Source organism: Lissotriton helveticus, chromosome 11 (genome assembly GCF_964261635.1).
Source record: "Lissotriton helveticus chromosome 11, aLisHel1.1, whole genome shotgun sequence".
Taxonomy (NCBI): Eukaryota; Metazoa; Chordata; class Amphibia; order Caudata; family Salamandridae; genus Lissotriton; species Lissotriton helveticus.
Genome location: NC_136072.1, coordinates 47,410,881 through 47,699,238, shown reverse-complemented (window position 1 = coordinate 47,699,238; position 288,358 = coordinate 47,410,881). Strand labels below are relative to the sequence as shown.

Genomic DNA, 288,358 nt, shown 5'->3' with positions numbered 1-288,358 from the left:
GTCTGTACCTGATTTTGCGCTACCTGCATGGCTTCAGGATTGTGGAATATATATATATATATATATATATATATATATATATATATTACCTACTGGCGGTCGCCAGTAGGTATATATAGTTAGGATTTTTTCTCTATGGGATTTTTGAAAATTCTATGTCTAATAACTTTGGCGTTTGTGGACGGAATTGGCTGAAATTTTCAGGAAAATGGCACATTTTGTTTCTGAGCAGCCCCTGAAAATTGGGGGGGGGGTTCGTCCAGGGGGGGTCGAGAAAAAAGGGGGGTCCCAAAACGTGTTTTTAACATTGAGTTTTCCATAGGGCGGTTGGCCTCACTTTTAGCCCGAACGGCTGAATGGATTTGCACGAAACTTGGCAAAATTGTAGGGACTGGTAGCCCGATGTGCCTTTTGTAGGTCTCAATATATGTGCTTCAGTGGATTTTGAGAAATTAACGTTCAAAAAAAGATATATATCTGTAACAGCGGACCGGGCAGCGCTCCGGTTCGCGGACTTTTCGCGGTACGGAGCTTTGTGAAGCGAAGCTGATTGGTTCTCCGGCGTCTGTTAACATTGCAAACAGTCCGTAGCGGCCGCCATCTTGTCTCTCGGTAGGATCGAGAGACAAGAGGAGGCCACAGCGAAGGGGCAAATGACCATAAGGGGGCATAGTAGATCCTCCTTGACCTCTTAGGTTTGATGTGGAGGTTTTAAAAGGGCCCCGCGGGGCAAAAAAAAAAATAATAATAATAATCGAACGGCTGAATGGATTTGCACGAAACTTGGCAAAATTGTAGGGACTGGTAGCTCGATGTGCCTTTGCTAGGTGTCAATATATGTGCTCCAGTGGATTTTGAGAAATTAACGTTCAAAAACAAGATATATATCTGTAACAGCGCTCCGCTTCGCGGATATAAAATTATATCTGTATTACCTAGCTGTTGCTAACACCAGTTAGCGACGGCTAGTAGGAGATAGCGACCATCTTGGGCCCCACTTTGCATGTGAGTGATATTTATCACTAATGACATGCAAAGTGGGGATGCCAAGATGTTAGCGACTGGAAACAGTCGCTAACATCGCTATCTCCTATTATCAACTTTTAGAAATATTCGCGATAAGCGCGAATATCTCCAAAAGCTAGCACCTGCCCTGAGCAGTTCTTAGCCATGTCATCCAATGGGAGGTGGATAACATGGCTAAGAGCATTAGCTCGGTAATGCATGAATATCGCTGAGTTTTCAGCGATATTAATGCATTGCGGTCGTTTTTTATCGTATTTGCGATAAACCTTGATAATAGCAAGGTTTATCTGCGATAATTTCTGACGATGCTTAGCGGTAAAAAAATCGTTGCTAAGCATCGTTAGGGATAAATATCGCTTAACTTTGGTAATATGCCCCAACGTCTGTTAACGTTCGATTCGAAGGAAATCAGGAAGTGTTGAAAAACATTGTCTGCGCCATCTTGCCTTTTTTCAAATGCCACACTTTTGTCGTGCACGGCAGTCATTTTAGATGCCTTGACCAGACCCACTCTGTGCACGCTGTCGATCCTTAGCATGGCTCCCCACCCTCGCAAGCATCTCCCCCAAGCAGTGGTCACCCCCGCTCTCTGTCTTGTGCATGGGTAATAAACCACCCCCCATCTGCGCTGCTCTTCCCTGAGAATCACACCCTGTGCCCGCCCGACACCTCCCTTTCGCCCTATTCACTACCGCACCCTCTGACACTCCTTTTCCTCTGTGTCCGATTGTCCAGGCCGGTCCTAGGGTATCAGCTAGCCCTGCAGATGTAGTTTATGGCCCCAGCTGTAAAGAATCACCCCTCTTCAAAGGAGTTATAGTAGATCAAGGCCCACACTCGATGAGATCCGTCACAGCAAACGCGTTCCTATTATCTGAAAACCATCCTGTATTGTGATTGGGGAGGGGACCGAGCCTGAAGCGGAAGATTCCAGGGATGACTCTTTGTACATCAAAGTTTTTACAATTATGTGTCACATTAAAAATATATAGCACTCCAACAAAGTAGTAAGATTATAAAACTTTAATAACTTATAAATATATACAAGAAAACAAAAACAGTAATAACATATAAACATTTTTATGGAAAAACAACGAAGTAGCGGTCGGCTGTGCGAATAGTCCCAACGCAGCACAACGTCCAGATTTCTGGCGTGGGGCGTCGCGGGGGGTGGGTCATCAGTAGCAAACTGTTGTGCGAATAGTTCCAAGGCAGCAGAACGATGGCACCAAGGTGATGTCCAGTAAGTTGCCGCACTGGTTTTGGTATCCTACAATGCTGCTCCGAATAACGGCGTGGGGCGCCCCGGGGGAGGCGGCGTGAACGGGCCTCTCCAGGTGGAGTCTCATCTGTTGTAGTGGGGCGCCCCTTTACCGTTTCAGTTGCCATTCCGTCCGCTTTTGGTCCACTGTGTCAAAAGCCGCAATTCAGCTGAGTTGCGCCCACTCTTGCGGTGCAGCGATAGGCGGCTGCGCCCACTCTTGCGGTGCAGCGATAGGCGGCTGTCACAGGACTCTCAAAATGGCGGCAGGCTGTTTCCTTTTTGGGCCTGGTCCACTGAAATGGCCCTGGGACACCTTGGAAATCGGACGCTAGTCTGCTAGGTCTTGGACCCCATTCTCGAAAGCGTCCCCTCCGCCTTGAGGATTCATCAAAAGTTTTGGGGGCCCCCGACTCCTGTAGGCTTCTGGTGGGGAGCGGCTGCCATGATTGCTCGCGGAATGACCACGACGGAGCTACGAGATGGTGGTGCTCTCATGCTGACGCCGGCTTCAGTCTGAAACATCCAGAAACAAGGTGGGGCTTTCATCGTTTGGGAAAAAAAAAAAGTTTTCATCCAATGAAAAGTGTTGTTTTTAGGTCATATGATCAAGCCTTCCATCATTAGGAAACCAAAAGTAAAATGAACCAATGAAAAGTTTTATAAACAAGTCACATGACCTGTTATGCGGCATAGGGTATAAAATGCGGAGAAAATACGTTGGCACGTGAGGCGGCGTCAGTAGCGGACCGATGTGCGAATAGGCCGAAGGCAACACAACGCGCCAAGATCCGGATGGCACCGAGGTGGTGTCCAGCAAGTTGCAGCACTGGTGTGGCCATCTTACAATGCTGAAAGTCGGCGTGGGGCGCCCCGTTGGCCTGTGAGTTTGCGTCAGTAGCGGACCGATGTGCGAATAGGCCGAAGGCAGCACAACGCGCCAAGATCCGGATGGCACCGAGGTGGTGTCTAGTAAGTTGCCGCACTGGTGTGGCCATCCTACAATGTTGAAAGTCGGCGTGGGGCGCCCTGTTGGCCTGTGAGATGGTGTCGGTTGCGGACCGATGTGCGAATGGGGCCAAAGGCAGCGCAACAATATTTCCTGAATAGAAGACACCACTAGGCGCTGAGATGCCAAGATCCGGATGGCACCGAGGTGGTGTCTAGCAAGTTGCTGTACTGGTGTGGCCATCCTACAATGTTGAAAGTCGGCGTGGGGCGCCCCGTTGGCCTGTGAGATGGCGTCAGTAGTGGACCGATGTGCGAATGGGGCCAAAGGCAGCGCAACAATAGTTTCTGACTGACACCACAAGGCGCTGAGATGCCAAGATCCGGATGGCAACGAGGTGATGTCTAGCAAGTTGCTGTACTGTGTGGCCATCCTACAATGGTAAAAGTCGGCGTGGGGCGCCCTGTTGGCCTGTGAGATGGTGTCAGTTGCGGACCGATGTGCGAATGGGGCCAAAGGCAGCGCAACAATATTTTCTGTATGGAAGATACCACTAGGCGTTGAGATGCCAAGATCCGGATGGCACCGAGGTGATGTCTAGCAAGTTGCTGTACTGGTGTGGTCATCCTACAATGCTGAAACTCGGCGTGGGGCGCCCCATTAGCCTGTGAGATGGCGTCAGTAGCGGACCGATGTGTGAATAGGCCGGAACCAGCACAAGGCGCCAAGATCCGGATGTCACCGTGGTGGTTTCATAGTTGAGAGGCACTTCATCTGCAGTGGGGCGCCGAGATCCGGATGGCACCGAGGTGATGTCTAGCAAGTTGCTGTACTGGTGTGGTCATCCTACAATGCTGAAACTCGGCGTGGGGCGCCCCATTAGCCTGTGAGATGGCGTCAGTAGCGGACCGATGTGTGAATGGGGCAAAGGTAGCGCAAGAATAATTTCTGAAGAGGAGACACCACAAGGCGCTGAGATTCGGTTACCACCGAGGTGATGTCTAGCAAGTTGCCGCACTGGTGTGGCCATCCTACAATACTGCTCCGAATAACGGCGTGGGGTGCCCGAAGGGGGGGGGGGGAGGCGGCGTGAACGGGCCTTCCTAGGTGGAGGCTCGTCTGCTGTAGTGGGGCGCCCCTTTACCGTTTCAGTTGCCATTCAGCTGAGTTTCGGCTGCTCTTGATGCTACAGCGACAGGCGGCTGCAACAGGACTCTCAAAATGGCGGCCTGTTCTTTGGATTTGGGCCTGGTCCACTAAAATGGCCCTGGGACACCTTAGAACTCGGACGCTCGATTTTTTTTTCGTTTCCTGTACATGCAAAAAAAGGTAAATGCCCGGTACGTTACACGCTTCATCTGCCACGATGAACTCTCCAGAGGAACCGAAAAAAAATATAGTTATGGTAACTATACCATGCATCGTCATATGGAGAGGTGGCACCAATTAATTATAGTGCTGTATAAAAGAGAGATTTGGAGGAGAACCCCTGACCTGCTAGTACATTCATCAAAGAAGTGGCACTGACAGCATCAGAGGCAAAGGAAACGGTCCCAAATATTTAGAAGAACTTTGGAAAGATTAAAATGACATGTTTAGATTGTGGCAAATTAATTTCATGTGGACAGATGAGTGTTACTCTAATAAATACAGCATATGAACATCATCATAGTCGATGGTTGGTAGAGACATTTTGACTATATCCTGGACCTGCCCGTCCTCGCCCAAAATGGGGCCGGAATAAATGGGACTCGTAACTCCTTGTTGTGTACTGGTTGCAGAACCTTGAAATCACGAGATACGTATGCAGTTTTGAAGCACATGGCGGGCGGGGACGAGAATTGATTGAATATTTTGACATCCCTATTGATATTAAGTTCTGATGTGTTATTGATTACTGTACTATTGAAAGTTCGAATTAACGTCACCCATGGTACTTGCCCGCAAATGTATATCTAGATAATTTTATTGTAACTGGGCCTGTCGTATTTTAATTATAAAATGTACGTCCACCGATTCCGTAACTGTTAGACACCTTAGTTCTTGCAACCTAATGGCCCGCCCGTTACGTTCCTCTACAGTGTAAATGTCTACTCATCATATACGATTACAGTTTGCTCCGTGGCCGGCCCACGTGGTTATAGGCCCGTATTTGTATAATGAAATTTTCACAATAAAGGTTTTTAAAAGAAAACATGGTAGTAGTATATACATTGGTAAAGTTTTTAATAATAGTCACTGTTTTAGAATCATTAAAAGGCAAGTGAAATAAAGCAGACCAATTACATGAAGGGTAAAAGGTATAATACGAAGGAACGCAGTAAAGATAAATGGTCAAGGGCTGTTGTGTTTTCTATTCCTGCAACATAAAGTGATCGATAAGAATCTCATATTCAGGTGTATCGGCGACTAAGACAGCAGGTCGACCCTCTTTTGCTCAACGGCTCCGTCATGGGACGAAGAAACGCTCTTTTTCTCGAAAAAAGAATATATTTTACTTGCAGGACAGTTGTAAATTTTCCGGGAAAGTACATTAGCCTGGAACATTATAACATATATTTAAGAAAAAATAATGTTCGGAAGTAATAAAAAGCGTAATTTTTAGGTCATATGACCAAGCCTTTCATCATTAGAATAAGAAAAGTAAAATGAACCAATGAAAAGTTTTATTAACAAGTCACATGACCTGTTATGCTTACGTTACGCGCTGCGCGTCGCGCCCCGGATGACTTCCGGATGCGCTAACGCGGCACGTCATATGACGCATTACGCGACAACGCAGGTCCAGAATATAGTCAAAATGTCTCCACCAACCAGCGGTCGGAACACAACCCCTTTCAGCAGGCTAAATAGTTCTGTTAAATGACAACAGAAGGGACAGGCAACAAGAACCATTAGTCAAAGAGGGGAGGGCTAGTTCTTCTCTACTGGGTTACATTGGGGCGCTACCGGAACTGATCGAATTGGTAGTCTACAGTGTTTCTGGATGTTTCAGACTGAAGCTGGGGTTAGCATGAGAGCAGCACCATTTCGTAGCTCCGTCGTGGCCATTTCGCAACCAATCATGGCAGCCGCTCTTTATCGTTATTTTGGGCGGGGTGGGTGGCGGAGCCGAGCTGTTTTGCAGCCATCATTGTGTGGAGTTCAGTTCATTTCACTAGTTTTGTATTTGTCATGAGGGGTTGTTCCTAATGTTTCTATTTTAGCGAGGTCAAAAAGAGATCCCATTAGTGGCCTACTGATTTTGCTCGATTCCTTTTCTTTTTTTTTTTTACACGATTTTTCGTTATCTGCAAAGACTAAACAGAGTATTGCGACTCTGTGTTTGTTTGTAAATAGAGAATGAACCAAAGAGAACCAATTCTAAAACAGTAAATACTTGGATAACAATCAATCAAATGGAGAGAGAAGCAGGCACGACGTATTACAACGGGGGCAAAGGCCTGCGTTAAGTACCCTTCACTATGTGCAAAGAGAGAGTACTCCTAATAGAAATGAGGGGGGGGGCACCATTCAAAGCAGATCAGTGTGCATAAACACGAAAATGTTTTCAATTACCACGTACTTGACATTCGACAGCTTATGATATTTGCTATTAAAAAACCATTGAAATTCACTGAAAAAACCATAGGTTATAGACCATATATAGTTAGGAATTAGCATTTACAAAACCTTGAAAATTCACTGAAAAAACCATAGGTTATAGACCATATATAGTTAGGAATTAGCATTTAAAAAACCTTATTTTACTCACACATAACTGATGACATCTCATTTGACATCAATGACCACATCACTGATGATATCATTCATGTGACAATACAATGCATCTCCTCACATTTTAATATAACCTCTGTTTCACCCAGTGTTAAATACAGAGTATAATTTTTGAAACCATTGACACACCAATACTAGTTACTACATACGTACTCACTGATTCCTTCGTCTACACACACATTCACTCATTCACCCATACAATCATTCATACATACAATCACTCATCTTTACAACACTATCATATGCACTCATACACCTATACAGACACTCACACTCTGCCACTCATCCATGGAGTTACTCACACACCTAGTCAGTCCTGTAAAGAATCAATCACACTTCCATTTTCTTGTCTATACAGTTAAACATAGAGCACCTTACATTTTCAAACATATACTAACACATACTTACTTTCTTATACAATCATTGATACAAGTACACATTGATCTGCACAGAGTCACACACCTCCCAGCCAGCCACACACACACTCAGTCTCCCATACAAATACTTGGACAATCAATCAATAACCCATATAGTTAATCATATAGCTACTGATCAACACATGCAGCAGTTTACAGAACAACAGACATAATGATGCACAAATTAAGACAGTTTAGTCACTAACCCATGCCCTCAGTGAGACACATTTAATCACTCACTCATACAGTCAGTCACGCACCTAAATCCTTCATCCAGACACTTATACATCTACTCATTCTTCAATATGTAAAACATATTTAAACTTTACAGAAACACACAGTCAATGGATGATGTCATCAGTGATGTCATCAGTGATGTCATTTGAGATGTCATCAGTGATGTCATCAGTGATGTCACTGACCATGTCATGAATGATGTAATATGTGACATCATCAGCAGTGGATTGCGGGTGCGCGATATATAGTTAGTGCAACTAACTATATATGGAATTTCAATGGTTTTGTGTGAGTAAAATAAGGTTTTTTAAATGCTAATTCCTAACTATATATGGTCTATAACCTATGGTTTTTTCAGTGAATTTTCAAGGTTTTGTAAATGCTAATTCCTAACTATATATGGTCTATAACCTATGGTTTTTTCAGTGAATATATATATATATATATATATATATATATATATATATATATATATATATATATATATATATATATATATATATATATGAGTGAAGATGCACTCGACAATGGGAGTTCCATCCAGTATTTATTGATAGAAACCAGCACTTGCATTCTGAAAAACGTTACATTGCCTGACGCGTTTCGAAGCTCCTGCTTCTTATGCATAGGCTTCACTATGTGTTCACAGAAGCACAAACACACATTTTCTCTCCTCTGCCTCCTAATGCATAGTTGCCCTCTGGAGGGCCTCCAGGTAAGTTTTAATGTTTGTGCATTTTGAGAGTTGCAGTGCGTGTTCTCATAATTTCCTCCCTTCAGTAGGTTTAATTTCTCCACTTTAGTAGGTTCCATGTCCTTCCAGAAATGTATTTTGAATAGTATTCTTACCCTTCAGTGGGCCTCAGATTGCATGTCTGGTTTATTATTAATTAATCCTTCCATTGTGCTGCTCGCGGGCTCAGCATAGTTCCAAGCCAGCAGACCACTTTGCTGTTCAATATCTGCTGGGCCCCGAGAGATGGTGTCCTTGGGGCAAAAATCAGCCTAGGGAGGAGGGCCGTATATAGTATTAATTCTCCCAAGGAACTGACCCTCTTAGGTGGCAAAAAAAAGGGCAGGAAATCGCACGGTCGTTTTTTGCAGTGGATCCGCCGCAAATTTGCGGCAAATCTTTTAATTAATGTTTTTGGCCCCCGCCGTAATCCCTGTGGAACCCCACCACCAGGTCTAGGGGGGTCAGGGTATTCCTACCTTGCCGCACGTTCTTGGGACTCCTTATTTCGCAGATTTTGTCCCCGGGGACACCATCCACTGGGCCAAGCCTTACTAAAACTGGAAGGGTGCACGCAGCCTCCTCCCTGGGTGATTTCGGCCCCGGCCATAGTAAAAAAGGGAAGGGGGGTCATGCGGCCCAGCTCCCGGAGCCATTGATGGCCTTGGGGCCTTGGGGACCACATGCCCGATGGCCGGCTCCTGCTACGCCCCAGGGTGGGCATCCCTGCGTCATAGGGGTTTCCCTGCCTGCACTGGCATGGGCAGGGAAACCTGTGTTTGCCTCCTAGCACTAGATGTACCCTTGGATATTGCGTATGTTATAGCATGAGAATTCATTGCATTAACTAAAACACTTATGACATCTATCATTATATTATTTGCCAGAACACAGTGCATGGAAAAGGGGTGAGTTATAGTTAATGTAGTGTAGCGAATGACGTGACAAGAATGTGTGCGAAGGTGTGAGAGTGATATAAATTTAAAGGTGGTGCAGAAGTATACATGTGAGTTATAAGTACGACTTACAGTATTTTGAAAGTGGGGCAAGAATAATAACTTCAACAGATAAGTATGACTTTTGAATTTGTTATGGTTGTATAGTTCAAAGTGCGTTTGGCACAAAAAAGATATAAATAAGTGTGTAAGAGGTGCAGACATCATAAATTTCAGAGACAACTAACTTTAGAATTCCAAATGTTTGTATAGTTTAAGCTGGGTCTCTAGAACAAACAAACAAAACTTTCCTAACTATAACTTATCTTTAACTTTCGGTTATTTTTATGAATTTAAATGGTTTTAATAATGTTAGTAACGATGTTGTACTATTCGTCAAGTTTAGTCTTGTGGAGTGGAGTGTTATTATTCAATAGAGTGCGGTACAATTTAGTGGCGGATAGTGTTGTAAAGTGTACTGTGGTACTGTATACTGTGGTGTAGTGGATTGGAGTAAAGTGGAATGGGGTATACTAGAGTGGTGTCATACAGTGGAGTTGGTACAGTGAACTCTGATACAATAGAGTGGCGTACATTGGAGTGGCATAGAATGTAATGGCGTACAGCGCAGTGATATACAGTGGAATAGCATACATTGTAGTGTGGCAAAGTGGATTTACGTCCTGTAAATATTGTAGAGTTTATTCACGTACACTGTAGTGGTGTACAGTGGGATGCTATACATTGAAATGTTGTACAGGGTGGGGCATATATTGGAATATCGGGAACTGAAAAAGTGTACAGTGGAGTGGTGTACGGTGGAGTGTGGTACAGTGGAGTGGCGTAAACTGGAATAGCATACACTGGAGTGTCATACATTGGAGTGGGGTACAGTTGAGTGGCAAATAGTGGGCTTACATAAAGCGTAGCGTGGTACAGTGTAGTGTTGTAAAGGTAAATTGTGTAAAATTGAGTGGCTGATATTGGATTGTACTGAAAGTACTGGGAGCTTGTTGTGCCCGTCACTGTCACTTAAAAGCCGTTCCATTTGGAGACACTTCTGGGATCTCACTGCGCCTGCACGAGGCTGCTAGACACCTCCACTGCTAACGAGACAACATGAACTGGCAGAAAATCATTAACATAATATTCAGAAGTGCTGTTTCTCAGCCAAATATCTGATTATAAGAGGCTCTTGCCTCCAGCCCTGGAGAGAATATGAGGTGATTTAATAATCTTTTGGCAACAATCAAGTCCTGTCTCCTAATGCATGTCACCCGTCTGAATAAAGGACCTTAGTTAGTACCCTTTATCGATTCAGTATGGGACGGACTGCTCAAAGGAAATGTGAACAGGGAGCACTGTTGGCAGCCTGTGCTTTTTGCATTTCCAGCAGCCGTCGCTGTAGCCGCCAGCGGAGGTGAACCAGTTATTTATTTATTTTCCTGTGCCTTATTCTATTATAATATCTCCATAGTGCTTTCTTACCCCTCGTCGAGGCCCCAAATTGCTTTGCGGTTGGACGAGTGAGTAGGTACTCTAGTTCCTTGTTGGAGAAGGTTGGTGGTTGTACTGCCTCCCATGCATGGTATGTTTTAAGAGTCATGATTCAGGCTAAGACTATGTGCTGAAGACTTGGGGCCTGATTCACAAAGGGCCTCTGCACTCGTGGCTGAGGTCCCGCACTCATGGCAGGGTCCCACACTCGTGGTGGGGCCCCCGTACTCATGGCAGAGGTCCCTCGCTCGTGACGAAGGTCATGCACTCGAGGCCGGGGTCCTGCCCTCGTGGCATGGGTCTTGTACTTGTAGCAGAGGTCCCGCACTCGTGATGGAGGTTCTGCACTCGTGGCCGGGGTCCTGCTCCCGTGGCATGTGTCTTGTACTTGTAGCAGAGGTCCCGCACTCGTGACAGAGGTTCTGCACTCGTGGCGGGGGTCCTGCACTCATGGCAGGAGTCCCACACTTGTGTCAGTGGCCCTGCAATCGTGGCAGAGGTCCCGCACTCATGACGGAGGTCCTGCCCTCGTGGGGGGGTCCTGCACTTGTAGTGGAGGGTATGCACTTGTGGCAGGGGCCCTGCACTATGGGTAGATGTCCTGCACTAGTGCTGGGGGTTCTGCACTTGTGGTAGAGGTCTTTCATTTGTGGCAGAGGTCCTGCATTCTCGGTGGAGGTCCCGTACTAATAGCACGGGTCCCGCACTGGTGGCAGGGGTCCTTACTCATGGCGGGGTCCTCCACTCATGGTGGAGGTTCCCCACTCATGGTGGGGGTCCTGCACTGGTGGTGGAGGTCCCACATTTGTGGTGGAGGTCCTACACTAGGGCTGGGGGTCCTGCACTCATGGAAAAGGTCCTGCACTCGTGGTGTAGTCCTACACTGATGGCGAAGGTCCAGCACTTGCGGTGTAGGTCTTGCAGTTGTTGCTGGGGTCCCGCACTGGTGGCGGAGGTCGGTACTCATGGCGTGGGTCAAGCGCTTGTGGCTTTACCTTCATACTGTAGTTACCTGCTTCGGTGGTCCCGCCACAAGTGTGGGACCCCTGCCACGACTGCGGGCCTCCAGCATGAGTGCGCAGTCCCTTTGTGAATTGGTCCCTTGGTGCAGTGGCACGTAGCAGCTTCTTACGCATGCAATGCCATACTAGGCAGTGTGAGTCCCTTTCGTACACTGTTCAAACCAACCAAGATGACCTGTACTCTAAGAAATTGTTTGGCTAAGAGTATATAAAGTAAGCTCTGTCTAAGAAACTTACTATGAACGTATTCAAAATCCAATTTACAAAGATTCAATAAATAAATCTTCAAGCAAACCACAATCAATTGGTAAGAAAAAAACAATTGCAAGAAACACAGGTGTGTGTATTCAAAGAAAATAATTTTTATTATATGTTTGATAGGATACAAATAAAACAAACAACACAATATAGCTGGAAGTCAGGATTGGCAAATGATCAAGTATTCTTCTCAGTTACAGGTGTGGACACCTTTGTAGAAGAAATTTTTGAGGCAATTTGTTGAAGGTATACAAGACAAACATTGCCCATATTAAATTCAACTGACAGATAGGTGTTGTAGTCGTCTATTAGTGTCACAGTCCGCTTGACCTTCTTCAGGACTTTTAAATATCAATGATGAATCGATCTGATACTTTTAAGAGTTAGATTTATTTAAATTAAAGAATGAAAAAGAATTTTCTTTGAATACACACACCCGTGTTTCTTGCAATTGTTTTTTTCTGACCAATTGATTGTTGTTTGTTTGAAGATTTATTTATTAAATCTTTGTAAATTGGATTTTGAATAAGTTGATAGTAGGTTAGTTAGATAGAGCTTACTTTATATACTCTTACCCAAACAATTTCTTTTTTAACTAAATCCCTTGTAGGCACACTTAACTGCTCATATTTAACCACCCAAGCCATCAAAGGTTTATTGGGTATCCCACTATTTAAGAAAGTGTACTCCAAGAGTCACTTCAGTCATGATATTGGGACAGGTATTTACTATTTTTCTGAATTTAGATTGCTGGTCACCATAAGTGCCACTGGAATTGTGCGGCAGGGGAGGACCAATTTATGTCGAATGGTTGGCTAAATCATGCTGCAAGAAAAGGCAAATTATGCAGCCTTGTGTGGCACATTTTCTGATAGTATTACATCATTATTTTGTCATTTGTATACATGTTAACACTGTCTGGCCAAAGGTATCACCTCAGTAGTACCACTATAACACCCAACACATCACGAAGCAACTGAGAGGTGACCAATCAAACCTTTACAAAGGGCTTTCCACTATGCGGCATCATTTGTAGCCGTGCTTTTAGGAACTCTTGATCCGTCTCAGCTTGAAACAAAATGTTTTGGTTACATTCTGAAGATTATGGATTATGTGGCAAATGCAAAAAAGCAAAATTATGCAGAAAATACAATGACACAGAATCGTATAATTCCAGTGGCCCTGGTCATGATATACTGCGCTCATGGTTTAAACTGATGTCAGAACTCTACACTCAGAGGTCAGGAGTAGGCCTAGTGTAGTAAAGAAACACTACTCGACGTGAATTCCAAGGTAAGTTTAATACAGTAATATAATACAGGTGCTCCCAGCTTGGCGGTAATATTTCTCCGCAACGTTCTATCATGCGCTCCCAGAAGCTGAGCGGACTGTACCAATAGGGAAGAAAGGGGAGGGGTGTAAGGCGGGGAGGAAAAGGCTATTAAGGTTACAACACACCTTCCCCCCTAAAGGGAGAAGCAGGAAAGTGATGGATGGAAACGGCGGACCCCGCTAGGTGGCTGCAAGGAGACAACAGCCGGGGGGGGGTAAGCGTCGAACAGTGCCATAGGCAACTGTGGGGGAAGAACCCAACTAAGGATGAACCCTGGGGAGAGGCAGGACTGGGGAACTCTGTGGTCAGAGGATGAGGCGTTCCACTAGGTCCCTCCCCGGGTGGTGGCCTTAGGGGAGGAGAGCCCCCCCGGGGGCAAATAACAGGACTGAGGAAGGGGAGATAGACCTCCCACCCCTGGCACCGGAATGGAAATCCCCACAGGGGGATGGTAATGGAATACAATGGTGGGGAGAAATGTGACCCACCGTATACCTCGATAAGGAGCTAACAAGGGGGGCTAGGACGGAGGAGTCCTGTTACACCAGGTCCACCCCGAAACTGGATGGAGTCACACGAAGGGTGTGAAGAGTGGAGTGGCAGAAACTTCCCAATGCTAGGACGCCACCTAGGCCACCCCACTATAATATGCAACAGTCTCAAAACGAACTTTTGTTTCTTACAACGAATCCCCCACTTCTCTTGATAGTCTTTCCATCTTCCTCAAGAGGGATGTTACTGGAGGTGTGGTTACAATTTACTATTATGAGCAGACCGGGGCCAGAGTCCTGGTCGTACACTCCATCTGGCACACTATGTCTCTCTTACCACATCATCCATGGTGTCCGGTCTAGGACGCCTTTTGTCCTTCATCACTTGGACCTTGCCCAACTCCCAGCCTTTATCAGCTTCCTTGTCAAACTTCTCCCGTTGATCCTCAATGGTCTCTTCAGCACTGCGTCCGTCCCCTTGTTTCTTCTCGCGTCTACCATAGGGGAACTCAGTAGAGATTTCTGGGACCCCAAACTGGTACTCACTCCTATTGTCATAGAGTGATCCCTTCTGACCAGACTGGACCAAGTGTGGGAAACCTTTTATTGCTTTCTGCACTCCCTTGCCTTCTCTCTCCCACTTCCCACTGTGGGCTCTAAGTAAGTGTTCATCTTTTCTCTCATTTCTTTTTTCAAGCCAACTTGCGTCTTCTTCTTTTCCTTGTACACATTTGGCCACAGACTCCTCCCTCATTTTTGTCTTGAATTCAAACGACAAGGTACTTAGACCCGTCTCTTTGCAATTGGAAATGATACTCTTACATTTTGTCCTTTTCCACTCTTTAGCTGTGGGATTGATGCTTTCTCTTTTTCTCCCGAATTCTCCTTCTCCACCTATTTCACCTACAACATTTTTCCTCTCGTGTTTCTTACGTCTTTCTCTCTCCTCCACAAAACCTTGGTAATGTTCTCGTTTTTCTTTCAGTTTGCGCTTGGCTGTATCTTCCACACGTTCTCCAACACTGGCTGCGCCTTCTCCACCGCGTCCTTCTCTCAGATTGCACTTGACTGTGCTTTCCACACGTTCTTCAAAACTAGCTGCATCTTCGCACCCATCTACCACCTTTGAAGGCGGCTTGGAGGCTACTAAGGCGCTACCCTTGGTTGCACTCATACTTTGTTTCCATGCCTTTTCCTTCATTTGTTCTCTTCTACTCCCATTGAGGGTTATTTTCAATTTCTTTTGATCCTTCCACCCTAGCATGGTGGGTCCTCTTTCTGTAACATATATATTACTTCTTGTATACTTTCCCTCGTACATTAATTCCATGACTAGGTATCCTTCTACGTCGATGTCCTCCCTTGTATATGTCTCCATGGATATGTTAGCCTCTTTCAGTACGTTTCCATATTTCTTAGTTAATAATTTCTTCCAGTCACTCTTGCTTACCCCACTATGAGGCGATCCTGAATCTAATAACATATCAATCATCACTCCTCCAATGCAGATAGTGCACCTCTGGTTTACTTTGCTTTGCTTTCGCCCCTTGTTGCTGCTCATTTCTTCCTTATGTACTTTCCCCGATGGGGCCTGTGCGAAATATTCATCCAACACTTTCAAACTGTCCTCATAAAAATTGCGGACTGTCCCTTCCATGAAAGTTTTTTTTATTTCGTGGTACATTTTTCTCTCTCTCGAGCCCCTAAACTGTAATGCACCACTTCAGCCTTTTCCGTAGGTACGAAGGTTACTGCCTCTTCCTCAAGATCTTTAATGTATTCCTCAGAATATTCTTTCCATTCCCTCCATTCTGCAACGTTTTCATCATCCTTCTCCATAAACGGCACTGGTGGCTGAAAATTGTACTTCTGGCCCGACTCCATGTATAATGCGACTGTCTTTAGCAACCACGTGAAAATGTTTAGTCCTTCTACTAAGAAAGATGGCTATAAGATGCTCTGGGGGGACCACTAGCTTCCCCAGGTCAGTCACAAGGGAGGTGACAAAGACCCTATAGGATTTTACTTTTAAAAACCACTCTCCAAATCCGCTTTCTGTTTCTTTGCTTGACTTTCAGCAATCCCTAAAACCGCTTTGCTAACACCGAAGGTGGGTTTGGGACCCCTAAAATCTTGATCCTCTTTTACGGAGAGCTACTTGTTCCTCTCACCTTGAATTGCTTCACCTCTGTGCATATTTCGCCGCAAGGATTCCTTGCACAATCGGACCCTCACAGTTTCCCAAGCTGCCACCCTTCTCTTCCACCTTAAGGTTTTCTGCTCAAAACTACGTGGGTAGCCACACCCCTTCTATTACTCTTGAATCTCCTCAAGCCTTTCTATGCGCTATTAGGGTTCTTAAATTTTATTCACGTTGCTTCAACACGTTGATGAGGTTACATTTACTTCCTGGAGCCCTGAGGTTTTGTCACGCTCCAGAATACTCCACTCACCAGTTAGAGATACTGCCTTGGTTTTGAACTCTACAATACTGCTGTAGTTATTTAACTTCACCTTTCCCAGCTGTTTAAATGGTTCTCTCCAATACTTCAGAATCTCCTCACTCACTGCTTCTACATGCCGATGGCATGGGTTCCATACGCAGAGCACTGTAGATTTACCACACTCCCTCACTTCACTCCGACTTCTGCGCGCTGCCCTTGACCTTACACAAGAGGTTACCGGGGAGGGGGGGGAAAATGGAGACTCCCCACTCAGATCATCTTTAGTGGTTTAAGTCGCTCTCAATGCTGCCACCTAATCTTCACCGTTTCTTAATACAGCTCACCTGCTGCCTCAGTTTAATTTCAAACCCGGAAACAAAGGTTCACTACCCTCTTTGTTCCTCATATGTCACCTCACACAGCTGCTGCACGCTGTTTCAAAGCGCTGCCTCAGTTCCTTTTCGCGCGTTGCAACAGGGATTGACTGCCTTCCTTGATCTTCACCGTCACTTCATACAGCTCACGTTGCTGCCTCAGTTTAATTTCAAACCCGGAAACAAAGGTTCGCTACCTCTTTGTTCCTCATATATCACCTCACACAGCTGCTGCACGCTGTTTCAAAGCGCTACCTCAGTTCCTTTTCGCGCGTTACAACAGGGGTTGACTGCCTTCCCTGATCTTCACCGTCACTTCATACAGCTCTCGTTGCTGCCTCAGTTTAATTTCAATCTTGGAGACAAAGGTTCGCTACACTCTTTGTTCCTCATGTATCACCTCACACAGCTGCTGCACGCTGTTTCAAAGCGCTACCTCAGTTCCTTGTCATGTGGCTTCGACACCACAGGTTACGCTCCACGTGTCTTTCAATATTTCAGAAGCTCAACACAACATGCAGTCCCGACTGGGTCCCACCCAGTTAATATCCTTCACCCAAGGATTCTCCGAGGCTTTCTTTTACACATCTCCTTTAATTCTGGGAGTCAGGAGCAAGCGTCTTCACACGCTGCCATTCACTCATTCCTCGAGTAACTTTCTCTCCCCTCAAATCAGTTTCTTTTGCGCTGCTTCAATTGCGACTTTACAAAACGCTCTGCTCCTTTCACTTGTCGCTCACTTCACCACAGTACTTTTTTTTTTTTTCCTTTATTTCAAGTGCGACTTGCTCAGCTCCTTTCACTTGTCGATCACTTCAAAACAGTACCTTTTGTGTGATTTTAAATGCGACTATATTCCCCGCACCACACACTTCTCCTCACGCAGCATCAAGGTCTAACAACATAGACCTGCGCAGTTATGCGGCACATGAAGAACAATGCCTTACTTCAATTTCATCTGCTGCTCCACACCACTAGTTCCGGTATCTCTGTGCGCAGAGCGCCGCACTTCACCTTCTCAGAGGAGTTTCTACCACTTGCGAGATTTCGACAGGAGAGGGTAGATTCTTCTCACTGACACTATCCTTGCCCTCGCGCTTCGCCTATGCCCACCTGTGCCCGATGTGACACTCGATTTGTACGCTGTCAAGTTGGAGAAGATAGTGCTTCCGTGTCCTGCTTTTCACTGCCAATGGCTGAACCGGAACTTCCCGTCAACGACTCGACAGATCCTGAGGGTAAGACTCTCTGTCCTGTCACACACTTGGATTCCCTTCTTACGTCGACAGTATGACAGCCATCCGCTACCAGAGGGGACTAGTAACCGTGCAAAGAGGCGCCCTTACAAATCCGGAAACGTAACGCTTTCGCTACAAGTCGTCCGCTCCTTTCATCATCTTCAGCTTCGTGCCAGTCTCTCTTGCATTCCCAGCAAACCGCTTTTGCCGACTCTTCACTCCCCTCCGGGTAGATCTTCCTTATCACGATTTTCCTCCGCCCAAGCATAAATCTGTCCAGGGGAGAGGCACCAACTGACCCTGGCTCAGCTCCACGTCCTCGTCGCCAAAGAATGTAGTAAAGAAACACTACTCGACGTGAATTCCAAGGTAAGTTTAATACAGTAATATAATACAGGTGCTCCCAGCTTGGCGGTAATATTTCTCCGCAACGTTCTATCATGCGCTCCCAGAAGCTGAGCGGACTGTACCAATAGGGAAGAAAGGGGAGGGGTGTAAGGCGGGGAGGAAAAGGCTATTAAGGTTACAACACCTAGGCAAAACTTTTATTATGCTACAATAATCAGAATACCATCTGTAATTACCCAATACTCGTGTGATTTGAAATTACAGAAATGACGCGATAACACCAGCTTGAGTAATCAGGAGTCATTTGGGGGAAAAAATTCTAACGCAGGAGCACACGAACAACAAACTAAGGGGTACATTAGGATGGCGGGCGGATCGCCCCCTACAGGCCGGCAGTAGCCACCGCCGGCCTGGCGTGGGGGATCCGCCTACCATCCGTGCCGGAATGACCCCCACCATATTAGTATGGCTGGGGGGTCCGCAGCGGATGGAAAGACCGTCCGCCACCTTCCCACCCCGGGCGGAAAAGGGTTCTATATGGTGGCAGTGTCTATCAGACACCGCCAGTCATATTAGTATGGGCATTTTTCAGTGCCTTTCGAAAGGCATGCGGAGTCTACCTGAGGGGACCCGTTGCGGGCCCCCAGGGACTTTGGGGGGGTGCACATGTGGGGTACCCCTCTGCATTTCAAAGAACAACGTGGCAGGCACCTCGCGGTGCCTGTCACATTGTGCTTTGGAATGCACAACATGTATTCTTAGCATTACGGCGGGCGGTGCATTCAGCACCACCCGGCGCAATGTTAAAAATACAGGATGCACCTGCCACTGTGGCAGGCGCATCCTAATTTCCCCCACGGGACCCCCGCCCTTATGGCGGGCGGTCCCTTTCCACGATGGAATGGCGGGCGGACAAAGTCCGCCCGTCATCCTAATGGGCCCCTAAGAGAGGACAAGCAGTTGTTGGCTGCTGCTGTTCATGTTCTTTAGCATTCAGTGCAATTTTCTTAGTGCATGAGGTATCCTCGTTCTCATTTTGGATGCGAGGAGATAGAAAATAACACTAAATGCTGGATTACTCTTTTCAATTAATTATGCATATTTATGAGTAATTTTGCAGTAATTACAAATAATTACGCCAGAGAAATAACGTCAGTTAGTCAATAAAGTAAAAAAAAAGAAAAATTGCAAAAATAATTAAAAGCCATTCGGTCTCTAGATATACTGCCTGGTGCACGGGTATGCACAGAACTGTAGATGTTGGATAGATCGTTTCAGTGGCGAGGTGCAAATGTATCCACACTGAGAGGTGCATCAGTTGACTGAGTAACTTCAGAATTCTGGTAGGGGAAGTAGTTTAGGATTAGTCCTTGGCAAAATTTGCATAATTTCCTTTGGGTACATATACAAAAATGTTTAAACATATTACATGAAATAATGCTTTATTACCTGATCCACTGATCAGGAATTTTGCACAATTTTGTATCCTGGTGTCCTTATTGATTTGGAAGATGTATTCCATGCTAACTAGCACAAGATCACACATGAGACAAACAACAGCAGCTGTGTTTGTTTGTTTTGCCCCAGTGCTCCCCTAATATAATTTTGGTACGAATGAAACCTCGCGTAATTGAGCAATATCAGTCATTTTGCCTAACAAGCGTAATGCGAAATGCCTGAAATTGCACACGATAATTCCGTATAAGTGCAATATCAGCAGAACAGCTAGTGCCAGTAGCAGGTATTTTGATCACCGGTCTGAAGATCTTCTGGAGGGTAAGGCCTAACTCCTAAGAATTAAAAGACTTTTCGACTTGTCTGCTCATTCGTAAACCTCCACGGTTAACCTGTGCATATAAGTGAAATATCTGGTGTAAAACTACCTACAAATCAATTTAGTACTAAAAGTGAGAAAAGGTAAAGAAATACAGGTAGGAGGTATCCAATGGAGGACTGTGGGCAGAGAAGGAGAGAAACGTTAGCACTTAACCCTTAAGTCGAAGAGCAGTTTCTTAGTGTGGAGGTAGTGCAGTCATACTTGTGAAGGGCTTTGAAGAGATGTCCTACTGTAAGTAGTACACACTTCAGCGGTGACATGTTGATCTATGGGATAAGGACCAGCATGGCAGTACCTCCATTAAAATGGGACAGAACCAGTCCGTTTACAGCTCTCTTGAGGTCTGCTTCTGGAAGGAAGGGTTTCTTTCACCTTGGAGCATGCTCAGTTGTTGCCAGGTGGTTCTTGGTGTGTGTGGAATGTGAGTCTCGAAGCTGAGGTTGGTGTCAATGTGCCCTCCATAAGTCATGGAAAGAAATGGTCATGATTCATCTTTGAGGCTCATTCTTGTTCTATCTTTAGTTTGTTATCATCATTGGCGACGAGGATAAACTCAGCCTTGGTAAGGCTCATCTTAAGGAAGGAATTGGATATACAAGATTGAAGGGTTGTGATCAGATCCCAAGTCAGGTGATGAGGCCAGATGTGTTGAGGAACAGCTGGGTGTCATCCAGTATTGATGAATACTGATGTTCCTGCTGGCTCATTTCCAAACTCCCTCTGAGTGGGCATCTGCAAGCTTCAACACGCGGAATTGCTTGTTCCATCTGTTTGCAATGCGATTTTCCCTGTTCGCGGACGCTTTTTGCGTGCTCGGGGGAAAATATCTCACGAACTTGCCAATGTGATCGCCAATTGGCATGAACATCTTTTTCCACTTTTACCGCCTGCTCTTGATGCGTGTTTCCTGTTCGTGAACGCGGGCGCGTCCGAATGACGTGTTTGCGATCGCTCACTCTCGCTGGATCGCGCGGCCGGTTAGCAAAATATCGTGGCGCACGCTAACGCATATGAAAACTCGTCGGCAAATCGCTCCTGTACACACGAATACGCATTTTGAAAGTGTGAACAAGGAAAAATTCCACAACACCGTGAATTTACAGCTCTCTTGAGGTCCCCTTCTGGAAGAAAGGGTTGTTCAGTTGTTGCCAGGTGGTTCTTGGTGTGTGTGGGATGTGGGTCTTGAAGCTGAGGGTTGTGTCGATGTGCCCTCCATAAGTCATGGAACGAAATGGTCAAGATTCATCTTTGAGACTCATTCTTGTTCTATCTGTTGTTTTTTATCATTGGCGACGAGGATTAACTCAGCCTTGGTAAGGCTCATCTTAAGGAAGGAATTGGATATATAAGATTGAAGGGTTGTGATCAGATCCCAAGTCAGGTGATGAGGCCAGATGTGTTGAGGAACAGCTGGGTGTCATCCAGTATTGATGAATACTGATGTTCCTGCTGGCACATTTCCAAACTCCCTCTGAGTGGGCATCTGCAAGCTTCAACTCGCGGAATTGCTTGTTCCATCCGTTTGCAATGCATTTTTCCCTGTTCGCGGATGCTTTTTGCGTGCTCGGGGGGGAAATATCTCACGAACTTGCCAATGTGATTGCCAATTGGCATGGCAATCTTTTTCCACTTGTACCGCCTGCTCTTGATGCGTGTTTCCTGTTCGCGAACGCGGGCGCGTCCGAATGACGTGTTCGCGATCGCTCACTCTTGCGGGATCGCGCGGTCGGTAACCAAAATCTCATGGAGCACACAAACTGATTAGAAAACTCGTCGGCAAACGTAGGGATCCCGGAAAGTCGCTCTCACGCACGTGAACACGCATTTTGAAAACGCAAATAAGGAAAAATTCCACGACGCCGTGAATCGCGGAATTTTGGGAAATTTTGCATTCTCTGCGGAACGCAGAATTGCCCAAATTCCGAGAGCGGAACAGAATTTACCGCCCAGGCCTAGTACTTCACAATATGTCTGTTTTTCCCAATATGCCTGTTTTCCTTAACCTTACATTTGTAGATTCTCCACTTTGCTTACATTTCCATACATGTCATTAGAAAATTAAAGAAACATACAAAAAATTCAAGAAAAATTCAACAAACATGTTTGGTTCCCTTTTTCTATTTCAAGTAAAATTATATTTTATGAGTAGACTTTACCCGCCCCCCCCCCCCCCCCCCCACATTTCCAACTTTGAAAATTGTGAACGTTGGCGCACTTCCCCACAATTACTGCATCGCTTACAAGTGGATCGCTCAAATGTACATTTTAAAATGCAGATTTGTGTGTGAAATGCTTAGCCATATGTTGAAGACACTGATGGTCGCCATCATGGAGCAACTTTACCTGAATTGATTTTTAATGTGTATTTCTTTGACACTCCAGATGGGAAACACAAACTTTGAGGCTTCCAGGTGTCTCTTGAGCCCCAGGCAGATGGCAGAGCAGACTGCCTCCTCTCTTTCATCTGAGGCAAACCATTGCCCTGTGACTTGAGAATAACCCTGATAGGATCGATTGTTAATTATAGAACTTATTAAGCAATGGTCTCTAATTGGGCATCACTAGAGATAGAATTCATTAATCACAGTGTGGTACCTTGCAGTGGCATCCGGCTGTAAACAGACCACAGCCCTGGGTTTTATTTTCAGATGCAGACAGAGCTCTGCCTCCTTGAAGAGAAAAGTCCAAACGGAAAACACCAGCCTGGAAACTCAGGATGGTTAAACTCCATATTGGTAAATTTCCAAACTGCAGAAAACATTTTCATTAAAAAAAAGATAAGAAAAAGGGGTCAAGAAAATAGATAGGTAGTGATGGGGAGGGTGTGGGGAGGTTTAAGAACATGCTTATGGTAGAAGACATATTAGTGTAGAGGTGCATGTAGAGTTAGCACAATATATGTATGGTGTAGGTACTAAGGTAAAGGCAGTAGATTGTGTAACTTGGGTAAGTAGGCTGTTAAAGGTTCTAGAGTACACATAGCATTAGGTGCAGTAAGGCTTAAATAGACAAAACTATGCTAGAGATACTAGGATTTAGGAATTGGTAGATGGTCCATGGTATATGTAGACGTACAAAGGTTTAGAAGAGGGTAGAGATTCCACAGTGTGGAATGGGGAGACATACTCGGTTGTAGGCACGGGTATCAGAGAATGGGTATAGGTGGTGATACTAGAGTATAAGGAAGTGTAGCAGTACTATGGTATAGTAAGAAGTAGGTAGGCATGAGTAGCAGTAATATCTATATGTAGGTTTAATGACTCTAGGTAAGGCAGTGGTAGAACTGATACAGTATAGCTATGGGTAAAGGCGGAGTAGAACTACTTTACTACTGGGAGGAGCAGAGGTATTGCGGTGTAGGCAGAAGAAGGGGTGCCAGGGAATAAGCAGGGCAGGAGTTACTAGGGTACAGGTAGGGAGAGTTTTATGTTGGCATTGGCATGAATAGAGCTATTATGTTATTAGAAAGGAGAGAAGGTCATAGTAAAGAATAGCATTATTGAAGAAAACTGACTAGGAAGTAGGACAAAGGATGAAGAGTCATGGAGAGAAATGAGGATGGGTGTGAGGAGATACTCAGCAAGACGAAGGTAGGGCGGACAATGAAGATGCAGAGGAGGGAAGTAAGACATCTATGTGTTTCTAAACTTATTTGTTTGCACTTCTAATGGTTTTTATTGGCTTTAGCATCTTTTTAATGATTTTGTGTATTTTACTTAAATTATGTATCTCTATTCTGTGACATATTTTTTATCAAAGAATTGCTATTTATGTGATTTTTTGATTTGTTTGTCAAATCGAATACATTTTATGAGTGATTGATTGATTCTGGAGAAACAGAACTGAAGGTATTATTTCAACACAAAGGATATTCTCCAATTTACAATCCACATAGTGAAAGAGAATATGCTTGTGGGGAAAGATTCTCCAGAACAGGGCTCCCTTAGTAAGTGTTTCTCCAGAATCATGTACAACCCTAAAGGAAATTGTCAGGCCGTACCAACTTACATGAACTCTTCAAACTGGTGATGCAAAAACAAGTTGCCAAACTTCAGTCTAAACTGCATACAATGTAAGGAAGAGGATTAAGGTGCACATGCATCAATATAGGCAATTGCGATTCCTTAATTGCAATTATTAAGGAATCGCAAATATGGAATTGCAATTGCCTATGCATGTAGGAATTGCAAACAAAATTGTGATTCCTACACATTCCACAAGGGTATACTTGTGAGCAACATGGAACTTTGAAAAATGCACTTGAGTTTTCACAAATTGCGTTTCTTAAAAGCGAAATCACGAGTTTTTTTTTGTTTTCTTTGCAATTTAGGGAATCGCAATTTGCAATTCCCTAAATACAATCGCAATTTAAGTAATCGCAAATAGAGATTTTTGCTACTGGAATGATGCATCTCAAACACAAAAATTAGCGCAGCAAGGCGACCCCAAAATTCAATGATGCATTTGCACTTATGTCCCTTACTAGCCAGATTCTGGAACATACTCCTTGCCGATTTGTGCAGAATAATGAATCGGAGCTTTATAGGCGCAAACTGAAGACTCATCTTTTTTAGTCTTGTATTTCTCCAGAAATTGAGGCTCTGAATGTAATGCAGCACCAAGACACAACTATTGTGTTTATCGGTGCACTATACAAATTCTCTCTCTTATTCTTACAACTTGCGAAGTACTGTATACTTTGCTTAGCTACACCTGCTTAGATAAAACCTTGGCCTTCAAAACTAAAATTGGAATTCAGATAGCCAGGCCCAGATGAATCAAATCTAGGAAGACCCTGCTCATATCTCATTGGAGAGTCAAGAAGGCCTGCCATTGCCATTGTTAAAGATACAGTATGGCTACTTAGGATGTACCTGAGCCTAAGCCGTCTCTCAAAAGAAGTTACTGGGATCAACAAGTAGCTGGAGAACTTGGCTGGGATATTTTCTGTTTAGAGGTGAGATCCGGCTGTTCCCTACAATATAGGCTTCTTCACCACCACTTTAAGGAGAATGCCTCATTTGGAGATACTTGAAAGGTGTTTTGATTATCAATCCCAATAAATATCGGTGCGAATCCTTATAGCGATGACAGAATATCGAAGGTACTTAATATTGAAGTCATAATATTGTGGGTACCAATATATCGAAGTTTTAAAAATTGGTGGTAAGTATATTGTTTTTCTTTTTTAACAATAATACTATTGAATACATTGAAGTTTTAAATCTGCATTACTTCAGTATTGTGGTATTTAATACCGTTTTATATGTTTTTATGTTAGTAATGATTTATTCATTTATCATCTCTTAAAAATTTTCTTTGAATTCTTTTTTTATTAGGATGCTTTTTCATTTGTCTGCTATTTTATTTAATTACATTTCCAATTGTTTTAAATTCATATATTTAATTGTTTTAGTATTAAAAATATGTTTTATAAAAAAATAGATACTTTTAAATGTAATGTTATGTGTCTGTTTATGGGTTTGGGTGGGGGTGTTTTGAAATATTTGTATTTAGTTTTTCTAAAGTTCATTTAGCTTTTCAGAATATGTTTGCATTATTTTAATTTACAAAATACAATTTGTTTTTGTTTACTATGCTGGTGTTTTGAGTGCTTGGGTTTTATAGCGGTTTTGAGTGGATGGGATTTTAAAAATTATATATTTGACATGCTTTATTACACATATTTGTGTATTTTTGTTAATATTTTCAAAATATATTTTTATTATTTTAAAGAAAGATAACGTTCTTATTTAAGAAACGTAGGGGCATATTACCAAGGGCAATATCGCCGCTTTAGCAGGAAAAATTCCCGCTAAAGCGGCGATAATTTTATCGCCCTATTCCCTAGCTGTCGATAACACCAGTTAGTGACAGCTAATAGGCGATAGCGGGCATTTAGGGGCCCACTCTGCATGTCAGCGATGATTATCGCTAATGACATGCAGAGTGGGCGTGCCAAGATGTTAGCGACTGGAAACAGTCGCTAACATCGCTATCCCCTATTACCAACTTTTGGAAAAAATCACGCTAAGTGCGATTATCTCCAAAAGCTAACGCCTGCCCAGAGCAGTTCTTAGCCATGTTATCCAATGGTAGGTGGATAACATGGCTAAGAGCATTTGCTCGCTAATGCATGAATATCGCTGACTTTTCAGCGATATTCATGCATTTCGGCCGATTTTTATCGCTTAGGAGATAAACCTTGATAATATCAAGGCTCCTAAGCGATTAAAATCGTCAGAGCGCCGCGATATTTAAATGCCCGCTAACCAAGCTTAGCGATAATTATCGCTATAGCTTGGTAATATGCCCCTTATTTTTCAGAACTTTTTAATATTATTTAATTATCCTTATTTTAAAACATAATTTTAGGTAATTGTTAAACATTTTAAATTAAATATTGAGAAATAAATTATTGCATCAATCTAAATTTCTCCAATGTTATTAAAGCATTTATATTTATATTGCTTTTATCGGCTTTATTTTTCAAATAATTTTATGTTGTGATTTATTTTATATTTATATTGCTTTTATCGGTTTTATTTTTCAAATAATTTTATGTTGTGATTTCTTTTAGTTTAATAACTACTACGTTTATGAAATTATATATTTTTTCCCTTTATTGAATTTTTCTTTCAGTTGTTTCTTTTTTTAATGTTGATAAATTTGGAGTGTAAATAGTCAAAGTTTGCATTTGGCAATTTAACATTGCGGCGGGTGCTGCAGGCTGCAGCAGTCGCCGCAGTGGTAAATGGCCATGTGTGCATTCCCCTGCACAACGAGGCAGGCACCGTGCAGTGCCTGCCACCTTGTGAATGGAAATGTCAGTGCACAACTGCCCCCCACCCACAGAGGGGGCCCGTAATGGCTGGCTGATGCCAGCATTGTGATCGGGATGGCGGTGCCTTTGAGGCACTGACCCCATATCCCCAGCCTTATCTGCTCTGGCAGGCAATCCTTACGATTGCCTGTGGCGGAAGCGCGGCGGGTGCTCTTTGCACCCACCAAGCTTGTGGCACGATTCCCCCCACCATCCTAATGTAGAGCGGGGAAATAGGAGCCAGATGCTGGAGGGACCGCCACCGCCTGCCCGGCGGTGGCAGTCTCTCCGCCATCATAATGAGCCCCTTAGAGAGACCCATTAATGATGGTTCGTAGCACAGATGATTTTACTGACTGAGTGAAGGCGGCAATCGATCAGGTTGTCCTGATTGAAACTAAGATTTGCACTAGAGCCAAAGCGTCCGCATCATGGTTCTCGGATGAACTGAAAGACCTCAGATCGCAGTGTAGAAGGCAATAGCGAAAATGGAGGGTTAAATCTACTCCAGAGAAGAAAGGAAAACATAAAGAACTGATACCCTTGTATAAATGCACTACTATGGCTGCTAAATCCTCTTACTATGTAAACAAAATAAGGTCTGCCAGCACTGTCCCTAACAAACTTTTTAAGGTAGTTAAAGAACTCTCTACTCCTCCGATCTAGCAGTCTATGGAGAGCTCACAAAGTTTCTGCAATAATGTTGCAGTCTACTTCAACAGAAGATCTGAAAGATCTATTCTGAATTCAATGTCAAAGCGGATAGGCTTCTCCCCTCGTTCATGGCGGAGAACTCTGCTAATCGGCACTCCTCCGCAGCTATGTCTGCTTTCCCTCCCGTCTCCCACTTGCAAGTGATACATTTGCTCATGAACATAAAATCAGGTTCACCTGATGACCAGGCCTGGACGTAGTTCGCGGAGTTTCGCTACAGGGAACTCCGCGAAGTGACAAAAAACTCTACGGAGTTCCGCAAGTGGCGGAGTGCAATGCGAACTGCCATTCATGCTGATCTTCCTGCCCCTCGGGTAGAAATTCTACCCAAGTGGCAGTGCACGCTCGCCAACTTACCGTTCGTGAGCGTGGAAAAAACTCTGCTGCACTATGCGGAGCAGAGTTTTCTGCACTCTGCGAGCTCCGCGGAGTGCAGAAAACTCTGCAAACTCCGCGAATGGATTGGAGTTTACCGCCTAGGCCTACAGATGAAGGGACTTAGTGTATCTCCAGACCAAGCACACTTAACAAGTAACACTTACTAGTATGTATGATAACTGACTCAGACACCTTGTAACCCTCACTGTCTCATGAAACATTTATTGTACATTGATTTATGTGCTTGTAATTCTCATAGTCTCTGAATAAAGTAAGTGTGAGACATAAAGCATTCTGACCTTTGACATTCGGAAGATTAGGGCTATAAAAGAAATGAAATTAACAAATGAATAGGTTTTATTTACATAGTTATTAATGTAATGGCTCATACAGACATATACATTGAACTCCTTACATTGCATACATATTCCTTACATACAGCGGCTGAACATAGTCAGACACCTGCCTTCAAATCATGCTTTCTCTCAAACACTCTTGAGGTGATAACATCCTGAGTGCATTGTTTCCCCTCCATTGCAATGGGTTTGAGGTTTCAGGCTCCAGGCAGCTTGCAGCCAGGATGAGACTCCAAAAGAGGGGGGCTAGTAGCCTTTTAAGTGAGTCCTTTGTGTTGGGCCCAGGTGGAAGTGAAAATAAGAAAAGTCCCTGTGCATGTTGCTGCTCTGAACGGACAATGTGCCAAGACTGTTGAATGCGCTACATCAGGAGAAAATCTACATATTTCCATGGGGCAGACCCAAATCCAGGACGCGGCTCTGTAACGGCTGCCATATCAGGGTCCAACTGGAAGACCCTCATTCCCTGCACTGCGTCAAAGGCATAGAGAGACGCAGAACTCTAGCAACATGGAGAATGATATGGGTCTCACTGGAAGGAAGTACATTCAGAAACACTTTGTTTCCAAGAAATATATTCTTATAGAAATATTACACACATTTCAAAATCCTAAAATCAACAGATTTGATACCCTGGAGGAAAGTAGAGGATTGGAGCTAGAAGGGAAGCAACCGTTACAACGCATGCATTACAACGCATGCTTTTACCCCGCATGCCATTACAACGAAAATGGCTTGCTGTAGGGGGTATAAGGTGTTGGATTTAACTCCAATGCCTTCCCTACTGTTGCACAGACTGGAGATGTAATAGTAAATTATACTATTCCAACATCGAGCGCACCCCCGACAGCAAGTCGGGGTAAAAAATTACGCTGTGACGGCAACCGGGCTAGAATGTCATGGCATGGAATGAGGCGAGGCTCCTACCAGAGGGCAGGAATGAAAGGAGTCTGGGTGACATAGAAAGGGGTGGCGGTCTCACCAAAGTGATGGGTAGGACACAAGTTGGAAAAAGAAGGAGAAGAACGTGTCTTTTCACCAGCACTCTCAATGATGACCCACGCTTTATGGAGAGAGGGCAGTCCCTAAGGAGAACCAGAATAGTGATCACCATGGTACATCTCCCATTCAAGGGATTAAGGGGCATATTATCAAGGGGGTTTATCTCCGCTTTTTTTGGCTTTAAAAGCCAAGAAAGCGGAGATAAAATTATCTCCCTATTACCTAGCTGTCGCTAACACCAGTTAGCGACAGCTAGTAGGAGATAGCGACCATCTTGGGCCTCACTTTGCATGTCAGTGATATTTATCACTAATGACATGCAAAGTGGGCGTGCCAAGATGTTAGCGACTGGAAACAGTCGCTAACATCGCTATCTCCTATTACCAACTTTTGCGCGAATATCGCCAAAAGCCAACACCTGCCCTGAGCAGTTCTTAGCCATGTTATCCAATGGGAGGTGGATAACATGGCTAAGAGCATTAGCTCGGTAATGCATGAATATCGCTGACTTTTCAGCGATATTCATGCATTGCGGCCGTTTTTTATCACATTTGCGATAAACCTTGGTAATACCAAGGTTTATCTGCGATAAAAATCGCCGCAGCTCAGCGGTAAATTTCTGTCTCTAACCAAGCAATAGCGATAATTATCGCTATTGCTTGGTAATATGCCCCTAAATTCCCTAGCCGTCTTCCTTTTTAAAAGTAACACAAGCCTCATGTGAAGTAAAACACCTTCTTCAAGTGTGAGGTATTTAAACATGTACATCCACTCTTAAACCAGTCGTCTCTCATAGGTTTTCCATACCAAAAACATATTTTCTTGAAAAGATTGGGCCTATATAGAAGTGAATTTACATATTTATCTAAATTCTAATTCAAGAAGGCCTTTGTTTTTCGTATAGATGTTGTTGCTTTTCATTGTCTAAATTATTTTTTCTATGATAGCCACTGCAAAGGGTGGGCTTGTTGCCTCTCTGTGCTGTCCCTTCCCTAGGCACACTTAGAGGCAAAGTGGACAAAACTCCACCCCCCCCCCCCAGGATGACTGGCACATCAATTACTGGATACTTGCTCTGAGGACCGGTCCAGCTTGTGACTCATCCTGTCAAGTACCCCTGTGGCTGAAAGAGGCAGACTCATTTTACGCTCGATGGAACAGTGCTTAATTTGAGCCGGTGATTTCCGTTTCTCAGCACCGTCACTTAATCATCCACACCAGCACTTTTCATGAGCAACAGTTAAGGACACATTCATTTAGGTGGAGAATAAGTGTTTTGCCCAGAATCACATGGTGTTGAGCAGACGCCGAGACTCTAACCTGATTCTCCAACTCCAAAGTCAACAACTCTGACCATTACACCACATCCTCTTCCCCCTTTCACTCCCCACTAGTTGTTGGTCTGTTTTAGGCGGCGCCAACAGGAAAAATGGGCTGGTGGAAGCTGCCTCCTGACGAGAGACCCGGCACCTATTTTTTTACAAATTAACCACTGCCATGGATGCTGTACTACAATGAGAATGATGCTCCTACAGATAAGTGGCTGAAGAGCTCTGTCCCACTGATAGAGATCGGGGGTCACCTGACCAATAATTTCACCATACAGTTTTCGGGCCCATAAATTCCAATTCACCATATACATTAATCAGGCGACCTCACAATTCTACCATCAGCAACCCTGAATTCCTCTATTTTATTCTAGTGTACCCGACTTACCAATCCACCGTTACGGGTACCTATGACCACAATGGATCAGGGAGCTAGCTGTAAAGGAAAGGCAGGCAAAATACAAACCCAACTTCATAAACTTTGATTTTCATAAAATGACCACGGACAACTGAGAAGTTTTAAAGGTTTTATCTAGAAATCAGTATCTGCGAATATTAGGCTTACAGTTAAAAGGCAATCAATAATCAAGATAACAAAAAGCACGTAACCATACAAGAAAATTGTAAGGGCAATCATTAAATTTTGTAACTAGAGTGACAGGGAACACGCTAGTTAGACTTAAACTGAAACTCAAGAATGGACATCTATAAATGAGCAAGACTAAAATTATCCTATTGGGACGTACTTCATGAGAGAGAATTTAGAAACTTATACACCTATAGAAAGGGTAAAAGGTGGAAACCCGCTATAATTCTAACATTATTATTTCAAGAATAGAATTCAGGAGAAAAATATAAACCACATCTAAATTCATAAACAGTACGGGGAAGAATTGTGCTCTAAAAGGTAAGGTAATATAGGAACATACTATGAGAATAAAATGCAATAGGTTTTCATATGGTAGACTGCGGAAAGCATGGAAAATATAACATGTGCAAAGGTATGTCTTTATTGAAGCAAAGACAGAAAATAGAAAGGTGCAGTATAGAGTTCTCAACCCTATCTATATATTTACCTAGAATGGTGTGAAAACCAACCCTGGCCATGGATCAGTCAAGGACAGGAAATACCCCAAGGAATAGCAGTCATCAATGGGACAGCAGGTGCAGAATGGACACCCCAGGACAGAACAGGAAACCCAGATTAGGATCAGGACAGGACCACCAAGGCACGACCAGTACCCGCAGTTCGGAAGCAACGCCTGCGCTCCACCCTCTCTGCAGCTATCAGTCAGAACCCCGATTGGGTTAGCGAACTCCTCAGCAAAGTGCTCCGCCAGCACTTAAGGTTTAGTAAAACCTTAAAAATCTATGGTCAATTTTCGGACAGAGTGCTCCGCAGCACTCTGTAAATTAAGTCACCTATTGAGTGCGTTGGGTCAGTGACAGGTCAGCTATTCAGACAAGTCGGACAAATTCTATAGCCAAACCTAGGCTAGATATACTGTTTTCGGGTCAGTGTACCACCCCCCAATGTTGCAAAGTGTCAGAATCCACAATTTCGATTGGTCCCGAAAGTAGGCTAGGTTAACACACCAATCAGAACAGACTACTCCAAGCTCATATTTGCATTCTAAGGATCCGCCTAGTGAATTTGGGGTTCTCATGAGACAAGTCAGTGGAATACAATGGAATATTAACAAATGTTTCAATTTGGGCACAGACAACTCCGTCCTGCTGGGTCGCAGGTCAGTTTCTCAGGAGCATCTTGACCGTCTCTGCCAGCTGGCTGAGTTCCACTGTTCAAGGACATTTTTTCTGGCTGTTCGACATGCGCAGAAGGACCTTCCAAATGGTTCTCGGCTCACTCAGACCCCCCAGTTATCACGGTACATGAAAAGTAAGCGGAAACAAATTAAAACATAGAAATAAATGAATAAACTACATAACATGATTGTGTACTTATGATTTATCACTATAAAAATATACTATGCAGTTACGTTTTAGTGCAATACACAATAACACGAGAGCATCTGCACAAGCTTCATCATATTATTACACAAGCAGCCATCTTGTGGCTATTACGCATGCGCACCCTTTCCCTCCAAAATCACAACTACGTCATGTCACGTGAGTGTGACTAACGCATGCGCAGAAGCAATATTCTAAACGGCGGCCATGTTAAAGACACAAATTAATCGTATTAGTAAAACACATAGGCAAGCATCACTAGGATACATGTATAGAGTAAAAATAAAGGAAATTAGTAAGACGTACGATTGGATTACAGAGTTATACATGAATCGAGGTTCTTGATTTCAGCAAGTCGCGTAATGTGCGAAATCTTGCTTCATCAATCCCCTCTTTGATGATATTTACTATCATCACAAATAAAAATGGAACCAGATGCCAACTTTTCACACTTTATGCATCTCAATCTCTTCCAACAAGCGATTCAATTTCTCTTTCACATCTTTATCAGGGTGAGAATTTTTCACCTTTTTGTAAATCTGATTATTCACTTCTTCCAGTTCAAGCTCATCCACACTCCGTTTCACACCCCTTCTATCCACCGTGTACTTCTTCGTGTGTTTGCGACATTTGCAACAGGCGAATATGAGGAAAAGGATGAGACCTATCACTCCAATTGGCATCAGTACCTTAAACAATAAACTTCTACCTAAATTGGCAAACCAATGATCTACATTGGAGAGACCATCGACAAGTCTCTTCCAGGCACTGTCAACCTCCAGTGGTTTGAGTTCTTTTTCCAAATTAGTAATGTTTTTCACATATTTTTTAATCTGTACACTTTTGTCCGGTATGTAAGTGCAACAATGTTGCGCCTTCAGCATCCGGCAGACTCCGCCCTCTTTTGCTAATAAGGTGTCCAGCGCAAGTCTGTTCTGCAAAACCATTGATCTGATCGCAACCATTTCGTATTGACCAGCAGAAATCCATGAGCTGTGTCAGTAGACAACACATTCACTATTGTGGACAATTTGCAAATTCTGTGTGTGTTCAGAACTACTCCCACTCCAGGTATCAGTGCACTAAAAATACTACCCATTATTTCACCTATGCTTTCTCTTCTACTACGCACTAAGCCATTAGTGTTTTCATTGCTTCCAGCAATTTCCTTCACATGGTATATTTTCGGGAAAACAATGCCAAAGTAGCAGCTTCCATACCAGTGATCCGGCAATTTGAAATAATCCTTGTTTCCACATATATAATAGATTCCGGGAAACACAGGTTCTGACCCATTTTTGAAACCCCAACCTCCAATTACCTTGTAATTGTGTTCACATTGACTGGAACCAATGAAAATGTTATTATAATAACTAGTCTTCTCGCGATGAAGACAAAGTTTCCCTTTCCTTTCGAAATCCAGCAACAAAGCAGGACCACTCTCACCATTTGAGGTGCCTTCCATGCTTTCAGCCCATTTAGGAGTTTTCTGTCTCTTATCATTTGCCTTCCTTTGGAAATTCTCCCTTCTTTTCTCTGCCATGTTTAAAAATATTTTTTCTTGTTCATGTAAAGAACAGGTCAAGTTATCTCTGTGTGCTTCATTCAAGTCTATGGTACCTATAGTCAGAAAGTATTCTCCCATATAACGTGTAACGTCACTTTTGGTATGTACAGGATTCAGATTTCCACGTATAGGAAGTTCAGAAAATATTACGTCTGAATTAGAATAGTAATACTGTAATGGTCCTCTTTTGTAAAATAAACTAGCTAATATGCTACAGGAAATTCCATAGGTCAAAGGTAGGTGATGATAAGTCACGCCTTCAGCTACAGAAGTAGGTAGCTTCATGCAGACATAGCAGTCTTCTATTTCCATAGTTTCTACATAGTGCACTAAAAGATTAGCGAAAACATTTAACTGTGTCTGGTTTCTAACTCCATGATAATGTAGTCCTTCCTCATCTGATGTTTCTAAGTCTCGTTTTGTTTGTCAGTGCTTTTTCACGTCTTTCTACACTTCATGTTGTCAGTTCTTCAGTGTCAGTGGTCACAGTCTGAGTAGGGTCAATATTAGTATTTTTGCTTACCATAAAAGGAATGAAAACTGTTAGTCCTATCCAAATTATTATTACTATAGCTATACTACATATACATACTTTGCAGCATGTTTTGCAACAACTGCGTCTAGCCCTTCCATTCACGTTTGAATCAGACATTTTCGTTCAAAAGAAGATTTCTCAACCCCTCTCTGTAACTTTGCACAGTTAGCTTACTTTGCTCAACTTCAGGTTAATTCGTCTTCCTCTTCTGTAGACTGATCAGCAATCAGCTCTCCGTCACTTTCGTCAGTTATATCAAGATCCTCAAAATCCTCCAAAATTGAAAATGTCCATTCAGGATCGTGGTATTTTTCGTTCAGTCTTTTTATTCGATCACTCCTTCTTTTGGAGCTTTCTCCAGATTGTTCTGCAATTCGAGGAATTTTTCTTCTTTCTGCAAGTTTTTCTTCTACTGTTTTTATTCTCAGTCTCAGTTTCTTAATAAATCCTGGTTCAATATTTTTCTTTTTCTTGAGTCTTTTAGCTGGCACTGTGATTTGGCTTTCTTCTAATACTCTCTTATTTTCGTTTGTTTGTGGCACTTCTGTCTCTGTCTCTTCCCTTCCTATCTGACTAGTCCCAGGTCTTGTATCTATTTCTTCTGCCTGGTTACTAAGCTGGCCTGGTTCAGGTGAATTTTGATTTTGGCTTTCGAATGTCTCTGTTTCTGTATCCTGAACACGTTTTTCTAATTCTATCTGATCCTGTTCAAGCACTTCGATCTCTTGATTTTCTTCTGCTCGAACCTTTGTACTAGTTCTAGTCTGTCCCTTTTCAATTTCAGGAGTCAGTGGAGGAGTATCGATCACTTGTTCTGTCCCTGTCTGACCTCCCTCTTCGTCCTCAGATTAGATGTGAATCTCAATGATCTGAGGGTCTTCGCCTGTGCCTATCTCTTCCTCTCTATGCCACTCTCTATCCTCTTGGGTTCGCTCTCTTGTTCTGATTGGGTCTTCAGTTAAGTCGATTATGGGTATCCAATCATCTTGGCTGGTGCTCGGCTGTTCGTCATCAGCTACTTCAGGACCGGCGTCTGCAGACCCCTCAGCTGGACAACCTTCAGCTCCAGGTTCCTTGTCTGGGACTACTTTCTGTGTATGGCTGGCATGGATCCACTTAGGAACGCCTGCACACTTCACTGCTGTCGTGGTCACCAGTATTATTTGGCGCTTTTCTCCCCACCTCGGTGCAAGGCAACTTGAACGAGTATGCTTCTTGATTCTAACCCAGTCACCAGGAACCAACTTGTGAACTGGAGTTGTCGGGTTGGCAACGGCGTCTTCCCCAATCTGGCGAGAGATAGAACGCACTTGGTCACCCAGTTGCTTGCAGTATTCAAGTACCAAATCATCAGTAATGCTTAACAGTTTGTATCCTGGTACCCATGCTTGTCTCATCACTCTTCCCATTAGGATCTCATGGGGGCTCAGGCCTGTTTTCCGGTCTGGAATACTTCTGAGTCCCATCAGAACAAGAGGCAAGGCAGTTATCCAGTTCATGCCAGTTGAGTCACACATTTTTGCTAATCTTGATTTTATAGTGCCATTTATTTGCTCTACTACTCCAGAAGCCTCTGGACGATGTGCACACTGCAGCTTTTGTGTGATTCCAAATGCTTTACAGAGCTGAGCCATTATCTCATTCTGAAAATGTCCGCCTCTATCTGATTCAATCATGACTGGAACCCCGAACCTAGGTATCAGTTCTTTCAGTAACAGTTTGGCTACGGTTATGGCATCATTCTGTGTGGCAGGGTAAGCTTCCACCCATTTTGAAAACAGGCAGACAATGACGAGGACATACCTTTTTCCCTCACAACGAGGCATGGTGATGAAGTCAATCTGAATCCTTACAAAGGGACCCCCTGATCTTTCAATTTTCCCCAGTTCAACTACTGTTCTTTTACCAGCGTTGAACTGCTGACATGTTAAACACCTCTGGCAGAGTGATTCTGCTACCTTCCTGAACTTCGGATTATACCAGGTCTGTTGAAACACCAGAACCATGGCATCCCTACCAGTGTGTGAATTTCCATGTATCAATCTTGCCATAGAGGAGAGCAGGTGTCTAGGTAACACAGGCATACCCTTTGGGCCCACAATGACACCATCCTCACTCCTTGGTCGACAACCAAGTTCCTTCCACTTCTCTTTCTCTTCCCAAGGCACAGCATGCTGCCATTCTCTCACCTCATCCCAGGTAGGCACTTCTTCAAACACCATAAGTTGGCAGCTGTTTCCAGTCCCTCCCAGTTTGATATTTATTGACATGCGATCCATAGCACATTGTTTTGCCACTCGATCAGCAAAATCATTTCCCATAGATACAGCGTCAAGGCCTCTTTTATGGGCAACACATTTGACTTCTGCCAATTCTTTTGGTAATTGGATTGCTTCCAGTAAATTTTGTACAATCCTTCCATTCCGAATGGGGGTACCTGATGAAGTCAGGAATTCTCTTTGTAGCCATAATTGGCCAAAGTCATGCACAACCCCATAACAGTACTGACTGTCAGTATACACTGTTATTTTTTTGTCTTTTCCCAATTTGCAAGCTCTTATCAATGCTATCAATTCGGCTACTTGTGCAGACTTTACTCCAAATAAACATGATGCTTCTTTAATGCTCTCTAAAGAGACTACAGCATAAGCAGCACTTAGGCCCACCAGTTCGTGTCTCATATGAGCCATCCACAAACCATTCCTCATCATGTACAGGCAAAGGGGTTTCTTTAATGTCTGGGCGGGGTTTAGTACTGAATTCTGTCAGGTCAATGCAGTCATGCTCGTTCTCTCCCTGGTCTTCTACAACCATTGAGTCAGGGAGTAGGGTGGCTGGGTTCAGTATATTACACCGAGTAATAACTACATTTGCAGCACCCACGAGAATCCTCTCGTATTTAGTCAGCCGACTAGGGGTGAGATACTGGGTCTTTGTTCGGGTCAGTAAAATTACAACTGCATGTGGAACATACACAGTTACAGGATGTCCCATTACAATGGATTCACTCTGCTCTAAGCTTGTGCAAGTGGCAGCTACTGCTTTCAGACACCCAGGTAATCCAGCAGCCACTGGATCCAAAGTGGCAGAGAAATATGCCACTGGGCGTCTAATCAACCCATGCTCCTGGGTTAAGACTAACAATGCACAATTGTCTCGGTGTCACAGAACAGGGCAAACTCTTTAGAATAGTCAGGCATTCCTAAAGCAGGGGCTGTACACAGGCAGTCTCCTAATTTAGTGAATGCTGTCAAACTTTCATCATCCCATTCAACTGGGTCCTTTGTTCCTTTCTTGGTCATATTTATCAAAGGCTTAGCTAGGACTGCGAATCCCACAATCCATTGCCTGCAGTAACCTACAACCCCAAGAAACATCCTGATCTCTTTCTGAGTACGGGGTAACTGCATCTTTTGAATTATACTGACTCTCTCTGAAGTGACTTTTCTGATGCCTTTTTCTATCTGGTGCCCCAGATATTTCACTGATTTTGAACAGAACTGCAATTTTTCAGGGGCCACTTTATGTCCCTTTTCACCTAGGTGATTCAGCAATGCAATGGTGTCAATCACACAATCTCTATGACTTTTAGACGCCACCAAAAGGTCATCTATATATTGTACCAAAACAGACTTTCCAGGTAAGACTAGGGATTCGAGGCATTTTTTCAGGATCTGATTAAAGATAGAGGGGCTTTCTGTGTACCCTTGGGGGACCCTATTCCAAACGTACATGTGACTATTGAAAGCAAATGAGAAAAGAAATTTGCTATCTGGATGCAATGGGATCGAGAAGAATGCATGACATAGGTCAATCACGGTGAACCACTCAGCATCCCAAGGAATTTGATACAGGATTACTGCGGGGCTCGGGACAATAGGACAGCAAGGAACAACGATCTTGTTTACCTTTCTCAGGTCCTGCACTACTCTGTACTTGCCACTAGGTTTCTTGATTCCAATTATGGGAGAATTACAAGGGCTGCTCATCACTTCTTGTATGATGTTTGCTTCTAGTAATTTCTGTATTTCAATGGCAACTCCTGCTCTTACTTCGGCACTCATTCTGTAAGGCTTGGTATTGGGGTAAACTGCTTTTTCTTTCATGGCTATTTGTATGGGATCTACATTTGCCATTAAACCTACATCCTTTCCAGTAAAGTCCCACACTTCTGATTTCACTGTCTTTTGAAGTTCTTCGGGTAAGTCTTGTACAGTCATTCGTTTAATCTCTGAGTCAGGTATGATTAACATTAACTTATAGATACCATCTTCGTCTGGGGTCTGAATTTCGACGCCCTTTGGCGTGCAAAAGATAGTACAGTTCATTTTGCACAACAAATCACGTCCCAGTAAGTTTACTGGACTAGTGTCACAAACGACAAATCTATGCATTTCTTTAAAGTTCCCTATTGTAATCTCCATGGGCTCAGTAACTGGGGTACTAATCAATTGATTAGATACACCTACTACCTGGATTGCTTCTCCCGAGAGGGGTAGGTTTGGAACGTCCGCTGTTCTCACAGTAGAACGGGTAGCACCAGTGTCCAACAGAAAGGTGACATCATTTCCATCAACCCTTCCTTCAATGTATGACCCTGACTGGTCTACCGGCAAGGAGGCGCCAAGTACACACTCCTTGTCCTCCCCTCTAAGGCCCCGTCAGTACTCGTCGTCACAGAGAAAAGTGTCATTTAATAAATACTGCGAAGTTGCTGCATTTCTGTTCTCATTACCTCCCCAGATTTCTATGTCGTCACCCTGCGGTGATTTTCCCTTAAAATTAGGTTTTGGCGCTCGGGGCACTTGGATTGTTTTTACCTGCTGCTGGGTCTTTCTTGGTCTTTCATTCTGCGTCTGTGGAATTAAATCAGGGGTTTGGGTATTATCATGCTGTAAATACGGACACTCGTCTCACCAATGTCCAATTTCCCCGCACTGGTGGCAGGGGAATTTCTTTTTAGCTTCTTCTCTACTCATTTTTACTTTGGGCTTTCCCCCACCCCCAGGGCCTTGGTTTTGGGTACCTTTACTCAATTTACTAAATTGCTTTTCCTGCTGTTCTGCGAGCTTTACTTGTGCCCACATCACCTTTTCCTTGAGGGCCTTTTTCTTATCTGCCATCTCGTCCTCACAGTATTTTGCATACCGTAGGACCTCGTCTATTTTCTTGGACTGCCAACAGATTTTGTTATCTTTGATCCACTGACAAATTTCAGGTCTTAAACCGTTTACAAAGCTGTAAATGAAGTGGGTCATGTCCTTCATCTCGATGTTGTCTATACCACTGTACGTTTTAAACACCTGTAACAATCTTTCATAAAAGGAGTGCTCAGTCTCGTCCCTTTCCTGCGTAGTTCTATCTATTTTTGTCCAATCAGTTTCCTTTGCGGGCACTTTTAGTTTCAGATGTTGGATTACTTGTTCATATTTTCTCATCACTTCTTTAGAGGGTTCCCCTGTTCTAGAGTCCCTCGGGTACTCCTCACTAGGCCATGCTATGGCTATTTTACACTCGGTCCATAAGTCTACCGGAACCACGATATCAAAGAACCCATCCAAATCTTTCCACAGGCATTTCTGAACCTTTACAAACCTTTCCACCTGCCTGTACCAGTCCACAGGCTTCTCTCGTAATTTTGGGAAATCATTTGTAAAGGACACAATATCCTGTCTGGACCATGGAACATGTACGTATTTTCCACCTGGCACTTCACGCATAGGACATAACTGCTCTGGTTTATCAGCTTCTTTTAGCACGAACTGAGGAGTCACTTGTTTGGATCTAGCCTCCTCTTTCTTTTTGGCCCACCTGGCTTTCCACCTGTCCACATCTCCCCATTTCTGTAATACTGTCAATAACTCTTTGACCTGTGCCTTCTTCCCTGACATGTTCAGGTTTTCCAGGTCCTTGTCTGAGAAATCTGCTCTGTACGGCTTTTGCAAAGGCTTTGATTTCGAGATATCTATTCCCATACTAGCTGCAGTGTCAGTTAGTTTTTCATGGAGTACCCTGGCATTTCGAGTAAGGCTCTTGCAGATAAACAACAGCTCTTCTTCTGAGTAGGTATTTAATCGATCTAATCCTACATTTCCTGCCATAAGTTCTTCTATTTCTACTCTCAGTTTGTAGAGATCTAGAGGTTTCGACTGAAGAGTTTGTTTTTCTAATTCTCGACTCCATCTCTCAATTTCTTCAGGAGTTACTACCGTGACACTCTTAGTACCTGAGGTTGATTCCATTTGAATCTCCCTCGTATTAAAAGGATTATGTCTTTTCTGCATCCTTTTTCCTAGTTCCCTAATGGGCAGATCCATTAGCGACACTTCAGACTCACATTCACTTGTTAAGTCATCTACAATTAAGGGCTCTGATCTCGGTTGGGCTACAACTGGGGTAATAACTGGAGTTCTTGGACTTCCCTGTCGGTCCCCATACAATGGAACCACTGGTCCAATAGTAACCGGAATTGTTAAAGACTCAGGACTTGCATTTAACTGAGAAATCCTCTGAACTATTTCAGCTCTCTGCTTAGCTAGTGCTTCTCGTTCTCTGTCCTCCAATATCCTTTCGACGGAATTGTCATGTAATACTTGTGGGGTTAAAGTTGGAGCACAACTCGGGGCAGTGGGAGGTGACTCTCTGGGTCTTTCACCATAACTAGATCTAGGGTGCAAAGTACCTGTGCCTAGGGATCTTGGTTCTTCCTCATATGGAGGGTTTAGGAACGGCATTCCTGAACCGGATGGTCTTGCCTCACCTTCGTAGGGAGACCTAGAGCAAAAGTCTCTTTCACGGGAGTATCTTGTGTCCCCACTAGCTGGCATTCTTGGATAAATATCCCTCGCATCTACGGGACCTAAACTCTCGGTATAGGGAGGCATGAAGCAACCCCCTCCCACACTGGCAGATCGGGCCTCTTCCTGGGGCGGAGGTATTCGAGAATTATCCCCCTCACTAGAAGGTCGGTGTACTTCATTATAAGGAGGTGGACTTCTTAAATACAGGTCATCTAACAATTCATCATCCGACTCTCCAATAGGCACCCAATGTTTACACTTTTCTGTCTTCTTTTCCCCTGCGGGAAGACCACCCGCTGGCATCATTGGAAACAGTCCTTCTACAATCATATTCTGTCTCCACTGTTTCATCTTTTTGTCAAGGGTCTCTTGTTTCAGTTTCGGATAAAATTTAGTTAACCCTTTATCCATTCGTGGCTTATCCCTTTCAAAAGCTTCAATTTTCCCATTCCTCTAGTGCTTCGTACTGCGTTAATCTAGGTCTGGGATGTAAGTCATTCATTCGGGTTCTCAAATTAAATAAAATTCTGCCATTAAATGTACTGTCTAACGGAAAAGCCAATACTCCGTCATCTTTCGTGTACTCTACCCAATTTTCCAACCATACACACGAGTGGTACCCTTTATCGAACATCATGAAAGATGCGGGAGTATTTGGTGGCGGAATGACAACACCTTCTCTGGTTCTAATCGGTTTGTCCTTTTTGAAGTAATTCTTTACTTTCTTTACAAGGGACACTTTTCTTTTGTTTCCGTACATAATGTCGTTTTTAACACCCACTGATCGTCCCCAAATCCCATATGCCGAAGATCAGGTCGAGTATGCGGTCTATACGAATGCCACATACGACTTCTGCGAGCGGCTTTGTTTACAAGTCGCTCCCAATCCTAGTGCGTTTCTTATTTTTGTGCAACCAATGAAATGCACGAATTCAAATAGTTTCGACCAATGGGTGCGTGGCCTTTCGCGAGACAAGTTCTCACGCTTCGGCACTCACCCCTCCTTTACAATTCCAGCTCCGCTACACACCCGCTGCGTCTACCAATCCCAGCGCGGCACAGAGTGACGTCAGAGCAGCTTCGCGACTGACTCCCTCCTTCACAAGGTAACGGAAACTTTCTTTCTTTCTAAAGTGCTAGTGCTTGGTTATTTAACAACGAATACACATTCGCCACTGTACTCAAGTGTCTAGACAGGAAAGATTTGTTTCACTGCAAGTAAACTACTTCCATTTACTTTTCACACACTACGGATAGATCTCTTCTGCCTACCCTTCACACAAGCATTGGAGAACCTGCTACTTCCCTGGACTCATCCACCTTTCCGGGATATATCCAAGTCTAAAGTTTCACCAGCGAACCCCTTTGCTTTCACCCAAGCTCCGATGAACCTGCTACTTTTCCGGTGTGACCCTCACTAGGTTATGCCACAATAGGAATTTTGCCAATGAACCTCGTTGCTAACATTTATTCAATCATATATTCAGAAAACCCTAGTTAGTGCTTCCAGTACTACCTAACCTGCACTAACCTTCCTGGAGTAAGTGACCTCAAAACAAGTGGATTCACTTCACCACTCGCTATTCAATTCCCCGGGGATTCCCAACAACATAGAAGACGTTTTACGAACGAATGGATAAATACACATAACAGTATAATAACAAGAATAACGATTTTAAAACATTTCATAATTTTTCAAAGCAAACATTTCAAGTGAGTGATCAAATCACCTGAACTGCCTACCCTCTTAGCAGTAACAAGGTTTGTTGCTTAGCAGCATCCAACTTATCTAACTTATCTAGTCCTACCTAACTTTAACTATTCCCTAACCATCCTCTGTGCTACCAGTAAATTACTGATAGAGATCGGGGGTCACCTGACCAATAAGTTCACCATACAGTTTTCGGGCCCATACATTTCAATTCACCATATACATTAATCAGGCGACCTCACAATTCTACCATCAGCAACCCTGAATTCCTCTATTTTATTCTAGTGTACCCGACTTACCAATCCACCGTTACGGGTACCTATGACCACAATGGATCAGGGAGCTAGCTGTAAAGGAAAGGTAGGCAAAATACAAACCCAACTTCATAAACTTTGATTTTCATAAAATGACCACGGACAACTGAGAAGTTTTAAAGGTTTTATCTAGAAATCAGTATCTGCGAATATTAGGCTTACAGTTAAAAGGCAATCAATAATCAAGATAACAAAAAGGACGTAACCATACAAGAAAAGTGTAGGGGCAATCATTAAATTTTGTAACTAGAGTGACAGGGAACACGCTAGTTAGACTTAAACTGAAACTCAAGAATGGACATCTATAAATGAGCAAGACTAAAATTATCCTATTGGGACGTACTTCATGAGAGAGAATTTAGAAACTTATAAACCTATAGAAAGGGTAAAAGGTGGAAACCCGCTATAATTCTAACATTATTATTTCAAGAATAGAATTCAGGAGAAAAATATAAACCACATCTAAATTCATAAACAGTACGGGGAAGAATTGTGCTCTAAAAGGTAAGGTAACATAGGAACATACTATGAGAATAAAATGCAATAGGTTTTCATATGGTAGACTGCGGAAAGCATGGAAAATATAACATGTGCAAAGGTATGTCTTTATTGAAGCAAAGACAGAAAATAGAAAGGTGCAGTATAGAGTTCTCAACCCTATCTATATATTTACCTAGAATGGTGTGAAAACCAACCCTGGCCACGGATCAGTCAAGGACAGGAAATACCCCAAGGAATAGCAGTCATCAATGGGACAGCAGGTGCAGAATGGACACCCCAGGACAGAACAGGAAACCCAGATTGGGATCAGGACAGGACCACCAAGGCACGACCAGCACCCGCAGTTCGGAAGCAACGCCTGCGCTCCACCCTCTCTGCAGCTATCAGTCAGAACCCCGATTGGGTTAGCGAACTCCTCAGCAAAGTGCTCCGCCAGCACTTAAGGTTTAGTAAAACCTTAAAAGTCTATGGTCAATTTTCGGACAGAGTGCTCCGCAGCACTCTGTAAATTAAGTCACCTATTGAGTGCGTTGGGTCAGTGACAGGTCAGCTATTCAGACAAGTCGGACAAATTCTATAGCCAAACCTAGGCTAGATATACTGTTTTCGGGTCAGTGTACCACCCCCCAATGTTGCAAAGTGTCAGAATCCACAATTTCGATTGGTCCCAAAGTAGGCTAGGTTAACACACCAATCAGAACAGACTACTCCAAGCTCATATTTGCATTCTAAGGATCCGCTTAGGGAATTTGGGGTTCTCATGAGACAAGTCAGTGGAATACAATGGAATATTAACAAATGTTTCAATTTGGGCACAGGCAACTCCGTCCTGCTGGGTCGCAGGTCAGTTTCTCAGGAGCATCTTGACCGTCTCTGCCAGCTGGCTGAGTTCCACTGTTCAAGGACATTTTCTCTGGCTGCGCGACATGCGCAGAAGGACCTTCCAAATGGTTCTCGGCTCACTCAGACCCCCCAGTTATCACGGTACATGAAAAGTAAGCGGAAACAAATTAAAACATAGAAATAAATGAATAAACTACATAACATGATTGTGTACTTATGATTTATCACTATAAAAATATACTATGCAGTTACGTTTTAGTGCAATACACAATAACACGAGAGCATCTGCACAAGCTTCATCATATTATTACACAAGCAGCCATCTTGTGGCTATTACGCATGCGCACCCTTTCCCTCCAAAATCACAACTACGTCATGTCAAGTGAGTGTGACTAACACATGCGCAGAAGCAATATTCTAAACGGCGGCCATGTTAAAGACACAAATTAATCGTATTAGTAAAACACATAGGCAAGCATCACTAGGATACATGTATAGAGTAAAAATAAAGGAAATTAGTAAGACGTACGATTGGATTACAGAGTTATACATGAATCGAGGTTCTTGATTTCAGCAAGTCGCGTAATGTGCGAAATCTTGCTTCATCACCACATCCTCTCCTAATTCATGTTTAGTATTGATAATATTTCTTTATTATTGCCTGAGTCTGGAGAGAGAGATTAATCTGTCTCTAGTCCACATTTATTAAGGTAAGTGACAATATGACTTCTCACTGTCAGATATAGATAGCCTAAAAAAATGCAGAAAACCTTTTGGAGCCAGATTTGTTCTTCTACAGCAAATTGTGTCTTGAAGGAGTAAATATTTTCCAGTTATGGACTGCTTTTTTTGCAATTTCCTCTTGATTTAAATTCTTACTGTCTGAACAGTCTTCTAAATGATATGATCATATTTAAGAAGAAAAAAAAACATGACAGTTCATCGACAGAGACATAGGACTGTGACTCTAGCCACAGGCCTACTATGACAGCACTCCACTTCTTATGACGATAAAACATGAGGCTCCCTAGATAATTGTCATATACACTTTGGGCCTCATTTATGAGGCCATGCGTCACTTTTATGCCACCGGTGCGTCACTTTTTGTGACGCACCAGCAGCGTAAGAAATGTGCCTTGTTGCACCACATTTACAAAGTGACGCATCTAGGTAGATGCGTCACTTTGTAAACCCCTACGCTACATTATACCTACGCCATGTGAAAGGACACATTGCTGGAGTTGCGTCACTTTTGTGACACACTCCAGCAATGCGTCACTTTTGCGCCATACAGATACGTCAGAAATACTGACGTATCTGTAACTCCTTGCGCCATGATGCGTCATACTGTAAATATGACGCATCATTGGTCTCGCAAGGAGGGCGCAGTGAAAAGTGACGCATCGCTGTTTTCACGCAGCGATGCGTCACTTTTCATAAATGAGGCCCCTTGCTTTTAAATCGAAAAGTAAAATGCCCACTTTGCACGTAGCAGATATTAGTGGGGTATGTTTGAGGTGATGACACAACGGAAATAAAATGCAGGTTTTGCAGTCCGCTTTGAATGTGCGCATTTCCGTGATGACATCTTAATTAGTGAACACAAGATTAGGGTGGTGGGCGTGGTTCCTAGGGCTCCAGCGGGCACATTGCCAAGGCCCAGTTAATAAACCTAGGGGCAGATTTACAAGCCCCTTGCGCCACTTTTGCACCACTTTTAACATGGGAAAAGTGATGCAAAAGTGGCACAAGGGGCTTGTAAATAAGCCCCCTATTGTCTTCTGTAAATATAAGTTTAACTCTGAAAATGGCTCCATCTACATCGGCCTCGTACACACAAAAAGACACCTAGAAAGTGCAGATGTTTTTACTACTGAGTAATTTACGTCACAATTGCGTATAATTCCACAGTAGTAAAGTCAATGCAAAGGGTGAGTGAGGGGGTGGGCGGATCATGGCATGGTTTGGTGTGAGAGTTTATAAACAAAACACACAAGATAATGTACAGAAAGTTGCACAATGGCAAAACATTCACCCCCAGTCACAGATCTGAGTTTAATCCATAGTTATTTTGCCCACTCTGCCATCCCATTTTAGACATGGCCATATGCAAATCAGTCTTGACCCTGTGCCTCATGGGAACAGTCCAGCACGAATTGCCAAGCCATGTCTTCCCTGAACCAGAATCAAGCATCCGACGACCGGTTTCTGGCTATCAGCCCTCCTCAGCCAGGATAGCTTGACTTCAGTGGCGTAGTGAGCACGGGACCCACGTCTGGGCACACCCTTCCCACATAGTTTATAAACACACACAACTAGTGAGTTTGTGACCATTCACAAACTCTCTGCCAGACTGGAAATGGACAGATATTTGCACCAACCAAGACACGGAGTAACTCCCATTTCATGGTAGCAAGGGGAACAAACCATTCTCAAACTTTGTGGGTGTGCAGGGGAAGGAGTTTCTCCATGGAGAACCAAAAAAGAAAAATTTAAAGGATAACATATTTACATAGGGGTTTGTCTTTGCTCCATTCAACTACTTATTTAGGGAAAACTGTCACATGACATTCCCAGTGGTACCCCCGGAAACCTGTGACTGGGGCAGCTTTTCAAGTGAACCTCTCGGAATGTACCACTGAGAATAGATGTGTGTGCCAAAATTCGAAATCTGCGCCCATGCCGAGGAGTAAATGTGTTGCTGAATATCTGCGGGAATGCTTTGTGAATCAAACTCCGGTATTTTTCTTCCAAGAATATCTTTCTCGGTCCTCATAACACAGGACAAAACATGTTCTCAATGGCTACATTACTTAGCATACGATACTCGGCCTAGGTGGAGTTCCGCTATGTGGACTCCACGAAGTGACCAGAAACTCCACTGTGCTACGCGGAGTTCCCCAAGCGGCGGAGTGCATTAGTTTGCGCCTTTGGCGTTGATTTTTAGCGCCGGGAGTTTGTCCCATGCTGGAACAGTACCATGTGCAGCGCAAGAGGGCGCTGCGTTTTTTCTGCCGCTCAAGAAGATTTGATCTTCGAGTGGCTGCTTCCTCACCGCAGACGGATGGTTTCTCAATGTGAGTGGTCGTGACCATCCGCAACCGCCCGCGTTGCGTAATCTCGCTGGGAGGTGGTCTGGTGTTGGATTTTTGCCGCACGCACTCTCCAACTTAACGTTGGCGAGCACGAGCAAGGAAAAAACTCCTCTCCGCTTTGCTGAGCGGAGTTTTTAGGAACTCCGTGTGCTCAGGGAGCACGGAAAGCTCCACAAACTCAGTGAACAGAGAGGAGTTCACCGCCCAGGCCTATACGATACAAGTTTGACATGCTGCGTCCAATGTGCTGCTCAAGTTGGTAGGTAAAAAAGAGTTGGAATAGGAACAGTACATACATACTCACTTAAGAAAGTAGGGCTAGGCTGATGTAGTCAATGCAACATTATTGTCGGAGGAAACATCTCATTCGATATAGTGACCGACCTCATGGCTTCAGGTGTGGCAGGCTCACGAGCCATCGTCACCAAGGTCGAATAGAAGTTTGACCATGAGTGACATTCTGTCTCTCTTTCTGAAAAGCAAGAAATTGATTCCTTTTAGGGAAACATGTCAGGACTTCAGGGCTGGAGGGATGTCTAAAATTCGGGACTGTCCAGGAATACATGGGACATCCAATCTCTGAATTTCCTCAGTCCAGCCTTGACAGTCACTTGTAGCAGAGAGCATCTTACGCCTAGGGAGCAAAACAGTTTATGACGCTAACAGCCTGAAGGGTCACGCTGTTGTGATACAGCAACATTGGCTGAATAGTTTTGAGGTTAGACGTGAGGGTCTGTGAGATTCGTGTAATCTGAGGGATAGCTCTACTGAAGCAGACCTACACGTTTAGGCAGTGCTTAATTTGTAAAAAAAAAAATAAGTGCCGGGCCCTCGGTAGGAGGCCACTTCAGCTCGCACCACCCATAGCCCCTGACCGCACTGACAATGACAGTACAAACACAACTACTATCACACTCCCACAAGTGTGACAATTCAGACCATTCCAGGCCCCCAGCGCTAGTACGATGGCTTGGGCGGCAGGTATTAATAATATCAAATGTATATTGAATTTATAAGCAACTGTTGCTGTGCTCATCTCTAAATAGAATAAACAGCACCACCATGTGGCAGTTTGACATAACTGCCAGTGTTGACAGTTAAGTGCTGATGCTGAGCACCGGAAACCACTGGCTCAAATTAAGCACTGACTTTAAGATCTGTGTAACGTTAAAGAAGTATCAGCAAAGCCAAAATATGACTTTGTCATAGGCAGGGAAAGTTTTACAAAGAGCTAGGGATTAAGTATATCACACATAGATATCAAAAGTGAAATACCAGATCAGTGGGCATATCCCAGAACAAGACCCCCCCCCACCCCTTTGACATTTATCGGACAGTTTACATACAGGATTGATTAGCTAAAGATGTAGGCATTGAGCCAAAAATGCCAGATAATTTTGAAGGAGAACAAATTCACTCTACTCAGTTAAGTTTGGTAGCTTGTGTGAGAGATATTTTAAGGCATGGGCACAGTGGGCTCTGGCCCAGGGCGCCAGCCTTTCAGGGGCCCCCTGATAGAGCCAGCTCTGTTCTGGAGAGTTTTGCCCTGGTGACCTTGAATAATTCTTAAACAGATTGTTTTGAATAGTGTTTCCCTCTTATTTATTTTTAATGTGGGTGATTTGTAAGAGTATATTAAAGAGATTTTGCAGACAAATGCTGTGTTTATGTTTCATGTGACATCCATAACAAAAGTGTATTTTAGATAAAACAGAACCTCACATCTCAGAAATGGGAGGGTGACGCACAGATTATTTGCAGTAATATTAATGAGCTGCTGATGAGTTACAATATTGAAAACACACATCACTATCCCTGAATATTAGATATAAACACATTTAGAAAGTGGAGGAGTGTGCATGTGCACTTTTAATGACCTGGCCAAAGAGGGCATGAAAGAGCTGAAACTGGATCATACATTCAAAGCTGTTCCGAACCAGGGCCCACCAAATCTTTAAGATGTCCCTGGGTTGTTGCTCCCAGAGGGCAGGCCTTGAGCAAGTTTCACTCCAAAAACAGACTTTTCATCTTAACAGCCACATTCATTCTGATCGAGTTAACCATTACCCCACAGAGAGCGTATACGCTGGGACAAGTGGTCCAAGTCTGATAAAGTTTGGGAGAAGCATCATTTATATGAAGCCAGCTGGAATGATTCCAAGATATTCACATTTTACTCCATTTACTTTGTTTTTTGCTCACATCAGCAGTCTATCAGGAAACTGAATATATGTGTATGACATACAGAGAACAAAGCAATGATTCAGAATTTCTCTAATTGACTTGGTAATCAGGCACTTAGGAACATTGAGTCATTATTTTTTATGAATCTGGATAGACATTGGGGAGGGGGTGGTCTGACAATACATGAACGACATCATCGACGCACAACCATTTTTTATTTACGCTTGCAACGCTGATAGATTTTATGTTATCGTCTAGTTCCGCGAGGACTGCAAAGGGGTCCGTGACTATTATAAAGAGCGGACAACCCATCTCACCCTTTGGAGATAAAGTGGGATGGAAAAGAAGAAATCAGTGACTGTATTTACCTGTATCCATCATTGGTGAATTTCCCTGATGAATCCCTTGATGCTAGGATCCGAATCTGTCGGAATCGTTAATTTGAAGAGATAGCTGTTCTCTTGTTGGTCAAAAAGCTTCTCTACGTGCAAAGAAATTGCCACAATCAGAGCTGATTTTGTATGAGAAGTTGCCAGGTGTGTAAAGAGGGTCTGCATAGTAACTAAAACATACATTCATTTCATAAATCCAATTTGCTTATCGCAAATTATGGTCAAGTGGTCGCACCTAGGTTGGTCACCATGATGTCAGGATGTTAGCAATAATTTTACAGTTTATGTCCATCAATTAATTGAGTCAACAACCACTAATCTCAGCTGGGGATTATCCTTCTTAAAGGTTAGGCATTCAAGTTAAGTATAGCTTTCTTTGGTAATATGCTGTAGAATTCCCCGGGAGCCCCTGGAACCTTGCCAGTAGTGGTTACCATCTGAATCTCAGTTGTTGTAAATTCACGGCACAGTCAGGCTTGTTTATCTTCTGAAATAAGCAGGATGGCGATCTGGATTAAAAAAAACTGCTATTTTTCTCCACTTGCATAGTTGCTGGGCTGCATAGGTTATTGTAAAGCTCAATGCAAGACTCAATATTTTCTGCAGGTCTTTTAGGATATGCTCCCATTCCTTTTTGGATGGTAAAAACAGACCATTTGATATCAGCACCTATAAACAATGTCCCACAAAACTCACCATTTTTCAGAAGATTGAATTATGTTTGAAGGTCAAAAGTGTTCATTCTACCTGGTTGGCCAGCATTTGATTTTGATACAACTCACATTTCAAGTTTAACATAATGGCATAATCTCATTATCAAAAACTCTGAACTTGTTTCTCAAGTTTACAAACTTCAAGGTACCCACCTTTCTGTTTGTTTTGCTTTAAATCCTCTTATAGACACCTCTTATCATTGCATTAAAAGCTTACCAGATTTTTCTTTATGTGTTTTCAAGATTTGAATTGGGGAATACATACTTACCAAGGTGAATAAGAATCTTGATTGGAGTCTTATAAAATACTAGTGGTATTGGAGTGGTATAAAATACTACCCTACACTAAACAAACACCACAATAGTATAATAAATAAGGCATAAAAATAGCATAATAAATAAGGCACCGATCTACCATTCAGCATGCAGCTTGAATAGAATGTTAATAGTAGTCTGGGTAAAGTCCAGTAGTATTCAAATTGTTTGTATTCACTAAATGTTCTGCATTGTAAATGAAGACTATGCGAGTACAAATAAGTATGTGCTTAGTATTCTGTTAGTATTCAGGAAGTACCACTCACATATCAGTAGTCTTCATGCACTAGCCTTCCCAAAAAGAACACTATTGAATACTAAAAACGGCATAAAATAGTCTTCGAATGCTATAAAAAGACAGGTTTACCACTAAATGTAGTATTCGACTTCTGTAAGGGTGTAGATGAATAATTGTCTCACTGTAATTCACTTTCCTGATTTAATCTTGCCAGTGGCATTGTTATTGGATAAAAACAATGTCACAACCCATGGTTTTTAAATATGGAAGTATTTGCTTTATCTTCATCAAATCTTTAAATCCATTGACATTCCACTGGAAGACTTGTAGGATACTAATGGTTTTTATGTACAAAGTCACTTGTACAGGCAAGCTGCCGAGGAGGTCAGGATAATCATGGATAAGGGTGGTGCAGCCATCCTGATACTCCTAGATTTATCCGCGGCCTTCGACACGGTCGATCATACCATCTTGATCGACCGTGTCGCCGCCCTAGGCATTCAGGGCAGGGCAAGAACAACACTAGCATCTTTCCTGGCCAACCGAGTACAGTCTGTTAAGATGGGATGCTTCTGCTCTCCTGATTTCACACTCCCGTGTGGTGTTCCCCAGGGCTCCTCGCTAAGTCCGACACTTTTTAATATCTACGTGTCGGACTTGGCGAGGGTAATCAAGTCGTTCGGCATTGGCTTAACATCTTATGCCGACGACACACAGCTGGTCCTGGAGATACACAAAAACGGTGAAGCAGTGGCAGCGAACTTTCAGGAGGGCATGAAGGCCATCAGCTCATGGATGAACCGGAATTGCTTAAAGCTAAATTCCGACAAGACGGAGGTGATGGTTTTTGGCGAACTGACTCCGTCTTGGTCTCCGGTCTGGTGGCCCTCGGAGTTGGGAGCTCCCCCATCACCTGTAACCAAGGTGAAAAACTTGGGCGTGCTTTTTGATAATAAGCTTACGTTTTTAAGCCATGCCAACGCGGTGGTGTCAGCCTCCTTCTTTACCCTGAGAATGGTGAAGAAACTGCTCCCTTTTCTTCCCCCAACCGCAGGTAAAACCTTAATGTCCTCCCTGGTGTTATCTAGGGTGGATTATTGCAATGGTCTACTGCTTAACGCACAAGAGCAAGTTCTGAGCAAATTACAGCTTGTCCAGAACGCTGCTGCAAGAATTCTCACGGGTATACCTAAGCACGCTTCTATCTCTCCCACAATTCGTGATCTCCACTGGTTACCAATAAGAAGCCGGATAAAGTTTAAGGCCATGTGTATCATTCACAAGGCCTTAAACAATAATGGACCTGATTTCTTCAAAAAAGCATTCAAACTGTACAAACCCAGTCGAACACTACGCTCTTCTTCGGCCCAACAGCTCCAAATCCCATGCACAAAAAAAGTATCTTGGGGAGACAGACGTTTTGTAGTGGCAGCATCAAAACTATGGAATCAGATCCCCTCCTCTGTTAAAAATCAATCATCATTACTCTCATTTCGCAAACACCTCAAGACCTGGCTCTTTAACCAGTAAGACGTCAGTGGAACCCCTGCAATCTGCAAACTCCAGCGCCGAGACACCGAAAGGTATTTGCGCGCTTTAGAAATTTAAAAAATAAAAATAAATAAATAAATAAATAAATAAATAAATAAAGAACACTGTGGCAACGGGTTGTCGGGGCTGAAAGGATCATAACCGTAGGGCACACTATCCGTGAAATATGGGATACTCCCAGATTATTTAATTTTTAATAACACCCTGAAAAAATATTGTAGCAGGCATATCAACTACAAAACTGGCGTGAAGGTATGTATATATAGGTAAGCATAGAGTTACTATTCATAACTTCACATTTACCTTCCTTGACAATTTGCATATGTATAAAAATAGATGCACATGGTATGAATATGCAGGTAAGGATAAACTTTCAATAGTAAATCTATGTTCAGCTATATATACTTGCCTTCACAACATTTTGGTAGTCAATTTTGTGACTATGTTATTTATAAGGGTGAGCGATAAATTGGCCACTCCGCGTTACGCATGTAAAGCACAGTACCAGCCAAATTCCGCCAACCGCCGCGTGGCAGAGTTTTTTCTTGCGCACAGCTCACCAACAGTAAGTTGGCAAGAGTGAGTAATTGCCGTCCTCTAGCACAATATTTGTGCACTAGGCGGGCACCTGGCAAGATTTTCCCAACGCGAGACGTCACAACCGTTCACAGCGAGAACGCGGCAGCTCGCATAGAAGATCTACTCAAGTGGGAGCAAAACCAACTTCAGAAGCAGTGTCCTCTGGCGTGCCACGTGTTGCCGTCCGCTCTTATTCTTTAGCATGGAACTAGCTCGCTGCACTAAAAAACAGTGCGAGCATCATGATGTGCGGATTTCCGCCCGTTTGTGAAACTCTATGGAATCTCGCTGAGTTTTCATGTAACTCAATGCAATTCTGTGGAGTGAATCTCCGCAAGTTGCGCTTACCCCAAGTTATATATGTGCCACAAAAATGTTCTACTCGAAATTCTGACATACCACTATAGGAGCTTCGGGAGAAGTAGACGAGGATGAGCTGAGCGGTAACATATGTAATCTCAATGTGAAGTTTCTACATAGAGATATTAAATGCACCAGATGATTCTTAACATATTTATAGAGGCTGAGCTTACACAAGTGCTTTAGAATATTTCGCAATCTGAATTTTTTCAGGAGTGCTTAGGTGTGGATTAGAATAGGCTTATAACTGCAATAGTAACTGGTCTTTATCCGGTGAAGAAGAAGACTTGTGGTAGAGGAGGGCTTCCTTGTGAAATGTCCATTGCAATTGGCATGAAAGTTGCAACTAAATAGGTTGTGGCAGCAGTTCCAGTTGTTTGTGCCCTTATTGCACATAGAAAATCCTGAAGGGTTAATGGCTTCCAGCAAGATTTGCGACACATGCTGTGTATTATTTCTGCAGGAAAACCTTTTCCACTTTGTGGAGTTGAAGATTCTCTGATATTTACAGCCACTTTATTCTTGCTTTGTGCTTGTTCCTGGCGGTTGTGATGAGAATAATGTTAGATATTAAGGTGATTGTTTGGGAATCTCCACCTTTAATGTTTTCTACTTTCTTTTCAGTTGGGACGATTACCAAAGACCATGCCGTTCCACATCAACTGCTCCAGCTTGGAGCTCCTGCAGCACCAGCAAGACTCGTCCCACAGACTCAACCCTCACATCCGGTGCAACAGAAGCCACCAGGACCCCATGTTTGGCTTTGGCTTCTATGACGAAGAAGACCTTAACCTTACAATAGAGGAGCTGCAGTTCAAATACTTGGGTCCACGAAGGTCCACCTTCTTCACACCAATATGCGTCATCTATCTCTTCATCTTCGTGGTCGGAGCCCTTGGGAATACCCTGACGTGCATCGTGATCTTCAAACACAAGATCATGAGGACTCCAACAAACTACTACCTGTTCAGTCTGGCGGCTTCGGACCTGCTGGTCCTATTGTTGGGGATGCCGTTGGAGCTCTACGAGCTGTGGAGCAATTACCCCTTTCTCTTCGGCAAGGGCGGATGCTACTTCAAAACCCTGCTCTTTGAAACCGTGTGCTTTGCTTCCATCCTTAATGTGACGGCATTGAGTGTTGAGCGATACATCGCTGTTGTGCACCCGCTCAAGGCCAAGTACGTGGTGACGAGGAACCATGCCAAGCGGGTCATCTTCAGCGTGTGGCTTCTCTCCATCCTTTGCTCTATCCCCAACACCAGCCTGATTGGGATCCTTCACTTGGAACTGCCTGGCAGGGGGGTGGTTCCGGACTCGGCCACGTGCACTATTGTGAAGCCGCGTTGGATGTACAACCTCATCATCCAGATCACAACCATCCTCTTCTTCTTCCTGCCGATGGGGACGATCAGTATCCTCTACCTGCTGATTGGTCTACAGCTCAAGAGGGAGAAGCTGCTACAGGTTCTGGAAGCCAAGTCTGGGGCGGACTGCGACAGCTACCAGAACGTGCGGCTCCAGCAGGAGAAGAGCAGGAGGAGGCAGGTTACCAAGATGCTATGTAAGTTATAGGGCAGGCAGGGCCTGAGGGCATTTGATTTGTTTGGTGGTTGGAGCTGAAGATTGCTGCATAATTTAACTCTTACTTTTTAAATTAACTCTCATTTTCCTTAGCTTTTTAGGATCTCACACTTGCATAATCACTGTCACTCAATATTTTGTTATTGCACCAATATATTGGCTTGAAGGGAGACTATTATTTATGTGTGAGTGTACATTGGATCATTGCATATGAAAGAAGCCAGACTGAGCCCTTGCAATTATCAATACCCCAGAATTTCCAATGTGTTCTGCAATCTGTGTTTCAAAAGGTACCAGTGGGAGTCCTCTTGACCTTATGTGGGGCTGGCACCAGGGGTGTATAAGAGGAAAGGTGTGGCACCTTTTTTTAATTTTTATACTTTGTTTATTATTTCAAATGCAGAAACAATAAGGTGATGGATGGAATGCTTGAATTAATTTCAGCCATTATCAATTGCTTGGGCTACATCCCAATCTATCAAATACAGTGGTATAGCTGGGGGACAGGGGCGGTGTCGAGCGCAAGGAAAGTTTTCTTTTTTTATTCTCCATTGTCGCCGCCTGTTGCCACCCCCGCTCGTCATTGTCTGTTGCCAGCATCCCCCCGCTCATCGTCATCTGTCGCCAGCTCCCCCATCCCCTCTTTTACCTGCACTGGGCGGCAAACTCAGGGTTTTACATGCTTATTGTTTATTATGTGGCATAAATATCTTCATTTGCAAACACGCTTGATAATTGTCAGATCTGCACATTTTTGCTGGGCAGGCTCCTTGCAAAATAACTAGCCCAGAGATGGGCTCAAAGAAAGTGCTTCACTCACAGGCAACGGCCATATGATATTTTAATCAATCAACTAGTAGATTTGGGGAGCATTACTTGTCACCTGTAAGGAATCCAGGCACTCGATAAATTGGTTTTAACCCCTTCGCTGCGGGGTGTTTTCCCCCCGCTGTGCGGGCGGGAGGGGGGCCGCGCGCAGTGCCGCCGTGCTGGTTACGAGGTCAGCTCGTCACCGGCACACCCGTTTTTAGAACGTTCAGCACAGCGGGGAAATTAGCCCCGCGTGCGAACGTTCCAACGGCCGTGACGAGCTCCGCTGCGCCTCATGACGAGCTGAGCTCGTCAGCAGCACCCATGAGGTTAAGCACACCAGGAAAGAAACTCCTTATTATTTTTAATACAATCTTCCCAGTGTTATGCGTTTGCTTTTCCCAGGCTCCTCAAGAGAATACGTATGAAAACAACGATTCGCCTCCAGCCTCTTGGCTTAGTCAATACTCGTTTTGTTTTATCATGTTTTCTGAAAAACTGTATTGTTGAGGGAGCTGCCAGGCCCACATCAATATAAATCTAAAAAATGGCTAAAAGGAAAAAGCATTTTTGAATCTCAAAAAGCACACATTGCCCCTGGCACTAAAGCGAACTACTTTGGGCATGGATGTGCACTTGTGAAAGGGAAAAAAGGCCTCCACTCACAGTTCAGTGAAGTAGCCAATGAATGAAAAAGGCGGACCTATTGTCCCATGCTGTATGCTGTAGTGGTCAGGAGAAAAATGTGAATGACACAACAACAGACCAATGGATGAAGAGGGCTGGCTGAAAACCCCTATAATTTCAGCAAAAATATAAAGGTCTTGGCTAATGCCGGACCCAAAATGAGAAATCTATTGGACGCTTTACATTGGATGGCACAGAAAACCCCCCAAAACAAGCCATTTTTAATCAGGTTTGTCATGCTTTCATTTTACTGCTGTTAGGATGAAGTGCATAGTTAACAATATGTAGAGTCAGATGTGATTTAGGAATTCAAGCTCTGAGTTTTCCCTACTTTCAAGGAGTTAATATACTCTGTTGCCCGTGGAGGGAAACATCCTTTACAACGGATCTGTTACAACGCGGTACCGTTACAACGCAGGATTTACAACGAAAGTCGTTGCAACGACTTTCGCTGGAGGGCGCTCTAGGATTGGGATAGTTTAATTTTCTATCCAACACCTTCCCTACTATCCACGGGGACTGGATTTGGAATAGTAAATTAAACTATTCACTATCCAGCGCCCCCCAACGCAAGTCATTGTTACGACTTGCGTTGTTAAACCTGCGTCGTAAAGGTACGCGTTGTAACGGTACGCGTTGTACCATCATACATCCCCTGTGGAAGCAAACAAGGCGCACAGATCCTGTTGACTGCAGAGTGTTGTGGTATTTATTTCCTCTGTCTGGCAGGTTTTGAGCTCTGAATTAAATAGCCAAATGGAAATTACGCTTTTGCTAAGCACAAGCCGTTCACCTACAAAAGAAGTACAAATCTCCCAAAAACAAATTCAGGAAAGTTGTCTTTTCTTTTAGTAGTGTAAAAACTGCTTCTTGTGACAATGATGCTAATATTGCAAAGGATACAATTCACCTGTCTGTGCAGGCAAACTGGGACACTTATTGCAAGATGAAAAGTTAAGATGAAAATAAATTACCCTGGAATTCCTTAGTTTAAAGAAAATACTCTCTTTCCAACATTTCCAAAGTGAGACCTGTCATATCAAGGCCAGCTGAACAGTGAGCCAGAAAAAACAGACTGGAGAAGGAAATGTATTCAGGTTTACCACTACACTAAAATAAAGAAATAAAATGCTGAAGAGTTGAGCATTGCTAATCTTTCTCTACAAATGTAGGTGATGCATTGTCCGATTTTCCAAGGCATGTAAGAGAATGCAAAAGAGTGTACCCTTCTACGTAGACTTACATGCCTTTATGAATTGTCCCCTAAAAATCTAAATACAATGGCGGACAATTCTGCATTTTTGTTTTACTCTCATAAACAAACCAAAGAAGTGTAAGCTGTTTAGGAAAATTCAAAAAATAAAAGTCCATGATGGAAGAGGGAATTCTCTACAGCAGGTTGGGCACATTTTATTGTTTTCCTTCCAAGACCCGTCCTGCCTCTGATCCCTGACGTAGTAACAAAAAGTGTCAGCATGAGAAGGCCCAGCCTACAGCCGCGGCCCGTGGATTGAGATCCGTGGGGAAGAAAGGCGGGGCGGGGGGTACTAAACCCCGGAATATGGATAATTGCATCGCATTTTGCGATGCAGGGTGCGCTACGAAATTTGTTTTGTTTATTAAATTGTTTACTTACCTCCAATTATCCATATTCCGGGTTTTAGTGCCCCCCACCCTGCCCCTCCCCTGCCCCGCCTTTCTGCCCCACGGAACTCCCTCCACGGGCCGTGGCTGCCAGCCTACAAAGGACAGTCCTTCTACCCTACCCTGCCGCTAGTGAACCTGTGGGGGCTGCACTGTGGGCAAAATTTTGCCAATGTCTGAGGTCTCTATGGCCCCTGTGTCGCAAACAATGCTGTTCCCTGAACTCAAAATGAGGTGGGCCCCTGTAGGTGGCGAACTAAGGGTCATACACTGATTTTTGACAGATGCCCCGGGCCCCAACACTGTAAATGACCCCCCAGGCCTGCAAAACAGAACATAGGATGTGTAAAGCACTGGCGTAACGAAGAGTGAGGGGGCCTCCCTGCACGATACTTAGGGGGCCCCCTCCGGGCTCAATCAGGAGCTCTCCCGCCAGAGTTCAGTGCCGAGGGGGCCCCTTGGAGCTAGGGCCCCCCCCCCCGCACCGCGTGGGCTGCGGGGGCCTGTGTTACGCCCCTGGTGTAAAGCACATGTTCACCCATGGGTATCTTGAAGTTGAATAACAGATAGTTATTGTTACCCAACTCAATAGTACTCATTTTATTGACATCAAAAGGATGAAAGGCTGAGTTGGCCAACCAGGATTTGAACCAGTGATCATGAGGTTGAACACAGAGTCCTGCAGTGGACACATTAATCCACTGAGCCACCAGACCCAAACTAGACAGACCCTTTACAGCATAGAACAAGGGATATCTTGCAAAAGATGGCGAACGCTCAGCGTAAATAGTTATTTCAAACACAAAGATTCATCTGCTTTTATTTAAATGCCTCCTTTATGTCTGTCTATGTCTGTCTGTGGCATTGATATACCTCATATCTGGTGGAAAGGCAGCAGTAACTTTCCTTTCAGCTTCTAGCAGTGAACCTTAAAAGCAATGGTACAAAGAGTGTTATTTTTACAAACAATAATCTCCTCAAAGTGTAAGACAAGCAGTACATCAGACATGCCTGGAAATGAAAGACTATTTATTAAAGAAAATTCCTTCTGTTCTGAAGTGCTTGTGCAGTGATACATGTATACATCTAATGTGCAAATAATATAATAAACTTATGTACAAGCGGTTAGAGTTCATGAAGTACCATGAGAGCGGTAAGTTAATATAGCCTTAGAGCTAGCCGTAGTGGGCTCTACCGGCCATTAAAGGGCCGCTCCAGCGTTAAAGGTCTGAGCTGAAGGCGAGGGCCTTTAAAAAGGGAGGGGGCCTTTAATGGCTGCTAGAGCTCACTAAAGAGTGTTCTGAGTAGGGGTGGGCGGAAGTCACGGAAGGGACTATCGCGGAGAGGCACGGAGATTGAACAAATCTCCGTGCCTCTCCGCGATATTTCCGTTTCGCATGTGCGGGAGCCTGCGCATGCGCATTCCTGGCAAAGAATGCGCATGCGCAGGCTTCCGCGCATGCCAGTTTCAAAGAAGAAGCTGCGATGGGGAAGTTTGCAGCTCAATAAGGTAAGTTTTATTTAACTTTATTTGTAGCCTGTAAATATAATTTAATATGGCGGGCGGGAGGCGGGCGGGAAGCGGGAGGCGGGTGGGCGGCCAACTTCCGCTCCGCCCGCGAATGTGAGAAATTTGCACCATTTTTCCGCCTTCTTTGCGGAAGGTGCAAATTATCGCACATTCCGTGGACAGAACGGAAATGCCCGCCCACCCTTAGCTCTGGGGCTGTTAGAACATTCAGCCCCTAGGGGGCAGAATGTTCAAATTTGTAAAACAAAGAAGCCCAAGGGGGTTAAAAGCAAAATCTGTGAACAAACATTATAATGTTCATGCTCCGTGCTTAGCGCTGAACATTCTGATGTTCTCATTTTAGATTAAAACACCAAATGACCAAGGGATTTCACGTGTAACAGATCTTTGGTAAAAAGGGGGAGGTTTTACCCTTCACAGCACTCCAACAGAAATATGAACTTGCCGAGTCGGAACGGTTTAGATACCTCCAGATACGACACGCGTTGCAGACAGCTATCCCAAAGGGAGTGACCCCTCCGGAGGCGTCTCCTCTCGAGGATAGGCTTTTGGATGGATGTTTAGCTTAAAAGGCAACTTCATTGACACACCTGAAATTAATTCACCATGCCTCTGACCCCCTTCCTCAGCTTCGTACAAAAAGGGAGCGTGACCTACAGGAACTCGATGAGGATGAATGGATGGAGGCATTGGCGTCCCCACGCGAGGGGGCCATATCCTCAAAATTGAAACTTGTACAGCTGAAAATACTCCATAGGATATATGTCTCCAGGCCCGACATTAGTCGGGATGGGATTCAGCACTGACTCCAGTTGGAGACAGTACTGTGGCCAATAAGGCACATTCTACCACATATTGTGGGAGTGCCCGAACATAGCTCGCTATTGGAGGGCGGTCCACGCATGCATGGGTGAGGTCATGGGTCAAACACTCACCGTGGAGACCAAGTGCGGTCTCCAAATATTTGGGAGCCAACGGACTGGAACAATAAAGAAAGGATCTCAGTGACGTTGGGCTTATTAATAGCCAAAAGGAATGTGGCGAGAAAGTGGGAGTGAGGGCAACTCCGGACCTTAACCCCTTGGCCGTGGCAGTAATTCCGCCGTGGCACTGGGGAGGAGGGGGTCGCACAGCGCCGCCATGCTTGTGACGGAACCACGCCGTCATGAGCCACGGGCGGGCTGTGCTTATGACGGCGTGGTTCCTTCACGACTCCGCCCACTCACTAATTCTCCCGCACAGGTGGGGAAATCAGTGCCGCGTGGGCGTAGCGGTCGTGGTATGACGGAACCACGCCGTCATGAGCACATGCCACCCGTGGCTCGTGACGGCGTGGTTCCGTCACCAGCATGGAAGGGGTTAAAGAATGGAAAGATGACATGGGCTGGTGCATGTTTCGTGACAAATCAGTCTACGTGGCACGAGGCTGCCCCAAAAAAATGGTTGCAGATATGGGGTAAATGGAATGGGTACAGGGGTGAAATTTGTCAACCACCTGTCCTGCCGACGGAACCCTCCTTGGTTGAATCAACACCCTAATACTTATTGTTGGTTGAAGACATGGTAAAAGTATATACAATGCTGTATATGAAGTAATATTGATGACATATTATCGGATCGAATTAATGTAAGTCTGTGGCTTAGTTGTTTTGCTATCAATAAAAAGAAATAAAAAAAAAACACAAAATCACCAATCAAACATGCTCTTTGTCCTCTATTGGGGCTTCATTCTTTTGACTCTATTGGCAATTATCAGCTGGTCACCATGAGGACAATCGTTGCCTTATGAAGGATCTTTGGAGGTCTAATGAGGCAAAAAGGGGCCTTGTGGGTCCCTTTTTTTCTGGATTGTTGACTATGGGCCATATGCATCGAGCAAAATTGCATTTGCAAACGCCGAAATTCGCAGAATTTCAGCATTTGCAAATGCAATTTTGCCAAATGGTATGTATTAAGGCAAATGTGCGTGCAAAATAAAGAATCGCAAAATTTGTGATTCCTTATTTTGCGATTGCATTTAAGGAATCACAAATTTTGTGATTCCTTAAATGCAATGTAAGAAGCACCAAAAAATTGCAATTTGGCCTTAAGGAATCGCAAATTACCACCAACTTCAAGTTGGTGGTAATTTGCGATTTCTTTGAAAAATGCACTTTTATGCATTTTTTCAAAGTGCAATGTGAAGCAAATACATGCCCTTAGGGCATGTATGTGCGCCACATGTGCACCCATGCTTTTTTCAGGGGTGCAACAGAGTGTCCTTTTGACACCCCTGCACCCTTGAAATTGCATTCTCCATTTGCGATTTGCTAATTGCTAATCGCAAATTGAGAATGTCTTCCCATTCCTTCCAATGGGCCTCTAGGCCCATAGGAATGAATGGGGAGGTATTCCTTAATTGTGAATCACAATTTGCGATTTGCAATTAAGGAATATGTAGGATTCGCAAAATGTATTGCAAATTCTACGTACATAGCATTTTGCGATTCTCAAATAGCGATTCGCAAAAATTCACTATTTGAGAATCGCAAAATGACTTTTTAATACATATAGCCCTTAGTCCCTTTTTCAGAGTTGCATGGTACTGGGAGCACGGTGCATTCACATTTGAATATACCACTACAGTTTAGTTAATCCTCCCCAGTACCTTGTAATTACAACTTGAACCCCATGAAATGTGAAATTGTCATGTGGGACTTATTCTTTCAGTTGTAAAACCACAGGTAACTCCATGGGATTTAATGCATCCATTTACCACCTGCTCTGAACAGGTGGTAAATGTTGCAGGGACCTCAGGGTGGGGGTGGAGGGGGAGAGAGGTAGCGGGGAGGGGGTCGAAGGTAATTTCTGAAATAAAGAAAATATGTGAAATAAATTATGCGTGGAGGCTGCTGCAGCCAAAGCCTCGTGCAGTTTTACTGGCTGCAATTACCACACTGTAAAACTGCATCTGGCTCTGACACATCCGGAAAAACCTGGCGCCATATTATCAACAAAGGGCGATACATTATCGCCGCTTTTATCGGCAGGAAACTGCCGCTAAAGCGGCGATAATGGGCTTGATAATATGCCCTTGTGAATTCCCATAGAAGCCCATGTTCACACCAGAACCTGCGCTTCTATGGGAATTCACAAGGGCATATTATCAAGCCCATTATCACCGCTTTAGCGGCAGTTTCCTGCCGATAAACGCGGCGATAATATATCGGCCTTTTTTGATAATATGGCGCCTGGTGTGGAAAAATCTACCCATTCTTATTTAAAGCGAGCAGAAATCAGCCCTGCCTTACTCTTAATGAGGTCATAAATCAGGAATTAAGTCTGAAATCCTCAGAGAAATTCAGCCATTTCTTCGATTGTGCAGAAGAATCAATGTATATCCCAAAATGTTGGTGCATCTAGACAGGGCCGGCTTCAGCGCTGGTGGCACCCGGTTCGACAATAATTTTTGGCGCCCCCACACCCCATGACCGCCTCCTTGGATTCACTCACTACCACCCGGCAAAAGTGCTCCTCATCTCTCCAATCATAAGCTATTGCTAAACACAGCACCCCACCCTTGATGTCGGCAGCCCATCCACAGGTCAGCGCCCAGTGCGGCCGCATCAGTCGCACTGTCCTAAAGCCAGCCCTGCATCTAGAATGCGTGCCGAATCTCACGGAGAGGCTTGGGCAATTTACAGCATGGATGGACCACCTTCACTAAAATTGCAATGCTATCTATGGCAGCCTGGCTGGTATTATATTTTTAGGAAAGGGTGGAGCGGTGCACTACCCTGGTCTTTTCTTTCAGTAATAACATATAGTCAATATTCTTTAGTGAAAAACATTTTCTTTATTCAGGTATTCCAACAAAATTGTGCAACAAGTCTCAGCCAACGTGTTTCGCTCAGCAAAATGAACTTCGTCAGGGCATGTGTGATAGTGAAGACTGACTCCAATGTGTTCCGTGTGGATGGAGTCTGCTCTTCTGGTAAAGACCGAATGTGGCTGTAGTAGCAGGCACGTGTCATATGGCGGTTTCGAGCTTAGAAAGTGCCTCCTTGATAAGGGCGCAATCATGCATGCTGGAGCTTTTAAGTATCCATGCTCATGCCTCGCACTGCCTCGGATGATTAGTGAAAGAAAAGACCAGGGTAGTGCACCGCTCCATCCTTTCCTAGATTCCTGTTTTTCTGCCTGGCAGTTTGTATCTCCCAATGGCGGGAAACAACCTTTGCAACGCAACTTTTACAACGCACTACCATTACAACAAAACTTTTACAACGCAACATCCATTACATCGCATGCCATTACAACGCAACCATTACAACGCATGACACTAAAAAGCATACCACTACAACGCATGTCATTACAACGCAGTCAATACAACGCATACCATTACAACGCATACCATCACAACGCATAGTACCCTTACACTATGCAACACTCACCCTACTGTTGCACCCCCTGGAGTTAGAATAGTATTTTTTACCCCTACACTATCCAACACTTACCCTACTGTTGCACCCCCCTGGAGTTAGAATAGTAATTTTTACCCATACAGTATCCAATACTTACCATGCATGCAATGTAATGGTATGCATTGTAATGGAATGCGTTGTAAAGGTAGTTTTTAAAGATTCATTTTAATGGCATGTGTTGTGATGGAATGCGTTGTAATGGATGTTGCGTTGTAAAACATGTGTTGTAAAGGTATGCGTTGTAACGTCATACATCCCCCAATGGCGGGTGCAGGAGCAGTTTGTGCACACCTACTGTGACCACAGTATCAGCTTTATATAAAGGGAACACGGCAAGGAGGTGCGGCCATCGGAGGCCGTTGATCCCCGCTCGCCACTGGTATTATATTTTTGTTTCTTTTGAGAAAGAGGTTTTCAGAAGGGGTTGTTTCTGAAAAGTAAATGTTCTTGAAAAGTTAAGAGTGTTCTCCTGGCTCCTGAGGAATCTTTTTATCATATTTCTACTACCTACCTGTCCCAGGTGGTAAACTTAATATGGGACGGCATGCCCTGAAAGGGAGGGCCTTCCCATGGACTGTATGTAGTTGGCGATCCGGTGGCGGCTGGCCCACAGTAAAGGGTTGTTAACGACAGACCTTCCTGGGGGTCCACAACGGCAGATTCCCTGTTGCCATCTAACTCTAAAAGACTCTGATTTCTGCTATAAACAACAGTGCTTAATTTGAACCAGTTGTTTCTGGTGCTTGGCACCGGCACTTAATTGTCAGCACCAGGGTCTGTGACTCAATATTTTATTATCACACCAACATCTGGACTTGAAGGTAGTCTATTATTTATGTATGTGTGTAAATTGCATCATTGTGCATGAAAGAAGCCAGATTGAGCCCTTGCAATTATCAATACCCCAGAATTCCCACTATCTTCTTCAATCTGTGTTTCAATATTTACCAGAGGAGGCCTCTTGACCAGTGTGTGTATGGCTGGAGCCAAGGGTGTATTAGAGGGAGGGTATGGCACCTTTTTTTAATTTTATACTTTGTTTATTATGTCAAATGCAAAAACTTCATGGTGATGGATGGAATGCTTGAATTAACCCCCTCGCCGCAGGGGTAATTCCCCCGCTGAACTGGGGAGAAGGGAGGGCGCTCACAGCACCCCGGTGCTAATGACGAGCTTGGCTTGTCATGCAGCACTGTGGCGCTGTGCTCATGACGAGCTGAGCTCATCACGACAACACCCATTTTCGTGGAACGTTCAGCACAGCAGGTGAATTAGCCCCGCGTGTGAGCGCCACGGCGGTCATGACGAGCTGAGCTCGTCATGAGGCACGGTTGCGCTATGCGCATGGGAGGGGTTAATTTCAGCCTTTATAAGTCGCCTCCCAATCTATCAGATACAATGGCGTAGCTAGGGCGGTGGTCCGCCCCGGCGGCACCTTGTTGAGGGTGGTGGTGAGTGCAAGGAAAGTTTTATTTTTTTCTTATTGTAGTCTTCCTTGTTGCCATCTGTCGCCTCTCCCGCTCGTTGTCCTCTGTCGCCAGCTCCCCCACCCCTGCTCTTATCAACACTGGGCGTCAAACTCAGGGATCGCCCCGGGTGGCAAAAGCTATAGCTACACCACTAATCAAATATAATGATTAATGTATGATGGCTTGAGATGTGGCTACGAGTGATTATTACCAGAACCTGAGATTAATTTAAGCATTCCATCCATCAGTGTTTTGTACACTTATTATCTATTGTGTGGCAGAGATATCTTCATTTGCAAACACGCATGAATATTGTAAGGGCCACACATTGTTGCTTGGCCAGCTCCTTGTAAATTACATAGCCCAGAGGTGGGATTAAAGTCAGAGCTTCACTCACGGGTAAGGGACACATGATATGTCAATCAATCAGTAGAATTGTAGAGCGCTACTTGTCACCCATTAGGGTATCGAGGCACTGGCTAAATGTGTTTTAGGTAGGGGTGGGTGAAGAATTCCGCTCCGACGTTGGAGTTAGCTGAGTTTGCCCACTCCGCACGGAGTTTGGAAAAACTTCATGAAGTGACGCGGAACAGAGTTTTTTCTCAAGCGGCTCACCAACGGTTGTTTGGCGAGCATTTGCTAGAAAAAAAGCAGGCTAGACCTCCTCCTGGGGAGCATTCCCATTGCGGTGCGGTTGCGGCATGTTGAGACCGCTCGCATTGAGAAATCTGCCAATCGTTTTGACGAAGCTGCCCCTCGAGTAGAATGTCTACTCAAGTGACAGAAAGCAGCCGTGCACTCTGGCGCGACGCATAGTGCTGTTCGCACTGCTTTTACATTGCGAGACAAACTCTTGGCACTAAATATCAGTGCCAGCAGCATGACTTAACAGACTCCGCCGCTGGCAGAACTCTGCAGAGTACAGCAGAGTTTTTCTAGCACGCGCAGAGTTCCGTGGAGTAAAACTCCGCGAACTCCGCCCAGACTTAGTTTTAGGCACACTAGTAAAGCAACCCCTTATTGTTTTTGTTACAGTCTTCCCCATGTTATGTGCTTGCTTTTCCCAGGCTCCTGAAGGGAATACGTGTGAAAGCAAGCATTGAAAATTGGAACTGGTCTCCCATTGGCAGACAGCCTCTCGGCTTAGTCAATACGCGCTTTGTTTGTACCATGTGTTTTTTTAAACTATATAACTGAGGGAGCTGCCAGGCCTAGACCAATATAAATCTAAACATGCATTAGCATAGCCAATAGGTCTCACATTTAGGACCTTATAAGTGTTTAACCATGCAACTGTTGGTGTTGTTGCACCAAAGATATTCTGCTGCATAACTAAATACCTATAGGGTCCACAAAACGAGACCTATTGGCTATGCCAATGCTTGTATGTTTTTCTTGTTGTTTTGTTTAAGTTGCCAGATCTACAATAGCTGGACATGGTTTTTGTTAACAGTTCTTTGCATCAAATGAACTTGTTTTCATTGCTCTGAATGTTGGTTCCATTCTGGTTGTAGGAAGTAGTCATCCCCGGGGGTGTGGGGGCTGCCTAGCTGTGCGCATGCGCCAAACTTTGCAAATGAGAAAAAGCCTGGTGCAGGCGCAATGTGCAAGTGTGGAGTGAGTGAGCCCCAGGCAGCATGACTCACTCACACAGGAGTTCATGCACTGCGCCTGCATACTCAGCATGGTGTAAGGAAACTCGACACACTCCCTCCCAGGCATCGAACACATATTTACCAAAAAACTCTGAGAAGAGCCTGCCTACTGCACTGACGGCTAGTGGTGTGTGTGCCTGGTGAAAGTGTGCACTGACGTCTGGTGGTGTGTGTGCCCGGTGAAAGCGTGCACTAATGTCTGGTGGTGTGTGTGCCTGGTAGAAGCCTGCACTGACGTCTGGTGGTGTGTGTGCCTGGTGGAAGCGTGCACTGACGGCTGGTGGCGTTTATGCTTGGTGGAAGCGTGCACCGCAGCTGGTGGTGTCTGTGCCTGGTGGAAGCGTGCTCTGATGGCTGGTGATGTGTGTGCCTGGTGGAAGCGTGCACTGACAGCTGGTGCTGTGTGTGCCCGATGAAAGCGTGCACGGACGTCTAGTGGTGTGTGTGCCCGGTGAAAGCGTGCACTGATGTCTGGTGGTGTGTGTGCCTGGTGAAAGCCTGCACTGACGTCTGGTGGTGTGTGTGCCTGGTGGAAGCGTGCACTGACGGCTGGTGGCGTTTATGCTTGGTGGAAGCGTGCACCGCAGCTGGTGGTGTCTGTGCCTGGTGGAAGCGTGCTCTGATGGCTGGTGATGTGTGTGCCTGGTGGAAGCGTGCACTGACAGCTGGTGCTGTGTGTGCCCGATGAAAGCGTGCACGGACATCTAGTGGTGTGTGTGCCCGGTGAAAGCGTGCACTGACGGCTGGTGGCGTGTGTGCCTGGTGGAAGCGTGCACCGCAGCTGGTGGTGTGTGTGCCTGGTGGAAGCGTGCACTGATGGCTGGTGATGTGTGTGCCTGGTGGAAGCGTGCACTGATGGCTGGTGGTGTGTGTGCCTGGTGGAAGCGTGCACTGACAGCTGGTGCTGTGTGTGCCCGGTGAAAGCTTGCACTGATGGCTGGTGGTGTGTGTGCCCGGTGAAAGCGTGCATGGACGTCTAGTGGTGTGTGTGCCCGGTGAAAGCGTGCACTGATGTCTGGTGGTGTGTGTGCCTGTTGGAAGTGTGCACTGATGTCTGGTAGTGTGTGTGCCTGGTGGAAGCGTGCACTGATGGCTGGTGGTGTGTGTGCCTGGTGGAAGCGTGCACAGACGGCTGGTGGTGTGTGTGCCCGGTGAAAGCATGCACTGATGGCTGGTGGTGTGTGTGCCCGGTATAAGCATACACTGACAGCTGGTGGTGTGTGTGCCTGGTGGACGTGTGCACTGACGGCTGGTGGTGTGTGTGCCTGGTTGAAGCGTGCACTGACGGCTGGTGGTGTGTGTGCCTGGTGAAAGCGTGCACTGACGGCGGGTGGTGTGTGTGCCCAGTGAAAGTGTGCAGTGACGGCTGGCGGTGTGTGTGTGTGCCTGGTGAAAGCGTGCACTGACGGCTGGTGGTGCCTGTGCCTAGTGAAATTGTGCACCGATGGCTGGTGGTGTGTGTGTGCCTGGTGAAAGCGTGCACTGAATGGCTGGTGGTGTGTGCCTGATGGAAGTGTGCACCGTCGGCTGGTAGTGTGTGACGGCTGGTAGTATGTGTTCCTGGTGAAAGTGTGCACTGACGGCTGGTGCTGTGTGTGCCTGGTGTAAGCAGGAGCATTCACAGTGATAGAAGACACAAATTAAACTGACGAAGAGGAGGGGGAAAAGGGGGAGAAGGGAGGGGGAGTGTGAGCAGAGGAGCATGATTCACAGCTGGAAGACACAAATGAAGCTGACCAGGAAGGAGGGGGAAAAGGGAGGGGGGTAGTGCAAGCAGAGGAGCCAGGTTACAGCAATAAAAAAACACACATGGCAGCTGTGCACGTGCACAAGCTCGTGAACGCAAGCTGTAGGCCAGCAAAAGCCTCAGGTGGCACTATTAAAAGCCACTTACTAAATGTCTCGAAGAGACAGCATGCACTGTCTCAGGCGAGACCTAAAAATGGCTAAAAGAAAAATAAATGTTGGTCTCAAAAAGCACACATTGTCTGTGGCACTAAAGCAAACTATGTTTTGTATGGATGCGCTCCTACTGAAAGGGAAATACCTCTCTTCCCCTTACCGTGCAGTGAAGTAGCCAATGAATGAAAAGTCTGACCTATTGTCCCATGCTGTACGCTGTAGTGGTCAGGAAAGAAATGTGACTGACACAACGACAGACCAATGGATGAAGAGGGCTGGCTGCAAACCCCTATAATTTCCGTAAAACCAAAAAGTCTTGGCTAATGCCAGACCTAAATTGAGAAATCTATAGGATCTGATGGAATATACTTTGACGCTTTTCATTGGATGACACAGAAAAGAACCCCAAAACAAGTCCCTTTTAATCAGGTTTTGGCATGCCTTCACTCTACTGCTATTAGGATGAAATGCATAGTTAACAATATACAGTCACATGTGATTTGGCAATTCAAGCTCTGAGTAGTTTGTCTCTACTTTCAAAGAGTTCAAATACTGTGTTGCCTGTTGAAGCAAACAGGACACACAGGTCCTGTGGATTGCAAAGTGTTGTGTTATTTTCCTGTATCTGGCAGGTTTTCTCTGAATTAACCCCTTCCGTGCTCCCGTCGACCGTTGTCCGACATGAGCACTCCCTCCCCAGTGCTGCGCACGTCCAACGGCCGACGCAGCCCAGCCCACCCTTTAAATCGCCATCACCGCGGCGGAAAACCCCCCGCGGTTAAGGCGTTAAATAGTAACTTGGAAATGACACATTTGCTGAGCACAAGCCATTCCTTTACAAAAGCAGTGCAAATCTCCAAAACACAGTTTCAGGAAATGCGGTAAGTTGTATTTACTTTCAGTAGTGTAAAAACTGCTTCTTGTTACAATGATGATAATATTGCAAAGGATACAATGCACCTGTCTGTGCATGCAAACTGGGACACTTATTGAAAGATGATGAGTCACAAGTTAAGATGAAAATAAATGACCCTGGCTTTCCTTTGTTTAAAGAAAATGCTCTCTTTCCAACATTTCCAAAGGGAGACCTGTCATGTCAAGGCCAGCTGAAAAGTGAGTCAGAAAAAACAGATTGGAGAAGGAAATGTATTCAGTTTTATAATAAAGAAATTAGGAACTTCATTTATGAGGTTTTACCATAAGGTAGCGCCTCAGGCCTTCTTGATGCGCTGCCGTACGGTAAAAGAAAAGGACAGGAATGCGCCATATATATTAGATACGGCGCTTTCCTGTCCTTTTCCTCTGTGCCGGCGCACAATGGGCTGCCGCGCGCCAACGCAGGCACCTTTGCACCATGGTGCAAGGGTACCTGTGTTGAGGGAAGGAATGTTTTTGTGCAGGAAGGGAAAACAAAATCGTATTTTTCCTTTTTCTATGTGTGCTGCAGAATGCAGCCGATATAGAAAAGGAAAAACAAGGCCAAGTTAACATATTTCTGCTCATTGTGCCTCCCTTATGCCTCACCTGGGAGGCATACGTTTTTTGCCCTGCCTCTGATTTACGATTTCTTGTAAATCTGGGGCAGTGTCAAAATGCCATGGATGTTGTTGGGAACGCCGATAGCAACACCCATCGGATTTCTCATTAATGCCGAAAACTGTGGTAAAGGGGACAATATTTATAAGGCTGCATTAATCCAAAAAAGTGGCTTAGTGCTGCCTCGCAAATATGGAGCTGATATCTGCGCCACGGAACGTCACAAAAAGTGACGTTCGGATGGCACAAGGGACCTCATAAATGAGGCCCTAATGTGCTTATTTACAAGCCACTTGAGCTGGCTGTACGTCACTTTTCCCGTATAAAAAGTGACGCACCGGTGGCGTAAGGGGCTTGTAAATGAGCCCCTAAAAGCTGAAGGGTAGAGCATTGCTAATCTTACTCTACAAATGTAGGTCATTCATTGCCCGATTTACCAAGACATGTAAGAGTATTCAAACGAGTGTACGCATCTACGTAGTCTTACACATCTTCATGAATTGCCCCTAAAAATCTAAATACAATGGCAGACAATTCTGTATTTTTATTTTACTCTCATGAACAAACCAGAGAAGTGAAAGCTGTTCATAACAATCCAAAAAGAAATGTCCCTGATGGATGGGGAATTCTCTGAAGCAGGTTGGGCACATTGTATTGTTTTGGGGAATTTTCTAAAGCAGGTTGGGCACATTGTATTGTTTTGGGGAATTCTCTAAAGCAGGTTGGGCACATTTTATTGTTTTTCTTCCAAAAACGGTCATGCCTCTGATCCCTGTCCCAGTATCAAAAAGCATGAGAAGGCCCTTCCTACAAAGGACAGTCCTACCCTGCCATGCAGCTAGTTGGACCTGTGGGGGCGGCCCTGCGGGCAAAGCGTTGCCAATGTCAGAGCTCTGTATTGCTCCAGTGCTGCAAACAATGATGTTCCCCGAACTCAAAATGAGGTGGGCTCATGTAAATGGCGAACAAAGTGGCATATGCTGGTTTTTGGCAGATTCCCCATGCCCCCACACAGTAAATTACTCCCAGTCCTGCTAAACATATCATACAGCGTGTGTTTGTCAAGCACATGTTCACCCATTGGTGTTTTGGTGCTGAATAACAGACGTTTATTGTTACCCAACTCAATAGTACTCATTTTATCAACCTCAGAAGGATGAAAGGCTGAGTGGACTTACCAGGATTTGAACCTGTGACCATGCGATCGAACACAGAACCCTACAGTGGATGCATTAGTTCCCTAAGCTACCAGACCCGGCCTAAATCACCCCTTTAGATCAGGGAATTGGGGAAATCTTGTAAATGAAGGCAGACTCTTAGCATAAATAGTTCTATCAAAGAAATAGGTTCACCTGGTTTTATTTAAATGCCTCCTGTATGTATGTCTGTGACATTGATATACCTCATTTCTGGTGGAAAGGCAGCAGAGTGCTTTGATAACTTTCATTGTAGCTTCTAGCAGCGAACTTTAAAGGCAATGGTGCAAAGAGTAATATTTTTACATACAATAATCCCCCAAAGTGCAAGACTAACAGAACACCAAACATGCCTGGAAAAGAAAGACTATTTATTAAAGAAAATTCCTTCTGTTCTGAAGCGCTTGTGCAGTGACACTTATACACATTTAAAGTGCAAATAATATAATGTACTTATCTACAAGTGGTTGGAGTCTATGAAGAACCATGAGATCAGTATGTTAATACAGCCTTAGAGCCTCAGTATACATTACAAGTAAATATTACTTGTCACCCAAGACATTCATATATCCTTGGGGGACTGAAATGGTCCGAACTGCTACACTTGTAGGTGTGAATGTTGGTACTTGTGTTGTTACTATCATTGGTGGCGCCGGCATGGGCAATGTGTGTTACAAGTGCAGTGGCCTGCTGAGAGAGCCCTGGCACTTACTTTTTTGCACTGATAAACAGGACCTTGGCACAATGAGAGATGTGTTCAGAGCTCAGCCATTATCTGAAGGCAAGGAGAGAGCCAACGTACTAGAACTCCTGCCCAATATCACACAGCGCGCATACTCAAAAGTGTGCCGTGATCTGAACTGAATGTATGACATTGTTCTGCATTCTGTCCATCAACTGTTGGTTTTGCATTTGTCACCCCGAGTGGGACGGGTATGCTCAGACGTGAGTCCCGTGCTCTCCACACCACTGGAATCAAGCTATCCTGGCAGAAGACGGCTGATAGCCAGAAACCGGTCCTAGGATGCTTGATTCCGGTTCAGGAAAGACATGGCTTGGCAGTTCGGGCTGGACTGTTCCCATGAGGCACAGGGTCAACGCTGATTTGCATACAGCCATGTCTGAACTGGGGTGGTGTGGAGTGCAAAAAAACGATGGATTTAGGCCCAGATCTTTGTACTGGTGTGAATGTATGACAAACACTGGAACATGTGTAACCCTGCCAGGCTCGAAGAGCACTGCCCTCGAGTAAGTAGAACCTGGCATAAACATTCAGAACTCCTAGTAAATCTAGCCAAACTATGCCCAGAGCCAGGTCATTCTTGGAGTCCTCCTGGAAAAGTGACTAATAAAATCAACAAAGGGCATAATAAGTGCCTTGGCTTTAGAGCCCTGGCACATTTAGAATTCTCGCCTAATGAGGGCCCTGGCATATGATAACCACTGCAACAAATTGTTAGAGCCCTTTTGTTATATAGACAAATAGCCCTGGCATCATATTATGCAGCCCAGTGTGCCACTACGTAAAAATAACATTGGAGGGCTACACGTAAGATTCAGTAAAAATTTTTATAATTGTGAACTGAACATGTAGGGACTGCAACTAAAGCACACAAGAGACACAATATACGAACTCAGATGCCTGACTCCCTGGACATGCATTAAAGGGGGAATTAATTATGCAAACAAGGTGAACACATCCTTGCCTGATAGGTCACACTGTATTTCAGCATCCAAATGCAGCTGTCTGATGAGATGTGGAGTCTCTCTCATGAAATAGGGTCCCTGTCTCTGCTCATCACCTGCCCTAGTCCCTCAGCCCTTTACATGCTCCTGTTCTTTCTCTGGGATGCTAAAAAAAAAGTGGAATGAGGCTGGGATGCTGCTGAAGTCAAAGTCTCATGAAATGTTTTGCTAGAAATAGGGTCAGGATCTCCCACAGTAAATCAGGCCTGGGTGGAGTTTGCAGAGTTTCGCTACGCTGCACTCCGCGAAGTGACAAAAGCCTCCTCGGAGTTCCGCAAGTGGCGGTGTGCAGTGTGACCTGCCATTTGCGCTGATCTTCTGCCGCTTGAGTAGAAATTCTACGTGAGCGGGGAAAAAACTCTGCAGCACTACGCGCAGCTCTGCGGCACTATACGCAGCTGAGTTTTATGCACTTCACGAGCTATGCGGAGTGTAGAAAACTCCACGAACGGAGCGGAGTTCACCGCCCAGGGCTACAGTAAATCCAGGGGTAGAAAAACCCAACAATACATAATCAGGCAGAGTTAAATTAAGACATAAAAAATCCACCTATACTGTATCAACGCCTAGCTCCCAAGGATTGTATTAGTGAAAAGCTTTTTTTTTTGTACACCTAGTTGACAAATGATTCTTTCTTTTCCTTTTTTGCTACATTTATCTCTCTGTATTTAGCATATGTTCTTATAAATGTATGTAATTTTCTTAAGGTTTTTCGACGAATTCATATGTAGTGCAGTGAGTGATCCCCTTGTTGTCTTCATATTATTTTGTTGGTACACAACCAAGCTCACATGAGGTTAATAGGTTTGCCTTATCTATTCTTATTGAAACATAAAGAAACATTTCACCTCAAAGATCCTTTGCCCCAAGAAGGAGGAAGGAATTTCACTAAAAATTACTCCTCCTCAAGAGGAGAAATCACTTCGCTAGAAAGGCCTTGTCCTTCTCGCAGGACAGCACCCTTCACTAGATAGGCCTTTTTCCATCTCGCAGGACAGCGCACTCACTACAAAGGCCTTGTCCTTCTCGCAGGACAGAGCACTTCCCTAGCAAGACCTGGTCCATCTCGCAGAACAGCACACTTCTCTAGATAGGCCTTCCCATCTCACAGGACAGTGCGCTTCACTAGACAGGCCTTGGCCTTCTCGCAGGACAGCGCACTTCCCTAGCTAGACCTGGTTCATCTCGCAGGACAGCACACTTCTCTAGATAGGCCTTGTCCTTCTCGCAGGACAGCGCACTTCCCTAGCTAGACCTGGTTCATCTCGCAGGACAGCGCACTTCTCTAGATAGGCCTTCCCATCTCGCAGGACAGCACACTTCTCTAGATAGGCCTTCCCATCTCGCAGGACAGCACACTTCCCTAGCTAGGCCTTGTCCTTCTCGCAGGACAGCGCACTTCACTAGCTAGGCCTGGTTCATCTCGCAGGACAGCACACTTCTCTAGATAGGCCTTCCCATCTCGCAGGGCAGCGCACTTCCTTAGCTAGGCCTTGTCCTTCTCGCAGGACAGCGCGCTTCCCTAGCTAGGCCTGGTTCATCTCGCAGGACAGCACACTTCTCTAGATAGGCCTTCCCATCTCACAGGACAGCGCACTTCCCTAGCTAGGCCTTGTCCTTCTCACCGGACAGCAAACTTCACCAGATAGGCCTTGTCTTTCTCGCAGGACAGCGCACTTCCTTAGCTAGCCCTTGTCCTTCTCGCAGGACAGCGCACTTCACCAGATAGGTCTTCTGGCACAAGATGGGGAAAAAACTTCACTAGAAAGGCCCTGTAACTCATGCAGGAGGAAACACTTCACTTCAAAAATCAGTTCCCATAAACTCATCTTCCTTAATAGGAGGAATTTCTTCACTAGAAGTAGGATGAAGCACTTCACTAGATAGTCCTTTGGCATTAAGTTAAAGAAAATACTTAACTAGAAGAGCTCTGTAACTCCAATAGCAGTAATGTATTCACTAAAAATCCTTCTGCCACAAGCAGGAGAAAGAGATCTCTTAAGGTGTGCACCACTCATTGCTCCTGCTAGAACTGCCACTGACAGTACCAACACAACTACTAACCTTCACACTCCTACAAGTGTGACAATTCAGACTATTTCAGGCCCCCCAAGCTATAAGAATGGCGTCGGAGGCAGGTATCAGTCATTCTTAATGCATAGTGAATTAATGAACAAATGTTATGCTAATCTCTAAATCAGACAAATAGTACTGGCATGTGGAAGACTGCCATAAGTGCCGGTGTTGACACTTAAGTGCTGATGCCGAGCACCGGAAGCCACCGTCACAATTTAACACTGCTTGAACCACAAGCAGAATAAAGCACTTAACTTGAAAGTTCCTGTGACTCGACCACAATGAAGCCCTTATCCTGCAAGTCTATGTACCTAGAGCAGAATTAAGCACTTTACCTCAAAGATCCTGTGTCTCCAGCCTTAGGAAACTCTTCACTACAATGGCCCTATGCCGTAAGTGCAATAACACTTTGTACCTCAAGTCCCTATGCCTTAAGTAGAATAAAGCGCTGTGCCTCAAGTTTGAAGAAGCACTTCACCAGAAAGGCCCTGTACCTCAAGTACTTTACTTGAAAGGATTTGTGCCTCAAACAGGAGGAAGCACTTTACTGGAATGGCCCTGTGGCGTTACCAGGAGAAAACGATTAAATAGAGACACCCTCTACCTCAAGCAGGAGGAAGCACTTCACTGAAATGGCCCTGTGACTTTAGCAGGAGAAATTATGTAACTAGAACCATCCTCTACCTCAATTAGGAGGAAGCACTTCACTAGAAAGGACCTCTCAGAAGCACTTCACTGGAAAGGCACCCTCAGAAGCACTTCACTAGAAAGGCCCTTTGACTTTAGTAGGAGACAACGGTTAACTAGAGCCACCCTCTACCTCAAGCAGGAGCATGCACTTCACTAAAAAGACCCCCTCAGAAGCACTTCACTGGAAAGATCCTCTCAGAAGCACTTTATTACAAAGAGCCTGTCCCTGAAGTACTTTACTTGAAAGGATTTGTATCTCAGACAGGAGAAAGTACTTCAATACAATGACCCTGTGAATTTACCGGGAGAAAGCAGTGAACTAGAGCCACCCTCTACCTCAAGCAGGAGGAAGCACTTTACCAGAAAGGCCCTGTGACTTTAGCAGGAGAAAAGGGTGAGCTAGAACCACCCTCTACCTCAAGCAAGAGGAAGCACTTTATAAGAAAGGCCCAGTGACGTTAGCAGGAGAAAAGGGTGAACTAGAACCACCCTCTACCTCAAGCAGAAGGCAGTAGAAGGAAGCACTTTACTAGAAAGGCCCTGTGACTTTAGCAGGAGAAATCAAGTAACTAAAACCATCCTCTACCTCAAGCAGGAGCAGTAAGCACTTCATTGGTAAGGCCTCTCAGAAGCACTTCGCTAGAAATACCCCTCAGAAGCACTTCAGAAGAAGGGCCCCTCAGAAGCATTTCACTAGAAAAGCCCCTCAGAAGCACTTCACTAGAAAGCCCCCCTCAGAAGCACTTCACCAGAAAGTCCCATTAGATGCACTTCCCTAGAAATCCCCCTCAGAAGCACTTCGCTACTAGAAAGGCCCCTCAGGAGAACTTCACTAGAAAGGCCCCTCAGAAGTACTTCACTAGAAAGCCCCCTCAGAAGTACTTCACTAGAAAGCACCCTCAGAAGCACTTCACTACTAGAAAGGCCCCTCAGAAGCACTTCACTAGAAAGGCCCCTCAAACAAAGCACTTCACTAGAAAGGCCCCTAGGAAGTATTTCACTAGAAAGGCCCCTCAGAAGCACTTCACTACTAGAAGGGCCCCTCAGAAGCACTTCACTAGAAAGGCCCCTCAGAAGCACTTCACTAGAAAGGCCCCCTCAGATGCACTTTACTAGAAAAGGCCCTCAGAAGCATTCTTTCACTAGAAAAGCCCCTCAGAAGCACTTCACTAGAAAGCCCCCATCAGAAGCACTTCACCAGAAAGTCCCATTAGAAGCACTTCACTAGAAATCCCCCTCAGAAGCACTTTGCTACTAGAAAGGCCCCTCGGAAGCACTTCACTAGAAAGGCCTCTCAGAAGCACTTCACTAGAAAGGCCCCACAGAGGCACTTCACTAGAAAGGCCTCTCAGAAGCACTTCACTAGAAAGGCCCCTCAGAAGCACTTCGCTAGAAAAGCCCCTCAGAAGCAATTCACTAGAAAAAAACCCTCAGAAGCACTTACTAGAAAGGTCCGGAAGCACTACACTAGAAAGGCCCCTCAGAAGCACTTCACTAGAAAGGCCCCCGAAGCAATTCACTACTAAAAAGGCCCCTCAGAAGCCCTTCACTAGAAAGCCCCCTCAGAAGCACTTCACTAGAAAGACCTCTCAGAAGCACTTCACTAGGAAAGCCCCTCAGAAGCACTACACTAGAAAGGCCCCTCAGAAGCACTTCACTAGAAAGGCCCCTGAAGCAATTCACTACTAAAAAGGCCCCTCAGAAGCACGTCACTAGAAAGCCCCCCTCAGAAGCACTTCACCAGAAAGTCCCATTAGAAGCACTTCACTAGAAACCCCCCTCAGAAGCACTTTGCTACTAGAAAGGCCCCTCAGAAGCACTTCACTAGAAAGGCCTCTCAGAAGCACTTCACTAGAAAGGCCCCTCAGAGGCACTTCACTAGAAAGGCCTCTCAGAAGCACTTCACTAGAAAGGCCCCTCAGAAACACTTCGCTAGAAAAGCCCCTCAGAAGCACTTCACTAGAAAGCCCCCTCAGAAGCACTTCGCTAGAAAGGCCCCTCAGAAGCACTTCACTAGAAAATCCCCTCAGAAGCCCTACACTAGAAAGGCCCCTGAAGCAATTCACTACTAAAAAGGCCCCTCAGAAGCACTACACTAGAAAGGCCCCTCAGAAGCACTTCGCTAGAAAAGCCCCTCAGAAGCACTTCACTAGAAAGACCTCTCAGAAGCACTTAGCTAGAAAAGCCCCTCAGAAGCACTTCACTAGAAAGCCCCCTCAGAAGCACTTCACTAGAAAGACCTCTCAGAAGCACTTCGCTAGAAAAGCCCCTCAGAAGCACTTCACTAGAAAGCCCCCTCAGAAGCACTTCACTAGAAAAGCCCCTCAGAAGCACTACACTAGAAAGGCACCTCAGAAGCACTTCACCAGAAAGTCCCATTAGATGCACTTCCCTAGAAAGCCCCCTCAGAAGCACTTCACTAGAAAAGCCCCTCAGAAGCACTTCACTAGAAAGCCCCCCTCAGAAGCACTTCACCAGAAAGTCCCATTAGATGCACTTCCCTAGAAATCCCCCTCAGAAGCACTTCGCTGCTAGAAAGGCCCCTCAGGAGCACTTCACTAGAGAGGCCCCTCAGAAGTATTTCACTAGAAAGGCCCCTCAAAAGCACTTCACTAGAAAGCCCCCTCAGAAGTACTGCACTAGAAAGCACCCCCAGAAGCACTTCACTACTAGAAAGGCCCCTCAGAAGCACTTCACTAGAAAGGCCCCTCAAACAAAGCACTTCACTAGAAAGGCCCCTCAGAACTATTTCACTAGAAAGGCCCCTCAGAAGCACTTCACTACTAGAAGGGCCCCTCAGAAGCACTTCACTAGAAAGGCCCCTCAGAAGCACTTCACTAGAAAGGCCCCCTCAGATGCACTTCACTAGAAAAGGCCCTCAGAAGCACTTCACTAGAAAGACCCCCTCAGAAGCACATCACTAGAAAGTCCCATTAGAAGCTCTTCACTAGAAATCCCCCTCAGAAGCACTTCTCTACTAGAAAGGCCCCTCAGAAGCACTTCACTAGAAAGGCCCCTCAGAAGCACTTTGCTAGAAATACCCCTCAGAATCACTTCACAAGAAAGGCCCTTCAGAAGCATTCTTTCACTAGAAAAGCCCCTCAGAAGCACTTCACTAGAAAGCCCCCCTCAGAAGCACTTCACCAGAAAGTCCCATTAGAAGCACTTCACTAGAAACCCCCCTCAGAAGCACTTGGCTACTAGAAAGGCCTCTCAGAAGCACTTCACTAGAAAGGCCCCTCAGAGGCACTTTACTAGAAAGGCTTCTCAGAAGCACTTCACTAGAAAGGCCCCTCAGAAGCACTTCGCTAGAAAAGCCCCTCAGAAGCACTTCACTAGAAAGACCTCTCAGAAGCACTTCACTAGAAAAGCCCCTCAGAAGCACTACACTAGAAAGGCCCCTCAGAAGCACTTCACTAGAAAGGCCCCTGAAGCAATTCACTACTAAAAAGGACCCTCAGAAGCACTTCACTAGAAAGCCCACTCAGAAGCACTTTACTAGAAAGACCTCTCAGAAGCACTTCACTAGAAAAGCCTCTCAGAAGCACTACACTAGAAAGGCCCCTCAGAAGCACTTCACTAGAAAGGCCCCTGAAGCAATTCACTACTAAAAAGGCCCCTCAGAGGCACTGCACTAGAAAGGCCTCTCAGAAGCACTTCACTAGAAAGCCCCCCTCAGAAGCACTTCACCAGAAAGTCCCATTAGAAGCACTTCACTAGAAACCCCCCTCAGAAGCACTTTGCTACTCGAAAGGCCCCTCAGAAGCACTTCACTAGAAAGGCCTCTCAGAAGCACTTCACTAGAAAGGCCCCTCAGAGGCACTGCACTAGAAAGGCCTCTCAGAAGCACTTCACTAGAAAGCCCCTTCAGAAGCACTTCACTAGAAAGGCCCCTCAGAAGCACTTCACTAGAAAAGCCCCTCAGAAGCACTACACTAGAAAGGCCCCTGAAGCAATTCACTACTAAAAAGGCCCCTCAGAAGCACTTCACTAGAAAGGCCCCTCAGAAGCACTTCCCTAGAAAGGCCCCTGAAGCAATTCACTACTAAAAAGGCCCCTCAGAAGCACTTCACTAGAAAGGCCCCTCAGAAGCACTTCCCTAGAAAGGCCCCTGAAGCAATTCACTTTTAAAAAGCCCCCTCAGAAGCACTTCCCTAGAAAGGCCCCTGAAGCTGTTCACTACTAAAAAGGCCCCTCAGAAGCACTTCACTAGAAAGCCCCCTGAGAAGCACTTCCCTAGAAAGGCCCCCTCAGAAGGGTCCCTCAGAGGGATGAACGGACACGGCAGCCTGGCGCTGGCCACACTGCTCTGACGGGTGACGGGTGCTTCAGACAGACGCACCGACACCAGGCCCAGGCGGGGCCCTGGGACAGCTCATCCTGACAGCAGCCAGCGCCTCTGCCTCGTCCCTAGCGCTGCGAGGTCACATCAAATACCACCTGTCCTCCGCGTGAAGGATTAATGCCTCTTGAGCAAACCAAGACCACGCAGCTGAGCCCCATTCGTCACAGGGGGGAAGCGCCTGACACTCTCTGTAGGTCACCGTGTCCTTTAGTCTTGCTGTCAGAAGCTTTTTGCACATTTCTAATATAAAAAAGAAATGGAAAACCTGTCTGGATTTGTTCAGGTTCAGGCAGAGGAGCTGCGCTGTGAACCTTTTGTAAATTATTGTCTGACTTCTCGAGGCTGGCGTAGATCCAGTGCTTAATTTGAGCCGGTGCTTTCAGATGGATTATACAGGCACTCATTTTTGAGACCGGAACTTATTTTTCTCATGAGACTTTGACCCAGAACATAAGAGATAAAAAAGACAAAAAAGGGAAAGAAAGAGGGAAGGAAGGATGAAAAAACAGTGACATAGAAAGTAGAGAGGAAAAAACCTAGAAGAATGAGATAAAGAGGCAGGGTGTTTTTGGTGGTGGATTAAAGAGGCGGGAGGTGGATTCAAGACAAAAGAGCCGAGATATTCAGCATTTTTTTTTTGGTGTAGTTTAATATAGCGCGAACTAGACCCGAAGGTATCAGAGCACTTTACATGAGCACCAGTTACGTAACGGACAGACAGATTCATTTTTGTTAAGCGCAAGGAGATTAAGGGCCAGATGTAGGTAATTCCGATTTCCCTACTCTTAAATACCGAATCATACCGAATCGGTATTTAAGAGTAGGTAAATTGTAAGGAGGCAGATGTAGGTAATTTTAATTTTATAATTACCGATTCTGTAAGAGTCGGTATTTACCGATTCTGTAAATACCGAATCGGTATTTCCCATTGATTCCTATGGGCCTTGAAGCCCATAGGAATCAATGGGAAATACCGATTCGGTATTTACAGATTCGGGAAATACCGAATCCTGGCAGGGGGAACGGGGTGTCACTTTGACACCCTGTAGCACCCCAAATGCAGGCTTGTGTGCCATGTGGCACACAGACATGCCCTAAGGGCATGTCTGTGTGTCACATGGCATAGGTGTACATGCACAGATGTGCATGTACACTGGAATTCGGTATTTTACCACCCAATAGGATTGGGTGGTAAAATAAGAAATCCTAAGGGCCTGTGGCACTGCAAACTCTGCCACCTACATATGGATTTACAGAATCGGTATATTTACCGATTCGGTAAAATACCGAAGTGGTACATTTACCGAATCAGTAAATATACCGATTCTGTAAATTCCGACCCACCTACATCTCAAAAGCCAAATACCGGTCGGTAACGGCCGAAATCGTCCGTTACCGACCGGTATTTGGCTACCTACATCTCGCCCTAAGTAATTTGCCCAGAATCACAGGATGTTGAGCGTCGTTGCCGAGACTCGAACCCAGGGCCCGATTCACAGAACTACTGCTGTAAAAACCCGCAATTCTAGTGGCCCTGATTATATGTCGTAGTGCCAATTGTCAGACTTTTGAAACGTAATATTACATTTATTCTAGACTTTCTGCCTTTTTTCATGGAGGCAATCACTGTCCAGTTGGTCTGTTGCCAGAGATAGCCTTTCCATTCCAGATGCAGCAGATTCCCTGCTAAGGTGCTAACATTAAGGGCCTGATTCTGATGCGGTTAGGAAGGCCTCCTAATGGCATTTGCTCCTTCCAAATCGGATCGGGAACGACCCAGGGCCCAATTATGATGCGGTTAGGAACATATGCTCCCATTGAAGTCAATGGGAGTCCAACCAAATCGTATCGGGAAGCATCAGGATGCATTGTACTCCGTCGGTCGGACTGTCCCGATCCGAGTCGGTTGGAAACCATTTCCAACCCGATTCAGTCGGGAAGCATTTCCAACCTGCGTCAGAATCAGCCCCTATCACTCCTCAGGTAAACAAATGGGTGTGTTAAGTAAAGATATTTACCAGAACAAAGTGAGCTGTGCGTGTTTGAAGAGACACTGAGAAAAGAACATCAATGTGCTGGCATCCCTCTTTCTGAGCCCATCCTCGGACTAGTTGTGTGAATTAGGTGGAGCTCTGAAAGCCCTGGGAGGGCCACAAGTACACTTGCACTCACATACACACAACATAACATACCTTTTATTATGAGGACAGGCCATTGGCCGTAATGAAGTATGCAATCCCTATTCTAACTCTACGTGTGCTTTGATAGTAGGGTAGGTTATAAAGTGCAACAAGACAAATCCAACTGCACTTTTAGTTTTTTGATACACTTGCTCGAAAGTACCTAAACACACTTCAGGTATAGTGCTTAATTTGAGCCAGTGGGTTACGGTGCTCGGCATCGGCACATATTTGTCAATCCCAATGCTTGTGACAGTCTGTCACATGGTGGCGCTGCCTGGCTCATTTAGAGATGACCACAACAACAGGTAATTATTAATTCAATAAACATTAAGAATGATTATTACCCGCCGCCCAAGCCATTCTTATGCTTTAGAGGCCTGAAATAGTCTGAATTGTCACACTTGTAGGACTGTGATGGTTAGTAGTTGTGTTGTCATTTTCATTGGCAGCATGACAGGGGCAATGTGTGGTGCAAGCTGCAGTGGCCTCCTGACGAGAGCCCTGGCACTTGTTTTTTTACAATTTAAGCACTGAATGAATGAAAATTGAATGAATGAAAATTGCATTTGTATAGCGCTAGACTACCCGGAGGCCTCGCAGCGCTTGTGACTGAGTGTTCAACGCGAGCTCGGGCAGTTCAGCAGGTTTTAACTGTAACTGTTAACTGTAAGGTTAACCGAAGCTACGAGGAACGAGTCGGTCCCTACAGCATGGGTTATGCATGCACACACACACACACAAACACACACACACACACACACACACCTCTCTTTCTTCACCGCCTAGCCTCTGACTTATAATTCTTGCTTATTGCCCCTCGCAATGGCCCAAGTTCTCAGAAATTTGCACCCACAGTTGCACCATGTTGCTTGGGTGCAAATTTCACAACTTTCAAAATTCAAAAAGGTTTCCATGAGACCCCCTGAAAACCTGGGGTACCCCTCAATACTTGAAGGAATTCTGGCCTATAACCATGTGGAGGCGTATACAACTGTGCGCAATGTGATGCTTTCCAAGGAAGCTACTGTTTTTTTTCTGTTCTCAATTTTTGTCGACAGGGAAAATATTTTTCTCCATGGAGAAAAACCTTGTGCTGCATGCAGTGGTGTCTCTAGAAGCGGGCCACAAAAAAAACTGGTGAGGCCACCTGCAGAGGCCAACTGTAAGAGTGCACACGTATGTGTGTGTGTGTACGCGCGCTTGTATGCAGTTCGGAGAGTTAAAAAAAACAGACCCAAGGTGATGGTGTGCTGACCAGGGTGCAGCAAAATGCGCCACACTGCAGCTCATAACTTTCTCTAGTTAGGTCATCCACAGTAACATTAGAAGTTGAACAATTACTGGCAAAGCAAGAGGTCAGGCTTGCATTTTTAATTGTATGCCGGGGCCCTTTGCCTTTGCCAATGCTTGACTTTTGCAGTGGTGGAGAGGGCGGTGTTATGCTTATTAGTGTACCATTGAGAGCACAGGCTATTGCAGTCAGTGCCGCTGCACCCTTGCCACGTCCCAAAATGCATAGGGATAGAATGATGTTGCAGACACCATCAATGGAGCCGACATTTAATACCCACCATGCACCGGAACTGGCAGCGAATGAACACCTTCAAGAGAATGAAGGCGTGGCCATGGGTGGAGTCAGTGGAAGCTGCCATTGAAAGTGACGATGAGGCTTAAAAGCAACACAGTATACCAAACTTTACCATACTGCGCATCCGACAATATATCATGTCGCCAACGTCTATTGGTCCAAGCACAGAGGACTGAAAGAAAAGAACTATTTGTGCTTACAAAAATATAAAAAGCAACGTGATGTAATTGCAAAATAGAACAATAAGTAAAAGGTGTCCAAACTACATCACCAGAGAAAGATGCAGCTGCTGAAAAAAGTGAAGTGGGCTGAGAGAAATTAAGATTGAATGCCCTTTGAACCAGTGTCTGAAGGAGGCAAATTTATAAAGATTTCTCAAAAGATTTTGTTGTCACTTTTGTTTATTTGTTTCTAAGAAAAGAGGAAACCTCTAAACCTGTACTAAAAAGGTATAGAGAATCATAGCATGCATATTTAACCGCATAGACACAAGATTGATTGGTTGATTGATTGGTTGATTAGAGTAAAGTTTGAGTTCTTTAAATATGCATCTGAAAATGTGTCAGCATCATATATAAAACAAAGGATAAATATGAAGTAGATCAAAGTAAACTTGGAAAGGATTTAGCTAACTCTTTGAATGTCAAGAAAGAAGCTGTTTCTTCTATTGTTGATGACACTGGCAAACCAAAGGTCGGCCAATCAGAAACTCCTTCTTGTTTTATTAAATGTTACATGTATAGCCATGACAAAGATCCTCAGAATGGGTTTCAAGATCTGAGTGTCTTATATTATGAGGTCATCTTATCCAATCATTGTTTGAAATTGAAAGTAATATTCTCAGCCAATGGTTCTTTAAACATGATAACGCACCTTGTCTGAATAAGGTTCTCTTTTGAGTTTTATTTACATTTTTCTATATTCCCTGGATCTTAACTATTCAATTTATGTAAACAGTATTTTGTACATAAAATGGCTTGCAGAACGTTTTTGGTGGCCATAGGTAGCCCAATCTGTAAATCTGATTGTCACACCCCTCTGTGCAAAAATTATCCTCCGGATTCTCTTATAAACAAAGATTGGAAAGTTTTCCCCAAAGTCCTGGTGACGAGACTAGCTTCTATCCAATCCTATTAAGAATGAGCAATTTGCTTTTGCAAAGAGGAGGCTTTCTAATGACAATGTACACGTATTAATACATGTCACAAAGAAAGACTCTATACTTAAGTCACCTTTTGTTACTATTACTTTGGATTCGGAGATTCCTTTTGTCCACCTTGAATGAGATTTTATATTTAAACTATATTTTTTATTTAAAAAACATTTTTTTATAGAGTGCGAACTAGACCCGACGATATCGGGTATCAGATTTATTTGAATCTTTAGAATGGCATACTTTCTAACTGAAGTTTGCAAATAATTTCTGTGTTATTTACTGAACCAAAATGGTCACATTTGCCCTTATGTCCCTTAAGAGAGGTATTAGTCAAGGCTTACGCCTATCCCCTGCTTTAGTTAAGGCCTTGAACCATTCTAGGCCAATATGCAACAGAATTTAAATAATACACGTCACTTTTTCTAAACATGGCAGTCAGGAACACCGGAAACACAGACACAAAATCAGATACTTCTACAGGAACCCCATTTCATCACTGCACATCCTGCTTACTTCATTCACATGGGTTTTATGGGTTATTTGTAAGATCTGAGCCCAATGTAGAGCTCACTGAGTGGAGTGGAGTTTGAGATAGCTGATGGCACCACTACCCTCAAACCCAAAAAACAGCATTCCCGTCATATTGTGTGTTTTGGTTTTCCCCTCTTCTCCCTGATCTTAAATTATCTCCTATAGAGGGGGTCCCCCCTTTTTGCATTATCTATCATTCTGAAGGGATGTATGACGTTACAACGCATGCTATTTCAACGCATGCCTTTACAACGCAAGTTTTACAACGCAAGTCGTTACAAAGACTTGCGTTGGGGGGTGATGGATAGTGAATAGTTTAATTTACTATTCCAACTCCAGTCCCCGTGGATAGTAGGGAAGGTGTTGGATAGTAAATTAAAACTATTCCCTATCCTAGAGCGCCCCCCAGCGCAAGTGCGTTGTAATGGTTGCGTCATAAAGGTACTTTGTTGTAACAGTTGCGTTGTAAAGGATGTTTCCCTTCTGAAGCCATGCATTCTATTCAGTTATTTACCCCTCATTGGTGTTGGGTGATTGTTGTAGCACAGACTCCCTACAGGATTCTCCATGTCGAAACACATCGATCACCTATCACTCCACTGAGTAAGCCAATAGCACGAAGACTCCATGCACATTGTACATTCCACTGTATGACTGGCTCGCCTTACACAAAAGAACAGGGACCTTCATAGCCCTCTCATCACGTGGACTCTTGCATCTCTGACCACTGAAAGCTCTTCTCCAACACGTCATCATGCACAGCTACCTCGTCATTATGCGCAGCCTTACTATTAAAGAGTCAGTAGTAGCTATGACTCAGTTGAGACTTCCAGAAACATGTACTTTGGGAATGGGCGGGACTTGTGTTACCTAAAAACTCTGCATGATTCCCCTGAGTTCTGCAAGCGATGGAGTTCAGTATGTCGCACTGTTAGCGCTAATATTTAGCTCTGGGAGCTTGTCCCATGCTGTAAAATAACTGCACAACGTGATGCACCAGAGGGTGCTGCTTCTTTCTGCTATTCAAGTTGATTTTCTACACGAGTTGCAACGTTCTCAATGTGAGCGGCAGCTTTCTCAACACGAGCGGTAGTGACCTGCCTCTACACCCCACATTGAGAAATCTCGCTTGGAGGAGGTCTAGCACTCGATTTTCTCGCTCACGCTCGACATCTTATTGTTGGTAAGCCGTGCGTGACAAAAACTCCATCACATGGCGGTTGGCAGAGGTTTCCAGAACTCCGCACACCAAGCGGGGCGCGGAGTGACAAAAACTCTGCAAACTCCGCCAGAATAGCGGAGTTTCCTTCCCAGTCCTAATGTACTTGATGGTTCTGCAGAACACGTGGCAGTCACGTGACCCTTGCTCAGGCTTTTAATTTGACATTTTCTCAAGGTTGTTACTAGGAATAAAGGGTCTTCTAAAGGTAGTAATTTTATTTTAAATCCCTTTGAAATTATTCTCTCCTAGAGCTTATAATGGTGAACACATTATCACCAAGCGCAGTGCGCTCCTGAGCTGAGAGAGTGTTTCGAAGGAAAGAATATTTCCATTTCCTTCTTTTTGTTTTTAAATATTTAGTTTTGCTGCGGTGAGAACACTGCACCACGTGCGATGTCCAGGTGTCATACTGTCACAAATGCAACACCTGCTTGTCTTCTCCAGGACTCTTATCATGATGCAACCCAATTAGATTTGAAAACAAATTATTTTGGTCATTGTTTATAAAAATGCAACAATCCTACTGCCTGACAGATTTTATTTTCCCTGGAGATAAATGAGTGGAATGAATCTCTTAGTGAAAGTGTAATATTATTTTAAAAATTTGGGAGATTAATTTCTTATGGTACTTTTAAATCATTTAAACCCATTAAACTAATATGAGTGATAAAATGAATGTCCTTTATGGTTTGATTTGAAGAATCAGGTTAAACAGCTCTACAGTTGACCCTTTAAAACGGATGTATGACATCACAACGCATGCTTTTACTCCGCATGCCATTACTACGCAGTTTTTACAACGCAAGTCGTTACAACGACTTGCGTTGGGGGCGCTGGATAGTGGAATAGTTTAATTTTCTATTCCAACTCCAGTCCCCGTGGATAGTAGGGAAGGTGTTGGATAGAAAGTTAAACTATTCCCTATCCTACAGCGCCCTCCAGCGCAAGTCGTTGTAACGACTTGCGTTGTAATAGCTGCATCGTAATGGTAGTGCGGGGTAAAAGTTGCGTTGTAAAGGATGTTCCCTCTTTAAAACACTTGGCTTCTGTTCTGGTTGTCTGTCCTCTGCTAACCTTTGAGTTTACCATTGTAGTGTGGCTTGATGATGGATGCAGGGTTTGGCTGGAAGGATCTGGAACACCTGAATGAAAAGTGAAGATCTGGCCTGATAGATGTGCACTACTGTGTGTTATGTAGGGGTGGGTGGAATTTGTGTAGTCGCGCTATGCAAAGCTCAGCGAAACGGTAAAAGATCTCTGCGAGCAAGCAGAGTTCCGCGAACACGCGGAACTGCTTGTTCCGCCCGTTTGCAATGTTTTTTTCCTGTTCGCGAACGCAGTTTGCATGCTCAGGGGAAATATCTCGCAAACATGCATGTTGAAAGCACAAACAAGCGAAAAATTCTGCAAAGCTGCGGATCGCGGAATTTTTGGCAATTCCGCGTTCTCCGCCGAAAGTGAAATTACCCAAATTCCTCAAATTACGCGAGCGGAATGAAATTTACCACCCAGGCTTAGTGTTATGTAGGGTTGGTGGAAGGTCAGACACACCGGCCTGTAGAGGTCATGCATCTCCACCACTTTATGTGTTCACTGACCTACCTTGGAATCCTCCATTGGACTACTAACCAATTAAAGGCAGTGCCACACCCCCAAAGAAGCACTTCTGGGAGAGGTGTTCCTATTTTCCACAATGTGACAGGAGTGCAGTGGCAGACCCTGGTGGGGCGTGAGAGGGAATTCCTTTGGGTGTCAAGCACTCCCAAAGAGATGGACCAGAGGTTACCATCAGCAGGTACGGCCCATGGTAGTTGTGTTTTTCTCAATTGAGGCCCAGTCGTTGGTGGGGAATAGATGTATGCTGGAAGCAATGAGGCACATCCCTGAAGGCCTGCTATGTTGGACATTCATAAATAACTATAGAGCAATAAACCCAGTCTAAATGTGAGACCCCGTTCAGAGGTCATTGGGCAGGCAAGGGCTACCGGGCCCCATCTGTGGTTTTGACATGGTTTGCTCCTGGTGTCCTGGTGCCCCTCCCACTATGGCGGTCCCGGTTGTGTCAAGTACATCCTTTCCTCACTTGACTCTCGGGGTTGCTATGGTGAGCCATCACAGGCTTCTCAGGGAAGTAGGACAACTCTGAGAATTCAACAACTAGTCAAAAGATGCAATACATCACCGCACATCCCAACGTTTTCCTCTTTCTAAATACACGGCACATTTAATTTTGCTGTTGTACAAACATTGCCTCCTGCAGAAAGCACAAATGCATGTAATTTCCTCTACCTTACAAAACATCTTTACAGGGTGTCTTTTTATGTTCAAATTTGCCCCAATTTGTAAACGTGGACCACTTTTTTTTAGCTATTTGATTCACTAATGGGGGCCATTTTTATTTTGGTGCCCAGGCCGATTTCCTGCCATAGTCCAACCCTGGAAACAACAATAGACAATGGATGAAGGGGGCTGGCTGAAAGCCCCCATAGATATATTACATATATCATTTCATTAAAATCAAACAATCTTGCCTTGCTAGGCGTAAACAGCCAGCATCCTGCTACACGCATGCATTTTGGGGATAAATCAAAACCTAAAATGTGTGTTTTTCTGTTCCACTAAAATTTCATTTTACAGCAAAAGCAGAAGAAACACCTTGTAAAAGGTGTAACAGCTGCTGGCAAACTTCACTTCCCAGACATATCCCCAGAGCCTGTAGCTTAGGAACACTCTCCCTCGGGGCTTTGTGACATAATTGTGTGAGTAATGCATTTTAGTTCTCTATTGAAGTGTGATGCTCTTTGTGAAATAGTGTTGTTAGTTAAATCAGGGATGGGGCAGTCATATACACACACAGAGTGCTCTGTTCCCCTACATTAAACCACTACATTGGATAATAACACACCTGTATTGTTTAATATTTTGTGTTTAGATTCTTCGATTGCTTTAATGAGTTTGCAGATGTGTGTGTTCTTGTGTGTTTATTGAGACGAATCACACCTAGTTTGCCTGCCTTGTTTTGATTAATGTGCCTTGCTCAGAGCCAGGTTAATTTATCAAGTGGGTTGTGTAGTTTGCAAGTCAGCCCTTTTTACCACAATGTTTTAATTTGGCTCCTGAAAGGTAGCTTATGTGTAAAATTCACAGGCCCACATGCATCATTGTAGGAATTTGCAATTCCTAAATTGCGAAAATTAAGGAATCGCAATTTAGGAATTGCAAATTCTTAAGCATCAAGAAATCGCAAAAGTTTTTGCGATTTCTTATTTTCCTTATTTGCGATTCCTTAATTGTGAATCGCAATTAAGGAATCGCTTTACATTGATTCCTATGGGCCAATGGGAAGGCATTCTCATTTTGCGAATTCGCAATTAAGGAATCGCAAAATGAGAATGCAATTTCAAGGGTACAGGGGGGTCCAAAGGATCCCCCCTGCACCTCTGAAATGTCACGTAAGTACATTTTACTCACACACATGTCCCAAGGGCATGTGTGTGTGTAAAATATAACTTTCAAAAATGCACTTTTGTGCATTTTTGAAACTTTTCGCAAATTACCATGAAGGTTTACTTCATGGTAATTTTTCCCTTCATAATTGCGAATTCGTAATTTAAAAAAAATCATGCATAGCATTTAAGAAATCGCAACATTTGCGATTTCTTAATTGCTATCGCAATTCCAGAAATCGCAAAAAATTGCGATTTCTTAAATTGCGAAAAATGAAAAAAAATGATGCATCCCAAAAAAGGTTTTGGCATTCGCAAACGGCCGAATTTTGCGATTCGTACCGTTTGCGAATGCAAAAACGCTTGATGCATGTGGCCCAGAGTGTACTTGAACAACTAGAAAAATAAAGAGATATTTTAAATTGCTGACTAGTTAACTGTTGAAACCTGCTCTTAATCCCCACTTCCCACTTGGCCAAACAGTTTGATAATTGGCGAATTACTTACTTGAATGTGATGCACCTTCCTTAACTTTCTAATGTGGGAGAATTCGGAAGGAACTCAGGGGCATATTAGCAAGGGCAGTATCGCCACTTTAGCGGCACTTTTTTCCGATAAAGCGGTGATATTTTTAACGCCCTATTAGCAAGCTGTCGCTAACAGCTGTTAGCGACAGTTTAATGGCGATAGCGGCCGTTTTTTTTACCGCTTTGCAAGTCAACGATATTTATCGCTAATGACATGCAAAGTAGGCGTTCCTCACTAAAAGTAATCGGAAGAAGTCGCTAACACAACTTCTCCCTATTAGCAATGCACGCGAAGCGATAAAAAAACTCGCGCTAACCGCGATTATCGGTGGATTTTAACACCTGCTAAAATCCTGACTTAGCCATTGTTTTCTATGGGAGGTGGATTCTATGGCTAAATCACCTGCCTATTAGCGAACTTTTCCTTAGCGATGGGAATTCATCGCTGGAATTACCGCGTTATTGCTGGAGAATCGCCGCTATCGCTGGTTTATTATCGCCTTGGAGATAAACGTTGATAATAACACGTTATCTCCGCGATGTAAACCAGTGATAGCCGGCGATAAAAAATACATCGCTAAGCGCACTTAGCGATAATTATCGCTCAACCTTGTTAATATGCCCCTCAATTCAGAGGGAGTGCTGTACAATAAACTCTAGTCAGATATGGTTTTATAACGATTCTCCACAAATAATAATAATTTTAACCTGTTATATAGCTGCATAGGTATCAGGGCATTTTTTAATTTTAATGTCAATTTCAAAAATGTCATTCACAGCATTGCTGTGATCTAATTAATGTATGACATTGAACCTTAAATCCCAAAATACATTTAAAAAAAAATCATCTTAAAGCGTCGTTTCATGTTTTCCACAACCTCAGTTTCATGATTACGGGCATGTTTCTAGCCAAGCTAAATATTTGTAGAGCACGCATTTTCTCATATTTTTTTTGTCCTCTGACTTATATTGAATTTGGTCACTACTCATGCTTTCATCACACATTAAATATTTTTCTTCCTGCTCTTTAAACAAAAAACGATGATCTTCTAATACAGAATTTCATGATGATTAAAGGATACACTTTATTTCTAACAGAAAGTCGTAAATATATATTAAATATATTTCTGTTGTGCACAAAGGAAATTTTGCTTTTTAGACAGCACTTATTTGACATTTATTTTATTTGACAGACTTATAATGCGCTCAGCTACCCCAAGGGGTTGCACCGCGCAGGATAGATGCAAATAACCATACCCCAACAAATAGCTAGAAAAGCCAAGTTTTCAGATTTTTGCGAAATGCCGGCTAAGAATGACAGTTCCTAAGACTGGCAGGGAGAGAATTCAACAGCTTGGTGCCAAGATAGGAAAAGGAGCGTCCCTTAACACGAGTTAACCGAAACCTAGGCGTGGTGAACAACGAGTGACTGGCAGATCTCAGCAAACACGTAAGCATGTAAGGAATAAACAGTCCTGGGATGTATGAGGGCACTAGGCCATTTTTGGCCTTGAACATATAGCAAAGTGCCTTAAATTCAAAGCTTTTTGAAATCCTAAACAAGTGCAGTTCCTGGAGCGGAGAAGAGACATGTCAAGGTAGACAAAAAAGTAACCCTCGGCATAGGTGCACAGTGCAAAAATGCGTTGCGTAGCAGGCTTGTTTTGCTTGCTTGCGGTCCTCAACGTCAAGTTGGCAACCGCGAGCGAGCAAAATGACATTCGCGATCAGCAACATTAAAGTTGCCAATCGCAAGTGTGGAAAATAAACCTCCTGGTGAGATTCCCAACGTGGGGAGGACAGGTTTCTCATTGCGAGTGGTTGCGTATGCTCGCGACTGCTCGTGATGAGAAACTACCAGTCCACGCTGAGTACAAATCTACTCGAGCGGCAGAAAATGACCGCTTGCACTGTGCAAGATGCCGTTTGCAATGATTGCACAGTGCGGACAAGCTTCCGGCACTGTGCAATCAGTGAGCACAGCATTTTCCCTACCGCACTACGCAGTTTGTGTAGCTTACGTAGTGCGAAATGCACTTCGTGTAGGTACGCGTAGCGCTACTACGCGAACTACACCCAGGGTTACAAACAAGTATCAGGGCAGCTGCATTCTGAATGGTCGGGAGGCGTCTAATCGAAGTCTTTTCAGCACCTAGGTAGAGCACATTGCCATAATCCAGTCTGGACATGACCAAAGCCTGAATGACCATTCTCTGTGCCTCTAAGGGGATTAGCCAGAGGATCTTTTTCAACAATTTAAGAACTGAAAAACAGACAGCAGTAACCTTATACACCCCTGGCTTCAAGGAAAGTTTGTCATCAATTTTAAAACCGAGATTTTTGACCTTCGGAGAGGGTAGGGGCATAAGGGAGTCCGGCCAGTGGCTAGGTCTCCAGAGATCAGGTTTGTGGCCCAAGACTAGGTCCTCTGTTTTATCGCCGTTGAGTTACAATGCATTTATATTCATCCATAAGGAAATATTCCTCAGGCCTAAGTGAAGCAGCAAAGGGTCCTGTTGTAGGGCAGCTGATAACGAAAAGATGATCTGAGTGTTATCAGTGTATGAGAAAAGGGTGAGCCCACACTTCTCAATGACATCAGCTAAAGGACAAACGTAGATGTTAAAGAGCACTTCTGCAAGCCCTATTCTTAATCGGGGTTACAACTGCCCAGTTTAAAGTGGGCATCTGTTGAATGACATCACAATGCAACTGAAAACCCAAGCAGGTGTCAACATAGAAGGGAACATTCTAGAATGCCTGATGTTGGTGATTGTTAGTGAGGGAATGTGTTTTTTTGCGCACTCGATGGCCTGTTTGACGGTAATCAATTTATCAATCCCGGAAGGATGGCAGGCCGAGCTCACCGTGGCAGGTATTGGAACGCCTGATCCTCAAGACCAAAAAAGATGTTTGAAGTGAGCAAATGTTAACTCGCTAAGCCATCTTCCCACTTTTGTTCGGTTACACTATCCTATATAATGCAATAATATTTTAAAACATTATTAAAAGATTCTCAAGCGCAACCTCCTAGCGTATGTCTATGGGAGGAGTGACCAGATGGGTTCTATACAATGAGAGACCACATCAATACATTGAATTCCTATCAGTTGAGACTCCAAATTAGTTGAAAGAAAGAAGGAAAAGCCACTTTTTCAGTTCTTTTCTGAATGTTTGATGGGTGGAACCATCTTGGGGTTACTGTGTGACCTTGCCAGCATTTGACCCACACAATAGTGACATTGCATGCCCTGGACCACACTGTGTTAATCCTTGGTGCCCTGATCATTGGTGATGGGCCTGAACTAAGCAACCTCCTGAAGTTGTACCTTGCAGTGGTCTTGGTATAAGCATAAGGCCTTAGAGGAACCACAGCTATCCCCTCAAACCCAGACTATGAGGTGACCGGTAGCCAATGGAGGGGGAACACGCAACTTTTACAACGCAAACCATTACAAAGAATTGCGCTGGGGGGCGCTCTAGGATAGGGAATGTGTTTAATGTACTATCCAACACCTTCCCTACTATCCACGGGGACTGGAGTTGGAATAGTAAATTAAACAATTCACTATCCAGCGCCTAAAAGCATTATGCGTTGTAATGGTATGCGTTGTAAAACTCGCGTTGTAAAAGCATGCGATGTAAAAGCATGCGTTGTAATGTCGTACATCCCCAATGGAGGCCCTTCAAATCCTGACCTTGCCTCTTCTGAGTGCATCCATGGCCTAAACAAAAGCCAATTCTTTCCCAAAATGTCCAGAATGTGGATCAAATAATCAAGCTACAGAAAAAGGGAGATCTGTTTTAACTCCTTCAATAGACATCATGCTGGCCCTCGGCCATGCTTGGGGGTCCCCAGTGTAGCCTCTGCTCCTCTCCTCCTTTCTGAAACTACACCACTAGTAGAGTCTCATCAGCAGACATCCGGCACGGAGTATACCTTCTGGTGACCCTAACAAGCAGCTACATGTAGATTAGGCCTGGGTGGTAAATTCGGTTTCGCTCGCAGAATTTGCGGAATTTGGGTAATTTCGCATTCCGTGGAAAACGTGAAATTGCCCAAAATTGTGCATTCCGCGACTTCGTGAAATTTTTTGATTGTTCGCGTTCTCAAAATGCGTGTTCCCGAGATATTTCCCCCCGAGCACGCAAACAGCAATTGCGAACAGGAAAAAAGCATCACAAACAAGCAATTTCACGTGCTTGCGGAATTTCTGCGTGTTTGCAGAGATTTCTTACAGTTTTGCGGAGATTTGCGCAACGCGATTACGCAAATTCCACCCACCCCTAATGTAGATATTAAAGAGGGGGTTGAAGGAAGTCCAGAGTCTTGTGGGCTTCCAGGAGAGATTGTATGAGTCACAAGCCCACCCATCAGCACCCTGCTCCTCCTTGCCTTCTAAAAATGACTGCCCTGGATGCTGGCCTCTAGCCTGACATGGTGGCAACAGCATCTGGACAAGCCAACAAAAATCTAAAGCCAGCCCTTTCAAGGGGAGCTGAGACTATGTGAAAATGAAGACGGACAGCTGTCTTTCCGCCCTCTCTTCCATCTCATAGTTCTGTGCCCAAGCCCGGGCAGAAGCCTGGTCGTCAGCTATCAAACTACATAAGTTCATCCCGCAGCTCAACTCCGACTATGGATTTAATAACATCACGGATGACTGTGAGGTTTGCAATGAGACAGAACTTGAGAGAACTTCAAATGAAAGATGAAATTGTGTGAATGATGAAGTCATGACCCCTTGGTAAGAGGTTGCAAGCCTTCTTACAGCTCACAGATGGGGCTGACAATTGCTTTCCTGGAGCTAGTCACCATAATAATGGATGTAACTATCCAGTCAGGTGTCTTCAGGAACAAACATGAAATGTTTTAGTGACATAATTTCATTTGTGGAGGAAATTAACAGACAAAGGGCCACATGCATGCCTGTGTTGAAGCACTGGTACTCTTCATTGAGGCTCAATGTGTTCAGTAAAGCCAAAGTTGCTGGAATAACCATGACCAGTGGGTCTCTGATTAGCCTGGGACAGGTTACATAATTAGCATTAAATATTAATATATATTAATATTATATAAATATGTAAAATATTCTCTTCTTTTGCTGGTGATAGTGATATGTGTAAGTTTAAATGTATGTATATCTAAATAAAAAAGGATGGCCATGTGATTCCCTTTTCTCTGGAAAACTGGAGTGTGCTGCTCATTGCTGGGCCACAGAATACCTGATCATAGTTACTCTGTACAAAATACTCTGTCCATCAGCTACTGTGCCACATAATATATGGCATAGAAGGCATGCCGTACCAGTTACTGTGCGTTATAGCACCTGAATAGTTACTGGGTTGCAGCAAGTAGCCAATCAGGTAGAGAACCACATAATGTCTATCAGTTATTGCGTCACATAATATTTGCCATGATCACTGGGACCAAGGACATCTGCCATCACTAACAGAGACAAACAACACCAGCCATCAGTTACTGGGACAAAGGACACCTGCCACCTGCCATCCCTTACAGGGACAAATGACACGTGTCATCAGTTACTGGGACAAAGGACACCTGCCATCAGTTACTGGGACAAAGGATAACTGCCACCTGCCATCAGTTATTGGGATAAAGGACACCTGCCATCAGTTACTGGGACAAAGGATAACTGCCACCTGCCATCAGTTATTGGGACAAAGGACACCAGCCATCACTTACTGGGACAAAAAATGACTGCCACCTACCATCAGTTACTGGGACAAAGGCCACCTTCCATCAGTTACTGGGACAAAGGACACCTGCCATCACTTACAGGGACAAAGAACATGTGTCATCAGTACCTGGGACAAAGGACACCTGCCACCTGCCATCAGTTGCTGGGACAAAGGACACCTGCCATCACTTACATAGGCAAAGGACACCTGCCACCTGCCATCAGTTACTGGGACAAAGGACACCTGCCATCAGTTACTGGGACAAAGGACACCTGCCATCACTTACAGGGACAAAGGACACGTGTCATCAGTTACTGGGAGAAAGGACACCTGCCACCACTTACTGGGATGAAGGACACCTGCCACCTGCCATCAGTTACTGAGAAAAGGACACCTGCCATCAGTTACTGGGACAAAGGATAACTGCCACCTGCCATCAGTTATTGGGACAAAGTACACCTGCCATCAGTTACTGGGACAAAGGATAACTGCCACCACCATCAGTTACTGGGACAAAGGACCCCTGCCATCCCTTACAGAGACAAAGGACATGTGTCATCAGTTACTGGGACAAAGGACACCTGCCATCAGTTACTGGGACAAAGGACACCTGCCATCACTTACATAGACAAAGGATAACTGCCACCTGCCATCAGTTATTGGGACAAAGGACACCTGCCATCAGTTACTGGGAAAAAGGACACCTGCCATCACTTACTGGGACAAAGGACACCTGCCACCTGCCATCAGTTACTGGGACAAAGGGCACCTGCCATCAGTTACTGGGACAAAGGACACCTGCCACCTGCCATCAGTTACTGGGACAAAGGACACCTGCCACCTGCCATCAGTTACTGGGACAAAGGACACCTGCCATCACTTACATGGACAAAGGATAACTGCCACCTGCCATCAGTTACTGGGACAAAGGACACCTGCCATCAGTTACTGGGACACCTGCCATTGCCTGCCATCAGTAACATGGACAAAGGACACCTGCCATGGGTTACTGGGACAAAGGACACCTGCCATGGGTTACTGGGACAAAGGACACCTGCCATCAGTAACTGGGACAAAGGACACCTTCCATCAGCTACTGGGTCAAAGTACATGTGCCATCAGTTTCAGGTACAAAGGACACCTGTCATCAGTTGAGGTAAAACAGACCTGAGGTTCAATCCTGTGGGCTTCCAAGGCACACAATAATGGAGAACTACCTAACAAATAAAAATGTTTTTATACATTTCAAAAACACTGTTTCCAGTGCTTTCAAATTGCATTCCAGCCAGGGAGCACTGGTTCTCTCTGGATCTGTATATGTATGTCCTAAATGTGGGTGGTATAAATACACACTGCAGCATTTTACTTTTATGCTAGTAGTGCCATGCTTGCAACGTCTACCAATGGTCTCTCATAGTAAACTTAAAAAAGTCAATTACACAAAATCAATGCACAGTTCATCTTTTGGGCAAAGCACACATGCTACTTAGCGGCATGAAAGGGCACAGATTCCTTAGGACAGCATGACGGCGCAGGAAAAAGTGCATGGACCACAACAAAGATGATTTCCTTACAGTGGTACACACTACATTTTTGATGGTGATGATTTTGTCAATGAAAATGTTTTTACACACTTGCCATTTTCTTCAGAACAAACATACTTTAAACATAGTATATTAAGTATGCTGCCTGCCAAAAAGGACCTGAGATCTGTGTGCAAATGAGCTTCAGTCCTTGTCTTTATGACCACCACCAGAGCTTCCTCAGGGATAACTAGGGCTGTCTGTCTTCTTCTGATTTCCTGGACTAGGTTATGGCTGGCAGTGAACTGTGGTAAAAGAGTCTTCTTTGGCATTCCTTGAACTAGGTCCCAAGTATTCCAAAGCCGCGTAGAGGATGAGCACAGAATATACCTCTCTAAAGAGGGATCTTACTCACTGTGTCAACCTGCCCCATTCCCCTTCCTTCACTCCTTTGTCCCAGTGATAACCTTGGTGAGGGTAGAGACTAGCATGTTCAAGGTCACAGGCTAGCATGGTCAAGATCACGGACTAGCATGTTCAAGGTCACAGGCTAGCATGTTCAAGGTAACGGTCTAGCATGCTCAAGGTCACGAACGAGCATGTTCAAGGTCACGGTCTAGCATGTTCAAGGTCACGGTGGAATGGTGAGGGTATGGAAGTTACAGAGAGCGGTCACTAAGACCCAAATGCATCAGAAATATTAATAGGTTGAACACAATGGAAAAACAATGACTTAGCAATTGGTTAAGTAATCATGCCTCAAAATACAGTAGAATCACAAATGATAAGTCAGGGAGGAGGCTGAACACAGGAGGAAGTGTCGACGTTTCGACCCAAATGGATGCAGGAGTACGGTAAACCTTGCTAGAGGGTCTTCATCAGGACGGGGGATGTGAGGAATGGGGCAATGGATCTTAAGTTGGTGTGATAGGACGATACATTAAATTACATTCGATAACGGTAGATTCTCAATGGTGCAGCATATTGACAGCGTCTGATGTTGCTATCCCGGTCCGCAAAAGAAAGCGTCTTTTGGTAACGGGTTGTTAGCAGGTAGTACCGTGTCTGGTACCGACGCTGTGTTGTTATTAAAAGGGGCCAGGCCTGACGTTTTGTGGAAATCTGTTAGGGCGAGGGACGCCACCAGGAGCGTGGGTTCAAATGGAGTTACTTCAAGTGACACACAATAGTCGCCGTTATATTACACAGCGAGGGGTCGCTCAAAGGTCGTGGTAAGATCGTCGCATCCTGGGATAGAAGTCTTGCACGGTATGCAGTAATGGGCGTATAGAGGGCTTCGTAGGAGCTAATTGCTCCATTCCACCACTACATTCCCTCTATCCCTATGTTCAGGGGCATTATATGTGATTTACTATGTATCAATTTTTATGAATTATTTCTTATGATACACGTTGTGATTAAAACAATGTTGGTATAAATGTTTTTGTATTCACTTATGTGATTTTATTGTTGAGTTAAATGTTCGTTCATCGGGGACCACTTTGTCTGTATCAATTAATTGCCAAGGTCCCAGTGACTTCTTGGGTTAACCCGTGTTCTTACAGCAAGGTCACGGTCTAGCATGTTCAAGGCTGCGGTCTAGCGTGCTCAAGGTCACGGACGAGCATGTTCAAGGTCACGGTCTAGCATGTTCATGGTCACGGTCTAGCATGATCAAGGCACGGCTTGGCATGTTCAAGGTCACCGTCTAACATGCTCCAGATCACGGTGTCGCAAAGTGTCCACCTGAGGGAAGAGAAGCTGTGCAATTTAAAATCACTGCTCCCCAGAAAGCTGCGCCACCCATGAGGGATGGGTGGTACGATGGTGAGTTCCTCTCTTGAGGGCCTTAAGACATCAAATTTAAATCATCCTTGTGATTTTCTGCTTGGGGAGAGGTATTTCAGCAGCTAGGCCCAGCCTGGCTGGGTTCCACAGACTAGATTTAACATCAGAGAGTCTATGCAGGGTGCAGTCTTGGCAACTCACATATGTAAACCCTCCGCTTTCTCCTGGACGGTGGTGGTCTTGTGGGCAAGTGATCAAAGATCAGAGTCCCCTTTGGGGTTTCCAAGGTACCACGTCTTTGTACCAGGGTGGAGAACAATCTCTTTACGTAAAGTGCCCCAGGAGGTCTCCGCCGCGTCTCTGACAATCATTCTTAACAAGTACTCGGGGCTCACTTGACCTGGGAGACCAAAAGCAGCCAATCATAGGAGCGTTTAGTACTAGACTGAATTAATATCACCTGCACAACCAGTACTTTCAGTCCTTCGGTTAGTGTCAGTAATAGGAATATATCACAGGTAAGGTGTTAACAAAGGATTTAATTCAGTCTCAGATAGTACTAGTTTATCAAATGTTAAGGCTGTCTAGTCATGAAATCATAAACTGATCAATACAAAGTATTTGACTGTTTTGATCATGAATTAAATTCCATCTTAGGCTGATCCACCTATTCCCGTCTAAGACTGAGACGCGTAAGAAGGGAACGCTGAGTTTGCAGATGAGTACCTCACTATAGGACTGAAATGCCAGAGACGAATTAACATCCCAGAACATGTGACTTTTGATGAATGACTGAGCCCTGATGATGTCCACAATGGACGAAACGCGTTGGCTGGATTGTTTGTAATAATTTGTTCTGGATGAAATAACTGGATCGAATAATAAACAATATCTCAGACTGAATGAGATCCCTTGTTGGCACTTTACCTGTGATATATTTCAATACCCTAGCCCACAAGGGTATATTAGGTTGTCCAATTTATGTGAATAATAGTAATAAGTATATAGGAGTAGTACACTCCCAGGGCACTTGTAGGTAGAGCTTTTCCCTGTCTGACTCATTTCCAGCATAGTAGTGAGTGCTGAGGGCCAGGCATTCGAGTTTAGGTGCAATAAGCAGTGGGCTAGGTGGGATTCAGACTGCTGACCGGCACTTGTAGAGTTGTAGAAGTTGAATGTCCTGGTAAAGGATGCTTCAAGTCATGATTGGCATGTGTTTGGCGAGCTATGTATGGGTCCAAGGTCCATCATATCAGGGGAGGGGATGCTCTTGCGGGGTAGGATTAAAGCGTAGTGCTAAGGCAGAGGGGAGGTGTCCACGCACGAAAAGCCGTGAGCGCTACCGGTGTGGAATCACATATGTTGGCACACCTTTACGTGAGCCGCTGTATTCAATCAGCTGATGTGATTGATGGCTGGCAGGACTGAGTTACACCGGCGGAGGTGTACGTATAGAATAATACCGGAGCAAGAGGAGGCACAGAAGGCCATTAGAGAGGTGTCTTGGCAAAGCTGTCGGCGTGGGTGGTGCACCCGCACAGGGGAATGATGGGATTGCAAAATCCACACGTGGCGTAGCCTTGATTCCTCCTCACGTCTCTTTCTTCATCTTCCTACACGCCCTCTCTCTTTATCTCAGTAGGACCACGGGTGTCAAGGGAGTCTGGCCTTGATTTCACTACTATTATAATTATTTATATTATTATTACTATTGTTGTTGTTGTTATTATTATTATCATTATTATTATTATTATTATTATTATTATTATTATTATTATTATTATTATTATTATTAATACTATTATTATTACTGTTATTATTAGTATTATTAGTATTTGTATTATTATTATTAGTAGCATTATTATTATTATTATTATTATTATTATAATTATTATTATTACTATTATTATTATTATTATTACTATTATTACTATTATTATTAATAATAATATTAGTATTGCTCTTATTATTATTATCATTATTTGTTTTATTATTAGTAGCATTAATATTATTATTATACTCATCATTATTATTATTATTACTGTGATCATAATTATTATAATTTGTATTATTATTAGTGTTCCTAATATTATTATCATTATTATTATTATTGGCATTATTATCATTATTACTACTATTATCATTATTATTACTACTAATATTGTTATTAATAATATTAGTAGTAGTAGTAATAGAAGTAGTATTAGTAATCATATTATTATTATTATTATTTTGTTTTCATTTAAATTATTATCATTATTGGCAGTACTATTATTATAATTATTATTATCATCATTATTTGTATTATTATTGTTATTACTACTATTTTTATTATTATTATTATGATTATTATTGTCATTATTATCATTAGTATTAGTATTATTACTATTATCATACTTTTTATTATTAACATTATTATTATTAGTATTGTTACCATTATTATTATTATTATCATCAGTATTTTTATTGTCTTAATATTATTTTATTACTATTATTATGATTATTATTGTCATTATTACTATTATTATTAGTATTAGTATTATTACTATTATCACCAATATTATTATAAACATTATGATTGTTAGTATTGTTACTATTTTTATTATTGTTATTATTGGTATTGGTACTATTAATATTATTAATCACATTATTATTATTATTATTATTATTATTGTTATTATTATTATTGTTATTATTATTATTATTAATTATTATTATTAATATTAATACTGCCATTTGCTAAACGTGATTGTAAAGGTTTCCTGGCTCCGCAACGGCAGGAACTCAAAGACCTGGATCCGCAGAATAACAAGCGCCAGGTCTTGAGAGTCTTCCCAAAGCCAATCAAATCAGAGATAAAATTCAGAAAAGGTGGCAGACTCTTCCACAAATGGGCAGCTTGGGCAGAGAGCTCTGCCCACAGTTTGTGATCACTTGAATTTCAGTGTATGAGAAGCCTGCCTTCAGAAGAAGGCACGCTCTGGCTGGATGATAGCACCAGACTTTGTCCCGCAGATAGCCGGGATCGAATTGATGAACGGTTTTTTTGCACGAGGCACAAAGATTTAAAAGAAATCCTTTAACTTCAGGAAGCCGATAAAGTTTTTCTAAAGCTACAGTGGGGCAGCAGCAGTCTGAATTCTGTGCTGGCGCTCGATCAACCGATCGGGCGCCCCAGGAATAGAAAGATCCCCTTATCTAGTCTGCTCAGGATAGTGGCTTGTATCACCAGAGGATGGTGGTGGGGTGGAAGCAGGGGTAAGATCTTCTGCAATGTTTTCACAAATGAGAAAATCTAGATGCCTAGTGGCTAAATTAAGAAGATCAAACAGCCGTGGACGCGGATGAAGGAAAATCTGCTGGAGAAGGTCGGAATTTGCCAGGGAGTGGTTGAGGTAGTTTATTCCCAGCACAACAGAGGACCTCTGTCTTATCTTCATTAAACTTCAGAGTAATACAAGGTGTGAAGGGCCTAACACCTTTTCAGCGGTAGAATAGAGGTAGCACAAGGGTTTGTATTGAGAAATTACCAAAAGAAATGTACCGCTCCATCATTGCTGGTCAGCCAGTTAGGTATTTGTGCACAAATGTATTGCAATAGAATAGGAGAAGGAGCTGATTGGTCCACTGAGATGATACGCTGGGAGTTTTCAGCATAATTCATGAAGGCAACACCCTGGTCACAAATCAGTGGGGTTAGTGGTCTAAGATAACTATTTAAAAAGAAAGGAGTAGAGATGAACCCTGAGAGAGCCCAGTCTGATGCATCTGAGCTCGGGTGGAAGGGTGGAAGGTGGGTTGCTTGAGCTCTGCTGTTGAGATTTGAGCCACACCATCTCAGGGCAGTCCCACCAATGCCGATTTCTTCCAGTCTTGAAAACAGGATCTCTTGCGACACAGTGTTGAAGGCCGCCGATAGATCTAATAATACCAGGGACACAAAGTTGCTCTTGTCGGCTTAAATTCCAAGATCTGAGGCAGAGGCAACATTGGCTTCAGTTCCGTGTAATGGCCGAAAGCCGGACTGACCTGGATATAATAATTTCCAGCTTTCAAGATGGGCAGAAAGCTTTGTCTTGACAGGTTTTCCAAGAATGTAATTGCAAAATGAAGAACTAAGATTGCTAAGTGTGGCACAGTTGGCTTTTTTTTCTGAGTCACTGAAACATGTTTGATGCACATTGAATTACTTTTTTCAAGGCATAAAACAAACAGACCTATGCGTGTGAAAAGCTTTGTAAATTGGAGCCTCACATAAGAAATTTTGAAGTTTAAATCAAACCTGACAACTATCTCACCATGATTGCATTATACCAAAAAACATGAGAAACAAAGTCATTTTTCCTATATTAATATCACTGTCAGTTTAGTACAATTCGTGGTGAAGATCCTTGTTCTTTCTTCTTTGCAGTGTTCAATCTATTTCATTTGTGTGGTTGTAAATTATTGTGATGGCGAACATACAGGCAATCATTGCAACATGTGTGAGTAAACGCACACCTAAACCACATATGTAAACCTGAACTCACTGAGACCATAGGATACGATAGCTCAAGGGAGCCGAATCACCATGTCATTGCAAGATTTAAACCCAGGGTTGGTGAATAACCATGGCATTCCGAACTCTTGGACTCAGGACACAGGCCTATTATAGCCTGGGGTACGTTTACCCTATAGTCTACGCAGCCTGACATGGACCATTGACCGCTTTATATTTCATCCCTTTTGACCTTCAATTGACATTGACTCGACTGTGCCCTCTGGCGAAGCCTTCATTCATTTATCCTGGTTATAGTGGATGGCGTCTCACGGATTATTCTGGTCTGCAAGCCATTGTAGGCCCCATTAGGAGCCTGGCTTATGCCCGCTGTCTATTGACATTCTGCTTGCGCTGATTATCGGTCGAGCGAGCTACAAATATTGAAGACCGGGACTAATTCTTCAAATCTAATAAGTCAAATTACTTGGGACGCCAGATATATTATACTGCAGAGAATCTGTTGTTGACCGAAACATGGACCAACCCTCATTCCTTGCCGGACATTCTGGCATCACTTCCCTCAGACTACTACATTCTGACTGCCAACCGTGCACAAGGGAAGGTTGGAGGTGGGGTAGCAGCAATTATTTCGAAATCCTTTCATTTCCGGGAACTACCCTCTCTCACTCTCCCCAACACAGAGAATTTGGTAATCACACTAGACTCAGAGAGCGGGGCTCTTACTGTAATTCTGTTATACCGTCCTCCCAATACATGGCCAATTATCCAGTACTTTTGGCAGAACAACTGGCCTCCCATGTAATAAAGCACTCTAAAACTGTCCTAGTGGGGGATTTAAATTATTGGTTCGATAGAACAGACACAGACACCCAAGCTGGAGAACTGAGGGATCTGCTTACAGATCTAAACCTGGTCCAACACATTCACTCTCCCACTCACCAGAAGGGTCACAGTTTGGACCAAATCTGGACATACAATGTACCACCATTCTCTCCTATTATAAGCCCTTGCATCTGGTCAGACCACTATCTTATCCAGTTCCCGCTAGAAATTCAAGGGCAGCACAAGGCCAAACCTCCCATGGGTAAAGAGTTCCGCAAATGGAAATCCATGGACTGCTCTGGGTTCATGGACACGTTGAACAACACCCTTCCCCCATTAGACGAAGATCTGGAGGTTGACGAGAGGGCACTGTCCTCCTGGCTTCTCCATGCAGCAGATCTGTTCGCCCCCTCTGTATATCTACCTAACATTAGAGGTAATGATGCCCACAAATGGTTTACTCAAGAACTTAGAGCGCTTAAATTAGGGGTACGACAGAAAGAAAGACAGTGGAGAGCCACCTACTCTTCACAGGATAGGGAAACCTTCTGCGTCACTAGGAAAAATTATCAAAAAATGTTAAAACAACACAAACTTAATTTCTTCTCCTCAAAAATTTTAGCGTCATCTAACAAGTCCAAAGATATTTTTAATATAGTTAATGAACTCTGTGACAACGACAGGACAGCCCCTTCAATAGCTCCTACGCAGAAGCTATGTGATTCCCTGAATAATTTTTTCAGAGAAAAAATTGTCACTATCAAAGCGAGCATTGCTAGTTCCTCAACGTCACTTCCTTTGGATGACGTCTTTTACAATCCCTCTGTATTAGATACCTTCCCGGTCATTGATGGTAAAACCTTTTCTTCACTTTTGACGAGGGTAAAGTCCGGATCCCCTAACGACATCTGCCCCCCCCACATCTTCTCGGAAATCGGTCAGACTATCCCTCAGGGTATTCTACCCCTACTAAATAAATCACTGACCCAGGGCAGGGTACCTACTGGCTTTAAACACGCTCTGCTAATCCCTCTAATTAAAAAACCAGGTCTGGACCCTCAGGACTCATCAAATTATCGTCCTCTATCCCTGCTGCCGTTCCTATCCAAGATATTGGAGGCTCACGTCTCCAATTGCCTTTCCAACTTTGTGGAAACCACTGGTTTTCTGGAGCCAAATCAAGCTGGGTTCCGTCCAGGCCATTCGACCGAGACGGTAACCCTGGCAGTCCAGAATACACTTCGGTGTAACGCAGACAGGGATGTCCACCAGGCACTGGTGCTTCTTGACCTGTCTGCTGCATTCGACACGGTCGACCACACTATTTTGGTCGGCCGTGTCGAGCAGGCAGGCCTCAGAGGTGCTGCCCTGAGCTGGGTGGAATCATTTTTGTCCGACCGGACTCAAGCAGTGAGATTGGGCACCTTCACAGCCCCTAGAATTAAGAACGATTGCGGGGTCCCTCAAGGCTCATCCCTGTCCCCCCTTTTATTTAATTTATACTTGCGTCCCCTTTTGTACTCCTTGAGGAAATTCAAAGTGTGGATCTTTAACTACGCGGATGATCTGCAATTGGTTTTCCCCCTGGGGTCGCCGGATGCTGTCACTGAGTTTAGGGAGGTCATGGCTCATATCCAGAGATGGATGGGCCTTAACCACCTAAAACTTAACCCAGGCAAGACTGAATTGATCTTGCCTGGGAAGAGCGAACTCAGCTGGGGACCTCAATTTTGGCCTCCGGAGATGGGAAACCCCCCCTCCAAATCCCGCACAGTTAAGAGCCTTGGAGTCACCTTTAGTGAAGACCTCTCCCTGAAAAGTCAGGTAGGGTCAGTGGTTTCCGCTTGCTTCTTTCAGCTGTGCAAGATTAGAAAGATTGCCCATTTCCTAACCCATTCTGCCCTGATACAGGTGACCATCGCCCTTGTGCTGTCTAGGCTGGACTACTCGAATAGTTTATATTTGGGCCTTCCAGCCGGACAGCTCAAGAGGCTGCAGCTGGTTCAAAATCAGGCGGCCAGGCTGATCTGTGGGCTTCCTAAATGGCAGTCCATCAGGCCAGGCCTGGCAGACCTGCACTGGCTGCCGGTAGCCCAGAGGGTGGCTTTTAAAACCGGCTGCATTATCTTTAGGGCATTACAAAGTAAAGGCCCCAAATTTATCATCAATCTGCTTGCCAGATATACCCCCTCCCGCAACCTCCGCTCTGGTCACAAAAACTTGCTCATGGTGCCGGTTGTTAGGAAACAACGTCAGCTCTTTTCATTTTCTTGCTGCCTCCCTCTGGAACTCCTTGCCAGCTTCTTTAAGGTCACACGAGGATATTCTAGCCTTTAGACTAGCCTTTAAGACCTGGCTTTTTAGAGAAGCTTATCCTTAGACGTTCTAAGTTGTCCTCCTGTTGTTGTGTTATGCTCTGAAAACTTCCTACAGCGCCATGAAGCCTACGGGCGTACGTGCGCTTTATAAGCTAAATTTAACAAGGTTTGGATAGCATCAGGCCACGCACCATGTTGGTGTTATTATTCAATTTGAGCCCTGATGAAGTTCTCCGATGGAGAACGAAACGCGTTGGCTGGAATTTAAAGTTCTTTTTTGATACTGAATTTACAATAAAGGCACTTAAGTAAAAACAACCTGCTAGCTACTGGACTTTGTTTTTTCCGCGCATGCCTACCCAATTGTAACTTGGAGGATCTGGAGCACAGTGGGACTACTAGACGGTTGATGCCTGGGCTGTTTGCGTTGGATTCCTTTGGATATCAGAACTGGCATGAGGTGCAGAAGTTTATAGTCAACCGTTCTTCTTTTTGTAATTACATTGGTGAATTACCATGGTAATCTATGGTTAAATAACCAATTTCCACACTGGTGAAAAGTGTCTGCAGAAAGCACAGAGGATCTGATATTAGTGCATATTTTGCAATTATGATTTAGCCAGAAACTCTCTTTGTAGGTAAGGACTACCTGTACTGAGTGCCATAGTTAGGCTTGGGTGGAGTTCGCGGAGTTCCGCTACGTGGACCTTTGCGAAGTGACCAAAAGACTCTGCTGCACTTTGCGGAGTTCTGCAAGCAGCAGAGTGCATTAGGTCACATTGTTTGAACTGATTTTTAGCACCGGGTATTTGTCACACGCTGGAAACTCAGCGTAAACTGCACCATGTGCAGCGCAAGAGGGCGCTGCTTATTTCTGACGCTCGAGTAGATGTTCTACTTGAGCGGCTGCTTCCTCAAAGCAAACAAATGGTTTCTCTATGCGAGCGGTCGCAACAATCTGTGACCACCTAAGTTGAGAAATCTCGCTGGGATGTGGCCTAGCATTGGATTTTCTTTGCTTGTGCTCGTCAACTTAACATTGACGAGCGTGAGTGAGGAAAAGACTTCGCGTGTAGAGTTTTTTTCAGAACTTCGCGTGCTCTGCTGAGCTCTAATTGCGGAAAACTACACAAACTTTGCGATTGGAGCAAAGTTCATAGTGTGAGTCTGTGTGAGTCACTTTATCTCTCTGTAACTCAGTGTGTATGTTAGTATTGCAAATAGTGCAGTGTGCTAAAACTTCAAATCTCACCGGATGTATGACATTACAACGCATGCTTTTACCGCGCATGCCTTTACAACGCGGTATTTACAACAAATACCTTTACAACGCATAATGCTTTGGGGCGCTGGATAGTGAATAGTTTAATTTACTATTCCAACTCCAGTCCCCGTGGATAGTAGGGATGGTGTTGGATAGTAAATTAAATCTATTCCCTATCCTAGAGCGCCCCCCAGCGCAATGTGTTGTAAAGGTATTCGTTGTAAATACCGCGTTGTAAAGGCATTGCGTGGTAAAAGTTGCATTGTAAAGGATGTTTCCCAATCTCACCACCCCTTTGTGTCAGATCCTGGTGTAGTGTAGTTCCTATATTCCCAATAGGCTCTGCGCATTGGAATAATATCTTCAATAGTATAGACCTAGGACAGAGGTTAACTAGGTCTTCGCCTGACGATATTAGACTTACGTTTTGTGTGCCAGCTAGCTCAGAGTTCACTAGAAACTTTCTCGAATAGGCGAGGAGGATTTTAACCTCCCTGGATAGACAAGAAGGGATTTAGTTTCTGACAACCATAGAACATGACAACTTTGCTCTCCCTGATCAAGAGTATATCTCTAGAGTCGTGTGAAAACAAAAGACAGCTATTTTACTCAGTCAATACGTGCATACTTAGTTTCACCAGATTGTAGAGAAAAGGAAGAGACGGGCGTTTTCAATAAAAGGTGTTATTTATTGATCAGTCTCTTTTCTCATACAAGAGAAATGAATCGCTACGATTGCAATACTTATAGTTAAGTAAAGTGCATACAGTAAAAGCAGGATTATAAAATAATACTGTAAAAGCATCAATATGGTTTCTTAGCCATATGAAACTTTAAAATGGATAAAAGATATACATACATATATACATTGACTAATCGTACTCAACTGGTGCTTCTAACTACGCCTACCCCGGTGTACCTGACCTAAGCCTAATACATGGGAGGGAGTAAGTAAGTAGCAGTTTAAGTTAAGTTTGTTTTGCCAAGAATCTGACTCAAGAATTCTCTGTAAGGGTTTAGTCAGTTCAGTACCTGGGATTTAGAAGGCTGGAGGGCTGGTATCTCTTTCTCAGGACTCGGTATCCCAGTCACCCGCGAAGGTGGGCTGGAAACGCTGGAGGCTGGATTTCTCAGCAAGAGAAAAGACAGCGTCTTCCTCAGCGCGTCAAAAGGGGAGGGGCAGCGTCGTGGGCTCTCGCATCAGCTGGGCTCTCCGGCAAGTAGTCACTGCTCCAGGTTCATCACCACCGTGTCTCTGCTTAGGGCAGCGTTGGTATATTTATACCTGAGAGGTGCTGGGTTTGACGTAAGGATGGACATAAGACGTCAATAAGGATGTCACTAAGAACTGAGCGTTCTTGCAGTGCTTTACAGGAGTTCTTGGACTAAATCAAAACATAGCAGGCGGGGATTTCCCAGGTTTGCTCGAGGTTTGGATTTGTTTAAGAACTCGGTGTGCTTTCTAGGGGGCTGGAGGAATAGTGCTTGCTTAATGTGACAGCATGCGCTATGACTAATTTATGAAACGGGTTTCAGTGCCGTTGTATGGATATTAGTGAATTATGACCGGACAAGGGTCAGAAACAGGAGTATCGATACAGGTCCCTAGATAAACATACTACACCACTCCACGAATTCATGTCCATAGTTACTAACCTAAGCAATAGTAAAGATAACTAATAGTGCGTGTGTATACAGAACCACCCCAAAATACATTTTGTGCATTTGAAAAATGGCATATGCGAAATACACGAAAATTGAGTATAGGTACTGTATGCATTCAAGCAGTGTAATCATTCAAAGAGATGCACAGTTATATCAGCATGAATGATTTGCGAAAATTACACATGAAATGGCTCTTAATACAGAAAAAAAAATGCGAGACCACTTCATCACATATAAATACAGTTACTTGTAAATATGCTAGAGGCTGAGGTAATGTATTGTCTCTAGAGTTCCTAAAAATAGAAGCTCTGTTCTCTAAGAATAGTTCTACTTTAAGCAGAAGATAAGTGCCAAAAAGGTAAATATTTTGGATTTTGGAAAAAAGTTTTTCTTTTTCAGGGGAAGAAAATAGTTCTCAGTAGCTTTGTTTTCTAAAGCTGAAGGCCAAATTCAGAGTTCAGAGAACGCTGTGTGTTCGTTTGCTTATAGTTATTCTTTCTGTTCGGGTGAAAACATCATGTCAGACAGACTTTAAAAAAAAACAGTCTACCGCCTCAGGTGAAAGTTCGACCAAGTTGGAAAATGTCGCTACCATGCAGTCGTGCGCATGTTCGCTTTCAGTGATGTTTCGATCAGCATTGCTTACAGAAGGTCGTACCTGGTTGATGCTACTCTCATCTTGTACTTCACTACCCTTCAATCGTAGTGGTGAAGTCTCCACGAATGCCGTCATCAGGATAGGTAGCCGCTGGGGACAGCACGATACATGAGCCTTTACTAGACCCAACAAAGTATCTGTATCCAATGGTACTTCTGATTGTAGTGTAAGACAGGTGTCCAACACGCATTCTTCGCCGCATAGCATGCACCTCAATACAGGTAAGACACAATTCTGCCATATGGGTCTGAATGAAAGAAACCAGGTCATATTCAGATCTCTTAGCCGGGCTAATCCAAGGACTTTAGTTATGCGGTCCTGATAGCGTATAGCTAGGATCGTTTCTTCCATTGTTGCTGGAGTCTTGTCTGTGACATGGCTTGCCATAACGAAGCAGGACTAGCAAAAATAGGATGCCTGCTACGAGTCCCAACAGGAGTGGAAGTCCGCCAAAGACAGAATGGACAAAATTGGGAAATATACCCAGGACTGCTTTGAATGGGGTTAACAGTCCCGAAAAAATGGTCTTAAATACACTCGCGATATCATTCGTATAAAAAATGTTTAAGATTTCGTTTAGCATTTCTGAGAAGTGTAGGGGGCAATTTGTCGATAACAATGCATGTATCTCTTCCGCTGTCCTTGCAACTTGGAGATCATACGTTTCTTTTGATGACGTCAAATGAACTGGTGTCTGTAGGAGCACAGTCTTCATTCTGCTTAAAGTATCAATTCGAATAGAAGAGATTTTCAAACTGGGCCAAATTTTTCCCTCCCTGTCTGGAGTGTCGTTTGGATACAATACTCGCTCACAGCAAGTGACCATGGAACTCATGCTTACTAGATAAGGTTTTCCTGGCAGCAAGCCACAACATCTGTGATCCACAATTAGAATGTAGCTCCCGTTAGAAAGCCGTCTAAAGAATGGCTCTATTCGCGTTGCAGGTGTACCGAGCTGGTGACATGAAAGGTTATTTGAAGTCCCCTCACAGGCCCCATGTAAACTTATACCCTGACACAGAAGTATACCACTCAGTGATTTTTCACAATTATTACCACTAAGAAATACACTCTGTCCTTGTTTACTATAACATGTGTGTGTATAAGGTAGGTTCCATGTTGAGTTAATGTATCCTTTACCCAACCTTTCATACTGGCCTGCCTGTATATATTTTTGGCAGTATCGAAATTGGAAAGTCGTTATCGGAATAGTTATTATCCCATGTATTATCCATTCAATGACAGGTCATTCTGACATTGTCAATGGTAATCTCTCAAGTTTTTCAATGCTCAGAATTGTATACTCTGCACCCTTTTGTGCCAAGCTGATTTGTGTATCAGTAAGGTTAAAGATAGTGAATAATGACGTTGTGTTGATTAAACGCCAAGGCACGTAGCCTGAACGCAGATTTTGTAACGTCCAGCCAAGCTGTACAATAGAACGTAATTGGGACTGACCGTTTGCAACATCAGTAAGTCTTGCTCTATTATATCGATTGCAGATGATACAATACTGTCCAGTGAATATATTCTGGAAGACAGAGTCATTAACCCATTGTCCACAACAGAAAGTGATTTTTCCAAATTAACACGGTCAATTTCCCGTATTTTCTCTGCTGTCTCAATTTGAGTTTCTTTCCAAGCTTCGTTTTAAGCTGCATATATAGAGGCCGCTATGAAACGTTTTTGACGTTGTTTGCGTTGTCCCATAATGAAATCACGCAAGTCAGCACCTTCTTTAAGTAAAGTCAAGTGTTGCTTAATTTCAACCAGTGTGGATGTTTGTAGCCACTCGAGGCAGAGTTTCCCTACACTGTAAGTTGTTATAATCCCTGGATGTTGTCTCTGGGAGTATCTTGGGTCTGGCCTGGTCAATTTGAACCCCTGTATTTTGTTCAGGAATCTATCTTGACAGTTATTTGTATCTGTGGGCCAGATCAACCATTTTTTCCAATCAGCATGTGTTCTGTTTTGGTTTAAAATATGGGATACGTCTATCTCAACATCTGTAGTGCTATTACTGTCAGGTGTTGGTTTTGGAATAGACGGTTTGTTCAAGTCTTTAATTTTGGCTAGGCCAAGACAGGTTGTCTGTTAAATTGTGTCATTCAAGAATATAATTTGTTCTGGGATCATGCAGGCTCTAAATAATGATTCTAAACCTTGCACCTGCCAATCTTTTGTACCCCAGATTGTTTTTGTTTCAATATTTTTGTTCCAGAAATCAAAACCGGATGTATTCATTTTTTCAAAAAATGATTCTGAATAGATTAATTTTGTATTTGTAAGCATGGTTTTCATTCCTGTCTTATTTAACAGTTTGAAATAAAATGTTTCTGCATCACTTGTGTTAAACCCTGAGAAATATGAACATTTTTCATAAAATGTTTTTGAACTGCCTTTCGGTGGAGTTACACAATGTTCCCATTGGTTATAATTAAAAACATTTCTAGGTTGAGCAGATTTATGCAGATAATGGTTACCATAGTGGTTGTAACAGTACATCTGGTCATAATTAGATGAACCCTGTAAATAATCATGTTCTGTAAATTTAGCTGACATCACTAGATCTCACATCATATCATTAATACTTTCAAAGTCCCAATCATCAGCGAATGTGCTCGGTTTTACAAAGTCACTTAATGAAACCTTAAATTGATGAGGATACTTCAAGAGCTCGACCGGGCCATAGATTTCGTAATCAGTTTTGTCCCATGCTACCCCACCGGGTATAGGATTGGCTGTGAAGTTCACTGAAGAAAGTTCTCTTTTCTCGATGTGTGAAGACTTGTGTGGTTTCAGGACCAAGTTGATATTCTGACTTGCTGTGTCCATTGTAACATATTTTCCCTCAATGAAATGTCCCAAGCATAGTACCATGATGAGCCAAAGTATGAGGACAAATACACCTTGTGCCACCCAAAATTCAATCCATGGAGAAATCAGATAAGTTTCTTCTAGTTGATGAAAGAGTTCATTTGCTTTGTTTTTAAAAGTCTTTGTTGTTGTCGACTGTTCCTCAGTTTCACTCAGATCCTCAGAAAAATCATCGAAGTTGATGAAGTAGCCTGATGCTGTTCTGTCAATTGTTTCAATTGCTTCTGGATTCCTTTTTGTTTTTGGAATTTTCTTTGTTTCATTAGCATAGTCTGTGGTTACATCATTGTAGACTGGTGTTTCTTGATGTAAGATTTGGATTTGGGTTTCAAGAGGTTTAAGTTCCATGGCTTTGTTGCATTGTCCTTGTTGATTCACTGTAGGTTTATCAGATGTGATTAGTCTCTCAGTTTGAACCTCTGTGTTTGTAGCAAATTTTGGTGTTCTGCTACTTCTTGGGAGTCCACTTGGCCTACTACTTATTATCGGCCACATGATTGTGGTTTAACCAGGTCGATGGATACAACTCGGTTCTCCTTTTTACCAGCAAGGGGCGGTAATACAACTGATCTTGTCTCGTTGATAGCCAAGACAGGTACTACTTTTCTGTAAGAAGGCCCAAATTCCTTCTTTACCGCGATCTTCTCTCTGACCAGATACCCGATTTTTGGAATCCAGACAGGCCTTGCTGGGACAGGTGGTTTTTCTTCAGTGGTTGTTGGCTGTTGTTTCAACTTTATGTTGCTCAGGTCTTTTCTTTTTTCGTTTAGGTCCTGTAAAATAGCCAAACGATCTTTGATATCAAAGCATTTTTGTTTAACCACTGAAATTTGACTATCGAGGTCCTGGATTAACATTCTAGTCCCAAACAATAGTTCGTACGGACTGAGACCTCTCAGAGAATTTCTTGGCAGATTATTAAGACTACGTTGGACACTTATTAAATGTTTGACGCACCCAGCCCCCGAACCTAATACCTTTGCCATTATAGATTGCTCTATGCCTTGGTTTTTTCTTTACACCATCCCGTTTCCCTCAGGAAGGAAGTGATAAGAGTCCCGCAATGCAATGCCCATGCTGGCCATGCCCCCCCCCCCCTAAGCTTGAGAGCTAAGAGCAGAACATTGGTCAGAATGTAGCATGCCCCTTGCGTATATGCCATTATAGACTCGCAAATCTTTTTATAACAGTTCAGACGTCAGCCGAGAGCTGGGGTCTACATTTTAAGTGATGATAGTCTCTATATGTTAATATGACGCATTATTCATACTGGGTTTTATATTTATTGCTTAATCCCATCTTGAGCGAAATGCCATGGCAAAACACCGTCTCGGTCGCCACTGCGATCTCTGTTGCAGTTTGGACAGTTTTTTGCAAATATGTGATGTTGCAGGCTCATTCCTGGCCACCAATATGTGGATTGTAATTCTTCCAGAGAATCCTTTAGCTTAAGGTGTCTAAGACCCTCATCCATATGTGCGTCTGCTATTAACAATACTCTCCTGTTCGTGTTTGGAATTACTCTATCCCCCACTCCAGGGATTTGAGCAAAAGGAACTGAGTTTGCATCGATTATGTATGTATAATTGAGTGGATAGGTGATGGGTAGCGCTGAGCAGTCGCCTTTTGATGACGTTTTCACCGCCAGCATTGTTTCCCCGTCAATGTATTTTTCCGAACGCTTTTTTGTAGCTACGGAAGCCGATCTAGTTGCTTCCGCTGTGGCTGTCTCAGCCAATGAATTCCCTGCAGCGTGAACGCCATCACGTTGATGACTCAGTGAGTGTATCAGGTGAGTCTTTGGTAGTTCTTTCTGTAAAAGAACTATTTGTTCCCAAAGCGATTTTTGCTTAATTGTGGCACCTGTGTCATCTTTGTAACCGTTTTGAATCCATTTCTGTAGATTGTTATTGTATGATTTGACGCAGTAATAAGAATCGCACACTATTAGTGTCGGGAATTTGCGATCGGCATTATCTAGCGCCATTTTTAACGCTATTATTTCAGTCTGTTGTTCTGGATTATTTTCCACTGAGTGTGTTTTCGTTAACAGAGGTCTCAATTTTCCTCCGCGCCACACGTTTTTTACAATCTCGCATGTGGCGTTATAGGCTTGCTTTCCCCAAACTGAGGGTTGAGCATGTCCGTCTGTATATATCACACAGGCGTACTGTCGTATGGGCAGAATGTCGATTGGCAGAGGGTATTCTCTTTCATATTCTAGATTTTTTTATTTTTTCATTTCCTCGTCAAAATAGTATTTCACTTTGTCTGTAGCAAGAGAATTTTCCCATTGTATCCATTTTGGATTTAATGCCATAGTAGGTAAATTACATGGGCTTGTTAATGCCTCAAAGGCTGATTCTGCTGTTCTGACTGTAATCCGTCTGCCGTCAGCTTGGTCTCTTTCTCTTGCTACAGCTGTTTGAACCGCATGAACAATGTTTTCCTTGATGCTGAATGTTTTTTCAGCTTCTGTGTACAAATGTGATTTGTATGCTATTGGTACCGTTCTCCCTCATTAGAGGTCAGGTATGTGAATCCGCATCTTCCTGGGATGACTCGGATTACAAGGTTGCGTGTGTTATCGCGTGTTTGCAATTTAGTTTTAGCTAACATGTCTGTTTGCAATGATCTAAAAATTTCTGTGTGTTTTTGAGTCCAATTGATTGTTTTAAAATCTGGTCTTATTAGGTCATATAGAGGTTTAACCCTCTCTGCATAATTTATAATGTAAGTTCTTCAGAAATTCAGGAAACCTAGAATTGATTGTAAATTTTTCAGCGTTCTTGGTGCTTGGATTACAGCACATTTCTCTAGGAAATTGTCTGCCAGGCTTTTGCCTTCACTTGATAATTCATATTCTAAAAACAGGACAGTTAGATGGGCAATTCTTGACTTTTTTGAAGTTGAATTTATAACCCTCTGTTGCAAACCCAAGTATTATGGTGTTCACTCTTTTCAAGTGAGTATCCAAGTCATCATCTGTTAGATAGATGTCATCGACATAAGATAATGCCTCGTCATCATATATTTGTAGTAACTCTGTTACTCTCGCTGAGAATAATCCTGGGCTGTTCTTGAACCCCTGTGGCAAACAACAGAAATTTTTCTGCGAGCCATTTATTGAGAAAGCGGTCAAATATCTGCTTTCAGGTGCTATATTTTGACTAAAGAATCCATTAGAGATGTCTAATGTTGTTTTGTATTTTTTGCGCACTATGCTATTCATTAGTGCTGCACTGTGTGAGTTTTGTACTGCAAAAGTTTTGCAACATGAGTTAAGGTGTCTGTAGTCCAAAACTAGACGATATGAATCATCTGCCTTGGAGACAGGAAACAAAGGGTTGTTCATTTGTGAGGTGCATGTTTCAATCACCCCCTGGTATTCAAGTTGATCTAAGATCTCCCTGACCTGTTTTTTAGCTTCTTGCTTAATTGGGTACTGCCTTTGTGCAGTTGGTTGAGATTTTAACTGGATTTTGTGAGGAGGTGAGTCCTCATCCCATCCTACATGGTTTTTATATAATGTAGGAGCTTGGGCTACTGCTCACTTTCTTGCAAGTGTATATTTTTTATGTATTGGAATGTGATTTGAGAAGGCAGGCATAATCATTTTTTTGCCATGAGGGCACTCCCTGACAAACTCCGGTGGCCAGTCTTTTTCAGCTAAAAGGATGTCATAGCCTTTGGAGAGATTATCCCAAAATAGACCCCTTATTTTCCTAGTCTTATCTCCCTCTATACGTAATGTTATTTCGTATATTTTATGAGGTTTGCTAACTCTGGGGTATCTGCAGTTTCCACTTGAATGTATTCATTCGTGTCAACTGTCTCCAGATGATTCATCAGGATCTTGCGAGCTATGCTCACTTCTGCTGCGCTGTCTAGCATTGTCTGAGCCCACTCTCCGTTTTTCAGCTGGGTCCTCAGTATCCTCGGCATGTTTGATTACTTTAATACTGGCTACCTTCTTCTTTGGAAATTGTAACTTTTTACTTTGATGAGCAGGTTCCTTGTCTTTGGACTTGAAGTGCTCTTCCCTTTGTTCTGACCGTCCTCTTCTTTCCGATTTCTGGGAGGAAGTCTGAAAAGATTGAGATGGACGTGTATCAATATCTTGATATCTATCAGGTTTCTTCAAATTATCCCTATTTCTAAGGTTGTATTTTTTCTCAGAGGGCTCCCTCTGGGGAGACTTGTGTCCTTGGTCCGGAGATCTCTCTCTCCGCCGAGGAGAACTTCCTCTGGACTGGAATCTTTTTTCTTTGGAAGTGGATTGTTTATTTCCATCCCAGCTCTTTTTTGGAGTGTTTAGATTATTTTGAATAAATACCTTTTCAGGATTTTCAGTTAGTTGGGGTTTCACTGGTTTCCCACCCAAACTATCTCTTCCTAGTTCTTCATAGGATTTTTCTATGATTCTGGTTGTTCTGCTATATCTGTTTCTTTCAGTTTCTGGCGGATCGCTACAGATGCTGCTTCGCCTTTTATGTTGGCTAGTAATACAGCCGAGACCTGCTTGAAGTCTTTCAGTAATTTCATACCCAGAGTTAAAGCAGGTTCTGGACCGTATTCATTTTGAATCTGTCTTAGTACGTCTGGTATTACCGCCATGGACGGAACACCATGTGTTTTTGTGTAAATGGAAGCAAAGACTGTGCCCCAAGTGTCACAGTCCTCCACATGAGGTGCGATCCCCATTGGAAGACAGATAGTCAGAATTCTGTGTTTCTCAACAGGGGTAGTATCCGGAAATACCGCCTCTATTTGAGTGATTTTTTGTGCTAACGGAAATGGAATTTGTTCCCGTTTTGCGGGTACTAAACCTAGACAGGATTGTATGTTCTGTGGTGTGATTTTATTTGTGTTCCCCTGATGAGGGGTCAGCTGTGGAACATTAATAGTTGGTTGGACTGTTGAAGTCCGCATTACATATTGGACTAGTTGTCTATGTATTTTAAACAGTATTTTAAGCTGTGTTAAAAGTTCTGGTATAGACATTTTTTCAATGTCTGGATGTGGTGTGTAGCTGGCTAGAACCGGCCACGTTGCTCCTGGTCTACCTAGTGGACCGAGCCTGGTGATGTGATTATTATGTTTTAGGGCGCCTTTAAACCAGAGGAGATGCTCTTGGTATTTTAATGGTATTTCCACCTCCTCGAAAGGAGTGTACTCTTCCGGGGGTTCCTCTATCTTGTAATAGTGGAACTCCTTTATTACAGCGTTTGCTGCTGGAAAGTTTATCCATGAATAGAATACCTCTGTCTGCCGATATTCATGTGCCTCAATTACGAATATGACTGTACCACCTCTCGATGTAAGTCCATTTTCTATAAGTTTTAGTGTTATAGTTTTTCTTATGTTGACCGGGATGAGTATTGCGTTCAAGTCAGTTTGCAGGAGACTTGTGTCATCCGTTAGGAGTTGAGCTGCTAGTCTAGCTGCCTCCCTTTCGTCATCACTTTCTGACATTTTTACTGACAGAAAAGTTTTGTTTGCAGATCAGGTTTCTAAGGAAACAAAGATTAGGTGCACAATATTTTGGAACACTGTATCCTTCAACGTTGAAATAAACCAAAAACCATACATAGGAGTCTCCTCCTACTAAGTTTGGCGGATTTTAACCTTTTACCCACTCCAGACTTCTTTGGAGTATTTATGGGAGAAAGGGTCTGTGTGAAAAAGCACGACTGAGTTACTCTAATGTCTTGCGTTAGATTTATCGCCTTACCAAACCGTTGGGCGCCATGTAGTGTAGTTCCTATATTCCCAATAGGCTCTGCGCATTGGAATAATATCTTCAATAGTATAGACGTAGGACAGAGGTTAACTAGGTCTTCTACTAACGATATTAGACTTAAGTTTTGTGTGCCAGCTAGCTCAGAGTTCACTAGAAACTTTCTCGAATAGGCGAGGAGGATTTTAACCTCCCTGGATAGACAAGAAGGGATTTAGTTTCTGACAACCATAGAACATGACAACTTTGCTCTCCCTGATCAAGAGTATATCTCTAGAGTCGTGTGAAAACAAAAGACAGCTATTTTACTCAGTCAATACGTGCATACTTAGTTTCACCAGATTGTAGAGAAAAGAAAGAGACGGGCGTTTTCAATAAAAGATGTTATTTATTGATCAGTCTCTTTTCTCATACAAGAGAAATGAATCGCTACGATTGCAATACTTATAGTTAAGTAAAGTGCATACAGTAAAAGCAGGATTATAAAATAATACTGTAAAAGCATTGATATGGTTTCTTAGCCATATGATACTTTAAAATGGATAAAAGATATACATACATATATACATTGACTAATCGTACTCAACTGGTGCTTCTAACTACGCCTACCCCGGTGTACTTGACCTAAGCCTAATACATGGGAGGGAGTAAGTAAGTAGCAGTTTAAGTTAAGTTTGTTTTGCCAAGAATCTGACTCAAGAATTCTCTGTAAGGGTTTAGTCAGTTCAGTACCTGGGATTTAGAAGGCTGGAGGGCTGGTATCTCTTTCTCAGGACTCGGTATCCCAGTCACCCGCGAAGGTGGGCTGGAAACGCTGGAGGCTGGATTTCTCGGCAAGAGAAAAGACAGCGTCTTCCTCAGCGCATCAAAAGGGGAGGGGCAGCGTCCGTGGGCTCTCGCATCAGCTGGGCTCTCCGGCAAGTAGTCACTGCTCCAGGTTCATCACCACCGTGTCTCTGCTTAGGGCAGCGTTGGTATATTTATACCTGAGAGGTGCTGGGTTTGACGTAAGGATGGACATAAGACGTCAATAAGGATGTCACTAAGAACTGAGCGTTCTTGCAGTGCTTTACAGGAGTTCTTGGACTAAATCAAAACATAGCAGGCGGGGATTTCCCAGGTTTGCTCGAGGCTTGGATTTGTTTAAGAACTCGGTGTGCTTTCTAGGGGGCTGGAGGAATAGTGCTTGCTTAATGTGACAGAATGCGCTATGACTAATTTATGAAACGGGTTTCAGTGCCGTTGTATGGATATTAGTGAATTATAACCGGACAAGGGTCAGAAATAGGAGTATTGATACAGGTCCCTAGATAAACATACTACACTGGTTCTCTGACCTACTCTCCACTGGACACCATGTTGGTCTATCACCAGCATCTTCTTCAAGGTGCTCTGGCTACAATAACACATGCTATCCTTAAAGCTATAGGTCCTAATATAGGATAATGTTAAATAAAACCTAAATAAAAAAAAATTAACACATTGGTATAAAAAAACATTTAGATGAGCTCTTCCTTTCGGATGTGAGAATTTAACCAAGGAATATATTGACAGTTGGCCAACTAAAATTTCTTTTGCATGTATTATCACATAAAGTTACTTCTAAACTTCCAGCTAAAAATGTTGGTCCTTAACATATCAACTGGGACAATTAGAGAGCAATAACCAGTTCAAAGATGAGCTAAAAGTGTCTACGCTGTTCTTTTGATATCGCAGAAACCACATGCCATTGGACTCCATTTGGCACTGGTCCACTGGAGTGTCTACGATGGTTGAGACACTTATGGACAGTAACTAGGACTTTAGGGTCTTGTGAACATGTGGTAAGGACAGATTCTGTGGGCCAGATTCACAGAACTAACTTACAACAAGATCCTAAACGTACTTCTTTTGGTATTCACAGAAGGCATTTAGTAGTCTTAAATTAGGATTTTGTCTTAAATCAGGATGTCGTCCTAAATTAGGATTTTTTCCTAAATTAGGATTTTGTCTTAAATTAGGATTTTGTCTTAAGTTAAACTTAAGTTTAATTTAAGATTGTCTTAAGTTTAAGTTAAGACAAAATATTAATTTCAGACTAAATTCTAATTCAAGACAAAATCCTAATTTAGGACAAAATCCTAATTTAAGACTATTAAATGCCTTCTGTGAATACCAAAAGTAGTAAGTTTAGGATTTTGTTGTAACTTAGTTCTGTGAATCGGCCCCTGTGGCACCATTCACAAAGCCATTTTCAGCCATAAATGTATGCCTGTGGTGAAACCCACCCCCTGCACCTACTTGTGTGGGGAGTGTTTGTAATTGTACTGACGTATCTGTATGGTTGTGCATCACTGTCACTGTAGTACATTTACGCCCTCTTCCAGGAGTATGTGTACAGTCATGCATCACTGTCACTGTAGTACATTTACGACTTCGTTCAGGAGTATGTGTACAGTTGTGCATCTCTGTCACTGTAGTACAGTTACACCATTGTGTAGGAGTACGTAATGGTTGTGCATCACTGTCACTGTAGTACATTTACGCCCTCGTCCAGGAGTATCAGTACGGTCCTGCATCACTGTCACTGTAGTACATTTACACCATTTTCCAGGAGTATGTGTGCGGTTGTGCATCAATGTCACTGTAGTTCATTTACTACTTCGTCCAGGAGTATGTGTACGGTTGTGCATCACTGTCACTGTAGTACATTTACGCCATCGTCCAGGAGTATGTGTACAGTTGTGCATCACACTCACTGTAGTACATTTACGCCCTCGTCCCGGAGTATCAGTAAGGTCCTGTATCACTGTCACTCTAGTACATTTACACCATTTTCCAGGAGTATGTGTACAGTCGTGCATCACTGTCACTCTAGTACATTTACACCATTTTCCAGGAGTATGTGTACAGTCGTGCATCACTGTCACTCTAGTACATTTACACCATTTTCCAGGAGTATGTGTACAGGTGTGCATCACTGTCACTGTAGTACATTTACGCCATCATCCAGGAGTATGTGTACGGTTGTGCATCACTGTCACTGTAGTTCATTTACTACTTCGTCCAGGAGTATGTGTACAGTTGTGCATCTCTGTCACTGTAGTACAGTTACACCATCGTCCAGGAGTATGTTACGGTTGTGTATTACTGTCACTGTAGTACATTTACGATCTCGTCCAGGAGTATCAGTACGGTCCTGCATCACTGTCACTTTATTACATTTACACCATTTTCCAGGAGTATGTGTACAGTTGTGCATCACTGTCACTCTAGTACATTTACACTGTATGACATGTATGTGAATAAGACCTGAATTTGTGCATTTAAATCGAACCTTGAATTCTGTGATTTATTTGTCTTCACCTGAGCACTTTGTGAATTGTGGCCCAGCCTCTGCCATGACTGTGTGAGAACAAAAGGCTCTCTCTAGAGACCCCTCCTCCCACTCACAAGCCTTCTTAACCTTTCTCATAGATTATTGATTGCCTATTTTAGCAAATAATTTGTTGTGGCAGCACCTCATGAGAGATTCATGACCTGCCTCTGGCTGCTTCTGTTTCATTAGCCACCTGGATTCCTCTGTACCCTGCATCTCTCCCCTCCCCTCTCACTTCACCTCACTGTCACTCCTGGCTGGACCCTATGCCTTCCCCTCAAAACAGAGTTCACAGAAAACATGTAGAGTTGGAATATCGAGTGGGACAATGATGTGGTACCTTCATTTCATAGGGCCACATGTATCAACATTTGTTACAGTAAATGTAAATGTAAATGTAGTAGTACTTGTATAGTGCACAAATCGACCCATGAGGGTATCTCGGCGCTGGTACGCATACTGCTGTGGAACCTTTCCTGGCTTTTCCCTGTGAAGTGCCCACTCCTGGGCACCCCCAAGGTGAAGCCAGGCATCCCAGCGCTGCTGGGGCCGTTGTGGAGATTCAGCAAGCTATTGACCAGAGTTGCAGAGTGGGACCCATGATTAGAATAGGCACCGAGGCGAGAATGATCAGGTCCGGGGAAATTGAGCACAAGACCCGCCGAGGCGGGAATTGAATCCTGGTCCCAGGTTAGACCTCTGCATCAGGGTCTGCCGCTCTAACCATTGAGCCACACTTCTCCACCACTTCTCCTCCAGTGATTACCTAAATGCAATTTTCTGTGAATCGCAATTTGGTAATCGCTATTAGAAATGTATGAAACTTTTAGCGATTACTAGGGGGTCGAAAATCGACCCACCTCATTATTATTGATGAAGTAGATCACAATTTGCATCCCCCTAGGAATCGCTAAAATCGCTGGCATGGTGGCCTGCCTGGGTCAGCAGACCGCCATGTCCGTGATTGCTTTTCAAGAAAGCAATCATTTTTGTTTTAAAAAGCAGTGCGTTTTCCTAAAAGGAAAATTGGTTGCGATTAAAGGAAAATAATGGAAAGTTTTATTTTCATTTTTTAAGAGCAGGCAGTGGTCCGTGGGTTAAAATAAATTTTCGCCACCATTCCCAACTTGAAGTTGGTGGTAAAATGCAAATATTTTGCGACTGCATTCACGGTCACAAAACATCCATATGTATCGATGCAATTCTGTATTTGGAAGGGACACCCTAGACACCCCCCTTCCAAATGCCAAATCGCAAAATAGGATTTGATGCATGGGAAATACTTTTTTTGCTTTTGCAAATGGGCCGATTCTGCGAATGGGCTTGTTTGCCAACGAAAAGTAGCTACATACATGTGGCCCATAGTTCAGATATAGAGGAACAAAATGTCAGAGGTATATGCGTAAAGGGAAGCCTGGGTTTACCACTCTTAAGATCACGTCTACATTCCTTGAAGATATTCATCGTCAAGGTACATATATGTGGAGTTAGGTATAGAAAATCTATACATACTTACCTGTCGTTTGTGTCCTCAATATATTTGGCTACAATATTAAGATATAATGATATCCCTACTCAGTATACAGGACCCACACTTATGTGTCTTCCTGCTTCCTCTGAACACAGGTAAGGATGCTCAGATTGTTCTGTACCTTACACCTGAGAGTGCGACAGGAGGAGCCTGACTTTAACCCGCTGACCACGGCGCGAATTCCGCAGCGGTGTGGGCATTTTAATCAGTGGGCGGAGTTCGGACGGCCCACGTCCGTCCTCCACACATGCCTACCGTCACATGGAACGGCCAGTGGGCGTCCGCAGCACCCAACGGGTTAATGAAAATGCAGAGAGCATCATTCATAAAAATACATGTGCATGTAAGCCGAACTTACACCTGCAAATAGACTGATTTTAAGAGTGCAAAACAACTTTTCCTGCTCAGCAGTCAGTCGTAAATCGATTTACTCACACACATGTTTCCTTAGGAGAAAATTTACACCTGTGAGTGGGCGGTGGGCATAAGGGGGGAAGGGTAAAACACTCTGGAAGTTGAAGAACAAATGTACCCGCTGTCTGACCAGGAATAAATCATTTACCAGGGCTGGACGCGAAAAAACACAAACAACATTGGTGGAAGTGTAGAAGGTGTTTCTCAGCAGGAAAATGTGTTTTCCTTGTGGAGAAAAAAGTTAGCAAGTGCACTGTACTTGCCAGGATTTCTTCTTGCACGAATAGTGTCTAATATATTGCATGCAAAAAAGAAAATCTTTAAAAAAATCAGGATTGCACCAGAAATGTTTCACCTGGCGCAGGTTTTGGGGAGGTCCCGGAAGAGTACTGTGATTTCCTGAAATAAGTAAAGCAACACCTATACCTGATGAGAAAACCCTGGGTGCAGCTGAAGTCCAGAGGGCACAATGTGTTTTCTTACCAAGGTCACACGTCTTGGAATGTAGACCCATTTCAGTGACGTCAGAATATTTCAGCTCATTTGTTTAAAAAGGCTTTACATATGTTCTAATTTGTTACCACTGAGCAGTCCCACGTCAAGAGATGTGATTTCAGGTAGGGTGCCTGCTATGAATGTAATCAGCCAATCAGGAGGAGGCCCAGAGTTTGTACATGAGGCTGCACATCCTTGGTTTAGAAGCATGCTAATACAGCGCCTCCTGGTGGTCAGGAGTATGCTGCAGGGGTCCCTCTCTGGGGGGTCTTGGGCCCCTGGAGCCTGCTGGGAAACATCCTTTACAATGGAACCGTTACAACGCGGTACCGTTACAACGCAGGATTTACAACGAAAGTCGTTACAACGACTTTCGCTGGAGGGCGCTCTAGGATAGGGGATAGTTTAATTTAGTATCCAGCACCTTCCCTACTATCCACGGGGAATGGAGTTGGAATAGAAAATTAAACTATTCACTATCCAGCGCTCCCCAACGCAAGTCACTGTAATGAATTGCGTTGTTAAACGTGCGTCGTAAAGGTATGCGTTGTAACGGTACACGTTGTACCGTCATACATTCAGCCTGCCTTCATGTTGCATTTCTCTATGGCATTGCTGCTCCAAGATGTGGCCAGGATATCCCACCTGTGCCCATATCTTGCCCACCTGGGTTGATAGGCATTGCCGTGACTCACGACACATGTCACGCTCACTGCCCCCACAAGGAATCTGTGAAACAGGGGCAATGATACCCCCATCTTTGTGCCTCTATTTCTGTCACAAGGATTGGCTGGCCACATGTAAAGAAAGCCTCAGGGAATATGCCCACTGATGGCTCAACCAGGTCTAGTGCCAAGGCCATCCATCCCCTGTGTCTAGAGTAAGCATGTTCCTTCTTCTAAGAGGAGTCAGCTCCATGCATGATGCCCTCAAAAGGGCAATAACTATACACCGCCAACCACACTGCCTCTCGAAGGGTAAAGGTTGCCCCCACAAACATCACCCGTGTGTTCTTCGCAGTGTTACGGCTGGAGAACAAACCAACTTGGGGGCATATTAACAATGGCTTTATCTCTGCTTTTTTGGCTTAAAAAGCCAAAAAAGCAGAGATAAAACTAGCGCCCTATCAGCAACAGGGTGCTAACACGCAAATTTGCATGTTAGAACCCTTTTTCCTCTACGCTTCCCCTTGCATCTCTAATGAGATGCAAAGGGGGCATGCCAGAGTAAAATAATAGGAGAAATGTCGCTAAGCGACATTTCTCCTATTATCAAGGATATCGCTAACCCTGTTAGCGATAAAAAAAGCAGCGCTAACCGCAGTTAACCCTGCTTTTTTACGTCTGGTATTTTTCTGACGTAGCCATGATATCCTATGTAAGATGTATATCATGGCTAAGTATGTCGATCCCTATCAGCAAGCTATCGCCAAACCTTGTGGGATTATCGCTGCATTTCCAGCGATAATCTCACAATTGGCAGCTTGCGCTCTGAATTTTATCGCTTTGGAGATAAGCGTTGCTGATAGCACGCTATCTCCGCCATAAAATTCAGAGTTGGCTGGCGATAATTAACCTAGCGCTAAGTGCGCTTAGCGATAATTATCGCCTGGCCTTGTTAATATGCCCCTAACTTACTGCAAAGATTCACTCTCCACATACAAACCCTTACCTACAAAGTCACTAGTCATCAGACAATAGCAGCCTAGCTAGTAGGGATACACTAGGACTCATAGTGACCCAGTTAAGGCCTGCGACTGCAGTTAGACTGAGTGACAATAGATACTACACTCCCATTGCCAGTGACCCTACCACGCGCCTACAAACCACGATTACAAGCCTGGTCACCAGCGCAGAGTGTGAGCAGTGGATCACTAGGAAAGAGGCAGACTTCCTGGTTAAAAAAGACCCGAGGGTACCATATTTTTATATCTTACCCAAGATACATAAAGCAACGAGACCAGTACCAGGGAGACCCATTGTGTCAGGGATAGACTCAGTCTTGGAGCCCCTTTCGCAATTTTGCGATCACTTCCTCCAACCCCTTGTCAAAAGCATTCCCTCTTACGTCCAGGACACCACAGACGTATTACGCATTCTGGATAACATCCAGAACACAGGAGATATTGATCTCCTTATCACCCTAGATGTAGAGGCCCTCTACACAAACATTCCTCAGAGGGCCACTCTAGAGGTGATTGAGGAAAGACTAGGCTTGGAGACTTGGGACTCAAACACTCCACAGACCTTTATTATGGAGTGCGCCACCCTAGCCCTGACTGAAAATTACTTCGAATACAGAGGCAAATACTACCACCAGACCCAGGGGACATCCATGGGCAGCACCTTTGCCCCTTCGGTGGCCTGTCTTTACATGGCTAAGTTTGAAGGGTTGCATATACACCACGAGACCAATCCTTTCAAGGACAACATCAGGATGTGGAAGCGCTTCATTGATGACATCCTGATTTTGTGGAAAGGCCCATCGATGTCACATGAAGCCTTCCTAGTCTGGGTCAACTCTTTAAATCCTCACTTACGTTTCACGATGGCCTCCTCACCCAAGGAAATTGCCTTCCTGGATCTTACTATTAGACTAGAAGATGGGTCCATTAGCACCACCATGTACCGCAAACCTACTGACCGCAATAGTCTTTTACACTTTAAGAGTCACCATCCGAGGGCCTTACGCACCAATCTGCCCTTCGGACAATTTCTACGAATAAGACGCAATTGTAGTAAGGTATCTGACTATAAAAAGGAGTCCGAAATCCTCTCAAGGAACCTACTTGATAGGGGCTATCCTAGACGCGATGTCCTTAAGGCCAGGAAACGCGCTAGGAACAACAACAGAGAAGCGCTTCTAGAGAGGCAAGAAAGAATTCCAGTTGAGAATCAACCTATTACATGTGTAACAACATATACCCCTTTATCCACTAAGATTAGGGGAACCATCAGACGTCATTGGGAGATCCTGAACACTGGGGACTTATCCCTAGAAGAACCAAGGTTCGCCTTCAAGAGATCTCGAAACCTGAAGGACATCCTTATCAGTACTAGACCTAAGTGTACCAGAAAAGAAACCCAACAAACTTTATGGCACCTACCCCCAGTGACAGGTCACTATCCTTGTGGAATGTGTGGTGTTTGTAGGTATACCATGACACTCAAGACCATCCAGCTCTCTGAAGCCTTCAAATGGGAGATCAGACACCACACTAATTGTAATACATCACATTGTATATACATGCTCAAGTGCCCTTGTGACCTACTCTACATCGGGATGACCACACGTCCCGTTAAAACGAGAATTATTGAACACCGCAGCAACTTTCGTTGCAAAAAGACCCATACCAAGATGTGCAAACATTTTGTTGAACAAAACCACGATGAAGACTCCATGAGATGGGTGGTGCTTGAAGCCAGTCCGAACTGCCCAAGTAATGCCCTGTTCCGGAAAGAACAGAGATGGGTCCATCGATTGTCTACAGACAAACAGGGCCTTAACGAGGATATTCCGTGGCACTCACTATAGGATATCTAGTACCTTATCCAGTCCCTTGTGAATCCAACGGTCCAGTTCACTGGTTACATCTTTGACAGTGATCCACCCTAATAGTTTTAACATCAGCCCCCGTTGCTGAAACCAAACACTATGTAACGCGATACCACACACTATGTAACGTGTTCCACATGCCATACTTGATTCTTAGTTTGTAGGCTCACCAATCCATAGCATACCGCTACAATTCCATAACCATACTTGTCAGTCCATTCTGTGCCCATCACAACATGGCCGCTGAGTATTTCATAAATGAGAGAGGATGTTTTCATTAACAAAGCTGCTCCTCACACACATCAGCGGGGATTTACCACCGGTAATACGGGGCGTTTTAACCCCCCCTTTATTTGCCCACCTGGCACAATAATATGCTCTAGATTAGCCACTATGAATCAAGTTCATTCAGCGCTATGCGCTCCAGCACACCGCTGTAAGATGGCCGCCACATAAAGCTCCCAAACCACGTGACCTGACAGAGGAGGCGGAGACGCGCCGTCACACGCCGACCTGTCAGCGCGGTTTAAATAGCCCTGGCCGCCGAGCTCCCATATCTACTCGAGCTCGGCGGAGAAGGGTAGGTCTGACTACGCGGACACAGGAATATGGTGGTGAGTCTACCAGACAGGGATTTAACGGAGGGAGACAGCGTGGAGGTCCTTTACCTCTCAGCCCAAACTCTGCATTGAGATTTATTAACATCAGCTTTAGCAACCACCCAACTATAAGCGCTATGTTACACTTTATCTCCAGCTAAAACCCTGGGCTCTTCCTTGATGTTCAGTCCCGCCGACCCCTCATGTGGCATTCAATCCTTAACCATTAGGTAAGTGGGGCACGTGAGACTTCTAAATCTATATATACCCCTTGTGGTCACAGTGTGTGAGTGTTGTTCATGTAGTCACATCATATTACAAACGGTGCCCTTAATACTATACCTGCTTAAATCCTTCACTAGAAGGACAGTTCAGTCCTCTCAAACTGCTGCATTTTTTAATCTTCCTTTACCTATTTTAAACCTATGGTTTTAGCCTGCACTATACCACAAACCTCCTCACGGACTCAATAATTGTGTGTGCCGATCACTATGCACTTTTGCACACTCAATTTGCAAGGCATGCATTGGTTGTTGCACATTAATCCCCAGCACCAACAGCATGCCCCACAGGTCATACATCCTGGCATTGACTTGAGTTGTTTACATGCAGATTTGTAATTAACCATTGTCCTTCTCTTTCTGTTCTATGTCTAGGCATAGGAGTACCCACAGAGGTAACGATTGACACACATGACACTAGCATGTTTTCCCTTGCACTTTATTAAGGTCCTGATGAATCGCGGGTGACTAGACCCACAGCGAGAAACATGTCGACCAGCATCACCTTTAGTCTCATCTAGGGTCACTCGACCTAACCTGCTGACACCTAGTGAGCTAACCCCACTTTTTTAACTGCAGCCAGGGGACCCCCAGAATAAATTGAATTCCGGTACCCCTTGCTACATTTTAATATCCCTCACACCATTACACCTAGCCCAGCCCACACACCCCCACCTCACCATAAGGCTGTTGGAAAAAAGATCTCCGCCAAAGAGCCCCTCTTAGAGGTGAGCCCGTCGGGGATTGCACCGCCTCCCCGACGAGGAGCAAACCGCCGATGATGAAGCATGACATCCTTCGGGGTGTGTGAGGCAACTACATCCAACAAAATGGATGCCCCAGGATGTTACTCTGACATCTGTGGTCATGCCAGTTAACTCTTCTCTCACTCTCCATTGGAACAGTGCAGCAACCTCCCTTTTGTATTCCTAGTACAATATACGGACACAAGCTGTAACTGGACCTTCCACCACCCTGTGTGGTAAACCGTGTCCGCTGATCCATTGATCAACTACCTTAACTCCCCCCCTTTTTGATATAGTGCTCCAAGATGTGGCCAGGATATCCCACCTGTGCCCATATCTTGCCCACCTGGGTTGATAGGCATTGCCGTGACTCACGACACATGTCACGCTCACTGCCCCCACAAGGAATCTGTGAAACAGGGGCAATGATACCCCCATCTTTGTGCCTCTATTTCTGTCACAAGGATTGGCTGGCCACATGTAAAGAAAGCCTCAGGGAATATGCCCACTGATGGCTCAACCAGGTCTAGTGCCAAGGCCATCCATCCCCTGTGTCTAGAGTAAGCATGTTCCTTCTTCTAAGAGGAGTCAGCTCCATGCATGATGCCCTCAAAAGGGCAATAACTATACACCGCCAACCACACTGCCTCTCGAAGGGTAAAGGTTGCCCCCACAAACATCACCCGTGTGTTCTTCGCAGTGTTACGGCTGGAGAACAAACCAACTTGGGGGCATATTAACAATGGCTTTATCTCTGCTTTTTTGGCTTAAAAAGCCAAAAAAGCAGAGATAAAACTAGCGCCCTATCAGCAACAGGGTGCTAACACGCAAATTCGCATGTTAGAACCCTTTTTCCTCTACGCTTCCCCTTGCATCTCTAATGAGATGCAAAGGGGGCATGCCAGAGTAAAATAATAGGAGAAATGTCGCTAAGCGACATTTCTCCTATTATCAAGGATATCGCTAACCCTGTTAGCGATAAAAAAAGCAGCGCTAACCGCAGTTAACCCTGCTTTTTTACGTCTGGTATTTTTCTGACGTAGCCATGATATCCTATGTAAGATGTATATCATGGCTAAGTATGTCGATCCCTATCAGCAAGCTATCGCCAAACCTTGTGGGATTATCGCTGCATTTCCAGCGATAATCTCACAAGTGGCAGCTTGCGCTCTGAATTTTATCGCTTTGGAGATAAGCGTTGCTGATAGCACGCTATCTCCGCCATAAAATTCAGAGTTGGCTGGCGATAATTAACCTAGCGCTAAGTGCGCTTAGCGATAATTATCGCCTGGCCTTGTTAATATGCCCCTAACTTACTGCAAAGATTCACTCTCCACATACAAACCCTTACCTACAAAGTCACTAGTCATCAGACAATAGCAGCCTAGCTAGTAGGGATACACTAGGACTCATAGTGACCCAGTTAAGGCCTGCGACTGCAGTTAGACGTTAGTGGGGTTCTTCCCCTGAGTAATCTATCCACTGCAACATTACATTTTTCACTCTCCTAAGAGAGTTGCGGAGATACTTATTGTTGGAGTGACAAACCTCTGCCAGAAGGTTTGTGCTAGGCCTGTGTGGTAAATTCCGTTTCGCTTGCGGAATTTGGGTAATTTCGCGTTCGACAGAGAACGCGGAATTGGCAAAAAATGATGCGATCCACGGCTTCGCAGAGTTTTTTGCTTGTTCGCCCGAATTTCTGCATGCTCGCGGAGATTTTTTACCATTTCGCAGAGCTTTGCGTAGCGCGACTATGCAAATTTTGCCCACCCCTAGTTTGTGACTAGAGGGCTTCCATAGAGGACCTGAGTAAAGTAGATTTAAATATATTGAGTAGAGTTAAAAATATTGGAAGGGCTGCCGCTTGGTGGAGGTGGAGAAATTACAGACAAATGTCCCTCTTGAGAGAGGGAGGCAGAAGGGCTTCCATGCGGTGACCCTCATGGACCAGGATACTGTTCATAGGGCTCACAGCTGAGATCAAGATCTAAGTTCCTCCTCACATGTGTCGATGAAGAAGAAACCATCAGGTAGAAGTCAGTGACATTTTGTCGATAATGCGCTAAAATACCGTATTCACCAGAGCGACCCGCACGGATCTGCCTCGCAAACTCTGGAACCCATGGGATCAGAACAGTAGGGTCCCAAGGTGGACAACAGATGCCAGCTGTTGGAAGGACATTGCAGAAGAACATCACAGAACATTGATTTAGCAGATTATTTCTGTGGGAGTTCTCTTGCCCTGTAATTAAATCCAATGTTATTGAATTGTATTGTTCATGCATCCTTCACAGTCAATAAATCAACATGCAGTTGAGTTCAATGGTATTTTAGTCAGTATTCTTGGAAGAGCTTTTTTAAAATTGTTCTTGCATCCACTGCTCCACATCAGAGCTGGACAGGCCTTTGGTTCCACTGGGCATTTCCTCGGTGGGCTGGAGTCCCAATCCAACCCCCCCCCCCCCATCCCCCCCGGAGGCCTCTGTCGCTTTCCCCAGCAGAAAGGGATCAGAGAGGGAGAACAGAGAGAGGAAAGAAGGAGAGAAAGGAGATGTATGGATGGAAAGAGAGAGATGTCAAAGAGACGAAGGGAGCGGAGCTGGGTTCTGCGTTTTTGCCAAGGCTGCTTTTAGTTCCACAGTGGTCCCTGCTCCACATAGAAGCGCTTTGAAATAATTTAATAAGGAAATCTGTGCTACATACTCTCTTTATTTCAATCACTTGCTTGTTCATTGGCGTAGTACTAAGTGATCAAGCTTCATGAAGACAGAAACAGCATGCCCCTCTCTCTCTCTCTCTCTCTCTCTCTATACATATATATATATATATATATATATATATATATATATATATATATATATATATGTATAGAGAGAGAGAGAGAGAGAGAGAGATATACGTATGTATAAATATATATATATATATGTCAGTTAAATAAATACAATTTTGAACAAAAAAAAACACTGAATTTGATGTTATATTTTACTGAGCTAACTATAACTTGAGCCCCCATCATGCACTGCTTATGACCTCACACATTATAGCACTTGTGCCTGTTCAATAACATTATCAATGACATCACTGATGACATCTCAAATGACATTATTGATGACATCACTGATTACGTCACTGATGACATTATCCAATAAGTGTGACAGTTTTCTAAACTCTTCTGACATTGAAAAATATTTAGTAAGCTACATTTAGAGGATATTTTCTACAGCTTCCGTATTCCTAATGAGTGTAAGCTTTTGCAAAATGTTTGGCTTCCTAACGGGACTTGCATGTGGGAAGGGTGTGGGCTCTCCATGAAGAGTTGTCCACAGAACAAAAAGGATCTGCGTAGTAGAGGCCGCTCCATCTAACCGGGTTTGAGGGTCTGCAGGTAGCGGTCTCTCCGTGAACAGTTGTGTACAGGGTGGCAGCTGCACATAGTAGCTACTTGGCGAACTAATTGGGCTTGGGTGTTTGGAGGTAGTGGCCTTATAGTTGTGCACACGGTGGACGCTGTGCGTAGTGGGGTTTGCCCACCGAACGGAGATTGGGTGTGTGGGGGGAGGGAGTTCTCTATGAAGGGCTGTGCACAGGGAGAAGGCTATGCATAGCACAAGTCGGCCACCTAATGGGGCTTGGGTGGTTGGAAGGAGCGGACTCTCAGTGAAGAGCTCTGCTCAAGGTGAAGACTACATTGTAGGAGTTTCACCACCTAATGGGGCTTGGGTGTCTGGAAGGAGTGGGGCCTCAGTGATGAGTTTCATCCAGGGTAAAAGCTGTGTGTAGTAGGGGCTTGGGCATCTAATGGGGCTTGGGTGTCTGGAGGGAGTGGGCTCTCAGTGATTAGTTTTATTCAGGCTATAGGTTGTGTGTAGTAGGGGCTTGGCCTCCTAATGGGTCTTGGGTGTCTGGAAGGAGTGGGGTTTCTGTGATGAGTTTCATCCAGGGTAAAAGCTGTGTGTAGTAGGGGCTTGGGCATCTAATGGGGCTTGGGTGTCTGGAGGGAGTGGGCTCTCAGTGATTAGTTTTATTCAGGCTATAGGTTGTGTGTAGTAGGGGCTTGGGCATCTAATGGGGCTTGGGTGTCTGGAGGGAGTGGGCTCTCAGTGATTAGTTTTCTCCAGGCTGTGGGCTGTGTGTAGTAGGGGCTTGGCCTCCTAATGGGGCTTGGGTGTCTAGAGGCAGTGGACTGCAGTCTAATTATTTTATAAATAAGCGCATCTGTTTATGTAAAACGTCAGCACCGTTTGAAGAAACTGCACATAACTCCCCCCCCCCCCCCAAAAAAAGTTTCATTAACCTCAGGTTCTTCCTGGAAAGTTTCATGATGGTCTGCAAGCAGGGAGCAAGAAAAAAAGGCACGGTCTAAAAACTTTGATTTCCTGTGTTAATGCCTATAGGAAACATTTATCACCTACAGAAAAAACTGCTGAAATACACTCAATTTGGCAAGAAGTTAGAACTTTACTCAGAAGGTCTGCTTTTTGTTATTTGGTGTAAATCCATCCAACTTTTTCTGAGAAATTTGCATTTAACTAGGTGCTTTGGTTGGTCATTAAGAAGTTAAAAATAGGTCTATCTGGGCAGTCGGTGTCCAGATATGCACTGCTTGGTCACTTTAAAGGGTACAAGTCCATCCTGATTAGCTGACAACAATGGACCAATATTTTATGTCAAACTTCACTGGACTCCGGTACATGGTCACTGGGTACTGAAAATGAAGGATCGAAACATAAAAGGGGTAGCGTGACCATACCCTCAACATCAGGGGGATGCAGGGGGGTGATGTCAGAGGGACCACCCCCACCTGATTGACTGGACAAAATATGGACCACATGTTGTGGCAGCTGTTACAGAACCAGGAGTCACGGTCCTCATCGAAATGCATTGCAGTAAATGCTGGGTTTTGAAGATCACACAAGGGAGAACTTATGAAGGATGAGACCAGATTTATGTGACCATATAAATTATTTGTTGGTAGTTTTAAGCTTATTTTAAGAATTCTAGTGAGCTCTCGCGTGATTTGGCCCTCTCAACAATGCTGCTGACCCACTGCTGGGATTTGATGAGCCATGTTTAAGAGAAAATAGTTTTTTCTCATGGTTTTCTCATAGAGGATATGGAAACGTGCTCCAGGAGTATAAATAAGTGTGCATTTTGAGTACACACTATCATTCTCAGCCATGCAAGTATAAAGTCTAATATTCTGAGTAAAATGTACTTCCAATAGACATGGACATCATTTAGGGGTCTCCTGGGGTCGCAGCTGTGACACATGGCTTGCCTCTTGTGACCCCTGGCACTGCCTTTGCAACCCACGGCCTCAGAGGTGGCAAAATCAGTGCCTGGAACACCGAGGTATTTCGTCCTAATGGATGTGGGTTGGAGCTCTACTTTACTGGTTTTCTGTCAATTCTTTTAATTACACAAATAGTAAATAATATTATTCACTATCAGTTTAATAAAACATGCAATACAATTACCTGGAATATGACCCTATTTGGCAGCTAAGGGAAGTAAAAAATGCTTTTAAATGTATGCTGTAGGCGTGCTTCCAGGTGAGAGTGTGTTCATGTTAGTGTGTGTGACACTGTGTGTATGTGTAAGCAACTGTGTGTGAGTCAAAGTAAAGATCAAATAGCGTGTGATGTCACTTCTGCTACCCATGGCATTTTGGTGAATTGGCCCCCATGCCAACAGTAGCATCCTACCAGTTGACTTCACTGTGTTCTACCACAATTTCACCACAGTGTTCCAATGAGCAAGTGGAGCGCTAACGTTCTGTATTTATGACATGTATTTATGAAATAAAACTAGGGCTACCGGTTTTATGTTATTTTTTTTTTTAACATTTCCATTTGTATTTATCCATGATTCTTTTTTAGCCATCTTATTGGTATTTATCCATATTTATTTTGGGTTTTAAGAATATATAGAGTGGTAACATGGTATATTTCCACATTTATTTTACTGATAAATATTCACTCATACTTTGATGCCTGTTGTGTTTATCAAATTAAGCAGCCAATATCGCATAACACAACCCCACATGTAAATATTAGCATAATATACAAAAATAAGATGGCTACTTTGAGCCAGACGCGAACTACTGGAGTATCAAGACTAAATACGACCCTTATCATGGGGATTCTACATTGGCCAACTATCAGTATCAACACTGGAAAACTGTAACAAGTGACATGAAGAATTGTGCAATTGAATTCACGAGAGACTGATATTCAATGAACCAGGCAGAGGCCAACTGAAGTTTATAAAAAAAGACCAGGAAGACCATAAGATATAAATGTAAAAGCCCTGAAGAAGGGCAATGAGGCGCGAAAGACCTGTTGGCTGTTTGCTGTTTTGAAGGCTCTATGATGTACTGAATGAAGCTTCTAAAGGAAGGGATAAAAGAATTATAAAGCAACAAAGCGGGAAGAAATTATTATCGCGTGTTGAATTCTCAGTATTTGCTGTTGATATGGTAAAAAATACTGTACTGGTGGGGACCAGTAACTGAGATGCCAAGCGCCGGGCAAGAGTCCTATCACCCCAAAAAAAAGTATATACAAATATATGTAAACATATGCCTGTATTTAAGGAAACATCATCCTGGTTTTCAACTACCCCATGCTGTCTATCTGCTCAGATGATGGCTTACAATTCATGAAGGACAGGTTGGAACGTCACTCACATGAAGCACAATTTTCAGTTTTTTTCAGTTTTTTTTAACTAAATACAGACAGGAAACACATTGTTTTCTGTCTGTATTTTTCTGTAAAAATCAGTAAAAAAGGTAAACCAGAACCCTTACTTAAAACTTAAAGTGCTTCTGCTAGAAATGAGCAAAACAAGGGGTTTCTTTTTTCATATAAATCATGGTTAGTGATCTACAAAGCTAAAATGAAAACGCATTTTCTGAGTTCTCAAATATTTTTCTCATCCCTGTCAATAAAAACATTCTGAGATGAAGACTGAAGAACTAATTTCAGCCAGTTCTGCTGTACCTTCCAATATTTTTCTAATGAACAAATAGAATGCCTGCATTCTGTATTTATGAGTAAATAATGGCGCACCCGAAGCCTTATTGATTTATTCAAATCTGTAAAGACCGAAAGTATTTGCTTTTCAAATTAACAAAATGTGTTTGTTTTTGTCATTGAAATTGTGGTTAATAATATAGAAATCTAAAATGAGGACACATTTTCTGTGAATCTCAAATATCTTCCTCATCAATTTCAGTAAAACATTCATATACTTCCATCACAAGCAGCAGCCTCTCAATTAACATTCTAGTCGTCAAGGGCAGTGTCAACACAGCATTCTAATGAACAACTAGAGCCCTAAAACATTTTTTTTCAAGACTGAGGGGACCCACTCCTGGACGACATTTTGTTGGACTAGTAGGTGTTGAATTTAAAGCCTTTTCTGAAGAGCGGACAGGCTAAATAAATGTGCATTGTCTGAGTAATGCATAAATGTTATCTGAACCCTGAAATAGCAATAAAGGGCCATATAACACATCCTACTCATGCTTAGTTCTTTTTTTATCTTTCTTGAATATATCCATGGGTGTATCTGATTATGTAGCTGCAGTGTTTACTCCATAATTATTGATTTACCACAATTGTCATATACTTTGTTACAGAATTTGCAGAACTTGCAGATTTCACCAAAAAGGATCTTTTTTATCTCAATTATATATTAATAATTCTGCCAGAGAATGTGGCAGCTAATTTGTATTTTTGATTTATAATTAAGTAATTTTGCCATATAATTTTGTCTTGAATATTGATAATACTAGTGGCCGTGACAGTATTAAACCTCTGCAGAGAGGTTTTGGTGCTGTTGTTATGCTGATGATGAGGATGAAATCTGCATTTCATGGTCAACTATGAAATATTTTCCAAGTTTTCCAGTGGCGGACAATAATTTTGGCAGGGAAGGGGCAAGCGGCCCATACCCGCACACATACACACTCACTCACTCACACCCTTGCATTCACAAACGTGCACACACATGCATTCACAGCACTCACTCACAACAAATTCATTCATTTATACATGCACACACGCATCAGGCATTCAGAAACATAAAAAACGTATCTGCCCTGCAGCTCCCGTAAAGGAACGCCTCGGATGTCCCAGGTCAGCCAATGAGAAGAGGCAGCAGTTCCTCACTCGTCACAGAGTGGGATGGGGTCAGTGAGAGTTGCCGACCCTACCCCGCTAAGACGAGGGATAAAAACTGAAGGACTCAGGTCCTAGGCATTCATTCACCACCCCCCCCTCGTCACAAGGGGGAGGGCCTCATGTCACTTTTGTCAGGATGGGAAGGTCACACCCTCAGAGCTATGAAATCTTCAGCCTGGCAAAGTTCAGCTCAGGCATCCAGGCATCTGCACATTTAGCTCATGTATAGCGCCTCGCTGCCTGACCGGAACAAGAAGAGTGTCTATCAGGCTGAGCTTTGCTCAGCCTTACAAACGCTCTTCTGCTCTGGAAAAAGGTGAGGGGGTGTGGCCCCACCACCCGTATGGACAGGCCGCGACTGATGTTTTCAGGGTTCTTTTTTTATGTATGGGTTTTTATTCTGCTGCATTTTGCATAAAGATACCAACAAAACATGTAATACATTGAGAATACATAGGCCCCCATTAGGATGGCGGGCGGACTTTGCCCGCCCGCCATCCTCATGGTACAAGGGACCGCCCGCCATAAGGGTGGGGGTCCCGTGCCTGCAATTAGGATGCGCCCGCCCGCACTCAGCAGCGCCCGCCACAATGTCAGAAAGGCATGCTGTGCACTTCCATGCACAACATGGCAGACACCGCGCGGTGCCTGCCATGATGTGCATGGAACTGCAGGGGGTACCATAGGTACCCCCCACCTCCCCGAGTCCCTGGGGGCCCGCAACGGGCCCCCAAAGCCGACTCCGCGTGCCTTTCCGTGGCGGCAATGCCGCCACGGAAAGGCATTGGAAAATGCCCATACTAATATGGCTGGCGGTGTCTGATAGACACCGCCACCATATAGAACCCCTTCCTCCCGGTCGCATGACAACCGGGGCGGAAAAGCGGCGGACGGTCTTTCCGCCCGCTGCGGACCCCCCAGCCATGATAATATGGCTACGGGTCATTCCGGCACGGATGGTGGGCGGATCGCCCTTGCCCGGCCGCCGGTGGCTACCGCTGGCCTGGCGGGGGCGATCCGCCCGCCATCCTAATGTGGCCCATAGTGTGCAAATGTAATATGGTTCTATGTTGCCATTTAGAGGTTTGGGCCACATCATGAACCACAAAGCCAAGGGGTTTATAAATGTCATGTGATCCCTGAAATGGCAATATAGAACCATATTACGTGTGTTACTCATTGTATATGTTTTTGTATTACATATTAAGTGATCTTAGTACTCTTTAAAATTATTTTGGTGCATTTGAGCTCTATCCTCTGTTTTATTTTTAGTATTAATTGTTTGCCTTAGACTGCAGGTATTTTTGTCAATATTTTGAGCCGTATTTTGTTGTGGAATAGATAATTTAAAATATTTCAAATGTATTTCCATGCAACATTGTGTATCAAATTCTAAATGCAAGGATTACTTTAAGAAAATTAATAACATGTATTCTGACACGTGTTTTTCTTTTGAAGTATATTGCCACTATTTAGTTGTTTAACGAGATTGAATAATGGGAAATACAGTGCTGTATGGCTCAGTGTATTGAACTTTTTACTGAGTGGGTTCTGCATTTACAATGTTTATTTTAATACATACAGGAGGAATCACAGCTAGTGGCTTGCATGAAGTGGAGTAGATACCTTCAAAGCAGCACTGTCCTTGTGAAAGAGTTTTATTTTTTAATTCAACGTTAATACTCAATTTAACATTAAAGGAAACAATTTAACTTTTACTTGGTTTAAGTAAGCTGTATATCTTGCAAATGAGTCAGCCCATCAGTGACAGAAAACTTCACAGTGAATTCCACTTTCCTGTGAATTATGTGCCTTTAAACCACGTGGCAAATATTCAATAAAAGCCTTACTCATGTAATAAAACAAATGAATGCAAATGAATTCAGCACTGTGAATCTGTGAATTATGGGAAATGATTCACAGTTAGACCATTTTTCTTTGAAGTCTGAGTTCCAAACCTCTGGCAAACATACAAAACGATGGCCTACCAATTAAAATTGTCATTCAGCAATGCAGAAGAAAAATTAAAGGAGGGGGAGGTGAAAAAGGTGTATTTTCCCATTTAGGTTCTTACATTTACTGGCTTTTGTTAGTTTGGTGTAAATCTTTTCACTTGTTTTTTAAGATATAATTATTTTGAAAAAATTCTGAATGAGCTTTTAAGGGTTAACTCTTTGTGCCATTTAAAACCACAAAGCAAAATTCAGCTTTTGACAATTACATTTAGAACTTTCTGGTAAAGTTTATAGGCTGAAGAAGAGCTCTGAATAAACACTTTGCCCTCGTCTTGCAACTGACAATTTCTGAGGGGCGTAGCCCCAGGTGAGTATTGAGGGGTACCCCTTGTGTGAAACACTTGAGTCCCAAATAACAAGCATAAGGGGGTTTTCACAAGGAGACATTATCTAATGAATTTATGTCTAAAATCCGATACAAGGGGTTGATATTTCTGCCCAACAATTCTACTGCAATATCCATATTGATTTGTACACATGTTGAAATTTCAGGGAAAGTCCAGGTTTTGCGACTATATTGCTCTATAATTTAACTGGAATGAAATTAAGTTACCCAGACTTACCATCAAGTTGAAAAGTGAGATATTATGTATCTTTTCACAAGTAAAATGTATTTTTGTAAGCAAAATGTATATTTTAGTAATGGCCGCCACATTATCAGACTGTTTGAACACGGGATTGTGTGATTAGTCCTACTTTTATGTTTATCATGAATAGTGGGTAAAATGGACACTTGATGACACAACGGCTGAAACGTGATGAAGCCGAGAGGTGAAACGCGTTGGTTCCTGCCTGAAATAAACTTTACGTGCACCAGCAACTACAGTGTTCGAGTACGTCTGTTCGTATTGATGGACCTTGTGTTGGAATATATATATATATATATATATATATATATATATATATATATATATATATATATATATATATATATGTATATATATATATATATATATATATATATATATGCAAGCTCAATCCCTCCCGGTCCCGGGTGAGAAAATAAAGACTGCACACACGGGGATCTTCAATTCCAAACAGCAACTTTACTCGCACAGACGCGTTTCGGAAGCCGCGCTTCCTTCCTCAATGTTGTTACATTGCAACGCGCGCCAAGGCGCCATTTTATTTCAAAAAAGCACACACGGGTTTGAGTATGGGACATAAAGAGAGGACAGGCGCGCGAGCGCCATCTTGCTAGTACATGTAAACCATAACATAGCACTAAGTGTATATTATTACCACATTGTTTCAATGGCAGTTCTAAAATTAGAGCAAACCTTTAAAAAGAAGAAATGCTGAAAAACATTGCTCTCGATTAGCGCCGTGAATCGGCAATTAACCTCTCATGTGTTATTGTGTGTGGGCAGGGAGTAAAATCTTGCCGTGGATCGGCCTGTGGCAACCAACCAGGTTGCCTTTTCAATTACCAAAGCCCAGTACATAAAACTGTCCCAAAAACACCCTGTGTCGTTCATTGCATTATATAAAAAATTACTGTGTAGTTAACAAAATCCTGCAACATCCAGAAATACACATAGATCAAGCATTATATTCATTTGATCAGTAGATCTCGTCAATTCATCCAATAATGATACCTCGTCAATTGCAGAAAGAAAAAAAGAAAATCATAGCAAATAACAAATGACAAATTCATTTTCAGTTTTTCTGTATATATATGTGTGGCCTCAGCCAAATTGATCGCTGCCCTCAATTATTATTTCCATGTTGTTTAACTGCCTAAGTGTACTGCTAATTCTTCTCCACAGTTAAGTCCCTCAGGGGCCTTAGTCTGACAATCTATAATATGTCGAGATTCTAATCTGCGGAGTTTCTGTAGTTTATCTCCACCCCTGATATTTTCAGAAATTGCGTCCAAGCAATAGTACTGCAAGAGACTTCTGTCGCTATTGTGTTTGATAGAAAAATGTCTTGCGACAGGATATGAGAAGTCCCTGTTGACTATGGCCCTCATGTGTTCCAAAATACGCAATTTTACGGGATTGATGGTGCTCCCTATGTACTTGAGCCCGCATGGGCATTGCAGGCAGTAAACTGCAAGCGGCGTGCTGCAGGTTAGGAACTGATTGATTTTCTTTTTCTGTCTGTACCCTGTAATGTCACATGTGTAAACCCTTTTGCTATTGGCACAGGCCTTACAGCGTCCGCAAGGGAAAAAGCCCTTCACATCTTTTAGCTTTCCTGTCTTCGTTGGAGTTGGCGACAGGTGGCTCTGTACCAAGGTGTCTCTCAGAGAACGGGCTCTCTTAAAGGTGATTAAAGGGTTGTCAGGCACGTCATTCCCGATGATATTATCATTTTTCAGAATATGCCAATGTCTCTTCAGAATTGTTCTGAGTTGTTGGCAGCCCTGAGAATAGGGAGTGATCATTCTGAATTTCTCTGTGTCAGTCATGGGTTTATTCTTTTTAGAGAATAGGGTGCTTCTCGATGGTAACCTAACCCTATCTAAGATCAGCAGGATTAATTAAGAGCTCAGATGAAGAAACGACTGGAGAAATATGAGGTGAAAATCCGTACACGGAAGCAAGAAAAATTTGATTGTCAATTTGGGTGTCATCGGCGTAGGAGATGATGTTGAGGTTGTGCTGGCGTGCGATGGATGCGAGGGGGCTCATGTAGACGTTGAAGAGGGTGGGGCTGAGCGATGATCCTTGTGGTACGCCGCAGATGACTTTGGTGGCCTCTGACCTGAAAGGGGGGAGGCGGACTCTCTGGGTTCTTCCAGCGAGAAACGAGATCATCCAGTCCAGTGCATTTCCTTGTATCCCGACGTTTCTGAGGCGTTGTACAAGGGTGCTATGACAGACCGTGTCAAACGCTGCGGAGAGGTCCAAGAGGATGAGGGCAGCTGTTTCCCCGTTGTCGAGATGTGTTCGGATGTCATCTGTAGCTGCGATGAGGGTGGTCTCGGTGCTGTGTTTGGCTCAGAAGCCGGACTGTGAGGGGTCGAGGGAGCCGTTGGATTTGAGGAAGGCTGCGAGCTGATTGTTGACGGTCTTCTCTATGACCTTGGCAGGGAAAGGGAGGAGCGAGATGGGGCGGTAGTTCTAAAGTTCAATCGGGTCTGCTGTGGGTTTCTTCAGTAGAGCACTGAGTTCGGCATGTTTCCAGCTTTCTGGGAAGATAGCGGTGTTGAGGGAGCAGTTGATGATATCTCGGAGATGGGGTGCGATGATGGAGTCGGCCTTGTTGAAAATGTGGTGGGGGCATGGGTCGGTTGGTGATCCGGAGTGTATGGAGTTCATCAAGCGGATGGTGTCTTCAGTGCTGATTGGGTCCCAGGCGCCAAGGGTGGTGGTGGGGGGCCTCAGTTCGGTGGTGGTGATGGGGGTGGACTGGTCGCCAAAGCTGTTATGTATGTCAGCGATTTTGCTGTGGAAGAATGAGGCTAGAGAGTTGCATAGGTCTTGAGAGGGAGTGATGTTGTTAGAGCCGGCGCTGGGATTGGTTAGCTCTTTGACGATGCTGAAGAGTTCCTTGCTGTTGTGGGCGTTGTTGGCGAGTCGATCCTTGAATGCTAATTTCTTGGTGGATCGGATCAGCTGGTGGTGTTTGCGGGTGGCGTCCTTGAGGGCGGTCATGTTGTCTGTGGTTGGGTTTTTTCGCCAGGCTTTCTCGAGGGTGCGGCAGTTCTTTTTGGAGTTCTTGAGGTCGTCATTGAACCAGGAGGCTTTTTTGCTACCTGGTTTGTTGTGATGGTTTTTCAAGGGTGCTAATTCGTCTGCGCAGTGGGTGATCCATTGTGCGAGATTGATGGCTGCTTGGTTTGGGTCCGATGGTTTGGTGGGAAGGTTTTGGTTTAGCGATGTGGTGAGCTGGTCGGTGGTAATTTTGTTCCAGTTTCTGCGTGGGACTTGTTGTGGGTGGTGGTGGGTTGTGGTCTTTCTGAAGTTGAAGTGGATGCAGCTGTGGTCCGTCCAGTGGAGTCCTGTGGCGTGAATGAAGGAGATATGTTTGCTGGAGGAGAAGATTGGGTCGAGCGTGTGTCCGGCATGGTGGGTGGGGTTGTTTATCAGTTGTATGAGTCCGAGATTGGCGAGGTTGTCCAGCAGGGTGCTGGTGTTGCTGTCGTTATTCTTTTCCAGGTGGAAGTTGAGGTCCCCTAGGAGAATGTAGTCCTCGGAGGGGAGGGTGTGTGGGCTGATAAAGTCAGTGATCTCTTCGCTGAATTGTGTGCGGCGTCCTGGTGGTCTGTAGATGAGGGTGCCTCTTAGTGTGGTCTTGGGGTCGGTGTGTATCTGGAAGTGGAGGTGTTCGGCGGCGGTGAAGGTGCCGTCGGAGCTGGTCGTGATGCGGATGGTGTTCTTGTGGACGATGGCGATGCCTCCTCCTGTTCGGTTGATGCGGTCCTTTCGGATGATCTTGTAGCCGTCCGGGATGGCTATGGCGATGTCGGGCGCTGATGCGGTATTCATCCAGGTTTCTGTAAGAAAGGCGACGTCCGGCGTTGTGGTGTCCTGTAGGTTCCATAGTTCAATGGCGTGTCTGTGGACCGAGCGGGTGTTGAGCAGGATGCATTTCAGGTGGTTATTGTCGGAGCTCTGTTTGGCGTTAGTGGGCGTAGTGTAGGTCTTGATGCAGCAGAACTTGCAGGATTGGCAGGTGAAGGGTCCATGGGTGCGTCCTGGGGCGGCTTGGTGGCAGTTGTGGAGTCGGCCGGTGTTGAGTGCAGAGAGGGTTGCGGCATCGTAAGTTAGGCGGGAGGAGTTGGTTTGGCAGGGGCCAGGGGGTCTGGCGCTGGGCACGGTCCAGGCGCGGACGGGCGTAGACGGGCTTACCTTTGGTGCGCCTTCGGCGCGCATGGGGCGCGACCGCTGCGTGTGAACGCTGCGCTTGCGTGCATCTGTCATAAATGGATCGTGAGGGGGCGGAGCTAGGGAGGAGCAGCTGGGAGGCGGGAGTGGGGTTGCGAGGTCTGGGGATGCAGGAGGGCTACGGGGAGGGGCCATGGGGGAGCAGAAGAGGCACAACAAATGGCACGAAAACAATGCAGGACGGGATCGGGGGCACAATCTGGCACAGACACCCAAAGCGGCGATACCAGGCAAAGCGGAGCAATATTATGTAATGAAATGGGCAAATCAAAACAACTTATTTGCAATGGCAGGCTCAGCAATGAGCACAATATTATATGACGAAATAGGCAAATCAAAACAACTTATTTGCAATAGCAGGCGCAGCAATGAGCACAACGATACCAGGCAGCCCAGGAGGGAGCAATGTGGACACCAGGCAGCCACGAACACCAGGCGGCTCAGGAGCGAGGTGGAGCGACCGGTTCTGACCAGGTCAGAATATATATATATATATATATATATATATATATATATATATATATATATATATATATATATATATATATATGTATATATATATATATATATATATATATATATATATATATATTACATATATATATATATATATATATATATACATATATATATATATATATATATATATATATATATATATATATATATATATTCTGACCTGGTCAGAACCGGTGATCAAGGTACGTCAGTACCGAAACGCGTAATGGCCGACTGAGTAGCAGCTAATAAACCAACGATTTTTCTACTAACCTGGGTCTGTGCTCCATGTGTCTCTTCGGGAGAAGAGAGCGCCTGCGTCTTTGCTTGCGAAGTGGAGTGGCGGTAATATATATATATATATATATATATATATATATATATATTACATATATATATATATATATACATATATATATATATATATATATATATATATATATATATATATATATATGTATATATATATATATATATATATATATATATGTATATATATATATATATATATATATATATATATATATATATATATATATATATATATATATATATGTAATATATATATAATATATATATATATGTAATATAGATATATATATATATATATTCACTGAAAAAACCATAGGTTATAGATCATATATAGTTAGGAATTAGCATTTACAAAACCTTGAAAATTCACTGAAAAAACCATAGGTTATAGACCATATATAGTTAGGAATTAGCATTTAAAAAACCTTATTTTACTCACACAAAACCATTGAAATTCCATATATAGTTAGTTGCACTAACTATATATCGCGCACCCGCAATCCACTGCTGATGATGTCACATATTACATCATTCATGACATGGTCAGTGACATCACTGATGACATCACTGATGACATCTCAAATGACATCACTGATGACATGACTGATAACAACATCCAGTGATTTTTTGTTTCTGTAAAGTTTAAATATGTCTTACATATTGAAGAATGAGTGGATGTGTAAGTGTCTGGACGAAGGATTTAGTAGGTGCATGACTGACTGTATGACTGAGTGATTAAATGTGTCTCACTGAGTGCATGGGTTAGTGACTAAACTGTCTTAATTTGTGCATCATTATGTCTGTTGTTCTGTAAACTGCTGCATGTGTTGATCAGTAGCTATATGAGTAACTATATGGGTTATTGATTGATTGTCCAAGTATTTGTATGGGAGACTGAGTGTGTGTGTGGCTGGCTGGGAGGTGTGTGACTCTGTGCAGATCAATGTGTACTTATATCAATGATTGTATAACAAGGTAAGTATGTGTTAGTATATGTTTGAAAATATAAGGTGCTCTATGTTTAACTGTATAGACAAGAAAATGGAAGTGTGATTGATTCTTTACAGGACTGACTAGGTGTGTGAGTAACTCCATGGATGAGTGGCAGAGTGTGAGTGTCTGTATAGGTGTATGAGTGCATATGATAGTGTTGTAAAGATGAGTGATTGTATGTATGAATGATTGTATGGGTGAATGAGTGAATGTGTGTGTAGACGTAGGAATCAGTGAGTACATATATAGTAACTAGTATTGGTGTGTCAATGGTTTCAAAAATTATACTCTGTATTTAACACTGGGTGAAACAGAGGTTATATTAAAATATGAGGAGATGCATTGTATTGTCACATGAATGATATCATCAGTGATGTGGTCATTGATGTCAAATGAGATGTCATCAGTGATGTCATCAGTGATGTCATTTGAGATGTCATCAGTGATGTCATCAGTGATGTCACTGACCATGTCATGAATGATGTAATATGTGACATCATCAGCAGTGGATTGCGGGTGCGCGATATATAGTTAGTGCAACTAACTATATATGGAATTTCAATGGTTTTGTGTGAGTAAAATAAGGTTTTTTAAATGCTAATTCCTAACTATATATGGTCTATAACCTATGGTTTTTTCAGTGAATTTTCAAGGTTTTGTAAATGCTAATTCCTAACTATATATGATCTATAACCTATGGTTTTTTCAGTGAATTTCAATGGTTTTTAATAGCAAATATCATAAGCTGTCGAATGTCAAGTACGTGGTAAGTGAAAACATTTTCGTGTTTATGCACACTGATCTGCTTTGAATGGTGCCCCCCCCCTCATTTCTATTAGGAGTACTCTCTCTTTGCACATAGTGAAGGGTAGTTAACGCAGGCCTTTGCCCCCATTGTAATACGTCGTGCCTGCTTCTCTCTCCATTTGATTGATTGTTATCCAAGTATTTACTGTTTTAGAATTGGTTCTCTTTAATTCATTCTCTATTTACAAACAAACACAGAGTCGCAATACTCTGTTTAGTCTTTGCAGATAACGAAAAATCGTGTAAAAAAAAAAAGAAAAGGAATCGAGCAAAATCAGTAGGCCACTAACGGGATCTCTTTTTGACCTCGCTAAAATAGAAACATTAGGAACAACCCCTCATGACAAATACAAAACTAGTGAAATGAACTGAACTCCACACAATGATGGCTGCAAAACAGCTCGGCTCCGCCACCCACCCCGCCCAAAATAACGATAAAGAGCGGCTGCCATGATTGGTTGCGGAATGGCCACGACGGAGCTACGAAATGGTACTGCTCTCATGCTAACCCCAGCTTCAGTCTGAAACATCCAGAAACACTGTAGACTACCAATTCGATCAGTTCCGGTAGCGCCCCAATGTAACCCGGTAGAGAAGAACTAGCCCTCCCCTCTTTGACTGATGGTTCTTGTTGCCTGTCCCTTCTGTTGTCATTTAACAGAACTATTTAGCCTGCTGAAAGGGGTTGTGTTCCGACCGCTGGTTGGTGGAGACATTTTGACTATATTCTGGACCTGCGTTGTCGCGTAATGCGTCATATGACGCGCCGCGTTAGCGCATCCGGAAGTCATCCGGGGCGCGCAGCGCGTAACGTAAGCATAACAAGTCATGTGACTTGTTAATAAAACTTTTCATTGGTTCATTTTACTTTTCTTATTCTAATGATGAAAGGCTTGGTCATATGACCTAAAAATTACGCTTTTTATTCCTTCCGAACATTATTTTTTCTTAAATATATGTTATAATGTTCCAGGCTAATGTACTTTCCCGGAAAATTTACAACTGTCCTGCAAGTAAAATATATTCTTTTTTCGAGAAAAAGAGCGTTTCTTCGTCCCATGACGGAGCCGTTGAGCAAAAGAGGGTCGACCTGCTGTCTTAGTCGCCGATACGCCTGAATATGAGATTCTTATCGATCACTTTATGTTGCAGGAATAGAAAACACAACAGCCCTTGACCATTTATCTTTACTGCGTTCCTTCGTATTATACCTTTTACCCTTCATGTAATTGGTCTGCTTTATTTCACTTGCCTTTTAATGATTCTAAAACAGTGACTATTATTAAAAACTTTACCAATGTATATACTACTACCATGTTTTCTTTTAAAAACCTTTATTGTGAAAATTTCATTATACAAATACGAGCCTATAACCACGTGGGCCTGCCACGGAGCAAACTGTAATCGTATATGATGAGTAGACATTTACACTGTAGAGGAACGTAACGGGCGGGCCATTAGGTTGCAAGAACTAAGGTGTCTAACAGTTACGGAATCGGTGGACGTACATTTTATAATTAAAATACGACAGGGCCAGTTACAATAAAATTATCTAGATATACATTTGCGGGCAAGTACCATGGGTGACGTTAATTCGAACTTTCAATAGTACAGTAATCAATAACACATCAGAACTTAATATCAATAGGGATGTCGAAATATTCAATCAATTCTCGTCCCCGCCCGCCATGTGCTTCAAAACTGCATACGTATCTCGTGATTTCAAGGTTCTGCAACCAGTACACAACAAGGAGTTACGAGTCCCATTTATTCCGGCGCCATTTTGGGCGAGGACGGGCAGGTCCAGGATATAGTCAAAATGTCTCTACCAACCATCGACTATGATGATGTTCATATGCTGTATTTATTAGAGTAACACTCATCTGTCCACATGAAATTAATTTGCCACAATCTAAACATGTCATTTTAATCTTTCCAAAGTTCTTCTAAATATTTGGGACCATTTCCCTTGCCTCTGATGCTGTCAGTGCCACTTCTTTGATGAATGTACTAGCAGGTCAGGGGTTCTCCTCCAAATCTCTCTTTTATGCAGCACTATAATTAATTGGTGCCACCTCTCCATATGACGATGCATGGTATAGTTACCATAACTATATTTTTTTTCGGTTCCTCTGGAGAGTTCATCGTGGCAGATGAAGCGTGTAACGTACCGGGCATTTACCTTTTTTTGCATGTACAGGAAAGGAAAAAAAAATCGAGCGTCCGAGTTCTAAGGTGTCCCAGGGCCATTTTAGTGGACCAGGCCCAAATCCAAAGAACAGGCCGCCATTTTGAGAGTCCTGTTGCAGCCGCCTGTCGCTGTAGCATCAAGAGCAGCCGAAACTCAGCTGAATGGCAACTGAAACGGTAAAGGGGCGCCCCACTACAGCAGACGAGCCTCCACCTAGGAAGGCCCGTTCATGCCGCCTCCCCCCCCCCCCCCCTTCGGGCACCCCACGCCGTTATTCGGAGCAGTATTGTAGGATGGCCACACCAGTGCGGCAACTTGCTAGACATCACCTCGGTGGTAACCGAATCTCAACGCCTTGTGGTGTCTTCTATTCAGAAAACATTGTTATGCTGCCTTCGACCTATTCGCCGCAAGTGCGCACACAACTCAACTGCATAGCTTGCTAGACACCACCTCGATGCCATCCGGATCTTGGAATCTCAGCGCCTTTTGGTGTCTTCTCTTCAGAAAATATTGTTGCGCTGCCTTTGGCCCCATTCGCACATCGGTCCGCTACTGACGCCATCTCACAGGCTAATGGGGCGCCCCACGCCGACTTTCAGCATTGTAGGATGACCACACCAGTACAGCAACTTGCTAGACATCACCTCGGTGCCATCCGGATCTCGGCGCCCCACTGCAGATGAAGTGCCTCTCAACTATGAAACCACCACGGTGACATCCGGATCTTGGCGCGTTGTGCTGCCTTCGGCCTATTCGCACATCGGTCCGCTACTGACGCCATCTCACAGGCTAATGGGGCGCCCCACGCCGAGTTTCAGCATTGTAGGATGACCACACCAGTACAGCAACTTGCTAGACATCACCTCGGTGCCATCCGGATCTCGGCGCCCCACTGCAGATGAAGTGCCTCTCAACTATGAAACCACCACGGTGACATCCGGATCTTGGCGCGTTGTGCTGCCTTCGGCCTATTCGCACATCGGTCCGCTACTGACGCCATCTCACAGACTAATGGGGCACCCCACGCCGAGTTTCAGCATTGTAGGATGACCACACCAGTGCACCTTACTAGACACCACCTCGGTGCCATCCGGATCTTGGCATCTCAGCGCCTTGTGGTGTCTTCTATTCAGAAAATATTCTTGCGCTACCTTTGCCCCATTCACACATCGGTCTGCTACTGACGCCATCTCACAGGCTAATAGGGCGCTCCACGCCGAGTTTCAGCATTGTAGGATGACCACACCAGTACAGCAACTTGCTAGACATCACCTCGGTGCCATCCGGATCTTGGCATCTCAACGCCTAGTGGTATCTTCCATACAGAAAATATTGTTGCGCTGCCTTTGGCCCCATTCGCACATCGGTCCGCAACTTAGACATCACCTCGGTGCCATCCGGATCTTGGCATCTCAGCGCCTTGTGGTGTCAGTCAAAAAATATTGTTGTGCTGCCTTTGGCCCCATTCGCACATCAGTCCGCTACTGACACCATCTCACAGGCCAACAGGGCGCCCCACGCTGACTTTTACCATTGTAGGATGGCCACACCAGTGCCACAACTTGCTAGACACCACCTCGGTGCCATCCGGATCTTGGCATCTCAGCGCCTTGTGCTGTCTTCTATTCCGAAAATATTGTTGCGCTGCCTTTGGCCCCATTCGCACATCGGTCCGCTACTGCCGCCATCTCACAGGCCAACGGGGCGCCCCACGCCGACTTTCAACATTGTAGGATGGCCACACCAGTGCGGCAACTTACTAGACACCACCTCGGTGCCATCCGGATCTTGGCGCGTTGTGCTGCCTTCGGCCTATTCGCACATCGGTCCGCTACTGACGCAAACTCACAGGCCAACGGGGCGCCCCACGCCGACTTTCAGCATTGTAGGATGGCCACACCAGTGCTGCAACTTGCTGGACACCACCTCGGTGCCATCCGGATCTTGGCGCGTTGTATTGCCTTCGGCCTATTCGCACATCGGTCCGCTACTGATAGCGCCTCACGTGCCAACGTATTTTCTCCGCATTTTATACCCTATGCCGCATAACAGGTCATGTGACTTGTTTATAAAACTTTTCATTGGTTCATTTTACTTTTGGTTTCCTAATGATGGAAGGCTTGATCATATGACCTAAAAACAACACTTTTCATTGGATGAAAACTTTTTTTTTCCCCAAACGATGAAAGCCCCACCTTGTTTCTGGATGTTTCAGACTGAAGCTGGCGTCAGCATGAGAGCACCACCATCTCGTAGCTCCGTCGTGGTCATTCCGCGAGCAATCATGGCAACCGCTCCCCACCAGAAGCCTACAGGAGTCGGGGGCCCCCAAAACTTTTGATGAATCCTCAAGGCGGAGGGGACGCTTTCGAGAATGGGGTCCAAGACCTAGCAGACAAGCGTCCGATTTCCAAGGTGTCCCAGGGCCATTTCAGTGGACCAGGCCCAAAAAGGAAAGAGCCTGCCGCCATTTTGAGAGTCCTGTGACAGCCGCCTATCGCTGCACCGCAAGAGTGGGCGCAACTCAGCTGAATTGCGGCTTTTGACACAGTGGACCAAAAACGGACGGAATGGCAACTGAAACGGTAAAGGGGCGCCCCACTACAACAGATGACACTCCACCTGGAGAGGCCCGTTCACGCCGCCTCCCCCGGGGCGCCCCACGCCGTTATTCGGAGCAGCATTGTAGGATACCAAAACCAGTGCGGCAACTTACTGGACATCACCTTGGTGCCATCGTTCTGCTGCCTTGGAACTATTCGCACAACAGTTTGCTACTGATGACCCACCCCCCGCGACGCCCCACGCCGGAAATCTGGACGTTGTGCTGCGTTGGGACTATTCGCACAGCCGACCGCTACTTCGTTGTTTTTCCCTAAAAATGTTTATATGTTATTACTATTTTTGTTTTCTTGTATATATTTATAAGTTATTAAAGTTTTATAATCTTACTACTTTGTCGGAGTGCTATATATTTTTAATGTGACACATAATTGTAAAAACTTTGATGTACAAAGAGTCATCCCTGGAATCTTCCGCTTCAGGCTCGGTCCCCTCCCCAAACACAATACAGGATGGTTTTCAGATAATAGGAACGCGTCTGCTGTGACGAATCTCATCGAGTGTGGGCATTGATCTACTATAACTCCTTTGAAGAGGGGTGATTCTTTACAGCTGGGGCCATAAACTACATCTGCAGGGCTAGCTGATACCCTAGGACCAGCCTGGACAATCGGACACAGAGGAAAAGGAGTGTCAGAGGGTGCGGTAGTGAATAGGGCGAAAGGGAGGTGTCGGGCGGGCACAGGGTGTGATTCTCAGGGAAGAGCAGCGCAGATGGGGGGAGGTTTATTACCCATGCATAAGACAGAGAGCGGGGGTGACCACTGCCTGGGGGAGATGCTTGCGAGGGTGGGGAGCCATGCTAAGGATCGACAGCGTGCACAGAGTGGGTCTGGTCAAAGCATCTAAAATGGCTGCCGTGCACGACAAAAGTGTGGCATTTGAAAAAAGACAAGATGGCGCAGACAATGTTTTTCAACACTTCCTGATTTCCTTCGAATCGAACGTTAACAGACGTTGGGGCATATTACCAAAGTTAAGCGATATTTATCCCTAACGATGCTTAGCAACGATTTTTTTTACCGCTAAGCATCGTCAGAAATTATCGCAGATAAACCTTGCTATTATCAAGGTTTATCGCAAATACGATAATAAACGACCGCAATGCATTAATATCGCTGAAAACTCAGCGATATTCATGCATTACCGAGCTAATGCTCTTAGCCATGTTATCCACCTCCCATTGGATAACATGGCTAAGAACTGCTCAGGGCAGGTGCTAGCTTTTGGAGATATTCGCGCTTATCTCGAATATTTCCAAAAGTTGATAATAGGAGATAGCGATGTTAGCGACTGTTTCCAGTCGCTAACATCTTGGCATGCCCACTTTGCATGTCATTAGTGATAAATATCACTCACATGCAAAGTGGGGCCCAAGATGGTCGCTATCTCCTACTAGCCGTCGCTAACTGGTGTTAGCAACAGCTAGGTAATACAGATATAACTTTATCTCCGCGAAGCGGAGCGCTGTTACAGATATATATCTTGTTTTTGAACGTTAATTTCTCAAAATCCACTGTAGCACATATATTGAGACCTAGCAAAGGCACATCGAGCTACCAGTCCCTACAATTTTGCCAAGTTTCGTGCAAATCCATTCAGCCGTTCGATTATTATTATTATTTTTTTTTTGCCCCGCGGGGCCCTTTTAAAACCTCCACATCAAACCTAAGAGGTCAAGGAGGATCTACTATGCCCCCTTATGGTCATTTGCCCCTTCGCTTTGGCCTCCTCTTTCTCTCGATCCTACCGAGAGACAAGATGGCGGCCGCTACGGACTGTTTGCAATGTTTACAGACGCCGGAGAACCAATCAGCTTCGCAAACCTCCGTTACGCGAAGCGGAGCGCTGTTACAGATATATATCTTTTTTTGAACGTTAATTTCTCAAAATCCACTGGAGCACATATATTGAGACCTAGCAAAGGCACATCGGGCTACCAGTCCCTAATATTTTACCAAGTTTCGTGCAAATCCATTCAGCCGTTCGATTATTATTATTATTATTTTTTTTTCCCCGCGGGACCCTTTTAAAACCTCCACATCAAACCTAGGGGGTCAGCGAGGATCTACTATGCCCCCTTATGGTCATTTGCCCCTTCGCTTTGGCCTCCTCTTGTCTCTCGATCCTACCGAGAGACAAGATGGCGGCCGCTACGGACTGTTTGGAATGTTCACAGACGCCGGAGAGCCAATCAGCTTCGCTACGCGAAGTTCCGTTACGCGTAAAGTCCGCGAACCGGAGCGCTGCCCGGTCCGCTGTTACAGATATATATCTTTTTTTGAACGTTAATTTCTCAAAATCCACTGGAGCACATATATTGAGACCTAGCAAAGTCACATCGGGCTACCAGTCCCTACAATTTTGCCAAGATTCGTGCAAATCCATTCAGCCGTTCGGGCTAAAAGTGAGGCCAACCGCCCTATGGAAAACTCAATGTTAAAAACACGTTTTGGGACCCCCCTTTTTTCTCGGCCCCCCCTTGACGAACCCCCCCCAAATTTTTAAGGGCTGCTCAGAAAAAAAATGTGCCATTTTCCTGAAAATTTCAGCCAATTCCGTCCACAAACGCCGAAGTTATTAGACATAGAATTTTCAAAAATCCCATAGAGAAAAAATCCTAACTATATATACCTACTGGCGACCGCCAGTAGGTAATATATATATATATATATATATATATATATATATATATATATATATATATATATATATATATATATATATATATATATTACATAGTAGTATATTACCTAGTAATACCTTGTGGCGGTCACCGCTAGGTGGTTATAGTCAGGTCTGCTATTCCATAGTTTTTTTTTGTTTGCTAATACCTTTGGCCCCATTTTAAAAAGTCGCTTCAAAACTTCTCAAAATGAAAGGTTATTGACCGTAGCTCCTTCCTGAATTGTTTCGGGGTGATCCATGAAGCAGGGGCTGAGAAAAAAGGTGGGTCCAAACCACAAAATTGAAGTGGGCTAAGACAAAAGGTGGATTCAAACCACAAAAAGCTACAGCAAAAGCTGCTGAAAGGAATTGCACCAAACTCAGCAGAAAGTTAGATCTTGGTTTGCAGATTGTGCTTTTTGTGACTTGGTGTACATAAAGTCGTTTTTGAGATATTTAGAGTAAAAAATAATTCTATACTTTGGCAGTTAAGTTCTCCAACAGTCGAGAGAGACTGTCTCAGAAGCGCCAATTTAAAAATAGGGCGTTCTGATTGGTCCAGGGATCCTTTTTTCCCATTGGGCCATCTGGCTCCTGCAGGAGTGAAAGTAAGATCTCTCATTGGCTGTCAGCAACATGAGAAAATTTTTCCTGGCAGCCATTACAAGTCTTGGGACTTAGTCCCCTGTCCTGAAGCTATGAAAAATAAAAATATATGCAAGCAGGGTATGGATACCCTGACCCCCTAGGCCAAAGGGTGATCTCCAGAGACTCTTGAGGGATTGGAAAACAAAAAATGACAGCTGGGCCACATTTATTTATTGGAAGCCCTCTGGCCCAAAACATTTTATGGGGAGGGAAGATGTCTGGCCCCCTCCTCAAGCCAATGAAGGCTCCAGGGAGTCCACCCCCAAGCTGAACATATTATTTATGGGGAGAGGGGGCCACGCGGGCCTCCTCCCAGAGCCTTGAGTGCCCCTGGGAGCCCACGCCTGGGGCAAAAACGTATGAAAATGCGAATGGGGCCACATCCTCCCTCCCTGAGCCTCTAAAGGCCCCTGGGGGACCACTTACAGAGCTGGCTCGCAAGCTATGTCCTGGGGCGCTCCCCACGGGAAATAGTGGATTCCCTGCCCGCAGGGGAACACAGGCAGGGAAAACTTTGTTCATTTTCATTTATTGGGAGCCTTTTTGAATCTCCCACAAAAGTCTGCTCCCAGCTGGCAGGAGCTTTGGAAATGCTCCCACCTGCTGTGAGCAGAACTTTGATCTGTTTCCCTGCCCGCAGTGGTGCGGGCAGTGAAACATGTCAAAAGATTGCTCCCATCCGCAGGGAGCAGCATTATTAGTTGCTCCCTCCGCATCCCCCAATGACAATATGGTGGGTGCACTGGGTGGGCATCAGGGCACCCACTTTTTGTTGTGCTGGGCCCCAGTTGATGGTGTTCCTGTAGTCGAAATCAGCCTAGGGAGGGGAGGGGCACATGCCCCCCTCCCCCTTCAGAATGCTTCCAGGTCCTGGGAGATGAGGTCTCTGGGGATCAAATCAGCCTCGAGAGGGGTGTGCGTGCTGCCTTCCCCCTGCAAAATGCTGCCAAGCCTCAGAGGATGGGGTCCAGTGCCAAAATCGGCCCAGGGAGGTGTGCCACATGCCCCCCTAAAAATGTTATTGGGCCCTGGGCGATGGGGTTCCCATGGAGGAAACAGGCCAGGGGAGGGGACCACGCAAGCCCCCCTCCCCGTGTTTTCTCCTGAGAAGTGCTGGTGCTCTCACATTCAGGGCCATATGTAGGTAATCTCAATTTACCTATTCTTAAATACCAAATTTTACCGATTCGATATTTAAGAATAGGTAACTGGGATGTAGATAATTATTCAGTACATTTTACCGAATCGGTAGGATTCGGAAATTAAGAAACAGTATTTACCAGTTCGGTAATTCCCATTCATTCCTATGGGCCTGGAGGCCCATAGGAATGAATGGGAGGCCATTCAGTATTACCGATTCGGTAAATACCGAATCGGTAATAGGGGGAACATTTTCAAGGGTGGAAGGGTGTCACTTTGACACCCTGTTGCATCCCTGAATAGTGCATGGGTGCACATGTAGCACACATACATACACATACTTGCCCTAAGGGCATGTATGTCTGCCACATCGCACTGTTGTTAAAATAAAATAATTGCTTTTTCAAAGGTTTTCGATATTTACCACCAACTTGTAGTTGGTGGTAAATAACAAATCCTTAACTCCGGAATGCACTAACTTGAGTGCTCCCTACATTATGGATTCGGTAATTTACCGAATCGATGTTAAGAATTCGGTAATTTACCGATTCCGTAAAATACCGAATCCAGGAATCATGCCACTTACATCTCAAAAGCCAAATACCGGTCGGTAACGGCCGAAATTCGGTAATTTCGGCCGTTACCGACCGGTATTGGGCGACCTACATCTGGCCCTCAATGTATTGTAACCCTGCTGAGAAGGTCCTCTACATTTCAGATTGAAGAAGGGCAGGTACACGCTGGTACCGGACAGCACCTGCCCATTTCAAGCACTGGCTACAGTTACACTTTGGTGATCTCCCCCAATGTAGTACATGCATGAGTTCTTGTTCCAGGGCGACCTCTGCTTTTTTTCTACAATGGCAGAGACATATATTTTTTCTTTTTTTTAAATCGCAACCGTGACAGTGTTTTATTGGTGTAGTAATCTTTGCTGACTTCAGCAACCTTTTCATTATGACTGCTGTTCTGTGACTGAATTTCAAAACCTTCTAATAAGCTGTTTTTCAACAGTCAAAGGAAAAGCTCAGTTAAGCGAAGCAGATTTCTAGAAAAGGCAATGTTTCTGAAATTACTTCGAAATGTTCAGCCGAACAACATCGGCAGCAGGACTGCCAATCCGCGTCACGGACCATTGAACAGCGAGCAACATTGATGTAGTGCTATAGATGCTCAACTGTGATATATAATACCCGCCGTAGTGTGATACAATTTATCTCACAATAAATGGTAAAGATCTGATCCATGATATCACGGAGCAAAGTGTCCAAAGTGTGACACAAACTACCACAGAGTAAAGTCACCAGGTGAGATACATACTATCACAGAGTAAAGTCCCCAGGTGTGATGCATACTATCACAGAGTTAAGTCCCCAGGTGTGATGCATACTCTCACAGAGTAAAGTCCCCAGGTGTGATGCATACTCTCAGAGTAAAGTCCTCAGGTGTGATACACACTCTCACAGAGTAAAGTCACCAGGTGAGATGCATACTCTCACAGATAAAGTCCCCAGGTGTGATACACACTATCACAAAGTAAAGTCCCAAAGATGTGATACATACTATCACAAAGTAAAGTCCCAAAGATGTGATACATACTATCATAAAGTAAAGTCCCCAGGTGTGATACACATTATCACAGAGCAAAGTCCCCAAGGTGTGTTTCACACTATCTCAAAGTAAAGTCCCCAAGTGTGAAACACACTCTCACAGAGTAAAGTCCCCATGTGTGAAACACACTCTCACAGAGTAAAGTCCCCAGGTGTAAAACACACTCTCACAGAGTAAAGTCCCCAGGTGTGATACACACTATCACAGAGTAAAGTCCCAAGGTGTGAAACATACTATCACAGATTAAAGTTCCAAGGCGTAATACATACTATCACAGAGTAAAGTTCCAAGGTGTGATACATACTATCACAGAGTAAAGTTCCAAGGTGTGATACACACTATCACAGAGTAAAGTCCCCAAGTGATAATACATATATTCACAGAGAAAAGTTCTCAAGGCTTGATACATCCTGTCACTACCTTCACAGAGTAAAGTCCCCAGGTGTGATACACACTCTCACAGAGTAAAGTCCCCATGTGTGAAACACACTCTCACAGAGTAAAGTCCCCAGGTGTAAAACACACTCTCACAGAGTAAAGTCCCCAGGTGTGATACACACTATCACAGAGTAAAGTCCCAAGGTGTGAAACATAGTATCACAGATTAAAGTTCCAAGGCGTAATACATACTATCACAGAGTAAAGTTCCAAGGTGTGATACATACTATCACAGAGTAAAGTTCCAAGGTGTGATACACACTATCACAGAGTAAAGTCCCCAAGTGATAATACATATATTCACAGAGAAAAGTTCTCAAGGCTTGATACATCCTGTCACTACCTTCACAGAGTAAAGTCCCCAGGTGTGATACATACTCTCACAGAGTAAAGTCCCCAGGTGTGATACACAGTATCACAGAATAAAGTTCAGGATATTCATGCCCCGGTGTTGTACAGCACATAAGGCGCAATACTGGCACTCGGGTAATAAAGCTCTCAAAGTAGTAATTCCAGCTCTCACAGAGTAAAGCCTCTAATGTGTGATACTTGGTCTCTCAAAGAAAAGTTGTCAGGGCTCAACACCTTTTGTTGTGTAGTCTTGTCTATAAGGTGTGCCTCTTAAAGTTTGTAGATTTATATAGTGCGGCTAATCACCCGTGAGGGTATCCAGGCGCTGTCCCGTGGGTATGGGGAGATTAAGTGATTTGCCCAGAATCACCAGATGTTGCACCGACGCCGATACTCAAACCCAAATCCCAAGCTCCGGAGTTGGCAGTTCCGGCCGCTGTGCCACATCCTCTTCACATAATAAAGTTGAGAATGTGTTATAGCTGTTCTGGCACAGTAAGGTGCTCACGGTGTGATCCCTGCTCTTATAGTAATGTCTCCAAGATGTGACCACTGCTGTTGGGTAGTAAAATCCCCAGGATTTGATGTATGTTCTCCAATAATAAAGCCCACAGGGTGCTGTACCTGCTGTTGCATAGGGGTGCACCCCAGGTCAGATACTTCTCTTAGTAAATTCCTTAAGATGTTTACCTGCATGCCTCACCTGAAATGTATAGAAAAGGACCTATCTGTCAATCTTTAGTCCAAAGTCCTATTGCTAATGTGGTTTCTAAATAAATTCCAGCTTCACCATTTAAACATAAATAAACACCTTTGGACAAATCACTTTATTTCCCAGGTGTATTCCAGAGCTGTTTCCACAACTTTACTTGAGTAATACTGAGCCCTACAACACTTGCATTTCAAAGCAGATCCCAAAAGTGTCACTAGCTTTTTTAAACCGCAGGCAGAGATCCTGGCCGAGCACCTGGTCCGCTGAAAGAGGTAGCTGTTCCAAACAGCAGAAGGTGATGCGAGAATTACTAAAAGACTCGTGGTGGTGCGGCGGTGGCGGTCTTCCGACTGCCCTTTTGCACAAGTAGGGCGGTCGGACCGCCATTGCACCGCTGTAACCTTCAGGGATCAGTGATCCCAGGTGGTGGTGCAGCGGTCTTGAGGCCACAATATGCTTGGCGGGACCAACTCAGTCCCACCAAGCATATCACGAGTTTCCTCTCCACCACAGTTTTCATGGCGGTTCTTCCTCCATGAAAACCGTGGCAGAGAGGAAACTAAAGGGCCCCTTCAGGGACCCTGTTGCCTCAGGGCCATGGTGGGCTTGCAGGGGGGCACATGCTGGGCCCCCCTGTGTACATGCACCCCAGTACCTGCATGACATGGACTGTACCTGAACTTAAAGTGGGTCTTTTAATAAACACTGCCTCTGACGAATTCTGCATCAGTTCGTGTTCTTGCAAGAGGCCTGGAAGGGCACAACTTGAGCATGGGAAGCTAAGGAAACAGCAGTTGATTCCGCGTGTGGATCAAGTTATGAGTTGAGGAATATGAGTGTAAGAAAATGTTGGAAAAGAAGGAATACATTGAGTAAAAAAATTAGCAAGATAGAAACAGAGCGCCAAATGGGAGCAATCAAGCTGTGCGATTGGTTTGGGGCGAGATGACGCCCCACTTTAAGTTGGAGTTCATTGCGGTGGCATGTGGGCTTGTCACCTGACCAGTGCCCACGCACTTTTGGAAGAAAAGGTCAAGAATGGAGAATTCAAGCTCAACAGGTGTGCATCCCAACACCATAACTGTAAACCAATGGACTGTACCTGTCCATGCCGTGCAGGTACTGTCTTTAACATTCCCATTGTGGTGCCTATTTCATAGGCACCACCATGGGACCACCAGGGAACCGCCCGCCAGTGACTTAATAAGTCGTAATATGGCGGGTGGTGCGCACACTGGTTTGGCAGTGCGGCGGTCCTGTTGCTGCACCACTAAACTCGTAATCAGGCCCTAAGTAAGAAAGCTTGACTCCACAGCTGCTTTTTGAAGATTGTAAGATGCCAACACTCATGGTTGAATGGTGCTGCAATGAAATTGCAAGCACCTATTAACTGGCTGTTCCCAAGTTATTATGCAGATTTAGACTCAGTAAGGTTGAGAGAGTCAGTGTGATGGATATAAAATGATACCCAGCTCTTCAGGGATCTGGGAATGGTGAGTATGCAGTGTTCAGGGGTACGTGGGGACGACTCTAATTAAATGACCATTGCAGAGCTTTACGGTAACTGGAGAAATATGTTTGATGTGTGAACATTGAACACTTAGGGTTCTATGCAACTTCCGACCTCATTCTTCCATTAGGTGTAAGAAGCCTCTAAACCGTCAGCCGGGAGATCAGCTCCCTGAGGGCTCGGCAGCCTAGGCCAACTGCTCATGGACCGCCTTCTCTCCCTGACCAATCAGCAGAATGGGAACCCAAGATGAGCCCAGACATGGGTATTTACTTTCCTCCATCATGAACCAACCATACTATGCATAAGGTACTGCCAATGGACTTTGTTACTATATGTAAGGTCAGTGATTTGAGTTTGGGTGACGCATCACCAAGGGGGTGGAGGTGTTAGCCCAACGCTAGGTAAACACCTAGTGGCTGAATTATTATTGGGTGGATCTGTGGAGGATGTGGCTAATTTTACATCTCTACCAGTAAAGAAGCCACCGGCATATATACGTTCACTATAGTATACCTACGATCTTGGTATTTCACCCAACAGATTTTCTGCCGGTGGGGTAGCATTCAACAGTGGACTTACCACTCGCTCCACAAATCATCAGATTTAATTCATCACCCAACTCTAAATCAGCCCCTCCCCCACCCATTGCACCCAGCTTTCCAGCAGCCATAATGATCTAAGAGCAGCAACAACTCATGTTCGAGTACCTCAGCTACAATAAAGTATTCTCCAGAAAGTGCTTCCCGAGTCCTTGGTGTGTGATCTGAGCATTATCAAGAACAAAAAATAGAATTCTCTCTTCATCCTTTGTTTTCTGGATTTCACATACAGAATTATAGATGGGTAAAAGTAAATTACGGGTATCCTTTTCAACGAGGGGTTCTGAGTGACATCAAATAGATAACAAGAACAAATGTATAACTTTAATGAATACTTTAATAATTTAATAATTTTTATATATGCATAAATGTATAGTTGTTCATGAACCTCTAAATTAAGAATGCTGTTTTCAACTGTTACAAAGGGGCAGAGGTACAACGGTCAACTATATATAGCACAGCCTCTTCGCCCTGTCCCAAATGTAAAATAAAAAAACTTGCCTCCTGCTAGTCACTGCCAGCACTCTCCCTATATTCACTTCCCTCCCCTCCTGATGCTGGGCTCCCTGATTTCCAGGGCTGCTCTGGCAGACTTTCAGAGAGGCTTATGAGAGCAGCCTGGAATTCCACTCTGAAGTAAAAACAGGGGGTATCAGCTTTTGTTAGCAACTGTTGCTATATCATAGCAGTGAATTACTAGAGTAGTTAGAATCCAGACATTCATGCTAGAGGCTTTCTACCAGAGCCATACATGACATATGAAGTAAAATGACCTCTACTCTACATTATAAGTCTAGATATATTACCTTCCTTATACATATACACCTTCCATGTACTTATGTATCTTTATATTTATCACTTTGCTTCTAATTCAGCATCTCCAATGCACTATCCGATTTCTCACCCTATACCTCTCTCAATATATCCTCTACCTCAACTCTCTGACTCAATTTAAACCCTATTCTACGACTCATTCCAATGCAATACTGATATCTCACCCTATACCTCTCTCAATATATCCTCTACCTTCACTCTCTGACTAATCCCAAATCGCATATCACTACTATGATCTCCAAAATAACCCTTTCTAGACTCTTCCCTCCGTTACCCCTCCTTACATCATCTCAAACCTCATTTACTATTCCGATCTCCCAAACAAACCTTTCTAAACCCTTCCCTCATGTATCCCTCCTAGGCTCATCCGACACCTCATCTCTCTCCCTGATCATCTTCTACAGACTCTTCCTTCCTCCACCTTCCCTTTACTCATACGAAACCTCCTCCTACTGCTATGACCTCCAAAGAAACACTTTCTAGACCCTTCCCTTCTCTATCCCTCCACTATCACATGTCCACTAACCCCGTGCGTTGTACTCCGCTCCGCCAGTGGAGTTTGCAGAGTTTTACCAACTTCGTGCTCCGCTGGGAATGTAAAGTTGGGCAAAACTCCGCCTCCGTGGCGGAGCGGAGTATGAGGCCAGCCCCATAAAATTATTTTTTTTACACCACTTACCTTGTCTTCTGCCTTCCCTCCCCCTCGCCGCGGTGTCTCCTTTCTTCCCGCGTCGTCCTCCTTGCATCCCTGTAGGTATTACATCATGCGTCAACTGTGTGTACACTGTGCATGCGTAGTTCATGGAAGACGTAATTCCTACATGGACGTGAGGAGGACAACGTGGAAAGAAGGGCGATACAGTGGCGAGGGGGAGGGAAGGCAGAAGACTAGGTAAGTGGCGTTTAAAAAACCCAAAATTATTCTGCTTTGTGGTCCTGGGGCGGAGCGGAGCTCCATGTAGTCCCACATAGTTTTTCTTTATTCAGTGGAACTACGCGGAGCAGCACTACCCAGGGTTAATGTCTACCACTCACATTAATTTCATATTTCCCTATACTTATTCACCACTTATACTTTTTGGCTTCCAGAGTAGCCTTCTACTCACAAAAGTGCCTTAAGGAGCTACATTGGCTCCCGGTGGAGGCCAGAACTAAGTTTAAGGCATTGATAATAACTAGGGCTCCCGATTTTATGGTATTTATTTTTTTGACATTTCCATCCGTATTTATCCATATTTATTTTTTGCAAATTTTATCTGTATTTATCCATATTTATTTTGGGTTCTCTGGAGAAATGAAGCTGAAATTAGTATATTTCCACTTTTATTTGACCGGTAAATATACACTCATGCTTGAATGCATACTAGGTTTCAGTGCTGCAAACACCCACAGAAGATACATCAATGCACTTATAAGAAAATATGGAAATTTCAGTATCAACCATGTGCATATCTACTGCTGTTAAAGCCTCTTTACTAAAATTCCTTTTTTTTAGCCCCCTTACCTACCAACCCACACAGCCATTGGCCTGGCAGTCATGGCAGACAGTATTTAGAATTACTCAAAAAGCAACCCAATTTCCGTTTTCATCCACATTTAAAAATAAATACAGACACGAAAAGAAATGTTTTCTGTCTGTATTTATCTGTAAAAATCAGTAAAAACGGAAAACAGGGAGCTTTAATAATAACCCACTGTGCTATTCACAATAAAGGCCTGGCCCTATAAAAATCAGGAATCTGGATTCACCATATGTCCCAACTAGAAACCTTAGATCGAGCGGAGAAAGACTTTGAAAGTCAATCTCCACAAAGAAAGTGAGAGGGGGGGAGATCCTTCTCCCACCTTACCCCCAAACTCTGGAACGCCTTACCGACGGAATGCCGTTCCCTGGACAAGGAACTAGAATTCCGGAAATCTATTAAAACCGAGGGGCATATTACCAACAAGTAGCGATAATTATTGCTAAATAGGCTTAGCGACGATTTTTTTATCGCTGCCTATCGCTCGATATGTTAGCGGAGAAAACATGCTATTAGCAACATTTTTCTCCATTGTGTTAAAATATCCAGCGATAGCGGCGAAATGCGTGAATATCGCTGAGAATACAGCGATATTCACACATTAGCGACGAAATGCTCTTAGCCATGTTATCCACCTCCCATTGGATAACATGGATAAGAACTGGTCTGAGCAGGCGTTAGTTTCTGGCGATAGCGGGAATATTTCCATCGCTACGCCTGCCTTGCTAATAGGCGTTAGTGACGTTAGCGGCTGCTTTCAGTCGCTAACAGGTTGGGTACGTCCACTTTGCATGTCATTAGTGATAAAAATCGCCGACATGCAAAGCGGGCCCCAAACCGCTCGCTATCGCCTAAAAGCTTTCGCTAACATCAGTTAGCGACAGCTTGCTAATAGAGCGATAGCATTATCGCCGCTTAGCGGCCGAAAACGGCGATAATTGCCTATCGCCACCCTTGGTAATATGCCCCCTGGCTGTTTAGGCAGTACTCCTAATTATCTCCGTTAATTTGTCTGCATCCTGTCTCTTAGTGCTGGGAAGCCCTAGGGCAGCCATGTGCTTTGCAAGACTAAATTAACAACAATAATAATAAAAATGTGAAGACTGGTCAGGGGCTAGTAAACACTATATAAATACAATTACAAATAAAATAAGAATATTGAAAGACAACAAGAGCCCAGTGACCATATAGTGAAAGGAGGAAAAAGCAGAGTTTCTGTGGAGGTTCACAAAACGCCAAGGTGGCTGGCCCTATAATTTCAATTTATAAGGTCAAACTCACCATCACGCTCCCTGCAACGCTTGTGTCAATGTTTGGTCTCGTGCTTCTTATGAAAGACATTGTTGGTTGCAGATATGAAACATAAACATATAATCTGTACAGTGAAGATAAGCAGCAGACTTTATTGATTGCAGACACATACTTAATGAAGTATATGGTAAGTGACTTTCAAAACAGTACGTAGGTTAACATTTGTGATAACATGAATATGGAAAGTACAGATTCTCGTGTCAGTAATGAACTCTGTCGCTGTCATAAATGACTAGCATTGGCAAAGCCAAGAGGTCTGGCATTGGCCTCCAGCCTTTTGGCTTTGTCAATACCTGACTTGTTTGGCCATGTTTTATTTATATTTATTGCTAAGGGAGCTGCCTGGCCCTTGTCAATATTAAAAAAGAATTGCCTAAAAGCAAAAGTATTTTGGGGCCTTCGGCTCGGGGCCTTTAACGCTGGAGAGGGCCTTTAATAGCCGGTATAGCCCTCTACGGCGGGCTATAAGGCTATAGTAATGTTCTATTGTTCAATTGGGTTTGCAGTAAATTCTTTCCTCGTTTGATATGTTGGCAGCACATTTTATTACAAAAGGCAAATATTTACACAAAGTGGTGGAACTGCATAATTTCCGGAATTTCGCGTAACAAGTGTAAGAAAATATTCCCAAAGTTACACAAATTACGCAGGCCTAATTTAAATGTCACCCAGCCCTATTTCTGTGTCAATGTTCTCTTGTGAAAGGGCAGTGTGCTGTCTCTCACATCGAGTTGGCCAATGGCTGAAGTGGGCTGACCCATTGCCCCATGCTTCATGCTGTAGTGGGCGAAAGAAATATGTGGATGACATAACAGCAGACCAATCAATGAAGACAGCTGGGTCAAGGGCCACATAAGTATGTATATTGTACATGTAATAATAACATCAGATTTAAACATGGTACCATAAATGGCAATGTACTCTCTAATGAAAGTGGATATTTAAAAAGTCTGCATGAAATGGCTGAAAACCCAGCACTCCATTTATTTAAGAAGCAGTTGTAATTGGGCCAGGTGACCTCCCTTTCATATTGTGTGTTTGGCAGTAGGTAGTGTAATAAGTCATTTTAGCAGATCGCAACATCTTCATATTACAATGCATGGCCTTGTCACAACTGGTCTTCAATAAAGAAAGTAGAAAACTGCTTTTTTTGTACAAACTCATTTTTAGGCCGCGGCTAGCGGCAGCGCGGATGCTCTGCTCACTCTGCGAGGCATGCTGTATTAGGGTATGCACTAGAAGCCCCGCCCATATTTGTTATTGGCTTTGTGTCATTGTCCTTCTTAAATGCTGGCTTCTGATTGGTAAATAGGCTTGTTAGTCCCTCCTTGGTACTGACTTGTCTCCATTTGTTACCGCCCATAAGGGGTTGGGACTACTGGTAGGGCTGGGGCCTGTATTGGACGTAGAGATCAGGGTTTTTGAACTGATTGGGTGCTTGGACTGGGACTCGGATTGGCGGTGGGGTCCTGGTCTCCTATTGGTTCTGGATTTTAGAGCTGGTGTTGTGATTGGATAGTGTTGGGGCTGGGGTTCCCATTGGCTGAAGGGGTCGCCTGATTACTGGGGCTACACAAGGCCAGGGTTGGTGCGTCTCAGCCCGGGCATCGAGGCTGGGGGCGGGGAGGACAGGGGTGGTTGCCTGTTTGAGCCTGTTCGAGACTGGTTGGGACTAGGGCCAGAAATGCTGCCTTTTTTCTCATTTCTCTTCCTACTATTAAGACCTTAAAAAAATATATATATATTTCACTCTTTTATCCCTCCACTATTCTTTTCAATCAAAATTAACAGACTAACATGTTCACTTCTCAAATTCCATATTCAATTTTACTAATATACTGCCCAAACAACAGAATAACATATCTACTACTCAAATTACTTCATATTTATACTATACTAATTTTAAACACAAATCCTTTATGGGTTCTGGAGTGGCGTGCTACTCGCCAGAAAAGCGTTTCAACACCCATCAGGGGTAACAAGTGCTATATGAATGCTAAACTCTCTTCCCCTTTTATCCCTCCGCTATCCTTCTCACTCCAAGTAACAGACTAATATCCACCACTGAAACGATCTCATATTTCACCATATTATTCACCATTAATCCTTTATAGGCTTCCGGAATAGCGTGCGTCAACAAGTGATAAATAAATACAAACCTTTGTCCTCCTCTATCCTTCTGCTACCATTCCAAATCCAAATAACTGACTAACCTATCCACCACTTAAAATGTACTTGCATGTTTCACTATACTAACTCAACACTAATCCTAATTTGCAAGCAACGTGGTCCGCTTTCTGTTTAATGTATTTTGTTATTTGCAGTGTGGTCTGTCTTCACTTTAGTGCCGCACTTGTTTATTTAATTAATTTGCAACGAGGTCCGCTTTCACTTTAGTGACCGAGCTTCTTTACTTAATTAATTTGCATGCACCGCGGTCTGCTTTTACTTTAGCGGCCGCACTTGTTTATTTAATTAATTTGCAGCGCGATCTACTTTCACTTTAGCAACCGTGCTTCTTTATGTAATTAATTTGCATCCTCCCACGTGTGCGCTTTTGCCTCCCTCGGCCCCCGAATTGTTGCCTAGTAAATGGTTAAACACTGCGTTCTCAACTCAAATAACATGGTGATATACAAGTTTTTTTTAGGCATTGTTTCAAATTGATGTATTAGTTCTAATAAAAGGAAAGTCAATGATGGCAATAGACCAGCACAATATCTTGATCAAAACTTAACACGCCTTTTTAAGTACTCAACTCTATAACAGTGAAATCCCATGTATGCTGACCCCAGTTCTACTGCGGAAGTCTTTTATAAAGCATTATAATCGACTGATGAGCATTTAAGTCACACGCAGTCGCTGACAGCGGTGCAACCTGACATGAACGAACAGGGGCAAGGACATGAAAGAAATCCTTCAGTGCCAACGCATCTGTAGAACCCGGGTGCCAGTGTAAAGAAGTATTTGCAATGCAATAGGTCTCGCATTTACACAAATGTAATTGTAAATGACAATCTGGCAGATGCATCAACGTAGCCTTTTGCTATTCCTAAATAGCGATTTTTAAGGAATCGCTATTTAGGAATAGCAATATGCATGTAGGATTCGCTATTAAAATAGTGATTCCTTAACATTCCTTAATTGCTACTCGCAAATTGCGAGTCGCAATTAAGGAATGCTGTCCCATTTATTCCTATGGGCCTACAGGCCCATAGGAATGTATTGGAGATTGCATGAGCAATGTGCGAGTACCAGTAGGTACTCGCTAAGCAAATTGCTCATGCAATTTCAAGGGTGCAAGGGTGTCAAAATGACACCCTGTTGCACCCCTGAAATTGATCTATGCACATATGTTGCACACACACATGCCCTAAGGGAATGTGTGTGCGCAACATGAAACTGTGAAAAATGCACAAAAGTGCTTTTTTCAAAGTTTTAGCAAATTACCATGAAGTCCAACTTCATGGTAATTTGCTCCCCCTATTAGCGAATTCGCTATTTTTTTGACTTTCATGCATTACATTTAAGGAATCTCAATTTGGGATTCCTTAAATGCAATCACAATTTAAGGAATCTCAATTTATAGATGCATCCCAAATGCAAAAATACCGGGAGCAAAGGTGCAGATTCTGAGAATCTGCCCATTTGCTCCCGGTATTTACTTTGATGCATATGCCTGAATGCCTTTTATTTATATTTTAAAACGAAAACAAAAATAAAAGGCATTGTCATTTACAATGTCAATAGCTCAAACTTGCGTAAATGCGAGACCTATTGCATTGCAAATGCTTGTTTATTATATCAATAATGTCAGCACAAATTTAGGTTCACTCTAATAATTTGTGTAGGCATTTCTTTATTTCCTATATTGTGATCGCATTGTTTTGAGATTTATGGGTAATTTGATGTACATTCCTCTATTAAGTTCAAATAATTATATGGCTTTACCTCTTATGTCATGATAGAAAGGGGCACATAATGCAGTTTTGCTACCACTAATTTTGGTGAGATGAGACCAGTGTAATCAGGTTGAAGAGTGTGTTAAATTTCCAAATTAAAGACCAAGGGCTTGACTTGGAGTTTTGCCCCCTCACAAGCGTGACAGATATCAGTCCGCCTTAGTACTAGACCCAAAGGATATTTTGCACGTGTAATACGTTGGATGGGATATCTGTACCATTTGGGATGGAGTGGCCCATACACCATACTCTAAAACATGCACACAGTGGCCAATTTCAAAGTCCAAGAAACTAGGGGGCATATTTACAATGACTTGCGCATCTCTGCAAATCAGCAGGGATGCGGCAGAAAACGTGCGACACACAAAACTACCTGTGCACCACCACTGATGCGGCACATTTACAATGCGGCATGCCATGGCACACGGATGGGCAGATGCGTGTCGCATCCCATGGCGTAAGGGCGGCGCATTGCTGGAGTCGTGTCGCAAGCGCGGCGCGGCTCCAATGCTCAGAGGCGCCCTATGCCTAACACCTGCGTCACTCCTTACGCCTGCTTCAAGCAGGTGCAGGGTTTTGACGCAGCATGGCCGTAAAAGTGACTCCGTGAAATCTTGTACATTTCACTTCATCACTTTTACGAGGCGTTCTTGCGACGGAATGCCCACCCTGCGCCGGAACACCCACATGAAACCTGGCGCAGGTGTCAAGTGGCGCAGTGCTTTACAACGTGACGCATCTCCCTAGATGCATCACGTTGTAAATAAAGCACAACGTGGCGCATGGCATACGCTGCCACTGCGTCACAGAAGTGACGCAAGGGCGGCGTAAATGTGTTGCAGGGGGCTTGTAAATCTGCCCCAAGACTGTTTATGTATGGAGCAAACTAGAAACCACTGAAGTGACGCACGGACTGATCAAATTGTCCTTGAGAAAATGCATTATATTTGATTTTCCTGCATGGTGTTGTATTAAACACATGTTTCATTGATGTGGTTTTATTATCACAAATAAAAGCCTGAGATTGGTGAATGCCTGCAATGTGAGTGCAACTATTACCGGTATAATTCACATTCACAACAATATATTATCATGTTGTCAAACTCTCTTCAGCATCCACCTCAGAAAATAGGACACATCAGTGACAAATCTTTGTTCCCAAGAGATAAAAGGACAGCATGAAATTCTGAAGGATGTGAAAGATGCTTATCTTTTTTAATGTCTTAAAATAAAGCAGAAATCTGTATTTGTGGAGCTATTTTCATGCTGTTTCCTGGGGTCCCTCCAACCCCCTCCCTGGTCCCTCCTGTCTTTGATCCAGCAGAGGTTCCTGCTCTTGGCAGGGGATCTTATGCCATCACTTACTTGCACTTTGACCCTTTGAAAGAGCACAGACTAAATATGTATGGGAAGTTTTCACCTTAGACAAAACATGGGGAAATACACCCTTCATTATGTCAGAACCTGTGAGGAACACAGAGCAGGACAATGCGAATAAATCAAGACATCTGGGACCAGATTTACAAAGGTTTAGCATTGGGGTTTTTTATGCAGACCTGCCACAAAATCTTTTTTAGGATTTACAAAGCAACGCAAATTGATGTTTGCCTTGGCTTGTAAGATAAAGTAAGTCAAACCAGCATGAAGCGTTGCTTTGTGAAGGGGGCGTTCCATGGGTGGTACAGGGGCGTTCCTGTGCTTCTACCCAAATGTTTTTATGAAAAACCCTGTCTACTATCAATAGTATCTTTTAATCAAGGGGGGGGGGAGGTGGAAAGCCGATCCATTCAGTTTCCAAGGTACATATACTAATCAATTGAGAAAGGATCACTCGTCCTGCACAACCTTAGGTATGCTGGAGGAACGGGGGGTGTCCCAAATTAAAAGACCCTCATGCACGTGATGGGTATGGTGGTATCTGAGCGGTATATCTTGGTTCTCCGCTGTGAGGTCACTGTTCATAAATAGAGCCGGTCTAGCGAGTATCGCGCCAATCTCTTCAATGGAATAACTTAATCCCAAGTTCTCTGCCATCATAAGATCTTCAGGGCAGTCTTCTGATCAATGAGATTTTATGATCATAATTTCTGTAGAGACTCCCACAGCTGTGCGCTGCTTATAATCTTTTAATCAAGGGGGGGAGGTGGAAAGCCGATCCATTCAGCGGAGAACCAAGATATACCGCTCAGATACCACCATACCCATCACGTGCATGAGGGTCTTTTAATTTGGGACACCCCCGTTCCTCCAGCATACCTAAGGTTGTGCAGGACGAGTGATCCTTTCTCAATTGATTAGTATACTATCAATAGTAGACAGGGTTTTGCTCTATAAATTACCACCACTTGAATGCAGACATTAAAAGGAGAAATGCTTTCAGTTCTCCTTTTTTTCCGACTTTGCATGTGTGCAGCACTCTACAGCTCTCATAGAAAGTAAGAAACGTTGTAAAGTCAGTCCAGGAATAGTATATTGTACCGGAAGGGTATCCTTCCAGTACAAAACCTATGCTAGCCTCATGCAGGCACCTTTGCACCATGGTGCAGAGATGTGTGCGTGGTGCTTGACCAAATAATTCTGCACCAGTTCTAGGGAGTTGGGAGAAGACTGCCATATCTCTGTAGATGTGGTGCTGTCCTTCTCTCTGCCTCCCATGCAACGTAGGGCAGTAACTTTGGGTTCTGCGCTGCATTGTTTTGTAAATCTAGGCCCCAGAGAAGCATAAGCAACATAAACCCACAATATTAGACATGTGGAAAGAGGGGCATTTTTTCGATCATGGAAAACCTATAGATTGCAATTTCTAGCTGGAATATATTACTGGTATTCAAAGCTTTTATATTTGCTGACCTTTGAAATGTTGGTCACACCTAATATTTGAGCATGTGGCACACATTTGTGTAGCAGTTTTTTTGCCCACTGAGCTAACTGTTATGGCTTAGTGAGCTTATCTCATTCTTTAATCTCCTCTTTTGCCTCTCTGCCTTGCTCTCTGCCCATTTTGCATCCTCTATTGGGCCTTTTCACTCTTGCTCCCCCCTTGCTGCTGCTCCCATTTTGCGTCTTCCCGACTCCCGCTTGTACCACCCACTGCCACCCAGAACACCTCTGAGGACCTACTTAATGGAGGCACACCAAAGGCAAGCCCATCAGCACCTGGAGTGCACCAAGTGACAGGAACCCTTGTCCCCAGACCCCCCCAACTCCACCACCACCACATTCCATGCCCTGGACACCCCAGCGGACACTGCTGCCTCACCACTCAATGGTAGGGCTTTTCTCCTGCTCTCACTTCATCTTCATCTGCAACACCAGCTCGCTCGTCAGCATGCCGCCCACCAGCACGCGGACCACTCACCACGCCACACTAACACCGCAACAGCAACAGCTCACCTCCATCCTCCTAAACATGTGTTTGCTCTAGAAGCACACCACTGAGCTGTGAGACCTCATCAACACCCTGCCCCTCAATGTTGTCTTGCTCATCGAGACCTGGCTCAACCCTTTTTCCGCTCCCAACTCTGTCACAGCAACACCCAATGGATACAAGATCACACACCACGAGTACATCAACAAGCCAGAGAAGGGATTGGCATCATCCACAAAGAAACCATTCAGTGCACAATTACAACAGACAACACCACCACAGTCCAGCCGCGGACCGTGCAGGTAACTGCGGTGGGGCAGTGGGGCTGGATAAGGGAGGATTTCAAGGGACGATGCAGGGGAAAATTAAATAAATAATTAATTTTCCCTCTGCATCGTCCCTCAAAATCCCCCCTTACACAGCCCTACCGCCCCACCACTGCTACCTGCATGGCCCACGGCTACCACAGCCATAGAACACTTTAACTTTAGACTCCAAACAGAGAGAAAGACCACCATCAGAGGTGCCCTGGCCTTCAGATCCCCTGGGTCACGCCCCAGCTTCTGCAACATCATTGCCGACTTCATCACCCCACTCACACTCACCATAGACTACAATGCATGCATCTTCCTCAGTGCCCAAAACTTCCACCTTGATGATCTCAATGACAACAACACCCCCAACCTCCTCGACAGCATAAACAACATCGGACATACCCAACTTGTAAACGAACCACAATCTGGACCCTATCTTCACCACCAGCAACCAGGTCGAGCACAGCAATCATCACTGAACTCCCGTGGATCGACCACTCTATCATCCACTTTAACATCTCCAGCCCTCGTGCCCAGTTCCCTCACCGCAGCTGGAGAAATGTGGTATGACTCGATGCCCTCAACACATAACAGATCCAACCCAAACACTGCCAGAAGCCTGGACCAGAGTGTCAAGAACTCAACACCTGGATCGCCAACTGCATCGACAGCATTGCTCCTATCAAGACTAACAGACACAGGAGATCGACCAAACAGACCAGATGGTACACCAAAGAACTGAGAACAGAAAAACGTGACTGCAAGGAACTGGAAAGAAGAAGATGCACAAGCAAGGACAAATCCGACAGGGCCACTTTTAAACCTACCTTACCCTCTGCAACGGGCTGCGTAGGGAGAAGAAGAATGTCCTAGCTGCCTGCATCAAATCCGCAGAATAGAACTCTTCAACATCATCTGGGAGTTCTCCAACCATACAGCCACAGATAACAGCATCCCCTCCTCACAAGAACTCTGCCATAACCTCTCCAACTTCTTCCACGATAAGATCATCCCATCTATAAAAACTTTGAACCCCAGCCCAAGCCTACAGACTTCCTCAACCTACACACCTTCACTCAACCAGCACAGAATACCTACTGACCACATGGAACCAGATCACCCACAGTACACCACCACCATCATGACCTCCGTTCACTCAGGAGCTATCACAGACCATTACCCACACTACACCTTCAACCTCGGAAGCCACAAGATCAGACAGGAGCTCGCCGCTCTCTTCAACACCTCATTAACTAAGGCCACATTTTCCCCAAAAACTGGAAACACGTCCGACGATCCCAGCAAACTCAAAAACTACCACCCCAACTCCCTGCTCGCCTTCCTGGCCAAGGTCCTGGAGAAAGCCATCAACAAGCAACTCTCAAAACATCTGGAGCAGAACCTTCTTCTCGGCATGTTCCAGTCTGGAATCCTCAGCAACCACAGCACCTAGACTGCCCTGATCGCAGCTACCAATGACTTCCGAGCCTTCCCCGTCTGGGGAGAGACAGCCGTATCCATCCTACTCAACCTCTCAGCGGCATTTAACACTGTATCCAAGGGGAAAACTCAGATGGATTGCCTCCTTCCTCCCTGGAGAGCACAGAAGGTCTGCGTACCACTGTTCCCCTACAAACCCAAAGGACATCATCTGTAGTGTACACCAAGGCTCATCCCTTAGCCCCACCCTCTTCAACATCTAAATGACCCCCTTGGCCAACATCCTCAGATCTCACAGCCTAATCTTCATATCCTATGCAGATTACACCCAATTCAACCTCTCCCTCTCAGAAGGCCCTACAATCTTCAGAACCAACTCCCACAGCTGCATGACGAGCGTTGCCAATTGAATGAGGGACAAATGCCTGAAACTCAACATGAACAAAATGGAAGTGCTATTCTTCGGCAACATCACCACTCCCTAGAAGGACTCCTGCAGGCCTTTGGAACTAGGACCATCACCCACACCAACCGACCATGCCAGAAACCTTGGCATCATACTGGAAAGCAAGCTGTCCATGAAGAACCTAATCAATGCAATGTCCTCCACCTGCTTCCTCACACTGCACATGCTACGAAAAATATTCAAATAGCTCCCCAGGACACAAGATGCACTATCACTCAGGCCCTAATCATCAGCCGATTGGACTATGGCAGCACTCGCTACACAGGGATCACCACACACACCTCCTACAGAGAATTCAGACCATACAGAACTCCACAGCCAGACTTGTCCTTGGCCTACCTGGGTGAACCCACATCTCCCCTCACTTCAAAAACTTTCACTGGTTCTCTAAACAGAAGAGATGCCAATTCAAGCGGATGGCCCATGCGTACAAGGCACCACACAACCAAGGACACACCTGCATCAACCACCACCTGAGCTTCCACTAACCATCTTGACAGCTACGATCCATGTCCCTCTTGCTCGCCTACACCCCACGCATCCACCGAAGCAAAAGCGAGGATGCTCCTTCTCTGTGGCTTTCCATAGCCTCCTTTTGTTCCTACTCCGACCTCGCCATAAAGAGATTAAACAACCTCCCCCAGCAGCTACGAACCTCCGCCTCTCTTTTGGAATTCTGAAAAGCACTCATGACCTGGCTGCTCGACTGAGCCCCTTCGGGCCCCAAAAGTGCCATGACACCCTCCTGGGTGAATAGCTATACTATAGAAATCGACTGACTGGTTGATTCCTATGTAGGGAAGCCGAGAGCAGATGGCCAAGAGTCCTCCAATTATCTGATTGGCTGTCACCCTCTGTCATTCAAGATGGCAAAGTTAAACAGGCCTGGATTTCCATCTCCTGAAACACACAGTTGAGCTTATGTGTCACACCATCCCTGTCTTTACGAAATTAGATTCCACAAGACCTGTCTTGCCCCTACAGAATGAAGAGGACAGCGAGAGCAGTTTAATGCAAGAGGAGTGAGTGAGGCTAATAATAATAATAATCCACATTTGTAAAGCGCACCACCACCCGTAAGGGTCTCTAGGCGCTGGGGGCCATCGGGAAGATTAAGCAAGCTATTGCCTAGAGTCACATGGTGCTGGGCAAACTGCCGCCGGTGATCGAACCGTGATCCCCAGATTCCGTAGTCAGTCACCCTAGCCGCGGCGCCACACCTCTTCCTCTCAGGCTGGAGGTTAGGAGGACCCTGTCAGGGAACATAACTTTTCTTTCCCCTGACTTGCAGAGCACACAAAGGAGCTCGCAGGGTCAGAAGAGCAGCTGCACTTCTTCCTGAGTTTCAGCTGCAAGGAACAGTCACAGAGTCTCAGCAAAGACCTCTGTATGCTGAAAGAATGAATGTGTTAGGTTTGACATTCTTGATATTGTGCTCCCAGTGGCAGCAGGCTCTAACTTCAACCACAGGGCTTATTACATCTGGAGCAGTGTCAAATTCCATGGGTGATGTGTGGAAAAACCCACCTCAACGCCCGCGGAACTCCTCCTGGGTGCAGAGTAAGCAACGCAGCGATTTGTGCTGCGTCGCCTTACTCATGATTTATGAGGCCACTCAAAACCATGCACAGAGGCTTTTCCATGGCTTCATAAATCTTTATGAGAGGCCTGCGTCATGGCTGTACCACTTTATGTGGTGCCAAAGTGACTCAGGGCTCTCATAAGCAAGCCTGTTAGTTTATGAGTTTGAATAGGCGTTGCCATGTACCTGGTCTGTTTTCCAGTCCATATATGGAACTAAACGGTACAAAAGGGGGTGGTGATGGACGGAGCATCTGAACCATTCAAACACTCACACCCAGTCAACAGATCTGGGTTTAAACCATCACCGTTCTTTAGCCCACTCTGCCACCCCAGTTCAGACATGGCCATATGCAAATCAGTCTGACCCTGTGTCTCATGGGAACAGTCCCGCCCGAACTGCCAAGCCATGCTATCCCTGGACCGGATTCAAGCTTCCTAGGACCGGTTTCTGGCATTTCAGCCGTCTTCAGCCCGGCTTGATTGAATCCAGTGGCAAAGTGAGCAAGGGACTCACGTCTGAGTATACCCTGCCAACTTAGGGCGAACAAAGCGGTACAAAAGGGGGTGGTGATGGACGTAGCATCTCAACCAATCAAACACCCACACCCAGTCAACAGATCTGCGTTTAATCTATCACCGTTCTTTAGCCCACTCTGCCACCCCAGTTCAGACATGACCATATGCAAATCAATCTGACCCTGTGCCTCATGGGAACAGTCCAGCCTGAACTGCCAAGCCATGCCTTCCCTGGACCGGATTCAAGCTTCCTAGGACCGGTTTCTGGCATTTCAGCCGTCTTCAGCCAGGCTTACTTGAATCCAGTGGCAAAGTGAGCAAGGGACTCACATCTGAGCATACCCTGCCAATTTATGGTGAACAAAGCGGTACAAAAGGGGGTGGTGATGGACGGAGCATCTGAACCAATCAAACACTCCCACCCAGTCAACAGATCTGGGTTTAATCCATCACGGTTCTTTAGCCCACTCTGCCACCCCAGTTCAGACATGGCCATATGCAAATCAGTCTGACCCTGTGTCTCATGGGAACAGTCCCGCCCGAACTGCCAAGATATGCCTTCCCTGGACCGGAATCAAGCTTCCTAGGACCGGTTTCTGGCATTTCAGCCGTCTTCAGCCAGGCTTGATTGAATCCAGTGGCAAAGTGAGCAAGGGACTCACGTCTGAGTATACCCTGCCAATTTATGGTGAACAAAGCGGTACAAAAGGGGGTGGTGATGGACGGAGCATCTGAACTAATCAAACACTCACACCCAGTCAACAGATCTGGGTTTAATCCATCACCGTTCTTTAGCCTACTTTGTACCGCATATATGGAACTAGGCATCTCACTGCAGCATTATTTGCCTCCTACTTTAATACAATAAATGTTTAATTGCAGCATTATTTGGCACCTAGTTTAATGCAATAGGCTTTTAACCAGGCATTGAAACCCAAAGGGATTTGGATCCAGTGTCATGGATAAATAAAAATTAATAAATAAATGGATTGTTTAAGTTTTCTCAGGTTTACACACAGAAACATCCCTATAAATGGATGTGGATTTGGGACTATTATTTTTCCATGAACATGGAAAAACACAGGATTTTAACCCAAATGTAGGCTTTCCTGTTTTCAGTTTCTATTTTTGATAAATTCTGGTGGGATTTTTTCAGTGTTTTCCAATGATTTCAATACCTTAAAAACAGTGGTTATCAGTGGTTCCCTTTTTACACCACTAAAAACAACAGAAACAGTGTTTTGCTTTTATTATTGCTTGCTTTAAGCACTGATAGTGCATGGTTTATTGACAGTGTATGTACAGTGTATATGAGGTGTTTTACAAAACAAACTTATTTTAGTACACCATACAATACTTCTTCAGTGAGTCTTTGGTCATGCATGCTTGCTCTTTCCTTCCCATGTAAACTTTAATCTGCGAAAAGGCCCTCTCAACATTGGCACTTGAGATGGGCAAAACCAAAAACTGCCTGTACACAATGTGCTAACTCTGACCACTAACATAGCTTTTCATGTCAATACTGGGGCACGTGAAGATTTCGATTCTCTGGGACAGGTTCTGTAACATATGTGTTGAACTGGGCGCATATGCCCTCAGGGTATTGAAGCGGTCTAAAATGAAGCAGTATTTTTCAAAGTCCGGAGAAAATTCCCCTTCATGGAAGGGATCTAGAGCGGGAAACATTCTTTACAACGAAATTTTTACAACGCAGTGCTTTTACAACGCAGGTTTTACAACGAAAACCATTACAACGCATTGCGCTGGGGGGCGCTCTAGGATAGGGAATAGATTTAATTTACTTTCCAACACCTTCCCTAGTGTCCACGGGGACTGGAGTTGGAATAGTAAATTAAACTATTCACTATCCAGCACCCCAAAGCGCTATGCGTTGTAAAGGTTTGCGTTGTAAAAACTGCGTTGTAACAGCATGCGTGGTAACATCATACATCCATCTAGAACTTGTGCCGAGTACAACTGTGAGGCTTCACTGACTTCAAATGCCATGGTTGGTGAATGGACACTTCTATGCATCATTGGTAGACAAGGGTGTTTTCCGACTCTAGTTTTTTTTAAATTATGTCCACCACAGCAGTCATGATTTCCTGTAAAAATCTAAGAATGCAGTAGAGTACACTTTTTACACATCATTATCAGTATGCAACCGAAGATCCTCACATTTATTTTCTTTGGCATCATAACTAAGCAAAAATACTGTAAACGGTCACCACATGGATAATATAGCATTCACGGCCTCTAGGACTGAGAACCACTGGCTAAATGACACATTTTGGATGACTGTCTTTCTTTGATGTCAAATAGAGCATGAAATGAGAAATATTTGCACTTTAGTACCCCTGCATAATGAAACAGTGCACCAAAAAGGGCTCAATAGCATTCTTCATTAACTCTGAAGATTGTAAAGATGCTTTCAGCATACCATCTAGCAAGAGGGAAGGATCTCTTATAGGGAAGCTCTTCAGCTCAGGCATCGATTTTGACAGATCATCATACATCTTTTTCATATAGATAGCTGAATCACCGCAAACACAAACAATATCACTCCAATCTTTTTTGAACTGTGTAATAGCTTTTTCAGCAGCATTCCGAGTGACACTGTGTTCCATGTTTTCCAAATGTCTGGCGTCATGCATTCACCACTTTCACAGATGCTTGGGGACAGCACTCTTTTCACATATACCTGTCACTACACCCTGCATTGAAGTTTTTAAAACCTGGGGTGTTTGGCAATTCACCTACTATACACACTGAGACACTAAGAAAGGAGGCTGATGTATCAAGGGGTTTCACTTAATCTTTGTCTGTGGGTAAATGTGATAGTGCATATTGGTGAAGATTCTGATGAAACCAGCCATTTTACCTATCAGAGAAATAATCAAACATAGTCAAAATATAATATATGATTTTGATATTTCCTGAATCTCTACAGTTTGCTTCTATATCCAGCATCTTTAGACCAAAGACCACAAAACTGAAAAAAGCAAAAGGAAGAAGAAACAATATTTCAGTGACATCCCTAAACAACAAAACTCAAGCAGAATAATGTTAACCCAGTATTATTTGCTGCTACCTTGTATAACAAAGTTACATTGCATTGGCCCATTCAGGAAGAAATAAAAACGGCTCTATCACTCTCCTTTTCCTTACTTTGAATGATATTTAGTTTGTGGTTGTGCTGGTGTTGGTTAATGTTTATATGTTTACACTGGTGAGGGCTATTTCACTTTTGGTGGGGTTTTATCAGTTATTATCAGTTTAAACCAAAAACAGGATAGCCTACCCATATTTTAGGCTCTGCTTCAATGCAGAATTACTGGAAGTTAACAGAATAAAATAACATAGGAGATGTCTGCATTGCACCAGTTTTCTGTTTCGAATGTCAGCAATAAATTGTCATTCCAGTTGTCACATGAGTCATGGAAATTTCACACTTAGACTGACAACAAAGAAATGTCACGCATATCCATACTGAAAACTTGGCAGTTGCGGATCACTGACATAATATCGACGACACAAATATCGAGATACACAAATATCGAGTCAAAAATATCGATTGACAAAATATCGACTCCCTATCTTCAAACAGGTAAGTACCAAAATATCGACTCCAAAATATCGACTTACAAAAATATAGACTGTCAAAATATCGATTTTTTAAAATGTCTTAAAATTAAGTTAAAACTAATATAGTAATAAATATATTTAATATAAACTTAGAAATAATTAATAAAAAAATGTAATTTTAATAAATAATTTATATAATTAAAAAAATTATATCACCAATAATTACACACATATATATATATATATATATATATATATATATATATAAACATATTATTAAATAAACATATATAACATTTTAGAAAATGTTTAAAATGTATTGTTACAACTATAGTGAGTTCAACATTAGCAAAAGTGTTGGATAGCGTAGAGGTAAAATGTACTACTCCCACTCCAGTGGGTGCAACAGTAGGGAAAGCGCTGGATAGCGTAGAGGTTAAAATTACTATTCCCACTCCAGGGATGTATGACGTTACAACGCATACTTTTACAACGCCTACCATTACAACAAAACTTTTACAACGCAAAAACTTTTACAACGCATACATTTACAACGCAAGATTTTACAACGCATATACCATTACAACGCATACCATTACAACGTAAGTATTGGTAAGTATATAATAATTTTTTTAATATAAATTAATAAAAAATATTATAATATAATTTAATATAATTTAATTTTATTAAATAAATTTAATTTAAATGTAATTTTACTTTATTTTTAGAAAGTACCCCTGTACCCCAAAAACCCCAAACTGACCCTGAACCCTAAAAATACCCCTTTACCCATAAACTGAAAACTGACCCTGAACCCTAAGAATACCCCTTTACCCGAAAACTGACCCTGAACCCTAAAAATACCCCTTTACACTGAAAACTGACCCTGAACCCTAAAAATACCCCTTTACCCAAAAACTGAAAACTGACCCTGTATCCTAAAAATACCCCTTTACCCCAAAAACTGAAAACTGACCCTGAACCCTAAAAATACCCCTTTACCCCAAAAACTGAAAACTGACCCTGAACCCTAAAAATACCCCTTTACCCATAAACTGAAAACTGACCCTGAACCCTAAAAATACCCCTTTACCCCAAAACTGAAAACTGACCCTGAACCCTAAAAATACCCCTTTACAAAAAAACTGAAAACTGACCCTGAACCCTAAAAATACCCCTTTACCTAAAAACTGAAAACTGACCCTGATCCCTAAAAATACCCCTCTACCCCAAAAACTGAAAACTGACCCTGAACCCTAAAAATACCCCTTTACCCAAAAACTGAAAACTGACCCTGAACCCTAAAATTAAAATATTTATCAATTAATCAATTATAATTAATTACCAATTATATTTTAATTAATTACCAATTAATAATGAATTAACAATTAATTCTAAATAAATATCAATAAATAAATTAACATATTTAATTAATTATAATTGAATTACTTCCCACCCTATTCCCCTATAAACCCACAACCCTCTACAGAAAATAAATTACTAAAATTAAAATATTTATCAATTAATCAATTATAATTAATTACCAATTATATTTTAATTAATTACCAATTAATAATTAATTAACAATTAATTCTAAATAAATATCAATAAATAAATTAACATATTTAATTAATTATAATTAAATTACTTCCCACCCTATTCCCCTATAAACCCACAACCCGCTACAGAAAATAAATTACTAAAATTAAAATATTTATCAATTAATCAATTATAATTAATTGCCAATTATATTTTAATTAATTACCAATTAATAATTAATTAACAATTAATTCTAAATAAATATCAACGAATAAATTAACATATTTAATTAATTATAATTAAATTACTTCCCACCCTATTCCCCTATAAACCCACAACCCACTACAGAAAATAAATTACTAAAATTAAAATATTTATCAATTAATCAATTATAATTAATTACCAATTATATTTTAATTAATTACCAATTAATAATTAATTAACAATTAATTCTAAATATATATCAATAAATAAATTAACATATTTAATTAATTAGAATTAAATTACTTCCCACCCTATTCCCCTATAAACCCACAACCCGCTACAGACTTATATTACACAAAAAATAAAAATTATTATTAACTTACCTTAAATTCGATATTTTTGTTGTCTATATTATGTCTAGTCGATATTATGTCCATTCTATATTTTTGATTCGATATTATGTCCATTCTATTCGATATTAATTTTCTCTAGTCGATATTTTTGTTGTCTATATTATGTCTAGTCGATATTATGTCCATTCTATATTTTTTACTCGATATTCTGTCCAGTCGAAATAAAAGACTAGATATTATGACTGTACACCGGCAGTTGCGTGGGGTTGACTGAAAGTGTCACATATAACATAATGCCACTGGGCAGACAGAGCCCTTAAGATCCCTGTCTTTGCGAGTGTTTGGCAAGCAGGTCCCTCTGGGAGCTGGTTAGATGGGTGTTTTGATCCGTCCATGTTCACGCCTTGTCTTCACCCTCCTCCTTTCTGTCCCAGGAAAACACAGACAGAAAAAGAGAGATGCGGCCCAGCTTCATAGCACCATCAGAGACTGTAGAGGTACTAAACAATTGTTCTTCATGAACTATTCAGGGATATCATTTCCTTTTTGACAGGTCCCTATGAGGCCTCGACTGAACCTACAGCTCAGAGCAGTTTTTTTTATTACAGAATTTTTGGATGACGTGCATGCTTTGCAAAAAATGCAGCATCCTGCATTCTTAGAGAAAAACATCTAAGGCCTCATTTATGAGGCCCTCCCGGCACTTTTTTGCCACCGGAATGTCACTTTCTTGACGTACCAGTGGCTTAATGTAGCACACCTTATTTATAAGACCACGTAAAGCCACTTTACGTGGCTTTTCAAGGCCTTATAAATATATGCCCCTTTCATGCTGAAAACTACGTGAACAGGGCATTCCACGGGTGTTGCTATGGATGTTCCCACACAGCACCCATGGGACCAGACACATTCCAAATTTTACGAGGAATCGCAAACCTGGGAATGCATCAGAAACTAACGCCACCTCAGGGGTGGCATTAGGGAGGCGCAATGAGGAGACATGTTTTAATTTCTCCTCGTGCTTTCCTTTTTCTATGTGTGCTGCATCCTGCGCACACAAAGAAAAAGAAAAGCACCTGGATTGAATGATTTTATGCACGAAGGTGTCCTTCCTGCACAAAATCAGTCAGCCCCGCAACGCAGGCACCCTTGCACCATAGTGCAAGGGTGCCTGCGTTGGCGGACGGCAGCCCGTTGTGCCCTGGCACTGGGGAAAGGGACAGGAATGTGCGATATTACATACATTCGGCTCATTCCTGCCCTTTTGTTTTGACGTAGGGCAGCGCAGCGAGATTCCTTCAACACTGCCCTACGTCAAAACCTCATAAATGAGGCCCTTAGAGTTCACTATTTTAGAAAACTCATTCAGTTTCGTAAAAATGATGGAAAAAAATAGTCTGCAGGTTCTCACAGTTGGTACAAATCTGCTGAACTGACAGTGCATCCCATTAATCAATTCAATGTCTTTCCAAACAAGCATTGGCAAATCCAGTAGTTTTGCTTTTGTACAGTGCATGCGTCCAGAGGCATGCAGCTTTCGGGTGCAGAGACCAACAAATACTCATTTTCACAAAGTCCCTCAAGTATATAGGCAAAGATGCCCATGGACCAACAGTCATAGACAACTCACTGGCAAACATAAATTGTCTGCATGCAATAAATCATTGCATTGAGACATACAAAGGATTTAAGTGGCTCGCTGAATGTAACTTGTTGCCTTCAGTCAGTAAGTGCCCTCCCTGACTTGAATGGTTAGTGTGAATGGATTGCTTCTTCACCAGCTCTAAACCACTAAGAACAGGAAACATTCTTGACAGAATGTAGTTAGAAAGCAAGTCCTAACTACCAGGCAGGATTCTAGCAGGGTTGTATGACAGAGGCATGTAGCTGAACGTTGAGTGCCTTTACAACCTTGTCCTAACCACAAAGGCATCTAAAAAACATATTCCTTTTATCACGCATGCCTTTTCCACGCAATTTCGTGGGAAAGGCATCATTGGTAAAGGGATATGTGTGGTAAAGATTACCACTGCCATGACACCCTCCTCCCGGCCTAATCCCTAAAAACCTATCTTCCTACGTCGCCCCCTGCTCGAGGCCTAAAACCCTGCCCTCCACCAAAAAGTATTCAGACCCCAGCCCCTCCACCCTGAGCCCTAAAACCCTGGGCTTTCTTAAAACTACCTTTTCCCCTTCCACTGCCCTGAGGCCTAAAACCCTACCCCCCATTAAATAAACTACCTCAACCCCCCCTTCCCTGAGCCCTAAAACCAATGCCCACCCCATAAAACTCCCCCAAACCCTAAAAGTACCCAACCCCTTCCCCCCACCCGGAGCCCTAAAATCCTGCCTCCTTCCAATAATTACCCCAACCACCCCGCCCTGAGACCTAAAACCGACTCCCACCGCTAAAAACATTCCCCCAAACCTGGCCACAGCCCCACTAACCTGTCCACGCCTGGAGCTTCCTGTTCCGATGCGTCCTCTTCTTATCCCCACCCTTCCGAACACTAGACCGCTATCTGTCTTAACCACGCATAAGCATGGTTAAGGCAGATGCATAGTTTAGGCAAACTTTGTTATGCTTGCGGGGAAACGGCATGCGTGGCTCAGCCCGTGTTGTAAAAGCTGTGTCCCTTCTACAGCTCAACCAGCTAAAACAAATCTAATACCACTCACTCCCTCAGTCTATATATGATTAACCTATACTACATACCGTACCCTGTTACTGTAATCCACAGGAACACAACCAAAAATGTAAAATAGGCTAATGTCAATACCAAATGTCTAGAAAATATTTACACCCAGGAATCAAAGGCCTGACAAAACAGCGGCACTGATTAATTACCAGAACTAGGAAGTAGTTTACAGGTATTAAAAGATGTTGGTCTGGGAGTATACCCACTCATGAGGCATGGGCTACAATAATACTGTTACAATAGACCATACAGAACAAACAGATTTGCCTTACCTTGGATGAGGCAACCTGGATGAATCCATGTCTTTGACATGTGATATATAAGATAACGACGGAAATAGAGCTTGAATTTTGGCTTGGTGAAGCAGCAAGTTGTTTACTGCTGAGGTAATTTTGAGAAGAAATAAATAGGCCCCTGACTTCCTTCATTTATGGAACATATATATGTATAACAGTCCTGAAGAAGGCGAAACTTCTACATAAATCCCACCGAAACGCATAAACAAATTATTGTAACACAAACTACTGACAATAGACTTTCCAATATGATTGAAAACAATTTCATGAGTGCTCAGTGATATGAATGGTAGAGGTGTATATGTTAAAAGATGGATTTAACGGTCTAAAAAATAATCTCTTTCTTTTATGCTTATTTGGAGTACATGTTCTTGTATTTTATGTATGTAATCATTTTGGTGTATTAAGTGCACAGTTTTTATTTAAATAAAAATGAAATCTTTTTTGGACATTAATTAGTACTCACATTAGCCTTCTTTTAATTTTAGATGGTAGGCCTGTGGATTACAAGAGCAGACTACCTATATAGTGTAGGGGATCATATGTGGACTGAGGGGAGTGCTATAGATTTGGTTTGACAACCATGTGCCCTGGGTTCAGAGGGGTTTATCTCTAGTTTTTCTTAGCTCAACCAGTTAAACAACCTACATATTCACTCCTCACACCACAGCATATGGTAGACATTACCGACATTAGACTTTGACGTGTTTGACGGCTCTTTCGCAACATTCTTAAAGTCATATGCCAAAACTACTCATATCACAGATTTACTTAGTTAAACTAGGGTTAACAACTTCACTGAGGAGGGGTAGCCTCAGATTTCTTACCACCTGCACACATAGGGAAGTCAGCATGCGGCTAAAAATGCATTTTTTAAAATCAAATCATGTACTTTGAAAACATTTACGCATGGCTAGTGGTCTTAGGGGGACAGTGACCACAGTTAGATCTGGTCTCCCCCTGCAGCTACGGACCTCCACCTCTCTTTTGAAATTCCGAAAAGCACTCAAGACCAGGCTGTTCGACTGAGCCCCTTCGGGCCCCACAAGTGTCTGGATTCCCTCCTGGGCAATCAGCTGAATTATAGAAATCGACTGACAGGTTGATTCCTATATAGGGAAGCGAAGAGCTGATGGCCAAGAGTCCTCCAATTATCTGATTGGCTGTCACCCTCTGTCCTTCAAGATGGGAAAGTGAAACAGTCCTGGATTTCCATCTCCTGGAACACACAGTTGAGCTTATGTGTCACATCGTCTCTATCGTTACGAAATCAGATTCCACTGGACCTGGCTTGCCCCTACAGAATGAAGAGGACAGAGGGAGCAGTTTAATGCAAGAGGGGTGAGTGAGAGTGGAGGTGAGGAGGACCCTGTAAGGGGACATAACTTTTCTTTCCCCTGATTGCAGAGCATACAAAGGAGCTCACAGGGTCAGAAGAGCAGCTGCACTTCTTCCAGAGTATCAGCTGCGAGCAAAAGTCACAGAGTCTCAGCAAAGACCTCCGTATGCTGAAAGAATGGATGTGTTAGGTTTGACATTCTTGCTATTGTGCTCCCAGTGGCAGCAGGCTCTAACTTCAACCACAGGGCTTAGTACATCTGGAGCAGTGTCAAATTCCATGGGTGATGTTTGGGAAAACCCACCTCAACGCCCACGGAACTCCTCCTGGGTGCAGAGCAAGCAACGCAGCGATTTGTGCTGTGTCGCCTTACTCATGATTTATGAGGCCACTCAAAACCATGCACGGTGGCTTTTCCACGGCTTCATAAATCTTTATGAGAGGCCTGTGTCATGGCTGAACCACTTTATGTGGTGCCAAAGTGACACAGGGCTCTCATAAGCAAGCCTGTTACTTTATGAGTTTGAATAGGCCTTGCAATGTACCTGGTCTGTTTTCCAGTCCATATATGGAACTAAGCAGTACAAAAGGGGGTGGTGATGGGCGGAGCATCTGAATCAATAAAACACTCACACCCAGTCAAAAGATCTGGATTTAATCCATCCCCGTTCTTTAGCCCACTCTGCCACCCCAGTTCAGACGTGGCCATATGCAAATCAGTCTGACCCCGTGCCTCATGGGAACAGTCCAGCCCGAACTGCCAAGCCATGCCTTCCCTGGACCGGAATCAAGCTTCCTTGGACCGGTTTCTGGCATTTCAGCAGTCTTCAGCCCGGCTTGCTTGAATCCAGTGGCAAAGTGAGAAAGGGACTCATGTCTGAGCATACCCTGCCACACTTATGGCGGCCAAAAGCGGTACAAAAGGGGGTGGTGATGGACGGAGCATCTGAACCAATCAAACACTCACACCATGCTTTGTACCGCATATTTGGAACTAGGCATCTCACTGCAGCATTATTTGCCTCCTAGTTTAATACAATAATTGTTTAATTGCATTATTATTTGGCACATAGTTTAATGCAATAGGCTTTTAACCAGGCATTGAAACCCGAAGGGATTTGGATCCAGTGTCATGGATAAATAAAAATAAATAAATACATGGATTATGTAAGTTTTCTCAGGTTAACACACAGAAACAACCCTATAAATGGATGTGGATTTGGGACTATTATTTTTCCAGGAACATGGAAAAATACAGGATTATAACCCAACTTTAGGCTTTCCTGTTTTCAGTTTCTATTTTTGATCAATTCTGGTGGGATTTTTTTTCAGTGTTTTCCAGTGATTTCAATATCTTAAAAAACTGTGTTTTCTGGTGTTTATGGAACGTTTTGCTTTTATTAGTGCTTGCTTTAAGCACTGATAGTGCATGGTTTATTGACAGTGTATGTACAGTGTATATGAGGTGTTTTACAAAACAAACTTATTTTAGTACACCATACAATACTTCTTCAGTGAGTCTTTGGTCATGCACGCTTGCTCTTTCCTTCCCATGTAAACTTCAATCTGCGAAAAGGCCCTCTCAGCATTGGCACTTGAGATGGGCAAAACCAAAACAGCCAGTACACCACGTGCTAACTCTGTCCACTGACATTGCTTTCCATGCCAATACTGGTGCACGTGAAGATTTTGATTCTCTGGGACAGGTTCTGTAACATATGTGTTGAGCTGGGCGCATATGTCCTCAGGTTATTGAAGCGGTCTAAAATGAAGCAGTATTTTTCACAGTCCAGAGAAATTCACCTTTACGGAAGGGATCTAGAACTTGTGCAACTGTGAGGCTTCCCTGACTTCAAATGCCATGGTTGGCGAATGGACATTTCTATGCATCATTGGTAGACAAGGGTGTTTTCAGACTCTAGTTTTTTTTTATTATATCGACTACAGCTGTCATGTTTTCCTGTAAAAATCTAAGAATGCAGTAGAGTGTACTTTTTATACATCATTATCAGTATGCAACCGAAGATCCTCACATTTATTTTCTTTGACATCATAACTAAGCAAAAATACTGTAAACGTCACCACATGGATAATATAGCATTCGCGCCCTCTAGGGCTGAGAACCACTGGCTAAATGACATATTTGGGATGACTCTCTTTCTTTGATGTCAAATAGAGCATGAAATGAAAAATATTTGCACTTTAGTACCCCTGCATAACGAAACAGTGCACCAAAAAGGGCTCAATAGCATTCTTCATTAACTCTGAAGATTGTAAAGATGCTTTCAGCATACCATCTAGCAAGAGGGAAGGATCTCTTACAGGGAAGCACTTCAGCTCAGGCATCGATTTTGACGGATCATCATACATCTTTTTCATATAGATAGCTGAATCACTGCAAACACAAACAATATCACTCCAATCTTTTTCGAACTGTGTAATATCTTTTTCAGCAGCATTCCGAGTGACACTGTGTTCTATGTTTTCCAAAGGTCTGGTGTTATGCATTCACCACTTTCACAGATGCTTGGGGACAGCACTCTCTTCACATATACCTGTCACTACACCCTGCATTGAATTTTTAAAACCTGGGGTGTTTGGCAATTCACCTACTATACACACTGAGTCGCTAAGAAAGGAGGCTGATGTATCAAAGGGTTTCACTTATTCTCTGTCTGTGGGTAAATGTGATAGTGCATATTGGTGAAGATCCTGATGAAACCAGCCATTTTAACTATCAGAGAAATAATCAAACATAGTCCAAATATAATATATGATTTTGATTTTTCCTGAATCTCTACAGTTTATAAAATAATTAAATAAGGCATAAAACATGCTTCTGTATCCAGCATCTTTAGACCAAAGACCACAAAACTGAAAAAAGCAAAAGGAAGAAGAAACAATATTTTAGTGGCATCCCTAAACAACAAAACTCAAGCAGAATAATGTTAACCCAGTATTATTAGCTGCTGCCTTGTATAACAAAGTTACATTGCATTGGCCCATTCAGCAAGAAATAAAAATGGCTCAATCACTCTCCTTTTCCTTACTTTGAATGACATTTAGTTTGTGGTTGTGCTGGTGTTGATTAATGTTTATATGTTTACACAGGTGAGGGCTATTTCACTTTTGGTGGTGTTTTATCAGTTATTATAAGTTTAAACCAAAACAGGATAACTTACCCATATTTTAGGCTCTGAATGCAGAATTTCATTGAAGCCTGAATAACAGAATAAAATAACATAGGAGATGTCTGCATTGCACCAGTTTTCTGTTTCGAATGTCAGCAATAAATTGTCATTCCAGTTGTCACATGAGTCATGGACATTTCACACATAGACTGACAACAAAGAAATGTCACACATATCCATACTGAAAACTTGGCAGCTGCGTGGGGTTGACTGAAAGTGTCACATATGACATATTGCCACTGGGCAGACAGAGCCCTTAAGATCCCTGTCTTTGCGAGTATTTGGCAAGCAGGTCCCTCTGGGAGCTGGTTAGATGGGTGTTTTGATCCGTCCATGTTCACGCTTTGTCTTCACCCTCCTCCTTTCTGTCCCAGGGAGACACAGACAGAAAAAGAGAGATGTGGCCCAGCTTCATAGCACCATCAGAGACTGTAGAGGTACTAAACAAATGTTCTTGATGAACTATTCAGGGATATCATTTCCCTTTTGACAGGTCCCCATGAGGCCTCCACTGAACCTACAGCTCAGTGCAGTTTTTTTTTACAGAATTTTCTGATGAAGTGCATGCTTTGCAAAAAATGCAGCATCCTGCTGTCTTAGAGAAAAACATCTAAGGCCCCATTTATGAGGCCCTCCCGGCACTTTTGTGCTACCGGAATGTCACTTTCTTGACGTACCAGTGGCTCAATGTAGCACGCCTTATTTATAAGACCACGTAAAGCCACTTTACGTGGCTTTTCAAGGCCTTATAAATATATGCCCCTTTCATGCTGAAAACTACGTGAACAGGGCATTCCACGGGTGTTGCTATGGATGTTCCCACACAGCACCCATGGGACCTGACACATTCCAAATTTTATGAGGAATCGCAAACCTCGGAATGCATCAGAAACTAACACCACCCCAGGGGTGGCATTAGAGAGGCATGTTTTAATTTCTCCTCGTGCTTTCCTTTTTCTATGTGTGCTGCATCCTGCGCACACAGAGAAAAAGAAAAGCACCTGGATTGAATTATTTCATGCAGGAAGGTGTCCTTCCTGCACAAAATCAATCAGAGCCGCAACGCAGGCACCCTTGCACCATGGTGCAAGGGTGCCTGCGTTGGCGTACGGCAGCCCATTGTGCCCTGGCACTGGGGAAAGAGATAGGAATGTGCAGTATTACATACATTCGGCTCATTCCTGCCCTTTTGTTTTGACGTAGGGCAGCGCAGCGAGATTCCTTCAGCACTGCCCTTCGTCAAAACCTCATAAATGAGACCATTAGAGTTCACTATTTTAGAAAACTCATTCAGTTTCGTAAAAAAAGATGGAAAAAAAATAGTCTGCAGATTCTCAGAGTTGGTACAAATCTGCTGAACTGACAGTGCATTCCATTAATCAATTCAATGTCTTTCCAAACAAGCATTGGCAAATCCAGTAGTTTTGCTTTTGTACAGTGCGAATCTATGACATAATATCGACAGATATAATATAGACATACAATAATATCGACACAAAAATATCGAAATCAAAAATATCGGAGTTCTATCTACATAAAGGTAAGTACAAAAATATCGAAAAGAAATATAGTAATACAAAAATATCGAAGTTAAAAATATCGTTTTTTAAATGTATTAATAACAATGTAAAAATAATTTTAAAATACATATAATTTACCAAATTAAAAATATAAACATTAAAACATATTAAAAATTAATACCTAATACATACACATTTAAAATAAATTAAAAACTACATATAAATTAATATATATACTTACTCTACATATTGCAACAGTAGGAAAAGCGTTGGATAGCATAGGGGTAAAAATTACTATTCCCACTCCAGAGAGTGCAACAGTAGGGGAAGCGTTGGATAGCGTAGGGGTAAAAATGACTATTCCCACTCCAGAGAGTGCAACAGTAGGGAAAGCGTTGGATAGCGTAGGGGTAAAAATTACTATTCCCACTCCAGAGGGTGCAACAGTAGGGAAAGCGTTGGATAGCGTAGGGGTAAAAATGACTATTCCCACTCCAGAGAGTGCAACAGTAGGGAAAGCGTTGGATAGCGTAGGGGTAAAAATTACTATTCCCACTCCAGAGGGTGCAACAGTAGGGAAAGCGTTGGATAGCGTAGAGGTAAAAATTACTATTCCCACTCCATAGAGTGCAACAGTAGGGAAAGCGTTGGATAGCGTAAGGGTAAAAATTACTATTCCCACTCGAGACGGTGCAACAGTAGGGAAAGCGTTGGATAGCATAGGGGTAAAAATTACTATTCCCACTCCAGAGGGTGCAACAGTAGGGAAAGCATTGGATAGCGTAGGGGTAAAAATAACTATTCCCACTCCAGAGAGTGCAACAGTAGGGAAAGCATTGGATAGCGTAGGGGTAAAAATTACTATTCCCACTCCAAAGGGTGCAACAGTATGGAAAGCGTTGGATAGCGTAGGGGTAAAAATTACTTTTCCCACTCCAAAGTGTGCAACAGTAGTGAAAGCGTTGGATAGCATAGGGGTAAAAATAACTATTCCCACTCCAAAGAGTGCAACAGTAGGGAAAGCGTTGGATAGCGTAGGGGTAAAAATTAGTATTCCCACTCCAGAGGGTGCAACAGTAGGGAAAGCGTTGGATAGCGTAGAGGTAAAAATTACTATTCCCACTCCAGAGAGTGCAACAGTAGGGAAAGCGTTGGATAGCGTAGGGGTAAAAATTACTATTTCCACTCCAGAGGGTGCAACAGTAGGGAAAGCGTTGGATAGCGTAGGGGTAAAAATTACTATTCCCACTCCAGAGGGTGCAACAGTAGGGAAAGCATTGGATAGCGTAGGGGTAAAAATTACTATTCCCACTCCAGAGAGTGCAACTGTAGGGAAAGCGTTGGATAGCATAGGGGTAAAAATTACTATTCCCACTCCAAAGTGTGCTACAGTAGGGAAAGCGTTGGATAGCGTAGGGGTAAAAATTACTATTCCCACTCCAAAGAGTGCAACAGTAGGGAAAGCGTTGGATAGCGTAGGGGTGAAAATTACTAGTCCCACTCCAGAGAGTGCAACAGTAGGGAAAGCGTTGGATAGCGTAGGGGTAAAACTTACTATTCCCACTCCAGAGGGTGCAACAGTAGGGAAAGCGTTGGATAGCGTAGGGGTAAAAATTAGTATTCCCACTCCAGAGAGTGCAACAGTAGGGAAAGCGTTGGATAGCGTAGGGGTAAAAATTACTATTCCCACTCCAGAGGGTTCAACAGTAGGGAAAGCATTGGATAGCGTAGGGGTAAAAATTACTATTCCCACTCCAGAGAGTGCAACAGTAGGGAAAGCGTTGGATAGCGTAGGGGTAAAAATTACTATTCCCACTCCGAAGTGTGCAACAGTAGGGAAAGCGTTGGATAGCGTAGGGGTAAAAATTACTATTCCCACTCCAAAGAGTGCAACAGTAGGGAAAGCGTTGGATAGCGTAGGGGTAAAAATTACTATTCACACTCCAGAGGGTGCAACAGTAGGGTAAGCGTTGGATAGCGTAGGGGTAAAAATTACTATTCACACTCCAGAGGGTGCACCAGTAGGGAAAGCGTTGGATAGCGTAGGGGTAAAAATTACTATTCCCACTCCAGAGGGTGCAACAGTAGGGAAAGCGTTGGATAGCGTAAGGGTAAAAATTACTATTCCCACTCCAGAGGGTGCAACAGTAATGAAAGCGTTGGATAGCGTAGGGGTAAAAATTACTATTCCCACTCCAGAGAGTGCAACAGTAGGGAAAGCGTTGGATAGCGTAGAGGTAAAAAATACTATTCCCACTCCAAAGTGTGCAACAGTAGGGAAAGCGTTGGATAGCGTAGGGGTAAAAATTACTATTCCCACTCCAAAGAGTGCAACAGTAGGGAAAGCGTTGGATAGCGTAGGGGTAAAAATTACTATTCCCACTCCAGAGGGTGCAACAGTAGGGAAAGCGTTGGATAGCGTAGGGGTAAAAATTACTATTCCCACTCCAGAGGGTGCAACAGTAGGGAAAGCGTTGGATAGCGTAGGGGTAAAAATTACTATGCCCACTCCAGAGGGTGCAACAGTAGGGAAAGCGTTGGATAGCATTGGGGTAAAAATTACTTCCCACACTACTCCCCCTTTAACACACAACACACTACACATACAAAAAACCCACAATTACTATAAATATCAATTAATAAATTAATAACAATTAATATTAAATTGATGTAATTATAAATTAACTAATTAACACATATTAATTACCATTTAAAATGTATTTACCAATTAATTAACAAGATATTTACAAGAATAAACAAAATTTATGAATACATTATTTATAATTAATATTATAAAATAATAAAAAAAACTAATTACCAATTAATTAATTAACAATAAATACCAATAAATAAATACAATCTCTTTAATTAATTTAATGTAATTATTTCACACCGTTTTCTCCTATAAACACACAACCCACTACACATAAATAAATCACATAAAAAATGTAATTGTCATTTAATCACTTAATAATAATTAATTACCAATTAATTATTAATTAGCAATAACAAAAAATTTAAAATATAGTACATTAACTCTAATTAATGTAATTAACTAATTAATAATAATTAATTACCAATTAATTATTAATTAACAATAACAAAAATAATAAACATTACTACATTAACTCTAATTAATTTAATTAACTAATTATTAATAATTAATTACCAATTAATAATTAATTAACAATAACAAAAAATGAAACATACTACTGCATTCACTCTAATTATTTTTATTAACTAATTAATAATAATTCTTTACCAATTAATTATTAATTAATAAATATTTATTAATCAAAAATATTTTAAAAACATATTAATCAATTCATTATAATTTAATTACTTCCCACCCTATTCCCCTATAAACCCACAACCTGCTCTGATACTAAAACGCAAAATGTAAACAATTTTACAAATTCTAAACATACATTAAAAAACATGTTTAACAAACATATAAACAACATAATAAAATACATAAAACTAAACAAAATTTCGATATTACTAACATACATACCTTAATATCGATATACTGTCCATCGATATTATTGCACATCGATATTCTATACCATCGAAATTAAAACATTGATATTATTGTATATCGATATTTTAATTTCGATAGTTTGTCTCTCTACCATACAGTGCATGTGTCCAGAGGCATGCAGCATTCGGGTGCAGAGACCAACAAACACTCATTTTCATAAAGTCCCTCAAGTATATCGGCAACGATGCACACTAACCAACAGCCATAGACAACTCACTGGCAAACATAAATTGTCTGCATGCAATAAATCATTGCATTGAGACATACAAAGGATTTAAGTGGCTCGCTGAATGAACCTTGTTGCCTTCAGTCAGTAATTGCCCTCCCTGACTTGAATGGTTAGTGTGAATGGATTGCTTCTTCACCAGCTCTAAACCACTAAGAACAGGAAACATTCTTGACAGAATGTAGTTAGAAAGCAAGTCATAACTCCCAGGCAGGATTCTAGCAGGGTTGTATGACAGAGGCATGCAGCTGAACATTGAGTGCCTTTACAACCTTGTCCTAACCACGAAGGCATCTAAAAAACATATTCCTTTTACCACGCATGCCTTTTCCTCGCAATTTCGTGGGAAAGGCATCATTGGTAAAGGGATATGCGTGGTAAAGATTACCACTGCCATGACTCCCCCCTCCCGGCCTAATCCCCAAAATCCTATCCTTCTACCTTGCCCACTTCCCGAGGCCTAAAACCCTGCCCTCCACCAAAAAGTATTCTGACCCCAGCCCCTCCACCCTGAGCCCTAACACCCTGGGCTTTCTTAAAACTACCTTTTCCCCTTCCACTGCCCTGAGGCCTAAAACCCTACCCCCCCATTAAATAAACTACCTCAACCCCCCTTCCCTGAGCCCTAAAACCAACGCCCACCCCTAATTACTCCCCCAAACCCTAAAATTACCCAACCCCTTCCCCCCACCCGGAGCCTTAAAATCCTGCCTCCTTCCAATAATTACCCCAACCACCCCGCCCTGAGACCCAAAACCGACTCACTCCACTAAAAACTTCCCCCCAAACCTGGCCACAGCCCCACTAACCTGTCCACGCCTGGAGCTTCCTGTTCCGATGCGTCCTCTTCTTATCCCCACCCTTCCGAACACTAGACCGCTATCTGTCTTAACCACGCATATGCATGGTTAAGGCAGATGCATAGTTCAGGCAAACTTTGTTATGCTTGCGGGGAAACGGCATGCGTGGCTCAGCCCGTGTTGTAAAAGCTGTGTCCCTTCTAGCAGCTCAACCAGCTAAAACAAATCTAATACCACTCACTCCCTCAGTCTATATATGATTAACCTATACTACATACCGTACCCTGTTATTGTAATCCACAGGCACACAACCAAAAATTTAAAATAAGCTAATGTCAATACCAAATGTCTAGAAAATATTTACAACCAGGAATCAAAGGCCTGACAAAACAGTGGCACTGATTATTGACCAGAACTAGGATGTAGTTTACAGGTATTAAAAGATTTTGGTCTGGGAGCATACCCACTCATGAGGCATGGGCTACAATAATACTGTTACAATAGACCGTACAGAACAAATAGATTTGCCTTACCTTGGATGAGGCAACCTGGATGAATCCATGTCTTTGACATGTGATAAATAAGATAACGACGGAAATAGAGCTTATATTTTGGCTTGGTGAAGCAGCAAGTTGTTTACTGCTGAGGTAATTTTGAGAAGAAATAAATAGGCCCCTGACTTCCTTCATTTATGGAACATATATATGTATAACAGTCCTGAAGAAGGCGAAACTTCTACATAAATCCCACCGAAACGCATAAACAAACTACTGACAATAGACTTTCCAATATGATTGAAAACAATTTCATGAGTGCTCAGTGATATGAATGGTAGAGGTGTATATGTTAAAAGATGGTTTTATCAGTCTATAACAGAGTGTTCCTTTTCTTTTATGGTTATTTGGAGTATATGTTCTTGTATTTTATGTCTGTAATCATTTTGGTGTATTAAGTGCACAATTTTTATTTTAATAAAAATGTATATATTTTCGAGACATTTGGTATTCACATTAACTTTCTATTAATTGCAGATGGTATGTCTGTGGATTATAAGAACAGACTACCCATGTGGTAAAGGTGATCATATGTAAACTGAGGGGAGTGCTATAGATTTGGTTTGACAACCATGTGCCCTGGGTTCAGAGGGGTTTATCTCTAGTTTGTCTTAGCTCAACCAGTTAAACAACCTGCATATTCACTCCTCACACCACAGCCAACGGTAGACATTACCGACATTAGACTTTGACGCGTTTGACGGCTCTTTCGCAACATTCTTAAAGTCATATGCAAAAACTACTCATATCACAGATTTACTTTAGTAGTTAAACTAGGGTTTAACAACTTCACTGAGGAGGGGTAGCCTCAGATTTGTTATCACCTGCACATATAGGGCAATCAGCACGCTGCTAAAACAGGGTACTTCTTTCATCAAATCATGTACATTGAAAACTTTGACTTATGGCTAGTGGTCTTAGGGGGACAGTGACCACAGTTAGATCTGGTCTTAGGATAGTTATATGTGAGGAACTAAAGAGGGTGCTTTATGATTTCCTGAGGGAGTCTTTTCACTGCAACACTGAACTGGAAGGGCATTGAGGCTGCTGGATCAGGGTAGGGTTCAAGGTAGAGCTGGTTGGGTGTAATCTGGTCATCTACCCATGAGTCTTTAGGCAAGGGCATTTAGACGCTAGAATGGATGTACTGTGTCCCTGAAGAGTAACTACTTTGAAGCACTAGGGCAAGTCTATGCTAGTTATCATCAAAGGAAGCAAGATCACACAAACAAACATCAAATCCTGCCCCTACTGGTTGTTCGAGGTACCTAAATGTCACTTTGACAAGGGTGGCAAATATGATTAGGTCTGTGTGCATCGGAGTACAGTAGGTAAGGGCAGTGGGAGCATTGTTGGTGTACGCCGCTTGTTCCAACTAAGGACCAACCAACGTACTCCACACCTGACTCTACCATGGTCCCACTCATTAAGAGAAAGATGGGGATGACCAGTGTGAGCTTGAGGTGGAACAAGAAACTGGTCAGACAGAGAATAGAGAAGTAAAAGAAAATGCTGTGAATGTGGATGGTGCACAATGAAGGGACAGTTGTGTTGCTGGTGTCTTGGAAGAGAAGGAACAATAGGAAGTTTCTGCCAGTGCAAGGCTGGTCAGTAGGAGTGCTGATACAAGGATGTTTGACAAGTATTGTCATTAAGATATTGTAAATTTGATTCAAACCATTTAATCTTTAAGATTTCTGGGAAATCTGTTTGTTTTTTGGTTGCCACTCTGATGCCATTCATTGTCACAGTGTTTCTATGTTGAGTTTGTTGCGTTTGAGGCAAATGTCATGTATGTTTTGTCATCAGAAGGTCACCTGCTATTTTATGTGTATTGTCTATATGTGTGGAGACGTTGTGACGTGCGCTAATGTCATCGTTCAATCAACAGTGTGTTCCATTTTGGAGGCAGAGTGGTGAGGTATGACGGTTTTAGGATTTTGTTGTCTGGTTTAATTGCCTGCTGTTGCCACCGTTGTGTGGTGTGTATGTGTTTTGAAGAATGACCTCATTTAAAATTTATAGTTTGGAAGTAGAAATTGTGTAGTTGAAGTTAAATCTCTGTTTCCATTGCAAAGGTGTTTCCTCACTTCTTTGGTTTCTTTGGTGTGCTTATCTGCTTTTCTCTTTCCCATCATGTGATGAATCTTCTTGAAATTTTCCACTCACTTTAATCATCTTGTAACAATGCTGAATGCCATCATTTGTGCAGATCCATCCTGAGGCAGAAATGTTTTGGAAAAGAGAATACAAGTTGTGCCTCCGATTCAAGATTTGATACAAAGTTTTGTTTACCACTGCTGTAAAAATGATGGAACAGAATACCTCCCAACAAGGAATATAAAGTAACTTCACCTAAAATAAGTCCTTTCTGTGATTTGATAGGAAATGCAAGGAGAGGGGTAGAGTCATAGGGATCTTGGAGCATATGTATGAATTATCCAAATTGCGAGTACCTATTTGCGATTTTTTGCAAATTACATTTTGAGAATCGCATTTTGGAATGTATGAAACTGTTCACGGAGAATGATCAATTCACTGTTTATTCAGATCGCTAATTAGGAAATTGTAATTAGCAATTGCCCAAATAGCAAATCTACTCGCAAATAGCGAATAATACTTCTGCCCCTGTCTGATGACATCATATCCAGGAAGCAGTTCACCAGTGAACAGTGGAGAGGAGTGCTGATGGGAGTGGGTGGGAGAATCCATTCTCAAACTCCCTGAGGGTTTTCCATCCACCCTAAATTTATCGAAAATGTCAAGAATGGATACAGACAAAAAGGCTGGGGACATAAAACGAAAACTAAAATTTCCGGAAAAGGAACTGGAGATACTGAGTGAGGAATGTGTATATGACCATGAGGAGTTGTTTGGAAAATCATCCCTTGCACTGCCAGAGTCTCAAAAAAAAAAAAATAGGGAAGTCCAGCAGCAGAAAAGTAATGCAGTGGGAGTCACACAGAGAACCATTGAGGAAATCCATAAAAGATGGTGGGGCAGATGTATCATCACCATCATTTGCGATTCTCAAATAGCAATTTTTTAGAAATCGCTATTTGAGAATTGCAATTTGGGATGTATGTAGAAAATCGCTATTTTTTAGCGATTTCTTAAAATTCCTTAATTGCAAATTAGCAAATTGCTAATCGCAATTATGGAATAATTCCCATTCATTTCTATGGGCCAGGAGGCCCATAGGAAGGAATGGGAAGGTATTCTCAATTTGCGATTTGCAATTTGCTAATCGCAATTAAGGAATTTTAAGAAATCGCTAAAAAATCGCGATTTTCTACATACATCCCAAATTGCAATTCTCAAATAGTGTGCGCATATGGTGCATATACATGTCCCAAGGGCATGTATGAGCGCCACATGGCACCTTTACAAATGTAAAAAAGTACATTTGTAAAAGAATTCGCAATTTACCACCAACTACAGGTTGGTGGTAATTTGCGATTTCTTAGTGTGAAATTGCAAAACTTTATTGTTTCTTACATAGCATTTAAGGAATCGCTTTTTGCGATTCCTTAAATGTTAGCGCAAAATTAAGGAATCGCAAATTTTGCATTCCTTAATTTTGCGATGCGATTTTCTTCATACATCGCATTTGCCAATTTTTCTGTCGCAAACGCTACTTTTTTAGTAATCGCAGCGTTTGCGGAAAAAATGGATGATACATCTGCCCCGGTATGACTTTAAATCCAGCTCAAAGGTGAAGGTGGCAAGCCAGCTAACTGAGGCAAGTACACTAGGATGTGGTCCACGCACTATCGTCTCCAACCACTGCACTGGAAGAACTTGCGCAAACAACTTTGGAAACCGAGTCAGTGGAAGTATTTGGCACAATAGACACATTAAAGAGTTCTGGTACCTCTCAAGGTAACTGTACTACAAGAGTCTAATAACTATACAAAATACATAATAGACTTTGCAGAAACATTAAAAATATAGCCTAGGATTGGGTAAATGTGTGTGTATCAAACATCAATGATTTATATAATATGGTCCAGAAATAAATGGAAATGAATTTTAAGGCTCTTTGCACATTAACAGTGCATCATGGGAGAAGTAGTATATTCAATCTCGGCACAAAATGTAATTTTTAAACAGAACAAAAAGAAAGACACTTTGCTTAGTCATAGTACAGAAAATAATGCTGATGCCATTTTCAAACAGAGATCTATGCCCATGGGAGAGATGTTTCTGAAGGGGGGTCGGGGGGTTCTCGAGGATTCCCAAATGCAACTCAATGAGCCATTGGACGATGAGAGCCGCGACACAACAGCCCAATTGAAAACAATAAGTTCCAGATTGCAAGTACCCCCAGCCAGCAAATGTAGTCGCTGCCGGAAGCATAAAGAATGTGAGCTCGTCCCTGTTGCCAGGCCAAGAGAACCTTGGGGACTACGTCGACATCGCACCCGTCATCCAAACTTATGCAACTATTGAAAGTGGTGGCATCTCACAAAATGTGCAAGTTCTTGGTGGCTATGAGGCATCAATGCTTAAAGTTCAGTGCCTGCAACAGAGGGTAATAAAGCTGGCTGATGCAAAACTTACAAATATAGAGAAAAGTATTACCACCGGATCAAAAACTATTTCTACAACCCTAGTTGAAAATCTCGATAACATGAATGCAAAGATTGACGATCTCACAGAAGCTATTAAGATCCTATGATTAGATATTAATACTAGGCCTGGGCAGTAAATTTCGTTCCGCTCGCGGAATTTGTGATATTTTGACATTTTTGCGTTACGCTGGGAGCGCAAAAATGTCGAAACTTTTGCAATCTGCCGCAAAACGGAAGTATTTTCTTGTTTGCGCTTTATAAATGTGTTCTCGCGCTCACTGTAGCGCCTTACCGGGTCCCTGCGTTCGCTGACGAGTTTTCCTATCCGTTTGCGTGCGCCACGAGATGTTGGATTGTTGGTAGCCAGTCGCACTATCCCGCACGAGTTTGTGATCGTGAACACATTATTCGACCCAGAACAGGAAATAAGCATCGCAAGCAAGATGGCCGCGCCCATTAGCGACCGCATGGGCAAGTTGGAGATAAATTTCCCAGCGAGCACGCAAAAACACATCGCGAACGGGCGGGAAAAGCAATCTTCGCGAACATTTTACATGCTTGCAGAGATTTGAACAATTTTGCGATAATTTGCAAAAGTCAATTTTGCAAATTCCGCCTACCCCCAATTAATACCCACCATGTACAACAGACACATAGGGTACATCAACATTCTGCCCGCATTGATGGATTGGCAAGATCAATAAACAGACTGACATATGCAATATCTGTAGTGTCAAGGCATAAAGTCAGCCTGAAGGTGAAATTGAGAACGCCAGCCGGGATGTGCCTCACGGGCTGATACAAGTAGGAAATGCTGTAGAGACATTACAAACAACTCAGAGAGCAGGTGTCAGTCAGGTAGTACGTCCTGCGAGTGCGGGTCGCTCTAGTGTCAGTAGCATTTCTGTCAGTGACACCATGAGTATGCGTTAAACCAGGGGTTGCGTTGCAGGAGGTGTAAATGTGGGCACCGCCACTTTTGTTTGTAACAAAGCAAATCATATCCTCATGTTTTTGTTTGATCTAATGTGCATCCGTACACATATGGGGAAATATTAGTAAAAGTACACTGTGGCATGATGTAATGTCCTTTAATATGCTGTCATTCCTAGAGAAACAGGAATGCATGTTGGTTTATGTTTACCTGCAAACATCCCTTTAACTTTGATTTAATAATAATGTGGCAATAGTTCACTTACCTAGAAAAAAATAACATCAGATATGGCGGCACAGCGCCTTAGACCCTCTGCTGCTACCGGAGCATCGTGTTGATTACGTGGCGGTAGCTGTTCTTCCTCATCATCAGTTTCAGAGTCAGACACAGGAACTGGTGAGCCTCTGTGATTTGCTACATTGTGGAGAATTGCAGAAGTGGCTACAGTCTTGCAATGTATTTCTGGAGAGGACAGTAGGGCATCACCCCTCTTGTACAGGCATCTGAATCTACTTTTCAGTATTCCAAATGTGCGCTCAATCACAACTCCGGCTTTCCAATATGCCACGTTGTGGCGACGCTCACTGCGTGTGGATGGATTCATGTATGGCGTATGGCATGTGCAGTATCACCTGAAATAGTACTGTGTAGGTTTACACATCACAGTGGCAATGTTTGTACTTTTATATAGCAATCAAAAGGTTAATGAGGAGTATTACCCAAAATAGGTGCCCATCAAACTCTCCTTCTTGTGGCCTTGCATCGATGCCACTGTGCCTGAATTGGAATATCGACTAAACCTTTTCCTTCATTGTGATTGCGCATACCAGGATCATTATGTACTATATTATTCCACAGGAACCACTGTTTCTGTTTATACTAATACTACCCTGGTTTCTTGTGAGTAGGGTTTCCCGTGTCTCTTGTTCTTGAATATGAATGCATCATGGGCGCTCCCTGAGAAACACCCAACTATGTCTATATTCACCGGGTTTGCATCACGCACCGTGTATATTCATAGAATAAGGATTTTTCCTGCTGAGGAATAGATACTTAATGGCAGAGGTGGGCAGATTGACACATGTGTACCCTCTACACATCCTATGACATTGGGAAAGGTAGCAATGTGATAACATTGGAGCTTGGTTGTATGCAGTTCCTGTTTATTTCTAGGGATATATACGTAGGTATTTATTTCCATTAACCTCATCACGAATTCCGCCGCAGTGCTGAACATTCCGATCTCGGGCGTGGTCATGACGGCTCCCGGCCGTCATCAGCACACACCCACCATGACTCATGACGGCCGGGAGCCGTCATGAACATGGACGAGGTTAACTAGGCATGAAGGATTGAACATAAAACAACGTGAAAGAGAATTCTGGGACATACCACCAGCTGCTGCAATCACACCTTCATAGCTGCCAGACACTAATAAGTTTAAACGGCATAACACCTGTACATGGGCGGAGATAGACTTACTGCATAAGACGTTTCTCTCAAGTTGAGGCTTTACATCAGCAATTTGGTTAAGGATTTTACAGCACTACTAATCCTATGCTTGGTGTATATTATCTCTTCTCTTGGTTGTTTAAAAAGTGTGACTCACAGTGTGAATGCCCTCTCCTGTCTTTTCTGGAAACCAGACAATATCCTCACTCCGTGCCATGACATACGGAGAAGTCATTTTGGAAAAATCAGATGCATTCTGCGGCTCTTTAAAAAGTTTGCACATGATTACCACCTGGGTCAAGGTGGTGGTAAATTGTATTTGCAATTTGGTGTTTTTGAAACTATTCTCTATTTGCGACTGGGATGAACATATGAATAGCAAATAACTATTTCTTATTTGCGATTCGCCATTTGAAGTCGGCAAATTATTGATTCGGTAAACATTTGCAGTGCTAAATTTAGGGCTGAGAATGTGTCTCTTAAAATCAATTTTCATTGCTTTGCGGCCGATATTCAGTGTGCGACTGAATACTGAATCGCAAACGTTTTCTACATATGCACCCAGATGCATCAACAACCCATTTTGCGATTCCTTAATAGCGAAAAATACAGATTCGCTATTAAGGAATAGCAAAATGGAATGCATCAAGAAATCACTAACAGCCAGATTCATCAAACTGAAATCGGCTCGCAAAGGGCCAGATTCTGAGAATCTGGCCCTTTGCGAGCGCTATTTTTGCCTTTGGGATTCATCATCCCAAATGCAAAAATCGCAATTCTAGAAATCGCTAAATTGCAATTAATTGCATTTAAGGAATCTCAATTTGAGATTCCTTAAATGCAAATTCATGAACCATTTTAAAATTGCGAATTCGCAATCTGGGGCCGCTATTTACCGCAAAGTCTAACTACGTGGTAAATGGCATAAACTTAGAAAAATGCACTTTAATGCATTTTTCTAAGTTGTATGTTACACACACACACATGTCCTTTGGACATGTGTGTGCGCAACACCAGTGTACATTACCATTTCAGGGGTGCTACGGTGCTACAGGGTGTCCTTTGGACACCCTGGCACCCTTGAAATTGCTTCCTTATTTGCAATTCGCTAATTGCTAATCGCAAATAAGGAATGACTCCCCATTCATTCCTATGGGCCTTTAAGTCCATAGGAATGAATGGGAAAGCCATTCCTTATTTGCGATTCGCAATTAGCGAATCGCAAATAAGGAAGCAGTAGAAATCGCATGAAATATTGGGATTTCTACATGCATCCCGTTTTGCGAGTATTTAATAGTGAATCCTTAAAATTCGCTATTAAGGACTCGCAAAACATGACCATGATGAATCTGGGGGTAAAAAAATTGTGATTTCTTAGAATTCCTTAATTGCGACTCGCAAATTGCGAGTCGCAATTAAGGAATACCTCCCCATTCATTCCTATGGGCCTAGAGACCCATAGGAATGAATGGGAAGACAATCTCAATTTGCGATTCGCAATTAGCGAATCGCAAATTGAAATTGCGATTTCAAGGGTGCAGGGGTGTCCAAAGGACACCCTGTTGCACCCCTGAAATTGATCTGTGCACATATGTACCTTTGAAAAATGCACTTTAGTGCATTTTTCAAAGTTTTTGCAAATTAATTTGCGTGCCCTATTAGCGAATTTGCTATTTATAAAACTTTCATGCATTGCATTTTAGGAATCTCAATTGAGATTCCTTAAATGCAAATAATCGCAATTTAGCGATTTCTCAATTTATGATTTTTGCATTTGGGATGATGCATCCCAAATGCAAAAATACCGGTCGCAAAGGGCAGATTCTGAGAATCTGCCCCTTGCGAGCGGATTTTTGTTTGATGCATCTAGCTGTATGTCCCTTGTCCCTAAAAAAGGTATATGCTTATCTCACAGGGTTTACAGATGTGTTCATGGATTCCGTGAAAGGACCTTTTGTTTTTATATTATATTTGCAGTTCAGAGCCTGCACTGCAGATCCAGGAATATGAGGATCTGTGTTTGTTTGTTTGTTTTTAAACTTAATTACTTTCATAACTAGAATAGCTTTGTTCAACTACGCAGGTCTCTCATGAATCATAATTGAGCTAATCCTATGCTAAAGAATTCGTCTAGAAAAACAGAAATGTGAAGTGAGTACATTTGAGTGTTCCTATACAAAAGAACACCCTCTCGACAGGGTGTGTAGATGAAATATCAAGTTAAAAATATTGCGTGGGCAAAATATTGTGTCAAGAATACCGAGGACAAAAATATCACTGCATCTACTTAACTTGAGGTGGTCCCCCTGCAAAGTAGCCCCCCTTCGGTACTCAGTCAAGAGCTCCCAGGCAAGGGTAGTGTGTTGAGGGGGCCCCCTGCAGCTCCGGGCCCCACAACACTGCGGGGCTGCAAGGGCCTACGTTATGTCACTGTATCCACTTTGGCGATATATATATATCTTCAAGTTACAAAGATGTGGAGTTAAGAATAGTAAATCTATACTTACCTATCTGCATTTACCCTCTCAATAATTTGGTACTTGATATTTTTGGCACAATATTCTGTCCGCACAATATTTTGACAACTTGTGAGAGGTATGTACACAAAGACCCCTAACTGGTGTTTTTAGGTTCCTATCTAGGCTTTCAAGAGCTTGTATCTGACATATACTGATAATCCTCTTCTCTTCTGCAAAGGTACAGTATTTTGACCAACTTTAATAGGATCATAAAAAAATTGTCAGATATTCCTTTTTTTTTTTTACTCCAAGTTGCCTTGGATGGTATCATATCAACCCCAAATCTTTAATTTTGTGTGCTTCAACCAGTTATATCTGGCTCCGTGTATCCGCACCTGGATTTCACTTGTGTGGGAATGCTGGACTCAATTTTTCCAGCCAAAAATCCAGCCATTAAAACTAGTTAGATCTGGACTTGTAGGGTAGATCTGCCTGGACTCAGGGAGAATAAAACATAGGGGCATATTATCAACAACTAGCGACATTTATCGCTAAAGAAGCTTAGCGACATTTTTTTATCGCTAAGCATCGCCGGATTTTATCGCAGAGATAACGTGCTATTAGCAACGTTTATCTCCAATGCGATAAAATAACCGGCGATAGCATCAAAATGCGTGAATATCGCTGGAAAACCAGCGATATTCACGCATCATCACCAATAGAGTCTTAGCCAGAATATCCACCTCCCATTGGATATAATGGCTAAGAACTGGTCTGAGCAGGCATTAGTTTTAAGCGATATTCGCGCTTAGCGCAAATTTTTTTATCGCTACGCCTGCCTTACTAATAGGCGATAGCGACGTTAGCGACTGCTTTCAGTCGCTACCTGGTTGGGTACGCCCACTTTGCATGTCATTAGCGATAAATATCACTGACATGCAAAGCGGGCCCCAAACCGCTCGCTATCACCTAAAAGCTGTCGCTAGCAGATGTTAGCGACAGCTTGTTAATAGGGCGATGAAATTAATTTCATTTCGCCTGCCTTGATAATATGTCCCATAGTCTTCTGTCAAGTCACTTCTGTTACTCCCCACACCTACTCCACTTAAGCCCTGTAGTCACCACTCTCCCATTTTCCAACAGCTGAGGGAAAGCGGCCAATGAGAGCTTTAACCTGCTCAGACAGCCGTGCAGAATTACATCTGGCAGAGCCTCACCCGCATGGGTATTCCCCATTCAATGTGTATTAACTAATAACATGTGGATTAATATGTGGCGACGTGGACCGGAATTGTAAATTCAGGACACCCAGTATATCTGCACTTATATTGGCCTAATTCATTGTTGGAACCAAAGTAAAGCATATATTCACCAGACATTAAACACACACATGCACATATATGTGTTGCCATAGTCATTTTCCCGACTAGTTTACAGCCCGGCTAGAAACGAGTTCTGGAAATGCAACTGCTTGTGTCTTTGATTGTGGCAGCTCTGTGTGGGGGCACCGGAGGTTTTGGTTGGTTTTGAGTGTCTGGAGGGTAGGTTTTGGGGTTAGCGGGAAGATATTGTGTGGCATCCCTTGCATTGGGAACTATGTAGAAATGCCTACATGTGTACAAAAAGCATGCAGATGGAACAGCCAGATCAAGTCATGTCAGGTAAGAGAGGGGTAGGGTCCCTTCCCTGTGCCTGTAGAGATGCCTACTCACAACTGCCTGCCTCTGATACAATCCACTTATTGCAGGCATCCAGCTCGTTGCCCACCTCCCAACCACCACACTACTTTACGCCTCACCTGTAATTAAATCTTGACCTCTGTACAACTTTATTGCTGCTCCTTGGCTACTCTGTAGGTCTGGAACTTGGGAACATGTCTCCTAAGGGTTCTCCACTGGGACTTCCCCATGGCTGACACAAAGTGCCGCAAAGGAATCTTGGCTGGATAAGGGGAGACTTCTAGCAAAGGCCATTTCACCCAGCAAAGCACACATTATCCATCCGCGTGTTCACAGACTCTGGTACAAGACGGATCGCCATGAAAATAGACTCCATCACAAAGATGGACTCAAGACAACAATGGTACCTGGCCTGAAAATCAACATGGAGGAGCCATCAATACCGTCCTGAGCCCCACAAGGCCATGGAGATATTATTATCTTAATCCTGGGATAATGTATAGACTAGACTGCTCTCATCTGAAATGTCAAGTGTAGCAGCCATCTTAGGTGTGGTCATCCACTTACCCAGACCTATGAGATCTTGGATGGGCGGATGAAATATGGCTCACATGTAAACATCTAAACAGAAAATCGTGCTTGCATTTTGTTGCTTTGGGGCATCCAAACTGTAACAATTCATAAATGATCTTTAAAGAAATGATCCAATCTGCCTCTATGTATTCAAGCTGTGCTTACGTAAGGCGCTTTGATACCCTTTGCAGTATAGCTCGCACAAATAAAACTGCAAAAAAATAAAAATAATAATAGTGCATTGGGTTTTGAACCTGCACACATATCAGGTCCCTACTACAGATGTACAAGATTTCCATGATTACCAGTGTATCCCTTGTTGCAGTCAGTCTTGGTCTTTTATTTTTAATAGTGTACATTTAGAGTCTCAGTATAAAATAAATCCATAAGGCCTCAGGCTTACATATCCAGCACATTACGTGTCTCCTCTTAGCAAGTGGCAACACTAATTGAATCATCCTAACCAATATAACACAAAATATTAATAACTAATGCCAGAAGGCACACATCAGGCCCCAGGGGGCCCTTGAGGTAGTCACTCCTGGAGCCTTTACCAATCACTCAACATCATGAACCTTGCCCTCAGTGGGACTCCCTGGAGCCTTTGATTGGCAGGTGTGAGGTATGGTCTGGTTACACGCCTCCGAAACGTTGGCAATGAGCAGAGATGTGCCTTTCACGTGTACACTGGGGGCGGTCCCTCTGATCCCCATGTAGCCTGAGTCAGCAATATATATCTTTTATATGAGCTGTAACTCCATTTTCCACGAGGTAGCAGCTCCTATTAAACCCCTGCCCTCCACTTGCCACTTAGATTCTGCATCTGACCTCACATTGCCATGGGGTGACTGCCCTTACACACATTCTGGCTGATGCTGGCCTGGCTGGCTTCATCAAAGGCTCCAGGGCCTGCCCCCTGCTGGTGAAGAGCAAGATTCCTCCTGCTGGCTAAGGACCACTTCACTGCAGGGGTTCACAGTCCTCCTTCTAGGCATCACTGAAGGTAAATGTGTTTCTAATGCAGTGTTGTGCAGGACACCTTCCGTGCTGTGGTTCCACCCTCCCAGGCACCTTGTAAACAAGCATGGCTTCCTCAGAAGCATCATACAATGCTACTTGAGGGACACCACGCCTCGGTCACTCAGGGTATCCCTTGTTAGACTGGCCAGGATTTCCCAGTTCGCCCCATATTACTGCTTATTTTTACTCCCATTTTAAAATACTGTTGTATATATGCTTTTGTGTTTATTTTATTTCCCTATATTATCTATTCTACAGGCCATCATCTGCAGAACATGGAATATTATTGACGGGTCCCTCTGAGGCAGTTACTGGCTGATATCATGTGACGCAGGGACCTGGGTACCGCGCTCATGAAATAAACTCTTTTGATTCTTCTCTACGACATTGGGCTCGGATTGTAGATACCCCATTTTTGCTGCTCCCTCACACTGCTCCCCCATGGCATCACACTTCGGTCAAAACCAAAGGGGATGATGGACGGAGTGTTGAACATTGCAAGCACTCACCCCCAGTCACCTGATCTGGATTTAATCCATCATCTTTCATTAGCTCACTCCGCCACCCCAGTTCAGACATGGCCATATGCAAATCTGTCTGACCCTGTGCCTCATGGGAACAGTCCAGCCCAAACTACCAAGCCATGTCTTCCCTGGACCTGAAACAAGCATCCTGGGACCGGTTTCTGGCATTTCAGCCATCATCAGCCAGGCTAGCTTGAATCCAGTGGTAGAGTGAGCAAGGGACCCACGTCTGAACATACCCTGCCAACTTAGGGCAAATATAGCAAAACCAAAGGGGATGATGGACGGAGTGTTGAACATGCCACTTCTGTCCCCACACATAATGTACCTACTATTAAGACCCCCCTCACCTGCCCAGAATACTGCGGCATGGAGTGGCTAATTTTGTGGCGTCATAAATTAAATTTTGCGGCACAACATTATGTTGTTTTGCTGAGTTTCTGTGACACTTTGTTGACCCATATCTGGTTGTTCTATCCCTTCGAAACACTGAGGCGACAGTCAATCCACTTAATGTTTTTGCTTGCCCCCACTTACACTCCCTCCTTCCTTTGTCAGTGTTGCTTGCCCCCCTCCTGCCCTCTCAACTTTTGTTGTTCTTGTTGCTTGCCCCACCAGTACTCTGTTGTCCACGATAACCCTCCCACCATCACTTCCTCTGTTGTCCAAGTTGCCCCCGCTCACAACAACAACAAAAAGACTGACGCTGACACCTGTAGCTGCGGCAAAGGGGTTTATTTCCTCACACTATGCGTTGTCTGTGTTGCCCGCATTCAAGCTCTCCCCCTCTTGTTTCCCCCCTACCTCTCCTCTGCCAGTAATGAAATTTCATAGGGTGGCCAGCACTGGCCATGTCACAGTGCTTTTTTTCTATAAACATTTAACTAGGCGGCATGGCAGCAGCACTGTTGTACATCATGTCTAAAACAACACATTAAACCACCCAATAGCGCTGACCGTTTAGGTGAGACCAATTAGCTTTGTCAATGCTTGTTAAATCGGCCATTGGGTGGGCATTGATTTCTTTTAATACTGTTACACATTAAACGACCCAATAGCTCTCATCTCGTAGCTGAGACCAATTGGCTTTGCCAATGCTTGTTAAATCGGCCATTGGGTAGGCATTGATTTCTTTTAGTACTATTACAGAGATGCACATTTCCAGCACAGATATATCCTTCATTTATAACTAGCTTTGCTTCACAGTATAGACTCATCTAAATCCATTTTACCCGTCCCTCCAATATTTCCTCCCACTTTTTTGCTAATCACAGAAACTGAGCCAGGCTGCGCTAGAAATAAAAAACAGACTCTTTTATTTGAAAATATGAAGATGATTTTAGATGTGAATGTTGGCATAGGATTTTAATTGAGAGTGCGTGCCCGATAATCTATGCACAAGTTCTCAATTTTATCAGCTGAGCACATCCTGTTGGGTTACCAAGACTCAGGTGCAAGGGAAAAGGTACGAAAGAGTGTAGGTAGTTGTCCAAACTCTCTCCGCGAGGCACATCCCGTAGTAGAGAAGAGGAGGGAAAGCCACGCCTCTTACTGCTGACTGTGCCTCCGATGATTATCACTGCCCTCTCCCCACACTAGGGACATCCTTAGGATTTTGGGGCTCTGGACAAAACATATTTTGGGGACCCCTGTTTTGAACAGTTTTGAATGTATGATCCTTTTTCATGCCATTTTTAGCCAGGTCACTGACAGTGCATAGAACACTGTTCCAAATTTTAAATGTATTTACATCTAATATTTAGGGATAGTGAAGTGTTTTCAAAATTGTAGCACAGCAGCAGCAGCTCACTAATATTACTGCAAATAATCTCTGTGACACCCTGTCATTTCTTGAACGTGATTTTCTATTTTGATCTAAAAAAACTTTTTATGGATGTTGCATGAAACATAAACACAACATGTCTCTGCAAAATGTCTGTAACAGATTCTCAAACATCACACACACTAAAAATAAATTAAGGGATAAGGGTATTTAAAGCTATCTGTTTAAGAATTATTCAAGGTCCTCAGTGCAAGTCTCTCTCCAGAACAGAGCTGCCTCTTTCAGGGGGCCCCTGAAAGGCTGCGGTCCTGTGCCAGAGCCTACCCTGCCCAGGCCCTAAAACATCTCTGCCTCACAATCAATCAATCAATCAAACAGATTTATAAAGCGCGCTACTCACCCGTTAGGGTCTCAAGGCACAGGGAGGGGAAGGGTCTGCTACTGCTTGAAAAGTCAGGTCTTGAGTTGCTTCCTGAAGGAGAGCTGGTCTTGGGCCAGCCGAAGGTGGATGGGGAGGGAGTTCCTAGTCTTGGCCGCCAGGTAGGAGAAGGATCGTCCTCCGGCAGTGGCTCTGCGGATGCGTGGGACGGTGGCGAGGGCGAGGCTGGTCGAGCGGAGCAAGCGGGTGGGCGTATAGAAAGTGAGGCTGTTGTTGAGGTACTTGGGGCCCAGGTCATGGAGGGCCTTGTGTGCGTGGGTGAGGAGTCTGAACCTGATCCTCTTGTTGACGGGAAGCCAGTGCAGGTCTCTCAGGTGGGCGGAGATGTGGTTGTGGATCTAACTCCCAGGGCAGGCACGGGCGTAGCTGGGTCAGTATGATTGGGGGGAAGCTTCAGATTTTCCAACAATCACGCTGCCATATAATATTAAAATACCTTATAGCACAAGCAGGGCGCATGAGAGGGGCCTATGGGGCAGTGGAAAGGGACATGAATGTGAATTGGTAGGTGCACTAAGTAAGAGAAAACACAATATTTTGTAAAATAACTAGAAAAAATTAGGAATTTTAAAAATGAGGGAGAGCGAGTGTGTGTGCGTTTTTGTCTGTGTGTATATAAAAATTCCAGGGGAAATCTGACACACACTAAACCATCCCCGACAGAATGCACCTGCACCGAATTATTTACCAGAAAATACATTTATTAGGGGGTGTAACACCCCAAAACCCCCTCTGAAGCTAAGCCCCAGGGTAGGAGTAACGGTGCTCTCATGCCTGCGCAAAGGTGTCACTGAAGACAACAAAGGCTCTTATCAGATCCACCAACAAGGTGTCATTTTTTACACTATGGAAACAAGGGAGCAGTAGTACAAACGGCAATGGGGAGAGAAAAAGCTGACCAATGCCGTTTTTTCCCGGCAGGTTGGTTTACTTAGGCATCCATCGGGGGGAATCACAAATGTTGTGGAAATGTCGTGAATCTCGGTATTGCGTAATGCTAGAGGATCTGACTATTGCTCCATAGTGCAGCTCCTTACACTACACCAGGGACCACTGGGATTATGTGGCAGGGTCAAGTTATGTGGCAGGATTGAAGAAATTATGTGGCAAGAAAAAGTAAAGTATGCATTGTAATGTGGTACATTTTGTGATAGTATTACTTCATTATTTTGACATTGTAAAAATCATAATACTGTCTGGGCATTGTTTGCTCCACATTAGTGCCAGTTTAACATCCAAATATGACAATAATCAACAGAACGGTTACCAAGTTAACAATTGTGAAGGGTGTTTTCTCTGCGTGGCAATATGTGTTGCTGCGTTTTTAGTAACTTTAAAACGTTTGAGCTAGAATTTTTTTTCCTTAAACTGTGCAGATTATTATGCGATTATGGGGCAAATCGATATTATTCTAAAAATGCAGCTGCCGCACAATTGCATAATTTCCGTGGCCTTGCACTACACTTTTTTTCCCCACAGACTTCAATCTATCCTCTTTTGATCCTCTTTTACCACAAAATCTGTATATAATATGTTAAACACCACTGAATCCCCCCCTTCTCCTTGTGGCTCTGGCTGCACTGGGCTCTGAGCCAGGGTAGTACAAGATTTTTTGTCACAGATGTGATGTCCCACAGGGGCTGACTAATGACCATCTACAGGGCTGAAAATGGAAAACAATTATTACAGGGGTGCATAAATTATGGGCTGGGGTGATAGAGTGTCAGAAAGAGAGTAGAGTAATGAGGGAAGTCAGTGACTGACAGGCTATTAATTGTTTTCATTTTTACAAACTATGGCCCCAAGAAATTCAAAACAAAAAAAAGGTGAAGCTGTTCCGTCGCTGTTCGGGAGAACTTAATAGGCCATAAAAAGCTGAATTTTAAACCTTTGTGGTGTAAGGCAAGTGCTGTTGTGTGCAATTCTGCTCACAGGTTTGAACCACCATAAAGTAGCTGAGAACATGCCTACGTCAGAGCACGGCCATGACGTCACACAGATCCTTATTTGACCTGCAGGGTACAATTTACATTCCTGATAAAATATTCAAGTGGCCTTATGCACCAGCCTGAAACCGCTGGATGTCACCTGCAGAGAATAAATTTGAAGGGCCTAATTTATGAGGCCGTACGTCACTTATACGCCGCCGGTGCGTCACTATTTGTGACGCACCAGCAGCGTAAAAAATGTGCCTTGTTGCACCATATTTACAAAGTGACGCATCTAGGTAGATGCGTCACTTTGAAGACCCCTGCACAACATTATACCAGGTATAATGTATGCAGGGGGGAGTTCCGGCGCAAGAAACGGCCGTAGGAGTGACGCAGTGAAATCTATAAGATTTCATTGCGCCACTTCTAGGACACAAATGCGTCAATATCTTGCGCCTGCCTCACAGCAGACATAAGACTGACACAGGCCCTTTCACATGGGGCATGCCCCATGTGAAAGGACACATTTACTAGCAATGCATCACTTTTGCGCCATACAGATACGTCAGAAATACTGACGTATCTGTAACTCCTTGTGACATGATGCGTCATACAATAAATATGACTCACAAATCATGTCGCAAGGAGGGCGCACTGAGAAGTGACGCATCGCTGCTTTCACGCAGCGATGCGTCACTTCTCATAAATGAGGCATGAAATATTTCAGGCTTCATATCACTTTTGTGTTGTTGTAAGGCTAATACAAGGGCCCTTGTGAATAGTAATGTGATCTGGAACTTCAGTTTGTATTGTGTGCTTTGAAAACAATGATTAGGGTAACTACACACATAGATATACACACATTTCCCACAGAGCAAGCATTGACTCACATATCTTACTCAAATGCAGTGCTTGACAAAGACAAAACACTTTCAAACCTCAGTTTATCTCTGGCAACCTATGAAGGCATAGGCCAAGCTTACCTTTGATTCACCCAATTGGACTCTTGAGTTTAATGTGCATTTGAGGTTCCAGCTGTGCTCTATTTCACATCCAACATCTCACATCCTCACACCAACTATTTACAGCTTTGTGAATAGCAAACAAGCATAAACTAACACAAACGTGTAAGGCTACCTTTGTGAATCAGGGCATTGGTGTCTGGGGGTGTAAGTAAACTGATGTGACTTTTTGTGTGCTGGTTTTATTTGCCTAACTGCTCACCTTTCTAGCCACTTTCTGGTTGTACCCATTGAGTGCATTTGTCGTCATTGACTGACACAAGTCAGTGGTAAATTTGTAAAAAATAAGTCCACCAGCCCATTTGTCCTATTAGCCTCGCCGAAAACAGAACCAGCTACTAACCATGGGGAGAGGATGTGGTGTAACGGCCAGAGCTGCCGAATTCAGAGCTGGGGAGCCAGGTTTGATTCTCCGCGTTGGCTTAACACCCTGTGATTCTGGGCAAATCCCTTAATCTCCCCGTAAATTAATATGTCCTTCACTGGTACTCATGAAAAGAGCTGGAGGTGTTGATTACTAAGTGGCGGAGCTGAGCACCTGAAACCACAGGCTCAAATTAAGCCCTGCAACGAGTGGTACATCAACATAAGTAAGATTTTGATTTATTGGTTGAATCCTTTTGTAAACTCTTACCTCGGGCCCCTCGAAAAGTGTTGTGTTACCACAGAAAGAGAAGATTGTTATCTGTAAAGATGCTCAATAGTTCTACCAATAATAGAAACAGAAAAAGGACAGTGATAATCAAGACTCATTGACAGGCTGGACACGTTCCAATTTGTAAGTCATTGGTCTGGAAAAAAAAAGGAAAATGAATAGTCACCCAGAAGTGGCATCTAATTCCATGCTGGCTCCAGGAAACAATTTGACAAAAATAATTTCCAACCTCCCACTTCCAGGCTGGCTGATCCTGGGCTGCTTGCAAACCCCCACATTTGTACCTCATAACTACAACAAATGAAGGAGGTAAATCGTTGTACAGGCAGAAAACACAAGCTGAAGTAGTCATGCATGGACATTTCACCAGTAAAGATGATGCTAAAAAATAACAAGATATTGTTGAATGAGAAATAGCGAATGGGAGACAAGAAAATCGCACTTAAAACACAAAAGGTTAAAAGAAAGTTCAAAGAAAAAACAAAGACTCTTTCGCCATGAAATTACAATGGAAAAATGTCACAAAATATATTTTTTGTGAGCCCCACTCCTCTCCTTTGTACGATTACAGGGCCAATGTGAGTAAACAGTAGGATTTAAGTCTTGCTTGCATTTCCACATAGCTCCTAGATTGAGCAGAGCAAGATGGAAACAGTAAAGGAAAAAAACCTGCTCTGTTTGATATTTTCTATGCTAAGATTTAACTTCTTCATATCTTTCCACAACTTATCAATTTTCTTAATGTATTTATTGTGCAAGAAATAAGCATGTCAAAGAGATATGCAGTATATAGTGAAAGGATCAAGTATATAACATCAAATGCAGTTTGGATAGTAAAATTTGATGGTTGAGATGCGAGGAGAATAATGAATTAGAGCAGAAAACAGAGTAGGAATGCACATGCATTAAAAGTATTAAATAAAGAACCATAAAAATATCAAAAAGTATGCGTCTTGGGCCCTCTGTATGAAAGTTTGGTTTTGCGATTCTCAAATAGCGATTTTTTGGGAATCGCTATTTGAGAATCGCAAAATGCTATGTATGTAGGATTTGCAAATCATTTTGTGAATCCTACATATTCCTTAATTGCAAGTTGCAAATTGTGATTCACAATTAAGGAATACCTCCCCATTCATTCCTATGGGCCTAGAGGCCTATAGGAATGAATGGGAAGACATTCTCAATTTGTGATTCTCAATTAGAGAATCGCAAATTGAGACTACAATTTCAAGGGTGCAGGGTGATAAAAGAACACCCTGTTGCATCCCTGAAATGTGCATGTGTGCACATGTGGCACACTTTCATGCCCTGAGGGCATGCATGTGCCTCACATGGCACTTTGAAAAATGAAAAAAATGCATTTCTCAGAGAAATTGCAAATTACTACCAACTTGAAGTTGGTGGTAATTTGCAATTCCTTAAGCCCAAATTGCACTTTTTCTGTGCCTCTTGCATTGCATTTAAGGAATCGCAAAATTTGTGATTCCTTAAATGCAATTGCAAAATAAGGAATCTCAAATTTTGCGATTCCTTATTTTGTGAGGCAGTTTTACCTTAATGCATCCCACTTAGCTAAATTGCGATTGCAAACGCCGGATTTCGCAGAATTTCGGCATTTGCGATCGCAATTTTGAATGATATATATGGCGCCTTGATATTATTACATTGGGGCTTTAGGAAATCAAGGGTAGAATGGATGTGTGAATGATAGTTAGTTGAGTCTACTTTCCATCTTAAGAAGGGGAAACCTTCTGATGGTTTTGAGAGGTACTATAGCAGATGGAGTTTAGTTAAACTAGGACTTTGTCGTCTAGGTAAAAATCGAGTAGATGGGCTGAGTGAAAATGTGAGGGAGTGCAAAAAAGGTTTCGGGGACACATGGTGGTTTTGGTTAGCCAATCGAAAATTATGTATATCTGTTCAGTAGTTTTCCTAGAGGGCTGGGAGATTGACAGGCCCAATTGACAAAGGTCCTCCACAGTCATAAGAAAGGCAACGGGAAACAGCCACTACAACTCGGGCATCACATTGTGATGCCCTTACAACGCGGTTGTTACAACGACCGCGTTGTTACCACGCACTGCCATTACTACGCAAATCATTACATCAACTTACAGTAGATGGCGTGCTAACATTAGAAATATTATAGTTTACTATTCCAACACCTTCCCTACTATTACGTAGACTGGAGTTGGAATAGTAAATTATAAATTTCTAATGTGAGCACCCCATGTACTGCAAGTCAATGTAGGGACTTGCGTAGTAATGGCTTTGCGTGTTAACAACGCAGTCGTTGTAACAACCGCGTTGTTATGGCACGCGTTGCGATGACTCGCGTTACAACGAGTCATATTCAAGTCTACGTACCCGCGGTTCGATCTCCACAATGCGAATTCTCATTGCGGAGACTCTGCCACATGGGTGGAGGCTCCGCCTTTGAACATCAGACTATGAAGTTTGAAGCTCTGTTTATTTGCTCACATTCTGGTGAGTCAAGAAATTCCTGATAGCTGGAGGGGATCAATTCTGTCCCTTATTTATAAAGCCGGTCAAACATCGGACCCAGCCAATTATCGATTAATAGCCCTTATGGATTGTGAGGCCAAGTTCTTTGCCAGATGTCTGCTGGCAGATCTCAGGGCCTCGGTTGAATCCAAAAACCTGTTGCCCAGAAATAAGACGGGGTTTATTAATGGTCTTGGTTCCTCCATCAACATTCAAATGCTGGCTCTTACAATTGAACAAGCATGGCATCGCTCAATGAACCTTCACTTGTGGTTTGTTGACTTTCGATTTGCTTTTGATGCAGTGCAGAGAAACATCCTCTGGGTTAAGCTATCAAATTGGGGGATTTCTTCTAATCTTCTCAGAGCAATTCAAATATTGTACACAGATACATGGACAAGAGTTAGGTTGGGCCAAGGCACAACAATAAAAAAAAAAGCCGACAATGAATGGCCTAAAACAAGGCTGTGTCTTGGCCCCTCTCTTGTTTAACTTGTATCTCGCTGATTCTGAATAACGTTAACTCCTGTCCTCCGTCTGTGGCTTGCTTGAAACTTTCCCATTTTTTGTATGCTGATGACATTATCCTGCTTAGCTACACAAAGGTGGAGCTTCGGCGGTTAATTAGCAAAACTGCTCAGTACGCCTCGTCCCACGGCTTAAATGTTAATTTGAGTAAAACAAAAACTATGCTAGTGACAAAGTGGTAAAAAAAGGGGTGGTGATGGACAGAGCATCTGAACCAATCAAACACTTACACCCAGTCAACAGATCTGGGTTTAATCCATCACTGTTCTTTAGCCCACTCTGCCACCCCAGTTCAGACATGGCCATAATGCAAATCAGTATGACCCGTGCCTCATGGGAACAGTCCAGCCCGAACTGCCAAGCCATGTACTGCCAAGCCATGTCTTCCCTGGACCGGAAACAAGCTTCCGAGGACCGGGTCTGACATTACAGCCGTCTTCAGCCCGTCTTGCTTGAATCCAGTGGCAAAGTGACAAAGGGCATAGCAGCCCGCCCAAAAGTCTGTATAGAAGGGATTGGGCTGGAGTCAGTACAAGAGTACAAATACTTGGGGGGTAATATTTGAAGCAAGGGGCGCATTTAACAACCAGTGCGCTGTAGTACAAAGAAAGAATAACTCCTTAATCGTAGCGTTTGCTTCCCTACGGAATGCCTTAAAAGGCCTATCACTCAAGCCAATACTACAAGTTATGACAGCTAAACATGTTCCATCTCAGACATATGGGGTGGAGATTATGAGAGGTAAGGCTGATAAAACTATAGATAATCTTGCGGAAGGGACCTATCGTCACCTGTTTAATCTCCGACAACGGGTTTCGTCGGCACAAATTCGATTAGAGTTTGGTCTTAGAAGACCATATTTAAAGAGTCTAGGGGCATATCTGAAATGTCATGAACCAAGAAATGATAACAATTCCACTCTTATTACAGTCGTTTGGGAGGCTATAATCGATAAAAAAAAATCGACTGTTCAAAGATATTTTAATTTGGCCATATCCACCTTTATTGCAGAATAATAATGGGCCCTAGTCCTCTCACAACTTGCATTTAATAGCGTTAATAATGGGAGTATTAAAAAAGTGTCATCACTGTTGGATAGAGAGGTGCTAGCGAAAAGATCCCACGTATGGGTGGTAATTGCTACATATGGCCAACTAACACCCCAGTATTATCTGGGGGTTCGGAACGGACTAAATGCAAAGCTAAAGCTCTTAAGACTCCAGCTTGGCAATTTTCAATTCCATGTTAACCTTCCAGCATGGAAACGATTGAGTAACACAACTTCATGTCACCTCTGTAATTACAACAGAGAAGGCATTTGTCACATAGCTTGTAGATGTCAAGCTTTAACAGCTGGACGTAGACGCCTGCTAAGACAGGATTCCAATCAACATGCTTTTCGTACACGCCTTCAAGCAGTAAAGCTGGTCTGCAGGGAGAAGATTTACAATTTACCGGAAGATTCTTAAAGTTTGTTGATATTGCAGTGGGTAAATTAGCTACATATGCACAGTGAAGGGTTTTTTGCTTCACACTATTTTATCAATTTAGGAACAAAATGACAGTCAGGAGAGATTATCATAGCAAGAGTCAAGCTGGCTCATTATTATATGAGCACCTTGATCAATCTGGAAAAATAAAGGGCTTAGGGCTAGATGTAGGTAATTTACAATACCGATTCGAAAATACCAGATTTTACCGATTCGGTATTTTCGAATCGGTAATTGCAATGTAGATAATAATTTGGTAAAAAATACTGAATCGGTAAGATTCGGTGTTTGCCATTCATTCCTATGGGCCTGGAGGCCCATAGGAATAAATGTCAATTACCGAATCGGTAAATACCGATTCGTTAATTACCGAATCGGAAAAATAGCCACCTACATAGGAAAAGGCTTTTACCGGTCGGTAACGGCCGATTTCGGCCGTTACCGACCGGTAAAAGCCTACCTACATCTAGCCCTTAGTATCTTAGTAAATTTTTTAGAGGATTTTACAAGAGGCACAATGCACTTTAAAATCTTATACGATGTAAGCTCATTTTATCTAATCCAGGGCCCAATAAAAAAAATAGAAAAAATATTAAATAAAAGCCTGCGAGCTACCTGGCAGGTCATACCATAGTAATTCGTTCTGTTCCCCACACTGGACGGCATTGCTCATAGTGTGGTATATGATTATTAACTAACAGAGGGTATAGAGCACTCTAGGTACAGTAGATATAGTAGGTGGAATAAGTCCCTCTTAAATGCACTTTGGCAGAATGTTTTTAGGTGGTTTTAAACTATGAATGACTTGTTTTAAATTCAGGAATAACCTCATATTTTTACATGTGCATTTTTATAAAGCTGTTATTTTGTGATATTATGTGTGAAATGTGCAAAATGTGTTGCATAGTATGTTTTTATTAAGTGAACAATAAATTCTTATGTTTCTTCTTTTGCTGATAACCAGCTGGTTTGGTGATGGCAGTAGGATGTTTGACTAGACCTGGGGTGGTTGACCAGAGTGCTTGTGGCTGTCTTTGGAACTCTGTTCAGTGATAGGAATAAGTACTTGGTCAGACCCACCAGGTTCTGTGCTCAGTAGGGATGCAGAGAATAGTGCTTTAGCTGGGAGATGAGGGGGCAGATGTTGTGACCATTGAGTGCTTGGTCTTTGACAGCGCCTTGAGACCCTTACGAGTGATTAGTCACGCTTTATAAGAACCCTGATTGATTGGTTGAGTAACTGTGGGTGTCATGAAGGAATGAAGCTCATCCTTGCAGTGAACTTTGCTCCTCTCTTTCTGGTTGAGAGTTTTGGGGGAAGCAGAACAGGAGTTGGAAGATGCTTGGGTTATGATTTGGCATTAGATTAAGAGATTTCTGTCTTGGATGAGTTAAGCATAAGAGAGCGGATTGCGAGCCCGTGCAAAATGGCAGCGGGGCATTGAGAGATTATAAATAAAGACTGGACTAGAGGAAAACATGTGTATGTCTTGGGCACAAAGAGAAGAGGGTAGTCGAACGATGAGATGACGTTGCCAATGGATGCAAAGTACAGCCAGATGGAAAGTTACAGAGTACTGACCAACTCCAACCAGCAAAAGGCCGGGATTAGGAAGTAAAAAGCGCCATGGAATAGAGAAGTATAGATCAGAGATATAGGAAGAGAACCTGATGAGTGCCTCGTCATGCGCCAGAAATAAAGGCTACAAACAGGAGGGAAACACTGTCAAATGTATTGAATGCGGCACATAGTGCGGCAATTAGTATGGAATATATATTATGATGGTGTGCATGTCTAATAAAGATGGGGATGCAGTTTCCGTGGAGGAAAGGTTTCGAAAGCTAGATTGAATGTGGTGAAGTTATGGGGCATGTGAAAGGAATCAAGGCAGAGAAAAGACAAGACTTTCCAGATGTTTTCAGAAGAAGATTTGTTGTGACACAGGGTGATAGTTTGTAGTATGGAATAAATAATTAGACAAAATGCAATCACTTGCAGTACGGGATGGATCACCCAGCACAGGGGGCAAACCTTTTCAATGTGCCATGGATCAGCTGATGCTCAGGGCAATAGCCTGCAGGCTTGGGTGAAGCAGCTGAGGGTTTCCAAAGGAAAGTTAGGGGGTTGGCAGATTTCAAACATTGAGGAGGCATCCGAGGTTCGAGAGGGCAGTTAAAGGGAGAGTTGCCACTGGTGCTTGGGCAGGAGATGAGATGGCACTGGATCAACTGTTGCCCAAGAGGGGTTCGCATTCTTATGTTTAGAGTTCTGTTCCTATGGGAATTTTGAGGAGAGCACAGATATTTTGTAGAATCAGTGAAGATTGAATGTGGGAAGGATAAAGATGATGGTTGGGCTTGCAGGAATGAGTGGAGAATGGTTTAAATAACAATAGTCATGGAGGAAAAAAAAGCAGCCCAATTTGAGGCATAGAGTGAGTAAGTGAGTGAGTGGCAGGGTGGATGAGAAGATGGTTGAAGAGATGAGCAAGAAGTTAAGAGAGAGTAGAGAGTTAATCAGATTTTGAATACAGTTAGGCTTGTGTTCAGCCTGATTTGTAGGCTTACGGGTATTTAGGTGTTTCAATTTTCCAACGAATCCCTAAGTACCCAGGTAAGTATCTTAGGAAGAGAGAGAAATTTTTAGGAATATGGGATACTGCCTAGGGGTGGGCGATAAATTCCCCTCTCCTGGCAAGGTTTTGGCAGAGTTTTGACCACTCCGTGTTATGCATGCATGGACGACATTTGGTATCCCCTAGCACGATTTTAAGTCTCTAGGAGGACACCTGGCAAGATATCCCCAACACGGGCGGTCACAAATATTCAAGGTCAGAAAGCTGCTGCTCACATAAAAAAATATACTTAAGTGGCTGCAAAATCAATTCTAGGGAGCAGCGCCCTCCAGCACACTGCATGGTACCATTCGCTCTGATTGTTCAGTGCGGAACGAGCTTCTGGCTCTAAAAATCAGCTTGAGTAGTGCGGCGTGCCTCATTCCACCGGTGCGCGGAACTCCGCAGCATCTCACGGGGTTTTAGCAGAAACCACCGCAATGGATCGCACACCGCTAGCCCCTCCTCCGGATCGCCCCTAGGCATTCTGGTACATGAAGTGCGAGAAGTTCGAAGAATGACTGTAAAGTTCGTGAGTAGTTCACCTGAGTAGGTGCAAGTATGTACTTGTTGTTCCCAAGAATCTCTAGACCCGAGACATGGCCCGGGTTTCGGGATATCTTCCCTCATCAGTAGAGAACGTATCTGGGGTGGAGAAGAAGGCCGCCAAGTAACCGTCACAGGCCTCGTTGCCTAACAGGCTTCGCAGGTGCGTCTCCAGAAGCTCGTCAGCTTAAAAGGCTCAAGGGAGCCCGAATAGAGGAAACCACCGCAATGGATCGCACACCGCTAGCCCGTCCTCCGGACCGCCCCTAGGCACTCTGGTACATGAAGTGCGTGAAGTTCGAAAAATGACTGTAAAGTTCGTGAGTGGTTCACCTGAGTAGGTGCAAGTATGTACTTGTTGTTCCCAAGAATCTCTAGACCCGAGACATGGGCCGGGTTTCGGGATATCTTCCCTCATCAGTAGAGAACGTATCTGGGGTGAAGAAGAAGGCCGCCAAGTAACCGTCACAGGCCTCGTTGCCTAACAGGATTCGCAGGTGCGTCTCCAGAAGCTCGTCAGCTTAAAAGGCGCAAGGGAGCCCGAATAGAGGAAACCACCGCAATGGATCGCACACCGCTAGCCCCTCCTCCGGATCGCCCCTAGGCACTCTGGTACATGAAGTGCCTGAAGTACGAAGAATGACTGTAAAGTTCGTGAGTGGTTCACCTGAGTAGGTGCAAGTATGTACTTGCTGTTCCCAAGAATATCTAGACCCGAGACATGACAAGTACTCGCTTGCACCTACTGAGGTGAACCACTCATGAACTATACGTACCAGAATCCTTAGGGGCGATCCGGAGGAGGGGCTAGCGGTGTGCGATCCATTGCGGTTGATCTCACGGGGTTTTCATGTAACTCCATGGAATTCCATAGAGTGAAACTCTGTGAGTTCCGCCCAACCCTCATACTGCCTCCTTGACCCCTTAACTATACTCACACAAAAGTATCCTTAGTTGCATAGTAAAGCCAGGATGAACTCAAGTCCTAACAAAAAGAAACCCAAAAGGTTTTTAGTGGACCCTCACACACCCTTTGGTACAGTTAAAAATTCAGAAGTCATGTGTTTGAAAATGGTTTGATGTCCCTGCACCCTGGTTTTTTATTATTTTAACTTTACCAAATCATCAAAAATAATGGGAAACTGGGGTGACCTTTAAATATTTTTATCTACACTTTAAGACTCTTTCGAGGAAAAATATCCAAAGTGCTTCCCGGAACACAATCGAGCTCATCCTGGTTTATAGGGAGCAAAATGACACCTGATGATGAAGTGTGACACCAGTAGGTTGTGTGAGGGTTTCTTTTTCTCAGGGCGTGAGTTAATCTTTGCCCAGGACTAAGCGTTGTAGTTTTTAATTTTCCAACATTTGCAGAGGATTGCTCACATTAATGTCTTCAAGAAACATGGAGTGAAAGAACTAGGGTTGCAGAGAGTGAATCATTGGTGTGAATGTATACTGAAGATAATGGAAGGATAATGGAAGTGGAAGTCAGTCCACGGCGTGTCATTCAATTCATTGAGGGAAGCTGTCCGAAGTAGAGGTTCAATGTTATTATGTAGTTGGTTGGTCTCAGCACAAGGTTAGGACTGAGCAAAAGTGATTTATTTTGGTCATTTTTGTTTAAAGGAAGTTGATGTGGGTGTGAGGAGTGACCATCATACATAGAATGGCATTGTCGATTCTAGGCAGGCTGATGCAAGATGGCTTGTGAGTAACAGATTTAGAGAGGAGGATAAGATTCACTTTCCAAGAGAGTGAATTGGGCTGAGTGATGGTTTATGAGTGAATGACCATAAAGAAATTGTTTAAAAGGGTTTGATTGCGTTAGATAGAAATCAGGCTTGAGATTACATAGAAGGTTGATGGGGTTTGCGGATGTACAACTTTCAAGAATTGCGTCATATCATCAAAGAAAGAATCAATCACTGCGGAAGATAAGTATTAAAAGGACTTGGATCAAGTGGAGGCAGAAGACAAGAAGAATTTCAGAGTTGATGAGGAGAGGTTGATTCTAAGGGTTGGTATGTTTCTGACATGTTTCTTGAGAAAAAGTGGAAAAGTCAGTTCAGAGACATCAGGTGTGGTTATGCTTTTTAGGATGAATCCATATTTCTCTGATGTTTATGAAGTTAAAGGAAGGGTAATACAATCCATTTGTATGTAGGTAGTTTTAGAACAAACATTCTATAGGCAAAGATATATATGAAGAAGGTAGTTCATTGTAGAGGTGAGGAGGATAAAGAAGTTGAGGAAGGTCTACTTCATTTTCTTTGAGTTGAAAAAGATGTTGTTGAGTAAGGCGATGAAATTGGTGTGTGACTGAGGTTTAGTGAATGCTGAGTGTAGCTCTCATGGCTTGTGATTCCTAATAGTACTAACATAAGTGCTGAGTTATAACATAAAAAATGGGAAAACAGAGGGGCATATCATCAAGGGCAAAAAGGCCAATATTTGCCGCTAAAGTGGCAATATTTTTATCGCTCTATCAGCAAGCTGTGGCTAACAGCTGTTAGCGACAGTTTTCTGGCAATAGCACCTGTTGTTTTGCTGCTTTGCATTTCAGCAATATTTATCGCTAATGACATGCAAAGTAGACGTTCCTCACTAAAATGTAATGAATAATGTCGCTAACACACCATCGCTCTATTATCAATGCGGAGCCATATCTACGAAGCGATGAATAAAGGTGCTCCAAGCACCATTCATCGCAACTATTTAACACTTGGAAAGTTGTTTACTTAACCACCTTTAGCAAGGGAGGTGGATTGTTATGTTAAGTCCACGCTTGCCTATTAGCATGCTTTTCTGTATCGCACTCGCATTATCACAAGATTTCTCCCGCTAGTCCCCGCTATCGCTGGATTTCACATCGCATCTTAGCAAAGCATTGATAATACGCCGCTAAGAGTGCAATGTGATCCAGCGATAGACGGCGATAAAATAAAACGCGATAAGCGCGATTTGCAATATTTATTGCATTTGCTTGCTAATATGGCCTAGAGTTTTTAGCCATCATAACATTCTCCAGTCCCTGCAATCTGCCCGCTAATGGCTACACCAAGGATCCAGCTTGAGTTGTGTCACTGTTCCATTAAAAAATGTAATCAGTGGTCAGACTTCGATGTCCTTCCCTTGACTAGATAAGCCAACAAGAATGTGTTGGATGGAAATTCTGGGAGTGTGGCTGTTTGGGGGCAGGAGAAGGGAATGAGAACAAGGGGGTGAAATGGGTAAACCAAGTAACAACACCCTCATTCATATACGCTTCCATTGTTCCTCCTTTATTCCTAGCCAAATCCACCCAACACAAAATACACAACATGATTAAATCTAACAAAACACCAAGGAAACAAAGAAGGGCAGAAGGGTCAGCGGCACAGCTGCTGTGCAGCATGGTTGAAAATAACATAAAAGGAAGTGCTATGATGCGCGAGCCTACGCCTGGAAAATGGGACACGCATCAGTCCAAGATGAATTAGTAAAGAAAAGGATGTGAAAAATTCACTTTTTGGATATAAGGCGAATGCGCTTTCTTTTAATAAAAAAAAAAAAAGATAAAGAAACAGGTAATAGGTTGGAAATGGGGATTAGGTCGGAGACCAAGCAGCAGAGAGTGAACACGGACAGAGAGTCAGAAGTAAGTGCGGGATAGAAGGCCCGGAAGCTGACAAGCAATCAATTGAGTGTGGCAGTGAAGTCAACCAATGGGAGCAATGGGTGGGCTCTAAGCTGCCTGTAAGCGTGCAATCTGTCAAACAACAGACAGCTCATGCACTGCCGTAGGCAAGACCTAAAAAGTAACGAGGCGTCCGAAGGTCTAGGTTAAGTAAACAAGGCATAGGTTTTAGACTCATTATTTTGAATCCACCTCAAGTTGCTAAATGAGTGATATTATTTTAGAGCTGGTGTTTTTTTGTAAAATAGTGGTTGGTGTCCTTCTCTCACTGGACAAATGTCCTGTTTATCACAATAATGTATGACCAGTGGACTCTCTGTTGACAGCCAATAAGGAGTTGGTAAGGACCATGTGATCACTTACCTAGTGGAAATTTTGAGAACAAATATAACAGTGACATTAATAGACTTGTAGGGTGGGTATTCTGTTATTTTCAGAAATAAAGAAAATGTATGTCTGAAATAACAGCATGCGGTGTGTGCCTCGAAACTCACTTACCTCAGCAAATCAGAGAGGGCCCTGAAGGCACCAGCTCTGTTCATTTTCGGGGTTTGGCCTTCACTTTCTGCCCAACCACAAGCCACCTCGTTATAAATGTGAAGAAACTGTCATTTTTGAGCCGTAATGTCAGCAAGTAATAGAGTGTAATATATATTTTTTTAAATGTAATTCTATCAGAGTTATTTTAATCAGGTTTTCATTATAGCCTGTGTACATTGATACTTCTTTTTTATTTTGATGATGTTATTAATGGTTTGTTATGTATCCATGACTTTCGTTTTAACCTCCTCCATGCGTCGGACGTCCCCCGGCCGTCTGACGTCACTGTGGGCAGGTACGGAGGACGGCCGGGGGCCTTTCATTCCACACACGCGTGGAATTCTCCTGCACAGCGGAGGAATTCCAGCGGCGTTGAAGCGGTTAATAGAATGTTTTTACACAGAGGAAGGAGTCTCCCACTTTTTGCACAGAGGTCCATCCAGGGACGGGTAGAGCTGGATGCACCTTCTGCAGCCTCTGTATTGTGCTAGGAATGCCCTGAGTGGACCAGTTGTGCACATTGGGGACCAGATTTAGAAACATGTCACAGAGCGCAGCACAGCTCAGCACCCAAAGCTGCTGTGCTGCTTTACTGGGAGAGAAAAGGGCAGCATTGCATCTACAGAGTTATGACACTATCCTGCTCTCTGCTTAGCACTGGTTCACAATCATGCTGCCTAGCGCAACATGCACACCTTTTCACTACTGTCAAAGTTGTGTGTGTGAGTCTAGCATAGGTGTTGTACTGAAAGGATATCCTTCCAGTACAAAATACTATGAGGCCCATTAGGATGACAGGCAGACTTACAGCCTGATTCATGTACGGGCCGTTTTGCGTGGCCCTAATAGCGAATCATAGCGACTCGCTATTGAGGACACGCAAAACGGCATTCATGTAGGAATTGCTAAATAAATAGCGATTCCTACATGTTCTCTATTTGCGAGTAGCAATTTGCTACTCGCAAAAAAAGAAATAACTCCCCATTCATTCCTATGGGCCAAAAGGCCCATAGGAATGAATGGGGAGTATCCCTTATTTGCGAGTAGCAATTTGCTATTCGCAAATCAGATAGCGATTTTAAGGGTGCCAGGGGTGTCCAAAGGACACCCTGTAGCACCCCTAAAATGCACATTTGAACAGGTGTTGCGCACACACATGTCCAAAGGACATGTGTGTGTGTAACATGCAAAAGAAAAAAATGCACTAAAGTGCTTTTTACACAATTAACGCAATTTACCACCAAGTCAGACCTGGTGGTAAATTGAGACCAAATATAGCGATTTCGCTATTTCTATTTGGTTGTTGAATTGCATTTAAGGAATCTCTATTAGAGATTCCTTAAATCCAATTCCTCCCAAATATGCGAATTCTTGAATAGCGATTTTTGCATTTGGGATGATGAATACCAAATGCAAAAATCGCACTCGCAAAGGGCCAGATTCTCAGAATCTGGCCCTTTGCGAGTGCAATTTAGCTACATGAATCAGGCTGTTAGTCCGCCCACCATCCCATCGTGGAATGGGACCTCCCGCCATAAGGGCGGGGGTACCGTGGGGGAAATTCGGATGCGCCCGCCACAGCGGCCGCCGCAATGGTAGAAATACATGTTGTGCATTTCAAAGCACAACGTGACAAGCACCGCGTGGTGCCTGCCATGTTGTTCTTTGAAATGCAGGGGAGTAACATAGGTACCCCCATGTGCACCCCCCACCCCCCCAGAGTCCCTGGAGGCCCGCAACGGGCCCCCGCAGGTTGACTCCGCATGCCTTTCTGTGGCGGCTTTGCCGCCACGGAAAGGCAACTAGAAAATGCCCATAGTAATATGGCTGGCGGTGTCTGATAGACACCACCACCATATGGAACCCTATTCTGCCCGTTCGCAAGGCGACCGGGGCGGAAAAGCAGCGGACGGTCTTTCCGTCTGCCGCGGACCCCCCAGCCATGATAATATGGCGGGGGGTTATTCAGGCACGGATGGCGGGCTGATCACCCCCGCCAGGCTGGCGGTGGTTACCGCTGGCCTGGCGGGGGCGAACCGCCCGCCATCCTAATGGACCCCTTTGCCTAGACAAACTTGAAAACCTTTCCCACTTCTGATGTGCACTGTACACTGCAGCACACATGCAAAGTCGGAAAAGTTAGGAGAAGTAAAAACTTTTTGGGGTGCCAAACCCTGTCTACTGTTGTTAGTATATACGGTTTTGCAAGAAAAACTACAGAAGGTTGCATGAGAACACCCATGTAACACCCATGAAATGCCACCTAGACGCATAATAATGCATAATAGTGCAAAACACTACTTGCATTACTTCGAGGCAACTCTCCAGTGCAAAGCAAGCTTTCTGCTTTAAAGTAAATAAAAATGTATATCTTTTGAGACGTTTGCCTCACTTGCGATGCAGACCCAGCATAAAATGTATGTAAATCGGCACCTGGATGTCTACTAAACACTCCCTATGAAACCAGCATCTTTATTTATTCTTAAATTTGCACTTTTGCTTTAATGAAAATATACATGACCAGCATTTATTTTAAAATTAATGACATTGTTCCATCTATTTCTAAGCACAAACAATGTTAAACATATGAACTAAAGGTCTCAGGGAAGGTATGTGTGGAAGTTTAGGTTAGCATCTAGGTGTTTGATTGCATGGTTTTAGTTGACTGCTAAACCAGTTGACCACATCACCTCCCCAAGAAATTTAATATCTAAATTCAGTTTTGTTTGTCCATATTCAGAAATATGTTCTTACAGTGACTCTGAAACTTCAGGATTATCACACCAATAATGCTTCTTTCTGCTTTGCTTGCAGTTATCCTGGTGGTCGTGTTTGGCATCTGCTGGGCCCCGTTCCACACTGACCGGCTCATGTGGAGCTTCATCGACCACTGGACCGGCGAGCGGCATGAGATGTTTGGTTACGTCCACATCGTCTCCGGCGTCTTTTTCTACCTGAGCTCAGTCGTCAACCCCATCCTCTACAACCTGATGTCCACCCGCTTCCGTGAGATGTTCAAGGAAGTAATGTGCCGTGGCCGGATGAAGAGAGGTGGCTCGCGGAAGTACTCGCCCAGCGTCACGCGAGTCACCATGCGGAGCATTGTGTGCGAACACATACCCAGCAACGGGCTGCCACTCTCAGACGTAGAGGAATATGAGGTGTACCTGGAGTGTGAAAACACCAATGACCCTGAAACCTCCTTTTCCTAACTAATCATCCATTGCATGGTCGCCACGCTTGGAGGGACCGCCGGGTACTAGTAATTTGGCGAATTGCAAATTGCTAAATTATTGGATCTTTTTGCGAGAAATGGAGAACGTCTCAGAGTTACCCACCAGTTGTGGCATAACTGTACTGCCAAAAAGTGGCATGCATCTAATAACCTTCTCGGTATTGGTGACAGTATGAATCTGGACTGCGGCCAGTTTTTGGGGTCATGCACAAGAAAAGCCTGCAACCCGGACAAGCGTTCAAGCGTTATGCCTCTGGATATGTTAAGGAGATGCAACCACGTGCAGCAGACCTGACTACCCAAGACACGTTGCATAAAGACACAGTTCCTTCTGCTTCCCCTTTTCTTATTTATTGGTTTTTGTACCACTGTCTTGTGATGTCTTCACCGACCCACTTTTGGGGGGTGGGCGGTGGGAGATCCGCTGTGAAGCAGCCTAGCAACTGGAAGAGTGACACATATTTCTAACCTTTGGGAAACATCTCCACACGTCAACATTGCACACAACTGGCCATGGTCATCATTGATGTCACGCCATTGGTGGACCCTGGCGTTTTATGTGAAGAATGCCGCCACCAACTTTGTTTAATTTTAACTCAAATATTTATGATACATGTCTTTGTCCAGGGAAAAGGACACACCTAGAAATATTGCAGGATCCCTGTATAATGCTGAGGATTTGCTGGTTGGGTCAGATCTCCATCCGGCTAAATCAAAAAATATGTTGGTCTTCCTCTGGATGGGTTTGGGATCCTGTGTCTGAGGTGCGTGTGAAGAGAAGGAAGCCACTAATGCGTTGATTTTAACATGTATATGGTATTTGTATAGCACAAACCTAGCCGAAAGGCAGCAGAGCACAGTAAGGGGTCTAAGCAGGGCCAGACTGGGTACCGAAACTGGCCCTGGCAAACTCCTTGGCCGGCCCCACGGAAGGGGAGGGGGTTGCGGCCAACCTGTTTACTTGGGCCGGTTTCGGACGATTTTGTTACACAGGCCGATACCAATTGCACAGTGAGCACAGTAGAAAAAAGGCAAACCCCTTCAGTTCAATATTAATCCCCCCACACTCAAATCATTGTGATGCCCTAGAGGAAAAACTATTGAATGTATTTTTAAACGCTGCAAACTGTGGCACTCAATTTTCAAAGAAGTAGGTAAAATATTACTTGGTGTCCTTAGATAGAATTATCAGAACAGCCACTCATTTGCCCTTCCTAAATTTCTAACCCTAAACCCTAATATCATCCAGAGAATTGTCTCAAAGAGGAGATGTAGTGTGGGCTTTAGATGGAGGCTGTGAGTACCACCTGTGAAGTGACCCTACTCCGCAGAGTACCTGTCTGACCGGCCATCCATTCGTTCTAAAGACAGAGATGGACCCTCGCTCCTTCCTGCCTTCGGGGGGTGTCCTCGGGATAAGTGAATTGTTCTTTAGTGGCAGCGATCATGTCTTAAGTCCTGCAGTGCCTCATTGCTTATAAAAGTTTAATTGATAAGTGCTGCAGGCTCAGTAGTGTTCACTCTTTTTTGAGACAATGAGTATATCTTCTGAGAAAAGGATCAGCTGCATCTTTTTCCTTCGAATACCCACGTGACTGAACATCGGACTAAATAAGGCAGTTGACAAGTTGCCATCAAATTTAGGGGCTTATAACGATGTCGGTCATCGTTGCATCCCACTGACAGTGTCTCGGTCGTGGGACTGACTGACCGCCGGAACACTATTCAGCCGGATACTCACATTTCTCTATAGGAACCTGTGTTACGGCCGTAAACAGGCAGTAATACAGGCTCCCATAAAGAAATGGGGTTGTGTGTAGAACCCTGCACCCTGTGGCAGGCACCTCGTGGTACCTGCCACAGAGTGCATGGATTTACAGGGGGCACCCTAGGTACGGCCTTGGCCACCAACCGTAGGCTTCAGAGGCATGGGGGTCCTGGTAGGGGCCCCCAAAGTCGCTTTCCAACATCCTTTCCGTGTTGGAAAGGCCGTCATCAAAATGCTGTGGGAAACCGACATCCTAATCCCGATGGGAGGGTATTACAGTGTGGTTCTGACTGGCCGGAATACTCCGAGAGCCGGTTGGAACTGCGCCGCATTGACCAACCGGTTCAAACTCCGGCCACCGACATCATAATTCAGTGGTCAGACCGCAAATTGCCGGTCAGAAAGCCCCCGACCGCGGTAAAAAAGCTTCCGACTTGCGGTCGAAGGCTTTCTGTCCGACATCATAATCGGCCTCTTAGTGTCCACTGGTAAATAAAAATAAGGACAGAATGATTATGTAAAATTCATTGTAATTTATGATTTATTCATTTGAGGTCAGGTGAGAGAAACAAGTGCAGTGCACGTAATACCACTTGTTTATGATTACAAATAAAATAATTCTGTTCTCTATTTTTTTATTTAAAAAAATGATTCTCAGGCTGTGCTTGTCAAATAACCAAGTGATAACCACTAAAAATGATTTAATTCTATATCTGCTGAGGGCTGTTTACATCCTTGTCAATACTCTGCCCTCACATTCAAGATAGTTTGGAGTGTAATTAGGTTTACTAGAGAAGACTGAAAATAATTTAAGGTCATCAAAACCTAGTATATGTGCACAAAACTAGAGGTGGGCGTAATTTGCGTAATCGCGTTACGTAAATCTCCGCGAAACGGTAAAAATCTCTGCAAACAAGCGGAATTGCTTGTTTGCGATGCTTTTTTACTGTTCGCAATAGCTGTTTGCGTGCTCGGAGGGAAATATCTCACGAACACGCATTTTGAGAACGCGAACATGCAAAACAATTCGTAAAATCACGGAACGCAGAAATTTGGGCAATTTCGCATTCTCCGCGGGACGCGAAATTACCCAAATTCCGCAAATTCCACGAGCGGAGCGAAATTTACCACCCAGGCCTACACAAAACCCATCAATAATAGGAAAGGGTCCCAAAGACTACCAGCACAGTAAGACACTACCTAGAAAAGGATAGGGGAAGAGAGAATTTGTAAGAAAAACGTGGCAATTCTAGAGAAAGCAACATCAGTGACAATTCACCGTATCATATTAGCCGAGAGCCTTACACGTCATGAGAATCACCCCTGCTTTTAAAGTCTGCACCCCGGGATTAAGAAAGTGTTGTTTTAATGTTGAACTGTGAGCACTTGTATTTTGGAATATATGTGTTTTTCTGTCCTGTTTCTTGAGTTATTGCAGGTGAATTTGCACTGTATCCAGTTTTAGGTGGCTTCTGCTTTGCACCATTTTTTTCTTTATTATATTTTGCACTATTACTGGAATAAACAGAAGAGCATGGGGGATTTCTATGAGGTGCACCCAGTGTGTTTTTTTGTGAAAAAAACTAAAAAGATGTACAGGCCGGGTGGCGACACAGGCAGCCACAGGGACATAAGCGCATGCGCATATTGATTTCATCTACAACATTCCCTCTCCCCCAGTGCTTAATTTGTAAAATATTAAGTGCCAGGGCTCTGGCCGGGATGCCACTGCAGCTTGCACCACCCATCACCCCTGTCATCGATGCCAAAACAACTACTAACCATCTATCTTGCATGTAAATGCGATAGTTCAGATTATTCCAGGTCCCCAAAGGAATGGGTGGGGAGGCAGGCATTTTTCCAAAGTGACTGTTATACAGCTCATCTCTAAATGACATGAGCAGCGCCACCTTTTGGCAGACTGCTCTAAGTGTAGTGTTGACAATTAGGTGCCGGTGCCGAGCACCGGGAACCAGTTAAGTGCCGGTGCTCAGCACCGGAAAGATCCGGCTCAAATTAAGCACAGCACCCAGCTGTGTCCCTGCCTCCATCGTCTAGCACCCAGGAGATGAACTAAGAAACATTGCTGTCACAGATTTTTTAACAATGATAGAATGGTGTTTATGAAATAACTGTAGGGTATTTGAGGATAAGATGTACTTGTTTTCTGAAAAACAAATAAACTGATATATTTAAACAAATGGATTTCTTTACCAGAAAGGAAAAGCTGGCATTGAGGAACAAAGTCATTCATGTTTAAGAAAGTGATAATTAGAGTTTTAGGGTGAAGATTAGTTACCTCACTAAACTTTAAATCTGGCATTAGATAAAAATTAGGAATATTTTTTCAGGGATAAAGAACAATACTTTCTGATTTGTTGCCACTAATTTCTGAAGTGAAGGTGTCAATTCCTTTGTGACAGGTGACCGCCTCGGCAGTAGCAATGCTTATTTCATGGTTTCAAGTGGAAGCATTTTGTTTGCTCTATCGTGATGAGCTATGCAGTGGGAAATATTCAGTAGCTTCTCAGAATCAAATAAAATCCCATAAAAGCTCCCTCCCCCGCAAAAAAACAATAGAGAGACCACATGAAAAGAAGAATTCCCTTCAGTTTCCATGCCCTGTTTAAGCAGAATGCGATAAATAAGTGAGAAATATATTGTTTACTGAATTCAACACACTTTTAGGAGCTGCAAAAATGCAAAAAATTCAGAATTGCTTCGCAATTAATTATTTAGAGAAAAATTGTGAAACTCTTTTTAAAAACATGGGGGCATATTAGCAACAAATAGCGAAATTTATCGCTAAATGTGCTTAGCACATTTTTTTTATCGCAGCCTATCGACGGATATTATTGCAGAGATAACATGCTATTAGCAACGTTTATCTCCAATGAGATAAAATATCCGGCGATAGCAGCTCAATGCGTGAATATCGCTAGAAATCCAGCAATATTCAGGCATTAACGCTAATGGGGACTTAACCCGATTATCCACCTCCCATTGGATAAACAGGTTAAGTCAATAGATAAATAGGTTCTGGCGATATTCTCGCTTAGAGCGACTTTTTTAATCGCTTCGCCTGCCTTGCTAATAGGCGATAGCTGTGTTAGCGACTGCTTTCAGTCGCTAACAGGGTGGGTACGCCCACTTTGCATGTCATTAGCGATAAATATCGCTGACATGCAAAGTGGGCCCCAAACCGGTCGCTAACGCCTAAGAGCTGTCGCTAACTGCTGTTAGCGACAGCTTGCTAATAGGGCGATAAAATTATCGCCGCTTTAGCTGGAAAAAGTCCAGCTAAAGCGGCGATAATGCCCTTGCTAATATGCCCCATGCTCTTTACAAATAATGGCGCTCATGGTAATACCTATCACAATCTGAAGTCCAGGTACCACATTCAAAATATGCATATACAAATTAAAATACATATACCACAATTTAATTCAGTTTCTGTTAAGTTACTGAGGGAAATGGGAGCAATGGCTCTCTGATCAAGGACATGCTGAGTTCAGATTTTCTGCCCATGGCACCTGGGTTGCCACTGGTTTCCAGACCCTTATTGGCATTAGAAAGAATCATTTGTGGTGAGGGATAGGATGGCAATTGATTAGCTCCAGAAGGGCACTATTGGTGAGGAAACAATTTCGAGATATAATCTAAACTGCTTAATGGTAGAATAGGAGATAATAAATAAAGTAATTAATAAGTATCACTCAGCCGTTCCAAATTTCTCCCTGGACCCACCTGGAGGAGTGTAATCAACTAATTCCCCACTGGCCAGACCTGGATCAGGAGAAATTTGGTTCACCGAGTCCATAGTGAGATTGGCGTGTTGCTACTTGCGAGGCTGGTTCTTACTTCTTTTATGGATGGCCATCCCCTATGTAAGTTGCACGATGACCGACGTATGGCTAGTATTCATATCTGAAAATACTAGAACCCATAATAACTTCACATCAACACATAACACCTTCGAGATTCTAGTAAAAGTCTTTAGCCCCCTCCTGTCACTAAAAGGCAAAACACCCAGTGGTGGCTGGCAACAGTCTAAAGGGGTAGGGCTTGGGAAAATAAAAGTGAATTAAAAGTACTTACTTGCCACTGATGCTGTTGCTCCTCTCAAGATGGGCGGCAAAGTATAGGATCACCACCCAATCCAGACGCTGCTCTCAAGTGATACCTAGCATGAAAGAAGCGCTGGGATTGGCCTGAGTGGGCTGGTTTAACACTCACTCAGGCATAGGGAGTCTGTGCCGTTTCTCCACCCATCTGTAGAATACAGCTGGGGTTGGAGAAATCTAAGTGCGTAGGTCTGTTTGGCTGGCCTAAGACGGCCGACTAAACCGACATGCGCACTTTCTGTGCCCCCGCCACTCCTCCTCTCAGCCGTGGCTCGGACCCGCCATACACTATCGGCTTTGTGGCTCAGACAGCAGGGATAAATGAAATTATATCAACATTGTTTTATTATCGTTTTATTTATCATCTGCTGTCTCTGAGCAGTGGGGCGAATCTCCTCCGCCATTATGGAGGAGACGCCCCTGAAAACACCTCCTCATATTTCTGGGCAATAGAAAGAGGAGAGTTGATATTTATCATCTCTCGAGGATACCAAGTACAGGGGACTGGGGTTTTACCTGAACATAAAGATGAATGTCATGAATATATCAATAGATTTATTGCAAATTTCATAAGAAGCTTTATGATCAATATTCATGTTGAGCAACAGTGGTTATCTTTGGAAGGGCAAGCCTTACAATATCTGTACAAAAAAGCAAAGTTGATTGGGGGAATGCTTGCAAAAAGTCTCAGCCACTGGCAATCACTCAAGTCTCATTCCAGCCGCCTCTTTTTGCACACTATGCCACATAAGACCAAAGCAAAAAAAACAGATGATGGACAGAATGCTGAACAATGCAAGTATTCTCCCCCAGTCACAGATCTGGGATTAATCCATTGTTCTTTTGCACACCATGCCACCCTAGTTTGGATCCAGCCGCATGCAAATCAGCCTTGATCATGTTCCTGATGGAAACAGTCTACCCGAACTGCCAGGCCAGGTCCTCCAGTGGCACAGATAGCACGGAGCCCATCTCTGCGCATACCCTTCACACTTAAGGCTACCAGAGTCAAGCTAGCCTGGCTGATGAGGGGTAATGCCCCGAAACTGGTCCCAGGATGCTTGTTTCCTGTCCAGGAAGACCCGCCTGGCAGTTCATGTTGGACTGGTCCCATGGGCAGCAGGGTCAAGACTGATTTGCATATGGCTGGATCTAAACTGAAATGGCGTGGTGATCAAAAAAGCACAGGAAGGACCTGGACAACGAGGTTCATGATGGAAACCGAAGTGGGAAACCGAGAAATGGTAAGTTTGTACCTCATTTTCTTTGATTCTGCCAACTCAAGTTAGGAGGTATCTCCGCCACAATTCTCTCGATGAGTGGCCTTGCGGGAATCTGGCAGGACTCCCTCAGTCAGCCCCTTGTGCCTATGATGCCATTGACACAGGAAGACAATTCTGGTGGCGAGCATGGTACTCGGACGGACTTTCATCCATAGTCCCGCCAACATCTATATAGAGTGGGTGGACCACCAAGTTGGCGAGCAGTAAAACCATCGGGTAAGTGACGGCGGGACCAGATCCGCCAAGATCTGAATCAGGCCTAAAGGTAAACATTCTTAACAGAGACCTACATGAAAATGTACCTTGGGGGGGCCAGGTCTATTTGGCACAGTTTCTGTGAGTCACCAGACACATGCAGCCATAAGGCATTTGATGTTTGTAAACTTGGAAAGACAGTCTCCTTTCTTTCAGATGTTGGTCACTTTTGAAAACAAGTCTCCACTGATCTTCTCCACCTACAGAAAATATTGCTGAGATGTTCCTTAGTAGCATGCCCATTCCAACAGAATAGTCTACATTAACAAACTAGTTTCAGTCCACTTCATGATTCTGTCTCTCACACAAGACACCCTCTTCCATGTGCCCAGGATTTTCAGTCACCTGTGGAAGGCCACTCATGGCTGTGAAGCTATTATTGCCTACTATGCAGATGGGGGAAATGGACAGATGTATCTAGACAGGTGTCAGTCAGCTCTGCCAGAGGCAGGACTGATTGTTGGGGAGTTCCTCTTGGCTTGCTCCACAGGCTATCACATGCACCGAATCATGTGTGTTTTATACCAAAGACGTTTATATGTCAGCCGAGTACATATGTGGAAAGTGATAATAAATATTGCACGTATATAGGCAATAGCAAACAAAAAAAATGTACACTGATCTAAGAAACTGGCCATTATATTGGTTGCTATGAATTTTTTTTATACATCCTAGTGCTAATAAGCAGCAGCTACATAACTTGCTATGATTGTGGGAGAGGTGTGGCGCAGCGGCCAGGGCAACTGACACTGGAACCCGGGAACTCACGGTTCAATCCCCGGTGCCGGCCACAGATCAGCCCAGCACCATGTGACTCTGGGCAATAGCTTGCTTAATCTTCCCGAGGGCCCCCAGCGCCTTGACACCTTCGGGTAATTGTTAGCGCTTTACAAATACTAGACATTTACATTTTACATTTACATAATCAGACGAAATACAGAAACCGCACAACTGAATGTTAAAGTTGTACTTGACCAAAGACAGCACAGCTCAGAATCGGTGCAGACTAAGGGGCTCATTATGATGGCGGTTTTCCCGCATCCTCCGGGCCGGCGGAAGCCACCGCCGGCCCGGAGGATGCGGGAAAACCGCAGCGGACTGAAAAAGACCCCCCGCCAGATTAGGATGGCTGGGGGATCGTTTTTCAGTCCGCACCTTTTCCGCCGCAGTCGCCTCCCGTCCGCGGCGGAAAAGCACTAACATGGCTGGCGGTGTCTATCAGACACCGCCAGCCATATTAGGATGTCTGGAGGAACATGCCTTTACACGGCGGCATTTCCGCCGTGCAAAGGCATACGTTTTTTGTTTGGGGGCCCGTTGCGGGCCCCCAGGGGTGAAGGGGGTGGGGGGTGCACATGGGGGGTACCTATGGTACCCCCCTGCATTTGCCTGCACAAAGCGGCAGGCACCGAGCGGTGCCTGCCGCTTTGTGCATGCAAATGCACAACTTACATTTTTATCATTGCGGCGGATGCTGCTTCAAGCAGCACCCGCCGCAATGATAAAAATACAGGATGTGACCGCCTGGGTGGCGGTCACATCCTAATTTGCACGGAGGGACCGCCGCTGCCCCTGCGGACGGTCCCTCTAACTCTATGGTGGCGGACGGACTCAGTCCGTCCGCCATCATAATCGGCCCCTAAGTCTGAGGCGAGTGCCAAAGTCTGTTGAGATCTTTCTTCCTGGTGGGAATAATCTTCGCTGTAGAGCAAAAAATGTTTAATGATGATACTATTAGCTTCGTCTCACCATAGATAAAAAGATAGACACTCCACAACATAACATGAATGGCACTATATACATGAGAGATCAGGGGACAGTAGACCACAGTTCAGAGGTCACACAGAAGACACAGCAGAAAATGACAATTTGCATGGTACATCTTCACACAGCAACTTCAGGGGTAAAGCAAAGTTGCACTGCGGGAGAGTAGATCTTTCAAGTTGGCATAGGCTTGATGTGCCTAATAGTGTCCAAGAATTGCCAGTGTTCGAGTCCTTTGTAGTGAGAGAATTCAAGTGGTTTTGTCTGGCAACTTCCAAGTTTTTCTTTCACCAGTGAATGTGCAATTATATCCCTTGTCTTACTCCGTTCTGCGTGTATTGAACCATGGGAAAGTGGAGTACAAGGTTCTTCAAACCAAGGGCCATATTATCAAGAACGGCGATAACATTATCGCCACTTTAGCGGCAAGAAACTGCCGCTAAAGCGGCGATAAGGGACTTGATAATATGCCCTCGTGAATTCCCATAGAAGCCCAGGTTCTGGTGTTATCGCCGTTCTTGATAATATGGCCCTAAAACCCTCCTGTATTCGTGAACCAAAGAAAGTTGTCATTATAAACCTAGTCCATGCTAATAGGAAGACTTCTTGACTACCCTTCGTAATCACTGAAGTTAAGCGATGCTTGCTTCCCCTCACTGAAAATCCTACTGAGCCCTCTTGGACAAACTGCATTCGACTTGAGACTTACTAAGCTGATAAGTCTTTTCTCAAAACAAAACAAAAACTCTCAACTGAATATATATCATTTCCTCTAGGAAAAACAATTGCATTTCTGCGTGTTGGCCGACACAGCAAGCACACCCCACCAGGTACCTTAGAGCCAACAAGAACCTTTCGAACTTAAAAAAGATCCCTCCCATCTACCTTGCACCAGGATAATCCTTCACCATTGCATCCTGCCTTTTGTCCTCAAGAATAGTTAGTAACTCCAGTGCTGCCTGCTTTGCCCCTTGTACACTAAGTCAATATGCCTGTGCACAAAACGTATTATTTAGAATTCATGTCTACCTGGAAACCAGAATTATTCAATATTGTCATGTTTCCATAACCGTATGTTAAAAATAAAACTAGAATCTGCCTGAGAGGGAGTGCATTTCATGAAAAACTGCCTCTAGGATGCAAATATGTGGGGGCAGATTTATAACTGGCGCATCCCCAGGGATGCGCCAGTTATTTTGCGCCGCTGCTCCGCCACCCATGGTGCGCCGCACCATGGGGTAAAAACGGCACAGATGCGTGACGCATCTGTGCCGTAAAGGTGGCGCATTGCTGGAGTTGCGTCGCAAGCGCGACGCAGCTCCAACAAGGCTCGGGGATGCCCCATCTTTACAATGCTGCGTCAAGACCTACGCCTGCTTCAAGCAGGCGCAGGCTTTTGACGCAGCATTGGCCTGAAAGTGACTGAGTGAAATCTTATAGATTTCACACAGGCACTTTTGCGAGGCGCACCTGCCCCGGAACACCCACCCTGCGCCGGAACGCCCACAAGTGGCGCAGGGCTTTACAACGTGACGCATCTGCCTAGATGCGTCACGTTGTAATGGGTCATAGAGATGCGCCACGTTTACGCCGCAGTTGCGTGACGCAAACGTGGCGCATTACCAACATAAATCTGCCCCGAAATCTGCAGCTTCTACTCTGGAAAGTTCGAGATTTGACGCTATGACCACCGGTTTCCTGGGGCATCAGGGCAGTCAGGGGTTACTGCGCTCCAGTTGCATCAATTGAAGTTTTTCACCACTGGTGTCTTGAGGCCACAGAGTATAATATAATTTTAACACATGCACAGGTCTCAAACCTGTAGCGTCTGCAAGCACTGCGAGCATGCAAACGAGCGTGCCCCACACGGCGTTCTATAACAAACGTCTTCATTCCTCAGCATACAAACGCGTACGTTGCAAGCATTGCGTCATAACTTTTTATAACCACACCTTAACACCTCCCAGCAGAGTACGTTGTTTCTGTTTAGAGTCCACCCAGAACCGCAAGAATCCTAGCGCATAATAGCAGAACACTACAAAACCTAAGGCCATATTATCAAGAAAGGGCGAAACGTTATCCCCGCTTTTATCGGCAGGAAACTGCCGCTAAAGCGGCGATAATGGGCTTGATAATATGTCCTTGTGAATTCCCATAGCAGCCCAGGTTCTGGTGTTAACTTGGGCTGCTATGGGAATTCACAAGCGCATATTATCAAGCTCATTATCGCCGCTTTAGCGGCAGTTTCCTCGGCGATAATGTATCGCCCTCTCTTGATAATACGGCCCCTTCTTTGTTACGAATGGCGTAGCGTAGCAAAACTCTTATAACTAGACCGGTGTCGTGATTGGACCTGCACTTCAGTACCTCTTGCGAAAGGCATAAGTGGCCGCTAAAGCAGAGTATCACCGTCAAATAAATATAGAAATAACTAAACAAATACCTTCTACCTGGGCACTACCTGGAGAAGAAAAGGCAGAACAGGATGTGAGATTCGTGCATTACTATTGGCTAATGTAATTGCGCTTCAATTTAGCGATGAGTTGTCCTGTCGGTGTACAGACTCGACACCTCCAGATGCTAACAAAGAGCACTGACTCACTGAACTGTCTTGAACAGTTATAAAGAGACTGTCTCATATGAGCTACTTTGAGATTTGTATATTACATATGTAGTTACTTGAAATAATAAAGCTGGGGAAAACTGATTCACACTGTTTAAAATTAATTACAGTCATGCTGGCATTAAAACATTCTAAATTAAAAAGAAACTTGCAATACAACCCCTAATGTGATTCCATATTAAATGCACACTTTGCTTTCCATTTACTCAAAGCCTCTGTGACAAATGAGGCTAATAAAAGCAGAACACTTGCCCCATTTTGTAGTTAATAAGTGGAGAGTGTTACCTTGTCCTACCTAAATTGCAATCTGCAGAGAAAGTTTATAGAAGTCATTTATCTTTGGATAATGGAAAAAAAGAAGAATAAAGGTAGAAAGAGCTCTCCAGGCCTTGCCTGGCACAAGTTCTTACATCAGGAGCTTCCAAGAGTCGACTGGATTCCAGGAAGGCCAATCTTAAAACCAACATTAAGCCATCATTCCTCTGGCTTCTAGGCAAGCCTTAAGGTGAAGTTCAATAAAAATAGTCATTTTCATTTTATAGAGTGCTTCGCATTGAACTTTTGCTTTTTGAAAGCATTGAAGAAGCAGGTCTGACAATTACTGTTTCAATGTGGAGCCATCGCATTACTTAGAATAATGGGGATATCTCGCGGGAACCCGATTTCGGCACAATTTTGTAATTTTTCTTCATTGAGGGATTTAGCTGTGGTACTACTTTCGCAGATGTATTTTTACTGCGGCAGGCTTTGTCACTCGTGACAACAGGGGCGGTTCCTCCGCGAAGGTGGAGCAGCGTCGCCCCACTGCTCGCAGAGCTATGGGGCTGGATTGGGGCGGGCCGGACTGGGGTCACAGGGGAAGGAATGGTTTGCACACTCCAAGTGGGCATGACTGTTTGGCCCGCCGTCTTGGGTCATGCGCATTTTCCATCTTCCCCGCCCAGCTGAAATGCACAGCCTGGTGAGAAACATGCACAGGCTCCCTATCCCAGTCTGAGCGCCTAACCGCAGTGCTCAGACCAATCACAAAGCTGCATTGCAGTGTTGTGATTGGATTGGCTATGGGGAGACTGGGTGCTTCCTGGTTATGACCTCACCAAGAAGAGCGGCAAAGCAATTGAGAGATGGGGACGTTTAAAAGGAAAGTGTTTTTCTTTTTTTTTATACCCCCCCTGCCCCGCTATCCCGTTCCTTACCAGCAGCCACTGGGTTAATAAAAGACACACAAATTATGGACTGAATGAAATACAAATCAAAAGATTCATCAACAGTCAATAGATCTGGGTTAATTCCATTGTTCTTGTGCTCACCATGCCACCCCAGTTTGGACCCGGCCCTATGCAAATCAGTCTTGACCCTGTTCCTCATGGGGACAGTCCAGCCCGAACTGCCAAGATAGGTACTCCCAGGTACAGAAACAAGTATCCTAGGACTGGTTTCGGGTTTTCACCCCCCATCAGCCAGGATAGCTTGACTCCACTGGCACAGTATTGTTGTTATCTATTGTTATTGTTATCTAGATTTGTATAGCGTGCAGCTGCCCCGGCGTCCCGGCACTGCCAGCATCAGAATAACGGACCTAGGAGCCAGAACAGTAAGACGCCAGAAGCAGTAAAGAGGACCGAAGAAGACTAGACTGAGGGAAAGAGGAAGGTTTTGATAGCTTTCCTAAAGTCCAGCAGACGTTCCAACCTGCGGATCTGAAGAGGCAAGGAATTCCATAACTTGGCTGCCAAGCAGCGAAAGGAGCGACCCCCAGCCCAAAGGTGTTTCACAAGGGGAACACTAACCAGGTGTTGCCCCAAGGAGCGCAGCTGACATGTAGGGACATACAGAGTGAGCAGGTTAGTTAGCAGGCTATGCGAGGCAAGCTTCAAGATCTTAAAAGATAGACACAGCGTCTTAAATTGAATGCGCTTAGCCATAGGTTGCCAATGCAGTCTCCAGATAGCGCCAGCAGAGGAGCAGGTCCGCGGGAGTCCCAGCAAGGCTCTGGTGGAAGCGTTCTGAACACGCTGCAACCACAGAACTTCAGCCTGGCTGGCCCCCAGCAAGAGAGAACTAGCATAGTCTAGTCTGGATAGGCTGACTGAACAATCAGCTGGCACGTGGATGGATCAAAGAACTTCAGAAGGGGCTTAAGACCCCAAAGGAGGCCAAAGCAGGTGCCAGCGTTTTTTTTAGTATGATCTTCAAAACTAAGGGAGGAATCCATTCGTACCCCCAGGTTCTTAACCACTGACTTAGGGGTGGGGGTGCTACCAAGAGCGTTCGGCCACCATTGCTCACTCCACAAGCTTCTTCCCCACTAACAGAACCTCTGTTTTGCCAGCGTTCAGCTGCAGGCAATTAGTTGTCATCCATTCTGCAACAGCAGCCAGGCCACTTCTAAAACCTAGAGGCATTCGATGTAGGACCATCTGCCAGGGCCACCACCAGCAGCGTATCGTCTGCATACAAGACCATGGTGAGGCCCCAGTGCCTAGTGACCGCTGCATGGGGCTGAACATACCAGTTAAACAATAAGGGGCTTAGAGCAAAGCCCTGAGGAACCCCCTGATCGATGGAATGAGCCTGAGAAATAAATGGGGGGCTGACACTCAGAAAGATCTTTCGGTCAGAAATTATCTGAACCATTCCAGAGCCAGGCCAACCACACCAGCTTCTTCCAGCCATTGTAACAGAATCCCATGCGAGACCGTGTCAAAGGCGGTACTCAGATCAAGTAAGATCAGTGCCGCCATCTGACCGGAATCAAGAATGGTCCGCAGATGTTCTGTCACAGCCAGGAGAGCAGTCTCTATGCTGTGACTAGGGTGGAAACCATTTTGAGATGGATCCAGGATATTATTGGTGCTCAGGAAACTCATTAGTATGTTGTTGACATGTGCCCCTGCTATCTTAGCCACCCAGGGGAGGAGAGATATTGGTTGAACATTTTCGAGTTTAGCCGGATCAAGCAATGTTTTTTAACCCCTTCCACGCTCATGACGAGCTGGGCTCGTCATGCAGTAGCCTCCTGCTACGCTGATGACGAGCCCAGCTCGTCATGAATAATGGTGTTTGTAAAGTTACAGCACAGGAGAAAAATCCCCATAGCGTTCAAGGTGTTAAGGATAGGAGATACCCGCGCCTGTTTCCACGGCACCGGAACCACCGATGTGGAAAAGGAGGAGTTAACTATCTGGCACAGCGGGCCAGGAAAAGAGAGAATGAATCCCTAAACTGGACCGGCTTTAAAGAATCTGCCGGAGAGCCAGATTTAACTTTTCTACTCAACGAGTGAACTCTTCCTGCGAAATAGTGGGAATAGCTGTCAGAGAGTACAGTGGCGTGGATCCACAAGGAGCTATAGGAGGAGAAAAAGACCCTTGTGGAAAGGACCGATAGATGGTGTGAACTTTCTCAACAAAGAAAGTGGCCAGATCCTCACACTGTTGCTCAGATGAAATAGAAGATACCGAATCTTTTCTAACCCTTAGATCTTTAAGGATCTTGAAAATGCATTTGGCCGGGTTAGGGCTGAGCTTTATTTCGTTGGCATGGTAGGCAGCTCGAACAGTACAGATAGTTCTGTGATAATGGTTAATCACGGCCAGATTACATGTTTTTTTCCTTGGGTCGGAGTCCTTTCTCCACTCACGCTCTAATTTCTTACAGGCCTTCCATAGAGTGGTCAGCGAATCATTGTACCATAGGCTGGCATCAGAAGAACGGCCTTTAGACCATAGCTGGAATAAGAAAATCCAGCCCTTGGATGATCCAATTGCAAAATGATCAATAACCCTTATCTACTGTGGTAAAAGGTCCCGGGGGTACGTAGCAAGGAGCGCATGAATGTCCTCCAACCTCAGTTTATGCCAAGGGCGATTGAAAACGGGCAGTTGAGTGGCTATATTAAAGGGCTCAGTGGCAGCGAAGGACATAACAATCATCGAATGGTCGGTCCACCTAATGGGTTTAGAAGTCTCCACCGTTGTATAAAGGATGATTGAAAAAATAGGGTCTAGCAGATGGCCAGCTAAATGAGTGGGGCCAATGACCAATTGGTTTAGTTGGCAAGCGGCCAGGTCTGCAAGCAGGCTGCAGATTTCAGTGTCTTGCACCAGGTCGAAGTGGAGATTGAAATCGCCCAAGATACTAAAATTAGCTGTACCCATAGCAAGCCTGCAAATAGCTTCCAATAGGGCAGCTTTAAATTTCGAGGCGGCCCCCAGTGGGCGATAGGTTAGCAGACCTGATAAGGTCAGAAGGGTACTAACAGTAATACTGAAACGTGCACATTCACAGCCCTCAATAACTTCTTTAATAAAAAAGACATGAATAACAGGATTTAAAAATCACCGCAATGCCACGCCCCCTGGAATCTCTATTAACCATACAAATGGCATATCCAGAAGGCAGTGCTCAGTTCGGTTCAGCCACCATATCATCGTTAAGCCAGGTCTTAGTAAAAAAAAATACATTCGGAGCTTCCTCCGTGACCAAGTCATACATTTCTAGGTAGTGCTTAGCCAAAGACCTAACGTTTAGATGGAGGATTTTCAGCTACAGCCGGGGCTGAGAGGTGGGAGCAGGTGATAGAGGCGGTAACATAGGGGAGACATACCAACAGCACTGACAACCAAAAGGCCCCTCCAGAGGAGTTAATGGGGGTGCACTACATATTTTAGCTGCAGAATTGACTGCTGACAGTCACATGCAAATCAGTCTTGACCCTGTTTCTCCTGGCAGTTTGGGCTGGACTGTTCCTGTAAGGATTAGGATAAAGACTTATTTGCATATGGCTGGGATCAAAGTGGAATGGGGTGGGGAGCATAAAAACGATGGATTTAGGCCCAGATCTCTGTCCTGGGTGAATGTTTGACATTGTTCAACATTCTGTACATCAATTATTCTTTTTGCAGCTGCCACTGGGTGGTGCCCAGTGCGACAATAATTTTTGGTGCTCCCCCATGACCTACTCCTCAAAATACCTCACTACCACAAGACAACCGTGACCCTCATCTCTCCATAGCCCTCCTCTCACATACATTTCATTTGCTTTAAAGCCCTGCTAAAGGCTGGATTTACTAATAAGAATGCATATCTATCCAAACAAATCCTTTTTAGCAAAATTATGATTGGATAATAAAAGACTGGAGGAAAAAACATAACATCCTTACCTATTTTATGCAGCTTGCAGACAGCTCTTTGATGACAGTTCTTAACAGTCACTGTTCTATATTTGGGGCGTATGTTATAAACTGAGGTAACAAAAGGATCTCTGTGACTAAAGCAGTAATCCAGTCAGCTCTCCACATAAAATAAGGATCTGTGATCTGTACGGTACGCGTTCTTTGCAGCAGGCATATTAACCCTCTGCTCTACTTTAAGGAGAGTCAAAAGACCCACTAGACAAAACTTTGATCTCTCTCTTTAGCAGGAACATTAACCACAAGAGCTATCCTGACATTTTTACTGCTGCCCGAAAGCTGGACCCGTAAGGAACTCTGCAGCAGGTGATTTTAAATTCTGAGTTACTGCTAAACACAGTGCCCCCTCCTCCCCTGAGGTCAGCGCCCACCTCCAGGTCAGTGCCCAGTGCGGCCGCACCAGTTGCATTCCCCTCAAGCCGGCCCTGCTCATCGAGCTCAGCTTTAAATGGGTGGGTTTCAGTCACTTTGATAATATGTTTGTCCAAAGGGTGATGCTCTGAAGGATTCTCTGTGGAAGGGGATAGGAATCTTTGGAGACCCTTTCAAAACATGGCTCACTCTGAAAATGCAGGGGCATATTATCAAGGTCAGCAGTAAAATTATCGCCGCTTTAGCGGCAGAAAACTGCCGCTAAAGCGGCGATAATGGGCTCGATCATATGCCCTAGAGTATTCCAATAGAATCCCAGGTTCACACCAGAACCTGGGCTTCTTTTGGAATTCTCAAGGGCATATTATCAAGCCCATTATCGCCGCTTTAGCGGCAGTTTTCGGCCTCTGAACTAGCGATCATTTTTAACGCCGTCCTTGATAATGTGCCCACAGCATTTTAGTGCCTGCCCTGTCACTCTTTGGGCTTCCCCTGCCCCCCCACATCTGAAATATATCAGGGGTCCTACCAAATCCCCACATGTTTATAAGGGACCCTTCACTTCAGATCTCGAAACCGTACACCGGAAATGTGGTGCCCTAGCCCACGTCCCACTGCCTTCCCCTACTTCCCATGTATTAAAGTGGACTGATGACCCTACCGGGCTAAGAGTATGACACAAAGAATATTGGACTCAGAGTAATGGAATTGCTGCAAATAATTTAGCGATTGCATTACATGCTTCATTCCAGTCCCACAATATACAAGCAAAAAAGAATTTAGAATGGGCAAATCATTAGTACTCATAAAACAAAACATGCCCTAGGCCAAATAAGTTTGCCGCAAAACAGAGTGTTTATGAAGGATACTTCAAGCATATTAGAAATAATTTTAGACCAAAAACCAGGATTGTCAGAGCTGTACACAGTACCCAGTAATGTTTTAATAAAGAAGAAGTAAAGGCCTAGGAGGCTGCGATACAGATCTCCATCAAAGATGCTCCTTAAGCTCCGCCCAAGATGCCAAAATCCCTTGAGTAGAACTTTCCTTACCCATTGGACAGGGAACTTCCTGAATCTTATAAGCCCATAAAATGCAAAATCTTACCCAACAAAGAATAGGGGTAGAGTACTTACATTTCATTGAATGACTAAAATTCACACAAAGATTCTCACATTTGCAAAAACCATTTAGTCTAACAAAATATTTCAACACTGCTCTTCTAACATTCAAAGAATGCAGCCTATCTTCTTTTTCAGGAGTATCTGGATGGGGTCAAAAGATAGGCCAGCACTTGTTCAAGATGAAATGTTGAAACGCACTTGGGAACCGTCCAATCAACTTCTCAGGGAAAATTCTGATTTATAGAAGATGTGGAGGAAAGAGATCCAAGCTCCCCCAACATCCTGGCTGTAGTAATGGCAACCAAAAACAAAACCTTAAACATCAACCACATGAGGAGGTCTGAATGCAATGGCTTAAAATAGTCACTGAAAAGTACAGCCAGAATCAACAACAGTTCTCAACTTGGAACTAAGCTTCTTCTAGAAAGACAAGACAAAGAACATCAAAAGCTAGACAACAAAATACTCACAGTCATGCAAACGCCTCATTTCTGTTGTAGAACTCTAACGGAGACCCACTAAATTTGAAGAGAGCAATCAAAAGCTCAATATTATATTCCTTCTCAAGGAAGGATAAGACATGCAAGCTATCACCTAAGAGGGGGTCAACATCTTCAAGAGTACACCATTTTATGAAAGAAGCTCATTGCCTTGAGTACGGTTTTAACGTAGATGGTCTTTCTGACCCTCAAACAGTGATAGATAACTGTCAGGACAATCTTCTCCTCTGCAATCCCAATCTTTCAACTCCCAAGACAATAATCAGAGCTCACCTGGTGCATCCTAAGACTGGAAAGGATATCTCAGAGAAGAGGGAACTATTGGGAACAAAAACACACCCATTCTGGACACGTCATCATATCATGAGGGAGAGGAAACCAAGTGGAGTAGTATGAATAGAGAATAACTATTGTTATGACTTTACCTCTCCTTATGCATCTTAACAGTCTTGAGTTCAGAGAGGTTGGGGGTAAGGCATAAAAGTGTCCCTGCAGCTAGGGGCTAGAAAGAGCATCTCTCCCTCCTCGGGCCCCACAGTTTGCATAGAATGGAGGATTAAGACATCGTCCTGTTTTGCAAACAGATCTGTACCTTAAATGCCCTCTTTCAAGCTTAGAAGAGTGAACAGGTGAGGATTTAGGGCATTATGAAGAGTTCGGTGGATGGGTTACTCTGTCACAAATGTGGCAAATATTCCGTCCTCCTTAATTAGAAGTGCATTATATCCAATGGAACTTGTAATACAGCGGACATGATATTTCTCACGTTTGGGACAAAGTAGACCATTCGCCGACTCTAAGGGCCTGACATAGATCTTGGCGGTCTGAACTCTGGCCTGCCGCCATGGCTGTCTCTGAAACACCTTTGAGCAGACTGTGGCCTGCCCGCCCTATCTAGATATAAACAGGATAGACAGAAGAACACAGCGGTCTTCTGTGCTGGCAAACTGCCCGCCATTGCCATCATGACGGCGGAGTCCCGCCTAGCAGATCAGGATGTTCCCGTTGCCCTGGCGGTGTCCTGTTAGCAGAGTACTGACAGGGGGTGACCTTGGAGGTTGGGAGACAGGTAAGTGACATTTTTATTATTACCAAAATCACATGTATGTTGTGTAGGTGTTACATATGTGCCTGTGGGATATGTGTTGGGTGCATTCTGTGTGCATTCTCCACTGCACTCATCATCATAGACACCCCATGCAATGTGTGCATGCACAAACCACCAAAACTTACCTTCCAGTACGCCAAAACGGTGTGCTGGTCCATCGTGGTCAAGGTGCAGAAGGATGGGGATCTCGATGAAGGAGAAGAGGAGGAAACCTCAGCCTGAACCCCAAAAAAGGTGAGTATTCACCCCTATTCGTCCATTTCTGCTGACCCGAAGTTAGGAAGGATTCAATTTGGAATTCCCTCTGAAACAAGCTGGAACCAAACACCGACGGCTGTAATCCTGGCTGAAGTCCCACCCCAGCTTCCTATAGCTCATCCTGCCGAAGGAGCGGGGAGCAAAGTCCTGGTGGAGCCAGCGGCACCTCAACGGTCTTCTCGCCCATTGCAATGCAGCATCTAAATCGGGCAGACGGACAACCAGGTATGCAGATGGGAAGACTGTCAAAAAAGTCCACTCCGTTGAGGACCTGCCAACAATTAAATCAGGCCCTTGGACAAAAATCCTGGGATGATGGTTGAATCATGTTCAACCTGCCCACTGCCACATCGTCTAATCCATGAATATGAACTGCATTCAGAGATATAAAGGATCTTCCTAGGGACAAATTGAGTCTTCTATGTTCGCAAGAGCCTGAGAACTAATCCTCCGTTCTAGATTACACAGCATTTTGCCATCACTTTGTTCGTTCTCAGCAGAACTGGGGGCATATTATCAAGGACCGGTGTTAAAATTATCGCCGTTTTATCGGCAGGAAACTGCCGATAAAACGATGATAATGGGCTTGATAATACGCCCTTGTTAATTTCCTTTGAAGCCCATGTTAACATCAGAACATGGGCTTCTTTGGGAATTAACAAGGCGTATTATCAAGCCCATTATCGCCGTTTTATCTGCAGTTTCCTGCTCATGCTCATGGATTGTCCAATGATTGTCTCTCTAGAAAACTCTGTCAGACCTGGTCTAACTAACCTGTTCCTTGGGGGTGTCATAAACTGATGACTTGTCCTCCTTGACTCATTGCCCAGAAACAATAAGAGCCCAGAACGATAATTATTCTATAGTAAGAGAATCATAGAGGGAAAGGGGAAAGAGACAAAAGCTGGTAACAATAGATGTGGAGAGAGGATAGGTATCTCTGGACCTAAAACACAAAGTAAATACAGACACTTAATCACACGAATATTTGTGACTGAGGAACTGAGTTCAACACAAAGCATACCTTTCTCTGGAATTGTTCTCTCTCAGCTGACTGGCCTTTGTACTGGTGTAATGCGTCAAGAAGAAGAAATAGGTGAGTGGGAAACAATAACACTTCCTGTACAAATATCACTTTTAAATTCTAGCAGTTTAGCTATCTTTGGATACAAAAAACTTCAAGATATTACTTTATACCTTATTTTATTTTACATGATGAACACTTGAAGATTGTTCAAACTAAGCAGCTAGTCTTTTATGCATAAGTAAAGCTCTTAGGCAATATTACTAAGACATCTGTACTCCTAGAAGGAATCCATGTAGTTTTCAAAACGAATGCAAAAACTTACCCTAAACAAGGATAAGTAAGCAAAAGAAGCATATGATTTGATTGAGATGACAATATCTGAAAGCCCCTGGAAATATTGCTGCCTTCTGCCTGTTGACCAGTTTACAATGCTAGCAGACCTCTACAAAAGACAGAAGGAAACTCTCTAACAGTGCATGAGTTAGAAGAAAAGCCAGAGCAAGGTTAACACAAGGAGTTGCCCTTGCGAACTCCATGAAGATAGTAAGACGTAGAGGGGTAACTAGGTCATTGACTAGAATGGCAACTGACTTTTCTTTAAAAAATGACTACCAAAAGTGAGAAAGGCAAAAGCCTAAACGCTCCTCCCCACCGTTTAAAACTGATAATAATGTATTAGTTTTTATGCAACCATTTGCAGAGACTTTCTCAAAGGGAAACACATGTTAAATCAAAACTAACCATTATCCAATAAACCCACATGAATCCTAATATGCGTATGATCATTATTCTTCCTTTCTTCCCGGTCTCGCGAAGCTGATCCTGGACATGGTCAGAATGGGTTATATGTGAAGACAGCTCGTTCTTGAGCAGAAAAGGTAGAATCTATGGCAGGACTGTGATCCCTTGGGTGATGGAGATGGTGTTAAGACCTTTCTCCTGCTAACACTTTGACAACTTCTTGTTCCACCATCAGCTGAACATCAGGACATGACATCAGGTCAGACCTTGAAAGGAAGGTGATACGGACAAGCTTGCATGGGAGTGGTTTCTTTAGTATTCGGTACTGGAATGGTCAAAGGACCGCCTGTATGTGAGTGCGCGGTCACCCTTACAGAGTATCGATTGCAGGAGGAAAGGGTAATGAGGACACGGTTACCTGTATGTCTGTTTAGTGCTGAGCATGATTTGGGGAAGCTCTAATGAAATCGTACTCGGTAACCATATACTATATGCAGAAGAGTAGGATGGGTAACTTTGGTGGTAATCTATGGGAAAAAATATACAAAACAATTGTGCCTCAGCTTAGAACAAAATAATGGGAAGCATGTAGTAGTAACCATTCAACCAAGAGCAGATGGCAGACATCTAGCCACTTTATACCTGCAGGGTCCACCCAAACCTACAAAGGGATCCTAGTTAACCAACTAACCATGGGGATATCTACAAGGCCCCGTGATAATTATCGCTCAGCACACTTAGCACGAGTTTAATTATTGCCGGCTATCGCTGGATAATATCCCAGAGATAGCGCGTTATCATCAACGCCTATCTCCAATGCGATATAAAATCCAGCGATAGAGGCAAAATGTGCGATTATCGCTGGAAATACAGCGATAATCGAACAGCAGTAGGCAAAACCTCGTAGATAGGACAGGGTGTTCTCAAGGTTATAATCCACCACACATACGCTATTATGGCTTAGTCAGAGGAAAAGCGCGGTTAGCGCTACTTTTATCGTTGCTGCACAGGTTAGCGTGCAGATTGATAATAGGAGTAATGTCGTTTAGCGACATTTTCCTGGTAATTTCTGTGTGTTACGCCCAGTTTGCATCTCATTAGCGATGCAAAGCTGGGCGTTGAGGAAACGGGCGCAGAGTCATAAAAACATGCAATAGCGTGTCTTTGCTGATAGGGCGATAAAATTATCGCTGTTTTTTGCCCGAAAACTGCCGCTAAAGCAGTGATAATTTTATCGCTGGGCCTTGATGATATGCCCCGAAATACCTCAAAATGAATGTTTTCGACTACTTGACTGCATTAAAGATGGAGCTAAAAATACAATGTCAGTTCCATGACATAATCAATGGAAGTGATGAAAAATAGACTATACACATTCTCATAATAGAAGAATAACTCAAAGTGGTATTACTGCTCTTAATCAGACATAAGGAATCGTTAATACATAGAAGTGACTTATTTGACGTGGACAGGAACTATATGTATTGAACTATGTTTACATTGAGCAAAATGGTGAAAATTTCACGTTTGATAGAATGCGAAATGTAGGAATTAAGCAAAGTTACTTTGGTGGAATACAAATTTCCCACATGCTTATTCTGCATATTTTTGGCCTGCTGATGCTCCCATCACCCCCAGCCTATTGCCAGAACTGAAGCCATATGATGGGCATTCCTGGCTTACCAGGGTAATACATTTCTTCACAAGGTGAATTTATCAGTTTGTGGCAATAATAGCTGTGAGCTCTTGATGCAAAGGAGAATCCAATGCTGGGACACCAAATATATATTCACTAAAAAATAAAAACATGTTTTTATCATGTCAATTGCAAGCTTCTTGTTTATTTTCTTAAAATGAAAAGTTTACATTTTTAACAAATGTATTTTCATTATTTATGGTGGGGCATAAAATGATTGCATTTCCTGCATTTATTTCAAGATTATATTTGAGTGAAAATCACTACTGCTGTCTCAGACTTGAGCATGTAAGATTAGCATAAATTGTCTTCTGTCTAAACCTCTAATTTCTCCATAACCTTATCATCAGCATTGCTGAACGAACATGTTGAACTGGTTCAGCTCCCCTGGTTCAGATTCTGGTATAGTGATATTTTTATGATTTGTTATTTACAACCAAACCATTTCCAAAGAGATTCTCAGTCATAACATAAGATGAGTCTACTTTGAATGAACAGGATACTGAATTAAAAAATAATAGAACATGGGAATTTACACTTGCTTGACACAACATGAACTTAGAGAAATATTTCACGAGGGTCAGTTGGGTACATAAGGATTTTTAGCACATTATGCAAACTTCTTTTATGCAAAATGGATCTGGGGGTAGCTGAGTAAGCTTGCTTGCTTCTTTTTAATTTTGGGTGTTTTTGGGGGGAGGAGCCTAGCTCGCGACCGAGATGGCCGCGCTTTAGCTCGGCTCCGTTCGCCCGCCTGTGTTTTCACATTTATCCTGCTGTAATCCTGCCCCGGGAAGCCCTGTTTGCTGTGTGGTAGTGCTACGACGCCTTGCAGGCACTTACCTCTTGTTCCGGTTATCCTGGCTGCTGTGGATCCGGTGCAGTGCCCCCGATTGTATTGGGGTGTCGGAGGCGGACTGGCCTGGATCTTCTTGCCGGCTCCCGGGCCGGACGGAGCCCGCGGATCTACCCCCCGGGGCGCGGAGGAGGTGGTCGGAAGGCCGTTGTTCGTGTGGGCCGGAGGTCCTTCCTGGCCGATTCCCGTGGGGAGGAGGCCTATGTTGGAGGCGCTGCCTTCCGTGGTCGGAGCTCCTCGTGTGTCCGGCTTGCTCTCCCTTTGTTCTCCGGTCCGGCCATTTTGATTTTGCCGCCCGGACTCGGAGAACGGGACCGGCGGCATTGGGTGGCCGGCGAGTCCCTCTCTTCTGGTGGCCCCCCTTCCTGCCCGGGGTGCTCTGTTGCCGGTCGGCGGGACTTTGTTTGCCTTGCTGCCGCCCCGGCGGAGATTTACAGCCGCGCTGCCTTGTCGGACTCTCAAAATGGCGACCGACCCCGGGAGTCTTGACCGGGCCTGGGCGAGCGCTGGAGGCCCGCCGCGTGGCCCGGGTGCCGGATACTGTAAAGGTTTTCCTACACTTAAGGAGGTACTGGACACCCTGCTCTCCTGGCGGCTCTGTGTGACCGCGCCTGTCCTAGCTTCGGAGATGGTTCCTCACGTCGGGCCTCCGGGGCCCCCACGGCCAGATGTGATTGTGCCGCCGCGGGGTGCGGCTGGAATTATCCTGGCGGAATTGGCCCCGGCTCCGACCGCGTCTGCTGCTGTACGGAACTTGATGGCGGCTCCTCCTCCTGCGCTACCTTCTTTTTCTCAGGCCCGGGAGCTGGATTTTGCTTGGCCTGGCCTTCATGACTCTCCCGCTTCCTTTCGGTCGCTGCTGCCCGGCGATGTCTCCTGTGCTGGCCCAGATGGGTCGGTTTTTCTGGACATATCCTTGGACTTGTGCCTGCATCGTTTGCTACACTTCGTGACTTTCCTGGATCTTCCGTGTTCCACTCTACGTGCCTTTTCCGGACTGCCGTTGGATCTTCCTGCTGTCTGTCTCCTGTTCTTCGTAGCCTGGTCCTCGCTGGATCGGACCGTTTCCACTTTGGACAAACAAGGACAGGGCTGATGTATACTGGCATCTGTGTGCGGTAGTCTTGCACTGGTTTGGATGGTCAACCTGTCCCGGTATGGTTCTGTGTGACTGACTGGTGCCCCTGGACTTTAACCCGATGTTTTTTGGCTTCCCGGGGACTTGGCTCCTCGACTCAGGCGGGTGGCTGGGTGCGTTTACTCCTGTCTCCCGGCCCTCCCCCGTGTATGTCTGTGTGTGTTTCCCATCCCTCGTTTCCTTCTCTTCCCTTCCCATTTTTGTCTTTTGTTTCCGACTTAACTTTGCTCCGCTATATTTCGGGTTCTAATTAGGGCGACAGGCACGATGCGGGGGGGTAGGCCGTAGCCTTCTGCAGGGGTGCAGGGTGGGCTTTAGGGGTGGGTTGGGGGGGTCTGTCCGTATTTCCTCTTTTTCTGTTCTATGGCTCTTGTGTGTTCACTTTTTTCGGGACTCCGTCTCCTCCTGTATCCCCCTGGGGAGTTTCTGTGACTTTCGTATTCCAGTGAGTATCTGATTGTGGCTCGCTGGGTAATTCGGTATCGATTTTTTGCTACGTCGCTTGCCGGACTCTATTATCCTGCTTTCACTCCTGGGGGTGCGTGGTTTGGTGGGAGTCCCTTCTTTCGTTCCCTTTTTCCCTCTCCCCTTTTTCCTCCTTTATGGGGGTTCTTTTATTTTTGTTGGGGTGCGTATCGTATTGTCTTTTATTATGTGGGCCTTTTTGATCATGTCTCCTCAATTTGGGTGGGGGCGGCGACGGGTAGGTGCGGTTTGATTGATGCCATTGTCGTTTCTTTATATTCCGATTATGTTTATACTCTTTGATAGCTATGTTTGTATGGCCTCTTTTGTCATTCTGTGATCATAAGATGGCGGCTTGCCGCGGCCCCTCCCTGGTTGTTTTTTGCACGGCCCATGGTTCTTCTGTTTCCCCACCCCGCATTAGAAAATTAACCTTTTATTGTCCTGTTCTTGTTGATTGCTCGATGCCTTTTGTTGTTTCTCCTGTGCTCCTGGTGACATATCCTGTTGAGAATTTGTTTTTCGTTTATTACGTTATCTACCATGTGGTGGCCAGCCCTCGTGGGTTGTAGGCCCGTATTTGTGAGCTTTCTTTGTACAATAAAGGTTTTCAAAAAAAAAAAAAAATTTGGGGTGTTTTTTATGCCCCGCCTCTTTCAAAGCTCACCTAAGTTTATTAGTGCCCAGCGTCGAATGTTGGGAGCTGGCCAGCCAATCAAAACGCTCCTTTGCTGGTTATATTTAGCATTAGAGCCCTTCAAAGTGCGCCTTCTGTGGTTGGCCAGCTGTCAATGTCCCTCTTGTTTGATAAGGAGCACAGAGGGAGCATAAACAACCTCTCATGTGAATGTTTGGGTGAAACAAATGGCCCACCCTCCTGTGGGGCGCCCAGCGCCTCTTCCTATCAACTGTCAGTTCACACTAGCTTGAGTGGGCTCCTCTCTTCCATTTGCTGAGAAAGAAGTCTGATCAGCCCAAAAAAGTGAAAAAACTGCACAAACTTTTTCAACTTTTCTACGGCTGATTGGGCTTGTATTCCCTCAAAGCCAAGAGAAGAAGCCAATCAGATGCGTTAAATCTGGCAGGCGGTACTGAGGAGGCTGAGGTAGCACTGCAGGAGGATGGAGCTGTTTTCACCCGTTCAGGTGTGAGACTCCTCCTTCACCTTCAGACCCAGAGCTCCATATTTTAGATGGGAAGGTTCAGGGGGTGCTAATAGCCTTGTTGTCCTCACTAAGAGAGAAATAATGGCTGTTAGTTACCAACACTTCTTTGCCCCTCCCATCGGCGGCTCAGCCCCCTAACTACATGAACACCTGTCATTGCCCAAGGATGCAGTCAGTAAAGCTTTATTAATCCTTTGCGTGCATCGGACGGCCGGGGGCCGTCCGACGTCATGGTAGGCGTGTGCCGAGGACGGTCAGGAGCCGTCTGAACCACGCCCAGTCATAAATCACCCGCATCGCGGCGGAATTTCCACCGCGGTCATCGGATTAAATAAGGTTCCTAATAAATACCCATGTTGACATTCTCCAATGTTTTGTCTACATCATACCCTAATAGCAACTATGGCTGAAACCTCTTATATGTAATTTGAAGAATGTCATTTCAACCAAAGCCCCTTCTCCTAATCGTAACACTAGAAACAAAAACTTGTTTTAATAAGGGGTGGGTGGAATTGGCAGAGTTTCATTCTGCGGAATTCCATGGAATTACATTAAAATTCTGGAGAATTCCACCAAGTGGTGGTGGAATGGGCACCTCAATGCAGTGTAGTGCATACTGCCTTATTGCCCTTACATACTTATGTAAGGGCAACAAGGGGTAAAAGTTACAATAAAACATGGACCCCCTGATTCCACATAGTATTCCTAGGACAGGGTAAATACAGATTATTCAAAATTTCCTAGGCAATATTTAACCTAACAATGACTAGGTTGAATAAATAATTATGGATATATTGGAGCCTCAATGCACTGACCACATCAATTAAAAAAATATATATATATTTATTCAGAATTACATCATGTATATAATACCAAAAATTAAAAAAAGGAATAAACCTCTATTAAAACATATCAGTGAACTTGATCACTCATTCGATGTTCCTAAAAACAGTAATATACACAATGACATAAAAAATACAGTGCAAATTTATATTCGTTGAGCAATCTTCTTAAAGTTAAAAACACAAATTTTCAGATCTATACAGTCCATTTAATTTCGTCATCAGTCTCGGTCTCTACGCGAGTTTCGGCGAGTAACCGCCTTCTTCAGGAGAATAGCTTGTTGTTCTAGAAGATAAAGAACAGTATATATTGCACATTTATAGCAACAACAGTGCATTGAGGCTTAAGGCTTGGTACAAAATAAATTAAGGTACACATTTTGCTCTCCTATTTAAATCTAATTGTCGATAGACCAAGAAGAAAAGTATTTTGACAGCCATGCTAAGAAAGGATACTCAACAGGTGATGTCCCATGAATAAGTCTGACACATTTATAGTATCCACCCCAAGGCATACCTGTTGGTGCCTTTACACACTTATGTAGGGGCATTGTTTGGTATGTGCCCTGCAGCGGTACTTAAACAGGGCTGCAAGAGGGAGCCGTTTCGCTACATTTAAAAATTGCTGCAGATTAAAATTTCGTCTGCAGTGGTTATTAAAAATAGAAAGATTGCTTCCTCTCAGCCCTGTTTAAGTATCATCACCGTGCTGATTTAATGTCGCCGCCGCAATGGCGAAATTAATGAACAATTCCACATTACATGAGTGATGGGGATTTACTAAATTACTGCAATTTCGCCAGCGGAATTAAAAATTCCACCCACCCCTACGTTTTTATATAGCACTTCTTAAGGCACTTCTGTCTTTTCAAGTACTGTAATTGACAGATGTGAATATTACCCAAATTATATTACACATTTAACCAACTTCGGAATGATAAAAGGGCCCACTCAGGGCAGAATCTCCTCAATGAGAATTGTTTTTGTTGAGATTGCACCCCAATTGTGGAGACACCCCCACGAATGCCAGACCTCTGCCCCGAGTGCAGAGACTCCAGCCTGACTGAGGGACCTCCAACACGAGTGCAGAGACTCTCCCACGACTGCAAGGCCTCCGCCCGAGTGCAGAGACTCTCCCACGACTGCTGGGCCTCCAACACCAGTGCAGATACTCCCCCATGATTGCAGGGCCTCCGCCCCGAGTTTAGAGACTCTCCTACGACTGCAGGGCCTCTGCCACGAGTGAAGAGACTCCCCAATGACTGCAGGGCCTCCACCCGAGTGCAAAGACTCTCCCACGATTGCTGGGCCTCCACCACCAGCACTGGCGTAACAAAAAGTGAGGGGGCCTCCCTGCACGGTGCTTAGAGGGGCCCCCTCCGGGCTCAATCAGGAGCTCTCTGGCCACAGTGGAATGCTGAGGGGGCCCCTTGGAGCTAGAGGCCCCCCCGCACCGCTGGGGCTGCGTGGGCCTGTGTTACGCCCCTGACCACCAGTACAGATACTCCCTAATGAGTGCAGGGCTTCCGCCACGAGTGCAGAGACTCCCCGACCACTACAGGGCCTCCGCCCCGAGTGTAGAGACTCTCCTACGACTGCAGGGCCTCTGCCACGAATGAAGAGACTCCCCAATGACTGCAGGGCCTCCGCCCGAGTGCAGAGACTCTCCAACGACTGCTGGGACTCCACCACCAGTACAGATACTCCCCCATGATTGCAGGGCCTCCGCCACGAGTGAAGAGACTCCCCAACGACTGCAGGGACTCCGCCCAAGTGCAAAGACTCTCCCATGACATCGAGGCCTCCACCACCACTGCAGAGACACCCCCACGACTGGTAGGCCTCCGCCAGCAGTGCAGAGACTCCTCAACGACTGGTGGGCCTCCGCTACGAGTGCAGAGACTCCCCAACGACTGCAGGGCCTCTGCCCCGAGTGCAGAGACTCTCCCACGACTGCGAGGCCTCCACCACCAGTGCAAAGACTCCCCCACAACTGGTGGGCCTCCACCATGAGTGCAGAGATTCCCCAACGACTGCAGGGCCTCTGCCCCGAGTGCAGAGACTCTGCCACAACTGTGGGGCCTGCGCCACAAGTGCGGAGACTCCCCAACGACTGCAGGGCCATTCGCCCCGAGTGCAGAGACTCTCCCACGACTGCGAGGCCTCCACCACCAGTGCAAAGACTCCCCCACAACTGGTGGGCCTCCATCATGAGTGGGGAGGCCCTGTATAAATTGGGCCCTCTTCCTGCAACTGGATAATTATTTGAAATCCGTGGTTCGAGAAAAGAATCACATGGAATATTTTAATCTCCTTTTTAAGACAGCAGCACACAATTGAGAATGTATTCCTTCAAAAAGTGTATACAATTCATATGCTAAACTATCAGGTCCTGCAGACCTTCCGAATTGATGCCAAGAATGTTATTATAAGAATAATGCTGTGAAATTTCACAGTGTACATCAGACTAAATATAGTCTGATAGTCAAAATAGATATATAGGTACATATACTTTCTTTCTTTAAATAAATCCGCCCAGATTGGCTCTTGTCATGCTAATGTAAGCATATCTGCACATGTTCAGTAGTGTAGTAAGTAGGAAAGAAACTTAGGGTACACTGAGAAGGCAAATGTTCTCAGAGAGGGCAATGAGGTCGTTGTGAAAATTGTCTCTGCCATAGACAGGGGAATGTGTCCAAAATATATTAGAGGAAGTGGTCTAAAAACAAGTTGTATATTTCCCTTGTTAGTAGGTAAATCTGAATTAGCAATTTAAGAACTCTATCAGGTATGATATTGTATGACGTTATAGATACTAGCACATTTTGCATGAGGGCTAAGTAGGGACAAAGAATATGTCTTCACCCTTGACAAAGTTTTCTTGATTTCACCCATGCAAAGTGAAACTTTCTTGGCCCGCTGGGGGACAGGATTTCCAGCCGCAATATGGATCGTGGGCGAGTTATGTCATGTTAACAAAAGCTTATAAAGCGCACGGTCACCAAGAGGTTTCATGGCGCTAATCATGAGTAGTGTTGTTGCGTAAGGACTATTGTTAGGCTTGCTGAAACAACCAAGTCTTGAGAGCCCTTCTGAATCCCAACAGGTTGTCAACAACTCCTAATTGTCAATGGGAGAGATTTCCAAAATTTGGGGGCAAGGTAGGAGAACATGCAGCCTCCCTGCCGTTTGAGTTTGATAGCCGGGGTGGTTAGTAGGTGAAGATGGGCTGATCGTAGTGAGTGAATCAGGGGCCTGAGGTAGAGGTTGAACAACAGTGGGGAGCGGGATGAGCCCTGCGGGATCCCACAAGAAGTGGCCAAATTGGGGGCAATAAAGGCGCCAAGACGTACTGCTTGAGTTCTGCCTGTAAGAAAAGATTTGATCCAATTGTATGCAGGTCCTTGTATGCCTGCTTTTTTGACACGGTTCAGCAAGATGTTATGATCGACCGTGTCGAACGCAGCGGACAGATCCAGGAGCACTAGAGCCTGGGGGACCCCCTTGTCAGCATTTGCTCTTAACGTATTCAGTGCCGCAAGGATTACTGACTCCATTGAGTGAGCAGGCAGAAAGCCAGCTTGGTTTGGCTCTAAGTATTCCGATTCTTCAATGAAATTAGAGAGGCACCTGGCCACATGGGCCTCCATGATATTAGCCAAAAAGGGAAGAAGGGATATAGGACGATAGTTAAAGGAGTTCAGGGGGTCAGCCCCTGTTTTTTTTAGAAGAGGAACTACCGTAGCTTTCGTAAAGGCACTGGGTATCTCGCCCTGAGTAAGGGACTCATTCCGGAAAGGTAGTATACTGTGAGGTAAAGCAGAGAAAGTGTCCCTCAGGACAAGAGGCAGGCAGCAGTCATTAGGAGACTCCGATCCGATTTAACACGGGCCATAAGATCTGATAATATGTTAGGACATATTGCTGAGAAATGGTTCATAATGGATGAGCTCCTGGAGATGTCATCCAGTGATTCCGTGTTAGCGGTGGAGGGGATACTGGCCTTGATGATGGAGATTTTATCCAAAAAGAAGTTATTCAGAGTATTGCACAGCTCTTGAGTGGGAGCCTGGCTAGGCAATATTCTCTCATCATTACTCAGGTCATTCACAATCTTAAAGATTTCTTTAGGTTAATTATGAGCATTTAGTATTCTAACTTTCCTGCATGATGTATCTCATTATAGGCTCCTGTTTTCTTTTTCTCCTTCTGTTTTCTCTGTGCCATTTTTTTCTGTGCCATTTCCCTGAGTCATGAACGAGCGCTGGGATGCCTAAGGGTAACTGTGCGCTATACAAGATTCCAAAATAAATAAAATAAAAAAATAACTTAGAAATAGGCAGCTTTGGCTACCAATATAGCTTTTATATACTCTTACGGGCTAGCAGAAACTGCTGTTTGTCTTCAGTGGAATGACAACGTCTCCATTTCCTCTCTAGTTTTTTGTTCTTTTAATTCGGTGGTGAACCATTTATGGGCCGAGCACAAGAGAATTTGGTGAGTGGAGCATGTGCATCGCTAGCCGACAATAGCCAGTCCGCAATGTTCTTTACCATGGAATTAACATTGGGGTTAAAAGTGGGTAGAGAGCTGGCCAAGGTGTTAATAAATTCCCGTTTGTCGAGGGTTCTCCACTTTTTCGTCATGCCTCCCGCCACCTTGGGGATCTTAATCCTGCCATTAAGAGTGGCTGTGAATTCAATCAGATGGTGGTCAGACCAAATGCAGGGAGAAATTAAGGGCACCGACAATGTGAGGTTATAGGACCAAATTTGGTCCAGGGTGTGTCCTTTTATGTGAGTAGGAGAAAATAAGTGCTGGGACAGATTTAAGTTGGAGAGTAATTCGGAGAGTTCTACGGCATGTGGCCCGCCAAGAGCGTTGTTGAACCAGTAGTTCAAGTCACCGATAAGGAGAAGCCTAGCATGGTTCATGACGAGGTTGGCCATTTGCTCGCTTAAGGAGAGTGGGAAGGAGGGCATGGTCTGGGGGGGTCAATAGATAAGCACCAGTACCAGAGACCCAGTGTTAGTGTCGAGTGTGATGACAATGTTCTCTACCTCTGGCAAGTCAAGGGAAGTCATGGTGACAAACTTATGGTTTTTATGTATAATGGCGGCAACACCGCCACCCGTCTTCCTGGAGGGCCGATTAACAGCCAGGATATAATAATCTGAGGGGAGTGCCACTAAGATGTCTGGCGTGGAATCCTGAGTAAGCCAGGTTTCAGTATTCAGCAGGACATCCGTTTTTTCTGAAGTTAGCAACATGAAGATGTCCAGTTGGTGTTTGACCATAGAGCAGGTGTTGAGGTAGAGAACGCGAAGGGTAATCAGATTAACTGAAGTGGGGCCGATGGTAGGGGAAAGATAGGGGACCGAAGGAGGTAAAGTGGAGTGGCCCACCTGATCTTGTAGGATTCCGTTGGCCAGGATGCGATTATAAACAAAAGCGTCTAACGGGAGTTGCGTTTGCGCTAGTGATCTTAATGCCATAGAGGAATAGATGGTATGCTGCAGCAGAGAATTATACAGTAGATTTCCACCCTCCCTGGACCGGTATGCAGTGAGTGGTGAATGAAGGGATGTTGACACTGTAACGCTGAGGAGGGTCAGCAGTCCTGTGGCAGGAGACAGCTGAATGGCGTTGGTGGAGCCCAAAGCAGCCATGGACAGTGTGGGTAGGGTGGGGGAATGGCTCGGACTTTGTGGAGGTAGGTTCATGGAGGAGGAGACTGTCATGGCCTCCTACTATACCGAACTGCCCTTTGTGGCAATTTCCTACCCCTGGCAATAATTGGTCATCTTCCAATTACAGAGATCAAGACATTGCACCACAGGTGGTCAGGCAGAAGGGGTACAACCTGTGTAAAACTGTGAAAATTGCAACCTACTTGGACTTCCACCAGGCGCTGCAAATGGCCATCAATTCCTGTCTTGGAGGCAAGAAACTGCTGCGTGAAAGGGGGAGTCGAATACTTTCTTCCAGTGGCGTAGCTAGGCCTATGGCCGTCTGTGACGGTCCCTGTATTTGCTGCCCCGCGGCCGCATGTAAAAGCAGAGGGTGCTGGTGATTTCCTTTGTGGCCGCTCTGCAAAGGCCGCAGGTAAAAGCAGGTAGCGGGGAAAGTCACCGCCCTCAAAACCTCATGCCACCCAGGGCGGACCGCCTCTCTTGTCCCCCCCCTTGCTATACCACGGCTTCTGCTAAACTGAAGCTGATTGACGGAGAGAAGTCTTGGTTCTTCACAGATCCTGCCTCAGCCTAAAAGTTGGAATGCCGTGCATCAGCAAAGGATGTGTGGGCCAATAGATGGCAGTACTGATCGGCCGAGTGTTTGAGCCGCAGAGACAAGATCTGGCTGCTGCCATCAATGGGAGTGTGTTGCAATACCTGTAAGAGCACACAGAAGGATACAAAGTTCCCCGGGGAGAGTACAACAGTGTGGAGAAGGAGAGGAAGTGTGGAGTCACGGAACTAGGGAAGTTCCCTTGTCGGAACTAGAGAGCCTCACACACCCAGAGCGCTAGGTGTGAAACACACCCTGACTGTAGGATGTCCAGTTTCATCATCGGCTCACTGCTCCTCGTCAGACCGGCGCTGCAATGTCTGACGGAATGCCAAGAGGCACTCTTTTGGCGGAGTTCTTTTGTTCCTTGCCGATGGTGTGTGTGAGTGAGATAGAGAGGTGTAGTCGGTGAAAAGTGAATGTTAAAATAGGGTAAGCAGTCCACAATAGATTTTATTGGCGTGGCTGAATCCCTTATTAAAAGGGGTGAGAGGGGAGCTAGAGACTGTAGTGTATGCAGAAAACTAACTCAACCCCCTGATGTGGTCAACATGTTTCTCGCCAACCGGCGATTCGTCAGGACCTTAACAAGGTACTACACAAGAGCAAGGTGATACACTGCTCATTCAGGAAGTAAAAAGCAAATGTAAATACAACCTCACTGGGTCGGGTACAAGAGGGCCAGGGGTCCTGCTCTAATTAGGCGACCTAAGGGTAGGAGGGAAAAAAATTACTCCCACTCGAGTAACTGCTTGACGATCCTCTGGGAGCCTGCCTCTGCATCCCCAGCAGGGCTGTGCTAAGGCACGAGCCCGATCCATTCCATTTCCACCTTATGAACTAGCCTGCATTCCCAGGTACTAGTCCCCTACCCCGTGTTTTGCAATTTACAAATCACTCCTTCCCTTCCATACCCCTCAGGTACTCTTACCAGACAACGCTGGCCTCACGGGAGCAAGCTGCGAGGCCCGTGTTACTCTCCCTCAGGGTAAGAACCTTCAATTTTTCTCCCAGGAATGGGTGTGGATTTGATAGATTCGGCTTCACACTTTAGACTAGTGTTTTATTTGCACCTTGGTTTCTCCAATGAGAGATAATAGTCGCGCCATATTCAGACCGATTATGAAGGGAAATTCTCATCCACCTTGTGTCCAGTATGAATGTCTTCCCTGCACGCCCCCCTCCCCCCTCACAGTGTGGAGAGTTTTTATCTACAGTCACCCCATATCATCTAAATGTACAAATACAATATTGAGATATGTTTTGACCCACTCTCTGCTATTGTTGGCATTCCGTCAGACATTGCAGCGCCGGTCTGACGAGGAGCAGTGAGCCGATGATGAAACTGGACATCCTACAGTCAGGGTGTGTTTCACACCTAGCGCTCTGGGTGTGTGAGGCTCTCTAGTTCCGACAAGGGAACTTCCCTAGTTCTGTGACTCCACACTTCCTCTCCTTCTCCACACTGTTGTACTCTCCCCGGGGAACTTTGTATCCTTCTGTGTGCTCTATCCTTAGACATGTACACTGGACCCCATTAAATATCGTCCTATCCCCGTTCTTCTTGTTGTTTCAAATACCTGTAAGAGGCCATCTGTGGTGCTTGACTGGCTGGTCAGGACTACACCAGAACCTGTGCTGAAGTAACTTTAGAAGTGTTTTTTGTGAAATTCAATGGTCTTACAGGCACATGCATCATTGTTGGCTTTTGCGATTTCTTAATTGCGATTTTTAAGAAATCGCAATTAAGAAATCGCAAAAGCCTATGCATGAAGAAATCGCTGAAAATTTTGCGATTTCTAAAATTCCTTAATTGCAACTCGCAAATTGCGGGTCGCAATTAAGGAATACCTCCTCATTCATTCCCAAAATGAATGGGAAGACATTTTCAATTTGCGATTAGCAATGAGCGAATCGCAAATTGAGAATGCGATTTCAAGGGTGCAGGGGTGTCCAAAGGACACCCTGTTGCACCCCTGAAATTGATGTGTGCACATATGTTGTGCACACACATGCCCTAAGGGCAGGTGTGTGCATAACATGAAACTTTGAAAAACGCACAAAAGTGCATTTTTTAAAGTTTTCACAAATTACCATGAGGTTCAACCTCATGGTAATTTGCTCCCCCTAATTGCAAAATCGCTATTTTTTAAAACTTTCATGCATTGCATTTAAGGAATCGCAAAATGCGATTCCTTAAATGCAATCGCAATTTGAGAATTCGCAAATATTTTCGAATTCTCAAATTGCGAGGGCCTTCACCTTTCATGCATCCCAAAAGCTGATTTTGCGATCGCAAACGGACGATTTTTGCAATTCGCACCGATTGTGATCACAAAAAGCTTTGATGCATGTGTCTGTTACTCTTTTGTGGGTGCTTCTAAGCCCCTCCCATTTAGAAATAATTATTCCCCATTTCCCAGCCACTCCTCCTTGTCGAACTGGCATTTACACAAAATGCATACCTCCATGTGCGGTGATCTTTGCCACTGTGGTGGAGTCGTCCACACAATAAAGATAGGACAGGCGGAGGCCTCCAGCTGTATGTTTGTGAATTGCATTTTGTAGTATGTGATAAGTACTACATAGTACTATTTTACACGCTTTGAAATGCGGTTTGTGATACTGTCCCTTAGTGTTTATTGTGTTTACTGCTGAGGAAGCCGCTGGCTTGCTGGCAGAAAAAGCAGGGACAATGCCCACTTGTAGTGATGAAGCCCTAACTCTGCAAGGAACCCGCGGTGGAGGTTTTGATGCAGCTGGCTGAAGTCAATTCTTGATACACCATTAGAAACCACGGGGCAGATTTACAAGCCCCTTGCAGCACTTTTACGCTGCCGTTGCGTCACTTTGGTGATACAGCTGCGGCGTAAACAATGCGCCACAATGCGACATATTTACAACGTGACCCATCTACTGAGATGCGTCACGTTGTAAAGCCCTGCGCTACATTATACCTGCGTCAGGTATAATGTATGGAGGGTGGGCGTTCCGTCGCAAGAGGCCCCGTAAAAGTGACGCAGTGAAATCTACAAGATTTCACTGAGTCACTTTTACGTCCCCGCTGAGTCAAAACCTTACGCCTGCTTGTAGCAGACGTAAGGAGTGACACAGCACTACAAGTATAGGGCGACCCCAAGCAGTGCTGGAGTTGCATCACACTCGCGACACAACTCCAGCACTGCGTCACTTTTACGGCATCAGATGCGTCACACATCTGTCTATTCTTGTGCCATGGTGTGCCGCATTGTAAATGCGGCGCATTCATGGTGGCGCAGTGTTTCTGCCGTGACGCAAAATAACTGGCGCATCCCTGCGGTTATGCAGGGATGCGTCAGTTATTGTAAATCTTCCCCACGTGCCCAGCATGGCGTCACTGTTACTTCTGTACTGAAGGAGTCTGCAAAGATTGTGTAAAGCATTTTGTACTGAGGCAGATCTAGGGCAGGGATGCATTCGCTTTATTCTCTATAATAGTTCCCACCACTTATTGCCTTTCTTGGAAATTTCATAAGCCTTGCAAAACTTTGGAGCAGGGGACTTGATAAAGTTTTTTAGAGCTCATGCAGGCCTCTGAGCTCCATCATTCAGCAGATCATTAGCACTTCAGACTTTCAATTATATTCTGAAATGTCACAAAATGTCAATGTGAATATGAATACTGCAAAATGTCCTGGGCTTGAAACTTCAATCCATTACAATGCTGCTGCAGATCAATAAGTGGATGGCTCATTTTTCCCAGGTCGCCAGACTCCATGAGATTGGTGCATCCGCTGCACATACCTGCGTTCGTTGTCGATATGAAGGCCGCTCTGCGGATTGACTGTTGGGGCGCGAGGCGGTCATTGCCGGGGTGGGCAGGAATTTGTTGTAGGTTGTCCATGTAGTGGCCGGGCATTGTATCCTCGTTGTAGAGCATTGTCTTAGTAGTAATGTGAATTAGAATAATCTTGCTTGCCCTTGAGTTTGGCTGAAGCAACCAACAGAAGTTCAAATGAACAGGAATCCCTGCTTTTCAGAAACACGTGTACTAATAGAGAATATTAACCCGGTGCGTGCTAATGACCGAGTCACGGGCGGCGTGTGCTCATGACAGCGAGGTTCTGTCATGCAACTACCGCTCCGCCCACGCGGCATTAATTCCCCGCCTGTGCAGGCAAATTAATGAGCGGGCGAGGCCATGACGGAACCACGCCGTCATGAGCACACGCCGCCCATGAGTCACGACGGCGTGGTTCCGTCACGAGCATTGCAGAGCCGCTCTCACCCCCTAGTCCCTCACGCTGCGGCGAAATTCACGCCGCGGCGAAGGGGTTAAGACATTATCATTATTATTATTATCAATAATGACAATAACAATGATAATAATGATGTTAAAAATAATAATATCAATAATAATAACGATGAGGATGGTTATAATGATGGCAATAATAACAACAACAATAATATTAATAATTATGATAATGATAAGAAAATGAGAACAATAATAATAATAATAATGATGCTAATAATATTAATGATAATTATGCTGATGATGAGAATAATAAAAGTAACAAATAATATATTAATAATAATCATATTAACAATAATATTGTTATGATGTGTCTCACTGCAATGTCTTAGAGCTCCATGACTCATAAAATTAAGGATGTGTGAAATTATAACTCCACTCACAAATAGTATAAAGGTATTTGCAGCTGTGAAAAAATCCAAAATGTTAGCATCTATGAGAAACATTAATTTGATTACAAATTCATGCATGAAAATGTTCTTCTGGGGATACATTTCCCGCGATGACCTTTTTTTACAGGAAAACTGCCCAGGCAAAAGCTGTGTTTTGAGGCTGCTTTTTAAGCTTAACCAGTGGTTCCTTTTTTTTTTACATTATTTTTATTGATTTTCGGAAACATTATATTTTGCATTTCAAGACATGATGAAAACTAAATACCAGTTCTGAAAAATAGCGCCAAAATCAAAAGTTGAGTTAATTATTTCAAATTCAGATATTCAATCAATATGATAAACAACTGGATAATCATAATATAATTAAAGTGCTAGTGTGCTTGTTCATAATAGCAGCATACTATATAGTAAATATAAAGATCCATATTTACAATACCCAGCAGTAACAAAAAAGAAAAGGCAAAAATAAATTCATCTTATAATGGTTAAAATAGAGATAGAAACTTGGGCCTGATTATGATGGAGTTGCCTCCGATGACATCTCTGCAGCTTCGGAACTGACAGCCTCGGGCGGTGGTCCCAAACCGCAATTACGATGCAACTGTACATGGTGCAGTCAAAAACTCCCATTTCCCTAGGGAGCTTGTGAGGTCGGAGTGTAAACCGGCCGATCAATCGGACTGGCTTCTGACGGGCTCAAGAAGACCGTCGGACAGTCGCAAAACAATCATAATTCCTAATGGATGGTGTTTCCGCAGTCGGGATTATGATGTCAGTTTCCAACAGGCTTTCCATGTCAAGCTATCCGACAGGGAAAGCCTGTCAGAAAGCGACTTTGGGGGCCCTATGAGGGCCCTCCTCCACTTGTGGGCAGGGGGCTGCTCACAGTGCCTGCCACAAGGTGCAGGAATATACAGGGGGGCACAAAATGATCGGTTTCCCACTGGCTTTCTTTGTAACAAGGGGGTTGGAGTTTAAACCATGGATGAGGCCCTTAGTTATTTAAAGTGCTAAATGCAGCATTTAAGGTGTGGGCTCAGGTTAAGCGATGTTTAGAGTTTGGTAAGATTAATTTTTATACACCTACGTCTGCCTCAGTTTTGCTACCTTCTATTTTTAAAGGGGCAGTGATGGAAGAATGGAGGCAGAAAGGTATTTCTATAATGGGACATTTTTATTATGATGCACAGCTCTATTCTTTTACTGAATTGCAAAAAATATTTTGATTTACGGAGAGCAGACTTTTCAAAATTTATACAGATTCAAGATTTTTTTATTTATAAAGATAAGAGATGTAGAATCCGTGAATAAAGTTCCTTTATTAGAGGCTATTAGAAAAAGAGAAAGAACCTGACATATATATATAAATTATTGATGAAAACACATAAGGATTATTTAGAGGTGCAGAATGATAGATGAAATCTTAGGTTGGGACTTGAAGGTACATATCTCCAAGATTATTTAGCTTTGTCTGATATCTTTTTAATGATGAGTTTTAAGACCCAGTATTTTAAGATAGTTTTTAACCTTTATAATAGTCCGGCTACATTTTTTAGATCGGGGGTAGCTCCGATGGTAAATGCAAATGATGTGTCACAGAACAGGCAGATATTATGCATATATTCTAAATTAACCAACGTTTTCTTGTATTTCTACCATTATTTCTTTTACATTTCACAACGTGATTAAAGAAGTTAAAAAGTATTTGGGAAAACAAAGCATATTTTGCACAACAGTGAGTAAACAACGAAAGAGTAACTACTGCAACAGCAAAAAAAGGAGAAGAAGGGGGGAGATTGGGAAAAGATATATAAATCTCATTAAATTTGTATAGAAGGCCCTCACTCACCAACCTGGTTAGTGACATGCTTCATCATTGGGCCCCACTGGGAAAGGCCGAGTGCCTCCCCGGTGTGCTTCGACGCCAGGATTACTGCAGAGCTAGTTTATTGTATTGTGAGGAGTGAATGGGTGATAGTGTGACTACTTTAAAAATGTCTGAATTGTGTCACAACATTTTTTTATTTGGTGGCTAATTAAAACACATTAAAAACAAGGTGTGGGAAGGGAGTCAAATAAATTGTTCAGCTGCTTCCTCTTAAGTGGGGTCAACATGTTTCTGCCATCATGGTGTCAGTTACCAGGCATTCGTTGGGACCTAAGAGCTAAACCTGGGAGGTATGGGCGCACTAAGGCCCACCCTGACCTGAGGACGTGAAAGTGAAAAAGTGTAAAAAAAAACGTGCAATCAGAAAAAGTGGTTGCTCAATTTGAGAAAACTGGGTTGCACGATTGATGGGAGCGATCCTCACATCATGGGTCCCGGGAGGGGGATGGTGGCAAAATCGGCACACCGCCCGCATCGCCAGGCACCCACTTGGTACCTGTGTGTCGCCCTCTGTTACCGGACCCCTCGGGGTCCGGTAAGATTTATATATCTTTTCCCATGCTCCTCCCCTTCTTCTCCTTTTTTTTGCTGTTGCAGTAGTTACACTCTTTCGTTGTTTATACTTACTAGTGGGGGACCAAAATTGTTTTCTCTACATTATCCCTCTTTCCCCTGTTGATAATGAATATTTTGCACAGCAATCACAAACATAACCAAAGGTCAATGATGCATGCCAAGAAAGTCACATTGATGAGCAAACCAATCACATACAAAAAATGTATGTGTCCATCTGTAATGCAACTGGTGCTCATGTAAAGCACTCTGATACCTTCGGGTCAAGTGCGCACTATATAAAACTCCGGAAAAAAAACATATGGATACAAGGTGATAGTCTCATTCCAATCTAGTGACTAACCTCCCTTAAACCTACAATTCTCCCCTCCAGCCAGCGCCCACTACACAACTGAGGTCTGCAGTGATCCTCAGATCAAAGTCTTAAAGGTCATTGCAGAGGACAAGGGGTCTTCTTCCATCTTGGCACAAATCGGCCTTAACTCCACCTCACAAACCATGGTGGATTATGTTCTTCCAGAGTGCGACGCCATCTTGAATCTGGGGTGTGGAGTCAAAGATGACAGTGGTGTTACCTCAAAACAGTTGCTGCTATCGCCAATCAGACTTGCTCTTCTCTGGGTGAAGTGGTGTTTTACTGATTGCAAGCACAGCATGCATTTGTTCTATTTACCTCCACATGTTATTTTTGCAGGATCAGCGCATTTGCAATCATAGAAAATAAGGGCCCGATTTAATTCGCGGAGGGTCGCGTTCCATTCCACCATATGGATGGTGTAAATCTATAAATGACGGCCTTACAGGAGGTCATTTGTAAAAAGTATTGCTGGAACCGCCATGAACAGAAACTAGAAACAGGATTTTCTTTTGGAGAAGAAAAATATAATGCTCCCCTCGCCATAGGGCTCTTCTCCTAAGGCGGGCGAGCATTGTAAAGATTTTACTGTTCCAAACTACCTGGTTGTACCTGATGGTAATGAACAGTAAAAAATACTACATATCCGTCCATCCAAATTGGCAGCCAGTCATAAATTTGTGGTGGTGGTTGCCGGTGGGCCCGACCAACACTTTCTTTATGGCACTGTGAGTTATTTAGAACCGAATTTTGATACAATGAAGGGATCATCTTTTAATTATTATGAGACTTTGCTTCCTGCTGACTTTTTCATACAGATTTCAGTGACCTTTGCCATCCTGCCCTATTCCCTTTAGCCAATACACTTCAAAAAAAGAAAGTAACACACAGAGCAGGATGCAGAGGTCACTGGAGTCTAGTGATGTTGTTAGTAACAGCACTTCTTGACAAGGTCAGTGACTGCACCCTAATTGCATCTATTCCTCCCTACTCTATAGTAGCCTATTTTCCCATAATATTTGTAAGGGTGCCTGTGTTGGCGTTAGGCAGCCACAAGGGCATTAGGAGAGAGCAGAATGGCGCCATATCTTTGTAATTATGGAATAGTTCTGCTTTCTCCCTTTCACGTAACGCTAGTCAGCAACTTCCCTTGCCGCGCTGTTCTGCGCTATGCTGCTTTGAGTGAAAGGTTAGTAAATCGGACCTTGGATTCTGTCTCAAGTCCAGATCACTCACCACCACCTTAACCCTATGATAGATCTGAACTGCTGGCACTACCGTCAGGTTTGGACCAGCAGCATCAGCTCACCAGGTTTCAAGTCTAAAAGTAGCTACCATTAGTGCATTGGGTAAAGTGCCACCTGGACCCAAGTGTGTGAGGGTCACCCTGGTGTCCAATTATGATGGCTCAAAAGTACCTCCCTGTGTGCATAGAAATCAGCAGGCACAGTACTGCGTCCCTCTACTGCTAATTCCAGTGTGCAAAATGACAAAATTAGCAGTACTGCATAAAACTATGATTTTTTATTTGATGTTATTTGTAATGCACCTCATGCAAAAGTGAGCCATGAGCAATCCGTGTGGGACAACATAGAGATGACTGGAACATTTCTTGGTGAGAAGGCGGGGAGCTGCCCTCGTACATTAAGATGTCACTCTTACATCAGCCCCTGTGGATCATACAATGACACCCTAGGAAGTATAAAGAAAGCCAATGGCTTTTATACAGGGCCTGCCCTTAGGCATCTGACCACTGTGAGCTGATATGGACATTGTTAACCCCTTCCATGCTCATGACGAGCTCAGCTCGTCATGACCACACCCGTTTTTATTGCTGTCCAGCACAGCAGAGGAATATGTGCAGCAGCCATGTGGTTAAAGGGCCAGAGACAATGATGGAGGTGCAGGCATAGAGTGAATACAATCAAAGGGTCTTCTGACTCCAAAGCTCCAGGAAACCTTTTTGAGCATTAGTTGCGCAGGCAGGAGGCTCGACAGGAAAGCTCCTCACACAAAGGGCAATCTACCTCTGAATTGTGTGGCCAAGAGGTGGGGATGCTGTGCTTGGATGGACTGTATGCCAGAATATCATTAGCAAAAATATTGTCTGACATCAATATTGTATCCTCAACATTGTTTACAAAAAATCACCCCAATTGTGAAGATTTACACTCTTAACATTTGCATGTGTGCATCATTTACTCATGAATTACCCACCTAAAGGTTCCCAGGCTTACATTGTGCAAAACATATATATGAGCAATGTATATTGCTCATATATATGTTTTGCACAATGTAAGCCTGTGAACCTTTCACCGGCGCTTAGTGGATCAGGCTCGGTCACACTACTGACCAGAAAAAATGTTTAATCCTCTAGCAAGCTGTACTAATCGGAGGACATTGCTTTATGTAATTCCTGTGAAATAACATCAGATGATAGATAAAGATAGTAGTGGCTGGCACTGAACGGGGTGGCAGGGCAGGAGTGGGAGAGTTAAAAACAAATAAAGAACACTTACCTTTGTGAGTCTGTCGACTCTCCTCCGTCGTCGTCTCTAATGCGGAGCCAAAAAGCACACATACTCCTCTAAGCCAATCACAACGCTTCTGTCACCATGACAGCAGCATCGTGATGGGTCTGAGCGCCGTGGTTCGGTGCTAAGACATGCAGTAGGAGCCTGTGCATGTTCTCCAGCCAGACTGTGCATTACAACCCAGTGGACAACAGGCTACGTGCACATATTTCCTCCATCCCCTGGTGGCGGTGACAGCTAAGCTCTGCCCTGCCCCAAAACCTGCTTCAGCATGGAAAAATAAAATGATAACAACATCATGTTCTAATAATTTTATTTTTACTTCTTTGCACTGCTGAAAAGCAGTGGGGCAATGCTTCTTCGCCTTAGCAGAGGAGCCGCCACTGGATAAAGACTGCCAGCATACACATATCGCAACCTGTTAATATACCACAGCACCAGCTTGCAATTCCAGGAGGCACTTCAAAGCTGTGCTAAGGAGCCCGCTGAAATTATGAGGCAGTACAGCAGCACACGCTGCAAAAGGATTGCCTGTGTTTCACAGCATGGAACTGGCTCATTCTGCTTGTTTGTACTTTAATTACCTATTCCATTGCGGGTGACAGGCTCTTGGTAGTCATGCAACATTTTATACAGTTACTCATTAAAGGTATTCAGGCGTAAGGATCACAATACACGTCTCACAAAGTGCACCGAAATACTCATTAAAATACAGTACAAATATCATTTTAATGGTATTTTAGTCATAGTAAAGTAGCCAATGTCTGCGTTTCCACTTGAAAATGGATTGATAACTTTATTTTATTTCACTCAACAGGTCTTTGGTGTCCCTCCAACACTGTTTCTATTTGTAAGAACTGCAACAATCTCAAAAACACTTCTTTACTCTAGTCTGTGGATAATACATGAGTCTCTATTAAGAAATGACACAGAATATTAGGACCTTCTTTTTAGAAAGTGCAGTTAAGACAGAAAATGATCCTTGCAGGTAACTCATGTAATTCAGTGTAGTGTAATCCACTGAAATTACCCAAAAATTCAGAGAGATTACGCTTGAATTCCACTTGAAGAGTAAGTCTACATTTAGCTCTATTTCTTAGCATAAAGAAATGCCCCCTTGTGTCCAAAATTGACGTGCGAACATTTAACACTATTTTCTTGCACAAAATGCAGCTCAGCACATACATCAAGTGTGAGCAGTAACCCGCACTCGCTAAATATGCTCCCACGTTAGGATTTTCCCCTTAAATTACTCTGATTTTTGTGAGTAGGAGTGATCACCTAATTATCGGTAATTCTAAGATTTAAATCAAAGAATAACGCTGAATTACCGAAACTTGAGAACATAACAATACACTGCAAAAACATATTTACAAAACAAACAACAAGACAAGAACAACACAATGGAATAACCACAACAGAATGCATCAGAGCAATATAACAATAACAACATCACAGTACGTTTACAGCTATCCCCAATACTAACACAGCACAGAAATAACACAAGACAATAATGCAACACAAAAACAACAAACAGTGCATTAACCAATACAACACACCACCAGTACAATAAAACAAATGCAAGTAAAATACAATACAAAACAACCAACCACAACAAAAACAAAATATATGCAAAAAAATGCAAAATGACCGAAATAGAAAGGTCATAACAAATCAGGAAAAAAACGCAATAAAAATTGCCACACTGCAACACAAATCAACACAACATGATAATAAGACAAACCAAAGTAGAACAAAAGAGAACACAAATGATGGTAGTGCATTAATAATACAAATAGACACTACTACAACACACCAATTCATCAACACAATGGTAAACAAAAAAAACACAATGCAACACTACAATACAGGAGCAAAAGAACAACAAATCACAATATCAATACATACCAACAGCACAAACACATTCACAACACAAAACAGCAATATGCCATTCAAAACACGTGCACAAAACACATAAAGTAACTAACACAAAACTTAGCACAGTTTCATTTTTCTACTGATTTGTTTTGTTGTATTGCTGTTTTGTGCATTATACTGTAGTATTATTTTTGTGTTGGTATGCTTCTTTGCCATTGTGCTGTTATGATATTGTGCTGCAATAATGTATTGTGGTTGTTGGATAATTGTTCTATGGTTTTGCAAAAGTGCTGGTGCTCTATGTTCATGTAATGGCATTTATTTTATGTAAATGTATTGTAGTGATATTGGTGAATTGTAATTAGGGGTGGGTGGACCTTGCGGAATTTTACTCCATGGAATTCCGCAGAGTTACTTAAAAATGAGATTCTGCTGAGTTCTGCCAACAGGCGTAAATAGGCACCTCACGCTGCTCATGCTGTGATTGAGCACTAGTCGTCACCACGAAAAGCACCACACGAAGTGCTAGAAGACACAGCTACTCATGCTGATTTTACTGCCACTCTAGTAGACTTTCAACTCAACTGGCAGCGTTCTGACTGAGAACGGACACGACTGCCCATGACGAGCCGTGTTAGAAAAATCTCACCAAATGTCCTCCTAGCAACCGTAAATTGTGGTAGGCAATGGCAACCTCGCCATCTTAACATTTGGAGCCGTGCGAGAGAAAAATATTCTGCCACATTGGTGGAATTTGGCCTGAACTCTACGTTACAAGAGTGATACAGAGTTGCCAACATTCTGCCAATTCCACAGGTGGAACAGAATTTTCCACCCACCCACCCCTGACTGTGATTTGGTTTTACATTGTGTGTTTTTTATGTGTTGTGGCTTTGTGTTGCATTGCTGCACTGATGTCTGTTGTGTTATAATGTGGTGTTTTTAGTGCTCTTTTCATATTGTTATAAGCCCATATGCTTAGATCAATCACATATACCATCTCCACAAAACAGTTTTCATTGTACAGTAGTGAAAGGTGTTTGCACCATGCATTGCACTATTTGCCACCAAAAGCATCAATCAGATCCAACCAAAAAATTTGTTTTCCAGCTCTGTATACATTTACTATGATTCTAGTTTATAAATGACGTATACGCCATCTGCATGTTTTATGTGCAAGGATCTACTACAACAGTGCAGCAGAGGGTCGGTATCTGGTTTGCTAGGTAAGAATCACAGAGGCCTTTTTAGGTAGTTCTTCACAGTCCTGATAGTCTCATGAAGGCATGCCTGCGTGAAAGAGATCCTGGTGTAAATGTGGGGCTAGGATTCCCTTTGCCACATCCCTTGAGCTCGCCGTTGCAGAGAAAGCGGTGTGATGAAGCCATGGTTAGCAATAGTCTCACAGTTACTTGGACACACAAGCTACCATAGTCCTCAGTTACTGGGAAACACAGATAATAGAAGCAGGGATGGGTGGGAGACTGGCTTTTGAGATCTCAGGGGGTGATGCAAATGTTGAGACTCAGTGGACCAGTGCCTAATTTGAGCTGGTGAGGCCACCGGCACTCTTTTTTGGAAGCCTCCACTTATTTTTCCTTCCCAGACATTCCAAAGGAAGCAAGAGAGGGAAAAACACACAAAGGGCAGGAAGGCGGAGGACAAAGATGGAAAACCAGTTGCAAAGGGAGAAAGGAGGAACCTGCAAGACTGAGAAAAAGGGGAAGGGCGTGTCTGGTAGTGGATTAAAGATTACCCAACCTTGGTCTTCAGAGCCCTAACATTTTAATAGGGTCGGCGGCCGGCCTCAGAGCACATTTTTGTGCACTGGTACTCCTTTTTTTTTACAAATTAAGACCGGCACTGGACCCACCCCGGCAAGCAATGCACTGTCTGAGGCAAGTCCACAATATCTGCATGCAAAGTGGTTTGCCTCAGAGGTTCTTTAACCCCTTCGGGGCTAATGACGAGCTGGGCTCGTCATCGCGCTTACCTGTCCTGCGCGGATGACAAGGCCAGCTCGTCATCAGCCCCACCCTCGGGGGAAGCGCTGGCGCTCCCCCCTTGGCTCTCTGATCTTCGTTGTTTTGCTGGGGGCGGCAGTGGAAGAGCTTCCGCTGCCGCCCCCGCCCCCCCCCATGGTAATCCCTGATGACGTCAGCGCGCACAGCGCGCGCTGACATCATCAGGGATTCCCAGCGCTCGGGAAGCCATTTGCTTCCTGCGCGCTTCAGAAGAAGGTAGGTTTTGGGACTCCGGCGGGGGTTTGGGGCAGCGAAGAGGCATCAGGGGAGAGGAAAGAGATTTTCCTTTCCCCTGATGTCTCTTTGCAGGGCATTTCTGCCTCACGATCGCGCACAGCGTCGCGATTGTGCGGCGGAAATGCCCCCACTAGACACCAGGGATATACTTTTAGTTTTTAGGAAGTGACCCCTTGGGCAAGGGTCACTTCCAGGCTGGCTGGCAATATGTTTTCGTTTTTCTGCCCCCCCTGGGGGGAAATCGGCCCGTTTTTTCGGCCGTTTTGCCCCCAGGGGGGGCAGAAATTCCCCACTAGCACCAGGGATATAGATTTGTACAAAGATGGCGGCCATTTATTTTGTTTACGTTTTTCTGTCCCCCCTGGGGGCAAATCGGCCCGTTTTTTTTTGCCGTTTTGCCCCCAGGGGGGACAGAAAATGCCCACTAGACACCAGGGATGTAATTTTAGTTTTTAGGAAGCGACCCCTTGGGCAAGGGTCGCTTCCAGGTGGGGTCTGAGTATGTTTTCGTTTTTCTGCCCCCCCTGGGGGGAAATCGGCCCGTTTTTCGGCCGTTTTGCCCCCAGGGGGGGCAGAAATTACCCACTAGAACCAGGGATTTTTGTTGGGGCAATGTGTTTGTTTTGGGAAGCGACCCCTTGGGTAAGGGTCGCTTCCAGGTGGACATGATTGTGTTTTTGTTTTTCTGTCCACCCTGGGGGCAAATCGGCCTGTTTTTTTTGCCGTTTTGCCCCCAGGGGGGGCGGAAAATGCCCACTAACACAAAGTTTTTAGGAAGCGACCCCTTGGGCATGTTTGCTGGTGGTGTGTGTGGGGAGTGGTACTTGGCTGGATGGTGTGCGTGGAGCGGTGCTTGGCTGGCGGTGTGTGTGGAGTGGTACTTGGCTGTCGGTGTGCGCTGAGTGGTGTTTGGCTGGCGGTGTGCGTGGAGGGGTACTTGGCTATCTATGCACAGAGTGGTGCTTGGCTGGCGGTGTGTGTGGAGTGGCGCTTGGCTGGTGGTGTGTGTAGAGTGGTACTTGGCTGTCTGTGCACGGAGTGGTGCTTGGCTGGCGGTGTGTGTGGAGTGGCGCTTGGCTGGTGGTGTGCGTGGAGTGCTACTTTGCTGTCTGTGCACGGAGTGCTGCTTGGCTGGTGGTGTGTGTGGAGTGGCGCTTGGCTGGTGGTGTGCGTGGAGTGCTACTTTGCTGTCTGTGCACGGAGTGCTGCTTGGCTGGTGGTGTGTGTGGAGTGGCGCTTGGCTGGTGTTGTGCGTGGAGTGCTACTTTGCTGTCTGTGCACGGAGTGCTGCTTGGCTGGCGGTGTGTGTGGAGTGGCGCTTGGCTGGTGGTGTGCGTGGAGTGCTACTTTGCTGTCTGTGCACGGAGTGCTGCTTGGCTGGCGGTGTGTGTGGAGTGGCGCTTGGCTGGTGGTGTGCGTGGAGTGCTACTTTGCTGTCTGTGCACGGAGTGCTGCTTGGCTGGCGGTGTGTGTGGAGTGGCGCTTGGCTGGCGGTGTGTGTGGAGTGGCGCTTGGCTGGATGGTGCTTGGCTGGCGGTGAGTGGTGCTTGGCTGGTGGTGCTTGTGGAGTGGCGCTTGGCAGGTGGTGTGCGTGGAGTGCTACTTTGCTGTCTGTGCACGGAGTGGTGCTTTGCTGGCGGTGTGTGTGGAGTGGCGCTTGGCTGTTAGTGTGCGTGGAGTGCTACTTTGCTGTCTGTGCACGGAGTGCTGCTTGGCTGGCGGTGTGTGTGGAGTGGCGCTTGGCTGGTGGTGTGCGTGGAGTGCTACTTTGCTGTCTGTGCACGGAGTGCTGCTTGGCTGGAGGTGTGTGTTGAGTGGCGCTTGGCTGGTGGTGTGCGTGGAGTGCTGCTTGGCTGGAGGTGTGTGTTGAGTGGCGCTTGGCTGGTGGCGTGCGTGGAGTGCTACTTTGCTGTCTGTGCACGGAGTGCTGCTTGGCTGGCGGTGTGTGTGGAGTGGCGCTTGGCTGGTGGTGTGCGTGGAGTGCTACTTTGCTGTCTGTGCACGGAGTGCTGCTTGGCTGGCGGTGTGTGTGGAGTGGCGCTTGGCTGGTGGTGTGCTGGAGTGCTACTTTGCTGTCTGTGCACGGAGTGCTGCTTGGCTGGCGGTGTGTGTGGAGTGGTGTTTGGCTGGCGGTGTGTGGGGAGTGGTGTTTGGCTGGCGGTGTGTGGGGAGTGGTACTTGGCTGGATGGTGTGCGTGGAGTGGTACTTGGCTGTCGGTGTGCGCTGAGTGGGGTTTGGCTGGCGGTGTGCATGGTCTGGTGCTTGGATGGTGGTGTGGGTGGACTGGAACTCTGCTGGCGGTGTGTGAGTAGTTACTTTCTGTTGGTCACTACACACACTGCTAGTTGAGTGACACTCTACGCAGTCCATCATTTTCTGTAGTTGCTATGTCAGATATGTGGGCGTGTGAAAGTGATGGGCGGCTGGCGGTGTGAATGTTTTGTATGTGTCACACGTACAAAAGGTGTATGAATGTCCTTACTGCCCCTGTGTGATATGGGTACTGGTAGTAGCAAAAGACTGACTGGCACCAAAGTGGTCAGGCACTTTACAAAAATTCAAAAAATTATCCAGTGTCTTGATGTTAAAACTCATCTAATCTCATTTGGTCTAAGCCCTAATTGATGGCCCATCTGGCCGAATTTTAATTTGGGGGGCAAATTTGTGTGTTGTTTTTTTAATTGTTATATTGTTTGTGAAATGTGGTAGTAATTTTTTTTTCTTCTCTATTTTTGTCTTGTTCCAGGCTTTTGCTGTTTGGATTGTTGTAGGTTGCGTGTCTGTTTGCAGCTTGTGTAGTTGCTTGTGCTTGGTAAGTGAATGTATTTTGTACTACTTCTCCTTGATGTTTGTCTTTTTGAAAAAGGTTGTACCTCTAGCAGTTTGTGTGGCTCTGTGTTTTTTTTTTCAGGATTAGTGTTTGATGTGCACTTTGTTTTCTAATGTCATTTCTTTTTTTCTTTCTAGTGGGATTTCATTTCTTTTCGCTGTGTCTCAACAGAGTAGGTGCTGGTGAGTGTAGCTATATTTTGTAAGAGTGAAATTGTTTTGGATTGTATTTATCTTTTAGTGAAAGCCTTACCTTGTTTACTTCTTACTTTGCACAGTGTAGGTTGTTGTTCACTTGTGTGTGCAGTCTTCTTGCTTTGTAAGGATAATGGCTAGTCGCAGGATTACTGCTCAGCAGGTTCTTGGTTTGCTTTTTGAGTCTTCCTCGGACCATGGTTCAGAGTCTGAGTCCGATTCGGACTCCCAGGAAGTGGCAGAAGATTCAGGCAGTGAGTTTTCTCTTCGCATGGAATCATCATCATCGGATGATGACTCTTCTTCTAGTGCTGATGAAGGGCCTATGGTACAGGAGGACATTGTGTTGCCGGTAGTGGGCCAAGAGGCACCTGTGCTGCTGCCTAGGGCCGCAAGGTTTCCTTTCTTTTTACGTCGGCAAGAGGCATGTGGGCTGGAGCCTGCACCCAAAAGGCTTCACATTGCTGTGGTGCGCAAAGGGGCATCTGGTGCTTTTCGTCTTCCTGCTCGTGTAGTGCAGCAAGAGGCATCTGGGGCTGTTAGGCTTCCCATTGGTGTAGAGCGGCAAGAGGCATCTGGGCCTGCTGGGTTTCCCGGTGGTGTAGTGCAGCAAGAAGCATCTCAGGCTGCTGGGCTTCCCGTTGGTGTAGTGCAGGAAGAGCCCTCTGGGGATGCTACGTCTTCTGTTGGTGTTGTGCAGCCAGAAGTATCTGTGGCTGTTAGGCTTCCCGTTGGAGAACAGCAGCAAGATGTTTCGGTGCTGCAGGCTGGGGTGGCTGCTCCCCCCGTTGATAGGGATGGCCTCTGGGTTCCCCCTGGCTTGGTGCAGCCGGCATTGCCAGAGTTCACTGGTGTTCCTGGGTGTAGAGTGAATACAGAGAATTTTCTGCCAATTAATTTTTTTCAGTTGTTTTTTGACGATGTGTTTTTGCAAAAGATTGTTGAGCAAACCAATTTATATGCAGAACAATATTTGAGGGCCAACAGTGCCAGCCTTAAGCCCTATTGTAGAGCAATCCGGTGGACTCCCACCAATGTTGAAGAGATGAAGAAGTTTCTGGGATTAACTTTTTTGATGGGCTTGATAAGGAAGTCATCAATTACTTCATATTGGTCCACTAGTCCCTTGATGGTAACAGCTGTATTTCCAGCAGTCATAAGTCGTGATCGGTATACGCTTCTTCTTCGGATGATGCATTTTGCTGATAATAGTTTAGCGTTGTCACGCGATCACCCTGATTGTGACCGTTTGTTTAAAATTCGGCCTGTCCTTGATCACTTTGTTGATCGTTTTTCTGAGATTTTTGTCCCTGGTAAAGAAATTGCAGTGGATGAGTCTTTGGTGTTGTTCAAGGGCCGCTTGGTTTTTAGGCAATACATTCCTAGTAAGAGGTCACGCTATGGAATCAAACTGTATATGCTGTGTGACAGTGAGACTGGATATGTCTACAATTTCAGGGTGTACACTGGTAAGGAGTCCCGCATTAACCCTCCCGGTTGTCCTTCTACTTTTGGAGTAACTGAGAAAATTGTGTGGGAACTAGGTAGAGGATTATTTAACAAAGGCCATCATTTATATGTAGATAACTTCTACACTGGTGTGCAGTTGTTCAAGGAGTTGGCCAAAGTGGGCACTGTTGCTTGTGGCACAATGCGCAGTAACCGTAAAGGTTTCCCAAAGGAACTTGTTTGCAAAAGGCTTGTGCGGGGACAGTCTACGGCATTGCGATGTGGGGAGCTTTTAGCTGTGAAGTATTCAGACAAGAGAGATGTGTACATGCTGACTACTATCCACGATGAAAGTACTGTACCTGTGCCTGTTTGGGGTCAGGGTGCTGAAGTGCGCAAACCTGTGTGCATTGTAGCTTACAATAAGTTCATGGGTGGTGTTGACAGAGTAGATCAGAGGTTGGAACCTTATGCTGCTCTTCGAAAGGCTTACGTTTGGTACAAGAAGTTGGCTATCCATCTGTTCCACTTGGCATCATTTAATGCTTTCGTTGTGTACCAGAAGTCTTGTCCTGGGACGAAGATGACTTTTCTTAAGTTTCAGGAGTCTATAATAGGCAGCCTTGTACTTGTGCAGCAGGCAAGTGTTCCTAGATTTGGAGTGGTGGAGGAAGTGGCTAGATTGCAAGATCGCCACTTTCCTGAATCTATTCCTTCCACTACTGCTAGAGACTTTCCGACTAGAAGATGCAGAGTCTGTTGGCGAAGAGGCGTGCGGAAGGAGTCTCGTATATACTGTCCTGACTGTCCTTCTAAGCCTGCATTGTGTATGTCAGCTTGTTTTAAATCGTACCACACGCAAAAGAACTATTGGGAGTTTGATTGAGCTGTAAAGTGAATTGCTTGGTCTGCATTCTGTAAAACATTTTTAGTTTGTTTCAAGGATTGGCATTAGTGCAAAGTTTTTATTTTAAGAATTTGTGTTACCTGATTTGTAGGTATTTCCATTTGTTTAGTGTCATTTTCAAAAAAAGAATTCTAAATGTGTTTGTGGTGTGTGCCGGCTGGTGCTTGGCTGGCGGTGTGTGTGGAGTTGCGCTTGGCTGTCTGTGCACGGAGTGGTGCTTTGCTGGCGGCGTGTGTGGAGTGGCGCTTGGCTGGTGGTGTTCGTGGAGTGGTACTTGGCGTGGTGTTCGTGGAGTGGTACTTGGCTGTCTGTGCATGGAGTGGTGTTTGGCTGATGGTGTGTGTGGAGTGGTGCTTGGCTGGCGGTGTGTGTGGACTGGTGCTTGGCTGGCGGTGTGTGTGGAATGGTGCTTGGCTGGCAGTGTGTGTGGAGTGGCGCTTGGCTGGTGGTGTT

General features: G+C 44.0%; 1 protein-coding gene across 1 annotated transcript; it reads left to right on the top strand.

Moving 5' to 3' along the window:
- The first annotated feature begins 55,091 nt into the window (after positions 1-55,091).
- Positions 55,092-235,267, top strand: NMUR1 (neuromedin U receptor 1). Its single transcript, XM_078665586.1, has 2 exons — positions 55,092-56,007; positions 233,339-235,267. The coding sequence occupies exons 1-2, from the start codon at positions 55,092-55,094 to the stop codon at positions 233,734-233,736; spliced, it is 1,314 nt and encodes a 437-aa protein (XP_078521712.1). The 3' UTR covers positions 233,737-235,267.
- The last annotated feature ends 53,091 nt before the right edge of the window (positions 235,268-288,358 follow it).

Bases quoted from the DNA above. Each gene is read 5' to 3' on its own strand.
- NMUR1 (XM_078665586.1), top strand. From the start codon at position 55,092: ATGCCGTTCCACATCAACTGCTCCAGCTTGGAGCTCCTGCAGCACCAG. The intron at 56,008-233,338 runs GTAAGTTATAGG...CTTTGCTTGCAG, and splicing joins GCAGGTTACCAAGATGCTAT to TTATCCTGGTGGTCGTGTTT.